Genomic DNA, 262533 nt, shown 5'->3' on the forward strand with positions numbered 1-262533 from the left:
AAACCGCCCTTGTTGCAATTTAAGCCCATTGCTTCTTGTCCTAACCTCATAGGTTAAGAACAACAATTTTTCTCCCTCCTCCTTGAAACAACCCTTTATTTACTTGAAAACTGTTATGTCCCCTCTCAGTCTTCTCTTCTCCAGACTAAACAAACCCAATTTTTTTCAATCTTCCCTCATAGGTCATGTTTTCTAGACCTTTAATCATTTTTGTTGCTCTTCTCTGGACTTTCTCCAATTTGTCCACATCTTTCCTGAAATGTGGCACCCAGAATTGGACCCAATGCTCCAGCTGAGGCCTAATCCATGCAGATTAGAGCGGAAGAATTACTTCTCATTTGGCATTGAACACACTTTGGTCTTCTGTACTTCTGCCTCATCTGCCACCATCAGGCTCTTTTGCACTGTAACATTTGACCCAGGTCTCTGGAAAGGCTACAGTAGCCAGATGGGCTGGAATAGGGTTAATCGTATCCTCCTATACTCTCATTAGATGCCCCATCAAGGCCTTGCATGGGGAAAAACCCATGAATCTGGATTCCCTAGCTCTGGTGTGCATTAGTATTAGTGGTTATATTTCATCCTAACTGCTACCTGTTGCATTAACCCCTTTTCTTTTCTAAGAGACCTGCGTCAAATGTTACAGGTGCAAAAGAGCCTGATGGTGGCAGATGAGGCAGAAGTACAGAAGACCAACGTATGTTTAATGCCAAATGAGACCTAACCAAACATCAAGTGGGATTCAAGATCAGGCTCCCATGTCACCTTTTCCCAAAGATGTCCGTACTTAGTGTTGGATCAACTTGACCCCTCCGTATACTTATTAGATCTGGGAGACAAAGGACAGAGCTCAGTCCACGACAGCCACTTTAAAGTAGATTTTTTTAAAAAAAAGAAGTGAGAGACGGTTTCTTCCCTTTTTGTCTTGCAGATCTGAATCCATGTAGTGGGGTTGGTTTCCAACATTGGGGGGCACTCTTGTGGTTTGGTACAGTGCTGGGCCTGCAGAGAATCTGTGCAGCTATTCAAGTTGCCCCTCCTATCCCTTCAAAAAGCCAAAGACTTCAGTGTGGTGCTGAGACAGATGTTGCGTGTTCACCTGGTCTTGAGGCAAAGCCTATGGCACTGTGCTTGGAGTCATAGAAGCAAGAGGTGATCTACCATGCCATGCATGGTGTCACTGGTGTCTAGAATAGACCACACTAAGAATGACACACTCAGGGCAGACAGCAAGAAACAGGGCAGGCACACCCCAAAAACTCGTGGTTTATTCTATAATTAGATCTACCAGACCAGTAACAAAGAGCTTCTGTAGCACCACACTGGTTAACCAGAGGCCGAAGACAGTGCCCCTTAGGCACTCCAGCCCTTGGTTCCCGTCCAGACAAAATCGTCTAATATAATGAGAGGTGATTGAAAACCCAATTCACCATATGTGAGATTCGACCAATCCCAAAGGATCAGACCCTTACCCCAGGTCAATATATATTTCAGATCTTATTCAAATATCACACTGTCATCCAATCATTAGTAAACTAACTAAGAATTTATTAATAAAAGAATAAAGTTTATAACTGGTTAAAAATCATATACATATAAATGATTGCAAAGTCCTTGGATAAGGTTTGTAGCAATGATGAAATAGTTTGCTAGCGTGTCTCTGAAATCACCCAAACAGATTGGGGTCATCAGTCCTTGTTCAAAGCTTCCTTGTTAGAAATCCAGTTCAGAGAAATGAAGCCAGATATGAAGTCAAAGCAGTGATGTCATAGCTTCTACTTATATACTTTCATTCCAGGTATATGGAAAGTTACTGGCCCAAGATGGAGTCTTGGCTCACAGGTCCTTAACACATGTCCTTACATGTTTTGCTGACTCTCAAGGGTAGCCATTGGCTCCATGCTGTCTGAGGTATTCAAGGAAAGGCTTACTGGGTGGGTGAGTTTCTTCTGAGGTCCAGTGTGAGAGTTAAGCATCCTTAATGGTCCATCAACACATAGTTGACTAGTTCTGATGTAAATGTCTGTGGGGTGTCACTCATGAATACAACACATGTTTAAGATACAAATATTCATAACTTCAGATACAGTGATGACACATGGATTTAACCAGGATAATCCTACTTGATAGATTGTAACTTTTACATCAATACCTTACATGACATACTTTGTACAAGATATACTGCAACTTTGTAACAATGGTAGCAACAGTGATATGAATGGTCATCTTCAATCATACAGCACCACGCATGTGTGTTAGGGTCCTACTGTTTAGCTACCAAAAGGAGTACGAATATGGTCCACAGTGTTCTGTGGCATGCAATGACCTGCCTCTACAAGGGTTTTACAACTCCAGTCATTGTGGGTTTGGAATGTCAAGGTGGCTTCTGAAGTCCAGGTGGTCAAGGTGAACTTAAGGGAGTATGGCATTGTCTGAAATTTCAGTGCTATGTGTGTGCTCAGATAGAATGGTTGTATTGGCATTGGATCCGGATGGATAGTTGGTATTGTTCTCAATTCTTCTTGGTGGCTTTGGTGGAGGGTGGTTCCATGCAGCAAGCCCACAGCCCCTCAGGCACTTACCAAAGTTGGATTAACCTTTCATGGGCCCAGTACCAAACATATTTGTGGGCCCCCATGGGGGCAAAGCAGCATGGCGTGGGAAGGTCGGTCCTCAGAGCAAGGGGCCAGCCAGGGGCAATGGGGCATAGCATGGTGGGGCCGGCCCTGCTCCACCCAGTCCAGTGCAAGGGCACTGTACACAAACTGGCAGTTGCCAGATGCACACTGGCCCGCGCAGCCCTGTGCTGCCAGCATGCCCCTTCCCTTCAGGGGTGGACCCATGCCGTACCACACAGCCCCAGACTCCCTATGCCCAGCATCCCCTGGAACTGCTATGCCCAGCAACCCCCACACAGACCCTCCACCACAAATGCACAGCAGGCTGCACACCACCACCCCTGCCCAGCACCCCCCCCCCCACAGCCACACCACTACTGCCCCATGCACTTGCCCACAGCCCATCACCACAACTACACAGCACCCCAATCAGACCCCCTACTGCCCAACATCCCAACACACAGACCTCCCCCCCACAAGAGACCCCCCCCGGGCCAGCAGCCCCGCACACACACACCTCCAGAGACCCACTCTCTCACATCCTGCCCCCTGGCCACACTCACAGGCCATGCTGGGAGGTGACGGTGTCTGCCAGGCTGAGCTGGCAGCACGACCGGGGCCGGTCCAGTGCCAGGGTGAGGAATCACTCCAGCCTCTCAGAAGCAGCGTGATTAGCCAGGTCAGGGTCTGACCCTGCCTGGGCCGGACTCCCTCAGGACCCACTTGCCTGGATGACAATACGTCCCCGTTTGGCTGGGACAGTTCCCTTTGAAGTTCTGTCCTGGCCATCCTGACTTTTTTGACAAAAACGGGCATTTATCCCATTTGCTCTTGCCAGCTGATCAAAGGAACAAATGCCCAGTTTACCAAAAAAGTCCGGTGCGTCCCCCTCGTGGGGTGTGGAGGAACGTGCGTGTTGGGGGTGGCGACGCGAGGTGTCAAGCAGCAGGGCTTGGGGGTGGGAGTCAGCCCCAGACAGAATGGAGCTTGGTGGTGTTAGGGGCCAGCCCCAACCCCTGGGAGCAGTGTGGGGAGTGTCAGCCCCAATGGCAGATTTAGAGTTAGTGGGGCCCTGTGCTCAGCTTCATTTTTGGGGGCCCTCCTTGAGACCCAGGCAAGAAAAAGAACATTCTCTCTTATCTCCCCACCCACCCCCATTTTTCATTCTTTTTTTCTTCATCCTCCTCCCATAAGTAATAGCAAGTACATGAAAATAAAGTGAGGTACTTTGATTGTTTTTGTAGTTTAACTTATTTTTCCATGGACCACTTGAAAATCGCTGAGGGTTTCGGTGGACCACTTAATGATTTTTCCAAATATTGTTTGTACCGTTAGCTAACTAATGTAAAGTGCTTTGGATCAGAGTGCTTTATAAAAAATTTTTTTTAAAGTTGGGGTGTGGGGTCTGGCCAGGACTTAGGGTGCAGGAGAAAGCTGGGGGTTGGGGTGCAGGGTCTGGCCAGGAGTTAGGGTGTGGGAGGGGGCTCAGGGTTGGGGCAGGAGGTTGGGGCGTGGAGCACTTACCTGGGGTAGCTTCCATGTGGTGTGAGGGGTAAAGGAGTCAGGGAGGGCAGGGGGCTGGGGGCTTGTGAGCAGGGTGCAGGAGTCAGGGCTGGGGGTACAGGGTCTGGGAGGGAGTTAGGGTACAGGAGTGGGCTGGGGTTGGGGTATAGGGTCTGGCCAGGAGTTAGGATGCAGGAGGGGGCTCAGGGCTGGGGCAGGAGGTTGGAGTGTGGAGTGTTTACCTGGGGCAGCTCCTGTTTGGTGCGAGGGGTGCAGGTGGGAATATGTGGGGGGGGGGTGCTGATGCTCAGGGTGGGAGTGGGGAGGTGGGAGGGTGCAGGAGTCAGGGCATGGGGTGTGGGGGGGCTAAGTATGTGGGGGGGGTGCAGGAGTCAGGGTAGGGGGCTGGGGGTGCTCCTAGCCCCCTGACCTGAGAGCGGGCTGGGGCTCCTTTGGAGCCTGGGTCTGGCGCCGTGGCGCCCTTGTAAACTCAGTAGTGACACTTACACACATCCTCTCCCCACAGGGGTCAGCACACTCCCCTTTATTTTGTCTGGTAACCACTCCATGGCCAGAAAAGCATATTCTTATACACCCTTATCATGAGACAGAGATGGAAGGTATAGGATGGATACACCCCCCATTTATTTTAAATTTTACAAAATACAGATTGCCTGGGATCTCCCAGGCCCTGCTAAGAAATGGTTCAAAAACAATATTTGATTATGGCAGTAGTAGGTGGGAGGCTTATTTCAAGGACTTAGGAACCCTAGGAAAAAGAGGGATACATTGGCAACAATAATGGGTGGCATAGGTGTCATGGTCTCACAATGGAATTCTGCAGAGGGACTGAACTTTAAAATTAACTCCTTAACTCTTGGATTTGGACAAGCCATTGAGAAAGGAGGAGGAAGTAGGACTTTAACCTTGCAACAGCAGGCAATGACTATGAGCAATATGCACTCCATTGTGCAAACTTTAAAATGAATTAATAAATCTGTAAATACTATTTGTTGATTCACTGACTAAAAATAATGTTTCTCAAGAAATTGCTTCTAGCATGTATGGTACCAAATTTGTTATGCATTTAAGTCAGGAAACAGAAGAAATAAGGCAGAAGGAATGGTCAAGATTGTTAAACACTACACTGATTAGGACCACACTAGTGGAAAAGGGAATTTATAATATTGGGGAAGAAAATTTGCAATTTGCAAGGCTAGAAGGGCCTGGACCTTGGGCAACACATGAAATTAATAATTTGACTATGTCAATTATAATTGCTGTTCCTAGATGGAGAGGGAATACTAAAGAACTGGTATATGTTAACAGTAAGAGTACAATAGAAAATGGGACTTATAAGTAGCATTATCCCACTGAGAAAGTGGCAATACAAGGAGGAGATGAAATAAACAGAGAAAAAGAATAGAGCACACAGAGTTATGTGAGTGCTCAGTCCAAATGAACTGGACCATTGGGAGGGAAATTGGGCCTGACTAGTCATTAAGGAGAGACACAGTATGTGCTTTGGGGTACCACAGGTTTTTGGTTGGGACAACACAGTTACAGATAAATATAAACAAAAGAAACAAACAGGTTAGTCCCCAGAGAAACACAGTGAGAAGTCACCTAGAGTTCCAAAAGCTTAGGTTGAGTTCACCTGAGTCTCAGTCTTTGTTGATCAACTTTATACAGTCTGCTGAGTCAAAAATGCTTCAATAATATCTCCCCTCCTCTTGCTAGCAGAAATCTCCAACTGGTACGCACGCAGACTCTTTCTGCTCCTCTGCTGGACTGTGAACTCGCTCAGCTAGTCAGCTAACTAATTAGCCAACCAATCAGTATTAAGTATATAATTATATAACCCTTTTACAAGAAAAATACAAAACTGAGAGTAGCAAAATATAGAGGACTCTTTCTCTCTCATCACATTTAAATAAGACAGGAGTTGGTAAATCATACTGGGTAAGACAATTTGATGAAAACAATATAGCTACAATCAAATAACATTTAAAGAGTACAATTAAAGTGAAATAAGTTAGTTTTACCTCCCAATTTCTCCTTTCTGTAACTAAGGCTGCCCATACTTTCCTGTTGGAAAGTTAACAATATTACCAACCTAATGCAAAATGCTTCAGAGGTACAGGAAAACAGCCTGAATTCTACACCTATGGCTAAACTTCTGCCAACCCACACAGGTCACATGTCCTTTTGTAAAGCAGCTGCCCTGACTACTTGCCCTCAGTGGAGTCTGTTAGTTCAGTTTCAGGGAGCCTATTGAGCATTCCCAAAACTGCCACAAAACTTCTGGGTGTGGAATGCTAATTGTGCATCTGCCTAGCAACAATGATCCAGACACAACTGGTTCTTTCCTCTATGAATCTCTTAAATGTCTCCCTATTAGGTAGGTTACACTTGCACCCCCTGGTTCGTACTTTAAGCCTAGTATTAATGGTGGTTCAAATAAGTACAAATACTGTGGTCTTGGGGATGTGTTACTGGTTAGTAAACTTGAAAAAGCAAGCACAGAAAAAATGGAATATGGTGCAAATGGAATGAATACTAACAGAAAAGACAAGAAAAACAAAAGGAGTGGAATGTAGGCCTCACTTGACATAAGTAAGACCTCATTTCTCAGTGGGTATGATTGGAAAGATCAATGGAAGATTAAGTTGTAAATAAGGGCATCACAAGCATTAGGCTGGAGTCAGTCTAGCTAAGACAAGCAGGATCAACCTTGCACTAGGGATAAATGACCAGATAAACTCATACTGTCATGTTATACATGAACAGAGCATGTTGTACAGGAATTGGTTCCTGAAAAGTAACCAAGCCAATCAGGAAGCATGTCATGCACTGGATAGTCAGGAATGCAGGGGTTAGTAAAGATGTATATAGGGAAAAGTTTTGATGTGTAACTTTGAATTTGTGATGTACCCTGCATCTACTCCCTGCATTTGAGCCTGGCCAGCTTGGATGAAGTGATGCTGTATGCTAAATAAAGGTACATGAGTATTGAATTCTAGAGTTTAACTGAGTTTTTGGGAAGTGAGTGGAAATGGGTCTCAGGGGATCCCAGACCTTGAATCAGCTTATTTCCCAGATGCCCTGCACCACCTAGCTCCAGTCCCTTTGATGGGGAGTTTGAAGACTACTTATAATTCTCACCAACTCCCTCTGCACATAATTTCCATTGCCAGGGCCCCGTCTCCTGGGATTGCCAGCAAAACACAAGGAATTAATCAAGCCCGCTGTCTGAATGTCTTAGAGCAAAAGCAGGGGTGATATCTTTTAAGATCTCTTTCATTGAATCTGAATCCCAGAAGATGTAAGCTTTATTTTCATGTAGAACTCCCAGTTTCCAAAGATATAAGACAGGCTTGACTTTTAAAATCTGCAAAGGCTTTTTAAAGTTCTACCACTTCCTTCTTTCTTGTATCTTTTGGCTGAAGTCTGGAGAAATCGTTATCATTTGCCCTTGGAATTCAATGCCTCTTTTTTCCAGGTTGCCTGAAGGATCCTCTCCTTATCTCTCATTTCCACTAAAGTCACAAGCATTGTGTTCTTGGAAGGAGTACCCTTGGGTTAGTTTGGGGTGAGTATTTTATAGCTTCAATCAATCCTCTGATAACTCCAGAACAGCACACTGTCATTTTCCTAGGAAATCCATTAGCTCTATGCTGTCAGTTCCAGCAGAAGCTACAGAGATTCTTGCATAATGTGGTCTAGTTTATATTATGGCTTGTTTTTCTGAGTATTTCAGTGTTCCTTTTATAGACTACATGGCACATAATAACTGATCTATATAATTAGTCTGAATGCAAAGGAGTTTTACCCCCAGCCTTTGTATGCATGATTCATTGATCCAGTGAACCAATCTGATTTTCTGACATGTCAGCATAGAGCAGTGGTACTCACTGACTTTTCGCCTCGGGCCATATGCCACCCACAAGGCACTTCCAAGGTCTCTATTAGTATTCAACATCTCAGCAAGTGATGACACTGTTCTATCCTCATGCCTCCCTTCCCCTTCATGGTTGAAGTAAATGAGTAATTTTCAAAAAGAGATGTGTGTGAAGAGAGGGGAATGCACACAACACTTATTGGAAAATATCTGCCATTTAATGCAATCTGGTTCATTCCAATGCAGAAGATTTGCTCCCAGAAGCATCTTTTTGAGTCGGGATTAAAGTCCTGAGCATTGCAATGCCTAAATACCTTTAAAAATCTTGCCTTTAATTCTTTGGAGGAGGGGGTGTCTCTTACTATGCCTGTGCAACAGAACCTAGACAATGGGCCTCTGATCTCAGTTGGGGCCTCTAGGTGCTGTTGTAATGTAAGGAATAAATAACTATAATAATAATCAGAGGCAGGCATTCCCCCCCTTTACTCACAATGCTGTTCCCTTCCATTCATTTTTCACCTCTTTCCAGTGTACCCTTGCATATATTTACCCATCCAAGTCCTACCTTACTATAGTTATGTCTCTCCTTCTGCCTGAATTCTCTGTCCTCCTGGATTTTCTTATCTCATTTTCTTTCTCTGCTCTGCACTCTTTTTCTTCTCTCTCTAGTCCCATCTTGGCCTGGCCTGGAAATTTTGTATAGAAAGGTTTATAAAAAATAAAGCTTCCTAGACAAACTTGATTGCCTTTTTGGATAGAATTACCATATTAGGGACACCTTTGCCACATAAGTTCTTGGATTCAGCACAGGAAGCCAATTCAGTTTTCTGATCTTCAACCACCCAGACCTGATATAAGTTAGGGCTGCTCCTCTGAAGCTTTAACTCACACTATTGGAGAATGAGGTGCAATGGAGCTCTGCTATATAGCTGCTATGTCCATGCCATACTCTCCTGACATGCCCCCCTTTCTAAACTGGGCATGGAGGGGAGTAGCTGTCCCAAGTGACCTCTGCAGAGTAGAAAATCCAGCCACTGGATTTTAGTAAATCATTTGAAATTGTGAGCTAGATGCTCTTCTGGTATAAGCCAGTGTCACTCTATTGACTTCAATGAAATTATATCGATTTATATCAGCTAAGAATCTAGTCCCACATAAAATCTTATTCTCAAAATTAATTCAAAGGGGGTTTGTTAGGAAACCTGCTATGTGGCTTGTAAACCCTGTCATGGAAGTGTGATTATTTGAAATTGATAATTAGTTCATAGAAAATAACTTTTTGACAAGTTTCATCTCTTTTTCTACTAGCAAATTGTCCACAAAACAGGTAAGTTTTCTCAAGTGTACTTGTTATTCAGAATTATTTGCCAGACCATTTTATTAATAAGTTTAGGTCTACACATTTGTGCAGGATTAGTTCATTGCAAGAACTTTATATTCAAAATTTGAGATGTTTCAGTTAGTTTGGAGTGACCATGTGGGTCATATGGTATATTTCTTCTCATTAATTGGATAATCACAAATCAGAGAAAAAATATGGGAGAAAATAATCTGAAAAATATATACTAAGTGTCAGAGAGAAACCTGGAAACAGTAAAGCTGAATGAGACAAAAAATAATAGTGGCCAGACAATGAGAGATGATTTTGCGGTGCAATTCAACTGGAAAGAAAAGGATCATTCAGTTCTGGGCTGCATATGTAAAGGTATTATGTCACAGTCCAGACAAGTAATAAACCTTCTCAACATGGTTCTGATGTGACCATACCTGAAATACGGCATTCAGTTTTGTCTGACCATCTATCTACCGTATTTCTCAGCTAGACACCCTTTATGAGGAATACGTTACCAGAAAGATCTTGAAAAGTTGAAGGGAACTCTGAAAAGAGCTACAAAAATGTCAAGTGGCCAGAGAAATCAATTTTGAGGAAAGATTAAAAGAGAGAGGCATGCAGTCCCACAATAAATGGGCACATAGGGTGCCATGCAGTTCAATAGATAGATGGACAGATACTGCATTTTTAAAAAACCCTATAAATTAAAATATTAAAGTTGCGTACTCAAACACTCAAAAGTTAGGAAATGCCAGATTCTAGGTTCTCATGAAACCTGGATGTGATCCTCTTGAGCATTATGATACAGTCTTTAATTATATAATCACATACTATTTTTCCCCAGTGGATTGTCATCAGGGTTTGGACCCAGAACCTTCTTCAGATCCACAGTACAGACTTTTACCACTTAAGTGAAGGAGTTAGTGGTAGTAGAATTAGGCTGCTCTCTTCCCTGTGGACTAATCAGTAAAGGAGAGGTTTGACATGCACCATGACTAGGGGGTCATACAACTATTTGCTAAACAACAGTAGAATGTTGCGAAATAGGATGTTTGGGTTCGGTTCCTTTTTTTCTTGGAGAAGAGTACGATCTAGTAGTTACCTAGAATGCAGTCAAGCACACAGATTTAAGGGATACCTTCGGAAAGGCAGTTTGGCTGAGACTTGGGTCACAGACTTGTGTTTTATTCCCAGCTCTGCCAGAAGTTACATTATATGTAAAAGAGGGGAAATGATACTAGCCTGCTTCATGGGAGGAGGGGGCAATCTGGAGACTTGCTCAATTATAACAGTTGTGAAATGCACAGGAATGTTAATAGCAGTGAGTGGAAGATGTGAGCCTTCAACTGATAGTCTCCTAGCTCCCAGTTCAGTGCACCATTACTTAGGCTCCAAGGTATTTTGTGGGATCATGATTTTGGTAGTACTGCAGCTGAGGGAGGTGGGTCAATCTCCTGAATTTTGGCATTGTGCCACAACACCTAGGGCAGGTGATAACCCTAAGAGAAGGTGATAGCCTGCTTTGGATGCTTCTCTGATGGGCAATGAGCACCCCAGGGACAATGCAAGAAGAGTAGGTAGGTGCTCTATTGAGTCTGCCTGGGCCCCAGGCTGGGGAAGCACATACTACAGCTGGTCTCCCTGCGAACAGCCACAGAGACCAGCTGTGAAGAGGAAGGCAGTGCTTATCCAACCCCCGACTCCCCCGTCCCCGGGGCAGTGAGAGGCAGTGATAAAAGAACCTTGGCTGTAAGTTTAGATGGGGAGATAGGATCATTTTTTCTGGGTTTCATCAGTGTTACACTGCTAAGGATGCTCCTGTGTTGCAGGAATTCCCAACTGCTTTGTATAAAGCAGCTGGAAAAGAGGCTAAGTATCTGGCCCCATGTCTAAAGTACAGGAGATTGCAAATAAATGTGCATTACCACTCTCAGTCCTCGCTTCAGGCCCTGCTACGTTTTGTTCTCAAAACTGTTCCTATGGCAATAGTCTGTGTGCAGTGGATCCTGTATTTGGGGCTACTTGTGTTTTTCACTGATGGCAGGGCCTTATGTTACTTCCAGCAACATGGGAGCACTATCAGTAGCGTTCCAGATGTCCTCAGGGAAAGGCCAGCCAGTGTCCTCCTCTGTCTTCTGTAGGTGTTTTTTGCCCCTTCTCAGCTCTAACTGTCAAGACCTGTTGTGAATATGAACCTTTAGGTGGATAGTATAGGTTGCCAGCCTCTGTCTTTTTGAAATTTAACATTATCTGGTATTTCCCTCGCATATAGCTTTGTAACTGGTCAGACACTTGCCATGCAACCTCTTGTGACTAGGTGTGTCTTTACCATGCCCTGCTAACAATTTTTATCACAGGCTTCTTAAACAAATGGCTCAGAGGCTTTTCTTGTCCATTCACCATCCCTTCTTTGTGGTCCAAGTTAATTCACATAAAGTTCCAAAATAAAACAAAGTCCAAAACCACAGTCCATCAGTTTTATCATCTTGTCAGGTCACTCCCAGCCTGTTCCTGCCTGTTGTCCCAGTAGGGAAACCCAACATCATCCCAGGTTTTCTACTGGAGCCTGCTTACTCCCAGCTATCTCCAGTTCACCCTACTCTCAGGCCTTCCTGCCAGAGCCCTTTTCTGTTGTGGCTCCCAGGCTCTACCTGGCTAGAACCTCAGGTTTCTAGCTCTGGTATCAGAATCTTCCCTTGCTTCCTGAGTTTTCTCCCTTCACTGTAGCCATCTGCTGCCCTTTATAGGGAATTTTCTGCTCCAATCCAGATGTGCATCTTTAATCAGGGTTGACTAGCACCAGGCCCTGTTGGCACTAAGGATTTTTGTCCTTCTGCCCATTACTCTCTAAATTAATGATCCTGCTACAGCACTATGAGGTGTGTGATAGTAATCTGACAATGTGTGGCAGCTCTTTATGGAGCCAGCAGCTGAACACCCATCTAATTCTTCAGGGTTCTACCTCTTGCTTCCTTATTGCTAATGATACTGGCTCAGGTTAGTTGTATTGCTAGAGGGGATAAAACATGCAAAGCCAAAGAGAAACAGGTACAATCACAGCTGAGAAACAAGCCACAGGCTTCGTGCAGGCTGTGAACAGAGATTTCTCATTCACACTAGAGAATGTGTGTGCAAGACTTCCCCCATAATTTGCAGTCCTAGCTCCTAGGAGGATAGGAAGAGAGATTGTGAAGATGTGGTGTTGGCAATGGGTATAGATGCAAGAAAGGCAGAGGAGCTGTCAGGAAAAAGTGAAGTTTAAAAGACCCAGTAGGAGAAAGAGACTGGATCATAGAAGCAAAGTGGGGCAAAAGAATAAACTAATAGGAGCATCAGGGAAATTATATCCATTCAGAGTAGTCTTGTGTTTAGGTTTCTGACTGAGATGAGGCTGTTCAACCAGGTAATACTTAGTCCTGCCTTGAGTGCAGGGGAATGAACTAGATGACTTCTCGAGGTCCCTTCCAGTTCTATGATTCCATGAAAGACAGAGACTATCTTACTGTGTATTTCATAGAATCATAGAATATCAGGGTTGGAAGGGACCTCAGGAGGTCATCTAGTCCAACCCCCTGCTCAAAAGCAGGACCAATCCCCAATTAAATTATCCCAGCCAGGGCTTTGTCAAGCCTGACCTTAAAAACTTCTAAGGAAGGAGATTCCACCACCTCCCTAGGTAACGCATTCCAGTGTTTCACCACCCTCCTAGTGAAAAAGTTTCTCCTAATATCCAACCTAAACCTCCCCCACTGCAACTTGAGACCATTACTCCTTGTCCTGTCCTCTTCTATCACTAAGAATAGTCTAGAACCATCCTCTCTGGAACCACCTCTCAGGTAGTTGAAAGCAGCTATCAAATCCCCCCTCATTCTTCTCTTCTGCAGACTAAACAATCCCAGTTCCCTCAGCCTCTCCTCATAAGTCATGTGTTCCAGACCCCTAATCATTTTTGTTGCCCTTCGCTGGACTCTTTCCAATTTATCCACATCCTTCTTGTAGTGTGGGGCCCAAAACTGGACACAGTACTCCAGATGAGGCCTCACCAATGTCGAATAGAGGGGGACGATCACGTCCCTCAATCTGCTCGCTATGCTCCTACTTATACATCTCAAAATGCCATTGGCCTTCTTGGCAACAAGGGCACACTGCTGACTCATATCCAGCTTCTCGTCCAGTATTGTATTTGTACAGAGCCTGGCGCAATGGGGCCCCAATCTTGGTTGGGGCTTCTAGGTGCTACTGTAATACAAATAGTAATTAATAAATAATAATGTTAAGCACATGCTTAACTGCTTTGTTAAGTAGGGATGGGTCCCTACTTAATACCAGAACCAAAATGATGAAACTTTCATATTTAGGATTGATTTAGAGGAGTTTCTTAATCCATTTATTTAGGTAGGCTTCTTAATTCAGATGGGTGAATTGTCTGATATGCAGTTTGGTTATCTCCCTCTTTCAGATTCCTTTTTAAATACTGTATAAATAGCGAAACAAACAGTAATAACATTTTGATGTGTTTTACTCTTTTTGTGATCATGATTTAATTGATCATCAGTAGTTTTGAAATTTTTATTAGTTTTAAAAAGGATTTTAAAAGATGCATATTAATTGGGTTTTATTCCTTTGCACATCAGACATATGCCCACAGTATCTCTGAAACAAATATTGGACAACTAAAGTGATACAAGACATCTAGTATATTTTATTGGCTATCCACTAGAGGCTGCTGTTTAGTAAGCATTGAAAAGCTCTGTATGCCTGCTGCCAATGTGCTCTATATATCTGGAGAGCCAGGATGAAAGTGCTGAGATAGTGAACAAGTCACTTTTTTAAAAATAGCTAGTCTGCCTTCTGCTGCATTGTACTTCTCTTTTCACCACCATGTCATGTTTACTCAGATTGTCTTTTCTATTGCAGGCCTCAGTTAAAACATATTGAGAGCAGTTACACATTTTGAATTTGTCCACAAATTCAAAGAACAGAATGCAGTCCCTTTAATTTTTAAACTAAGATTTGGCTCATTACAGGGAAGAATGATAGTGCAGTTTGAATGTATTGAGCAAGTGAAGTTGTCTAACCTATTCAGTATTGTATTCAACTACTGGATTCTCTATGACATAATTGGTAGAGGGAACACAGATATTCAGGTACTAATTTCTTTCTTTTCTAATCCTGGTTGGTTTTTCATCAGTAAATTTTCCACAGCATAATACATAAACTGTGGCCTAGAGATTCATAGTTAGGCACACAGAACTGAGTGTATATATTTGCAGACACCTATATTAAGCATGGAAATACCTGACACAGGTGTGTGCTGATCAGGTGTGGTTTGCACTGGTCATGTGTACATGTATTCAGCTGAGCAGCAACTTGTGCATATAAACCATGCATGTCCATGTGTCTGCAGCATTTTTATGCAAGAATTTTTATTTTTTTATGTGAACTTCAGAGAAGCAAGACTAGACAATCAGCATGAGTCAAAATAAACCCAACATTTAAAGACTGATTTTCAACCCATACCAAATCAAAATTCTCCCAGCATCACATTTTCTGGAAGATTTTGTTTTTCACCTGCAATGAATTGGTAGGCAAAAGCATAAATATACCTTCTGTGACAAAGTTCCTGCTCTGCCTTGGTGGGTCTTGCGCTTATTGGTGGATTTGCTCGCCTTGAAGCTTCACGGCAGCCCTCAGCTTGGCCATTTTTCTGAATTCACAGTTGACTCCTCCTGTGTCTGACCAGGAGTTGGGAGGATTTGGGGGGAACCCGGGCCTGCCCTCTACTCCGGGTTCCAGCCCAGGGCCCTGTGGAATGCAGCTCTCTAGAGTGCCTCCTGGAACAGCCGGGCAACAGCTACAACTCCCTGGGCTACTTCCCCAGGGCCTCCTCCCAACACCTTCTTTATCCTCACCATAGGACCTTCCTCCTGGTGTCTGATAATGCTTGTACACCTCAGTCCTCCAACAGTGCACGTTCTCACTCTCAACTCCTAGTGCCTCTTGCTCCCAGCTCCCCACACGCACACCACAAACTGAAGTGAGCTCCTTTTTAAAACCCAGGTGCCCTGATTAGCCTGCCTTACTTGATTCTAGCAGCTTCTTGATTGGCTGCAGGTGTTCTAATCAGCCTGTCTTAATTGTCTCCAGAAGGCACTAGTCCAGGGGAAGCGAGGCAAGCGGAAGGCTCGAGCTCCGCCTCATCTACCCGAGGCGGAGGCCCCCCAGAAGACCAGGAAGGGGGGCACTGATGCTGAACCTTCCGCTTTGCCCACGAGTGCGTCCCATCACCGGTGTCAGCCGGGAAAGACGTGGCAGCACCAGAGTGTAGTGTCTCCCCTCCACGGGAGACCCTCCTCTCCGAGACCCTCGAGGAAGCCCCTTCTGTCCTGATGCTACCTGAAGCCCCCATGAACCCCGAGGTAACCATCGTGGTGGGTGCCTGTTGAGGTTACAGGGACAAACCATCCCGATGTGTCGAAAGAATAGTAAATATGGCAGGCGACCAGCTTGGCTTAACGGTGAAATCCTAGCGGATCTTAAACATAAAAAAGAAGCTTACAAGAAGTGGAAGGTTGGACATATGACCAGGGAAGAGTATAAAACTATTGCTCGGGCATGTAGGAATGAAATCAGGAGGGCCAAATCGCACCTGGAGCTGCAGCTAGCGAGAGATGTTAAGAGTAACAAGAAGGGTTTCTTCAGGTATGTTGGCAACAAGAAGAAAGCCAAGGAAAGTGTGGGCCCCTTACTGAATGAGGGAGGCAACCTAGTGACAGAGGATGTGGAAAAAGCTAATGTACTCAATGCTTTTTTTGCCTCTGTCTTCACTAACAAGGTCAGCTCCCAGACTGCTGCGCTGGGCATCACAACATGGGGAGCCAGCCCTCTGTGGAGAAAGAGGTGGGTAGGGACTATTTAGAAAAGCTGGACGTGCACAAGTCCATGGGGCTGGACGAGTTGCATCCGAGAGTGCTGAAGGAATTGGCGGCTGTGATTGCAGAGCCATTGGCCATTATCTTTGAAAACTCGTGGCGAACGGGGGAAGTCCCGGATGACTGGAAAAAGGCTAATGTAGTGCCAATCTTTAAAAAAGGGAAGAAGGAGGATCCTGGGAACTACAGGCCAGTCAGCCTCACCTCAGTCCCTGGAAAAATCATGGAGCAGGTCCTCAAAGAATCAATCCTGAAGCACTTACATGAGAGGAAAGTGATCAGGAACAGTCAGCATGGATTCACCAAGGGAAGGTCATACCTGACTAATCTAATCGCCTTCTATGACGAGATTACTGGTTCTGTGGATGAAGGGAAAGCAGTGGATGTATTGTTTCTTGACTTTAGCAAAGCTTTTGACACTATCTCCCACAGTATTCTTGTCAGCAAGTTAAAGAAGTATGGGCTGGATGAATGCACTATAAGGTGGGTGGAAAGTTGGCTAGATTGTCGGGCTCAACGGGTAGTGATCAATGGCTCCATGTCTAGTTGGCAGCTGGTGTCAAGTGGAGTGCCCCAGGGGTCGGTCCTGGGGCCAGTTTTGTTCAATATCTTCATAAATGATCTGGAGGATGGTGTGGATTGCACTCAGCAAATTTGCGGATGATACTAAACTGGGAGGAGTGGTAGATACACTGGAGGGCAGGGATAGGATACAGAGGGACCTAGACAAATTGGAGGATTGGGCCAAAAGAAATCTGATGAAGTTCAATAAGGATAAATGCAGGGTCCTGCACTTAGGACGGAAGAACCCAATGCACAGCTACAGACTAGGGACCGAATGGCTAGGCAGCAGTTCTGCGGAAAAGGACCTAGGGGTGACAGTGGATGAGAAGCTGGATATGAGTCAGCAGTGTGCCCTTGTTGCCAAGAAGGCCAATGGCATTTTGGGATGTATAAGTAGGGGTATAGCGAGCAGATCGAGGGATGTGATCGTCCCCCTCTATTCGACATTGGTGAGGCCTCATCTGGAGTACTGTGTCCAGTTTTGGGCCCCACACTACAAGAAGGATGTGGATAAATTGGAGAGAGTCCAGCGAAGGGCAACAAAAATGATTAGGGGTCTAGAACACATGACTTATGAGGAGAGGCTGAGGGAGCTGGGATTGTTTAGTCTGCAGAAGAGAAGAATGAGGGGGGATTTGATAGCTGCTTTCAACTACCTGAGAGGTGGTTCCAGAGAGGATGGTTCTAGACTATTCTTAGTGATAGAAGAGGACAGGACAAGGAGTAATGGTCTCAAGTTGCAGTGGGGGAGGTTTAGGTTGGATATTAGGAGAAACTTTTTCACTAGGAGGGTGGTGAAACACTGGAATGCGTTACCTAGGGAGGTGGTGGAATCTCCTTCCTTAGAAGTTTTTAAGGTCAGGCTTGACAAAGCCCTGGCTGGGATGATTTAATTGGGGATTGGTCCTGCTTTGAGCAGGGGGTTGGACTAGATGACCTCCTGAGGTCCCTTCCAGCCTTGATATTCTATGAGCTGCTATTTTCCCTCCACCGCCCCCATCGCCCCAGAGCTTGAGGCGGGCCTAGAAGCTCCAGCCCATCAGGCACCCCGTCAGAGGTCCGCACCCTGCTTGTCCATTTTAGTAGACCACAGGGCTGCACCAAGGTCCCCGCCGGGGAATAACCGGGAAACCATAACCCCACCCCCCCATGAGCTGTGAGGAGAGCTGCGGAAGTTTTTAGAGGATGTCCGCGGCTCCCACAACAAGGTACAACTTGCTCTCCAGCGATGGGGGGACTTTTCTCAAATCCTCCGGGCCACAAGGGCCCTCATGGGGGAAGGTAAAGGGACAGGGAAGCAGGATGCCTCGGCCTACTGGCGGGTCTGCGTCTTCCATGAACAATTAGTCACCTACGGGATGGGTCACGGACTGCTGCGTGGCCCGCTTGGAGATGCGAGCGTCTCTGCCATTGAGGACCCCCCCGACCCTCCCTATGACACCTCTCACCATCGCAACGTTGAACACCTGGGGTTGTAGGATAGCTCTCTGCAGGTCCCAGGTGCTCTCCTTCCTTTGGGAGGGAGGGTACTCTATGGTTTTCCTGCAGGAGACCCATACGGACCCGACTGCCAAAGACAGTTGATGGCTGGAGTAGGGGGACAGGGTCTACTTTAGCCATGCCATGGTTCGACAGGCTGGAGTGGTGACCCTGTTCTCCCCCGAGCTACGGCCTGAGGTGCTAGGGGTCACCGAGGCTGTGCCGGGTCGCCTGCCTCATCTCCAGGTCCATATGGAGGGGCTTGTGGTTAACCTCGTTAACGTCTATGCTCCGACATGGGCCTGGAGCGGCTGCAATTCTACCAGCGGGCGTCTGCCTTCCTCGGCACCTTAGATTCTCACGAGTGCCTGGTCCTGGGAGGGGACTTTAATACCACCCTCGAGGAACAGGACTGCTCGGGGACCAAGCAGAGCCCGGCCGCTGCGGACACCCTCCAGAAGATAGTTGAACATCACTCCCTAGTGGACATCTGGTGCGAACACCACCTGGATGACACTTCCACATTCACCTTTGTCCGGGTGGAAGCCCATCGGTCGAGCCACCGGTTGGACCGCATTTATTTATCACACTTCCATCTCTCACGTGTCCACTCCTCCAGCATTCGGCTGGCCCCATTTTCTGACCATCATCTAGCCACCGTGACAGCCTCCCTCTGTGCAGAGAGGCCGGGGCCAGCCTACTGGCATTTTAACAACAGCCTATTGGAGGATGACGGCTTTGTGACGTCCTTCCGGGAATTCTGGCTGGTCTGGCGAGGGCAGCGGCATGCCTTTCCCTCGGCGTGGCGATGCTGGGACCTGGGGAAGGTACGTGTCAGGCTTTTCTGCTGCAACTACACCCGGGGCACCAGCCGACGGAGAAATGCGGCGATAGATCAGTTGGAACGGGAGGTCTTAGAGCTGGAGAGGCGTCTGGCCCCAGTCCCAAGGACCCGTCCCTCTGCGGAGCGTGCCGGGAGAAGTGGGAGGAGCTCCAGGCCCTCGAGGACCATTGGGCCTGGGGCGCCTTTGTTCGATCACGCATCCGCCTCCTTCAGGAGATGGATCACGGCTCCCGCTTCTTCTATGCCCTGGAGAAAATGAGGGGGGCCAAGAAACACGTCACCTGCCTTCTAGCAGAAGACGGCACCCCCCTCATGGAACCAGTGGAGATGTGCGGGAGGGCCCAAGCCTTCTATGCAAGTCTTTTCTCCCTGGATCCGACCGACCCTGGCGCTTGCAGAGTGCTCTGGGAGGAGCTCCCTACAGTCAGCGCAAGCAACCGAGACCGGCTAGAGTTGCCTCTCACTCTGGCCAAGTTCTCGGAAGCCCTCTGTTGTATGTCCACTAATAAGTCTCCAGGCATGGACGGGCTGACTGTGGAGTTCTACCGCGTGTTTTGTGACTCCTCAGCCCAGACCTATTGACCGCCTGGGCTGAGTCTCTGCAGAGCGGGGTCCTCCCTCTTTCGTGCAGGCGAGCTGTGCTCGCCTTACTGCTGAAGAAGGGGGACCTCCGCGATTTACGAAATTGGTGTCCCGTCTCGCTCCTCAGCACGGACTACAAAATCGTAGCGAAAGCAGTCTCGCTGCGGCTAGGGTCTGTGCTGGCGGACGTGATCCACCCAGACCAGACCTACACCGTCCCGGACCACAGTATCTTTGATAACCTATTTCTGTTTCGGGACCTTTTGGAACTCGGGCGTAGAGACAGTCTGTCATTCGCCCTCCTGTCCCTAGATCAGGAGAAGGCATTTGATAGGCTGGACCATGGGTACCTCCTGAACACTCTGCGAGCATTTGGCTTCAGACCCCAGTTTGTGGGTTTTCTCCAGGTGCTGTATGCCTCTGCAGAGTGTCTGGTTAAGCTCAACTGAAGCCGAACCGATCAGCTTTGGGCGAGGACTGCAGCGGGGTGCCCCCTCTCGGGCCAGCTGTACGCTCTGGCGATCGAGCCCTTCCTCTGCCTCCTCCGCAGGAGGTTGATAGCGTTGGTGCTGCGGGAGCCGGAGCTGCAGCTGGTCCTGTTGTTGTACACTGATGACATACTACTCATGGTCCAGGACTCGGACAACTTGGCGCGGGTGGAGACTTGCCAGGCCATCTATTCGGCAGCCTCCTCTGCCCGGGTCAACTGGGTCAAGAGCTCTGGCCTGGCAGTAGGAGACTGGCGGCAGGCGAGCTCCCTCCCACCCGCGCTTCAGACCATCTGGTGGAGTGTGGGTCTGCTGCTCTACCTCGGCATTTACCTTTCTGCCATGCATCTCTCTCCACCGGAGAACTGGGAAAATTTAGAGGGCGGGGTGATAGAGCGGCTATGGGGTTCTTTTGGTCAGGAACACAGTGGGCCCCCGTAGGGGTTCTTCATCTACCCCTGAAGGAAGGAGAACAGGGCCTGTCCGTGTCTTCTGCCTCCAAGCCCTACAGAGGCTCCTCTATGGTGCAGGCAGTTCGGCGTGGACCACACTGGCGCACGCCATCTTGTGCCACATCCGAGGGCTCCGATATGACTGGAAGCCCTTTTATCTCCGTCCGGGAGGTCTTCCGCGAGATCTCTCGGAACTGCCAGTCTTCTACCAGGACCTCCTCCGGACTTGGAAACTGTTTTTAAAGACCAGGTCCATGGTGGCCACCAAGGGGGTAGATCTCCTCGCGGAGGCCCTGCTACACAACCCCCAGCTCCGTGTGCAGGTGGCGGAGTCCTGCTCGGTGTGCCAGAGCTTGATCCTGGCAGAAGTCACGAGAGTCGGAGACCTCCTGGACTATGAGTGGGGAGACTGGCTGGATCCCCTGACGCTCGCCCGGCGCATGGGGCTCTCCAGACCTCGCACCACCCTGGTGCATACTTCAGGAGGTGAAGGCCGCTTTGCGCCCACTGCTCGAGCTTACCTCGACTGGGTCCTGCTCGAGGGCACGCCCTGCCCACCCTCTACCCCAGGCCCGCCGGATCTTTTAGTTGGACCCCTGCCCCGCAGACCCAATCGACCCCCTCACCCCTTCGCTGCGAGCTGGCTGCATGAACTGCAGATGGTACGCTTCCAAACTGCGCCAAGGAAACATCTATACACGCTCGTGCTCCACACCCTTCTCACCCTCACCCTAGTGTCCCTCCCCATCACAAAGTGGCGAGACCTTCTGCCACCTTTGGAGGGTGAGCAGCCCCGGTGGGCCAGCCTATATTCCACCTTGGTTCCGAGGCCCGTCGGGGACATCAGTTGGCGGCTCCTTCATGGAGCTGTGAGCATGGGCACCTACTTGGTGCGGTTCACCCCCGTCCCAGATACTTGTCCCTTTTTTGGTGTGAGGGAAACCCTGGCGCATGTATATTTGGAGTGCACCAGGCTGCAGCCCCTGTTCCAGCTCCTCACAAATCTCGTATTACGTTTTTGGTTGCATTTTTCCCCTCACCTTTTTATTTATGCACTCCCCATCCATGGCCTCACAAAGTCGCGGGATCTCCTAGTTAATCTCCTCCTGGCCCTGGCTAAAATGGCCATCTATAAAACCAGAGAGAGGAGGTTGGCTAATGGAGTTTCCTGTGACTGTGGGGCCGTTTTCTGATCCTCGGTCTGTTCACGTATCCGGGCGGAGTTCCTCTGGGTGGTGTCCACTGACTCCCTTGATGCTTTTGAGGAGCGGTGGGCTCTGTCCGAGGTTCTCTGCTCGGTGTCCCTGTCCGGGTCCCTTTGTTTGACCCTTTGATTGGGGGAGAGAGTAAGGGACCCCAGCCCCAGCCATTGCCGCTGCAGACACCACCACCTTAGAGGGGTCCTTTCACACGTGCGTGTACATGCCCCCCCCCGGATTGTCCACCCCACAGCCTGCCCCTCTTCTTGGGTGCTTTCAGAGGAGGGAATTGTTGGTGACACTCAGGCTTGGCGCCAGGTAACTCGAGGGGGTGGAAGACCCCGAGAGTCGATGAAGCCCCCTCGCTCTGGGCCACCAGGTAACTCGGAAGGGTGGAAGACCACGAGAGTCGAGGAAGCCCCCCGCTTTGGGCCCGGGCAAGCTTGATCACTTCCCTCCCCTGAAGCTAATGAGAAAACAATTGTGATTGGTTGCTGTGTTACACATTGCATATGTTGCTGTTTTTACTTTGTAAGTGTGTTATGCAAATAAAAATATCTTTTGCTTCAAAAAAAAAAATTACTCTCCTGTAGCCATCTGATCTGACCCTGTCACACTTCTCACATGGAGGCCTAGTTTCAAAATTGAATTGTTGCTTTTTATTTATTCCATATGAAGATCTTTTGTGTATTTGGTTGAATACCAGAAAAGTGTTATAATCTATATTGTTCACTGTGCATTCTTTCATGTGAGAAACCATAAACTGTTTCAGTAAACACAAATGGAAGTCAAGAATCCCAGCATATTGGTAGCAGAGTTCATCTTCCACAGATTCCAAAAATAGTAACCATCTTATCTAGTACTGTAGTGTTCATTTTCTGTTTTACTGATGATACCATTCTTTTCAGTGGTCAAGCTGTCATGTAATAATGACTAATAATGCACCTGGCCTCAGAGCTGGCTTCCTTTTACAGTTTCACCTGTGTCTTTATGGGCATTTCCCTGTTTCTATATTGAAGTTAAGTTGCACTGAATTATTAGAAACAGCTACATTACCTACTTATTTTTCTATTCTTATATATCTCCTTCATTAAGATGCCACAAAGGGATGTTTATAGGTCGGCTCTTCTTCCTTGGCTGTACACAGTCTGCTATTTGAGCTCTTCAGCTACACACTTACACCAATCACATCCTCTTCAACACATATCACATCCTTCTCAAGGACTATATATATCAGTTCTTGGGGGAGTTAAGTAGCATACACAGAATTTTACATATGTTTTGTCTTACATTTATTCAAACTGATGAGGATCTCAGTCTTTTCCATCACTTTCTATTGTTCCAGTTGTTGTCAAGGTATTTTCCCATTGTATTATATAACTTTTATTTTTCTTTGTTCCTCCCCTAATGTATTATGACTCCAAGAGCTCCATGCAGACAGAAATTATGCCTTAAAGAACTCTTTTACTGAGTGTAAGAAAGAAAGAAAATGAAATGAATCAATGCCACAAACAGGTTCATTATCTCTGAGAAAGAGCCCACTCAGCCAAAGAAACACCCTGCCCTCCTGACAGCTCAGAAGGAAGGAGAGAGAACCCCTCCATGTGACTTAGGGATATCAGTTGTGGCCCCTCTCTACCCATGCTCAAGGGGTTGCTCTGGAGAGAGACGGGACAAAGCTACACATAGGATAGGTGAGGAGGGGAATGGAAAAAGGAGTTCATGTGCATGATCTCACTGGCCCATTGAGTAGCTCCAAATTACCACCAACAACACAAATGCAGAACTCGCCCATCCCCCTGCCACTCCCCCTTCCCCGAGGGCACATACCTCCTAGAGCTAGCTGTGCTTCTTTCAAGACCATCCTCAGAATTGGTGCATAGGCAGTGTGTGCATCCACATGAGACTGCTGTGCCCTGTTCTGCATGGATTTAGCTCCAGTTTCTAAAATTGTTTCAAGAGCTGCTGGATACGAATGAATTCTTTACAGTTGAAAACATCTCACCAGTGAATTATCGTGTGTTATTTCCAGATTTCTTTGTCAGACTGAATTTTCTTTCTCAAGCACCTTAGAGACCATTTTCAGGGTATGTGCCTCATTATATAAATAATGACATATTTTGGTCACCAGTTATACCTGTTTGAAAACATGACATTTTAACAGACAGACACACACTTGGGATGGTGAAAAAAAAATTCTGTGATGAATCTCATTTTAGGTAGCGATCAAGAATAAAAAACCTTACAAGCCTGCCACCTCCTGAACTGTCACACAAACACATCCAAGTGCCAGAAATATTACAAGAATATCTTGAACAAATAAGACTTCCTGATATGAACTTTCAATTGTTCTTTCCTCCATCCCTGTCTACTCAGGTTCTTATACTGCACCATCACCATAGTATTTGAGTGCCTCCCAGCAGAGCATTAAGAAATGTGCCTCGCATCCATCATTTGTGGTTCTTGCCTTCTTTCTCTCTTCCCCTCCTCAAGGAGAAATGTTTGTCAGCTTGTTGATTCATGTGGCTATGAAATGTAAATAATGGCAATCTAACCATGTCACACAGGGGTTAATTCTCTCCTTTAATCCCCAAAGACTTTTTTTTAATTGATTGGATGGAGCGATAAAAGAAAGAGAAACAAGGATTGCAAAACAGGAAGTCTCTCAGATCCCTTAACATCTTCAAAGCCAGAATAGAGTATATGCCAATTGTAGAAATTCAATCAGTTTTCTGTAATATCTAATATTACAAAACGTAAGTTTATTTTTCTGAATGTATTTTTTTCATCTTTAACGTCCAAACAATTGTCTTGGGATTCTGGTTATAAAGCCAACAGATAAAAAGAGGATCATAAAACTATTTTAGCACAAAGATCAAAAAGCACTGCTGAGTGTACTGTCTCTGAGCAGCACTGAGTCATCCCAGCGTGCTCTAGCAGAATGACTAAGAAACATTATGCTTCACCATTACACCTCTGCTTTTTGCTCTATTTAACTCAGAGGAGTTGTGTCCTGAAGAAGAGCTCTGTGTAGCTCAAAAGCTTGTCTTTCTTATCAACAGAAATTAGTCCATTTAAAAGATATTACCTCACCCAACTTGTCTTTCAGAGCAACAAGGTCATATTACTGCCCTTAATCAAACAAATCTTTAATGTTTATATATTTAGGGAGACGTTTTTAAAAGCACAAAGGGCATTTAGGTGTCTATCTCCTGTTGAAAGTCGAGGGAAATTATGAACTACCAAGCTGCAACTCCTAAATAATTACTTTTCCTCAGGAGGCTTTAAGAAAAGCACCAAGTATTGTGAAACTCATGACAAAATCACAAGAGTCGGCAACAATGGTCGTAGGTAGTTATGATGTGATTTTTGAGAAATCTTGATGCTTCACTGAGATGTGGCTAGTCAGCCAATCAATATAAGTCTGCCAAGATCTGTATCACTGCAACCCTTACTCTAGAATCAGACAAATAAAAAGATGTGTTCTTAGATGTGGAAGAAATGAAGGGGGAAGTTACAAGACTTTTAATTATCCTAAAACTAGCCATCTCTAAAACTCTGCAGACAAAATGCTTGAACTGATAACCTCTCTGGTTATGGAGACAGACAGTTCAAAAAGAGAGAAAAGAATTATGAGCTCTCAGCAAATCAGGCTTACACAATGAAAATGCCAGCCCATGTCTGCTCTGGGATGCTGAAGTAGTTTCCACAGTGACTCTATAGCCGGTGAGAGGCCTGGGTGTGGAGAGACACGCTGGACCTGGAAGTAGTTTAATTAAAAACTTTGCAGTATGAATACGCCAGATTTGGCAGATGCAATAGGAGGCAGAATAGCCATCTGTCCTGGATGGTTTAGACACAACAAATCCTGCATCTTGGCAGGGAGTTAGACAAGATGACCCTTGCGGTCCCTTTTAACCCTATAATACTATGAATATTAATACTTTTATCCCAGGATCAAAACAATACTTAATTTAATGTTTTTGCCTTTGGATTGCATCATTTGACATGTATTCTTTTAAACTCCGAGAAACTCTCCCTGGACAGCTCTGTAAGGGCGTTATCCGCTTCCTCCCAACCCATTCCATTTCATGCAAAGTATTCTTATTGCACCTGCCATCCAAGCCAGCCTATTTGGACTGGCCAAGATTCTCAGCTTTTGCTATGTGCAGCTGACAGGGGGAAATGCAAGGGAGTCGGATGTGGCTCCCAGGTACTGGGGCCAATTCTATCCAGGCCATAGACGACTCATATCTCCTGATACTGGAAGGGCATAATGTAAATGGGGACATGTGACCACTCCACATGTTGCCTCTGGGAGAAACTTCCAGCCTCACCTTGCTTGGCCAGGGCAGCCAATCCTGATGGCTTCTGAGGGGCTGGGGCCACAGGAGTGGGAAGCAGGTGCCCGGGGAGCCTTACAGCACAAGTGTCTCATCACAGCTTGCAGACATCTTGACAGGGGAGGCATGGGTCGCAGGCAAAGCCCCTACCTCCTGCTGAACAGAGACTAGGGAACCTGCTCCCAGAGCCTTCCCCAGGGACCCTGAACCCAGCCCAGGTACTGCTGCACCCTCCCCACCCCACCAGAGTTATCTGTGCGGGAGGGCAGGCTCTGTCCTTCTCCCGCTTCGCCTCCTGCGGCGTGTTTCCAGCTCACTCACCCACTCAGCCTGGCAGCTGGGCCCGAGTGGGACAGAGCCCCTACTTATGCAGGCTGAGGGTAGCCGCTCCGGGTCACTGCTCTGTACAGTGTGACAACTGCCTGAGAGAGACCAGCTGGGGAGGTGGCAGCGGTCCACCTCCTCCAATCCCCACCTGGGCCCTGCTGCCAGGGGCTGGGCAAGCTGGAAACATGCCTGAGGGGTGGTGGAAAGGGGATTCTGATTTCTTCAACCCCTGTCCCCAGCAGCCAGGCCTGGGCAGGGAGCAGAGGGGGTGGGCCCCTGCCACCTCCCCCTCCAAGTTCTCTCAGGCAGCCACCACTCTGCACAGAGCAGCGACCTGGAGTGGCCACCCTCAGCCAATGTGAGAAGCGGCTCCGTCCTGCCCCTTCTGCTCCCCGCCTGACTGCCAGGGATGGGGGCCGAATATACTGGGGGCAGTCACAGCAGGAGAAGGACAGAGCCCCTCTCCCTCCACACCCCCATCAGGCCGAGCAGAAATCTGGAGGGGCACTTGACACCCAATTCTCCCATCACATGTTGGCTATGATCCTGGCCCTAGTATGAAAGTCTAAGGTCTGCTCTAATCAACACTCAAAGGGCCATCTGCTTGCTAGTACAACCTGCTCTGGCTATGTCCCTCACTGTTCCCCCCCACAACTGCATGCTACTTCAGCTATACACCCACTAAAGAATAAGATGGGGGAATTCCAGCAAGGGACTTCTCATTGCTTTCCATTCTGTTTGCACTGCAGGAATGGTACATGTGTTCAGTAGTCTTAAGATTCTTATGAACAGACTGGACATAAAGCAGTGCTTAAATTTCTGGGGCTGTGGTGGCTTTTTCTCAGATTTCCCAATCAACAGCAATGAAAAGGATGTATATGGAATAATGACTTGTATACCCCTATCACCTTCTGATGTGAGCACTGGTATAAATATAGCCTGCTAAATTCACCCCTGCTGTAGCTTTATTGAAGATGCCAATGAATTTTATTGAGTGAGTGGCAATGAATTATCCTTAATGGAAATGGTAAAATGAAAAATTCCTCCTAGAGAGGATGCTTGTGGCCAGTGCCAAGGAGTTAAGTGGTGTTTTACCAAGTATTTAGCAGGTTTGAAATTCTAAGATCAAGTCTTAATACAGAATTTCCTATCTAAATATTTGAAGAAGAAATAAAAGATTGAAATGCAGTGACTATCATTTTTATTTTATTTAGGGTACTCAGTACAGAATTTTATTCCTTTGTAAGTCTTTTCAGGCTGTTTGTTTTGTTTTATTTGTTTTTAAATTAGGTGAGCTTTCCTCATAATTAGGACTACAGTTAACTAAGATGATGGGCTATCAAGGGATGAGTCCTATACAATTCTCATTAACTAATATATTTTAGTCCTACATGATAATTTAGAGGCCTAATATTTGTTATTTCTTCCTTTCTAAAACACATGGAACAAATTTTCTCAAAGACATACACCTTTTATATTGAGTTTCAGCTGGCAGGAAACATTTTGGACAAGCACTCCCACTGAGTGTTAAAAGATACTGCTGGATATAACAGACCTTTATTTTGCACAAACTGGCCTTGTTTAACAGCTCTGCAGGGCACTGCTAGTACCTCTTTTACTATGGATTACAGCATAGCATGACTATTGACCTTGAACACACAATACCACAATGTGATATTGAAGTCTAAATAAGGAAAACAACAGCCTGATCAGTCCTAACAGTAATATTCTGTAAAAGACAGAATAAGGATGTACCCTAAACTGTTTTTTAGGGAAAGAAATAATGTAATTCTCTTCTGTTGCAAGGTATGATCTATGATTGTTTTTGAGGATTTTCAAAAGTGTGCATAAGTCAGATACAGACACCAGCACCCGCTGTTCAGCTTAATTTACATCTTTGTGTTCAAATAGAAAGTTGGGAGCCATTAGATCTGCTTGTTGTTTTCATATTAAAGCCTACACTACACAAGGCTTTTCAAACAGTTAAAACACAGGCTCCCAATTCTCCACATTCTGTTACAAGCTCCTTGTCTTCATCTTTAAGGCTTTTAACCTTTTAGCTACACCCAAACTATCAGATCTAATATTTTATCATGACATTAACCCCTACACTCCACCACCATGTTTTCTCCATCAGTTACACCAGTCTTTGTCATTCGCTAATGTTCTGTAATACCTTCATGCTTTCTTCCACACTGCCCCTTATACATAGGAAAAGTCCCTGTTGGGATCCAGAAAGCATCCACACTTTCTTCTTTCAAATGACAGGTTTCAGAGTAGCAGCCCTGTTAGTCTGTATCCGCAAAAAGAGCAGGAGTTCTTGTAGCACCTTAGAGACTAACAAATTTATTAGAGCATAAGCTTTCATGGGCTACAGCCTACTTCATCAGATGCATGGGATGGAACATATATATATATATAATATACACATACAGAGAGGGTGGAAGTTGCCATACAAACTGTAAGAGGCTAATGAATTAAGATGAGCTATTATCAGCTGGAGAAAAAAACTTTTGTAGTGATAATCAAGATGGCCCATTTAGACAGTTGACAAGAAGGTGTGAGGATACTTAACATGGGGAAATAGATTCAATCTGTGTAATGACCCAGCCACTCCCAGTCTCTATTCAAACCCAAGTTAATGGTATCTAGCTTGCATATTAATTCAGGCTCAGTAGTTTCTCTTTGGAGTCTGTTTTTGAAGCTTTTCTGTTGCAGAATTGCTACCCTTAAGTCTTTTACTGAGTGGCCAGAGAGGTTGAAGTGTTCTCCTAACGGTTTTTTAATGTTATGATTCCTGATGTCAGATTTGTGTCCATTTATTCTTTTGCGTACAGACTGTCCGGTTTGACCAATGTACATGGCAGAGGGACATTGCCGGCACATGATGGCATATATCACATTGGTAGATGTGCAGGTGAACGAGCCCCTGATGGCATGGCTAATGTGATTATGTCCTGTGATGGTGTCACTTGTGGACAGAGTTGGCATCAGGCTTTGTTGCAAGGATAGGTTCCTGAGTTAGTGTTTTTTGTTGTGTGGTGTGTGGTTGCTGGAGAGTATTTGCTTCAGGTTAGGGGGCTGTCTGTAAGCGAGGACTGGTCTGTCTCCCAAGATCTGTGAGAGTGAGGCATCATTTTTCAGGATAGGTTGTAAATCTTTGATGATGCGCTGGAGAGGTTTTAGTTGGGGGCTGAAAGTGACAGTTAATGGCGTTCTGTTATTTTCTTTGTTGGGCATGTCCTGTAGTAGGTGACTTCTGGGTACTCTTCTGGCTCTGTCAATCTGTTTTTTCACTTCAGCAGGTGGGTACTGTAGTTTTAAGAATGATTGATAGAGATCTTGTAGGTGTTTGTCTCTGTCTGAGGGATTGGAGCAAATGAGGTTGTACCTTAGAGCTTGGCTTTAGGCAATGGATCATGTGGTGTGTCCTGTATGGAAGCTGGAGGCACGTAGGTAAGTATAGCAGTCAGTTGGTTTCCGGTATAGCATGGTGTTTATGTGACCATCGCTTATTAGCACAGTAGTGTCTAGGAAATGGACCGCTTGTGTGGATTGGTCTAGGCTGAGGTTGATGGTGTGGGATGGAAATTGTTGAAATCATGGTGGAATTCCTCAGGGCTTCTTTTCCATGGGTCCAGATGATGAAGATGTCATCAATGTAGCACAAGTAGAGTAGGGGCATTAGGGGAGGAGAGCTAAGGAAGCATTGTTCTAAGTCAGCCATAAAAATGCTGGCATACTGTGAGGCCTGCGGGTACCCATAGCAGTACCGCTGACTTGATGGTATATCTTGTCCCCAAATGTGAAATAGTTTGGGTGAGGACAAAGTCACAAAGGTCAGCCACCAGGCTGTTTCACAGATGTTTCACAAACTTTGCCTCTGCTGTAATGTGGCAACCAGCAGACCAAATTTGGTGATGAATCCTGGTCACATGCCACTTGAGGCACGTTATACATACACTAAGAAGAAGAAGACTATCTATTAGGTAATAATCAGCATGAATCAGGCAAGAGACTACGCTGACTTTTTGTAACTTTATGTTAAGGACACAACTGAGAAAGTGGTAACAGCAGGCTTTATGATCTAATGCATTTGTGTTTTCAGATAGCATAAACTATCTATTATAGGATCCTTCGTCTTGGCTTACAAAGTGCACCACAAACATCCAGGATAAAAGCACAGGATTAGTCTAAGATCTGGTTAACAATAAGAAATAAAAGTACTACAATCCAAATGGCAGGAAGTTATTTTGAGTCCCACAGAGCTTTGTATTCAGACCTCTGCTGTTTCTAATCTATATAAATTATATGACAGCTATACCTACAGTAAACTGGTTAACATGTTCACAGGCTACATAACATTTTCAAGTGGAGCATCAGTAATGCGTGCAATAGCTGTGTTAGGAGAGGTTTCTAAAATAAATGTACCAGGGTCATTCAAGAAAGAATTGCCTGGGACGATGGAGAAATGGAGCCACTGAAGAGGAAATAAGCCTTACCGGCTATACAATCTTTATTTACTCTCCACATTTGTTTGCTTTTATGAAACTAGTGTTGCTGTGTATTCCCTTTCATCAAACTAGTGTAGGAACTATCAAGAACAACATATTCTTCATATATGTAAAGTGAACATCTCATGTGAATATGTGTTTGCACAAAGATTTGTGTGAAAAGTATGAGTTTAGACATCTTGAAATGTCTTTGACTCTTCTTCTTTAAAGCAGTTTGTATTCTAACCAGTGCAGAAGCAACACCATGTAATTTAGGTGACCAACCAAATACAATTTTTCTGTCTTTTTGAATGGAGACAATACACAATGAAATCTGGATTTTATTTTACATGCTTGTGTAACTTACTAGTCATAATAGCTTGTGTTTTATTTTCAGTAGTTCCTCAAGATGTTTAATCAGAGGAGTAGTCTAAACAAATCTAACAAAATCAGTCTGGTTAATTAATACCAATTTTAATTGCAGAGATTGAAAAGGCTTTTTTGTACAGTGCTATAAGTTTTAAAGATGAGTAATTATGGAACAACTGGCTGTATGGACTGAATTTCTTACCCTTTCATTCCATTTTTAAATGCAAATGCTTCATTTTTATTATGGCTTTTAAAAATTATAACTGTTCTTCAGCTGGATCTGGTTTAAAAATCTTATTGGCAGTCCAGTTCCCACCTGGTATAACTATATCTTGTCAATCTATTCATATCAAATCATGTGATGAATTTTCTAAAATTTTATTTTTACTAGGGCTGTCGATTAATCAGAGTTAATTCGTGATTAACTTAAAAAATTAATAGTGATTTAAAAAATGAATCGCAATTAATTGCAGATTTAATCACACTGTTAAACAATAGAATACCAATTGAAATGTATTAAATATTTTGCATGTTTTTCTACATTTTCAAATATATTGATTTCAATTACAATACAGAATACAAAGTGTACAGTGCTCACTTTATATTATTTTTATTACAAATATTTGCACTGTAAAAATGATAAAAGAAATAGTACTTTTCAATTCACCTCATACAATTACCGTAGTGCAATCTCTTTATCATGAAAGTGCAACTTACAAATGTAGATTTTTTGTGTGTTATATAACTTCACTCAAAAACAAAGCAATGTAAAACTTTAGAGCCTACAAGTCCACTCAGTCCTACTTCTTGTGCAGCCAACTGCTAAGAGAGACAAGTTTGTTTACATTTACGGGCGAGAATGGCTGCCCACTTCTTATTTACAATGTCACCTGAAAGTGAGAACAGGTGTTCACACGGCACTTTTGTAGTGGCATTGCAAGGTATTTATGTGCCAGATATGCTAAACATTTGTATTTTCCTTCATGCTGTGGCCACCATTCCAGAGGACATGCTTCCATGCTGATGACGCTCATTTAAAAAATGTGTTAATTAAATTTGTGACTGAACTCCTTGAGGGAGAATTGTTTGTCTCCTGCTCTGTGTTTTACATGCATTCTGCCATATATTTCATGTTATAGCAGTCTAGGATGATGACCCAACATGTTGTTCGTTTTAAGAACACTTTCACTGCAGATTTGACAAAACGCAAAGTAGGTACCAATGTGACATTTTTAAAGATAGCTACAGCACACAATCCAAGATTTAAGAATCTGAATATGCCGTCCAAAATCTGAGAGGGATGGGGTGTGGAGCATGTTTCAGAAGATTTAAAAGAGCAACACTCCGATGCAAAACTACAGAACCCGAACCACCAAACAAGAAAATCAACCTTTTGCTGGTGGCATCTGACTCAGATGATGAAAATTAACATGCGTTGGTCTGCACTACTTTGGATTGTTATTGAGCAGAACCCATCATCAGCATAGACGCATGTCCTCTGGAATGGTGGTTGAAGCATGAAGGGACATATGAATTTTTAGCACATCTGGCACGTAAATATATTACAATGCCCACTACAAAAATGACATTCAAATGCCTATTCTCATTTTCTGGTGACACTGTAAATAAGAGTTCCGCATTATCCCTGGAAATGTAAACAAACTTGTTTGTCTGAGCAATTAGCTGAACAAGAAGTAGGACTGAGTGGACTTGTAGGCGCTAAAGTTTTACATTGTTTTATTTTTGAATGCAGTTTTTTTTGTATATAAGTCTACATTTGTAAGTTCAACTTTCATGATAAAGAAATTGCACTATAGTACTTGTATTAAGTGAATTGAAAAATACTATTTCTTTTATTTTTATAATGCAAATATTTATCATAAAATATAAATATAAAGTGAGCACTGTACACTTTGTATTCCGTCTTGTAATTGAAATCAATATATTTGAAAATGTGGAAAACATCCAAAAAATATTTAAATAAATGGTATTCTGTTGTTTAACAGCGCGATTAATCGTGCGATTAATCATGATTAATTTTTTTAATCATACAATTAATCGCGATTAATTTTTTAAATCCTTGATATCTCTAATTTTTACACGTTTGTTTGAAGACCTTTGAACTGTTTCCCTATCAAGCATTTTAGCTATATCTTTTATTTGCTATTCATTACTCATGTTGTGTGCTTCACTAGGCAAGTCACTAGGTAAGTCACAAGGTATTGTTTCCACTTAAAGGATTGCTGAAACTTTTATAAAGGAGAGGGGGAGATGAAAGAAATGTAAAAATAGCTAAGTAAGTTGTGTTCACTTTTATGCAAATACATTTTCAAGATGTGTAGACAATAGCTGCTCAAACACTTCGGTTGCCAAATTTCACACAAACATGAATTCCCAAAAGTATCCTTGAGATTTACAGTATCTGTGAACAGTTTTGCAAACAGAAAATCAGCCTTTTGTGGGAATGGGTTAAAAAACATTTTGAAAATCTGAAACATGAACATGGTAATGAACATACATTTACAAAAATCCCCTTTATTTTCAGTAGTATGAGAACAAGAAAATACACTAAATTTGCCCTCTTAACTGTGAATAGTTCACTGGCTGTAGTGAACATACTGTGTTTCCTGTGATTGCTGCTCCCACTGGACTTCTTATATTACACAGCTAGCCTGTATTAAAACATCTTGTCGTTACTTCATCCTCCTACCTCACGTCTTGCTTGTTTGTCTGTCTCACTCATCTGTCATGCCTTTTCTTTTAAACTGTAAACTCTTTGGGGCAGTGACTGTAATTTAGTATATATCTGCAGTGTCTGGGACGATTTAGCTCCCACTTTGCCGAGGCCTCTAGGTGCTATTGCAATACACATAAACTAATAATAATAATCATAGAAGCAGTGTCCAAGTATAAGGAATTTGTCTGAAAACTAAGGGGCAGATCCTCAGCTGATATAAATTGTCATAGCTCCATTGACTTCAAAGGAATTATGACAGTTTATGGCAATTTTATACCATCTGAGAATATGCCCCTAATATTCTAAACAGGTACTTGGTATGTGAATACAGGAAGCAGGGCTTTAGATTATGTGTCCATGTTCGTACTTTTTTCTATTATGCTTATATATGAAATAGCTGCCGGCATATACACACATATATGCAAACATAGTATAGGGTACAGATTATATCAAGAGTATTTTATCCACTAGAGTTAAGGTTTTTGACATCCACGTAATGCAGCACAAAACTACTTTGATATTTCCTGTTCCCATTTAGTGCTTCATCCTTTACCTTCCCTTAATATGACCTCACAGTGTGTTTTGCTTTTCTACATGGTTTGAAACTTAGCCCTGGTCTACACTAGGACTTTAGGTTGAATTTAGCAGCGTTAAATCGATTTAAACCTGCACCCGTCCACACAGTGAAGCCCTTTATTTCGACTTAAAGGGCTCTTAAAATTGATTTCCTTACTCCACCCCTGACAAGTGGATTAGCGCTTAAATCGACGTTCCCGGCTCGAATTTGGGGTACTGTGGACACAATTCGATGGTATTGGCCTCCTGGAGCTATCCCAGAGTGCTCCATTCTGACCGCTCTGGACAGCACTCTCAACTCAGATGCACTGGCCAGGTAGACAGGAAAAGAACCGCAAACTTTTGAATCTCATTTCCTGTTTGGCCAGCGTGGCAAGCTGCAGGTGACCATGCAGAGCTCATCAGCACAGGTGACCATGATGGAGTCCCAGAATCGCAAAAGAGCTCCAGCATGGACCGAACGGGAGGTACGGGATCTGATCGCTGTTTGGGGAGAGGAATCCGTGCTATCAGAACTCCGTTCCAGTTTTCGAAATGCCAAAACCTTTGTGAAAATCTCCCAGGGCATGAAGGACAGAGGCCATAACAGGGACCCGAAGCAGTGCCACGTGAAACTGAAGGAGCTGAGGCAAGCCTACCAGAAAACCAGAGAGGCGAACAGCCGCTCTGGGTCAGAGCCCCAAACATGCCGCTTCTATGATGAGCTGCATGCCATTTTAGGGGGTTCAGCCACCACTACCCCAGCCGTGTTGTTTGACTCCTTCAATGGAGATGGAGGCAATACGGAAGCAGGTTTTGGGGACGAAGAAGATGATGATGAGGAGGAGGTTGTAGATAGCTCACAGCAAGCAAGCGGAGAAACCGGTTTTCCCGACAGCCAGGAACTGTTTCTCACCCTAGACCTGGAGCCAGTACCCCCCCGAACCCACCCAAGGCTGCCTCCTGGACCCAGCAGGCGGAGAAGGGACCTCTGGTGAGTGTACCTTTTAAAATACTATACATGGTTTAAAAGCAAGCATGTGAAAGGATTACTTTGCCCTGGCATTTGCGGTTCTCCTAGATGTAGTCCTAAAGCCTTTGCAAAAGGTTTCTGGGGAGGGCAGCCTTATTTCGTCCTTCATGGTAGGACACTTTACCACTCCAGGCCAGTAACACGTACTCGGGAATCACTGTAGAACAAAGCATTGCAGTGTATGTTTGCTGGCATTCAACCAAAATCCGTTCTTTATCTCTCTGTGTTATCCTCAGGAGAGTGAGATATAATTCATGGTCACCTGGTTGAAATAGAGTGCTTTTCTTCAGGGGACACTCAGAGGAGCCCATTCCTGCTGGGCTGTTTGCCTGTGGCTAAACAGAAATGTTCCCCGCTGTTAGCCACAGGGAGGGGGGAAGGTTGAGGGGGTAGTCACGCGGTGGGAGGAGGCAAAATGCGACCTTGTAACGAAAGCACATGTGCTATGTATGTAATGTTAACAGCAAGGTTTACCCTGAAAGAGTGTAGCGACTGTTTTATAAAATGTGTCTTTTTAAATACCGCTGTCCCTTTTTTTTTCTCCACCAGCTGCATGTGTTTCAATGATCACAGGATCTTCTCCTTCCCAGAGGCTAGTGAAGCTTAGAAAGAAGGAAAAAAACGCACTCGCGATGAAATGTTCTCCGAGCTCATGCTGTCCTCCCACACTGACAGAGCACAGACGAATGCGTGGAGGCAAATAATGTCAGAGTGCAGGAAAGCACAAAATGACCGGGAGGAGAGGTGGCGGGCTGAAGAGAGTAAGTGGCGGGCTGAAGAGAGTAAGTGGCGGGCTGAAGACAGGGCTGAAGCTCAAATGTGGCGGCAGCGTGATGAGAGGAGGCAGGATTCAATGCTGAGTCTGCTGCAGGACCAAACCAGTATGCTCCAGTGTATGGTTGAGCTGCAGCAAAGGCAGCTGGAGCACAGACTGCCACTGCTGCCCCTCTGTAACCAACCGCCCTCCTCCCCAAGTTCCATAGCCTCCACACCCAGACGCCCAAGAACGCGGTGGGGGGGCCTCCGGCCAACCAGCCACTCCACCACAGAGGATTGCCCAAAAAAAAGAAGGCTGTCATTCAATAAATTTTAAAGTTGTAAACTTTTAAAGTGCTGTGCTTAAAGTGCTGTGCGGCATTTTCCTTCCCTCCTCCACCACCCCTCCTGGGATACCTTGGTAGTCATCTCCCTATTTGTGTGATGAATGAATAACGAATGCATGACTGTGAAGAAGCAATGACTTTATTGCCTCTGCAAGCGGTGATTAAAGGGAGGAGGGGAGGGTGGTTAGCTTACAGGAAAGTAGAGTGAACCAAGGGGCGGGGGGTTTCATCAAGGAGAAACAAACAGAACTTTCACACCGTAGCCTGGCCAGTCATGAAACTGGTTTTCAAAGCTTCTCTGATGCGTACCGCGCCCTCCTGTGCTCTTCTAACCGCCCTGGTGTCTGGCTGCGCGTAACCAGCAGCTAGGCGATTTGCCTCAGCCTCCCACCCCGCCATAAACGTCTCCCCCTTACTCTCACAGATATTGTGGAGCACACAGCAAGCAGTAATAACAGTGGGAATATTGGTTTCGCTGAGGTCTACGCGAGTCAGTAAACTGCGCCAGCGCGCCTTTAAACATCCAAATGCACATTCTACCACCATTCTGCACTTGCTCAGCCTGTAGTTGAACAGCTCCTGACTACTGTCCAGGCTGCCTGTGTACGGCTTCATGAGCCATGGCATTAAGGGGTAGGCTGGGTCCCCAAGGATACATATAGGCATTTCAACATCCCCAACAGTTATTTTCTGGTCTGGGAAGAAAGTCCCTTCCTGCAGCTTTTGAAACAGACCAGAGTTCCTGAAGATGCGAGCATCATGGACCTTTCCCGGCCATCCCACGTTGATGTTGGTGAAACGTCCCTTGTGATCCACCAGAGCTTGCAGCACTATCGAAAAGTACCCCTTGCGGTTTATGTACTCGGCGGCTTGGTGCTCCGGTGCCAAGATAGGGATATGGGTTCCGTCTATAGCCCCACCACAGTTAGGGAATCCCATTGCAGCAAAGCCATCCACTATGACCTGCACATTTCCCAGGGTCACTACCCTTGATATCAGCAGATCTTTGATTGCGTGAGCTACTTGCATAACAGCAGCCCCCACAGTAGATTTGCCCACTCCAAATTGATTCCCAACTGACCGGTAGCTGTCTGGCGTTGCAAGCTTCCACAGGGCTATCGCCACTCGCTTCTCAACTGTGAGGACTGCTCTCATCCTGGTATTCATGCGCTTCAGGGCAGGGGAAAGCAAGTCACAAAGTTCCATGAAAGTGCCCTTACGCATGCGAAAGTTTCGCAGCCACTGGGAATCGTCCCAGACCCGCAACACTATGCGGTCCCACCAGTCTGTGCTTGTTTCCCGAGCCCAGAATCGGCGTTCCACAGCATGAACCTGCCCCATTAGCACCATGATGCATGCATTGTCAGGGTCCATGCTTTCAGAGAAATCTGTGTCCATGTCCTGATCACTCACGGGACCGCGCTGACGTCGCCTCCTCGCCCGGTATCGCGTTGCCATGTTCTGGTGCTGCATATACTGCTGGATAATGCGTGTGGTGTTTAATGTGCTCCTAATTGCCAAAATGAGCTCAGCGGCCTCCATGCTTGCCTTGGTATGGCGTCCGCACAGAAAAAAGGCGCAGAACGATTGTCTGCCGTTGCTCTGACGGAGGGAGGGGCGACTGACGACATGGCTTACAGGGTTGGCTTCAGGGAGCTAAAATCAACAAAGGGTGTGCCTGTACATCAAGGAGTATTTCAGGCAGGACTGCACGGAGGGTTCCAATAAGAAATGGTGCACCTAAGTTATCGTTGTTATTGGAACAAGGAGGTTAGCCTGGCCTCTGATTGATACATGGCTAGATTTACCTCGCTGCACCTTCTCTGTGAGTGACTGCAGTGTGATCTAGACAGGGGAGGAGGCAAATGAGTACAAAACAAATCTGGTCTATTTCTTGTTCTGACCCACTCCATCTATCTTTTACATCTTTGGCTGGCAGCAGACGGTGCAGAAGGACTGCATGCCATCCACATCTCATGGCTGCTTGGCAGAAGATGGTACAGTACGACTGCTAGCCATCTTCATCTCTTGCCTGCCTGGCATAAGATGGTACAATACGACTGCTAGCAATCCTCATCTCTTGCCTGCCTGGCAGAAGATGGTACAGTACGACTGCTAGCAGTCCGTATTGCCTGCCCGCTCACCATAAGACGGTTCAATAGGACTGCAGGACTAAAGAGAATGACCTGGTCAAGTCACTCCAAATTTAGTCCCTGCGCCCATGTCTGCCCAGGCGCTCCCAGCCGACGTGGCCAGGAGCACCTCGGACACGACGAGGACGACTACCAGTCGTATTGCACCATCTGCTGCCAGAAGGCAATGGGTTGCTGCGACTGTGCAGCAAAGCCGTACCGCGTCTGCCAGCACCCAGGAGACATAGGGTGACGGTTACCTGAGCGGGCTCCATGCTTGCCGTGGTATGGCGTCTGCACAGGTAACTCAGGAAAAAAGGCGCGAAATGATTGTCTGCCCTTGCTTTCACGGGGGGAGGGAGGGAACGGGGGCCTGACGATATGTACCCAGAACCACCCGCGACAATGTTTTAGCCCCATCAGGCATTGGGATCTCAACCCAGAATTCCAATGGGCAGCGGAGACTGCGGGAACTGTGGGATAGCTACCCACAGTGCAACGCCCCGGAAGTCGACGCTTGCCTCGGTACTGTGGAAGCGCTCCGCCGAGTTAATGCACTTAATGCACTTAGAGCATTTTCTGTGGGGACACACACACTCGAATATATAAAACCGATTTCTAAAAAACCGACTTCTATAAATTCGACCTAATTTCGTAGTGTAGACATACCCTTAGCATTTTAGGGATTGCCAACCCACTTTACAAAATTCCATCTTTCCTATTTATATAATCTCTTTGAAATAATAATTTTAACCTCCTATTCCATATTTTCATTGTATGTTAGCTGTAGAAGTAGAGTGTATCACACTTCAAAGTTTTCTACATTTTTCATATTTTTTAAAAAAATGTAAGATGAGCTTTTTTCTCTTCTAACAGATTCAGGTGATAATTAACTGGAATATTTGCACTATTCCATTATGCAAATAGTTGGATTATTAAATTATACTAAAATAAACACTTTATGGGGCCCTACTTATGTCACACAATGAAGAGCTATTTGTCTATTTCCGGAGGATAATTTGAAAATTTAAATTTTTAGAGGGCATGTTTAGCAACTCACCTTCCTACCTATCATGATACCATGCCCAAAGTGGATCATTTAGAAGATCTGTAGCTATACCACCTCTAGCTGTTATCTGGACAGATCTTGACGACAGATGGTGAAATCCTGGTCACATTTAAGTTAATGGCAAAACTCCCATTGACTTCCATGGGGCCAAGATTTCATCCATTGTAAGTAGGCTGTCTTGAGTTGGACCAAGCTTGGATGGGAGATCTCTGGGGAAAGCCATGGTGCTGCTGGACTTGCTGTCAGTAATTCAGTTGGTGGCATGCTTTCCTCTGAGTCACTAGTGAAATGATGCATTACATGGTAGTGCTGTCTTGCAGATGAGACATAAAACTGAGGTCCTAACCACTTGTGGTGGTTAAAGGTTCCACGACAAGAGTAGGGGCATTAATTGTCTTAGTCTGATTGATTGTTTTTTTTGACCAGTTCCAATAATCAGTTAGTAAATTATATCAAGCATTTAGGATTCATCTAGAGGAAAGTGCTATAAAACTATAACAATGTTAAAATGTATTTAGCCTTACTATCTGCTAGCTTGCTACCATCAATGTTACATCTAATCTCTTCATGACTTTGCAGTTTAGAGAAGAATAGACATTTGACCTCAATTATGTGTATCTGGCACATAATTACATTGGCTAAATAGCCAGTCACGTGAAAAATTGATTGAAATTGACTGAATATGAACATACTAATAGATTTTTTTAAATATAGTTTGGTTATTTTCTATGATAAATATAAATAATTTTCTGTTTATTTAAATGTGCTTTGAATTTATAATTCTTGTAAGTATTAGAGCATATTTGGGATTTGTAAAATAGAGGAGAAGCATGCTGGAATGCTGTAAATTATATAGGGTGTAAACTCCACCAGAGTAGTGTAATTACCTAACAAAAGGTTTCCATTTGGCTCCGGTCTAGCCTGGGCTGCCTGATCTCTACCACCCATTCTTCTCAGGTGCTCTGTAGTCCAGTATATCCTTTCTGTATTAATCTCAAATTCTACACAAATCAAGAACAAATCAAATAAGCCTCTTTGATAGTGCCTTCACTGTCCCTGTATCTCTGAGGGTGACTCTCTCTGGCATTATATAAGGAAACTAACACACAAAATGGCAGCTGTCCCTGCTGTAGACAAGAAGTCTGCACACTTAAAGGTTCAGTTTACAAAAAATGGAATGACATCTCCTTTAAGTTTAAGCAGACAAACAGAAGTAACAAATGAAGGTTTCAGAGAGCATAGGTATAGATCACGTGGTTGGAGCTAGAGGGTCTTGGTATGAGGCTTGTTTCGTTCATCTGTTTGTTTTTTCCATGAGGGTTGTATGGCTGGGCTGCTGGCCCCTTCATCTTAAATTTAAAAAAAAATCCTTACCTATGATTAGTACTATCCTGTCATTCTTCATTGTTTGTTTATATATCAACCAAACTTTAAATTACCCTCTAAGAATTTCACTTTTTCTGTTGCTATCATACTGTACGGGTATGATACTGCAGTCTGCACAGATTTAGTCTTTGAGACTACTCATGTGTACAAAGCATAAACATAATTTTTTAGACCTGGGGCTTTAGTTTATATTCCTACAACTCCACTTCTGGTCAGATCATGACCCCCTTGGGGGGGAGGGAGGGAGGAATCTTCTGAGTTCTAGTTATCACTCTAATCCATTAAAAAGCCATTAAAAAGACACTATCAGGTCATATTTGGCTCACAGTTTCCACAAAAAATAAAATGTAAGACTTATAGAAATATTTCTATTTAACTTTATTTTTGTCCTAAACTAATACTACAGGCTAGGGTTGCCAACTTTCTAATTGCACAAAACCGAACACCCTTGCCCTAGCCCTGCCTCGAGACCCTGCCCCTGCACTGCCTCTTCTCTGAGGCCCTGCTCACATTCACTCCAGCCCCCCTCCCTCCATCGCTCGCTCTCCCCCACCCTCACTTACTTTCACTGGGCTGGGGCAGGCAGTTGGGTGTGGGAGGGGTTGAGGGCTCCATCTGGGGGTGCAGGCTCTGGGGTGGGGCTGAAATGAGGGGTTCAGGGTGCAGGAGAGGACTTCGGGCTGGAGCAGGGGGTTGGGGTGGGGGGGTGATGGATGAAGGTTTTGGGGTGCAGGAGCGGGTAGGATCTTTGTTTTGAGTATGTAGTATTTTAATATGATTTTTGTCCTTTGAAAATGTGTACATAATCCAAACTTTCTGATATCTGCACTGTTGTTCTGATGGAATCAGATGAATTTAAAAGTTTCCTATTTGATACCAGATTAACTCTTTTAATGTGGGAAGAATTCTAATGTTCTCATCAGTAATGTTGTGAAAAGACCACTTGACATAGTTACAGACTATTGCTTTGTAGGATTTAAAACTGGTTTGCAACTCTTGAGGACTCTACTATATATAACTAATCTTTTCCTTTTCTTAATGACTACAGAACTGGTGCCTATTGAAATGTACACAAATTTGTAACACATCAGGTCAGTTTAAAAAAAAAGAGAAAAAAGATTAGCAGAACCTAAATTGAATGAATTAGGTACTTACAGACAAAGAACGCTGATATTTCATAATCCTTCTAAGGCTTTTTTTGTGTGTGTAAGATAACAGATTTTTTTCTGCATGTAGTATTATAGTTTCAAGAGTTCCTAAAGGCTGACACCTGAATCTTCACATCTTTGAGAGAAGAATGACTGTGTAAAACTCATTGGCAACTCATTGATATGATTGCAACCTCACAGTGTTCAAAGGAACCATTAGTAGCATCACTAGACTCTGAAAAAGCCTTTGATTGAGTTGCTTGGAATTATGTTTTTATGCTCCATGAGAGAATGGGATTCAGTGACCGCTTTATTGATTGGATTATACTGCTCTATATTGACCCCTGTCTTGGGTGATCACCAGAGACTATTTCAGAACCATTCTCATTACAAAGAGGAACAAAGCAGGACTGCCCACTAACCCTGCTGTTCTTCAGCATAGTTCTGGAACTGCTGGCATGCACAATCTGGGGCTCTGTGGATATGGTGGGTATTAAGATTGATCATACAGAACAAAAAAAATTATGCTGTATTCAGACAGTGGGCTAATTCTACTCTCTAAGGTTGATTCCCCAATTGAAACTCATTGAAAGGTTCAGGTGCTTGTCCACATATAAGATTAACTGGATCAAGTCTGAGACTTTAAGACTAACCAAATTATATTTATCTGGTCTTGCTTAGTCAGTGGGATTTCCAGTGGCATTAAAGTAACTAGGACTTCTAATCCCCAGAGCATTAAAGAAAATAGCTCAAATCAGTTTAGACCTGATTATCTCACAAATCATGTGACATGACTCAATGGGAAGCTATTCTCCTCATCCTTTGGGTAAAAATAAACCTGATAAAAATGAATGCAGTATCCAGATTAATATATGTACTAAGCAGACTCCCACACCAAATACCCCAACACTGTTTTCAAAAAGCAATGGTATCCTTATAAAAAAATGTATGGAGAACAAGGAACTGCCCACATATCTCCCTTAAGAAACTTCAGTCACTAATTAAACTAGAGGGGTTAGATTTCCAAATCTGAGGCAATATCATAACACCTTCATAATAAACAAGGCTGTGCAATGGACATATGCTGTCACAAATAAGATACCTGTATGGGTGACTATCAAGAAGGAACGGTCCCCACGGCTATCCTGTGCTTGGTATACTGTAGATATTTTAAAATAAGATCAAATCCCCACAATCCATGTGGCCTGTCAGATATGGGCCAGTTTAGCATGCCAAAACAAACTCCATCCTTCATTCCATGTAGCGACCCCAATCAGAGGGAATCCCATGGAAAAAACTGGAGGGAATGAATTGGAAAAAATGGATGAAATGCAGAATACTATATATATCCCAATTAATAGCTGCTTTTACTTCTCTCCAACTATGATATAGCCTTCTGGCAGCATATTCAAATTTATCACCTCCTCACCTCAGAATTCAGCTTGGAAGCATTTGCAATGTCCAAAGCACCAGAATTCCTCACATTTTAGAGAGAGATATACTATTTTCCCAGATTGGCAGCGACCCTGTATGAGTTCCTAATGACCCACCCATGAATTAATATAGATGTAATGAGAAAAAAACAGAATTAAGAATTGTCTATGAATACCTCACCTCCACATTGGAATAGAGCAATACAAGATTTTAAACTCCAATGACATCTTGTCAAAAAAACAATCTTTAGAGTGCATTGGTCACCGAAATGCACTCCACTTTACAAAATTAAAGCTACCACAAAGATCAATGCTGGAGGTATGGGAGTGAGGAGCTCTTCTTGCACGTGTATTTTGGGCATGACCTATTGTTATAAACTTCTGGGATGGTATTAAAACCAGAATTAACATGATCCAGAGAATTCACTTGAACTGAAAGCAGATAGCCTCTATTTACTGGGTATGTGACCTTGTATGCAAGTATCACCATATCAAAGGGGTTGGCTACATAGAGCTTTATTCATTGCAAGACATCAAATTTTGCTACATTGGACAAGTAAATCCTCCCCAAGACACATGGGCTGGTATAATGAACTGCAGGACCTGGCTGCAAAGAAAAGGATCACATACAATGATAGCAAAGCCCAGAAAAATTTCAATCCACTTGGAAAGTTTCCTGGTACTGATCGACTACAGAGGCTTGGGTGAGAAGTGGGAATTAAATCTACACTCCCTCTCCTTGTCTCCCTTCCTTGACCTGCTCCCCTTTGATTTCCTTAATTTTTTGTTTCTTTGGTTTTGTTTTGATATGTGCCATAAAAATCCATGTGCTGGGAATATTAAATTAATACATGAGAATCCAAGCCTTGTGTAAATATCTTGGTCTTTTTTCCTGATGTATAGTACTTTTATTATTGTTTGCTATGTTGGCACCTAGAATTTGTTTGGTTCACTATAAAAAAATTGAAAAGTTTAATAAAAGAGTTTTGTAGAATGTATTGATTCAATTGAAAATTTGTTGAAAAATTCTTAAAACATTTCATTTTAATAAGGCTGAAGGGCTTCATTTCAAATTTTATATTATAATAGTCAAAACAAAGTTCAAAGAAAGATAAAATCATTTCAATATTTGTGAAACAAAATTTTGGGGAAATTTTGTTTCATGGGAATTTTCCACTTTTCATTCTGATTTGGGACAAAAGTAAGTTTTTAAATGTCAGAATAGAAATGCTGAGTTTCAACCAAGGCTATTGCTAACTTTGGCTTTAACTTCTTTGTGCCTCAGTTTCCCCAAAACAAAATGAAGATAATAAAATCCACTTTTATAAAGTACCATCAGATTTGTGGGTAAAAGTGCTATATAAATGTTAAATATTATTATTCTGAAAAAGCAGTTAGTATTCCAGGCACAAGGAGAAGTCCCTTTCCTAACTGAAATGAAATGAAATTTCAATACTGTTATGAAGCTCAGTCTGATTCTAACAGAAATTTAGTTAGTCTCCAATTTATATTTAATTCTCTATTTGTAGGAGCCAATAGAAGAAAATTGTAACAGTCATAAAAGAAAACAGGAATTTTAGAAAATTTGCCATAGACTCTGTCATAGCATAAAATAAAATAATGCCAATTTAATAAGCAACTATTTCATTAAACTTCCTGATGTCAATAATATTTTGATAATTAAAGTAATACTAAACAATTTAATATAGATGCTGCTTGATAATTACAGGTTTTCCATAGCATTGTGCAATCAGTACAACTGTCATTCTTTTAAAGTACTGTGATTAACATTTGGATTTCTAGCAATGCTATGTTTTGGCAGCAAAATGAAATGAGAGTCATCTGTGAGCATGAGAGACAGCCTGTGTATTGGGGCAGTTCAGTAAAAGATCAGTTTCTTCAGTGGGCAAGATTATACTTGCCCAGCAATTTAGTATTCCATAGGTGATCGTGTTTCAGCTTCATATCCTGAGGATTATATCTCATTGTTATTCCTAGGAATCCAAAGGATCATTAATTTAGTATTTTGTGAGGGACTAGCTGAGAAATAGCTACCTTCTAGAACTAGAGAAAAAAGCAGGCCCAGCCCTGCAATCTTTATTCTAGCTTTGCTCAGGCATAACTTCTGTTCAAGTCACTGGAATTTTTGCCCAAATAAGGAAGAGTGCAGGATTTGAACCTTAGTTTGTGATTATACTTTAGTCTTCTGACAATTTTGATGATTCAAGTAAGGAAGCTGCTGGCTAGGTTCACACTTAAAAAAAATGTGATGTGGGACCATTCTTTAAGATTTTTAATAGTGACCTTGCACAAAAAGTTGAAGTGTGCTAATAAAATTTTCAGATGACACAAAGTTGGGTGGTATTGCCAATACGGAGGAGGACTGGAATATCATACAAGAAGATCTAGATGACCTTGAAAACTGGAGTAATAGAAATGGGATGAAATTTAATAGTGCAAAGTGCAAGGTCATGCATTTAGTGACTAACAAGAATTTTTCTATAAGCTGGGGATTTATCAATTGGAAATGAGAGAGGAGGATAAAGACCTGGGTGTATTGGTTGATCACAGGATGACTATTAGTTGCTAATGTGATGTGACCATGAAAAAGGCTAATGCAGTCCTGAGAAGCATCAGGTGAGGTATTTACAGTAGAGATAGGGAAATGCTAGTATCATTATACCAGGCACTGATAAGCCCTCATCTGGAATACTGTGTGCAATTCTGGTCTCCCTTGTTTAAGAAAGATGAATTCAAACTGGAACAGGTGCAGAGAAGGGCTACTAAGATGATCTGAGGAATGGAAAACCTACCTTATGAGAGGAGACTCAAAGTGGTTGGCTTGTTTAGCCTAACCAAAAGATATGGGGAGGGGAGATATGATTACTCTCTATAAGTACATCAGAGGGATAAATACTAGAGAGAAAGAGAGAGAGGAGTTATTTAAGTTACGTGCCAACATGGACACAAGAACAAATGGATACAAACTGGCCATCAACAAGTTTAGGCTTGATATTAGATGAAAATTTCTAACCATAAGAGGATTGAAATTCTGGAACAGCCTTCCAAAGGGAGCGGGGTTGGGGCCAAAAACCTAACTTGTTTCAAGACTGAGCTTGATAAGTTTATGGAGGGGATGGTATGATGAGACTGCCTTGGGACTGCTAGCAGCAAACATCTCCAACAGTTGGTGATGGGACACTAGATGGGGAGGGCTTTGAGTTACTACAGAGAATTCTTTCCCAGGTGTCTGGCTGGGTCCCCACATGCTCAGGGTCTAAATTGCCATATTTGGGGTCAGGAAGGCATTTTCCCTTGGGTCAGATTGGCAGAGGATGGTGTTGTTTATCTTCCTCTGCAGCATGGGTCACTTGTAGGTTTTAACTAGTGTAAATTGATGATCAAGTATAAACTTGTGTAAATTATGATTTGAGGACTTCAGTAGTTCACCCAGAGGTTATGGGTCTATTACAGGAGTAGGTAGGTGAGGTTGTGTGGTCTGCAATGTGCAGGAGATCAGACAAGATGATCATGGTGGTCCTTCTGGCCCTAAAATCTATGAGTCTTTGAAACTTATTTTCCAGTTACAGAGATATAAAAATTACAGTATTTCATTCTGCCCTAAATATTATTCTTCAATATTGCTGTGTACAGGCTCAGTTTAACATTAAATAGTCTCAATTGCTGCTGGTCCTCTATAGCCACTAATTACTATTTCTTATTGAAAACTGGTAGATATGGAATAAGCTGTAAGCTAACAATATAATAGTCACAAGTCTCAGAGGAGAGTAGGTCTTTATTTTTCATGAAAAGAAATGGCTATCAGAAGAGTCAGGGTTAGGGATTCACTGTCAACTCATACAAATTTTACCTTTGTGTTAGATATGGGCCTGAACCAAGCCCTCCTGGATTTTGGAGATGCCTGGATACTAGTGTGACGGAAGGGTATACGTCTGTACAATCTGTGTTAAACTGTGACCATCAATTGGCATTACACCCACTATTCTGAAGAATGTACATTTTGACTATGTAACCGTAACTGCCTAGAGATCAAGAGGAGTTTTATTGTGATGCTTCACACTCCCTGCAATGCTAAAACAAGGCCCATCAATGGTGATTGTCTTCCAATCAAAGGGGTCAACCCTTAGAACAAAGGTTTTGCTGCAGAGAGTAGCCAGGCTGAAGGAAACTGGTTTTACCCATTGGGACTATAAGAGGGCTGGTACTGCCCATGTAATTACCTGACAGAATTCTGAATCTGATTAATTGGTCACATGACAGGGAAGAGAAACCTTATTTAAAGGCTGGATCTGCTTCAGCCTTGTCCTCTCACTCAATGGCCAACCATTGCCAACCAAGAAAAGGACTGCAGGAGGGCCTACCTGCCTGACACACAGATAGCAACGTAGTAGGAAAAGAGCCTGAGACATTAGCCCTTGTATTAGAGGCCTGGTATGAGGAAGGACCTGCTCACAGAATCTGGCAAGAACAGGACTGATATTGCAGAAATACACATTCCTAAGAAGTGCTAAGTACAAAGTACTCACGCAAACACATCCCGATATCAAGTGGTACCAGAACATCCCGATATCAAGAATGGTACAAAAACATTCCCCAAGGATAACAGGAACACACTGACATAACTTGTTTATATTAGGGTATAAAGATGTATCTAAGAGGAATTATCTTTGGCTAGCCTAGGGGGCAGTGTAAAGTCCCGCCACTGACTGAGCTGCGTCCACTGTCACAGGAAGACATGTCTTAGGTGTAAATCATGATTTAAGGACTCTTAAAGTCTGCCAGGTGCTATTACCATGCTTCGTCGACAAAAAACGTGGCTGGGTGCTTTTGTGCCTTAACGGATCTTGTTGTCATTGGGGGGTTTTCTCAAGGTCTGCTGTGCCAACTGTCTGCGCAGAGCTGGGACAGCACACAGGGAAAATACACACACGCAGCCAAACATCTGACCCCAGGCAGCGGTGAGTGAGCACCTTAGGGAGCATCTCATGACAGCCAGGCTCTGCAGGGGAGAGGCAATAACACATCAGATCAGGGGCGCAGCTTGGAGCTGTGCTGCTCATGCTGTCTGGGGAGCATCCAGCCATGTGGAAGTGGCCTGACTTGGGAAGCAGGGCAGGGAAGACTGCTGGGCAGCTAGCCAGCACCCCAGCTCCTACAGAGAGTCAGGGGCCCGAATGAGCCAGGCAGCTCCCACCAGCTTCCAGTCTGCGAGCTCCTGCCAGTGGGTGACAGTTTGATAACCTCTAGGCTAAATGGAAGGCAAAAATCTAGGGGGGCACAGTTGACCCCATGTTCTCCCCCATGCATCGCCTCTGCCTCCCTCCTCCTCCCGCCACCCCCCATGTTGCCTCTGGTTCAGGGTCTGCAGGCCTGTCTATTTAAGTTTAGCTGTCCCTGGGTTAAAATAAAAAAAGGTTGAGAACCACTTGTTTAGAGGCAAAGAGCTAGATGCAGTGACTGGATGCTGCCCAGATGCTGGTGGCTTGGAAGAGCCAAAGGTTGGGTCCAATTACAACAGACTTGTGATTGTCCACTAGCGGGACTCAGCCGGGTCTCCAACCATTAACTTTTGGGCTGGTCCCAACTGTATAGTGAACTCAACTCCCAGAGGTGAACACCTCATATTCTTTTTTTTGGATCAGGGTCCAAAATGCTGTGGCTTGTGTCTAGAGGCAACTTAATTTAAACTTGTACTCACACAGTTAGTGCAATCTCAGATCCATCTCTATTACACTGCTGTCAGTGGCCATTGATTTCACCCACTGCAGCTTGATAGACCATTTAATTAACATATTAATCTGTTTTGAATATGCAGCCTGCGTAGGTGATAGAGATGTGTACAGCTTATCATTAAGCACTATCTTTACACAATTAACCCTAGAGTTATACCTTACTACTAGGATTCCTTAATCCTATACCTTATTAACAGATAAGATCTTTTTATACATATTCTGTAGTATGGTGAATGCAGTTTTGTATGGGGTACCTTGCAAAGCCTGTGAATGTAATTTCTTACAAGAGCAGCAGACTTGTAACCGCAAAACAGTAACTGTTGCTCATTCCCAGATTCTGGCTAGTAGCCATTGATGGACCTATCCTCTATGAATTTATCTAGGTCTTTTATGAACACTGTTACAGTCTTGGCCTTCACAACATCCTCCAGCAAAGAGTTCCACACATTGACTTTGTGTTGTGTGACGAAATACTTTCTTTTGTTTGTTTTAAACCTGCTGCCTCTTCATTTCATTTGGTGACCCCTAGTTCTTGTGTTATGAGAAGGAGTAAATAACACTTCCTTATTTACTTTCTCCACACCAGTCATGATTTTATAGACCTCTATCATATCCCCCCTTACTCGTCTCTTTTCCAAGCTGAAATGTTCAATTCTTATTAATCTCTCCTCATACGGAAGCTGTTCCATCCTCCTAATCATTTTTGTTGCCCTTTTCTGAACCTTTTTCAATTCCAATGTATCTTTTTTTAGCTGGGGTGACAACATCTGCATGCACTACTCAAGATGTGGGTGTCATATTGTGGGTATCATATTGCCTCTATATAAATCCATTTATAGAGAGGCAATATGATATTTTCTGTCTTATTATCTATCCCTTTATTAATGATTCCCAAAATTCTGTTTGCTTTTTTGACTGCTATTTCACATTGAACCTATGTTTTCAGAGAACTATCCACAATGACTCCCAGATCTCTTTCCTGAGTGGTAACAGCTAATTTAGACCCCATCATTTTATCTGTATACTTGGGATTATGTTTTCCAATGTGCATTACTTTGCATTTATCAACATTGAATTTCATCTGCCATTTTGTTCCCAGTCACCCAGTTTTGTGAGATCCCTTTGTAGCTCTTCGCAGTCTGCTTTGGACTTAACTATATTGAGCAGTTTTGTATCATCTGTAAATGTTGCTACCTTACTGTTTACCCCTTTTTCATAGAATCATAGGACTGGAAAGGACCTCGAGAGGTTATATAGTCCAGTCCCCTGCACTCAAGGCAGGACTAAGTATTATCTAGACCAGTGGTTCTCAAAGACGGTCCACCGCTTGTTCAGGGAAAGCCCCTGGCGCTCCAGACCAGTTTGTTTACTTGCCGCCATAAATATAAAGGGAAGGGTAAACACCTTTAAAATCCCTCCTGGTAGAGGAAAAACCCTTTCACCTGTAAAGGGTTAAGAAGCTAGGATAACCTCACTGGCACCTGACCAAAATGACCAATGAGGAGACAAGATACTTTCAAAGCTGGAGGGGGGAGAAAAAAAGGTTCTCTCTGTCTGTTTGCCAGGAACAGAAAAGGAATGGAATCTTAGAACTTAGTAAGTAATCTAGCTAGATATGCGTTAGATTCTGTTTTGTTTAAATGGCTGATAAAATAAGCTGTGCTGAATGGAATGTATATTCCTGTTTTGGTGTCTTTTTGTAACTTAAGGTTTTGCCTAGAGGGTTTCTCTATGTTTTGAATCTGACTACCCTGTAAGGTATTTACCATCCTGATTTTACAGAAGTGATTCTTTTTACTTTTTCTTCAATTAAAATTCTTCTTTTAAGAACCTGATTGCTTTTTCATTGTTCTTAAGATCCAAGGGTTTGGGTCTGTGTTCACCTATGCAAATTGGTGAGGATTTTTATCAAGCCCTCCCCAGGAAAGGGGGTGTAGGGTTTGGGGAGGATTTTGGGGGGAAAGATGTTTTCAAGCGGGCTCCTGTTATATATTTGTTAGACCCTTGGTGGTGGCAGCAATAAAGTCCAAGGGCAAAAGGTAAAATAGTTTGTACCTTGGGGAAGTTTTAACCTAAGCTGGTAAAAATAAGCTTAGGGAGTTTTCATGCAGGTCCCCACATCTGTACCCTAGAGTTCAGAGTGGGGAAGGAACCTTGACAACCCCTTTTTCAGGTCATAGAATCATAGGACTGGAAGGGACCTCGAGAGGTTATATAGTCCAGTCCCCTGCACTCAAGGCAGGACTAAGTATTATCTAGACCAGTGGTTCTCAAAGACGGTCCGCCGCTTGTTCAGGGAAAGCCCCTGGCACACCAGACCGGTTTGTTTACCTGCCGTGTCCGCAGGTTCGGCGAACCGTGGCCAGTGGGAGCCACGATCTGCCGCTCTAGGCCAATGCGGGCTGTGGGAAACGGCGTGGGCCAAGGGACATGCTGGCCGCCCTTCCCGCAGCCCCCATTGGCCTGGAGCGGCAAACCATGGCCAGTGGGAGCCGCGATCGGCTGAACCTGCAGATGCAGCAGGTAAACAAACTGGTCCGGTGTGCCAGGGGCTTTCCCTGAACAAGCGGCGGACTGGCTTTGAGAACCACTGATCTAGACCATCCCTGACAGGTGTTTGTCCAACCTACTCTTAAAAATCCCCAATGATGGAGATTCCACAACCTCCCTAGGCAATTTATTCCAGTGCTTAACCACTCTGACAGTTAGGAAATTTTTTCCTAATGTCCAACCTAAACCACCCTTTCTGCAATTTAAGCCCATTGCTTCTTGTCCTATCCTCAGAAGTTAAGAACAACAATTTTTCTCCCTCCTCCTTGTAACGACCTTTTATGTGGTTGAAAACTGTTATCATGTCCCCTCTCAGTCTTCTCTTCTCCAGACTAAACAAACAATCTTCCCTCATAGGTCATGTTTTCTAGACCTTTATACACTGCCCTATACACTGATCAGCTTCTGGCCCTGTCTGAGCAGGGATGCTGGAACCATTTTTATAGTTGGGGTGCTGAGAGCCAATGAACCAAACTATAAACCCTGTATATGATGGAAATCACTTCAAGCCATGGAGTGCTGCAGCATCCCTAGTTCCAGCACTATGTGTCTGAGTCCTTGGTTTACAGTGTTTTGCCTCTACCATGAGCTTCTACTCTCCTGTCTCGTTGCCTTGGTAGTCCTACCTGGGATTATTTCCATCACTCTTCAGGCCTTCCCCTCCCCACAGATACCATTCTTCTCAAATTCCTTCTTCAAGGAGCAGAACTGCTTTATGTGTCCCATTTTCCCACCCCTGAAACACTCAGGCTATCACTGCTCTTCCTGCCCCCTGACAGACATTATATTCCCGAGGTGTAGCCCTATCCCTCTAATTGGCTCAATCAGGCCCACCTGCTCTGGCATAGGGGTGCTGGACCTGGTGAAGATTCAAAGACCAGCTATCCTATGATAGGCTGGCTACTAGAAGGAGACGTGACCACAGTCAGTTAGCCAGTGTATTATATGTGCACTGCTGATAGTGTACAGCTGTTAGGTTTCATTAATTTCTCATTTCATAGAATCATAGAATATCAGGGTAGGAAGGGACCTCAGGAGGCCATCTAGTCCAACCCCCTGCTCAAAGCAGGACCAATCCCCAATTAAATAATCCCAGCCAGGGCTTTGTCAAGCCTGACCTTAAAAATATCTAAGGAAGGAGATTCCACCACCTCCTTAGGTAACGCATTCCAGTGTTTCACTACCCTCCTAGTGAAAAAGTTTTTCCTAATATCCAATCTAAACCTCCCCCACTGCAACTTGAGACAATTACTCCTTGTTCTGTCATCAGCTACCACTGAGAACAGTCTAGATCCATCCTCTTTGGAACCCCCTTTCAGGTAGTTGAAAGCAGCTATCAAATCGCCCCTCATTCTTCTCTTCTGCAGGCTAAACAATCCCAGTTCCCTCAGCCTCCCCTCATAAGTCATGTGTTCCAGTCCCCTAATCATTTTTGTTGCCCTCCGCTGGACTCTTTCCAATTTTTCCACATCCTTCTTGTAGTGTGGGGCCCACACTACTCCAGATGAGGCCTCACCAATGTCGAATAGAGGGGAACGATCACGTCCCTCGATCTGCTGGCAATGCCCCTACGTATACATCCCAAAATGCCATTGGCCTTCTTGGCAACAAGGGCACACTGCTGACTCATATCCAGCTTCTTGTCCACTGTAACCCCTAGGTCCTTTTCTGCAGAACTGCTGCCTAGCCATTCGGTCCCTAGTCTGTAGCGGTGCATGGGATTCTTCCGTCCTAATTGCAGGACTCTTCACTTGTCCTTGTTGAACCTCATCAGATTTCGTTTGGCCCAATCCTCCAATTTGTCTAGGTCCCTCTGTATCCTATCCCTACTCTCCAGCGTATCTACCTTTCCTCCCAGTTTAGTGTCATCTGCAAACTTGCTGAGGGTGCAATCCACAACATCCTCCAGGTCATTAATGAAGATATTGAACAAAACCGGCCCGAGGACCGACCCTTGGGGCACTCCACTTGATACCGGCTGCCAACTAGACATGGAGCCATTGATCACTACCCGTTGAGCCCGACAATCTAGCCAACTTTCTATCCACCTTATAGTCCATTCATCCAGCCCATACTTCTTTAACTTGCTGGCAAGAATACTGTGGGAGACCGTGTCAAAAGCTTTGCTAAAGTCAAGGAACAACATGTCCACTGCTTTCCCCTCATCCACAGAGCCAGTTATCTCATCATAGAAGGCATGACTTGCCTTCTATGATTAGATTAGTCAGGCATGACTTGCCGTTGGTGAATCCATGCTGACTGTTCCTGATCACTTTCCTCTAAGTGCTTCAGAATTGATTCCTTGAGGACCTGCTCCATGATTTTTCCAGGGACTGAGGTGAGGCTGACTGGCCTGTAGTTCCCAGGATCCTCCTTCTTCCCTTTTTTAAAGATGGGCAATACATTAGCCTTTTTCCAGTCATCCGGGACTTCCCTGGATCGCCATGAGTTTTCAAAGATAATGGCCAATGGCTCTGCAATCACATCTGCCAACTCCTTTAGCATTCTCGGATGCAGCGCATCCAGCCCCATGGACTTGTGCACGTCCAGCTTTTCTAAATAGTCCTGAACCACTTCTTTCTCCACAGAGGGCTGGTCACCTCCTCCCCATGCTGTGCTGCCCAGTGCAGTAGTCTGGGAGCTGACCTTGTTCGTGAAGACAGAGGAAAAAAAAGCATTGAGTACATTAGCTTTTTCCACATCCTCTGTCACTAGGTTGCCTCCCTCATTCAGTAAGGGATCCACACATTCCTTGACTTTCTTCTTGTTGCTAACATACCTGAAGAAACCCTTCTTGTTACTCTTAACATCTCTTACTAGCTGCAACTCCAGGTGTGATTTGGCCTTCCTGATTTCACTCCTGCATCCCCGAGCAATATTTTTATACTCTTCCCTGGTCATTTGTCCAATCTTCCACTTCTTGTAAGCTTCTTTTTTGTGTTCAAGATCAGCAAGGATTTCACTGTTAAGCCAAGGTGGTCGCCTGCCATATTTACTATTCTTTCTACACATCTGGATGGTTTGTCCCTCTAACCTCAATAAGGATTCTTTAAAATCCAGCCAGCTCTCCTGGACTCCTTTCCCCCTCATGTTATTCTCCCAGGGGCTCCTGCCCATCAGTTCCCAGAGGGAGTCAAAGTCTGCTTTTCTGAAGTCCAGGGTCCGTATTCTGCTGCTCTCCTTTCTTCCCTGTGTCAGGATCCTGAACTCAACCATCTCATGGTCACTGCCTCCCAGGTTCCCATCCACTTTAGCTTCCCCTACTAATTCTTCCCAGTTTGTGAGCAGCAGGTCAAGAAGAGCTCTGCCCCTAGTTGGTTCCTCCAGCACTTGCACCAGGAAATTGTCTCCTACCCTTTCCAAAAACTTCTTGGATTGTCTGTGCACCTCTGTATTGCTCTCCCAGCAGATATCAGGGTGATTGAAGTCTCCCATGAGAATCAGGGCCTTCGATCTAGTAACTTCCGTGTGTTGCCGGAAGAAAGCCTCGTCCACTTCATCCCCCTGGTCTGGTGGTCTATAGCAGATTCCCACCGTGACATCACCCTTGTTGCTCACACTTCTAAACTTAATCCAGAGACACTCAGGTTTTTCTGCAGTTTCATACTTGAGCTCTGAGCAGTCATATGCTTCAGATTAATACTTTTTGTTGAAAAACTACGGTTTCAGTTTATGACATAGCAGCCCAAAATATTTTAAATACGCCTATACATGACTTTACTCAATTTTTCTCAATGACATTTTGTTAACATCAACATGTAATCTCAACTTTTGTTACCAAAAATATAGCAGAGGTCACTGACAAACCTCTGAGCCATCAGCTGTATCAAGTCTCATATTTTATTTTTTAGAAAGGACTCCAGAGGTTTCCAAGATTGTTAAAATCAATGCATATTCTATCTAATAGACCCTTTCAAAAGATGCAGGTTGGAGTTTTCAAAGGGTCTCAGGAAATTGGGTGCCAAAATCTCAGAGTGCATAACCTGCATTTGTGCTTTTGAAAAACTTCCTTGCAATTTTTGTCACTAGTTCTAATAATTGTGGATAAAATCCCTGTGCAAGTTTTTATGCTTTCTCAAGATGAACTGAAGCACCAGTTAAAAACTCAACCTTTAAGATACATGTAAGTAATTCATTTTTTCTTTCATTTCATGCACATTTTATTTCACCCCAAACCAGTAAAAGTACTTGTATCTTTACTGTAACATTACACGCCAGGCTGTTAGCTTCTGCTAAAATGTGCAATGTGTATTCCCTTTAATTCTGCAGGCAACAGACGAGATTGAAATTGTGTATTTTTATATTTTTCCAAAACCTGAAGGCCTTACTCTATATTTTTACTTGGTCCTTACTCCAATAAAACATCCATTGACTTCTGCAGAAAATCTGGCAAAAACCTTCAGGATTTGGCCTATATTGTACATATGGCCCATATTGTGTACATTGTAGAGACCACTTCCCACTAGCATGAATATTGTTGTAGCAAGTGTTAAGGGAATTGAGTTCCTTATTTATTTTTCAGAAGGTGCATACAAATGATGATAGGGAACTTGAACAGAGAGCATTAGAAAGTTGTGAACAGAATAGCATGAAAATGCATCTTAATTTTTAAATATGTTTTATATTCTGCAAATATCGTAAGTTTCCTATCTTCCTAGCATGAAAGCTGCTTAAGGGTTTTGTGAACAGAATCCTTACCAAAGGGAATTCCAGCTGTTTTTCTATCAGAGATGCACAGTACTAGTGCATACATTCCTGTATGAATTTTGAAGTGGAGAAAATGGAATATGAGGCAGCTGTGACTAGGTTAATAGTAAATTAGCATTTTTCTATTGGAGTGTGAAGAGGGAGGTGAGAAGCATTGTTAATTCTCAGTGTCCCTAAAGAGCTTTAAGAAAACTAGTCAGTTATCTCACAACTTAACATTTTCCAATGCTGCTTAACATTCAGCTACAGCGACTGAAAACCAGCATTGGCTACTGTGCTGTACTTATTAAAGCTGGCAGAGCATTTCAGAAAAAGATTTATGGTTACCTGCAAAAAAAAAAAAAATGTTTCCAACAAGAATGAAAATAAAATGAATCAAAGCTCAAACACTATTTTTAGTTTAGTTCATATACCATCTATAATTTACAAAATGCTGAAAACCTAGAAAATACATAATGCTTATAACAGAAAGAAAATCAGTCAGTAATAAAATAAATATTTCATGTAATAAATCAGCTAACTTCAGTACAAAACAAAACAAAACAAATTCTTCTCCGTCTTCCTAATGAAGAGCTTTTGACTGTTGGATGATATAATCTTCAGTCCCAAAATAATGCACAAAGAAATATGGACATACTGCGTCTTAATATTTCTTTAGTAACTAGGTCTGAATATGGAGCTCTATCCAGAAGGAAAATATATACCATCTAGTATAGTAAAAATATACCATGCTAGTTGTATAAAAAATATAAATATATTTTTGGTATAAAAAATAAAAATAAAAATATTTTAAAAATATTAAAAATATTTTAATATTTTTAATATTTTAAAAATATTTATGGTATAAAAATATATACCATCTAGTATAGTAAAAATATACCATGCTAGTTGTCTATTAGCACAGAATAGAAAATCTGCTTGCTGCTACATAAGGAAAGGAAGTGTGGAGGAAAAAGTTAATTGTGCTCTGATCTCACAAAAGTAAGCTAATAATAAGTAAGTAAGCGTTGTTGTAGCCATGTTAGTCCCAGATCTGTGGCACTTGAAAGCTCGTCTCTTTCACCAAAAGAAGTTGGTCCAATAAAAGATATTATCTCACCTACTTTGTCTCTCCCAATAAGTAAGTAATTAATTCTATTCCATGTAACTCAACTCTCTTTCCTGGGTCTCTCCTCAGCACTCCTATTACATATCCCCTCTCCATGCCTGTCAAGAGGCAGGTGGATAATTCCAAATCCCAATCTTCTTTTTAAACATACAACAAATATACATAACATGAGTTAGGAGGTGGAAGCTTTCCCACTTTTCTCCCCCTCTTTCCCTCACTTGCGCTCAATTTTCCATCTATTATGTGTGTCATTGTTCCACATAATCTTTAGCTGAGCTCTACTTTGAAACCTGGAAGTCGGCTAGGAAAGAACTCTCTCCCTGTCCCTGGGCCATCTCTTTCTTTGGTGATTACATCTTTCATGTACTTCATAATGTGGGAACTTTGAAAGTGGTGGAAGGCAAAGGGTGTATATGTGTGTGTGTGTAGAGAGAGACAGACAGACAGATCCTTAGAATGCCAGGAGTGGCTTGAAAAAATGTTTATTGTAGCAATTTTCCTACCAGTATCACAATTTATATTGGAGACCCTAGGCCCAAGTTATTAGCCAATATTTGGGCTTTGCCAGGTTGTTTCTCTGAAGACAGTAGGAACACAGCAGGCAGCTTCGTTGCTCACAATTTCCAAGCCTGCCTGCCTTTCCAGTGAGTTGTGTATCCCAAAGAGTTCTATAATTGCTCCCTTTCAGGGCTACCATCACAACTGCTTCTCTAGCTGTCTGCTAGCTTTCTGGCTCTGACACACATAGCTGCAACTAATTGATGCTCCATCCCCTGTGCTTGCAATCAGTGCCCAGGTTTAGCATCTGTCAGACCTTGCTATGTTGGCCAGTGCCTTGGGCAATAGCTTTCTGTTGTTATCAGTAAAGCTATCAGTACACAAAGGGGATTTTAATTGCTTCTTCATTTAGCCTGAATGAAGTGTGCTTAGTACACCCACTGGCTTTATCCAAGTCTGTGATTGATGGATGCCATTAACACCTTATAATACAACAGCTTGAAGAAGGATCATTCTCCTAAACCAGGTTTCAGAGTAGCAGCCCTGTTAGTCTGTATTCGCAAAAAGAAAAGGAGTACTTGTGGCACCTTAGAGACTAACAAATTTATTTGAGCATAAGCTTTCGTGAGCTACAGCTCACTTCATCGGATGCATTCAGTGGAAAATACAGTGGGGAGATTTATATACAAAGAGAACATGAAACAATGGGTGTTACCATACACACTGTAACGAGAGTGATCACTTAAGGTGAGCTATTACCAGCAGGAGAGTGTGGGGGGGGACCTTTTGAGTGATAATCAAGGTGGGCCATTTCCAGCAGTTGACAAGAATGTCTGAGGAACAGTGGGGGGTAGATGGGGGGAATAAACACGGGGAAATAGTGTACTTTGTGTAATGACCCATCCACTCCCAGTCTCTATTCAAGCCTAAGTTAATTGAATCCAGTTTGCAAATTAATTTCAATTCAGCAGTCTCTCCTTGGAGTCTGTTTTTGAAGTTTTTTTGTTGAAGAATTGCCACTTTTAGGTCTGTAATCGAGTGACCAAAGAGATTGAAGTGTTCTCCGACTGATTTTTGAATGTTATAATTCTTGACGTCTGATTTGTGTCCATTTATTCTTTTACGTAGAGACTATCCAGTTTGACCAATGTACATGGTAAAGAGGCATTGCTGGGACATGATGGCATATATCACATTGGTAGATGTGCAGGTGAACGAGCCTCTGATAGTGTGGCTGATGTGATTAGGCCCTATGATGGTGTCCCCTGAATAGATATGTGGACACAGTTGGCAACGGGCTTTGTTACAAGGATAGGTTCCTGGGTTAGTGGTTCTGTTGTGTGGTGTGTGGTTGCTGGTGAGTATTTGCTTCAGGTTGGGGGGCTGTCTGTAAGCAAGGACTGGCCTGTCTCCCACGATCTGTGACAGTGATGAGTCGTCCTTCAGGATAGGTTGTAGATCCTTGATGATGCGTTGGAGTGGTTTTAGTTGGGGGCTGAAGGTGATGGCTAGTGGCGTTCTGTTATTTTCTTTGTTGGGCCTGTCCTGTAGTAGGTGACTTTGTCCTCACCCATAACTATTTCACATTTGGGGACAATGTATACCTTCAAATCAGCGGCACTGCTATGGGTACCCACATGGCCCCACAGTATGCCAACATTTTTATGGCTGACTTAGAACAACGCTTCCTCAACTCTTGTCCCCTAATGCCCCTACTCTACTTGTGCTACATTGATGACATCTTCATCATCTGGACCCATGGAAAAGAAGCCCTTGAGGAATTCCACCATGATTTCAACAATTTCCATCCCACCAGCAACCTCAGCCTGGACCAGTCCACACAAGAGATCCACTTTCTGGACCCTACGGTGCTAATAAGCGATGGTCACACCAACACCACCGTATACCGGAAACCTACTGACCGCTATGCCTACCTAAATGCCTCCAGCTTTCATCCAGACCACGCCACACGATCCATTGTCTACAGCCAAGCTCTACGATACAACCGCATTTGCTCTAACCCCTCAGAAAGAGACAAACACCCACAAGATCTCTATCAAGCATTCTTACAACTTCAATACCCACCTACTGAAGTGAAGAAACAGATTGACAGAGCCAGAAGAGTACCCAGAAGTCACCTACTACAGGACAGGCCCAATAAAGAAAATATACTTTTATACTTCAGTGCTTTTATTCCCACTAATTAACATTCACAGTTTCTAGCCAGGATTGCAGTCCCATGAGTTTTTGTAGTCACATCCTACAATCCGTTGTGCAAAATCTGCATTTAGATATCAAGGTGATCAGATGCTCTAGAAATAACGAAGATAGACTCGTGGCTACATTCTTTAATCTTTCTACATATAGATTTTTGTATTTGTTACATTAACTCGGTTTACTAGGGATACCAGTTATAGCCTCCAGATAGTAGTTACTAGTGTTTTTTTCTTTATAAGAAAAGATCAATACCTTATTTACTTTCTCAACTCCACAGGTATGTCTCTGGCTCTCCATAACTTATGAAATATAATTATTCATTATTCAGTAATTTTATTAGCTAAATCACTGAAAATCTTGGGCTGCATATCGTCCAGACCTGCTCATCTGTATATACTGTATTTTTCCATATATTCCCTTACCTGCTATTTATCACCAGATGTTTTGACACCATCTTCATTACTTAATCACCAGGGTCTCTCAGCAGCTCTCCTAGGCCAGACATATAGCTTCCAAACAAACCCTTTTGGACAGATCAGCAACCAGTTCTAAAGACACTTGGCTCTGGGAATATTGTCTACTCCTTGTCTAGAGAAATCTCTATGAGAATAAGTAATATTGTATTATTTGAGGGATACTATTTAATGATTGTCATAATGAATAAACAGACAAGAGGGCAGAATTAAGGTTGTACATGCATTTACAGCTGTAGAATTTCATGGCTTTTGAGAGCTCTTGAATGTAAATTCAGTGTTCTACAGTATTAACATTTGTGTGGATTTTTTTGGAAAAAAAAAAGATGGAAAAACAAAAAGGAGCTTGAAACTGCAGGTCTGTGAACCTTTTCTGGCTTGCAACAAATTGGCACTAGTTTCTGTAAATTGTACTTTCGGAGGGTGGCAGGGGATACCTTCCCTTCTGTGCACCTGGGGATGGCATTTTGTTTGTGCTTTTCCTAACTATGCAGGTACTACTAAGCTGCATCAGAGTGAATCAGTGTGCAGCGGCTCTCATTTGGTTTCACCATGCAGAAGGCACAGGAGATAGGGTGACTGTTCAAGGTGTTTGAATCCCTGCTCTCAAACAGTCTGTGCTCCTGGATGTTCCTTCTGCACTATTGTGGAGAGGTTTGGGATTTTTGGCAGAGATGGAGGAAGGCAGATTAGGAGAACAACATTAATCTGCATTTACCCAAATGCATTAGCTGAACCCCCAGACCAGGGTGGGGAGGAACAGCAGTTTTATGGTAATACTTGTCTCTCATGGGAGGGAGTTCCACAGTCCAAGTCATTCTTGTTACTTGCATTCGGGTACGCTTAGAGACGCCAACTCCGATCCGCAGCCCTATTGTTCTGGGTGCGGTGCATATATTTAGTAAGAGACAGACCCTCCCCCAAACAGCTTACAATTTAAATGGAAATACTTCCTTTGACTATATTTATCATCCCCATTCCTCAACTGGGAAATTGAGGCACAGAGAGATTACATGACTTGCTCAAGATAGTGGAGGACACGTGTGGCAGAACCAAAAATTAAAAACAGGTCTCCTGAACCCCAGTCCAGTGTCTTAGCAACAAAACTATCTTTCTTCTCAGGTCCAGCTCCGAGGTAGGTCCTGTCTCTTGCACTTCAAACTCTCATCCTAATGGACAACAGATTTGTTGTTCTGATAAAACGTAGCTGTTGAGGAAGGTCATGGCGAGCCAGAGGTCATCCCCCATAGCAACAAGTGCTGTCTCTGTATCAAGCCTGATTAAGAGAGATCCAGGATTCTTGTAAGTAACCCAGGTGGGATTAGAAAGTGTCATGCTAGGTGTTTTGTTAACTTGACTGAAAAAATGAGCCAAATTATTGGAAGGAGGCTGGGGTGCTGGAACAGTTTTTATAGTGGGGTACTGAGAGGCATTGAACCAAACCATAAATCTTGTATATAATAGAAACCACTTCAAGCCAGGGGGTGTTGAAGCACCCCCAGCACCTCTACTTCTAGCACCTATGGGGAAGGCGTTGTATTTCTGGTCCTGCTCTAATGGGAAGTTTTTATTACCTTCCAAAGAAGGAAGCAGCTTGATCAGGACAGAGGGTTGATCTTGCATTTTTTGTGTACACTTCTAATCAAAGGATCCAGTCCAGGTTATGGCCCACTATGTGTATGGGTCTGAGTTGACCTGTGGGAAATCTAAGGTGAAGAATTAGGATAAAAAGGTTTGGTTTATCCTGTCAGAGTCATTCTCTCTGTGGAGATTGAAATCTCCCAAAGCAACAAGTCTTGTGAACTTCATCCCTTGTCATACAGAATCTGTATTGGCTTCTCTGGAAAGGTTTATATGTCTGGGAGAATTATGGATTAGCAAAATGGCTAGGTTAGTTTTGCTTCTGGACTCATGGATCTGGTGAGACTGGATAATGTTAATAGAATAGCTTCTCTGCCTCCAGATTTGTCCTTCCTGGTTGTGAATCTGTTGTAAATAAAGAGGGTACATTGGGAAGATGAAGTGAGAGCACTTGTTCTGCACCGTTAGACAGTTCTGGTTCTGTGTCAGTTTTTGTTTCTCATTAGAGACAAGATTGTGGATGATGATGAATGGTTTATCCACAGAAGATAATCTATTCCTAAATCTTTGGCCTGGAGACTTGTGAACGAACCCTTAAAAAACTGAACTGAATGAAAGACAATGCAGTGTTTTCCTGCATTTCTAACACAGTGATTCTCAAACTCTTGTACTGGTGACCCCTTTCACATAGCAAGCCTCTGAGTGTGACCCCCTCTTATTGATTAAAAACACTTTTTAATATATTTAACGCCATTATAAATGCTGGAGGCAAAGCGGGGTTTGGGGTGCAGACTGACAGTTCGCAACCCCCTATGTAAGAACCTCGTGATCCCCTGAGGGGTCCCAACCCCCAGTTTGAGAACCCCTGTTCTAACAGATCGAAACAATAGGTCTGAGAAGAGTGATCTGCTCCCTAGCCAGCAGTCCCTGACACCCCCAACAATGTAATTATGCAGTCTTAGTAGAAAATCTTCAGCTCATTGAGAATTAAAGGATGACATATAATGAGTCTCATGATCATTGCCATTTCAGATTGCATGTATCCCCACTTGGAAAAATTCTCTTGGATATTGGAAGCTTTTCCTTCAAGGTTCCATCATTCTCTTACTAATTTGATTATTTTATCCTTCCCTCCTCCTTGCCATCAGCAGTAGTTTGGTTTCCAAGGTACATTAGAGGCAGCTTTTTTTATTTTCAATAAATATATTTGACGTTCATCCATCTTCAATTTTTGCAAGAAAAAAAACAGGGGTGGGGTGTACAGAAAATAAAAAAAATCACCAATTTGGGGAACATTTTTCAAATAAAAACCAGAAATTTGATACAACAGTATGTTCAGGGAGCACTGGACCAGATCCTCAGCTGACATACAGTAGTACAGCTTCATTTACTTCAGTGGAACTTTGCAGTTTTCCACAATCTAAAAATCTGACCAATAGCTTTAAATGCTAGCCACAACGGTTATTTTAAAGTTAGATTGCTATCTGAATGTCTTTGTTCTTTTTTCATTTAGACACCAAAAGATTTCTGTGTACCTTAACAGAAATAGATTTAAAATACAATTTACAATATATAGTCAACATAACAGAATAGGAATAAATTCTGGAAGGGCAAAACAAAATAAAATATAGTGGAAAATATAATGCAAAACCACACAGCACAGAGGGGAAACCAAAAGGTCATGAGCCTAGCCCTAAAGGCAGCCACTGATGTACTTTTGACTATATAGAGAGGAAGAGAAGGAAAGGCTCTATCTCTCAAAACTGTATCTTGGAAAGGTCACTCATTCCAACCCACTGATTTCAGTTGCCATAATGGGAAATAGAGCATCAGAGAGTCCCCTTCAGGTATGCAGCTTCTATATTCCTTACAGAGAATATTTTCAAAACCACAAATGAGAAAGTCAATGGGAAGTAGGTGCCTAGCTGCCCTTTGTACCTCTCAGAATTTCCCCTTACAGTTCTAACTACTAGTAAAAAAACATTGTAGCACATTCTCTAAAGAACAGGCAGTCAGTGCAGGTCAAACAGTACACGAGTTATAAATTTAATCTTATAACTCTCATAGCTTTTCTTGTATTTAATTAAGAGGTGGTGAAATGCTAATAAAAGCAATGATTTATGTTACTTTGATTATTAAACTTGTAAAGTGTCTTTCTTTGCTCCAAGACATCCCTCTTGTCACAATGTACACTTAGAATATTAAACTATTAACCTAGTGACATTTTATTTCCCTATGATACTGTGCATGATGTACTTTAATATATAAGCCTGCATCTTTTGAATATGTACATATTACTGAAATGCCATTTACTCTATATCTTCTGTACAACATAAATTTGATTTTGCAGACAGAAATAAGTTGTTACATAATATGCAGCAAATAAAGTTAGCTTTATTAAAAGAAAATGGTGTTTCATAAACTAATTCAGATCTTTGTTTCTCTTAAAGTCCCAGTTGCTGAAACCAAAAGATTGCATGTGGATCTTGACTTTCATTTTTTAAAAAAAGGAAGTTTCTAGTCCTCATGGTTGTGGAGAAAAGATTGAAAATATGATGTAAGCCTAACTTAAAAGTTCAGAAACCAAAAGGCAAATTGCCCCCCCCCACCAATAATGTTTGTTTGTTTTTAAATCTCATGGTTTTTAAGCCAATCTCATGATTTTCGAGATGTGACACATGTTGGCAGTAGTAGGATTAGATTCTCTGGATAAGAATTGAAATAGAGGGTGCTAAATTAGGTACACCATCTTTATGGACATATCCTCTCTTTTGGGCTAATACTGGGGCTTCTCCTCTCTTCTGATCATGTGGCAGACCTGTTTCAGTCATTATTCCCCAAAGATTGATGGACATATTAAGAGCCAAATTATTACTTTACACCATGGCCCACATGGTTGGGGCAGAAGGGTGAGGAAGGGCTCATTGCAACAACCTGATCCCTCCTGGGACTTCTGATTCATCCAGAGTTCCCATTGAAGTTGTGGGGGATCCCATACTGGAGCCACAAGTTCATTTCCCTTTACAAGGATGCACCATGTGATTCTTTCATTGCCAGTAAATGTCAGCATGAACCAGAAGCCATAATGTGGAGCACCAACTTGTGCTAGATTTAGAAAAGAAGAATGTTAATATTTGTTAAGAATTTTAAAATTAGAATTTTAATTTTCTATTTTGTGTGTTATGGAAATACACTAACCTTTCAAAAGAAGATAGATGTTTCGAGCTGACTTTCAAAGGAAATGTAGTGCTATTCCATAGCCTCCTAAAAGTTCTCTCAGGTTGTTCTGTTTTGTTTGTTTTTTCCCTTTCCAAATGCTAAGGTTGGAGCTTGTGCATGCACAGTGTGAACTGAAATCCTGGAGTTGTGGCCAAAGTGTATGAATATTACTAACTGTGCTCAACAAGCCAGAGCCCCAAATGTGTAAATGTTAGCATGAAGCATGAAGATTTTTAGTTTTTCACTGACCCAGCCTATGGCTATCTTCAAAACTTAGGTTTCAGAGTAACAGCCGTGTTAGTCTGTATTCGCAAAAAGAAAAGGAGTACTTGTGTCACCTTAGAGACTAACCAATTTATTTGAGCATAAGCTTTCTGAGCTGTAGCTCACGAAAGTTTATGCTCAGATAAGTTGGTTAGTCTCTAAGGTGCCACAAGTCCTCCTTCAAAATTTAGTTACTTATGTAAAAGTAGAGTTTATACAGCTCTTTAATATTAGGGCCAGTTCACTAAGCCAGAGCTATTGCTACCCTAGTGACTGGAAAGAAGATGATATGAGAGAACTAATTATATTTTATTTTATATTATTTTAACAAGATGCTTCTGATTTAGCCTTATTGCTAAAAATCAAAGACGCTGCCAGTTTTAATATGCAGCTTGGAACAATAATAATTTCAATAACTATGCATGAGAAAAACAAAGCAGAACCTAAAAAACAAAAATCTGCATACATATTTGGAGTATCCCTGAGAAAACCGATTTTACCTTTTTATAAGTACCTCCCTCAACTGTAGCTAGCCAGCTTTGGTTCAAAAAGACATTTACGTAAACTTCTGTTAACTTCCTAGTTTTTTGTAGTGAGCATAATTCTCTTCCAGTGCTTTCGTCTTTCCTTTTTCTCTTCTTTGCTATATGACTGTCCCTTTCCTCTCCCTTCTCCCCAGTTCCTTGTGTCTCCCTCACCCCTCTGTGTATGCCTATCCTACAGATGGAAAACCATTAATAGTGAATTCTTCATTTGATAGTTAGCCTGATTCATGGACAGAATAATCTGTGAACAGATTTATATTGTTTCTGATTTAATTGTTCAAAATTGCTTTAATACTTTATGCAACCCGTTTCAGCCTCTCAATAGTCTGTTTTGACTAGGTCTTAACCTATTCACTTTATTCACGGTGTGTGATTATTTATATCACATGATTGTTTCTGTTTCCTGATTGGATTGAAGCTTATTTTTAAAAATGGTATGGTGGTTTAGTGGCAGAAATTGTTTGTGTCTATTAGTGGGCAGATACTCCCCAGTCTCCAAAAGGCAAAAAGGTAATGGATGCTGGCTGCTAAAGAGCTGCCATAGATCTTTCTAATGACAAGACTAGCATGTGACTGTAGATTTTGTGGGTATCTAAAGAAACTCAGTACATAGGCCCAGCCCTCATCTGCCCACTAGTCACTTTGCACTATACTACCAGTATAAAGTGGCCATAAAGCCAGTGTAGCCAGCTACAGAACCCAGTGCAGCAGGTATCTTCCAGCGCTCTAGAGCTGATGTAGTGATTCCTAGGCCACCCCTCTGTTGGTGGTATTATTTATTTAATTAATTAATTTAAATTTCTGTAGTGCCTGGGAACACCAGTCATGGACCAGAACCCCATTGTGCTGCTTGCTGCACAAACACAGAACAAAGAGACAATTCCTGTCCCAAAGAATGTATATTCTAAGTAAGAAGCATGACTTCTTGGCAAATAATGCAAATAAGAATTGTCTTCAGACTGGTCAAATTTACACTCAGGGAACTCCCCAGGATCATGTGAGAGCAAAAGGTGTCTTACATTGCCTTTGTGCACACACCCTGAATTGTGCTGTGTGTTCCTTAGTTGCAGCTGAGTCTCTGGGCAGTAGATTCTTCAGGTATACAAGCAAAGTGCACAGTGCTAAAAGCTGAACTAAGTCAGGTTTTCCCTTCATATAACAGATCTTCTCTTGAGAGTATTACTAGGTGCTTGGATCTCAGAGAATGTTGCCCTTGCAGCAACAGGTGAATGCCTTAATGAGACCCAGAAGCCTTTTCAACCTTTCCAGTGGGTGAAAATGTAATCACCAAGAAATTAGCTTGCAATGATTCATGGCAGCATATGTTACAGATACCATGACTATCATAGATACTACAGAACCCACAGATGTAGCAGTCAGAATAGAATTCATGATGTGGCTCCAAATGTCATCCTCTATGCCTATTATACTAACAGTAATATTAAAGAAGTGCTTAAAGACCCCATTTACATACATGTAAGAGGCAGTCCCTGCCTGGAAGAGCTTACAGTCTAAACAGACAATGCAGACGAAGGGTGGAGAGAGGAAATATCTCAATTTTACAGGTGGGGAACTGAGTTTAAACAGCTAAATCAATACTGTTTGCAGACCATCTTTCGGTTCACTTTGCTTGTATGTTGTATCTCTTTCCCCTACCCAGAGTCTGTCTTAGCTATTGCAACTGTAAGTTCTTTGGGGCAAGGACTGTCTATTACTCTGTGTTTGTACAGTGCTGAGCACAGCGGGGCTCCATTCTTGACTAGTCCCTAGGCACTACCGTACTACTAATACTCAATTATAGGAGAGACTGATGATTGCATGAGCATTCTGCTAAATTCTCTCCAAAAGGAAATAGGAATACCAATACACACCCTAGCACAATACAAGCAGACCCTGCTGATGTCATTGCTATATATTTTAAACACAGTGGCCTTGGTCCAGGCATTTCTGGCAGCAACTTCTATTGCCTTTCATCATTCTGCGGTGCAGTTACTGAGTGTGCTCTAGAACTAGAGTAGACGTTGCCTCAGAGGAAACTCAGGTGCTGAATAAAGAGTTTGCTTATTAACCTCCTTTTCCCAATTGCTGTGCAAACAACTGTTTTCTTGTAAACACACCTCATTTGTGTAATAGATGAAAGGTGATATTCTTGGTTTCATGCTCATTGTTTGTGTTGTGTTATAAAACTAACGGAATGTTATGTTTGAAGTTCTGATTTTCTATTGCTTATTTATTTATTTTAAAATATATAAAATGAGTTTAATTATACAAACTTGGGGCACAAGCACAAAATTAAAAATATTAGTGTTCCACAGACTTGGGATCTGTTGAACTTACAGGCAAAATGAACTCCAGCACACAGGGCATTTAAATAGCTTTAGGACTGTTAGCATTAATATCTCTCATAATCTCTACTGCCACAATGGGAAGGGATCTATTTCTTCAGTTCGCTGGGACCCAGATCATAAAGGACTTTAGCATTCATAGTTAACACCTTAAGTTGCACACACTCTTATTCTTTATTTGTATTATGGTAGTGTCTAGAGGGCCCAAAATCATTGTGCAAGGCACTGCACAAACATACAATAAGCATCAGTCCCCGTGCTGAAGAGTTTATAATCTATATGGACAAGACAAAGAGAAGGGAAAGGGGAGATTGAAGAGAGAGAGACAGAGAGAGATAAGGGGGATAGGGATGGAATGAAAGGAAGAAAAGGGAGTTATAGACGGAAGGAGGGGAATATAAAGGATAGGTGAAGTAAGCCTGAAGTGTAATGAAGTGATTGTAATGGAAGGGGCAAGCAAAGGTGGAACCAACAGCCAATCAGTAGAAGGGAAAGAATATCTAGAGTAAAAACCCAAGTTAAAAAATAGTGTGATGACATCATCAGTGTCCAAAGTTTCCTGTTGAAACTGCTTCTGTAGCAGCACCCACCAGGTTGAATTGTGGGTGGAGGAATGCTTACCTATAATGACAATCTGGGTTTGGTCTGAGAAGAAGCATCTGAGCCATTTCAGGATATTTATGTTTTCCTGTTTTAATGCACAGTAGTAGTATGGTGTCAATTACTGCTCCAGCATAAAGTTATTCAATTTGTTCATCATAAGATCCGGTAATGCTTTGCCAGATATGGCTGTGTTTAGCTCAGGAATCGGCAACCTTTGGCATGCGGCCAAGAAGGGAAATCCGCTGGTGGGCCGGGACGGTTTGTTTATCTGCAGGTTTGGCCAATCACAGCTCCCACTGGCCGTGGTTTGCCGTTACAGGCCAATGGGGGCTGCAGGAAGTGATGGCCAGCACATCCCTCGGCCCATGCCATTCCCGCAGCCCCCGTTGGCCTGGAATGGCGAACCGCGGCCACTGGGAGCTGCAATTGGCCGAACCTGTGGCCACTGCAGGTAAACAAATCGTCCTGGCCCACCAGCGGATTTCCCTGATGGGCCGTATGCCAAAGGGTTGCAGACCCTTGGTTTACCTTAACTAAACTACTTTCTACACACAGTGCCATCTAGTGGCTAAACAGTATAATACAGTTTAGCATTCCATTACATCTCCCCCTTTAAGTCCTACTTTCCTACCATTTACATCAGGGGTCTCAAACACGTGGCCTGTGAGCTGCTGCGGCCCGCCATAGCTCTCCTTACCCCCCGCTCTGCCCCCCTGACCGCCGCCTCTGCCCCCCCCCCCCGAGTGCACTGTGTTGCTGCTCCTCCACCTACCTTCCAGTGCTTAGGACTTTCCATGAGGGAGCGGGGAGGAGCAGGGACACAGCACACTCAGGAGAGGAGATGGAGAAGAGGCGGGGCCGGGGCGGGGATTTGGGGAAGGGGTTGGAATAGGGGCAGGGAGGGGGTGGAGTTGGGGTCGGGACTTCGGGTAAGGGGTTGGAATGGGGGCGGGGAAGGGGTGGGAAGAGGCAGGGCAGGACCGGGGCCTCATGGAAGGGGTGGAGATATGTGTCATAGGTACTGGAAATAAGGGTGCTGGGGGTGCTGCCGCACCTCCTGATATCCATTATATACAGGGTTTACAGTTTGGTTCAATGACTCTCAGCACCCCCACAATAGAATTTTTTCCAGCATCTGTGTATCTGGTGTGTATAAGGAGCCACGTGGAAGAAGGGATGGAGGCAGTTATCTGACAGTCTGACAAATGCCATCATTATCTCATTATCTTGCATCTTAATTCCCCTAACATGCTCTTCTCTGGTCTTTACAAATCCAGTCTTGCCCAGCTCACATGCAGCTCATCCAGGGAAGAACCAGATTTACGCAAAACCTTGATGGAAGTAATCTGTCATTTTAAATCTGATGCAGTAGCACATGAGGGGCCAGTAGAGGCATTCAAAGAAGAAAGTGACCAAATTGGATCAACAGGCCCAGGAGATGATTTAGAGGCTCAAAATCTTTCTTTTAAAGAATTGTTTTATTTTTTACTATTTATATTACCATAGCACCTAGGAGCCCCACCTAAGGACCAGGACCCCATTGTGCTAGGTGCTGCATAAACAGAACAAAAGACAGTCTCTGCCGCAAAGACAAAACACAACAGATAGAGAGCTTGATGGGAAAGTACAGTGAGACAATACTGGTTAGCTTGATAGGTATGGTCTCAGCACCCTATGTGCTATGGACCTAATTGTTAAGTTTTTTTGTAGGCATCATGGAAAAATAGTTTTAAGGAGAGTTTTGCAGGAGGATAATGTGTTAGTTTTGTTGAGTTCCTCCCAAGCGTGAATGGAGGGTGCTTGCTTAAAAATTTAACAAGTGGGTAATGGAGGCTGGCATCATGGAGTGATTAGAGGTGCAAGTCAACAGCTTGATAGTGAATGAAAGATGACAGATAGGGGATGGTAGGGTGTGAAGGACCTTAAAAGTAAAGACAAGTAGCTTGTATTTGCTGTGACAGAGAAGGGGGACAGATGCAGAGAGAGGGGTGACATGGTGAACGCAACAGGTTAGGAAAATGATCTTTGCAGCAGCATTCTGGAATATGAGTTGGATAAGATTGCATTTGTCAAAGCCAGAGAGAAAGTTGTGGCAATAATTGAGACACAAGAGGCTGGATGAGAGTTTTTTCTATGTCGGTAGATAGGAAAGGCTGTATCTTAGAAATGTTGAGATGATGCCATATCACTGAGAGGTCTACCAATGGCTATTAGCCAAGATGGTAAGGGATGCAATCCCACTCTCTGAATGTCCACCTCCGTTTGCCAAAAGCTGGGAGTGGACAACAGGGGATGTATCACTTGATTGCCTATTCTGGTCATTCCTTCTGAAGCATCTGGCATTGGCCACTGTTGGAATACAGGATACTGGGCCAGATGGACCTTTGGTCTGACCTACTATGGCTGTTCTTATGTTATATTCTGCAGAAAGAATCTGTAAAATTTCAATGTATCCCGGATACGTGCACTTAAAAAGGGGTTTGTTTTGAAGATGATGCCCTTATTTGCAGGGTTGAGTGACAAGCACGATCGTGGCATTGTCTACAGTAACTGAGGTAGGCGGTAGCAGATAGGGCACTGGACTCATAAATTTTGAATAACATCTTCCTGATTCTTGCTTTCCTGACCTTAAAAGAAATCTATTGAGATGAGCATTAAAAGTTAAAAATACACCCTTAGGTATTTTAAACACTTTGTTCTGTAAGATGGCCCTGGCTTTTCCTGTGTATGATCACCTAAGCCTAACATGTATATTGGCTGTGCATTTGCTGATGAAGGCCTGGTCTACACTAAGAAATTAGGTTAATATAACTACAGTAAAAGCTTTGCTACCTGGCATGTTGGAGGAATGGGGGGTGCCAGTAAGTTAAAATTCTGGTTAACTAAGAGGGAGGAAGTTTGGGTGCAGGAGGGGTTCAGGGCTGGGGGTTGGGGCGCAGGAGCGGTGCGCTGTGCCGGATCCAGATGGCGCTCAGCTCGGTTGGCTCCCTGCAAGCGGCGACATGTCCCTGCTGCTCCTAGGCGGAGGCGTGGCCAGGTGTGCTGCCTCTGCCCGCAAGCACCGCCTCCGCAGCTCCTGTTGGCCATGGTTACCAGCTCATGGGAGCTGCAAAGCCAGCGCTCGGGGCGGGAGCAGTGTGCAGAGCCGCCTGGCGCGTCTCCATGTAGGAGTAGCAAGCACATGTCGCTGCTATCAGGGAACCATGCGGAGCCAGGCAGGGAGCCTGCCAGCCCCACGCCAACTGGACTATACACCGGACTTTCAATGAAGATCTTTGAAATGCCAGTTTATGGCGCTTTCCAGTTGGCAAAGTGCCGGATAACACAACTTTTACTGTACATTGCTCAGGACTGTGAAAAAGCCACCCCGGGGATAGTTAGTTAGTGAAAAAGCCACCCGTACCCCAAATCCCCCTCACCCCCATTGTTGCCAGCCCTAGGGTGACAGGATAGCTCTCCTGTTGGCCTAGCTCCTGCCTCTCAGGAGGCAGATTATCGACGCTGCACCCCTCCTTTTGGCGCAGGTAGTGCCCACCCTGAGGCGCCGCTGCAGCCGTTGAGGTGTAGACAGGCCCTAAGCCGCACGATGGCCAGTGTCCTCAAGTGCCCGGAGGCCGGAGCCACTCCCGCTCTCTCAGCCGGGCGGTGGTCACTCCTGCAGGAGGCTGTGGCCTGGGGCGGACGGGACCCTGCGGGCGGGGCCCGCGGCGAGCAAGGAGACACGGAGGCGGGGGCGGGCCGCGGCGCAGCCACCTCGTCACACCCCGCCCCCTCCTCGGCCCGCAGCGGGGGCGTGGAGCTCGGGCTTCTGCTCCTCTCCCCTCCGCCGGCTCCCCGCTCCCCGCCCGGGGGCCCGTGGAGAGCAAATCCATGCGCTCGGCCATCCACTGCGCAGCTGCACTGGGCCCCGCCGGAGCGCGCGAGAAGGAGGCCGGGGCCGGCGGCGTCTCATGGATCCCCGAGCCGACGGATGAGGCGAGGGCCGCTAGCTCTCCCCGAGGCAGGCAGCTCCGCTGGGCTCCGGTCTGAGGGGGCGCCTGGCCCCTCCCGCGGCGGCGGCGGCTCTAGCGCGGGGCTCGGCGGCTGCAGCTCCTCCCCCCGTGGCGGTGTTATGGCCCCTTGTTGGAGCACAAAAGGGTCCCCAGGCTGGCGGTCGGCGCAGCTCCTGTTCCTCGTCTTCTCCTGCTGCGGTAGGTACCCGCGTCTGAGGGGCCCGGGCCGCCCCCCCGGGCAGGGGGGTTGGCGGATGAAGGCTGCTTTGTCTCCTTTCTCCTCCGTGTGTGAGGGGCGGGCATCGCAGCCCTACTGCTGGGGAGAGGTTCCCCTAGTTCCCTACACCCGCCCCGGTTTAATGACCCCGACCCTCTCTTCCCCCAAACCCCTTCCCCCGGCCTGATCTCGATTTAACCCCCTCCTCCAGGCCCTCTCTTCAGATGTCTTCTGCCTTATCTCCCTGTTGTTGTTCCAGTCCGTGGTGGTGGACTCTTCCCCAGGGGTTCCCCTAAACTCAGCCTGGGACTTGGCCCAGATACCTCCTTCCCCCTACGCACGCATCGGCAAACTCCAGAGCCGTTGTGTGACTGTAAAAATCACTGAATTAATAAATCCCTGCAAAGTGCTCCAGCCTGGCCAGTTTGAGACAGATGAGGCCTGGTCATTGCTGGACGTGATCCCCTGACTATGTCAGATGATAAAATGATGATGCTAATATTATGTGATGAGTTCTTGACTCATCCTCACACAGAGAAAGGCCTTGAAGCAATTCCAGAACTCTGTGCTCTCGTTTTGGCTTTTTTGTTTTTGTTCAACCTGTGTAATGATACTGTGTTTATTATATTAACATAAACACCCATATTTCTTTCCTAAACCTCAGCCTTGTATAAAGAAATACTTATCATTTCTATCCCTTGCAGCATTTCTCCTCTTAAAGTATTTCAGAATGATTTACAGACAGTAGGCCAAATCCAGCAGTTGTTACTCAGATTTTACTGTGGAAAATTCCAGTTGGCTTCTTTGGGAGTTCTTCCTGAGGACAGAATTTCATTACTGGGTTCTGGTGGTGGTTGTTTTCTTTAGGTCCCACAGTGTGTTAAGAGGTAAATGATGTCTTATGCTGTGAAGAGCTTACAAACTGCAGCTCTGATTTAGCAAGCTACTTAGGCACTTGTTAAACCTTAAGTATGTGCTTAAGTATATTGTTAAATTTGAGGCTTCCGGGTTTGTTGTGCTAATTAACGGAACAGATGTAAGGCCCTGATCCTGCAAACACTTAGGGTATATCTACATTGCAACTTGGGAACAAGTCTTCCAGTTGTGTTGAAAGACTCCTGCTAGCTTTTCTGGAGGTAGTGCATAGAAAATAGCAATGTGGACATTGAAACTCTGGCAGACACTCAGGCTAGCCACCTGAGCTCAGACCAAGCAGGTTGGGAGGGCTTGAGAGTTTGAGCTGCAATGTCCATTTTTAGCTTGCACGGGGGAGTGGAGCTAGTGCAAATGCTGTGTACCCAGGCTGGGAGGCACAACAGCTGCAGTGTAGACACAACTTTACGGATTCCTGCTCCCAAGATTTTTGCAGCAGTGTAGCTACACTAACGTAGTTACGTTGCTGACAGCACTGTAACCCCGCAAGGTAGTTGCAGTGCACTACTGCAAGTTGGAAATGAGTAAATTGAATGGGTGCAAGCCTCATTTTACATTAGAGCAGCACATCTATCCTGGAGGTCTGTGCTGATGTAGCTACTGCTATATTAACTGCAGTGGTGCACAAATCTATAGTTTGGACAAGCCCTTACATGTGTTTAAATTTACACATGTGAGTAATCCTATTGAAATCACACATGAGACTGTTTATCTGTGTAGAATGAGGCCTGATCTTGTATCACATTCTTCTGTAAAGACAAAGATAGGGGAAAGGAGTATAACTTTGTAAGTAAATTGGTCAAGGTTTGGAGCATGTGCACCAATATGGCATCAGCACAAATGAAATAAAGCCACAACTGGCAGAAAACTGATCCGTAGTACAGCAGGAAGTGGTAGGGAAATCTTGGCCCAAGGCACTGGGCACGCTATAGAATGCGCTATGACAGGAGTAGCCAGCCTGAGAAGGAGCCAGAATTTACCAATGTACATTGCCCAAGACTCACAGTAATATATCAGCAGCCCACTATCAGCTCCCCCCACCCTGCTGCCAGTGCCACCCAGCCACCAGCAGCCCTGCCAATCAGCACCTCGCCTCCCCTCCCGATCAGCTGTTTAGTGGCATGCAAGAGGCGGGGTGGGGGGAGCGAGAAAGGGCAGTGGAGGCTCAGGGGAGGGGGCAGGAAGGGTGGAGTGGGGGCAGGTCCTGTGGCAGAGCCAGGGATTGAGCTATGAGCACCCCCCACCCCCTGGCGCATTGGAAAGTTGGCACCTGTAGCTCCAGCCCCGGAGTCGGTGCCTATACGAGGAGCTGCATAGTAACTTCTGAAGAGCCACAGGTTGGCCGCCCCTGTACTATGAGATCTTTAATTTCCATGCAAAGCAGACACGACTTCATTTTTTAGGAAACTGTGTGTATGCCCATCCATGCATTTTGCATGGCACTCAGCCACGATGAGTTAATTTTTTTAATTGCTCTGTGGTTTTTTGACTGAACCAAACAAAAAGGAAATCATATTTATAATAGTGGTTCCTGATGTCATTTACAGTATTTGTACAGTATTATAAAACCATACCCGTACTTTGCAAGAAGATGTCTAACATATCTGTATATTTTCAAAAACCAGAAAACTTCCTTGATCACACCATGCAGCTTTAGTCAAGGTTTTGACAAGGTTTTTATCAAAGACCTACTAGGACAACTGAGTCTGGGGGCTCCACAAATGATTTCCCTGGGCAATGCTTTGCTGAGCAGCTCAACCTCCTCTGTTATGTCTATTGCCAAGGAGAAAAAGGGTGCTGAGACTTCTACCTGGGTGCTGTCTCTAACTTTTCTTGAGGGACTCCTCCTTTTATATCAGTTGTTGTCCCACAGGTGTCTGACTTATTTGCTGACCAGGAAAATAAATTGTTGTAGGAAAAAATATTTGTATTGTGAGACTTGAGGTATTTTGTCCTGGACCAGGACCAGTCCAGGTTTTAGAGATATAAAAGAGTGATTTGATTTACAATAACCTTATTGTAAATCAGTTACTTGTTTTTCTTTTTTAGTTCATCTTGAAGAATTGCCATGAAAACATACCATTCCGGGTACAAATTTTACTGTCCTACCAGTTTATAATGATGAGAGAGGGTGGAATAATAATTTACTCATCCATTTAAAAACAATTGCTTGACTCAGGCAAGTGGGTGAGAAGAACTTTGCTAGGTTAGTTTAGTTAATTTCCTAAAGAAATGATAATTCATGTAGGTTGATTTGAGAGCCAAAACACGTTCTCCCAACAAGATCATTTAGTGTAACAAATTGCTGTACATTAAATTCAGATTCTTCAGTTACTTTTTAGTAATATTTTTACAATTTACTCAACAAGCATATTTCGATAAACAGTCATTGTTTGTTGGAATTACTTTTAACACAACTATTAAAACCAGTATGTTAGAATGGTTTTGTATTCCTTGAAAAATAAAATAATAAATTTAATAGTACAAACCCATAAATATACTTTAGTGTCTGTTATCACAGTGTCCCAGAATTTGTCTGAATAAAATCTTTCATCGTGTTTTGTGCAAGGGGGCATAAAGCTAACTTGCTCTTCAAAATTGTGCTTTGGGACCAGGGCCAGGTTAGGTATACTTACAATAGACCCATGTCTGTGGCTCCAATTGCAGTGTCATACTATGAAACCTAAATCCTAGCTTTTATTTAAAAAGTTTGTAGACTGCATGGTTGCAAAATGCTCAAAAATGTGACCTGTATGTAACTGATGCAGTGATGTCTGCCGTCTCAGAGAACCTCCAGTAAATGGAAGAGCAGCAGCCACTAGCGCAACATTCTCATACGCGGCCACCAGGGGCTTTTCATGCGGCCATGACCGCCTCCTGGGTGGTGATGGGGGGAGGCAAAGCATCGGCCCTTTGCACTCCTCCTTGTTGCTCCTGGATGCGCTGCTTTGCACTGCCTCTGGAGAGAGGCGGGGAGCAACACTGCAGGAGCAAGGTGAGTTCTTGACCCACATTGGGGGGAGGGGGGTGGGTGGCAGGCTCCAACGGTAGGACTTCAGGAGCCTGGCTGTGCGGCCCTGGGCTCCAACCATGGGGCAGCGGGTACTGACCCCCCTGGCTCTGGCCACACAGCCCTGGCCTCCAACTGCAGGGCTTCAGCTTTTGGCCCCTGGTTCCAGCTGTGGGGCAGCAGGCACTGGCCCCTAGTTTCAGTCCCAGGCTCTGGCTACAGGCACTGACCCCAGTCCCAGCTGCAAGGCGGTGGGCTCCAAGCACAGGGCTTTGGGCGCCAAACCCTGGCTCTGGCCGCGGGGCAGCAGGTGCTGACTGCCTGCTCCAGTCGTGGAGCTTCAGTCGGCTTTTGGCCCCCAGTTCCGGCCGTGTGGTGGCAGGTGCTGGCCCCAAGCTCCAGCCACATGTCCCCAGCCCCTGGTGGTGTTCCCTTCCACTAACTGCACAGCAGCAGGCGCTGACCCACGGCTCCAGCCGTGCGGCTCCAGCCCCTGATGCTGATCCCCTGCCCCAGGTGCACAGCAGCAGGTGCCGGCTCACAGCTTTGTTCCCATGTAGTGGTGGACGCTGACCCCTGGGCTTCGGCACCTGGCTCTGGCCATACAGCGGTGGGCTCTAGCACTGGGCACTGACCCACAGCTCCGGCTGTGTGGCAACAGGTTCCGATCCCTGGTTCCAGCCACGTGGTTCCTGTCCCCAGCTCCAGGTTCTAGCCACAGGCACTGAGCCCCGGCCCTGGCTGCATGGCAGCAGAAACCAGGCCCTAGCTCTGGCCACACGATAGTGGGGCTTATCACCCACCCCCATCACACCTGGCCCCTGCTGTCTCCCACAGCCCCATATCCACTCTTCCTCCCCCTCCCCCCCATCCGCCCCCGGACCCCACCGCCTTCCTGGCCTTGAATCCATCCCCCTATTGCCCTGGGACTCTGCTGCCTCCCCTGGCCCCGTGTCCATCCCACCGTCGCCTCTGGCCCCAGCTACCTCCCCTTCGGGGCCCCCCCATCCGGGGCTTAATGGATCTTGGGGCTTGCTGAGAAAAGTGATATTAACAAACATGCAAGTATCACTTTTCAAGCAGAGTTCCTAGCTATCTGTGGAAAAGTAATACTTGTATGCTTGTTAATATTACTTATAGCCTCCCAGGTAGCTATTAAGTGTGCTGTGATATTAACAAATATCACTTTTCACAGCAAACCCCAGGACCCATTAAGCCCTGGATGGGAGGAGGAGGGGTGGCTGAAGCGGGAGGCAGCATTTTTATTATTGTCTGCCAAAAACCCCTACAAATATAAAATATAATGACTTGGATGTGAATGTGTGCATTTTTAATTGTTTTTCATAAAGTTAATTAAGTATTTTAGGAAAAAGGCCACCAGTGAGAATTGGTGGCTGCACTCTGGGGCCACCAAAAAATTTGTTTTGAGAACCCCTGCACTAGAGCCTGGTAGAAAGCCCACCTGGTCCCATACTTATCGGAGAAGACCAGGGCTGCTTTTCAAGTGGTGGAGGGGCTGTGGTGTGTTTAGGACCCTGGGTTGTCTTAATGCTGCCCTTTGAGCATTAATATTTCCAAGAATCTGCCTCCTGCTGAGTACGTGTTTCATATTACTTAACCATAAATTCATTAGTTTATATTTGCCTGGGTTAAACCTCATGTTGATGACTAGTCTTGTGGTGCATGGTTGAGTCTCAAGCCTTGAGTTCTCCCTTCCCTCCCATGCATTTCTTCTGTGACCTTGTGCAAATCATTTAACTTTCCTTTGTCTTGTTTCCCAAGCTATAACATGGGAATACTATTCCCATACCTTTCTGGGAGGCTTAATTCATTCACAACTAGAAAGACCTTTGACATCCTTGAATGGGAGTTACTTAATATTTATATAGTATAACCTTTTCTGCCTATGTTTATGCTTGTATAGGTCCCCTTTTAGGTGCCCGTTCTGATGTTCACCATATCATCCAAATGTTGCCATTTAGTGTGCTGTATAGATTGAGTAGTGTATTCTTCTAATTCTCTCATCTAGGAATTAATGTGAGCTATCCTCTTTCTAGTGAGCTACACCAAAGTGCTCTAGTCTGAGGCCTGCCTTTCTGCTTGAGATGATCTCGCTTGAAATGTGGTCTTTCTCCTTTTTACAATATGAATACATCCTAAAATAAATGATTGGGAATTGAAGTCTGGCACATCAGAATAATCAATAAAAGCCTGCTGCTTTGAAAAATCCACACTTCTGAGCTGTGTAGTTAAGTTGACCTGAGTCCCTGTGTAGAGACCGCTAACTCTTGCCTCTGAGGGAGATGGATTACCTACCCTGATGGGAGAATCCCTCATGTAGGCATAGGTAATGTCTATGCTGAAGCACTACAGCCGCACCATTGTGCTGCTGTAGCATTTTAAGTGTAGACAAGCCCTTAGTACTGCCATAGGGAGCCTCAGGCTCCCATGATTTCTTTTGAGACACTGAAGCTTGGGTGGAAGTCGTAAATAATCAAAGTTTTCCATAATCAGGGTTATAATAAAATGCATACAAGTTATCCTTTATATAACAAAACTCACTGTTATCAAACAGTAGTTCTGATTACCTTTCCCCCCTTTGGTAGAGTTAAAGCAAGTTGTCTTCAAACGCACAATGATCTCAGAGGTTTAATTCACAAGATGTGGCAGTATTATGAACACCAAGGATGGGTGGTCTGCTTCCTGTACAAATCAGCAATTTAGTTTTCCACTTATCCTTCTTTGTATGTGTGCTGCAGGGGTTTAGGGAAGAAACTACTGTAGCATGCTTGCCTCAAACTAAATGAAAATATCTTTGACAGGTTATATACAACTATAATCTCAAATAGTTTCCAACAGAATAGTTATTTACCACTAGCTTGGAAACATAACATTTAAAATATCTTATATTGACATGGTAAAGTAAGGCAGGCTAAATCTGAATGTCTGCAAGGGGTGTTTCAGAGCATATCAGTTGGGAAAAGGATATGTAAAATAATCATTTCACATCTTTGAATTGCAGCACTGTGCAGCTGGATGCCGTATCCTGGGGCTGAATTGTATCGTGGGTTTAATTAGTGAAGGCATCTCTGTTGTGGAGACCACATCTTTCCATTTCCCTAACATACTTCATGTCAGAGGGTACTGAAAGAGCAACCGATTCCATGGCCAAGGTTTAATTAATAGCCCTGGGCAGAGCAGTTCACAAAGGCTGCAAAAGCTGTGGTGACAGAGGATCCCAAGTTGGGAAGGGAGAGGCAAGGGAGTAAGTCATGACTTCTGTGTTGGGGAGGGAGAGGCAAGGGAGTAAGTTCTCTTTAATAGGGACAAGAAGGAACAATATGGCCCCAACTCTTGGTTTTCTTTTCTGTTTTTAATCTTTTAAACTTTTTAAATGGAGGGTGGAGAGAGAAGAAAGTAAGGGATCCACTTCTATTTTCACTGGGAGGGAGTGAGGATCAAGTCAGCATTTGAGTCATTGCTCCTTTAAGAGTAGGAAGGGAAAGTAAGGAACAGAAGCACTTGATTCAGAAGAAGGATGCTAAGCAACTTGTGCATACCCAAGTGCAATTATGCTTAGTCCTCAGGCAATGAGGTATCATGTAAATTTCGAATCTTGTTCATCCTGATTGAGTGAATGAGCAAGCTGTTACTTGTGAATAGTCAGATGATCCAATCCCCAGACTTTTACTGGGCGTGTTGGAGCTGCTCAGGGGCCTCTCTATGCTTGTTGAGACATGAGTGCAGAAAAAATGATGATGTTTTGGGGTCAGGCCCTTTGTAGCTGCCTTACCTGTTGAGTATATCCCCTCCCCTGGGGACCCAGCTAATTAGGCCTGAATGTTGCTGCTATGTTGGCTGAAGTTGTTTCAGTGTCCCTTAGCTGTTACCTGATTGCTGGTAGTATGCATGCTGCTTAATTCCAGGCCCTGCCTCTTCTTTCCCCTGCTGTCACTCCTATGTGTGCACTCCCTCTCACAGTTATAATTAAAAGCATGAGTTGGGTAACTTGATTACATAGGTGAGGACCAATTGAATAGGTTTGCTGGTAACCCTCTGTTGTAGAACTCTTTGTCCCTTGCGTTAGGAACCTAAAATGCTGGTGGTTCTGGAACTTGGCAGCTAACAGCAACTAAATCAGCTATAAAATGCAATAGCATTTGAGAACCATGAACAGCCTCAGTAAATACAGAGGAAGTAAAATTATTCGTCTTGGGTTCTGCTTGGTTCCAAACTCTAGTCTGAATCTACACAAAGGCTGTTCCTTGACAACTTCTTATGGTATTGCTTAACATTCTCTAGACCAAAAAAATGTAAATAAAATGTGCAGTATGGTTAGCAATAAACTACTAAATATATCTAAAATTTGAAACAAACTTCCACAGTTCCGAAGTCTTGTGTGCATTATTTAAATTACATGATCCTTTCAAACAATAATTTTTCTCAAGGATTATAATTTGATTTGAGAAGAAAGTGGATTGGAATAGCTTTAGAAACTATAAGATGCTGAATTCTTGCCTTCATATAAAGGCCGTGTTTGTAGATCAAAGGTCCTCAAACTATGGGGTGCACCCCCCTAGGGGGGGCATGGAGAAATGTTATGGGGGGCGTGGTGGGGTCTGGGCTAGCGCCGATAAGGGGTGTTGGGGAGGGAGCACCACCCAGCCCCGCTCCACTTCCAGCACTTCTCTGCCCCAGCTGCGGCCCAGCCTCTCCCCTGTCCATGCCCCCCTCTCCCTGAGCAGTGGCCCCGCTCCCAGCCCTGGCTTGGAGAGAGAATAGTGTGGGGGGGGCGGGGTATGTGGACAGGGATAAGGGAGGGCGCAACCCTGAAAAGTTTGGGGACCACTAGTGTAGATAAATATAACAATTACTTGCGTGTATGCACATATGAAGCATTAAGTATATAAATTCCAGCACCAGCAAGTTGTTCAGCGCTTCCTTCCAGAGGTCTGATGGTGAAATCTTGGAAATTTAGGGACATGTTTTAGAAATGCTTGAGGTTAACAACATTTATTTGAGGGTGGTGGTCAGTCTTTTGCAGTTTCAAATTACCATTGTTTTGATCCTATTCTACATTTTTGGTCATCCGGAAATCTGCTGTTAGTAACCTGTTTAAAATGTATACTGTAATTATAGAATTTTAAGCAATCCATTCTTTTGTACAAGGTAATGCAATTTAAAGAGTGAAATAGAAATTAGAGGATCCAGTCAATCTACCTGAAATTAGCTCATCAGGAGCTCTACTGTAAGAGTGGTGGTGTTTTTATGGTGACGTTCCATAGAGGCATTGTAAACAAATTGTGAATTTTGCTGGCAAAGAGGCTCTTAATTTGAGTAGAACATGTTTTTATTACACTAGTTCTTTCTGTAAAACATAGTGTATTGAAGCCTAACTCAATAATTTTCACCCTCCTAGGTGTATTCCTTCAACTGGAAATCTTCACCCATTTTTGTTTTTTTTCCCCTCATCTGAGCAGAAAGGAAATTTCTGAGCTTGATTTCATCTTCTGTGACAGCATAGAGTACTCAATGACTGCACTAGCTTATTTTATGGCATGTGTCAGCCTTTTAAATAATTATATAAAGTGCTACATTTTGGCGCAACAGTATTCCTTGTCTGCTAGGATTAATGTTTTTGTGAAGAACAAGCTGAGAACTTCCATGTTATCACAAAACATTTTGTGGATTGGAAGCCCAATCCAATGTCCATTAAAGTCAATGAAAAGACTCCCATTGACTTAATTGGGCATTGGATGCTAAACCAGGCCTGATTCAAACTCCGAGTTGTCAATTGAAATTGATAAAATTAGGGATAATATCTGTGTTGGGTATTTCTAATATGAACATCTCTTTTGTATGCAAGTGCCAGTATATAATCTATTTTGCTTATAATTATCGACAGTAATTAATAGGGGTGGATCTTACAACAACCCACAGCCTTGGCCTAGCTCTGCCTCGTTGTAGTCAATGGAAGTCTTTTACAGTTGATATCAGTTGGCCTGAAGTTAGGTCAACAATGACCGCTTTTGAAAAAAATCTCACTCCTGAAGTCTCATTGCGGAGAAACTAAATGAATTCTTTGCATTGGTCTTCACGGCTGTAGATGTGATGGAGATTCCCAAACCTGAGCCATTCTTTTTAAGTGACAGATCTGAGGAATTGTCCCAGATTGAGGTATCATTAGAGGAGGTTTTGGAAAAAATTGATAAATTAAACAGCAATAAGTCACCAGGACCAGATGGTATTCACCCAAGAGTTCTGAAGGAACTTAAATGTGAGATTGCAAAATTATTAACTGTAGTCTGTAACCTATCATTTAAATCAGCTTCTGTACCAGATGACTGGAGGATAGCTAATGTGATGCCAATTTTTAAAAAGGGCTCCAGAGGCGATCCCAGCAATTACAGGCCTGTAAGCCTGACTTCAGTACCTGGCAAATTGGTTGAAACTATAATAAAGAACAATATTGTCAGACATATAGATTAACATAATTTTTTGAGGAAGAGTCAACATGGTTTTTAGTAAAGGGAAATCATGCCTCACCAATCTACTAGAATTCTTTGAGGGGGGTCAACAAGCATGTGGACCAAGGGGATCTAGTTGATATAGTGTACTTAGGTTTTCAGAAAGCCTTTGAGAAGGTCCCTCACCAAAGGCTCATATGCAGAGTAAGCTGCCATGGGATAAGAGGGAAGGTGCTCTCATGGATTGCTAACTGGTTAAAAGATAGGAAACAAAAGGTAGGAATAAATGGTCAGTTTTCAAAATGGAGAGAGGTCAATAATGGTGTCCCCGAGGGGTCTGTACTGGGACCAGTCCTATTCAACATATTCATAAATGATCTAGAAAAAGGGGTAAACAATGAGGTGGCAAAATTTGCAGATGATACAAAATTATTAAAGATAGTTAAGACCCAGGTCCGCTGCGAAGAGCTAGAAAAGGATCTCTCAAAATTTAATGTTGATAAATGAAAAGTAATGCACATTGGAAAGCATGATCCCAACTATACATATAAAATGGTGGGGTCTAAATTAGCTGTTACCACTCAAGAAAGAGATCTTGGAGTCATTGTGGATAGTTCTCTGAAAACATAGCTTCAATGTGAAGCAGCAGTTAAAAAAGCGAACAGAATGCTGGGAATAAATAAGAAAGGGAAAGATAATAGGACAGAAAATATCATGTTGCCTGTATATAAATCCATGATATGCCCACATATTGAATACTGTGTGCAGATGTGGTCGGATGAGATGAGACAGCTAAGGGGAGATATTATTGAGGTCTATAAAATCATGGCTGGTGTAGAGAAAGTAGATAAGGAAATGTTGTTTACTACTTCTCATAACACACGAACTAGGGGCACCAAATGAAATTAATAGGCAGCAGGTTTAAAACAAATAAAAGGAAGTATTTTTTCACACAACGCACAGTCAACCTGTGGAACTCCTTTCCAGAGGATGTTGTGAAATCCAAGACCATAATAGGGTTAAAAAAAGAACTAGATAAATTCATGGAGGATAGGTCCATCAATGGCTATTAGCCAGGGTGGGCAGGAGTGGTGTCCCTAGCTTCTGTTTGCCAGACGATTAACTGTTCTGTTCATTCCCTCTGGGTCACCTGGCACTGGCCACTGTCGGAAGACAGGATTCTGGGCTAGATGGACCTTTGGTCTGACCCAAGAATAGCAAATATGGCAGGCGACCAGCTTGCCTTAACACTGAAATCTTCAGTGAGCTTAAACTCAAAAAGGAATCTTACGAGAAGTGGAAATTTGGACAGATGACTTGGCAGGAATATAAAAATATTGCTAGAGCATGCAGGAAGGCCAAGGCACTATTGGAATTGCAGCTAGCAAGGGATGTGAAGGGTAACAAGAAGGATTTCTATAGGTATGTTAGCAACAAGAAGAAGGTCAGGGAAAGTGTGGGACCCTTACTGAATGGGGGAGGAAACCAAATGACAGACGATGTGGAAAAAGCTGAAGTACTCGATGCTTTTTTTGCCTTGCTCTTCACAGACGAGGTCAGCTCCCAGACTGCTGCACTGGGCAACACAGTATGGGGAGGAGGTGAGCAGCTCTCAGTGGTGAAAGAACAGGTTAAGGACTATTTAGAAAAGCTGGACATGCACAAAGTCCATGGGTCCAGACCTAATTTATCCAAGGGTGCTGGGGGAGTTGGCTGATGTGATTGCAGAGCCATTGATCATTATCTCTGAAAACTCGTGGCGATCGGGGGAGGTCCCGGATGATTGGAAAAATTAGTGCCCATATTTAAAAAAGGGAAGAAAGAGAACCTGGGGACTACAGACTGGTTAGCCTCACTTCAGTCATTGGCAAAATCATGAAGCAGGTCCTCAAGGAATCCATTTTGAAGCACTTGGAGAAGAGGAAGATGATCAGGAACAATCAACATGGATTCACCAAGGGCAAATCATGCCTGGCCAACCTGATTGCTTTCTATGATGAGATAACTGGCTCTGTGGCTATGGGGAAAGCAGGGGACATGATATACCTTGATTTTAGCAAAGCTTTTGATACGATCTCCCACAGTATTCTTGCCAGCAAGTTAAAGAAGTATGGATTGGATGAATGGATTATAAGGTGAATAGAAAGTTGGCTAGATTGTCGGGCTCAACGGGTAGTGATCAACAGCTCGATGTCTAGTTGGCAGCTGGTATCAAGCGGAGTGCCCCAGGGGTCAGTCCTTGGGCCGGTTTTGTTCAACATCTTTATTAATGATCTGGATGATAGGATGATTTTCACCTTCATGAAGTTCACAGATGACATTAAGCTGGGAGAGAGGTAGATACGCTGGAGTGTAGGGATAGGGTCCAGAATGACCTAGACAAACTGGGGGATTGGGCCACAGGAAATCTGATGAGATTCGACAAGGACAAGTGCAGAGTCCTTCACTTAGGACAGAAGAATCCCATGCACTGCTACAGGCTGGGGACCAACTGGCTAAGCAGTAGTTCTGCAGAAAAGGACCTGGGGATGAGAAGCTGGATATGAGTCAGCGGTGTGCCCTTGTTGCCAAGAAGGCCAACAGCATATTGGGCTGTATTAGTAGGAGAATTGCCAGCAGATTGAGGGAAGTGATTATTCCCCTCTGTTCGGCCCTGGTGAGGACACACCTGGAGTATTGTGTCCAGTTTTGGTGTCTCCTCTCCCCCCCCCCCTCCCCCCGCTACAGAAGGGATGTGGACAAATTGGAGAGAGTTCAGTGGAGGGCAACAAAAATGATTAGGGGTTGGGCACATGACTTACGAGGAGAGGCTGAGGGAACTGGGCTTATTTAGTCTGCAGAAGAGAAGAGTGAGGGGGGGATTTGATAGCAGCCTTCAACTACCTGAAAGGGAGTTCCAAAGAGGTTGGAGCTAGGCTGTTCTCAGCAGTGGCAGATGACAGAATAAGAAGCAATGGTCTCAAGTTACAGTGTGGGAAGTCTAGGTTGGATATTAGGAAACAGTATTTCACTAGGAGGGTGGTGAAGTACTGGAATGGGTTTCCTAGGAGGTGGTGCAATCTCTGTCCTTAGAAGTTTTTAAGGCCCGGCTTGACAAAGCCCTGCTGGAATGATTTAATTGGTGTTGGTCCTGCTTTGAGGACTACATGACCTCCTGAGGTCTCTTACAACCCTAATATTCTTTGATTTTATGACCCAGTAGGGCCATTCTTAATTGTCTTATGTTCTACTAAAATCAATATGTCTTATGATGAAAGTGCTTCAGAATCAGTGAAGAAACTAATTTTAGATATTACATATGTATACACATAATTTATATGCTTTAATTATTTGGTCATCAATTTGAATTAGTTTAAATAAAAAAAACACCTTGGTTTGTGGACTTCAGTTGGTGGTTAATGAAAGTTTTGACCACTCCCCAAAGTAGATCTTAAAAAAAGAATTTGCTATATTGTATTGCAAACAACACACAATGGTGTTGGTCATTCATCTTTCTAGTTGAGAATGAAAGGTTGGCCCTTTGAACAGCTCTAAATGATTCAGTTTCTTAGGAGAAAAAGCCAACAAAAACAAATGAGTATACCATGGTTTTATTTTTATCTGGCAGCATTTCTAACAATTACCATTTGGGGACTGATCTAGGTGAATTCTTCAAGAATGAACATACAGGTTGCATGAGGGATCATCTTGGCTGCAGCTGCCCCAACACACATGGTGATGACTGAGTCCATATATACAGGTTATTTGGTAGTGGACACATTCATTCTCAATATATCTATTCCAACATATCAGAGGATCAGTTTTTTTAATGCTGAACCAGATAGCAATTTGAGTATAAATGTCATAAAATATAGTACTACTATAGCCATCTCTGTGGCAAATACTTCAGTGTGAATAGGGCCTGCCTTTTACGTTCAAAAATCTATGTATCTACTTGTTAGTTTTATTCAGTAACATTTAAATCCTGTAAATAAGGGAAGAGGAACTTTTTTTTAAATGGAAAATTAGGTACCATAAAATATTTTGAACTCCCTCTTAATACTTCTCAGAACTATAGATCTCCTAGTGCTGTCATCCTCTTCTTTAGCAGAAACCACAGCAGGAAATTAGTGCTTTTAAACTATGGCTCATTACTATTGATTATAAGCAAAGTTGCCAATATGGAATTGTGCACTGATGAAAATAGATTACATCCCTTACAAGTGTAACAGTACTTTTCATGCAAATTGACAACAAACATACCCTAAAGAATACAACTGCTTCTCAATATATATATTTTAGTTATGTTCACTGTATTTAAAATTTTAGAATGTGTAACATCAATTATTTGATAAAGATGCTGTCTGAATATTGAGAGTTTAACAACATATGACCTTGTTTTCATTTTTTTTTAAACTACCTTTTGTACTTACTTTTAGGATTTCTTGCAAAAGCGCTTTCATTCATAAACCAGAGATTTTAGGTGCTGAGTTTCTTCAAAATGATTTTACACTGAAAGAACAGTCAACCTAATTAGTTTCAAAATTCACTGTTTCACAAATATAATCTGCTAATAAAAATACTCCCAAAGGTTGGGAATTTGTATGTAACATGCAGTTTTGTATAGTAATGCTAGACTTCTGTATTTTCTAAGTTCTCAGTGTGTCAGTTCAGGGCAGCTACACCTGTATTTCCCCTCAGTGGTCGAGCAGGGTCAGGCACTCTCGGGCTTCCAGCTTCCTAGCTGTTGCCTTTCTTGGGTGGAGACACGAGTGTCTCTCCCTTCTGACTGGAACATTTCCAGGCTGTACAGTTCCCCACCTTCACTATGTATTTCCCAGTAAAGACATTCTCCTTAAACAGACCTGCTTGCTTTCCCTTCAGAGACTGATAAAAGTATTGCTACTAATAATAGGGCTGTCAAGCGATTAAAAAAGAAATTATTGCGCGATTAATCATGCTGTTGAAAGTAATAGACTACCATTTATTAAATAATTTATTTATTAATTTAAATAAATAAAATTAATTAATAATTTATTTAATTATTTTTGTTTTCTACACCTTCAAATATATTGATTTCGGTTAGCACACAGAATACGAAGTGTACAGTGTTCACTTTAGATTTATTTTTTATTACAAATATTTGCACTTTAAAAAACAAAAGAAATAAATTGAAAAATACTATCTAATACAAGTACTGTACTGCAGTCTCTTTATCAGGAAAGTTGAACTTACAAATGTTGAATTATGTAAAAAACGAAACAAAAAAAAACTGCACTCAAAAGCAAAACAATGTAAAACTTTAGAGCCTACAAGTCCACTCAGTCCTACTTCTTGTTCAGCCAATCGCTCAGACAAACAAAGTTTGTTTACATTTGTAGGAGATAATGCTGCCAGCTTTTTATTTACAATGTCATCTGAAAGTGAGAACTGGTGTTCACATGGCATGTTGTAGCTGGCGTCACAAGATATTTATGTGCCAGATGCACTAAAGTTTCATATGTCCCTTCATGCTTCGACCATCATTCTAGAGGACGTGTGTCCATGCTGGTGATTGGTACTGCTGGGTAACAATCCAAAGCAGCGCAGACTGATGCATGTTAATTTTCATCATCTGAGTCAGATGCCATCAGCGGAAGATTGATTTTCTTCTTTTGGTGTTTTCGGGTCTGTAGTTTTGCATTGGAGTGTTTCTATTTTAAGACTTCTAAAGCATGCTTCACACCTCTTTTCTCTCAGATTTTGGAAGGCACTTCAGATTCTTAAACCTTGGGTCGAGTGCTGTAGCTATGCTTAGAAATCCTCACACGGGTATCTACTTTGCCTTTTGTCAAATCTGCAGTGAAATTGTTCTTAAAATGAACAAGATGTGCTGGGTCATCATCTGAGACTGCTATAGCATGAGATATATGGCAGAAAGCAGGTAAAATAGAGCAGGATTCAGACAATTCCTCATGAAGGAATGCAGTCACAAATTTAATTAATGCATTATTTTTTTAATGAGTGTCGTCAGCATGTCTTCTGGAATGGTGGCTGAAGCACGGAGGCGCATACGAATGTTTAGCATTTTGGCATGTAAATACCTTGTAATGTCAGCTACAGAAGTGCTATACGAACGCCTGTTCTCACTTTTGGGTGACATTGAAAATAAGAAGCAGGCAGCATTATCTCCTGCAAATGTAAACAAACTTGTTTGTCTTAGCAATTGGCTGCACAAGAAGTGGGACTGAGTGGACTTTGTTTTGTTTTTGACTGCAGTTATATAACAAAAAAAAATCTACTTTTGTAACATGCACTTTCACAATAGAGATTGCACTACAGTACTCGTATGAGGTGAATTGAAAAATACTATTTCTTTTATCGCTTTTACAGTGCAAATATTTGTAATCAAATATAAAGTGAGCATTGTACACTTTGTATTGTGTTGTAATTGAAATCAACATATTTGAAAATGTAGAAAAACATTAAAGAATATTTAAATTTCAATTGATATTCTATTTAACAGTGTGATTAAAACTGAGATTAATCACAATTAATTTTTTTGAGTTAATTGCATGAGTTAACTGTGATTAATTGGCAACCCTAAATATGTTACCACACAGTTTTTTCCAAGCAAGGTAAAACAACATTAGAGAAAACATAGTAAAACAATAAAAGAACCTACATGCGTGCTAATAAACTTACCAGAGTTCATCCCAACTCTAACATGGATTCTAGCAGGATAAATCCTTCAGATATCCCTCCCTTCCCCCCAGCCTAGGGGAGTCCTTGTGGCTTACAAGTTTCACAGCTTCAGCTCTGATCAAGCACAAAGTCTTATGAGGCTTCAGTAGCAAGTCCTTTCAATCCTTCCTGTAAGGATTTGGGTCTCTGGGGACCATGGGGTCTGTCCAATTGCTGGATCAGGAAGAAGGCCCTGAGGCAGCCTAAACTCAGGCTTGTTATCCAAAAATGTTTTCTTTGCTGATCTCTGGAGAATCTAGTTTGAACTAGTTTATGAATAGCTCTACAGGGAGATTTCAAAGGCTGATAATTGAGGAAGTTCATTAGCATTCCTCCTCCCTACTGTAGAAGGTATATTTGCCTTCTGACCAAAAAAAAAAAATTACTGCAGAGTGGACAAAAGCCTGAGCCTGCATGGGCGGTGGGGCCAAAGCCCAGGCCCCACCACTCTGGGTAGGGGCCAAGCCCAAAGGCTTCAGCCCCAGGTTGTGGGGGGGCCTGTAACCTGAGCCCCGCCACTCAAGGCTGAAGCCCTTGGGCTTTGGCCCGGGGCCCCAGCAAGTCTAACACCAGCCCTCATGACCCTGTTCAAACAGGGTTGCTACTCACTTTGGTGTCACTTTGAGAACTGCTGGCATACAGGAAACTCAGTACAAGCCGAGGAACCAGCGTCAAGCTGTTTCTCCCTCTGGATCCCTGTGGTCTGGGCTAGGCTCGGGCCCCGTGGCTGGGCTCTGGTGGGGAAGGGGTGAGAGTGTCTGGATTGCGGGGGGCATAGCTGGGCTCTGGGGAGAGGGGTGTGTGGGTTTCTGGACCCCCTGCTGGGCTCTGGCAGGAGGGGGCAGAGAAACAGGAACTGATCATCATAGGCGTTTCCTTAACTCTCTACTTCTGGAGGAATTTTTGTGTCTCTTGTTATAGACATAGTTGCTGATAGATATTTTGAAATAAATTTACAAAATAACTGAAACTAGTGTGATTGTATAGTGTTGTTTTGGCAAATAAAATGTGCAGAATTTTGCAGAATTTTAAAAATATTGTGCACAGAATTTTTAACTTTTTTGGTGCAGAATTCCCCCGGGAGTAATAGGTATTAATTCTAATTCAGTAAGATTTTACTTCAGTAAACTTATCTTAATTACATAAAACTTGTGTAGGATTTTACAGGATAGTGTCTGTTAGTCATAATGAATACCTAGTATAAAGCAGGACTTGTGTGGGGGATCTTGGACACAGAATGCAGGTAGGGAGCCACAAGCCAGTTTCAGGAGGTCTGTGATCCTGTGTGTTCTGTGGGGCAGAAGCCCTGAGCCCATTGGTAGAGTTGCAGAGGGTCACGGGGAGGTGTTGCACCCCCACTCTCAAAACTACCCCATCCCCTGGCTAGGTGAGAGGCGGGGAGCCAGAGCCGGGCAATGCGGCGTGGCTGCTGCTCTGACTTGTCTCCTGCTGCTGGTGCCCAGGGCTGTGGCTGTTCTTTAGCTCCCAGCCCCCTTTGACTGCCTGCACAGCTGGTAAGAGCTGCCCAGATGCCCGGGGGGACCTGGCTTTGTGGCTGGTAGAGCCATCAGGGAGCAGTGACTGTGGTGAAGGCCTCTTCTGGCACACGGCCTCTAGCTACTCTCTCCCTGCACTCTGAGCTACACCCTAGCTTGCACACTGCTCTTAGTTGACCCCCTGCCTGCATCCTGACCTCCCCCTCTGTCTGCACACAGCTCCTAGCTGCTACTCTCCTGGCCCCCGATCTACACCCCTGCTTGCACACAGCCCTTAGCTGTCCCTCTCCCTGTACCCTGAGCTGCACCCTTCACTGTGCACAGCTCCTAGCAAACCCCTATCTGCACTCTGAGCCATTGTCAACTTTTTGATTTATAATTTTTGGTTATGCCCCCCACCCCTCCAACCCAGACAGGCTGGGTGGCCTGCTGAGGTGAGTAAGGGGATCTGGCCCGAGCCCCAGTGGGCCCTGCCCTGTCCCCAAATAAATGTCAAACTAGGCCTATACCCAAGGGCCCCTGCTCGGTGGCTGGCACCCTGCAGGGCTGAAGCCCGGAGGCCCCCTGTGGGCCCTGGAGTTTTTTATAGTCTGTTTGGGGGAGTGGGGCTTCAGAAAGAAAAAGATTGAAACCCACTGCTGTAGAATATGGTTTTGTTTCCCCTGCTGCTGATTAGAAGGGTCTTTTCAGCTGGGGAAGAATGGGCAGGCCTAAGAGCAACAGTACTAAAGGAACTTTGGCCTGACCCACCCTCCCAGCCCTGAAGGGAATTCAATTTTTTGTCAGTCTAAAGTAAAACTACATAGCATGAAAAACACAGTATTTACCATTCTGAGGCCACTTGTTAAAGCCTTAAATTATAGTAAGCTAGCTGTTTTATGGTGACTTAAGATGTTGCAGCTGTCTGTCCCATTTGACAAATATTATTACTAATTAGACGTTGTTCTTAAAGATTTAAGAAAATGTTTAACAGTATTAACTACCTGGTAATATCCCATGACATAAATTCAAAGTCTTATCCTGTGGTTTCATTGGTTCAAATATTTTCAGATGCACTTCAAGCAGAGAAAAACTAAAGTCACTAATAATTCATTGGTGTATGGATCCACAAAGGTTTCTATGCTTTTTTGCTGCCAAAGATGGACAACAAATTCTTTGGTAGCCTCTTGTCTGACCTAGTTGGCCCTTTTTCCTTTGTGAGACCTGGAATTTGAGAGGTTTCTCTCAGAGTGTTTGACAGAATTGATCAGTGTTACTAGAGCCCAAGGCTACAAGTGAGTTTACACTTCTCTTCTGAGTGTGCAGGCATTTCTTACTCGGGTTATTGGTCTTCTGTTTCTGACCCTTATGGATGTCTAATCCCAATTTGAGCATGTGATCACAAAAAAACAAAATCTGCTATTCAAGTTATTGCTGCTGTCCAAAGCTGCTGAGCCTGCTGGCTGCAGTGTTTGGACATGAACCTAATTCGCTGCTTGTCTTCATGTATACATTTGTTTATATACTCACTTTTATGTAGAGCCATAGCTGTGGTACTTCCGTACAGTAATGTTACATAACACTGTGAGATCTTAGTTGCTTCACAAATGTGGGGGTGTATATATATATATGTGTGTGTGTGTTTAATGACTGAAAGATCCAATCTTGAATCTTGAGCTCAGGTATAGTCAATGTTTCAGGTGGTGGTTAATCATTCAAACCAGTATTTGCAAAAAGAAAAGGAGTACTTGTGGCACCTTAGAGACTAACAAATTTATTTATTCCTTTTCTTTATGCGAATACAGAGTAACAGGACTGCTACTCTGAAACCTGTCAAACCGGTATGTGACTTTTGTGTAGTTAGAAACCTTTGATCTGAGTGAATTACTTGGACACATCAGATTGGGAGGGGGATTTTGATGTTTGAACTAGTTGGAAAATTATTTTTCTTTGAAATCTCACTTTATCTTGAGCTCAGTCTGAGATTATTCTTGTAGATTACACACACATCAGACCCCAAGAAAAAATACTGAGTAAGTCTATTTAGTTTACTGAGCCAAAGATAGATGTAAATAGATGCGTTGCTTCTGCCATAAAGATTTTGCTCTTGGTACTATTTATCATTTGTATTACTATAGTGTCTAGGAGACCTAGTCATAGACCAGGATTCCATTTCGCTGGGTGATGTACAACAAAGAACAAAAAGACGATGCCAGCCTCAGAGACTTTTTACAATCTAAGTATAAGCCAAGAGACAACAGATGAATACTGACAGATAAATGGGGGGGAGAAGGGGAGTACAAGGAAACAATCGGACAATATTAGCAAAATTGATCGGTGGCACAAGTTGAGTTTCCATGTGTATAGTTGTGGATTACTAACATTTCAATGCATGTCTGTTTGCCAGAGTATTGTTAAGGCTGTATGTTTGATGTCAGAGGGTAGAGGAGACCAGACCTTTTGGTTGTTTTTTCCCCCGCATAAAATGTTGTCCTTTCTGAAGATGTGATGTTTCAGGAAGGATTTGAATAAAGAGGGAGTTCAGCTGGAGCAGAAAGCGTGTTAGAGAGTTCAGTAGTAACAGGTGGCATAACAAAGGCACAGAAGCAAGAATGAGGGGAATAATAAAAAGGGGAGATTGAGAGAAGTACAGTAGAACCTCAGTGTTACAAACACGTTGGGAATGGAGGTCGTTCGTCACTGAATAAAACCTTATGGTGGTTCTTTCAAAAGTTTACAACTGACCATTGACTTAATACAGCTTTTAAACTTTACTATGCAGAAGAAAAGTGCTGCTTTCCCTTTTTTAGTAGTTTAACACAGTACTGTACTATATTTGCTTTTTTTTTGTCTCTGCTGCTGCCTTATTGTGTACTTCTGGTTCCAAATGAGGTGTGGTTGACTGGTCAGTTTGTAACTCATAGAATATCAGGGTTGGAAGGGACCCCAGAAGGTCATCTAGTCCAACCCCCTGCTCGAAGCAGGACCAATTCCCAGTTAAATCATCCCAGCCAGGGCTTTGTCAAGCCTGACCTTAAAAACCTCTAAGGAAGGAGATTCTACCACCTCCCTAGGTAACGCATTCCAGTGTTTCACCACCCTCTTAGTGAAAAAGTTTTTCCTAATATCCAATCTAAACCTCCCCCACTGCAACTTGAGACCATTACTCCTCGTTCTGTCATCTGCTACCATTGAGAACATTCTAGAGCCATCCTCTTTGGAACCCCCTTTCAGGTAGTTGAAAGCAGCTATCAAATCCCCCCTCATTCTTCTCTTCTGCAGGCTAAACAATCCCAGCTCCCTCAGCCTCTCCTCATAAGTCATGTGTTCCAGACCCCTAATCATTTTTGTTGCCCTTCGCTGGACTCTCTCCAATTTATCCACATCCTTCTTGTAGTGTGGGGCCCAAAACTGGACACACTACTCCAGATGAGGCCTCACCAATGTCGAATAGAGGGGAACGATCACGTCCCTCGATCTGCTCGCTATGCCCCTACGTATACAGCCCAAAATGCCATTGGCCTTCTTGGCAACAAGGGCACACTGCTGACTCATATCCAGCTTCTCATCCACTGTAACCCCTAGGTCCTTTTCCGCAGAACTGCTGCCTAGCCATTCGGCCCCTAGTCTGTAGCGGTGCATTGGATTCTTCCATCCTAAGTGCAGGACCCTGCACTTATCCTTATTGAACCCCCTCAGATTTCTTTTGGCCCAATCCTCCAATTTGTCTAGGTCCCTCTGTATCCTATCCCTCCCCTCCAGCGTATCTACCACTCCTCCCAGTTTAGTATCATCCGCAAATTTGCTGAGAGTGCAATCCACACCATCCTCCAGATCATTTATGAAGATATTGAACAAAACCGGCCCCAGGACCGACCCTTGGGGCACTCCACTTGATACCGGCTGCCAACTAGACATGGAGCCATTGATCACTACCCGTTGAGCCCGACAATCTAGCCAGCTTTCTACCCACCTTATAGTGCGTTCATCCAGCCCATACTTCCTTAACTTGCTGACAAGAATACTGTGGGAGACCGTGTCAAAAGCTTTGCTAAAGTCAAGAAACAATACATCCACTGCTTTCCCTTCATCCACAGAACCAGTAATCTCATCATAAAAGGCGATTAGATTAGTCAGGCATGACCTTCCCTTGGTGAATCCATGCTGGCTGTTCCTGATCACTTTCCTCTCATGCAAGTGCTTCAGGATTGATTCTTTGAGGACCTGCTCCATGATTTTTCCAGGGACTGAGGTGAGGCTGACTGGCCTGTAGTTCCCTGGATCCTCCTTCTTCCCTTTTTTAAAGATTGGCACTACATTAGCCTTTTTCCAGTCATCGGGGACTTCCCCCGTTCGCCACGAACTCTAAGGTTCTACTGTGTTTGCAGTGTGCTTCCAGGGGATTGGATATTTCTGAAGTTATCAAAACCGCCGCCTTACAGAATTGTCCAAATAATTCCCTCCAGGAGTCACTGGGTGCAGGAATCATTGGATGCAATTTTATGGCCAATTTTATGTATGTATAGGCAGTCTGATCAAATGATTCTGGTGTTAGAAGCATATTTGCATATTTCTGACTTGCTGTAGACTTTTATTTTTTTGGTTTTTTAAATTTCCCAACAACTATTGATCCCATCAAGAACATAAAATTTCTTTCCGACTCCGTTTCTGCCTTCAATTGGCTAAAGAGCTAGGTTTTAGTAATTGTGTTCCCATTCAAATGATTATGCGTTCAGAAAGGTTGGATACAGTGTTTTCCTTTCAGGCCCTGTCTACACTAGCACTTATATCGTCAAAACTTTTGTCGCTCAGGTGCATGGGGGGGAAAAAACACCCCCCTAAGTTTTGCCAGCAGAAGCGCTCGAGTACACAGTGCTATGTCAGCGGAAGATGCTCTCCCACCGACATACTTACGCTCGTTAAGCTGGTTTTATTGTGTTTGACAGGAGAGCTGTCTCCCATCGGCATAACACAGCTATGTGAACAATCTTACAGTGGCATAGCTGTATAAGTACAGCTGTGCTGCTGTAAGTTTCCTAGTGTAGACATGGCCTTAGGCCTGGTCTACAGTACGCAGTTATTTTGGAATTAGCTGAGTTAATTCAAAATAAAACTGATTCCGTCCACACGACCAAACCGTTTTTTTTTTTTTATCTAAAGGGCTTTTTAATCAGATTTCTGTACTTCACCTCGGCAAATGGACTAGCCCTAAAATAGAGATCGCAGTTCCGGGTTAGAGGTACTATGGACGCAATTAAACGTTATTGGCCTCCGGGAGCTATCCCAGAATGCTCCCTTGTGATCGCTCTGGGCAGTACTCTCAACTCCTCTGCACTAGCCAGGTAGGCAGTAAAAGCCCTGGGAACTTTTGAATTTCATTTCCTGTTTTGGTCACCATCAGCACAGTTCACCATCCCAGGCGACCGTGCAGAGTCCGCCATCACAAGAGACCACGCAGTCCCGGATTCGCAGACGAGCTCCAGCATGGTCCGAACAGGAGGTACTGGATCTCATCGCATGTTGGGGAGACGAATCTGTTACGGCAGAACTAAGTTCCAAAAAAAGAAATGCAAATACGTACGCTAAAGTCTCCAGGGCCATGTCAGAAAGAGGCTACTCCAGGATCACAGAGCAGTGTCGTACAAAAATCAAGTTGCTCAGACAAGCATAGCAAAAAGCCAGGGAGGTGAACGGGCACTCTGGGTCACAGCCCCATACATGCTGCTTCTACTGTGAGCTGCTTGCAATTATGGGGGGTGATGCCACCGCTACCCCACCACTGTCCGTGGACACCTGCAAGGGGGGAGTTGCATGGAGCGAGGAGGATGAAGAGGAGGAGGAGGACAGTGCACAGGCAGCAAGTGGGGAATCCGTTTTCCGCCCTAGCAGGAACTAGTCTTAATGCTGGAGCCAACAGCCTCCCCCCACTCCCAAGGTGGGCTCCCAGACGATGACCCTGGAGAAGGCACTTCTGGTGAGTGAGAGCCTGATCGGAGCCACGCGGTGGGGGGGTGGGAGGAAACCGAGGGTTGGGCTGTTCACATTTAGTTTAAAGGACTCATCCCTGCTCAGAGCCTCATTGGAGCCACGTCGTGGGGGTGGGAGTGGGGGTGCTGGGGTGGGTTGTATGAAGTGATCATCCTAGAGAGCCTGCAGGCCCTCCTTTTATATGGCAAACCCACCAGGCATTGCTTGCTATGGGAAAGGGGGCCCAGTTTGAAAGCATTGAAATGAATGTGGAAGAAGCAGAACCCCACGTGCCCCTAGGGCTTACAATGGCTGCCTGCAAGCTGAATTTTGTTGCCCGGCTGTGTGTGATGGCTTACTCACACCAAAGTGGCAGGCACTTCAGAATAAGAGGCAAAATGTGACCTTGTACAGAAAGAATGTGTTGTGTACTATGAATTGCCTGTTTCACTGAGAAAGAGCGTCCCCTTTGTTCTCTAAAATGTATCTTTTAAAACATTACCCTCCCTTTTTTTCCTCCCGCAGGTGCAAATGTTTCAACGCAGCCCCTATCTGCTCCGTCCCAGAGTCTGGTCCAGAGTAGAAGGTGGAAAAAACAAACTCGGGATGACATGTTTGCCGAGCTCATGCAGTCCTTCCGCACTGATAGGGTCAAGCTGAATGTGTGGAGGCAAACAATTGTGGAGTCCCTTAAAGCATTAAATGAACATGAAGAGAGGAGGGACGTGCGCGATGAGAGCAGGCAGGATGCTATGGCCAAACTCATGGAGGAGCAAACAGTCATGCTCCGCTGTACGGTGGATCTAATGCGGGAAAGGCAGCAAGACCACAGACTGCCGCTGCAGCCCCTGTATAACTGCCCTCCCTCCTCCCCAAGTTCCATATCCTCCTCACCCAGACGCTCAAGAACATGGGAGGGGGAGGCTATGGTGACCCACACACACAACCCGAGAGGATTGCCCAAGCAGCAGTAAGCTGGCATATCCAAAATTTTGTGGACTTGCCCTTTGCTCCTCCTCCACTCCCCTAATGCAATACCCCCCCACATTCCCTCCTGGTCTATCTTCTGATTTCTCTCAATGTGTTGTGCAACAAATAATAAAGAACGGTTTTTAAACAATTGTGACTTTATTTCCTTTCATATATATAGGGGGTGGGTAACTTCAAGAGAAACAAACCCAACTGTCACACCGTACCCTGGCCAGTCATGAAACTGGCTTTCAAAATTTCTCTGATGCGCAGCGCGCCCTGGTACGCTCTTCTGATTGCCCTGTTGTCTGGTTGTGCGAAATTGGTTGCCAGGCGAGTTGCCTCAACCTCCCACCCCGCCATAAACGTCTCCCCCTTACTCTCACAGATATTGTGGAGCTGTCATAAATACAAAGGGAAGGCTAACAACCTTCCTGTATACCGTACTATAAAATCCCTCCTGGCCAGAGGCACAATATCCTTTTACCTGTAAAGGGTTAAGAAGCTCAGGTAACCTGGCTGGCACCTGACCAAAAGGACCAATAAGGGGACAAGATACTTTCAGATCTAGCGGGGGGGGGAAAGCTTTTGTCTGTCTGTTCTGTATGCTTGCTGGAGAGAGATCAAGAAAGCAAGCAATCCAACTTCATTAGGATTAGTAAATTCTAGCAAGGAAATGTGTTAGTTTTGTTTTGGCTTGTGATTTTCTCTGTGCTGGGAGGAAGGTGTATTCCTGGTTTTCTTTTTGTAACTTTAAAGTTTTTGCTCAGATGGAAATCCTCTTTGTTTTAAATCTGATTGCCCTGTGAGATTAGCTTCCCTTCTAATTTTAGAGGTGCTTCTTTTACCTTTTTTCTTTCTAATAAAGTTCTTTCTTTTAAGAGCCTGACTGATTTCTCTATTATCCTAAGACCCAGGGGTTTGGGTCTGTGATCACTTTGTAACCAATTGGTTAGGATATTATTCTCTAGCCTCCCCAGGAAAGGGGGTGTAAGGGCTTGGGGGGGATAGGAACTCCAAGTGGTCCTTTCCCTGATTCTTTGTTAAATCACGTGGTGGTGGCAGCGTACCCTCCAAGGGCAAAGAGTTTGTGCCCTGGGGAAGTTTTACCCTAAGCTGGTAGAAATAAGCTTGGGGGTCTTTCATGTGGGTCCCCACATCTGTACCCTAGGGTTCAGAGTGGGGAGGTAACCCTGAAAGGAGCATACAACAAGCAGCAATTACAATTGGAATATTGGTTGTGCTCAGATCTAACTGAGTCAGTAAACTGCGCCAGCGCACTTTCAAACATCCAAAAGCACATTCTACCACCATTCTGCACTTGCTCAGCGTATAGTTAAACTGCTCCTTACTACTGTCCAGGGTGCCTGTGTACGGCTTCATGAGCCATGGCATTAAAGGGTAGGCTGTGTCCCAGAGGATAACTATATGCATTTCAACATTCCCAACAGTAATTTTCTGGTCTGGGAAGTAAGTCCCTTCCTGCAGCTGTTCAAACAGACCAGAGTTCCTGAAGATGTGAGTGTCATGCACCTTTTCCGGCCATCCCACGTTGACGTTGGTGAAACGTCCCTTGTGATCCACCAGTGCTTGCAGCACCATGGAAAAATACCCCTTGTGGTTTATGTACCGGCCGCCCCGGTGTTCTGGGGCCAAGATAGGGATATGCGTTCCGTCAATCACCCCGCTGCAGTTAGGGAACACCAGCGCATTAAAGCCATCCACAATGGTCTGCACATTTCCCAAAGTCACTACCCCTGATAGCATCTGGTCAATGATTGCGTTGGCTACTTGCAGCACAGCAGCCCCCACAGTAGATTTGCCCACTCCAAACTGATTCCCGACTGACCGATAGCTGTCGGGAGTTGCAAGCTTCCACAGGGCTATGGCCACTCACTTCTCAACTGTGAGGGCTGCTCTCATTTTGGTGTCTGTGCACTTCAGGGCAGGGGACAGTAAGTCACAAAGTTCCATGAAAGAAGCCCTACGCATATGAAAGTTTTGCAGCAGCTGGGAATCATCCCATACCCACAACACTATGCGGTCCCACCAGTCTGTGCTTCTTTCCTGGGCCCACGGCATGAACCTCACCCAATGCCACCATGATCTCTCAATCGTCACATGCTGCGCTTCTAGAAACGGCTGTGTCCATGTCCTCATCAGCATAGTAATTGTGCTGTCGTCGCTTCCTCGCCCAGTTTTGCAGGTACTGCACATACTGCTAGATAATGTGCGAGGTATTTACAATGGTCAAAATTGCAGTGGAGATCTGAGCGGGCTCCATGCTTGCTGCGCTGTGGTGCCTGCATGGGTAATCCTGGAAAAAGGGCATGAAATGTAGGAGAGCAGAGTGGCAGCGAAAGAGGTGCAGTTCGGTTCACAATAGCTGAACAAAGGCGGGAAATGGTTGTCGTCTTTAGCTTTCACAGAGGCGGGAGCCCAGGACAGACAACATGGAGAAGCTCGGTAGCGCGGTAAGAGTGGGAGAGCAGAATTGGCAGCGGAAGCTGTGCTGCTCGGTTCACGATGGCTGAGCAGAGTTGGCAGCGGAAGCGGTCGATGAGGACGAGAAAAAGTAGATACTTATAGAGATTACATAGAAAGATGAGAGGAAATGTGAGGTGGATTCATAGTACCAGGAGAGAAGCCGTGCACCATACTGCACCGTCTGCTGAAAGCAGTATGGCGTCTGCATGCCAAAAAGGCACAAAACGATTGTCTGCCATAGCTTTCATGGAGGGAGGAGCGACTGATGACACACACAGAAACACCTGCAAGAATGTTTTTGCCCCATCATGCGCTGGGAGCTTAACCCAGAATTCCAGTGGGCAGCAGGGACTGCAGGAACTGGGGGATAGCTACCTACAGTGCACCGCTCCAACATTCGATGCTAGTTTCAGTACTGTGGATGCACTCCGCCGAATTCACGCACTTTATTGGGGGGACACAAGACCAAGTGTATAAAATTGCTTCCAAAAATTCAAATAGAATAATTTTGAAATAATTTTGTACTGTAGACGTACCCTTAGTGTCATCTTTGTGTCTCGTATATTGTACAGCCATTTGTTTGAGCCAGTGCTCGGATAATATCTATGGCCTGTAATACCATTACAAAGTGTTAATTGGAGCTGTGTTCGCTTTCTTCATAAAGTCTTTTTAGTTTTCCATCCCTGTCGGGTACTTTCTTCCTCGTTAAGTGTCCTATTTAGAAAATAACTAGGAAGCCCTGTGAGTCATGCCATCATTTATTATTGAAGAGAATGTGAAGCTTTGGATGTTCAGTATGCTCCCAGTAGGATTTAGTAGCTTCTTCATGGGGTAGTAAGGTGAAGGATCCAACCTCTGAAAAGCATGAGGTAGCTTTGTATTTGTTCTTATGCACATTTATGAATCATATGGTTTCATTTAGTTTATCTGAACTTCCTTTCAGGGAGAAGTATGTCCAGGCATTGATGAAATGAGGCTAACATAAAGTTTCAAATCTTGTGAGCATATCTAGTGAAGAACACTTTTTTGTAAAATACTAATTTGTTATCCTGACTCCAGATGCAGGCCTGCCGCGGTACACTGATCACTAATAGACATTCTCACTGCTGTTTACAATGTTGCAACTGAGTGGACAATTGCTTACTACCACTTACTCTGCCTGTTTTGAGGCATCAATGGTGAGGTTAGTCTGATCCTGTATAGAGGAGAAGTGAAGTATTTTGCTCCCAAGGTAGTGTAAAATAAGTAGCTGGAACAAGCATGCAGTAGGTGGGCAGCATGGTGGCAAGAAAAAGCATAGTTCTGAAGCAGTTGCAGCATAGTTCCTCAGTCTGTAAAGACTTGACACTCACATGTCAAAACTTGCCTGTGCTCCAACATTTCATTTTCTCACATATAAGCTACTACTTTCTCTCTGCAACTGTGGATTCCAATGACTAGAATTACTGTTTTTGAAAACGTACAGTAGGTCCAAACAGTGGATGTTCTGTTTTTTTAACAGAAGTAGCAATTTTATTATAACTTTAAGATACTTAATAAATTTCAGCATTTTCTCTTTGTAATCTGATATATTCATATTTGGCATTTGAGTGCTTTCAAAAAACACCAATCTAACAATTTGCTTTCTTATATGTAATAGGATTAAATACTTTGAGACCAGGTGTGTAAACCTTATGCAGGAGATATTTTAAGAAATTTGTGGGTGGAGAAACTGTTCATTGTTTTTTTGTTTTTTCTAGCTAGATTCCTTGTGACTGATTTCCTTGAATTTTTATTTATTTTTAGGCAGATGTAAGGGAAAATGAATTGTTTACTTTAATGCATGATCTTCAAAAGAGACAGTAGAATACCAACATATTTATATCCAGTATTTAAAGTAATGTCAGTGTTTTCAGTCTGAGGTTCCTTTTTTTTATACTCTCTAGTTTGGTAAAATAAATACAGCCTAAACACATTTTCACCAGATCTCCAGAGTGGAACATCTACAACCTAGAGACAAAGGCCTAATTTCAGGAGATATTTCAGCACATGTTCACTTGTACAGGAGTTGGTATCAATGGACTACTTGCATGCTTAATGTTAGGCATCTTGCTGAATGTGAGCCAATGTCCCCGCTAGATTCCAGTTCCCATCATCTACTGCTAAAAGCAAAAAAGGGGTTCATAAAAAGATTGCAGAAATTTTGAGTGAACACAGAAAATGGTGGGTCGTCCCCCCCCATCATTCTGGTCATGTCTGGAAAAAGTCTTAACTGGTTTTGGTGAAACTCTCAGGAAAAATTGCTCCCTGACTGAAACCGAGTATACCGAAAAAGTAGAATTTTGAGAACATTATACTTGGGAATTGAAAGGTTTGGCCAGTCTTAATACTGGTATTTATTCTACCCACCAAACGGCTAGCTACAGGAAAACTGAAAAATACATGGGACATTAACCACAAATTTCCCTCTGTTATATAATGTTGCCGAAGTGAACATGTACATTGTGGTGGGTTTTTTTTTTTATGCCCCAGTATAATTATGGACCCTTGTGTTTATGGACCTTGCATTTTCCTTCAATTGTGGAATGCTTGGGTCTCTAGAAAGTTTTCCCTGCTGTCTCCTCCACTGTCAGTTGCTCTCCAGCAAGCAGAGCAAATGCATGGACTAGTTTTCAGTCAGAGGCAGCTGAATACCGGTTCCAGAGATGTTCTCTGCTTTAATAAATGCAACTGGCAGTGATGAGGAGTTGCTGCTTTTCTTGCGAAGTGGAATAGAGATGGAGGTGAGGAAGAGGGAAAGTTGTCAGGAACTAAACACCCACTAATGAGAACCCAAGAGCTGTATGTCACCCCCTCCTTCTGAGTTACCACAACTTCCAAAACTCTTGTTCCTTTTTCTCTCAGCTGCCAAAGGTACCTGCTCCCCCCCTCCAAATTGCCCACTACAGTCCCTCCCCAAGGTGCCAAATCCTCTAGTTTTTCCCTGGTATAATGAGATATTGTACTAAATTCTGTAGTAAACTGAAATGTGCTTTCAGTTTTTTATATTGCTTTTGAAATGAACAACATAATCAATTTTACATCAAATTAAAATACTTAAAGATTCTGCAATTGGAAGTTTGCCAACAGAACTGAGTCTACAGTGGGTAGAGAAGAACCCAGTTTAGTGTCCTTGTGCTGTTAGCTTTGCAGTGCTAGCAGGAGTAAAAAGTATTTAAAAACTTTTGTTGTCACTGAAGTCAGTAAATATTACTCAGTATACACACAAGAAGCAGATTTTACAGCTTGTCATACTTGGCATATTTCAGATTAGAACTACACTTTAAAAACATGCTGTTTTGCAGAGAAAATTAGTTTTTTTTAATACATGTAATGTTTTATATTCTTCATATTAAGCTGTATGGTAGAAACATAGTGCTAGAAATTTATCATAGTAGGATTCTAGATTCTAGGCCTGTCACTATTATTAAGCAGACAGGAGATAAAGATGAATAATAATTTAAAGTCTGACTTTTGAAAGTGCTGAGCAACTGCAACCTCATTTGAAGTCAATAGGAAATGCAGGTGTTCGGACACTGTGAAAATCGGATCTTAATTGCACAAGTTTGTTCTTGCACAAGAGTGAAGACCTTCAGCAGCATTGTATATTTCAACAATTTTTCATGGCATAAGGTAGTTATTAAAAGAACATTGTCAAGATTGTGCATTCTGAGTCATTTAATGGCATAATTGATTTTTCTAATTGTTTTCTTATTTTTTAAAAATAAAAATTACACCACAATTGCACTTAAAATAATAACACTAGGTTACACTTTTAACCTTAATATAACTGCACCAAGTAATGTAAACTGTGTGTGGGTGTATATTTTATTCAGCACTCTGACAGTTAATGTTTGTGCATGCATCTCATGCATGTATATCTTTTAAACAAGAGTGTTTAAGTAAGCCATAATTTCAGGATATCCTCATCCATGTGTCACTCTTTTAGTTAAATAGTAAAGGGAAATTATCAATGGGGATTAATTGCATTATTATACAGTTTGAACCTCTCTAGTCCAGCACCCTCGGGACCTGACTGTGCCGAACCAGAGAATTAAGAGGTCAATTCAGAGTGTAAGCAGGTCTCCATAAGCGTGGGAGGTAGGGGTGTGGGGGGTGGTGCAGCACCCCTAGACTTTGCATCCAGTGTGGCCCCACACTTGGGGGTGCTGCTGCCACCTGGGGTCCCAGCTGTTGACCCCCAGCCTGAGGGCTCAGAGGCTGGCCCCAGGTCCTCCCCCTCCCTCCCAGAGCTTGAATGCTGTGAAAAAGCACTGGGAGGGAGGATGAGGAATTGGTAAGTGTGGGGCTGCCAGCTCGTGGGGAGGAAGGGGGCACAGTGGGGAGTTTGGTGCCAGTAGATGCTCCGCACCTACTCTGCTCCAGCCCCAGAGCACCCAGGGAGCTGTTGCCTATGCCGGACCACAGATGTTGCCGGACCAGGGAGTGCCGGATTAGAGAGGTTCAACCTGTAATACTGTTGAAACATACATTCCCATTTCCCATGAAACACTTCACTAAATTTATAGCTATAATATTTACAATACCTTTGCAGCAGAGATTCCTCAGCTATAGAAATCTTGTTGTTTTTTTGCTCACCCTGGTTAGGCATGAAACTTTGGTTGATGTTTGCATAGCACCACGGGAGTGTAACTCAATTATCTGAGCATTTGTGCTCCCATTGAGTGTCTAATTTTGTATTATTAAAACAAATGGTTACCTCTTCCTTTCTCTACCTGCAGTGGCAACAAACATCTTATTGAACAGCTTATGGTGTTAACATTATTTGACAAATGTTCAATTGCAAGTCCTGAGAACCCAATTCTTAATTCTAAAGAAAGATCATAGAGAACATTCAGTTAACAAGATTTACGTATTTTATTTAACCAACGATCCTGTCGTGTGTTCTTCAGCCAAACAGGAAATTATAGATCAGAACAGATAATGCCTAAAAGCCAGTTGCACCCCATCCACAATATCTTTTCTAAATTGCCTATTGATATTTAACAATCATTACAAAATAAGTGAAGATTTGTGTGGAAAGTGATATACCCTTTCTTGCACATGTACAGTGGGTAGAGGTTATGTCTACAGAGCAAAGAAAAACCTACAGATGGCCCATGCCAGCTGACTTGGCCTTGCAGGACTTGGGCTGTGGAGCTGTTTAATTGCTGTGTAGACTTCTGGGCTTGGGCTGCATGCATTTTGGAAGATGGGAGAATTCAACTTTGATGATGAAATAAGTAGAGAATCTGAAGTTTCTCACAGGTATTACTAAATACATTGTGTGAATATAATTGTGTGTAAGTACAGGTGAGTTGCATCATATGCGCATTTAACTTTCTTGAATTCAACTATACGAGCGCAGCAAAAAAAAAACAAACAAAAAAAAAAAACAAGATACCTGTAAATAGTGCAGGCGATTCCGCCCGCCGTTCCACTCAATGAGCATATGCCCCAGAGTGAGATGGGAGACGTGAATCTGCTGTTCCCTCAGTCGGTCTCAGTTCCCATGTGCCTCTCATAGTGTGAGCATCTCTACGTGCTGAGTGTGATTCTAGTGTTTAAAGATACCTATTTTTTGTACAAGATGGCCCCCTAAACGCAAGCCAACTACTTCATCTGGTGCACAACCGAAGAAACAGCGATCTGCTCCAATGCTGGAGGAAAAACTGGCTGTGCTGGACTTATTGAAAGACAGTATGTCTGTCTCCAATGTGGCGCGTAAATATGGCCGCAACGAATCTAGCATCCATGCTATCAAGATTCGAGACAGAGAAATTTGTCAAGCCGTGGCATCAAGTGCTCCAATAACTGCTAAGGTGACGAGCCAGGTGCGTGATAAGACTTCAGTGAAGATTGAAAAGGCATTAAACTTGTGGCTGGAAGACATGAACCGTAAACGTGAGCCTATCGATGGCAACACGTTGCGAGAAAAGGCTCAGCCTCTATGCGCTGTTCAAACCTCCCGCCGAAGAGGGACAGCCTTCTGATGAGAAGGAATTCAAAGCCAGCCAAGGTTGGCTTAACAGTTTTAGGAACCACTTCAGCCTCAAAAATATGCAGACTACTGGTGAAGCTGCATCTGCCAATGAAGAGGCAGCAAAACCCTACCCCACACAATTAAAGAATATCATAGAAGAAGAGGGGTATCTTCCGGAACAAGTTTTTAATGCTGACGAGATTGGGCTCTTCTGGAAAAAAATGCCCAACCTCACCTACATTTTGAAATCAGAAAGACAAGCGCATGGCTTCAAAGCAGCTAAAGACCGTGTGACTCTGATATTTTGTGGCAATGTGGCTGGGCGTTTAATAAAGCTGGGATTGGTCTACAGGGCTGCAAATCGCCGTGCCCTAAAAGGGGCAAGAACAAAAATCTCCTGCCTGTGTTCTGGCAATCAAATAAAAAGGCTTGGGTGAAGACAGCATTATTTCTGGATTGGTTCCACAAGTGTTTCATTTTGGAGGTCAAGCGGTACCTTGAAGAGAAAGGACTTGACCTTAAAGTGTTGCTGATTGTAGCTCCTGGCCACCCTGCGGCACTCCAGTTTGCGCCTAACAAATCTGAAGTAGTCTTTCTCCCCCTCAATACCACCTCCATCCTCTCAACCAAGGCATGATTTGCTGTTTCAAGGTCACATACACAAGGCTTACGTTCTCACGGATATGTAGTGCTATGGATGCTGATCCCAATCTTAATGTGATGGAGTGCTGGAAGTCCTTCAACATTGCCGATTGCATCACTTATATTAAACAGGCAGTGGATGCAGTCAAGCCTGAAACAGTCAATGCGTGTTGGTGAAACCTATGGAAAGAATGTGTGAATGATTTTAAGGGTTTCCCGACCATTGACAAAGAAATGAAACACATTTGTTTAGGTGGCCAGGCAAGTGGGTGGTGATGGCTTTGTTGACATTCTTGAGGAAGAAATTGAAGAACTAATTGAGAGCCGTAGAGAAACATTGACTAATGAAGAGTTAGAGGAACTGATAAAATAGTCTACAGAAGACAAAGATGATGATGAACAGGAAGAGCCAGCAAGTTGGTATCTTCATAAATTTGCTGAAGTGTTCCAAGCAGCGAAACACTTGAATGATTTAATTTCTGAATACGATCCCTCTATGGTACGAAGCCTGAAAATCACACGTAGTATTATGGACGATTTGAGACACTATCAAGAAATGTTTGAGCAGCTCAAGAGACAACAGTGACAGTTGCTGATCACCATGTTTTTCAAGGAAAAACAACCAGCAGCAGATGAGCTTACGCCTATCCTATCCCTCCCCTCCAGCGTATCTACCACTCCTCCCAGTTTAGTATCATCCGCAAATTTGCTGAGAGTGCAATCCACACCATCCTCCAGATCATTTATGAAGATATTGAACAAAACCGGCCCCAGGACCGACCCTTGGGGCACTCCACTTGATACCGGCTGCCAACTAGACATGGAGCCATTGATCACTACCCGTTGAGCCCGACAATCTAGCCAGCTTTCTACCCACCTTATAGTGCGTTCATCCAGCCCATACTTCCTTAACTTGCTGACAAGAATACTGTGGGAGACCGTGTCAAAAGCTTTGCTAAAGTCAAGAAACAATACATCCACTGCTTTCCCTTCATCCACAGAACCAGTAATCTCATCATAAAAGGCGATTAGATTAGTCAGGCATGACCTTCCCTTGGTGAATCCATGCTGGCTGTTCCTGATCACTTTCCTCTCATGCAAGTGCTTCAGGATTCACTTTGTCTACGACTCGCTCTCCGTCACCCAAGCTTTCTGTCACCTCCGTCTCCTGGGTCGACATCAAGCTCGGACAACCCCCTGTAATTAAAAATACAGTACTGTAAAATTATATTTTGCATATGTACTCTTTATTATATACTGTACGTTACTGTATACATTATACATTTATACATTACTGTATACGGTTGTGTACACAAAACCATGTACAGTATACTGTACTTTATGGGAGATTTAAGGGATTTTCAAGGGTAATTTTGACTATACGCGACTTTTGCCTTATGCTCTGACTTTAGAACCTAATCCCTGTGTAAGATGCAACTCCATTGTATTTAGGACATACATGAGTGTGGTTCATCGTTCTTTCTGTAGTGACTAGGGGCTCCAAACAAGAGAGAGGCCCCATTGTCATAGGCAATGTACAATCCCATAAAGCTGGATCCAGCACACTCATGCTTACAAGTAGAGCTAGTTAGAAAATAGGCCCCCGTTTGGCCCTCTCTTCTCCCCCCCCAGTCTGTTTTTTCAACCCCCTTTCCCTCCCCCTCTCTCCCCAAAAAAGAGATTTGTTGTGGAAAGGTGGCACCTTTTTCGAAAAATATTTTGTCAAATAGTTTCAACCAAAAACATTTGTTCAGTCCTATGTACGGTCTAAGTCAGGGGTGGGCAACCTTTTTGGCCGAGGGCCACTTCTGGGTGGGGAAATTGTATGCAGGGTCGGGTTAGGGGGTTGGGGGTCCAGGAGGGAGTGCGGTGTGCAAGAATGGGCTCAGGGCAAGGAATTGGGGGAGAGGAGGGGTGTGGAGTGTCTGAGGGGCTCAGGGAAGCGGGTTGGGGTGCAGGAAGGTTGCGGGGTACAAGAGGGGTTCTGGTTCCGGTCCAGCACCGCTTACCTAAAGCGGCTACAGGGTGGCAGTGGCGCTGCCTGCCCTGGCTCCGCGCCATGCCGCTCTGAGAAGCGGCCGGCACCGCATCCCTGTGCAGACCCTGGAGGGGGGGGCATAGGGCTCTGCGCGCTGCCCTTGCCACGCCTCCAGGGACCTCCCCCAAAGCTCCAATTGGCAACAGTTCCCCGTTCCCGGCCAATGGGAGCTGCTGGGGCAGTGCCTGGAGCCAAGGGCAGTGCGCAGAGCCCTCTACCCTCGCCCCCCCGGGGCCCCAGGGACATGGTGCCAGCCGCTTCTGAGAGCCGCGTGGGGCCTGCGGCACCACGGGGGGAGGCAATCCTGAAGGCCAGATCCAAAGCCCTAGCAGGCTGATATGGCCCACAGGCTGTAGTTTTCCCACCCCTGGTCTAAGTGGACAACAGTCAAAGTGTGGGAAGACTGAGGCGCACAGAAGTTGTTACTTTCCCAACAGTTACACAGATGGTAAAGTTTATGATGCATGTATTGTGCATGAGTGGGAAAGCCACAAATTATTTAATTCCCTGACTTGCTTTTCTAAGACCCTAGTGGCACACTGAGCTAAGTCCTTCCTGAATCCTGATCCTTTTCTTCCAGTTTACTCGTACTAGGTAAGTGATTACACAGGTCACCTCAAATGAGTGCCGTTAAAACTTTCACACTACACCATCTTGTATTTTGTATATATCACAGAATACCTATTTTAGGAGAGTTTTTGTGATGTAAAAAAACTGTACTGGAACTGCCTCTTATCTCTCTGTTTTTGCAATGCCTTGATTATTAGTGGTGTCAATATACAGAGTATAGAGTGAGTCTTAAAAAGCTATGATTTACCCAAAATAACTTTTCTAGAACTAAAATGGCACAGTTTAAAGCTTGATACTTTCCAAGGTTATAAGCAAGTGTTGGACTCAGTGAACTGAGAATCTTCCTTTCTCAGCAGCTTAAAGTCCCTGATTCTATCTCTGCAGGGCTTTAAGATATCAGACTTAATAGTGATATTTATGTATTAAGCATACTGCTGGTACAGGGTTAATCTTATCTGTTCTGGGTCTGTGGCAGGAGGAGACATTTCTGGGGTGTGTTGGACATTGTTTAAATTTAAGGCAGCTTTATGTAGTTGGTCAGGATTTGGGATGTTAGAATAAATCTTAGGGGAAAAGATTTGTGTACCAAGTTCAGAACAGGCACTCACTGGTCGGAATAATTTTTTTAACTCACAATTATCGCAGTTTATCTCATGGATATGGGCCAGAGTTGTGGAGGGATATCTCTATATACTGTGTGTGTGAGTGAGAATATGAAGATATTAAAAGAATGGGATGCTTCAAAATTAAGCACACAAAAGTCAAAGAATAGCAAAGATAATTGTGAACTGCAAAAATAAAATATGGGTTTGTGCATGCCAGTTTACTGTTTTGACTGTTTTTGGTTGTTGCTGACTTGGATATATCTGGGATGTCAAGTCTGGTTTTGCTGGAGCACTTCCTGGAAGTGTAATGTGAGCTTTCACAGATTCAATTTCTCATCCTTTCAGCTAAGCTGTAACAAAAATGCCTTTCTTCAAAATGTTCATTCGTCAATTAAGTTAAATGTATACTAAAAGAACATTTTTATTTGCTCTGACAAAACAGCCTTTCCTTTCAATTGCTCAGCTTTCAGTCCCTTGACTCTAGTGATGTCATCTCACTGCTGGTTCAATTGCTATGATATCTTCAGGCAAGGAAGGACCTGAATTTCTAATTAAAAAATGTTTAGGCAGGAGAAATAGAGAGAACTGCACGGAGAAATATTTAAAGACTTCTGTACACATCATAACGAAGCAAAATATGAACACAAGCCCAATTTTTCCCTCTTCTGGTCACCTTCACTCTCTGCTTTGTGTGTACGAACTACAGTACAGAATTCATTTAATGAATCATAATTAGGGTCCTACCAAGTTCACGGTCCATTTTGGTCAATTTTATGGTCATAGGATTTTTAAAATAATAAATTTCATGATTCATAGTGTTATAATTGTAGAGGTCCTTACCCAAAAAGGAGGGTGTGTGTGTGTAAGGTTATTATAGAGGGTGGTGCGATACTGCTACGCTTGCTTCTGCGCTACGGCTGGTGGCAGTACTGCCTACAGAGCTGGAGGCCAGGAGCTTGGCTCTGAAGGCAGAGCCACCACCAGCAGCAGCGGCAGCCCAGAAGTAAGGATGGCATGGTGTGGTATTGCCACCCTTACTTCTGCTCTGCTGCCTGCAGAGTTGGGATCTTGACAAACTGGAGGAATGGTCTGAAGTAAATAGGATGAAATTCAATAAGGACAAATGCAAAGTACTCCATTTAGGAAGGAACAATCAGTTTCACACATACAAAATGGGAAATGATTCCCTAGGAAGGAGTACTGTGGAAAAGGATCTGGGGGTCAAAGTGGACCACAAACTAAATATGAGTCAACAGTATAAAACTGTTGCAGAAAAGTGAACATCATTCTGGGATGTATTAGCAGGAGGGTTGTAAGCAAGACATGAGAAGTAATTCTTTGCTCTACTCCTCTCTGATTAGGCCTCAACTGGAGTATTGTGTACAGTTCTCGGCGCCACATTTCAGGATGTGGACAAATTAGAGAGTCCAGAGAAGAGCAACAAAAATGATTAAAGGTCTAGAGAACATGATCTACACAGGAAAATTGAAAAAAAAATTGGGTTTGTTTAGTCTGGAAAAGAGAAGATTGAGAGGGGACATAAGTTTTCAAGGATGTAAACGGTTATTACAAGGAGGAGGAAGAAAAATTGTTGTTAACCTCTGAGGATAGGACAAGAAGCAGTGTGCTTAAATTGCAACAAGGGAGGTTTAGGCTGGATATTGGGGAAAGCTTCTCAACTGACAGGGTGGTTAAGCACTGGAATAAATTGCCTCAGGAGGTTGTGGAGTCTCCATCATTGGAGACTTTTAAGAGCACGTTAGGCAAACACCAGTCAGGAATGATCTAGATAATTAATCCTGCCGTGAGTGCAGGGGACTGGATTAGATGACCTCTCAAGATCCCTTCCAGTTGCATGATTCTATGATTTAGAAAAGCTGGACATGCCAAGTCCATGGGACCGTTCTCAGTGTTCGCAGATGACAGAACAAGGAGCAGTGTGCTCAGATTTCAGTGGGGGAGGTCTAGGTTGGATATTATGAAAAACTTTCACTAGGAGCGTGGTGAAGCACTGGAATGGGTTACCTAAGGGAGTGGTAGAATCACCATCTTTAGAGGTTTTTAAGGCCTGACTTGACAAAGCCCTGGCTGGGATGATTTAGTTGGGGTTGGTCCTGCTTTGAGCAGGGGATTGGACTAGATGACCTCCTGAGGTCTCTTCCAACCCTAATCCTCTATGATTCTTCTATGACTTGTTTTTCATGGCTGTGAAATTGGTAGGGCCCTAATAATCATCTTATTTCTGCTGAACCCCACTAAATTAAGGTTGGATAGTCGGTTGTGAACAAAACTGTTTATCCTGTAGGTTTAAACCTTATTTTGCGGTTACTGCAGTGTTAATTTCTCTAAGGCCTGGTCTACACTTCGAGTTTGTCGGATATAGCAGCGTTAAACCAAATTAACCCTGCACCCGTCCACACAACGAAGCCATTTTTTTCGACATAAAGGGCTCTTAAAACCGATTTCTGTACTCCTCCCCAACGAGGGGATTAGCGCTGAAATCGACATCGCCGTTTTGAATTGGGGTTAGCGTGGATGCAATTCGAAGGTATTGGCCTCCGGGAGCTATCCCACAATGCACCATTGTGACCGCTCTGGACAGCACTCTGAACTCGGATGCACTGGCCAGGTGTACAGGAAAAGCCCCGGGAACTTTTGAATCTCATTTCCTGTTTGGCCAGGCGAGCTCATCAGCACAGGTGACCATGCAGTCCCAGAATTGAAAAAGAGTTCCAGCATGGACCAAACGCGAGGTACTGGATCTGATCGCTGTATGGGGAGAGGAATCCGTGCTATCAGAACTACGTTCCAAAAGACGAAATGCCAAAATATTTCAAAAAAATCTCTGAGGCCATAAGGGACAGAGGCTACAGCAGGGACGCAACACAGTGCCCGTGAAACTTAAGGAACTCGGACAAGCATACCAGAAAACCAAAGAATCAAACGGATGCTTCGGGACTGAGCCCAAGACATGCCGCTTCTACGCTGAGCTGCATGCAATTCTAGGGAGGGCCACCACCACTACCCCACCGCTGTCCATGGACTCCGATGTTGAGGTACTCTCCGCCATGCCTGAGGATTTTGCAGATGGGGAAGACGAGGAGGAGGACAACGATGAGCTTGAGGAGAGCACACAGCACACCGCTCTTCCCGACAGCCAGGATCTTTTTATCACCCTGACTGAAATACCCTCCCAACCCAACAAAGCCAGAGAAGGGACCTCTGGTGAGTGTACCTTTTTAAATACAATACATGTTATAAAAGCAAGTGTTTTTTAATGATTAAGTAGCCCTGAGGACTTGGGATGCATTCGTGGCCAGTACAGCTACTGGAAGTGTCTGTTAATGTGTCTGGGGTGGAGCGGAAATCCTCCAGGGACATCTCCATGAAGCTCTCTGGGAGGTACTCTAAAAGCCTTTGCAGAAGGTTTCTGGGGAGAGCAGTCTTAGTCCATCCTCCATGGTAGGACACTTTACCATGCTATGCTAGTAGCAAGTAATCTGGTATCATTGCATGACAAAGCTTGGCAGCGTATGGTCCCGGTATTTGCTGGCATTCAAGCAACATCCGTTCTTTATCTCTCTGTGTTATCCTCAGGAGAGTGATATCGTTCATGGTAACCTAGTTGAAATAGGGGAATTTAATTAAGGGGACATTCAGAGGTGGCTGTTCCTACTGGGCTGTTTGCCTGTGGCTGAAAAGAAATCCTCCCCGTAGTTAGCCATATGGTGGTGGTGGGGGGGGGCATTGGTGTTGAGCTGTTCATGTTTGGCTAGCAGGGATCTTCCCTGATGCCAGCCACGCAGTGGGGGAAAGGGTAAAGCGATCATCCCAGAGAATTGGATGGGGGGAGGGAGGGTTAGTTTGGTTTCTGCTGCTGCAAGTTAACAGGAAAACCGTAGCACTAAATGGCCAGCTCAGTGTGCTTTGCTTGGTATGGGAGAGGAGGCACTGCTGTTATGAAGGTTGCAGAAGCCGAAAGACTATGGCTTACCGTGGCTGCCTGCAAGCCGAATTCTGTTGCCTGGCACTGCATGTGTGATCTCTAACACCAAAGCTGCAGGCACTCAATATAAGATGCAAAATGCGACCTTGTACCAAAATCACATGTGTTATTGTAAAGGCGCAGACTCACCCCTGCGGTGCCTCCTGCTGGTCATCCAGGAATTAGCTCTTTCCAGCGCGGAGCACCCTCTTCAGGCCGGTGGTCTGCACAGCTCTGGCCCCCATGTCCCTTTCTCTGCCTTTGGGTCTCCCCTTCCTGGGGAACCCCCAATCCGCTGTCCCCACCTTGCCTCAGTCCGGACTACTGCCAGTCATCAGCTAGCCCCCGCTCCCTGGGGCAGACTGAAGTGTAAAGGCCACTCATCATAAGCAAGGGGGTTCGGCCTGGCTGCCTTCCTCTGCCCCCCAGTACCTCTGTGGCTCTTGGACCAGGCCCTTCAGCATGGGGAGTTGCCAGCTTGGAGCACCCCCACTCAGCCTGCTCCTTCCCCAGCATCTGTACTACCCTCAGTACCCTGTCAGGCAGGCAGCTAGGCCTTGCTCTCTCTCAGCTTGGAGAGAGACTTCTTGCGTCTCTGGCTCACAGCCTTTTTATACAGGCCAGCTGGGGGCCTGATTGGGGCATGGCCCAGCTGCGGCTGCTTCCCCAATCAGCCATCCCCAGTCACAGCCCTCTCCAGGGCTGCTTTTAACCCCTTCTATTTTAGGATCAGGGTAGCCACCCCGCTACAGCTATGTAATGTGAATAGTGGTGTTCACCATGAAAGAGTATAGCCATTGTTCTGTAAAATGTATCTTTTAGAATACTTCACTCCCTTTTGCAGCTGCTGGAGGAAAAAATGTTTCAAGCCTCCCTCCTCCGTCCCAAAGGCTATCTCAGATAAGGCGACGAAAAAAAACGCACGCGCAATTAAATGTTCTCTGAGCTCACGCAGTCGTCCGGCACTGACAGAGCTTAGCAGAATGTGTAGAGGGACACAGTAGCAGAGTACAGGAAAGTGGCCGATGAACGTGAGGAGAGGTGGTGGTAGGAAGATCAGAGGAGGCATGAGGCAACGCTGGGGCTACTGCGGGATCAAACGGACATGCTCCGGCGTCTGGTGGAGGTTCATGAACGGCAGTAGGATCACAGTGCTGCTGCAGCCCCTGTTTAACTGCCCTCCCTCCTCCCCAAGTTCCATAGCCTCCTTACGCAGACACCCAAGAATGCAGGGGAGGCTCCGGGCACCCAACCACTCCACCCCAGTGGACAGCCCAAACCACAGAAGGCTGTCATTCAAGAAGTTTTAAAGTGGCCTTTTCCTTCCCTCCTACCCTCCTCCCACACCCCACCTGGGCTACCTAGTGAGTTATCTCCCTATTTTTGTAATCAATTAATAAAGAATACATGTTTTTTAAACAATAGTGACTTTATTTCCTTTGCAAGCAAGCTGTGATCAAAGGGGGGAGGACGGGTGGCTTATATGGAATTTAGAGGCAACCAAGGGGGTGGGTTTTCATCAGGGAGAAACAAACAGAAGTGTCACACAATACCCTGGCCAGTCATTAAACTGGTTTTCAAAGCTTCTCTGATGCGCAGCGCTTCCTCCTGTGCTCTTCTAACCACCCTGGTGTCTGGCTGCGCATATTCAGTGGCTAGGCAATTTGCATCAACCTCCCACTCTGCCATAAACGTCTCCCCCTTACTCTCACAGAGATTGTGGAGCACACAGCAAGCAGCAATAACAATGGGAATATTGGTTTCGCTGAGGTGTGGGCGAGTCAGTAAACTGCACCAGCGACCCTTTAAATGTCCAAATGCACACACCATTCTGCACTTGCTCAGCCTATAGTTGAACAGCTCCTTACTACTGTCCAGGGTGCCTGTGTACGACTACATGAGCCATGGCATTAAAGGATAGGCTAGGTCCCAAGGGTAACTATATGCATTTCAATATCCCCAACAGTTATTTTCTGGTCTGGGAATAAAGTCCCTTCCTGCAGCTTTTGAAACAGACCAGAGTTCCTGAAGATGCGAGCGTCATGTACCTTGCCCGGCCATCCCACGCTGATGTTGGTGAATTGTCCCTTGTGATCCACCAGTGTTTGCAGCACCACTGAAAAGTACCCCTTGCGGTTTATGTACTGGCTGCCCAGGTGGTCCGGTCCCAAGATAGGGATATGGGTTCCGTCTATCGCCCCACCACAGTTAGGGAATCCCATTGCAGCAAAGCCATCCACTATGACCTGCACATTTCCCAGGGTCGCTACCTTTGATAGCAGCAGCTCAGTGATTGTGTTGGCTACTTGCATCACAGCAACCGCCACAGTAGATTTGCCCACTCCAAATTGATTTCCGACTGATGGGTAGCTGTCAGGCGTTGCAAGCTTCCACAGGGCTATTGCCACTCGCTTGTGAACTGTGGGGGCTGCTCTCATCTTGGTATTTTTGTGCTTCAGGACAGGGGAAAGCAAGTCACAAAGTTCCATGGAAGTGCCCTTATGCATGCGAAAGTTTCGCAGCCACTGGGAATCATCCCAAACCTGCAATACCATGCGGTCCCACCAGTCTGTGCTTGTTTCCCGAGCCTAGAATCGGTGTTCTGGGGCAGGCTCATGCCGTGGAAACACCATGATCTCCAAATTGCTGGGGACCACGGTTTTAGAGAAATCTGTGTTCATGTCCTCATCACCCTGCTTCTGTCGCCTCCTCTCATGGTTTTTCAGGTGCTGGTTCTGCATAAACCACAAGATAATGTGCGAGGTGTTTACAATGGTCATAACTGCTGCGGTGAGCTGAACGGGCTCCATGCTTGCTGTGCTATGGCGTCTGCTTGGGCAATCCAGGGAAAAGGGTGCGAAATGATTGTCTGCTGTTGCTTTCACGGAGAGAGGGAGAGTTAACTGATGACATTTACCCATAACCTCCTGCGACAGATTTTTGGCCCCATCAGGCACTGGGAGCTCAGCCCAGAATTCCAATGGGCAGCGGGGACTGCGGGAACTGTGGGATAGCTACCCACAGTGTACCGCTAGGAATGTCGACTTGCCACGGTACTGTGAACGCACACCGCCGAATTAATGTGCTTAGTGTGGACGCATGCACTCGACTTGATGCAATCTGTCCCAAAAATCGACTTATGTAAAATCGGAGTACTTTCATAGTGTACACATGGCCTAAGGAAATGCATTTACTCTGACCATACATTGGTGTAATGGAGAGCAGATTTAGGCCTTCAGTATTCAGAGTTGATGATTGTGCCCCTGCCTCATTCGGTGTTCAGGTAGGCAAGTGTGTAGTCAACAAGACCATGGTTTGTACGCACCTTGAAGTATAATATTGAATGATGATTTTTTACACATTAAGACAGTCTTCCAGATATGCACAGTGATACTAAGACCATTGGAAGATCATTTAAAAAAACAAAACAAAACTTATTTTAATTTACCAAATGTTTGGAAGTAAGATTTTTCAAATCACTGCGATTCTTCTAAATCAAAGTGAATCTCTATCAGTAGGTACATGTTTAATTTAAGGTTTGTCTCCTATGTCAGATTCACTTTCTATCCCCTCTGCTTAGGAGTTACAGTTTAAATAAAGATTGCAAACATTTGTTATAATGGCAAAAATATGTGGGAGAAGTGTTTTGTTTGCTCCACCTCTATAAGTGGTTGACTGTAATAAAGTAACATAAGAATACATATGCAACAAATAATGAATTTTTAAAATTTAGATTTTTAGACAACCTATTTTTTTCAAGATGCAGTCTGGTTAAATTTTGTGTTTTGGCTTTGGTAAGACTTTTCTGATAACCAACAAGTGAATGTGTACCTGCATTGTGACTGAGCAGACCTGCAAAATGGATGGCCACACATTTCTTGCTCAGTTAATGTTTGTCAGGTTACAAAGATAGACAGCCTTTGGAAAGCAGCTGAAGGAAACCAACCAGAATGGCTCATACAATGTATTGTGCTGAAAATTACAGCAAATTGAAGTGCACATGGTGTAGTAAAGCATTAAGAGCTGTTCATTTTGACACCTTATCCCTGATAATTATGTGTTCAACAGAAGTGCTTCCATCCAATGTGGTGCTATGGCATAATGCTAGCACATTACATTTTAGCTTTTGTTAAATTAGCTATAGTTATCACTTTTTATAGCAATTTTGCCATGGCAGGTCTTCAATTTATAAACCTCTATTTTAGGTTTCATAATCTGGCTATTAAAAATAATGGCCCAGACTTGATCTTGACATGGAAGGCTTCAGCTTGTGAGAAGACATGTCTGCAAAAATTTTGGAGGAAGGGAATAATTACTGGGTCTGATTGCAAAAATATAGCATGGTTAATTCTTCATATTTTTCACTTGGATAAAGACCTTTTTTTATTTCAGCAATCAGATGAATTCCTCTTTAAAACAGGCTTTGCATTTCTTCAGTCTGTGTGTGTGTGTTTACGTATTTTCTCCAAATTTAATTAAATTAATTAAATCAGTAAAGTATTCCCAGACAGTGCATGTATATATTACGAATGTGTTTTACTTTGTGTGCACTGAAAAATATTCAACACTTTAAAATAGGATTTACATAAATGCAATATATATGTCCAATCTGACTGAATATAATAATAGGAGCTTACAGTTAAGGTGAAGTTTGCCATTTCGCTCTTCAACACTGAGGCACAATTAGTTATTTTTAATCTTAAAATTCCAAACTGTAACTGTTGATAGCCCAAGGTCGATAAGGATAGAAATACTGGTCTATGCAAGACTACCTTCTGATAGAAAATGAAGGCACAGTTAGTCAAAGAAAAATTGTATGCAATCAGTCTTCAAGATGCTTATTTTTGTATCATTGTTCACCTTGTTCATCAGAAATTTCTCTTGTTTTTAGTCTGCACTGAACTTTGCCTACATCAGAGCACTTCAGATAATCTGTAACTTCCTGTACTTCTTACTAGTGCCATGGCATTTCTTTCTTCCCAGAAAAGTGTATGTCCATTCTATTTGGACAACTGATTAATTTGGGCAAAAATCAGAGGAGCAGACCATTTCAGCACTACATGTTCAGAGTTAAGTACTTTCTAAGAATCACTATTGGCTAATTATTTGGGCGAGGCATTCTTTCTTCCCATCTCAGGAGTAAGCCACATTCACTAACCAGTTAGACAGGATGTTGGTCAGAACTAAGAATTGTGAAATTAAAGGCTTGGGTCACAACTCTGTCTGCTTCCAAGGTGACCTAAGTGTGCGTCATCTCTGTACTTCGTAAGTGTGTGTCCAAGTATTAGTCCTGATGGCATTCTGCACCAAAAAATAAAAATTCTGCACACAATATTTTAAAATTCTGCAAATTTTATTTGTCAAATAAATGTGGAGGCTCCAGCATGGCAGTGGGGAGCACAGGCCTCTGGCTGCACAGAGGTGGGAGATCACTGTGCAGCTCCCCCATCCCCATACTAAACAGACTTAGGGGTGAGGCTGCACCCAACCCTCACTCAGTGCTGGGACCTGGCCTGCCCCAGAAATACCCCAGGGCCCTGACCCTCTGTGTGGGCAGGCAGGCTCAGCAAGCAGGATCCAAGTGTGGAGGGGCTTAATGTGGAGGTATGCAGGTATGGGTTGAGAGGATTCTGTGTGGGGCAATCTGAGTGCAGGCAGCTCAGTGGGAGATATGGTTGCAGCGGGGATCTGGATTCACAGAATTGTTGTGGGTTCTGGGTGCAACGGTAATGGGGCTCGTGGGGGTCTGGGTGAGGAGGGGCTGAGTGGGGGGTTCAGATGCTGGGGGAGTGGGGCTCAGTGGGGTGGGGATCCAGGTACAGCTGGTTGGGGCTTGGTGGGGTGAGGATCTGGGTACTGGTAGCTCGTCAAGATGGTCCAGGTGCAGGGGAATGAGGCTAGGCAGGAGGACCTGGGTATGAGGGGATCTGGATGCATGGGGTTGGGGTTGGGTGGATGGGGGAGCAGCTCCTTGTATACGGATCCCTACCCCTTCAGCTGAGGAGCGATGGGCACAGGAAGCGGGGAAGGGAGGAATGGGGAGTTCGCAGAGCATCCTGCAGCTGGGGGAAAAGTCTGGGAGTGGGTCTGACACGGCCCCTGATGCCATGCAGGGGAAGAGGAAGTCCCTTCCTCCCCAGCCCAGCTGTGACTAGCAGCTGAGCCCGACGCAAGGTAGGAGTCACCAGCTGGATCTTCCCCAGTCCCACCTCCTGCCCCACGGTGATTTACCTCTCTGCTGGCTGCCCTGGGGACCCGAAACATATTGATGGGGAGGGTCGAATGACCAGTCTTGTGGCTTCCCTTTGCTTCCCTGTCAGAAAGTCATTTTTCTGCAGGGAAGCAAACAAATCTCCAGGAGACATAAATTCTGCGCGTGCTCAGTGACACAGAATTCCCTCTCAAGTAAAGTACTTGCATTTATATCCTTTCTTAAAAGGATTTTGAGGTGCTTTACCAGCATTAACGAATTAAACATCAAGCATCATTAACTTTCGAAAGACTGTCTGTTTTATATCATCAGTCTGGTAGGTGGAGCCATTCTATTTACTGTGACTCCTCCCAGCTTTACCCCCATCTCTTATCCTGACCTTTTTTCCTACGTGGTTCCAAGCCTTTTGGAATTGGGTGAGGAAAATATCCTGAGTAGTAACTACTCCCTATTCTACGTGGCTTTTTTCCATATATTAGTTCCCTTTCAACACTTAGAGGTGGGGAGCATATGGGCTTTTTGGTTCTTTGACCAAGCTGTTATGAAGGGACACTGCATGCTTCCTGCAAACTCCCCCCCACCACCACCATTTCTGTCTGCTGGTAGGAAGTGTTATATATCTTCTCTCTCTCTCTGAGTTGAGATGCATAGAGAAACCTAATTAGAAAACAAGAAATCATTTTGGGGGTTCAAAATAGCAGGAAATCAATCTTAATTGGTCAGCCAAAATTGACGACCTAGTAAAAGTGATCACAGCTTTGTTTTGAAACTTGGAAAATACTTTGGTAAATAGTTTGAGAAACCTTGATCTAACCTCATTACTTCCAATTTATGTCCTGTTGTGTGGTCATAACAATTCCTATCCATTCTTGGTGTATACAGCTATTTTAAGGGTTATATGTTTCCACTCCTGTTTGTTCCTGACAGTCTAAGTTAGCTATAAATAACTTTCTTAATCTTAAATCATTCCCGCTAATCTTTTTATAATTCTGTTGTTGTTCTCTAAATTTCTTCCAGCTTTTCAATAGCTTTTGATATTGTGTCCAGAATATATGACACATTCTAGATGTGGTTTCATCAGAACTATTACCTTCTTAGTCTGTAACATCATGTTCCTGTATATGCAGCCCAAAATTACTTTGGTTTTCTTCCTTTCTCAATCTCATTGGAAAAGCAAGCTCATTTATTGTCTAGATCTTCTGGATATTACTACTTCTGAAGTCTTTCCTGTCTGCTGAATATCAGTTTTGGATGATTTTTCTCCCAGATGTATGGGCTTGTTTCAGTTCAGACAAATACCTTTTAGTTTTTCTGTACATATTTCTAACCTCTGTAAATTCCTTCATTTTCATCTGTTCCACTGTTCACTTTGCCTCCAAATTTAATAACATTTACAAATTTAATTTAGAATGCTTGTTACCTCTGTTTAAAAATACTAATGAAAATGTTGAATAATCCCTACTGCAATTCACAGGATAAAAGGTCTGTAATTTAAAACAAAAGGTTTAATTATTTAATAATAATGTTTTTCTTATAATTGTTAAACCAGTAGAAAAACAGGACAAAGTTGGTTTGTGATCCCTTGAGGGCACCATACCACCACTGTCACAAAATAATATCACTTTAAAGCAAGACTGCTGCTTACAGTACAGGCTCAGAAAGGCCAACTGTTATTAAAAACTTGAAAATAAATCAGAGGCACAAAAATTTCTTGTAATGTGAATATCTAGATTTTCCTCTGTGTAAAATGGAAACAGCTTTAAATTTGATATGTCATATAAGGCTATATTTTAAACTTTTGTGTAGTGTGGTCAATAAAGAATTAATTGTGGTTTAATGTTTGGATATGGGTATAGGTATTCCTTTCAATTTTGGCAATCCTATTTGTTCAGCTGGACTGAAACTATTCATCATTAATGAAGTTTTTAAAATTTTTCAAATTAATCTTTTTTGTTGGAATGTGGTGTTTCTTTAAACAACAAACCAAAACTCAATTTAGAAATCTTTGGATTTTGCTATAGTGTTCCTTGAAAATTTTTATCACAAGTATTATTGAACTATCAAAATCAATTTCAATAACCTGTTCAATAACATTCACAAATTTTTTTTAAAAAAGGATCCTTTTCAAATACTGAGAAATGGAAACAACTTGGAAATTGTCTTTTTTTTCTTCAGTGTTTTTTCATCCCATGATTGTACAGTTTTTTCTTGGGAAGTGAGTGAAAGAATAGTCTCGCTCCATCTTTGCTGTTCCTTTGCTATCACACAGGAAGCATTTTTTTGTAACTACTAAACACAGCTGTTGAGCATTATGAGATTTGTTCTTGGTCATACGCTTTCCAATTTGTGTTAGAATTTTCATAAACACATACTTTCTCCTCATACTTTGTCCTGTCACTTTCTATATATTTTCCAGTAGACGAATGGAAGAACTCTTCTTCCCATCTCTTCCCCTCCTCTTCTACCCTTTCCCCCCAACATAGGTTCTGAATTAAGAACTCAGACAGATCTTTTTGGGGTTGAGTCCTGTTTGTGGCTGCAAAACTGTCTTACTGGTCTGTTTCTAGCTATAGGTTCCTTTATCTGATCAATGCAAACCATTTATGAAAACAGCTGTCTTGTGTGATCTGCAACTTCACATATGGTAAATGGGCTGCTGCAGAGGTATCCTTATTAGGAGACTCCAAAAACAGTGGTAAAGGTTAACAAAAATTGCAGTGGAAAGAAAGGGATAGTGAAAGTTGATGTGCCACAGGGAGAAATGCACAAAGAAACAGAGGAGTAGAAATTAAAAAAAATAAATATTACATAAAATGGGATGAAATGAACAAATGCAAAAAACCCAACATGGAGAGGAACAAATTCCATCAGAGAAACATGAACTTAAATTTGTAACATAGTGTAGCAGAGCAGTGGCTGACAATAAAAAATATCCTTTTTTTTTGGCCCTCAGTTTTTAATACACTTTTTTCCATACAGTCTTTGCATGGCACATTTAATTTGCAGTGCACATTGGTGGCTAGTCACTGGTTAGATCGAAATTTATCTTCTTGGATAGATGAGCAGGCAGCATTCATTAGCAAAGTTATCTCTCATGGATGTCTTTGTTTGCATAGCAATTGCTTTCCTTTTTGTTTCTCTGTTTAAAAAAATGGTTCATTAAACTAACTTCCCCTGAAAAACAAAATGATTGAAATAAAGTAAAAATGTTGCAGGAAATCCAAATCCCCCCTTTTTTTTTAATGTACTGGAAGTTTCTCAAAACCCCAAAACTCACCAGGTTCTCCTTCCCTAATTTTCGAGTTCATTCAGCCACTCCATACAGACTGATAAAAGTGCTTTGTTTTCCTCATAATTGTACAATAGTTGTGTTTTTCTAATCTCTTTCAAAGGTAGTGTTGTAGAAGAGGCCTAGGATCTCAAATATTGAATATTAATCAAAGCAGCTCAGTTTTGTTCTCTTTTCTATAGAAGGGTATCTGAAGAATTTTTACAAATTTTATCTTGGAAATTAGTTTATTCATTATGTTTAATTTTAGGAAATGGTGCTCTTGCAGAACATTCTGAAAATGTGCATATTTCAGGAGTGTCAACTGGTAAGTCATTTTTTGTAATGTTTAAATTTCATGCATGACTTAAATGGTAAATATTGAAAGCCACCTGGTATCTTAAGAAGAGATATTTGGCTATAAAAATTATTACTGCCTTTTGCAGCATGTAATAAGGAATGAAGCAACTGGAACATGGAAAAAGTCTCATAAGATAAAATTGATACCTGCATGCTCATGAACAGATTATGCTTTTCTAAGTGGACTGCTTAATTATTTTTCCATACAAACATTGAACTAAGAGAAAAGTTGGTTTAAGTTGAATTGATATTTTCTTTCCACAGCAAAGTTTTGTGAAATGAAATTTATTGAAATGTAATTTTGGACACTCTTGCTATCAAAGAATAACATATCCAGAAGTTATACATTTTTGTTGATTAGATTGACACAGTACCTGAAACTACTATTCACTTGACTGCACAGTTTCTTTAATAATAAATAATAATAATAAAAAAAAATTGCAGCTCATGAAATTGAGGAACTGATAGATGCTGGTATAATACAGGCCAGAGTGTGGACAAGTAGTGCTAAAGGGTTGCTCCACTCCTTTGCCAATATATAGTCCTGCCTGCAGCCTTCTAATTATTGTAGCTCTTGGGTCTTTTCTGAGGAGTAACTTCCATTTGTGCTGAATTGTGTGTTTGTGGTGTGGACAAATGTCCACGAAGGGACTAGGTGACACTCAAGTAATCTTCATTTGTAACTTCTGTCTCCAGAGATAAAAGGCTAGTAGATTGAAACGCTGTCAGGTGGGCTGTGGGCAGATTTTTTCACGGCTCATACATATATTTAGGATATCTGTACTTTAGAGAATTAAGCTACTGGTAAACATACAGATGAGATAGCACCCATGTAAGGACCAGGAGTGCAAATTGGCTGTTTGGGATGCAGTTTTACTTTGCAACCATCTTTTTACTGTACTGCACGGTTTCCATTACAATGCCTTCTTGGTATCTATCCCACACTTTCTGGTACATCTGCCCAAAGCAGTGGTGTTGCGGTGTACGCACACCCCGTCCCCCTTTGAGGTGGAGTGGGGTTGTGCTGGCACCATGGTTACAAGTCTACCAGACTGTCCTGGGACTCAAAACAGTGCAGCTCAATGGACAGAGTCAAGGTGGCTGCCCTTGGGTTCAGGGCTACGTGGCCTAGTTGCCAGAGTCAGTATAGCAGCCCTCGGATGCAGGGTTGCACAGCGTAGTGACCAGAGTCAAGGGCTGCCGCCAACTGTCTGTGGCGAGAACATTCATCACCCAGTCAGTGGATTTCTGACCACAACACAACTGACTTTTTACAGGTGGAAGATACCATTCGCTCCGCCTCCCTGGGCCACTTCCTACCGTGGTTCTAGAAGCTGTTGTTCGGGTCTCCGGGTTTCCTAAAACCAGGTAGCTCCCTGAAAGTTGAACTGCTGCTGGTTGACTATAGGTAGCAGGTCTCCGGTCTGGTCCCCGAGATCTTTAGTTCCTGCTGTCAGGGGCTGTAGCTGCTCCTGGTCTGGAGCCTCTACCAAGTGTGCTTCCTCATCGGTGGCCAGCCCAGGCTGAGCTGAGCTGCTCTCCTTTATACTAACACAGCAGTTGGAGCATGCCCAGCAGGATCTGAGGGATGGGACTTCCTCTGATCGTAGTGCGGGATTAAACCTTTCTTGCTTAGTGTGGGGTATTATGGGAGACTTCAAAAGGCATTCTCAGAGCCTATTAAAATTGAGGGTGAAGAGAGCCAGCTCCTATAATCTCATGGGGAAACTCCCATTAGTTCCTGGGAACCAGTGCCTTTTCCAAGTTGTCTTTTGAGAAGGAGGCCAGGATGTAAATTCAGCTCTCGCTTTTGCTCAGTGAAAGAGATTTACAAAATTTGAAAATCCTATCCTTGGTGTGTGTGGTTTTTTTGTTTTTGTTTTTATTGCGATATAGTGTCGTGATTAAGCTTCTCATTTTATATGAAGATACTTTTAGAAACTTTAGGTAAGTTTCTGATTAGTTGGCCCTCTCCATCATACTACTTATTTTATTTTATTTCCATTGCTTGTCAGGTGATGACTTGTCAAATTCAGATTACAGTAGACCTTTGCTGTCCTACTGCTTCTGCATCATCATCATTTCCTCAGATTTGGTGTGCAAAGTAGTAAAGTGCCAGGCATGTATAAATAATAAATAGCACAGATGTTTACAGGTCTTATGTATGGTCATTGTTAAAAATGGGGTGGACCCAGCCTCACAAAAAATGTAAAATAGCGTGCCACAATTTTTTGTTAACTTACTGGATTTCTTCTCCTGGACCTCATCCCTTTTCTCCTTGTGACAACCTGCATCATGTGTCACAATTCAGGGGGAGAAAGCATCTGCTGCTACCCCTTTTCATGTGTGGATGGGTAGAAAGTGGTGGAGTCTTGGGTCAGTCCCCTAACAATCTGACCAGCACAGCTGAGCCAATGCAGAGGGTGACCTGTGCTGTGCTAGGAAAAGGGAATAACACAACTTCTCCCTGTGGTGTTAGGGCAGACTGTAAGGGTATGTCTACACAGCAATTAAAAACCCTTGGCTAGCTTGTGCCAGCTGACTTGGGCTTGGGCTGAGGGGCTAATTGTGGTTTTGATGTTTTGGGCTTGGGCTGGAGCATGGGCTATAGGACTCTGTGAGATGGGAGGGTCTCAGAGCTTGGGCTGTGTGATGGGTCCAAACATCTACCCCACAATTCGACAGCCTAAGTCAGCTGGCCTGGGCCAGCCATGGATGTTTAATTGCAGCATAGACATACCCTAGGGGGCTGCCAGATCCTGAGGAGTAAGACAGCAATATGGTTCTTAATTTTTGTAAATGTCAGTTTCTAAATATATATATTCCCAGCTGGAAACAATAAATAAATAGTTTAATTTACCTATTACCTTCTTTCTCCTAAATGTGCATGGTGGAAATTTTTCAATGCAGAATTTTTTTTAGTTTTCTTGCCATTGACCTGCTTTCTGCACATTAATCTCAGATTGTTTTGCAATATAATGTAATGATTAAAATGATTAAAAGGGAGAAGGGTGGAGGTGAGTGAAATAAGTAGTTCTGGAGAGAAAAAAAACACCCAATGATCCATCTGTACCCTGTTTTTAAATGTGTCCATGCCTTATACTGCAGATGCATGAAGTATGCACTTAAATCAGTAAGGATAAGGACATACTGCAGATGTTCAATACCTGCCTTTCAAACAACTACAATTGTCTTTTCAAAGCTTTCCCTCCCTCCCCCCAAAATTTATCATTCCTCACTGAGGATTACATTGAGTCAAAACAAAGTAATTTTATTAGGACATTTTAAAAAGACAAAACAACTTCCTTAAAGCCAGAAAACTTGTTTAAAAACATTTGTAACTGGTGGCCAAAAGCTTTTGCCCTTTGATCTTTTCAAATTCAACTTTAAATTTGACATTGAAAAAGACAGGCATGAAACTTTTTTTTCCAGAAAGTTGTGATTGAAGAGGGGTTTAGAATGAAATGGGTGTCTTGATTTGTCTGTAGACTTCTGATGCTGCTATTCTAAAACTACATTACTAAACAATGCTTTAATAGCATAAAATAGCATGATCCCTGGTGTTTTTGTTGATAACAGGTTATGTATGTCAGACTAGCACTTGCTCCTTAATATAAATGAGCATAGCTTTTTCAGCATAGCGTTAAAAGACAGAATCATATTGTCTGTGTTCTTGTATGAGCAGTTTTTTGCGTGTCAGCTGCCATTAGTATAACCAGTGTTTGGACATTCAAAAATATCCAGGTGGGGGAGAGAAATGCCGGCTTGGAATTCTTGAAGGGGGCATTTCTTCAGTAAATAACACTTTCGGTAAAGAAGTACTTAATGAAAAAGACGGGAGTATTTTTTTCAATATTTCAACTTGTTCATATGCTGCATTTGAAAATGTATTTTGTTCAATATAGTTAATATTGCTATCTTATTCCCTGAGTGATGACTCAAGTTCCCACCCTTACCCCTTTGTTTGTATGAGTCATTCACATGGCAACATGTGAGAGAAATATATTTTTAAAATGATAAATGTGATTATAGAAGCACACAAATAGGCAAGGGGTATTATCATAGAATATCAGGGTTGGAAGGGACCTCAGGAGGTCATCTAGTCCAACCCCTGCTCAAAGTAGGACCAGTCCTTACAAAATGCCCTACAATTTAAATTGTCTAGATTGCAAGCTGATAATGGTGACCCTTTACAGACCCATCTTTATTGTGAAATTGAATTTACTGAATTGGTTTTTCAAAACCCAAATAAATAATCTCAACTTGTACAGTTATAACACCTCTCTGTATTGGTGGTTTTAAAAAAAGTTTTTTTAAAAAAAATCACTCTGTGTGCCTTGTATTGTCAGTTTTGCAATGCAGATGGTGGCTAGCGTTTTAGCTGTCTCCTTCAGCATTTCAGCTTAAGTTTCTTCAGCCTGTTCTAGTGGCTGGTAAATATTATCCTAAAGACACTCTTCTGTCTCCTTTTCCCCTTTAACAATCTTATCAAATCTGAGTCAACAATTTCTGATGATTTCCCCCCCCACACTTAAAAAAAGAAAGTGCGGGGGGCTGAAATCCTCCCTATTTTTGGATCCCCCAAAATCATTCCTAGAGCATATCTTTTAGGAAAAACGTTAAATTTGGTTTTAAAATAGCCGGTGATGGGGAATCCACCACAACCCTTGGTAAATTGTTCCAGCGGTTAATTACCCTGTTAAAAATATAAGCTTTATTTCTAGTCTGAATTTGTCTAGCTTCAGCCATGGAGTCTTGTTAAACCTTCATTGAAGGTCCCAATATCCAACATTTGTTCCCCATGTAGATATTTATAGATTGTAATCATCACTCCTTAATCTCTTTGTTAAAATAAATAGATTGAGCTCTTTAAGTCTACCACTATAAGGCATGTTTTCTAATTCTTAAATCATTCTAGTGTTTTTTTTATCTTAATCCTCTCCATTTTATCAACATTCTTCTTGAATTGTGGATACCAGAACTGGACACAGTATTCTAGCAGCAGTCTCATCAATGCAAAATGTAGAGGTAAAGTAAACTCTCTACTATCTTTAGTAAAGAACAGAATCTTCATACACCCAAATGAACACGATTTGCTGGGGGAAGAGTCAACATGATTTTTGTAAAGGGAAAGCATGTTTCACCAATCTATTAGAATTCTTTGAGCGGGGTCAACAAACATGGAAAAGGGGTGTAGTGTAGCTGGACTTTCATAAAGTGGTTGACAAGGTCCCACCCAAAGACTCTTAAGCAAAATAAGCAGTCATGGGATAAGAGGGAAGGTTGTCTCATGGATCAGTAACTGGGTAAAAGACAAGAAACAAAGGGTAAGAATAAATGAGTTTTCACAGTGGGGAGAGGTAAATAGCTGTGTTCCCCAAGGATCTATACTGGGGCCAGTGCTGTTCAACATATATTCATAAATAATCTGCAAAAAGGGGTGAACAGTGAGGTGGCAAAGTTTTGCAAGTGATATAAAATTACTCAAGATAGTTAAGTCCAAAGCAGACTATAAAGGATTACAAAGGGATCTCACCAAACTGGGTGACTAGGCAACAAAATAGCAGATGAAATTCTGTATTGATAAATGCAAAGTAATACATAAGCCCAACTATATATACAAAACGATGGGCTCTAAATTAACTGTTACCACTCAAGAAAGAAATCTTAGGATCATTGTGGATTGGTCTCCAAAAACATCTGCTCAATGGTCAGTGGCAGTCAAAAAAACTAAGAGAATGTTAGGAACCATTAGGGAAAGGATAGATAATAAGACTGTATCATAATGCCATTATATAAAGCCGTGGTACACCCACTCCTTCAATACTGCATGCAGTTCTGGTCACCCCATCTGAAAAAAAGATACATAAAATGGGGAAAAGTACAGAAAAGGGCAAAAAAAAAATAATTAAGGGTATGGAACAGTTTCCATATGAGGAGAGGGTAAAAAGACTGGGACTGTTCATCTTGGAAAAGAGAGGACTAAGGGGAGATATGAGAGGTTTATAAAATCATGGATGGTGTGGAGAAAGTGAATAAGGAAGTGTTGTTTACCCCGCACATAACACAATAACTAGAGCGTCACCCAATTAAATTAATAGGAAGCAGGTTTAAAACAAACAAAAGGAAGTACTTCACACAACGCACAGTCAACCTATGGAACTTGTCAAAGGTCAAAAGTAAAAGTGCGTTTAAAAAAGAGTTAGATAAGTTCATGGAGGATATGTCCATCAACATCTATTAGCCAAGCTGGTCAGGAACACAGCTGCATACTCTGGTATCCTTAAGGATATGTCTACACTGCAGTTAGACACCCGTAGCTGGTCTGTGCCCCGCTGACTCAGGGTTGTTGGATTCGGGCTAAGGGATGGTTTAATTGCAGTGTAAACATTCAGGCTTGGGCTGGATCCTGGGCTCTAGGACCCTTCCACCTCTCAGGGTCCTGGAGTCTGGTCTCAAGCCCGAACATCTACACTGTGGTTAAACAGCCCTTTAGCCTGAGCCAGCTGGCATGGGCAGCCATGGGTTTTTAATTGCAATGTAGACCTACTCTAAGCCTCTGACTGCCAGATGCTGGGACTGGACGACATAGGATGGATCACTCGATTATTGTTCTGTTCATTCCCTCTGATGAATCTGGCATTGGCCACTGTTGGAATGCATCCAGTGAAGTGAGCTGTAGCTCAGGAAAGCTTATGCTCAAATAAATTTGTTAGTCTCTAAGGTGCCACAAGTACTCCTTTTCTTTTTGTCGGAAGACAGGATGTTGGACTAGGTGGACCATTGCTCTTGACCTAGTATGGCCATTTTTATGTTCTAATTGAGACTCCCCTCTTTATGTATCCAAGATCACATTAATCCTTTTGGCCACAGCGTCACACTGGGAACTTACATTCAGCTGATTATCCACTATACCCTCCTCGTCTTTCAAAGTCATTGTTTCCCAGGATAGTCCCCACCATCATGTAAATATGGCCTGTATTCTTTGTTTCTAGATGTATATGTTTACATTTAACTATTCAAATGCATACCATACAACCTCACTATAACCCCCTTTGCAGTAGTGAACCTTGGGCTATAGCGAACCTGGTCCCTGGATCCCACCTCCAGTCCTGCCTGCTGTCCAGTCCGGTGGTGGGGCTGCAAGTGGTAGGGAGGAGGGCAGACAGCTCCTCCAGGGCCACAAGGAGGAGGAGTATGGGGGGCCTGAGGAGCTCTCAGCTTTGCTGCGGGGCTCAAGGTTTCAGCTGCCCCTCTCCACAACAGTGCTTTTTACCTGTAATGAACCGCTGGCTATAAGGACTAAATAGCTCAGATCCCCAGGGGTTTGTTATAGTGAGGGTGTACTGTATTGTTTGCTTGCACCCAGCTTACCAAACTATCTTTATCAGTGACCTGTTCTATTCATCATTTACCACTCCCCCAATTTTTGTTATTTGCAAACTTTTTTAGTGATGATTTTGTTTTCTGTCATTTAATAAACAATATTAAACCATGTAGTGCCAAGAACTGATCCATGCAGGACCCCACTTGACGATGATTCCCTGTTTACAGTTATATTTTGAGACCTATCAGTTAGCCAGCTTTTAATCCATTTAATGTTTGCCATGTTCAATTTATCTTTAGTTTTTTAATCAAAATGTCATGCAATACCAAGGCAAATGTCTTAGAAGTCTGTTACATCAACACTATTACCCTTATTATCCACATGTGTAATCTCAGCAAAAGAAGATACTAAGTTAGTTTGACAGGATATATTTTTCATAAACCCATATTGATTGGCATTAATTATATTAATCAAATCTTGTTTCAGCCAGTCCATTATCTTGCTCAGGATCTATGTCAGACTGACAGGCCTATAATTACTTGGGTCATCCTGTTTATGCTTTTTAAATATTGGTGCAACATTAGCTTTCTTCTAGTTTCCTGGAACTCACTGAAAATCAACTTTAACGTTCCAGTGAGCTCTTCAGTTGGCTCATTTAAAACTCTTGGATGCAAGTTATATGGACCTGCTGATTTAGAAATGTCTAACTTTAGTAGCTGCTACTTTCCATTCCACTAGTATCTGTGAAGGATGGTAAGAATGTTATATGATATGACTACATCTTTTTTTCCCAAATACAGAACAGAAATATTTACTGAACACTTAATCCTTTTCTGCATTATTATTGATAATTCTGCCATTTCCATTGAGTAATGGACCAATACCACTGGCAGGATTCTTTTTGTTTCTAGTATACTTTTATAAACTCCTCCTCTGCTGGTCATGTATTTATTCTTGTGTTTGCTTCCTTTATCAATTTTTTACAGTTCCTAGCTTCTGATTTATGTTCTTTACTATCAGCTTACCCTTCTATTTGTTTTAATTTTTTTTTAAAATAATATATAGCTGCCTTCACTTCCCCTTTAACCAGGCCAGTTTTTTTAATGAATATAGCCTTTTCCCTTGATTTTGGGGTTTTTTTTGGCATCCAGTAAAGTGTTATTGAACTATTCCCAATTATCATTCACATTTTCTGATTAAATTCTTCCTCTCAGCTGATCTGGCTGATAGTTGTTTTCAGTTTTGTGAAATTGGCCCTTTTAAAACACCAAGTATATATTTTATTACTGTCTGGACTTTATTCTGTTTGCACATTATAAATGTGTTCAAGTCATGATCACTTGTGCCTAAGCTGCTATTAACTTTCAGTTCTGTGATCGGTTCCTCTTTAGATGTCAAGACAAGGTCTACTATAGAATTCCTGTGTGTTGGATGCAACACGTTTTGAGTTAGATGTTCTAAATGTTTTAAATAATTTCCTAAGGGTGTTTTAGTAATGGAAGTATGAGACCACCACAATATGTCACTCAGATTGAAGTTCCCCATGATCTCACAGCTTTTTTTCATACATGTTATAGATAGGTGTATAAAGAGCCAGTCATCTGTTCGCTAGTTTGATTTGAGCTGTGACAAACACCAGGTAATATCCTATCTTGTGCTTTGTCTGTTATGACATTGATCTATAAACATTTGAGATAATTTTGTTCTGAGTAATCAATAATTCGGAAACAGGTAATGCAATTTGTGACAGAGAGAGATACTTCCCCTCTCTTTTTTTCCCATTTAATCCTTCCTAAATAGGTTATAATCATCGATTAATGTTCTAATCATGTGACTCATCCCACCAGGTTTCAGTGATAGCAACAAGATCTCTAATTTGTGTTCATAAATGAGCAATTTGAATTCATCTTGTTTGTTATTCATGTTCCTTGCATTTGTGCTTAAGGCAGTTCATGAATTTCTTCTTTTCATGTCCTTTCTTGATCAATTTTTTGTTCAGTGCTCTATTTTCAGAGCTCTCATCTTCCTTTTCTACCCTCCCCTTTTGTTAACACTGTCTTGATTACTTTAGCCAGCCTCTTCCCAAGGAGATAATCTTCACTCCAGTTGTAGGGAACCTATCCACACAATGCTACTCTCTCTCCCCATAGAAAGGGGACCAATATTCTACAAAACCATCTACCCTACACCACTTACCTAGCCAGTGGTTTACTTCCAGCATCTTCTGCTCCGTCTTCCTTTGCTCATGGGACAGGAAGGATCTTGGAGACTATCACCTGGATATTCTTCTTCTTCAGCACACTTCCAAGTTTCCTGAAGTAATCTGTTATCTATGAGCTATCCCACAACACATTGTCTTTAGTGTTGATGTGAACCATCACCATTGGATCCTTGCCCAACAACTTCACAAGCCTGTCCAATATTAGAGTGATATTTTATGTCTTGGCTCTGGGAAGGCAGCAGCACACTGTCCTGTTGTCCAATTCCCTTGCAAAGTGTTCTTTCAATTCTTCTGAGTATTGAATCCTCAACAAGGATTTTCTGTCTTTGTTGAACAGTTGGAGAACTTTTTGTGGGAAACTTGATTTTTTTTCTTACAGATTGGGCTGAGCTTCCATCCACAGGTGTGGATGTACATTTCTCCATCCCCTTGGACTGGCTGCATCTTGAGAGGTATCTTCCACAGTTTCCACACTGAGGGCCTGGTATCGATTGGAAACTTCTAGCTATATGGAATTCCTCCTGGTCTTCTTCTCTCTGGTGGGCACAGCCTGCCCATCCTCATCAGTCTGCAGTCATGTAGAATGCTCACATGACCTCTTGCCTCGGATGGTTATGAACTGCCAGGCCTCAACTGACTTCCTGTCTCTCCAACTCCTTGGTGGCCAGCTCCTTTCTTCCTTGAACTTGGGGTGGGGTGAACCTTCTGATCCTGTTTCAGGGGAATGAGAACATGCCATGGATGTTGCAGGTCACCACCACTGTTCAGTCTCAGGCCATCTTGAAATCTCAGGAGCACTGTATCTGAAAGAAAAGACTGTCACAACCTCTTCTCAGTTCCTTCCAAAACTCCAGTTAGCTGCCTCTGTTTATGGCTCTTGAGTTGGCCCAGCAAGTGACTTTTTATACCAAGTGTCCCTGCTTAGCTCAATTTATCTCCATCCCTCCACCAAGGAGCGATTAACCACTCAGAGATATCAAACAACTACAAGGGTCAGAGTCTCTCAGTTCTTGACAGGAATACTTGCTTCATTCTCTGTGTCTTGCTATTCCATATGTGGGCCTCAACTATGATAGCCAGGTTCTTTCTCTTCTTAAGCTACTAACCAAGCAACCAGAATATAGAGATTCTATCCTGTTCCTGAGTAGCAGCCGTGTTAGTCTGTATTCGCAAAAAGAAAAGGAGGACTTGTGGCACCTTAGAGACTAACCAATTTATTAGAGCATAAGCTTTCGTGAGCTACAGCTCACTTCCTCAGATGCATCTGAGGAAGTGAGCTGTAGCTCACGAAAGCTTATGCTCTAATAAATTGGTTAGTCTCTAAGGTGCCACAAGTCCTCCTTTTCTTTATCCTGTTCCTATAAACAATATGGGAGGAGATTTTCAAAGAAGTCAGTTGGGAGTTAGGCACCCAACTTTCTTCCTCTTTTCCCCTCCCCAGGAATTGACTAGTATTGGCCTTTTGCATCTTACAAAATTTCCCTCATGATTTTCAGGATGTCTCTATTCTTGTGGGGGGAGGGAGCCCTTTATTCCCTTCTCTTAGTAGATCCCAGGACCACTGACTCAACTTAGCCCGTTCCCACAGCTGCTTTTCTCTCCAAAGGTCTAATCCTATATGGGTTGTGCCTTCACTGGTTGCACCACTACTTGTCTTTTGGTTTGGATTCTTTTGATTTTATTAAGCTGTAGGGAGATTTCCCTCTTTCCTCCAACTTTGTTTAATCAGTTCAGGCAAAAAATGTAACCTTTAAATGCACAAATGCAAAAACTTAAGGGGGGAATGTGTTTAACTTATTCAAACCTTGGGAATGAGGAAGCTGCTGTTCTTTTTGTTTGTCTCCCTTCCTTATCATATTCCTGTCTCCCTGTCCACCACTATCACTCTTCTTTTAAATCCTATTTTTACTTATCCTTCAGTGCAGTGTTCTGCCTGTACATTCCATTGCACCCATAGTCTCAATGCTTGCTCTCCCCATGATCACACTGGATAGAACCCTATTCAGTAGGGGCTGCTTGACATCAATTTAACTGAAAACAATAGGACAGCAGCCATTTTAACAGGGAGAGTATGGAAGACAATGGGAAATACAGGATATTTTAAATAAAGGCTAAAAATATAAATCACAGTAAAACTGAGAGTTGGCAAGGATGTATTGGCAACTTCCTCCATCACTATTTTCCCAATTAATTATAACTAAGGATACAATTTACTCACGGAGGTCAGTGGCTGAAGCCGGGGCTGGAGCCAGCACTGTGTGCTCTCCCGTGTGGCTATGGAGGTCCTCCCCCCTGCCCCCCCCCCCCCCCGTAGCTTTGATTATGCACCCCTGCTTTGCAGCTGGGGCTGAAGTGGGGCACTGGAGCAGGCCCCCCCCCCCACCATAGTTGCAGCCAGGGCTCCCACCCTCCCCCCATGGTGGTGGGGCTCCCCCCCATGAGGCTCAGCTGTCATTCCCCCCAACCCTACCCTCTGGTTATTTTTAGTGAAGTCACTAGTGAATTTTTGTTTGTTGCTTGTGATCGGTCTGTGATTTTACTAAAAATAACCATGACAAAATCTTAACCTTAATTATAACCCAGTTGGCTTCACTGTTTGGGCAGGACATTCTTGCTTTTTATTGCACATCTACCTAATTCTTCCTTTGGAAATGGAACTTCCATTCACCACTATTCTAATATTATGCAGTGTGTCAGCCTGTCCCGTAAATGCTTTCGTTTGTTCCTTCAGGTAGCTATCATATAAAATTCAGGGTACACCTCTTCAGCAGTCTACCTGAACTGCTGAACCAGATATCATGTACTAAGGCCACTCAGTACAGCAGACTTTCTAGGTTAGAACTCTTCTAACTCATTTACCTAGCCTTGCCATTCAGAGAAACTTGTGATAAAATCAGCTAATCTGCAACACTCACTAATTCCTACCAGTCTTTACAGTTTTCCTTTGCACCTTCCATTGTAACCAAATTGCATTCCCCCTTCACAAAGCTTAGGTATGTCCTGGAGTATTTTCTGATTGACTTCTCTTTTTATTCAGCTACTCTGTTGTTTGAGCTGGTTAGTGCCAGAGCATCATCAGTCTGTCACTCTCATGCTCCCAAAACCACCCTGTTAACATAAAGTGTTATATTATTAAAACTCATAAAGTATCTGGTATAAAACAAAAATGGATAGAATTTCAAAAACGTTTTCGGCTAACCTGCAGTTACCATCTGCTTCCAGCACATCAAATCCCGAAGTTCATTTGAGTTGAATATTCTGTGCCGAGAGTGACTCCTAGAGAAATCTACTCTCACATGTACAAATGCAAATTGACAAGAAAAACCAGATGTGTGTGAGCTCTGTCAAATTTATGCATTCCTACTTGCATCCCATGAAAGACAAACAAGAACAAGCCTCAGTGAAATACACTTTTCTTAAAGCTAAGAAGCCAAGCAATGAATGGTCTGGCATGTCACAAGAACACAAACTTGAGTGTATATCTGATAAGTTAAAGACCTGTGGGATGGTAAGTATAGTGAGGTTTGTAGTGATCCGGAGGAAGAGATTTATACATGTTTTAAGACAGAGCTGTTTGGTATCAACATTGTTAGGCTTCTGTCTTGTAGTCGGCTGAGTGATGTGAGTGATAGGTTATGATAGAGTGTTAAAGTTTTCTACCTGTGGCAAAAAGCAATCTTCCTCATTTCAGGAGGAAAATTCCCTCAGTGATATGCAGAAATAACTGCTAGAATTTGGGTTTTTTTGTTTGTTTTTTTAACTGTGCTGGTAAAATATAGAATTATTTTCAAATGAAGAATAGGTTGTGGTGACTTTTAAGTAGGGCTGCCGATTAATCAAAAAAATTAATCACAATTAATGGCAGTTTTAATCGCACTGTTAAACAATGGAATACCAATTGAAATAGATTAAATATTTTGCATGTTTTGTTTACTTTTTCATATATATTGTATTCTGTGTTGTAATTGAATTCAAAGTGTATATTATTTTTATTACAAATATTTGCACTGTAAAAATGATAAACAAAAGAGAGAGTATTTTTCAATTCATACAAGTACTGTAGTGCAATCTCTGTCGTGAAAGTGCAATTTACAAATGTAGATTTTTTTTTGTTAAATAACTGCATTCAAAAACAAAATAATGTAAAACTTCAGAGCCTACAAGCCCACTCAGTCCTACTTCTTTGTCAGCCAATTGCCAAGACAAACATGTTTGTTTACATTTGCAGGAGATTATGCTGCACTCTTATTTACAGTGTCACCAGAAAGTGAGAATAGGCATTTGAACGTCGTTTTTGTATCTGACATTGCAAGGTATTTACCTGCCAGATGCACTAAAGATTCATATGCCTCTTCATGCTTCAGCCATCATTCCAGAGGACATGCTTCCATGCTGATGATGCTTGTTAAAAAAATAATGTGTTAATTACATTTGTGACTGAACTCCTTGGGGGAGAAATGTATGTCTCCTGCTCTGTTTTACCTGCAGTCTGTCATATATTTCCTGTTATAGCAGTCTCAGATAATCACCCAGTACATGTTGTTCATTTTAAGAACACTGTCACTTCAGATTTGACAAAAAGAAAAGAAGGTACAAATGTGAGATTTCTAAAGATAGCTGCAGCACTCAACCCAATGTTTAAGAATCTGAAGTGCCTTCCAAAATCTGTGGGGGACGAGGTGTGGAGCATGCTTTCAGAAGTGTTAAAAGAGAGACACTCCAATGCAGAAACTACAGAACCCGAACCACCAAAAAAGAAAATCAACCTTCTGCTGGTGCCATCTGATTCAGATAATGAAAATGAACATGCGTTGGTCCACACTGCTTTGGATTGTTATCTAGCAGAACCCGTCACCAGCATGGACACAGGTCCCCTGGAATGGTGGTTGAAGCATGAAGGGACATATGAATCTTTAGTGCATTTGGCACGTAAATATCTTGTGATGCTGGCTACAACAGTTCCATTAGAACGCCAGTTCTCGCTTTCAGGAGACATTGTAAACAGGAAGCTGACAGCATTGTAAACAAGAAGCTGATGGCATTATCAGCAAATGTAAATAAACTTGTTTGTCTGAGCGATTGGTTGAAAAAGAAGTAGGACTGATTGGACTTGTAGGCTTTAAAGTTTTACACTGTTTTATATTTTTGAATGCAGTTTTTTTTATATAATTCTACATTTGTAAGTTCAACTTTCATGATAAAGACATTGCACTACGGTACTTGTATTAGGTGAATTGAAAATATTATTTTTTGTTTTTTTACAGTGCAAATACTTGTAATCAAAAATAAATATAAAGTGAGCACTGTACACTTTGTATTCTGTGTTGTAATTGAAATCAATATATTTGAAAATATAGAAAACATCCAAAATATTTAAATAAACGGTATTCTGTTATTATTTAACAGCGCGATTAATTGTGATTAATTTTTTTAATCACTTTGACAGCCCTACTTTTAAGACTTCTTGGATTTAAGTGCCATGCCTACTCTGAGCTACTCAGAAAATTTCATTCTAATTGATTTTGTTTTTAACAGGCTGATAGTTAGAGAAAGGCACTTATAGTTGAAATGTAAGCATCATTTCAAATGGATAAAGATGCGGAGTTCACTCTAAGAATATATATATATTGTAGAATCCAGCATTTAAAGCATAAAAATGCTTTAAAAATCTTTCTTTTTAGTGGAAGCAATAAAAACCCTAGCAGGTAACCATGTATGTTACAGGATCTCCCATTCTGTTTCTCTTTAAGAACAATAATCACACGCAGTAGGTTGTGGTGCCTCTGATGTGCTTAGGGCCCTAACAAATTCACAGTCCATTTTAGTCAATTTCACGGTGACAGGATTTTAAAAATCATAAATTTCATGATTTCAGCTATTTCAATCTGAAATTTCATGGTGTTGTAATTGTAGGGGTCATGATCCAAACAGGAGTTGGGGGGGGGCTCACAAGGTTTTTGAAGGGGGGAGGTTTATGGTACTGCTACCCCTACTTTTGCACTGCTGCTGGCGACAGCACTGCCTTAAGGGCTGGGCAGTTGGAAAGCAGCAGCTGCTGGCTGGGAGCCGCCACTCTCCGACCGCCCAGCTCTGAAGGGAGCAGCACAGAAGTAAGGGTGGCATGGTATGGTATGGTATTGTCATCCTTACTTCTGCATTGCTCCTAGCAGGGTACTGCCTTCAGAGCTGGGCGCCCAGCCAATGGCTGCTGCTCTCCGGTCACCCAGCTCTGAAGACAGCACAGAAGTAAGGGTGGCAATACCGTGACCCCCTTGTGACATTCCCCCCCCTTGCAACTCACTTTTCGGTGAGGACCCTCAATTTGAGAATCGCTGATCCCCCCACCCCCCCTTGAAATCTGTATTGTATAGGGAAAAGCACATAAAAGACCAGATTTCATGGGAGGAGGCCAGATTTCGTGGTCCGTGACATGTTTTCCATGGCCATGAATTTGGTAGGGCCCTACTCATGCCCAGTAGTCATAATATGCTTCAATGTACATGCTTTTAAGGCATTGAAACAATCTTTTGCCATGTTTCAAGGCCTTATGCTAATACCGGTCTGTGGAATTTGTCAGTTATATAGCTAATAAATACTGCAACTTTCTTACTGATAATACTAAACGAACAGAATTTTCATGTCTATGTTTTTTAAAAAACTTGCATAACAAGTGAAAATTGTTTTTGGTGCCATCATTTGCACAAATGACTTACTGTTACAATTTAATTTCTTTAGCAAATGGCTGGGAGAAGTTAATTATGGGTGGTTGGGGAGTTTTGTACAGGGGGAAACGTATTGAGAATGGGAAGAGGTTGTAAGACAGTTTCTTAACAGATCTACAGCTATTGCCTGTTTTGGGGACAACCTTTTCTTAATAAATGAGTTATGCATGTCTTGTAATGAATGTAGAGTTTTAGAAAGTTCAGTTTCACAAATTTGATGAACAGGTGTTTTGGTGCATATGTTGGGGTTCTAACAGTGTTTCACTTGCCGTGATATTATATATGTAAGCAAATTCAAAAGTTTCTTAAAATGTGTCATATAGCAAAGTTTTATATGTCAGGTTGCAAACATGCAAAACCAGATGGATTTTCTAATTGTGTGTGTTTTACTTGAAATAAACTACTTTTAGTTAAGATATGTATTTTGTCAGTAATGAAGTACTTGTCAAGAATAACGTTTCATTTAAAATCTTTAGATGTGTTTTTCGTCTCTTACTCTGTGGTTTTTTGTTCATGTTAATAGGATATTCAAGGAAAATAGTAAACTTTTAAAAATCATTTTTCTTGCTATTCACGGAGTCTGATTCTTGTCAGTAACATGAGTATCAAACACAAACAGTGTGTATTTCAGTGCTAGCACATAGAAATGCATGTAACATTCCAAAGTATAATGGGGTAAGAGCACCACCTATGGGGTTTCCTGAAAACTAAACCAATTAACTTTTACTAAGTGAACAATTTATTGAATAATGAATAAAAAGATATATTTCTTTATTTTGATATTTGCTTTTTTTGCCATATAGTTAGCCAAATCTTATGTGTACCATAAATATGGCACCTCTATATAACTCATCTATTTAATTATATAGCTTTTTAAAAAAATTACTACTTTTTGTAAGCAATTTTTTCTTGTACTCAAAATGAACTTGTTTTGCTTGATTATATTTATTCTGATAAAGAGAAGGTAAGCACATTTGCCAGTATTTGAATGTTTTTTTAAACTTCATAGCTCTTGAAAGAAATGGATTTACATTGATTGTGCCATACCAGAATACTAAAGTTGGGAAACGGGTGGAGGTTATCACAACTATAGTGTGTATGTTAAAGAGTTAGTCCATCATTTTTAAACAAAAATGTGGTGGGTTTTTTGTTATTTTATTTTTTTTAATGGCCTGTTTCTGGGGTGGGGGGCGGGAATTGTGAAACCAGTTAACTGTCTTAAAATTTTTTATTCAGATTATAAATTGAATCTTTTATGTGGTCCATTATTATATGACCCCGGAAACCTCTCTGGACCACTTAGCTCACATTTTTGTTAATTATTTTGTGTTCATTTGTTGTATTTTTTGTGTTGCCAATTTTGATTGGTCATAGCCAAATGATTTTGAAAATGTTGTCTTTGAAAATGATCAACTTTGAAACAAAAATCTATAAATCCACAAAACAATTTTGAAAAAAATCAGTCCATAATGAAAATGATTCCCAAAATTTCATATTTCTTGTAAAAGTTTGACTACCTCTAGTGTGTGGGAATATATGAGGTGAAATTATAGTAATATTGCCAATTCGAAACATTCAAAAAAAATTGTGTGCAAAATTGAGATATTTTATAGTAAAAAATTCTCCATGTGCCTTCTGCTTTTTGAATCAGATCTGCAACCAGGAGAGCAATGAACTGTTGAAAATGAAAGCCGAGCTTCTGGAGTGTTCAAATGGCTTTGTCTAGGGCTTAAATTAAAAACAGTGTAGCAAGATTTGCAATAACCTTGCAAAAGTTAGCAAAATTGGTATAGAGAAAAACACGACTGAATTATACGGTATAATTATGTATAGTGGCTACCTGGATCATGAGAGCAAAGCTGAAATATTTTTTGTAGTCACTGCAGTCCAGAGGTGGAATGAGTCCCAGAAGTAAATGCAATTAAACAAAGGTTTTGACAAGTGACCACCTGCAGAGGTCAGGAATGGATCCCCCCAAATGGTTCTTGGAGGGAGAGGCTGGTTTCCTTTCTCTGGAGCATCAGAGAATGAGAGATGACCGCTACTGGAGATGGGACATTGGGCAGGGTGGGCCAGGACTCTGAGGTGTCACTGAGCATTCTCTCTCTCAGGTGCTTGTCTGACTGGTTCTTGCTCACATGCTCAGGGTCTAACTGATCATCATATGTGGATTTGGGAAGGAATTTCCTCCCAGGTCAGGTTGGCAGTGTTGGTTTGTTCGGTTTTTTTCGCCTTCCTTTACAGTGTGTGGATCAGATCACTCACCAGCATTATCAGACTTAACCTTTTCTCAAGCATTGGTGCACTTCAGTCCCTCCTACTCTCTGTCTGTGGCATTTAATAATCTTATCTCCTGTGGGCTGTAATATTTTGGCCTGATTTCATTTGTTGGGTTTCATATGTGTGTGCAGCATGGTACTCATCTGTGATATACAGGCTGTCAGACTGGATGATCTGGTGAATCCTTCTGACCTTAAACTCTGACTCTAATATTGAGCACAATCAGTACTTTGCTTTCAAAGCACTTGCTATCATGAGGAAAATTCACCTCCATACAGACTACTTAAATCCAACGTACTCCTCAAAATATGGTTTAAGTGGTGGATGGGCTTTGTGCTGGCTCTCCACACACAGGTGGATTTCACCTATTTATTATTTTTTTCTTTATTGCACTCTTTCCTAAAGCATCTATAGTGTCTGAGTACCATAGTTTAATTTTACTGAAAGAATGCATCATGTTTCACATTACTGTATGCCTCACTTTAGACAGTATTGCTTTCTTAAAGGTGAGCATATCCCATGCAAATCAGGAGTCAGATTTTCAGGGATGTTCCAATTCTCATATTGAAGAGAAACTCTGAGCAAAAGAGGGAGGAGTGTGGCGGTGTGCATTAAAAGGGTTGTGGTAGATTCTTTCCAATCTTTTAGTGTGAATTAGAGAAAATGGCATACTCTGCACCAAAGTCTCCTATGGGGGATAATCCAAGTAACACCCTTACCAGCTAGATAGTGATATCCCCATTCTACAGATGGGGAAATTCAGGTGTATGTTGCTTGTAGTAAGACTAAGGGCATGGAGGAAGATTGCGACAGTTGGGATTAATAGTTGAGCATGGATTGGAAGCCAGGAAACACCTCTTTCTAGATAAGTATTCTGACCTGTGCCCTTCATGGGCCATACTGGCTGTTGTTATCCAGACTTAATGTCATTGCTTTCTACTGATACAATGGTTTTAATCTGTGAAAGTAGAATTTTTTATTTTATTTTCTGGTAAACCTTGATTCATTTTGTTTTGCTAGTTTTCGAAATATGTAGTGAGTAAATTGCTTTCAATATCTTTCAGCTTGTGGAGATAGTCCAGAACAAATTAGAGCACCAAGTGGGGTAATCACGAGTCCAGGCTGGCCTTTTGAATATCCTGCCAGAATCAACTGTAGCTGGTATATCCATGCAAACCCAGGGGAAATCATCACTATAAGGTAATTTTGCTTTGTACCACCCTGGTGTATTGAATAGTCATTAATTGCATATTGCTAATTATGAATTACTTATTTCTCAGCCTCCTCTATTCAAAATTCAGTATTTGTAGTGTTAACCCCAAGATCTGTCTTTATATTTTTCTACAGCTATTTTATTTTACTTCTACTTTTGCTTGTAGCATTTGTCACCTGGGCCCAATTCTGCAATCTTGCTGTACTCAAAGGCCGAGATTTTCAAAAGAGCGCAGTACCCAGCAGCTACCATTGAAAGGAATGGGGGCTACTGAATGCTGAGTTGTTTTTTTCAAAATTGGTCACTTAATTTAGATACATGAATGGGATCTGAGTGCTTCTGAAGACCTGAAACATGGCTCGAGGTCTGGGTCTGAGCACTTCAGAAAATCTGATGCAAATTTCTCAGAGAAAGTGGTAGGAGTTTTGGGTGTACAAGTAAGTTATTCAGGGTTTATGTAAGTAGAGCCCTGAAAATCCGTGGATATCCACTTTATATCCTCAGGTCGCCAGATGTGGATACCCATGGATCATTTTTGCGGATTGTGGATCCGATGCAGATACAAATTTTGTATATGCGCAGGGCTCTATATGTAAGTGCTCAAAAGAAGGAATAAACAGAATGCTAATTTTATAAATGTCAAATATAATGCCTGCATTCAGTGGTAAGTTGTAATGGAAAACTTGATCATTTTAATGTAGTCATTGGTGCTGAAGAGACAAAGTTGTTGCAGCTTTTCCATTAATAATTTCTTTTGGCTTAATTTTTTTTAAACCACAAGTTCATAATAGTGGTCATGCTTTCATACTTATTCAATTTGCTTTTAATTTCTCTGTAGCTCTACGATCCATCAGTTTTGTCAACGTTTTTTTAAAAAGTACATGGGAAATTCCAAAATGCTGCAATGTTGATAGATTTCATCTTCTAGAAATCTAAAGTAATCACAGGCAACAGTTATACATTTTTGAAGGTTTACTTTTATTTTTTGATATCTATTTCATATACCTTGTAAGTTTATAGAGGAAATAATGTCCTGTCTTCTGTACCATATATTCATGTACTTATCAGTTCACACACTCACCATCCCTCCATAACTTCCAGGGAAATCAAAATTTGTTTTAACAACAACTTACAAGTTAGAACTGTGACTGTACACTGTCCAGTGCTGATTATGAAACTGCTTTAGCTGCGGGTTTTGTTTGTTCCCAGTGCAGACTTGCTGACCCAGGCAGAAAGAAGGGTTCTATCAAAATAAACATTTGGCTAAGAATGTAGTCTTTTAAAAATTGTTTCAGTTCAGAGCTTTTATTTCTACCCAAATCTTTTTTTTTGCAGTGGCATGTCATGAAGTTGCAGGGTACAGTGGATGCCACTGTTCAACCACAAAAAATGTTTCCTAAAATCTTTATTCTAAGTTAGGTTTATAAGGTTTGTTATACGTCAGCACTAGCTTCCTTCTGTCAATGTACTGCGTTTTATTAGCGTTTCTGGTCTAGTGCTTTGTTCTCTGCACTGGCCTACTTTTGCCCAGGCACAAAGATATGTAAGGCTGGGAGCCAAACCACTCTGTGGTAATGGAGTCTCGTGACTCAACTATCTTTTTAGTGGATCTAGCACAGGATCTAGCACAGTTCAGTCAGCTAGTGTAGACAGGGCCAAATTATTTTAAAAATAATAATTCTCATACAGTTTGGCTCCATCTACAATGGCAAGCCCAATCATAGGAAGCTGCTTTAGCTGAAACAATGTTGAGACGTGGTTTAAATAAAATATCTTAATATGATTTCAAAATCCTTAGAGATTGGGCCTATAAAAAGTATCTTTGCAACCAGAAGAGTTAAAACCTTTTTTAAAATGAAAGCTAAAATTCTGTCAAACACAGAAGTTGCTAAGTGTCAGGGGCAATAGCCTAAATGCTTGGTATGGGTGGGGAATTACAAGCATGTGGATATCTAGGATCCTGGTAATGGAAAGACCATCTCCGTTACATCATTACAAAGTGTGTAGTAAAATTCTATCTGCAAAAAGACTGACCATTTTCTTAGTTTTTTCAACATCAGACCAGTAAAAACTCCTTCCACTCATTTCCATTTTAAACAGAAATAATTTATCAAATAACTTGTAAAATAGCCACTTCATTAGCAAAGTTTGACTCTTTGTGTCTTTTGCAGTTTTCAAGATTTTGATGTTCAGGGATCTCGACGATGCAGTTCGGATTGGTTAACAATAGGAACCTACAAGAATGTGGAAGGTTATAGAGCTTGTGGCTCCTCCATTCCATCACCATACATCTCTTCACAAGACCATGTTTGGATCAGATTTCACTCGGATGACACTATCTCTAGGAAAGGCTTCAGATTGGCCTACTTTGCTGGTATGTTTCATATAAGGACCATTGATATGTTTTCATATTACTAAGGCTGTTGATTAATCACAGTTAACTCACGTGATTAACTAAAAAAAATTAATCACGATTAATTGCACTGTTAAACAATAGAGTACCAATTGACATTTATTAAATATTTTTGGATGTTTTTCCACATTTTTAATGTATTGATTTCAGTTAAAACACAGATTACAAAGTGTCCAATGCTCACTTCATATAATTTTTTATTACAAATATGTGCACAGTAAAAAACAAAAGAAATAGTATTTTCAATTCACCTCATACAAGTATTGTAGTGCAATCTCTTTATCATGAGATTGTAACTTAAATGTAAGGTTTTTTGTTACATAACTGCACTCAAAAACAAAACAATATAAAACTTTAGAGCCTCCAAGTCCACTCAGTCCTTTTTCTTGTTCAGCCAATCGCGAAGAGAAACAAGTTTGTTTACATTTACAGGAGATAATGCTATCCACTTCCTAATTACAGTGTCACCTGAAAGTGAAAACATGTGTTCGCATGGCACTGTAGTAGCTGCCATCGCAAGATATTTACGTGTCAGATACACTAAAGATTCATATGCCTCTTCATGCTTCAGCCATCATTCCAGAGGACATGCTTCCATGCTGAGAAGCTTGTTAAAAAAAAATGCTTTAATTAAATTTGTGACTGAACTCCTTGAGGGAGAATTGTATGTCTCCTGCTCTGTTGTACCTGCATTCTGTCATGTATTTCCTGTTATAGCAATCTCAGATGATGACCCAGTACATGTTGTTCATTTTAAGAACACTTTCACTGCAAATTTGACAAAAAGAAAAGAAGGTACTGATGTGAGATTTCTAAAGATAACTGCAGCACTCAACCCAATGTTTAAGAATCTGAAGTGCCTTCCAAAATCTGAGAGGGACAAGGTGTGGAGCATGTTTTCAGAAGTCTTAAAAGAGCAACACTCTAATGTGGAAACTATAGAACCCAAACCACCAAAAAAGAAAATCAACCTTCTGCTGGTGGCGTCTGACTCAGATGATGAAAATGAACGTGCATTGGTCTGCACTGCTTTGGATCATTATTGAGCAGAACCTGTCATCGGCATGGACGTATGTCCTCTGGAGTGGTGGTTGAAGTATCAAGGGACATATGAATCTTTAGCACATCTGGCATGTAAATATTTTGCGACACTAGCTGCAACAGTGCCATGCAAATGCCTGTTCTCACTTTCAGGTGACCTTATAAACAAGAAGCAGGCAGCATTATTATCTCCTGCAAATGTAAACAAACTTGCTTGTCTGAGCGATTGGCTGAACAAGAAGTAGGACCGAGTGGACTTGGAGGCTCTAAAGTTTTACATAGTTTTGTTTTTGAATGCAGGTTTTTTTGGTACATCTACATTTGTAAGTTAAACTTTCGTGATAGAGATTGCACTATAGTATTTGTATTAGGTGAATTGAAAAATACTATTTCTGTTGTTTTTTACAGTGCAATTATTCGTAATCAAAAATAAATATAAAGTGGGCACTGTACAACTTTGTATTCTGTGTTGTAACTGAAATCAATATATTTGAAAATGTAGAAAACATCCAAAAATATTTAAATAAATGGTATTCTTTTATTGTTTAAGAGCACGATTAATCGTGATGAATTTTTTTTGATCACTTGACAGACCTACTTAGTACATTAAAGTTTCTTCTAGTCTAGATTTTATAAAGTGCACAGTTCCTTTCAGCAGCATCAAAAATATGGTATCTTGTACACTCAAGTAATGGTGCATTGTGATGGAAGGGAAATATACATTGCCTGAAGTATTTTAATAGGTTGGGAACTTTAAAATATAATTGCTGATCTAGAGTTTATGGTAATGAACAAAGTGAATGAGGTAGAAAAGAGTTCCATTATAAAGCAGCCTGTTTAGCTACCCATAATTTTTTTTAAAAATTGCTTGGGCTTGAAATTCTCAACCTCAAAATTGAATACTTTTAGTAAAGTTTTTAAGTAAATTGTTTCACTTTTTTGTGTTTAAGTGTCTGTGGGAAGAGGAAAGAAGTACATTTTAGATATCTAGGTTTAATTTTTTTTTATTTTGTATCTCAAATGGCTTTAAGTACAAATTCCAAACTTGGTACTAGGTTAACAATTGTGCATGCAAAAATGTACAAATTTAATCTCTTTCTGATAAATTATTCTCTGTGCATATGACCTATTAGGTAATCCTCAGTAGGTAATAGAGTTTGGCCGGGACTCCTTGCCCAGCCTGGAGGGCAATTCTTGAGCTGCCATTTCTCCCATTGGAGAGAAAGGGAAGCTGGTAGCAGGGCAGAGAGTAGATAGCCTCTCTTGCCCTTCTTTTAAAGTCAGAGATCAACCTGGCAATCATCTGACTTATGTTTTTTATGATGACATGGTGTTAGAATAATTCTTTCGGAGAAGCTGAAGCGAAATGCATTTAACGCTATGCAATGAAAGGGATACAGCAAACTTAACGGGAAAATAAGTACTTCAAACTATGATGCCTTGTGTGTTACGCACCATTGATTTTACTCCTGAGGACATAAGACAATCATATATTGCACAGACAGATATACAGACCTAACCTCTCATGATTTATGTTGTTTTTTAACTTAATCCATTTTATTCAGTTTAGACAATAAAAAGAATCCAGTTTGACTTAGTTTCTACATACCGTGATTTTTTTTTTTTTTTTTAACCAGTGCACTGTTGTAGTGTTCAAGTTGCAAACACTTCAGGGAATGCTTAAATCCAAAACTGTTGTCGGCATTTTTTAATTCAAAATATTTTTACTAATTTATGTTGTTAGACAGTCTTTACATAAATCTAAATTTTGGTCCTGAGCTACTAGTTTCCTTTTAACTTTTTAATAAACTTGATGCACCGTTTTGAAGATGTTCAACTTTAAATTTAGTACGGTAGCTGCGTCAGTTGACTAAAGCAGTCCTCAAGCGTCCGCTGCACAAGGAAGGACTGGGAGATCCACACTGATCTTGTCTCTGTATGAACCCTGCTGTTTGTACAGGGAGATCTTGAAACGCAAACATAGTTTCCTCTGAGCATTCAAACATACCAGCTGTTATTATGTGTACATTTAAGCAGCTATTGCAGAGAGCTGTTATTTCACTGAAACAAGTCTACACTATAGCTGAGGCAAGGGTCACTATGTTGTTTCTTTCTAGACAGTCAGTAGAAAACACAGTAAGATGTGATTAACTTAAATGGATATATTTGCCATGAGTAAAGGTTGTTACATTAGGCCCCTAGTTTGTACTTCTGCAGTGGCTAAAGAATACTAACATCATCTAAATAACTGACATCTGATAATTGTGTGCAGCACTAAAAGTACCCACTTATGTTTCTTAAAATGAAATCTCTTATTAATAGGAAGTATATAATGCATAATTATGACTAAAAATTATTCATTGTGTGATGATAGTAATTTGCCATGTAGTATACCTAATCATGAGTAGAGAAATGTTGAAGAAATAAAAAAAAAATCAAACACTCTGAAAAAAAGTAGTAGTAATGGTATCTTGTCGTATCAACAGACTTGTACCACCTGTGGTGGCTTACTTACAAAAGGCAAAAGTACACCTCATTACAATACTTCAGCTACCCAGCTATAAACTAAATTAGTTTCTATTTGATTTGGGTCAGCGAGTTCAATAACCGTATCTGATCATTAATCTGTATGGGAATGGAGTTGATGCGTGTCCATATCACAAAATCAGCTGACAAGGAAACATATTTATGCCACCATTACAACCAGCATTAATGAGCACCATTCTTGGCAAGTTTGGTGATTCATAGATCATAAGCCCAGAAGGGACCCTTGTGATCATCAAGTCTAGACCTCTTGTATAACACAAACCATAGGACTTATGTGAATTAATTCATGTTTGAATTAGAGCATATTTTTTAGAGTAACATCCAGCCTTGACTTAAGAATTTCCAGTGATGGAGAATCCCCCTCAGCCCTTGTTAAGATTTTTCTGTGATTAATTACCCTCAATATTAAAAATGTATGCCTTATTTCTAATCTAAATGTCCACCTTCAACATGTTCTCCTTCGAGACTACACACAACTACAACCCACTGTAGTTGTGTGTGCGCCTTATGCACAGATGTTGGAGATTTTCTTCCTTCAACAGTGCCCATAGGGGTGGTTCGCTTGTCCCCTGTCGCTGCACAACACTGCATGCTGGTATAAGAGGTTGGAGCTGCTCCCAACCCTCCTTAGTGCCTTCTTACCTCCAGTGACAGTTGTTGGAGCAATCTCAGACGTGTTTACTCAAGTGTATCCCTCACTCGTTGTAAATAGTTGAAATTAATTAGTGTTAGTTTTTCAAGTAAGTTAATGCCAGGTTTTGTTTTTGTATTCTTTGGGACCAATTCTTTCCTTTTGGTACCAGACTCGGTACTGGAACGATGCCTCGCTCCCTAGGATTTAAGTCCTGTGGGACATATTCAAAGCCTGTGCCAGTCAATAGTCCTCATTCACTTTGAAGTGCTTGGGTGTGGCCCATGTTAGGGACAAGTGTCACATTGGCAAGGGCATCAAACCCCATTCAAAAATAGAATAGAGCATTGAGGCTTAAGTGCTTGCTTATGGAAACAGCATTTTGACTCCCCGCTGGCCAAGTCATCACGTTGGGAGAGTGCTTCAAGTACTTCAGTATTGGCATGGCATGCTCCACCAGGCTCAAAGTTCCCCAGTACCGAAGAAGAGACCCAGACCTTCCTCAGGTTCAGCATCTCATTCATCTACCTCTGTACCGACGTAGGACAGAGGTGAGGACTCTACTCAGGGTGAGGCTCAGAGAACTTCTCCAGAAGCCTCACCTCCTAAGAGGGCTTTGCTGCCTTTGGAGCCTGTGACAGGTCCATCAAGGCTGTCCCCTGAGAAACATTTGAGGGGCCAGCAGTCTGGGGTGTTATACATATACATCTGCAAGAGACTTGCTTAGCTTCTTAGTACCAATTCGCATTTAAAACTGTCCAACTCGTTCCTGCTCACCCCTCACCTCACCGAGAAGCCATAGTTCTACTACTTAGATTTCTTCTCAAACCAGTTTTATCAAAAGGTTTATCCCATGGTTTCTCCAGTACCGCCATTCCCAGATTCAGGATACCTTTCTCTGGTATCATTGGAAGACTGATTCCTCATCCAAGGCTGGGACACAGCGCTTACCCTCCTTTACAATTATCAGGATCATGGGCAGTGCCACAACACCAACAGTGGCCTTTTCTGAAGGGGCAATGCCCCGGACAAGGATGGGTTCCAGGTCCATACTAGTGGCCACTCTGGGCTCCATGGTATGTCTATCCTCTGCCAGAACCTCATCCTGACACTTGTGGGGAGCGCATCCGACATGATGGCACCAGCAATGTCATTCCCCGGTACCCGATGTTGAGATAGGGACTGGGTACTCTCCAGTGTCACTCTCCAGTGTCCAGTACTGTGACGGGTCCTGGCCAACCAGACCGTTATCAACTAGATTCTCCATCACAGATTATGGAGTTGCCCCCACCTCAGATGCTAGTTGCATCCTTTTCTTCATCACTAGATGAAGCTATTGACTCAGTGGGAGAGTCACCTCCTCCAGAAGACCACAAGGACCATCAAAACCTCCTGATAAGTGGCCTAGGTGCTCGGCATCCAGGCAGAGGAGGTATGTGAGAGTTCTCACAAGTTGGTAGACATCCTGGTGTCAGACACCTCTGCCAGTCAACAAGGCAGTCATGGAGCCGGTCAAAATTCTTTGTCATACACTCTTCCCTGACTCCCACAGTAAAACAATCTGAGAGGAGATACTTTGTCCACTCTAATGGGTATGAGTATTTTTACACTAATCCCTTCCCAGGTTCTTTTGTGATGGCAGCTGCAAACAAGTAGGAAAGACAGACAACAAGCCTCCGCCCCTAAAAACAAGGACTCAAAAAAACTAGACTTGTTTGGTTACAAACTTTATTAAGAACATAGGAACGGCAATACTGGGTCGACCAAAGGTCCATCTAGCCCAGTGTCCAATGCCAGGTGACCCAGAGGGAATGAACAGAACAGGTAATCATCAAGTGATCCATCCCCTGTCGCCCATCCCAGCTTCTGGCAAACAGAGGCTAGGGACAGCATTCCTGCCCATCCTGGCTAATAGCCATTGATGGACCTATCCTCTATGATGTTACCTAGTTCTTTTTTTAACCCTGTTATAGTCCTGATCTTCACAACATCCTCTGGCAAAGAGTTCCACAGGTTGACTGTATGTTGTGTGAAAAAATACTTCCTTTTGTTTGTTTTAAACCTGCTTCCTATTAATTTCATTTGGTGGCCCCTAGTTCTTATATTATGAGAAGGAGTAAATAACACTTCCTTATTTACTTTCTCCACACCAGTCATGATTTTATAGCTCTCTATCATATCCCCCCTTAGTCGTCTCTTTTTCCAGCTGAAAAGTCCCAGTCTTATTAATCTCTCCTCACACAGCAGCTGTTCTGTACCCCTAATCTTTTTTGTTGCCCTTTTCTGAACCTTTGCCAAATCCAATACATCTTATTTGAGATGGGGCAACTACATCTGCACACAATATTCAAGATGTGGGCGTACCATGGATTTATATAGCGGCAATAATATTTTCTGTCTTATCTATCCTTTCCTTAGTGATTCTCAACATTCTGTTAGCTTTTTTGACTGCTGCTGCACATTGAGTAGTTGTTTTCAGAGAACTATCAACAATGACTCCAAGATTTTTCTCGAGTGGTAAAGGCTAATTTAGAACTCATCATTTTATAGCGTGACAAAGTTCCTCCTCTGCCTTGGTGGATCCTGTGCTTATTGGTGGATTTGCTTGCCTCAGAGGTTTGCTGTTCACTCAGCTAACCTCATCACTGGCCAGCATGGGGAAAAGGAAGAACAATCCCCACAGTCTCTGCTGGTCCACCTAGTGGGTCGGGGGACAGGCCAGGGACCTTCCCCTCTGGTGGGACGCACAGTCCAGGTCAACTCTTCCAATAGGGAGTTGGGGGGATGGGAGGAACCCGGGCCCGCCGTCTTCTCCAGGTTCCAGCCCAGGGCCCTGTGGATCACAGCTGTCTATAGTGTTTTGTGTAATACCTGTGTGACAGCTACAACTCCCTGGGCTACTTCCCCATGTCCTCCTCCCAACACCTTCTGTATCCTCACCACAGGACCTTCCTCCTGATGCCAAACAGCGTTTGTACTCCTCAGTCCTCCAGCAGCATACCCTCTCGCTCTCAGCTCCTTGCGCGCTTTGCACTGACTGAAGTGAGGTCCTTTTTTAAACCAGGTACCCTGATTAGCCTGCCTTAATTTATTCTAGCAGCTTCTTAATTGGCTCCAGGTATCCTAATTAGCCTGTCTGTCTTAATTGGTTCCAGCAAGTTCCTGATTGTTCTGGAACTGCCCCGTTACCTTACCCAGGGAAAAGGGACCTGCTTAATCTGGGGCTAATGTATCTGCCTTCTATCAGTTGCCTTCTATCACACTTTACTTGGAGTGCACCAGGCTGCAGTCCCTATTCCAGCTCCTCTTAGACATCTTGTTAAGATTTTGGTTGCACTTTCCCCTCACCTTTTTATTTATGCACTCCCTATCTGTGGCCCCGCAAAGTCACGGGACCTCCTGGTAACCTCCTCCTGGCCCTGGCTAAAATTGCCATCTATAAAACCAGGGTGAGGAGGTTGACCAATGGAGTCTCCTGTGACTGTGGGGCCTATTTCTGATCCTCCATCCGTTTGCGTATCCAGGCAGAGTTCCTCTGGGCAGCGTCCACTGACTCCCTTGAGACCTTCGAGGAGCAGTGGGCGCTGTCCAGGGTTCTCTGCTCGGTGTACCGTCTGGTTCCCTTTGTTTGACCCTTTGACCGCACTCCTGTCTTTGTTATTTCATTAGTTGTCCCCCGGAATTATTTGGTTTCCAGGTCCTGTGGATCCCCCGCTTAGGGCTGAAGGGGGGATCCTTTAGCAGTGGGTGGGCTTCCGCCCGCTCACTTCCTGGATCCCAATAGGATCACTCTCCTGTAGCCATCTGGCCCGACCCTGTGACAGTATGTATAGTTGGGATTATGTTTTCCAATGTGCATTACTTTGCATTTATCAACACTGAATTTCATCTGCCATTTTGTTGCCCAGTGACCCAGTTTTGAGAGATCCTTTTGTAACTCTTCACATTCTACCTGGGACTTAACTATCTTGAGTAGTTTTGTATCGTCTGCAAATTTTGCCTCACTGTTTACCCCTTTTTCTAGATCATTTATGAATATGTTGAATAGGACTGGTCAAAACTGACCATTTACTCCTACTCTTTGTCTCCTATCTTTCAACCAGTTACCAGTCCATGAGAGGACCTTCCCTCTTATCTCATGACTGCTTACTTTGCTTAAGAGCCTTTGGTGAGGGACCTTGTCAAAGGCTTTCTAAAAATCTAAATACACGATATCCACTGGATCCCCCTTGTCCACATGCTTGTTGACCCCCTCAAAGAATTCTAGTAGATTGGTGGGACATGATTTTCCTTTAGAAAAACCATGTTGACTATTCCCTCCAAAGTTATGTTCATCTATGTGTTTGACAGTTTTGTTCTTTATTATAATTTCAGCCAGTTTGCCCGGTACTGAAGTCAGGCTTACCGACCTGTAATTGCCAAAGTCCCCTCTGGAGCCCTTTTTAAAAAACTGGCATTGCATTGGCTATCCTCCAGTCATTTCGTATAGAAGCTGATATAAATGATAGGTTACCAAACCACAGTTCTGCTGTTTCTGCAGTTTCACATTTGAGTTCCTTCAGAACTCTTGGGTGAATACCATCTGGTCCTGGTGATTTATTACTGTTTAATTTATCAATTTGTTCCAAAACCTCCTATAGTGACACCTCAATCTGGGACAGTTCCTCAGATTTGTCACCTTAAAAGAATGGCTCAGATTTGGGAATCTCCCTCTCATCCTCAACCATGAAGACCGATGCAAAGAATTCAGTTAGTTTCTCCGCAAGGGCCTTATCGTCCTTGAATGCTCCTTTAGCATCTCGATCGTCCAGTGGCCCCACTGGTTGTTTAGCAGGCTTCCTACTTCTGATGTACTTACAAAAAAAAAAAATTGGTATTACTTTTTGAGTCTTTGGTTAGCTGTTCTTCACCTTCCTAATTATATGTTTACACTCCATTTGCCAGAGTTTATACTCCTTTCTGTTTTCCTCATTAGGATTTAACTTCCACTTTTTAAAAGATGCCTTTCTGCCTTTCACTGCTTCTTTTACTTTGTTGTTTAGCCATGGTAGCTCTTTTTTGGTTCTCTTACTATGTTTTTTAATTTGGGGTATACATTTAAGTTGAGTCTCTATTATGCTGTCTTTAAAAAGTTTCCATGCAGCTTGCAGGGATTTAACTTTTGGTGCTGTACCTTTTATCTCAGGGTCTGCAGCTCAAGATCGCAAACTAGCAGGCACTCCTGAGTCAATATGACTACACGCTTTGGGAGAACATTGCTAAATTAAAGGACAAGTTACTAGAGGATTGCAAACGAGAATTCTCAGTAATGGTGAAGGAGGGTAAACTGGTCACCAGGACTGCTCTCCAGATCAGTCCGTATAGTGGAGATTCAGCAGCTCAAAACATGGCATCAGTAATCTTCCCGACTACCTGCAGAAGTCCAACAGACCGTACAGGACCTTCTGTTTGAAGGGTCCTACTCTTGTCTCTGGGAAAATTGATGACAGGCTTCGCAGCCTTAAAGATTCTAGGGCAACACTCAGAGCCTTTGGAATGTACACTTCAGTGACAAAAAGAAAGCACTTTCAACAACAACTTTTCAACATCGTAGCTTTGCTCCCCATTCCCAGGGAAAAAAAGAAGGAATTATAGAAGGCACACTCCATCACTGTCCCCTTCAGCATCCCCAGGCTCATCCTGTCCAGCTGCCTCCTCCAAGCAGGCATTTTGACAAAGTTGTTGAAGACAGAATACCAGTCCCCTCACTTCTGTCTGTTCCCCTTTTTTGTATTTACCAGTTGCTTGTCCTGCTTCCTAAGTACCTGGATCCACATAACATCAGACCATTAGATCTTAAGCACAAGAGAATGGGGGTATGCCATCCAGTTTACTTCAAACCCCTCCCTCACCACCGTCCCTCTTCAGGGACCATTCTCTTCAACAGGCAGTCCAATCTCTTCTTCAGACAGGGCCAAAAAGGAGTACCATTGAACCCAGGGGGAAAGGCTTTTATTCCTTTTATTTCATGATCCCCAAGTTAAAAGGAGGCATCAGCTCCATTTTAGATGTAAGAGAGTTGAACAAATTCCTGAAGAAAATACAATTCTGTGTGGTTACCCTAGCATCAATTGTCCCTTCCTTGGAACAAGGAGACCGGTATGCTGCCGTTGACTTGAGGGCGCTTTCTTACATATCAATATGTCATCTAAAGTTTCTCATTCTTGGTGAATGGCTGTCACTGTCAGTTCACAGTACTTCTGTTTGGCCTGGCAGCTGCTCCTCAGGTATTCATGAAGTGCATTATGGTGTTAGCAGCTAATCTTCGAAAATTAGGGGTAATGAACAACTAATTTATCTGCAGTCGATCAGAGTATCAGTCCTGTCTAGCATATCAACTGCTCTATCCATATTCAACACTCTGTGGCTCCTAGTGAATTGAGAAAAATTAATACTGAAGTCTGCGCAGACAATAGAATTCATTGGAGAAGTCCTCTACTCCACAAAGGCCAGGGCTTTTCTGCCAAAAACCAGATTTGAAACCATTCAAAAACTAGTACTTCAAATGAAAGCTCACCCACTCAGAACAGCATGCAAGTGCCTCAGTCGGTTAGGTCCCATGGCAACATGTACCTATGTAGTACAATGCTCCAGACTGCGACTCAGGATGCTACAGACATGGGTAGCATAAATATATACCCTGAATCGTGACGCCCTGGACAAGGTGGTTCAATTGCCTGAGCTAGTCTTGTCTCTGGATTGGTGGACAGATCTTATAAAAGTTTGTGTGGGAGTTCCCTTCCTTCCCACACTACCAACACTCACTCTCGTCACAGACCTGTCATCCCTAGGTTGGGGAGCTCACATTGGGTCCCTGAAGACTCATGGTTTTGATCATTTCAGAACTCAGAGGCTCACATAAATGTCAGAGTTAAGAGCAACAGGTCTAGTCCACTCAATCTTCCTCCCCCACGTTGTCTGACAGACAACTCGGTGACCATATTTTATCTAAACAGGCAAAGAGAAGCACAATCAAAGTAACTCTGTCAGGACTCTTCTGTAGTCCACTCAATTCACCTTAGAGCTACTTACTTTCTGAGGAAACAGAATACAATGGCAAATCAACTGAGCTGATCCTTCACTGATCAACACAAGTGGTCATTGGCCCATGATATGCCTGGGCATATCTTCCAACTTGGAATGGATTCCCAAAGTAGTAGTCTCAGCCCAGGCTCCCTAATAGATGCCTTTCTCCTGTCTTGGGAGAATTACCATCTATATACCTTCCCTCCAATTCCTTTGTCCTCAGAGTAGTATCCAAAATAAAAAAGAACCATACTCGTCTCATCTTTATAGCACCAGTGGTGCACCAGCACCTCCTATCCCTCCCATTGGATCCAGACATAATTTCCCGAGACCACGACCACATTCTGTACTTCAGCCTCCACACTCTCCATCTCACGCATGGATGCTTTGACGGATGTCCTTTGGAAGGTTCTGCTCACAGAATGTCCAGGAGGCACTTCTAAATAGTGGAAAACCCTCAACTAGGATCACTTACCTGGATAAATATAAGTGCTTCTCCATTTGGTCTCATGAGAAAGGTGAATCTTGACCGGCTCCAATATTGCATTGTTGATTGGCAGAAGTGGCCGAAACCAGGATGTTGTGCTGACTGTGTTCTAGATCTAAAACAGAATCCCTTAGTTCTGTAAGGGTGCATTTGGCTGCTATCTCAGCTTTCCATATATGGATGGATAATAAGCCCCTTTTCTCCCACTAGCTCAACGATTCGTTCTAGCTCAACGTTTCTATGATTCTATGCCTACAAAAAACTTAAGGAGAAACTGTTTGGCTGTGGATGCACTGATGCCACTGTCTGTCATGCTGCCCAATATTCTCTCATTGTTTCCTTGTATTCCCTTGTCTGTATCCATCTGTTGTCTCTTATCCTATATTTAGATTGTAAGCTCTTTGGGGCTGGGACTGTCTTTTCATTCCATTTGTATATCACCTAGGACAGTGGGTCCTGGCCCATCTCTAGGGCTCGTAGATGCTATGTTAATATAAATAATAATTTTTAAAGGGTTAAATGCTTTTGTATTTCCCAGGAAATTCATTTTTGGGTTAAGAATATTTCTTTCATTTAAAGTTATCCAGTGGTGAATGTTGTTAGAGGGCTTATTCCTTCACCCACTTTCTTCCCTGGTCCTTCTCGCATGAACAGAGAGCAACAATACCCGAAGTCCAAAGGTGCAAACAATTCGATGTTTATTGGGGTGAACTTCCAGCAAGCATGATTCCAGTTTCCTTCCTTAGTATCCTCCTTCCCAGCTCTGACACCACAGAGCCTTACACCTGTGTCCCTGTTCCCATTCCTACCCTTAGCCAAACATGATTCCAACTTCCTTACTCCCATTCCCTGTTCCCATTTCCCCCTTTAGCAAAACATGATTCCAATTTTCTTACCCCCATTCCCTGCTCCCATTTCCCACCCACACCCACATGCCCACCCACACTTCCTCATTGACTACAGATTATATAGTAAAACTTGAGTTCTGCTTAGCTATACCTTAACCAATCATTTCCCTGAAATTTAACTAACCAATCCTAACATATTGTAACATGATTATGTAACCAATTATATCCCACCACCTTAATTAGTTTACACCCAGCAAAATTAATTATACAGCAGAGAGGAACAATCACAGAACCAGACAGAGATTATACAGACAGACAATAGCAAAGTGGGAACTATAATGACAAAACAATACAGAAGTGAGGATTTCTCATCCCAGCTATTGATAAGTGAGTTCTTGCCAGACAGGATGCTATCAAACTAAGTTTCCTTTTACATTTTCTAGGCACTTCCCTTTCTCTGGAGGTGATAGGAATACAATCCTGTCCTGATAGTGCCTAACAGCCCAATAGCACCTTATTTCAATGTGACTAGTTTGGAATGTGAGGATGTGACCTTTCTCTTCCCAGCTTATGGCTGCCTCTGCTGCTTAGCCAAAGGCCTGAGCCTAAGCACAGGGCCACAAACTGTCACAGTAAGAGAAGGCCCTTACACTGGCAGACAGTGGTTTTGATTCTTTCTTTTATACCTCTATCACTAGCCAAGTGATAAGAATACACCTAAATTCTTAAAGTACAGGCCTTTGCAGACAGGCCTGAATATCTATATCCTAACAAATGTGGTGCTGTATGTTAGGTCAACGTGCCAAACCAGTAACAAGTCTGTGTCCTGAGGAGCTTGATTTAAAGGCACAACAGGTATAACAGTTCTTCGCCATAATGCTTTGTGGAATAGGTAGGTAATTAGAGGAGGAGTTGTTGTTTTAAGGAATAGCTAGAAACCTTTTCATCCAAATGAGTAACTTTTTCCAGAAAGTTTAAAAGCATGTGAAAGTAAGAGCTTAGATGTAAATCACTTCTGCCTTCATTATTATGGTATTGCTTTTAATTCTTGCCTCTTTTAGCACCAGTAACCCTCAGAAACTGTCTTCTGTCTCGCTGATCAACCCTTTTTCATTTTTGTATTCAGAATACTGAGGATTTTAAAAAACTTTCTTTACTTATTACTAAAGGAAACTATGGTTGCAATCTTGCAATATGATCAGTGCAGGCTGTTAGCCGACGGCCAAGGATGTTTGGTGAGGTGCCAGCTATGCCCGTTTATACCATCCGTGACTTTCACCGCTAGGACGCACTGTCCCTTCGCGGCGGGAAGCCCGGGCTAGGCTGATGGATGCCCCAAGGTCCTAACCACCCGTGACTTTAACTGCTAGAGCTCAGAGCTCCTTCGCAGCGGGCAGCCAGGATTGACTGACAGGTGCCCCAAGAGTTTGCCCCGTGGAGGCGGCACAACTCAACGCTAGGCTCTTAGTACTCACCTAATGGCCAGGCTTTAGAGCCAAAACGGCTGAGGTTCTTTAATTGTGTTGGCTGCTTTACAGTAAACCAGAGAAAACAAGTCAGGCTTATGCATAAATGGTTACCAAAATTTATTAAGCTAGATTCTAATCATGTGGTTACAAAATTGCTAGTGCCTACTTATTTAAATGTAGAGATGTTACACACACAAACAAGTTACAAAACTGAAGCCACAATCCCAAAGAAAGAAAACAAAGTATAGAGCTCTATTTCAAAATATGTGTACACTAAAGATAGGAGATCAGGTGTGGGTGCTTCTTACCCTCCTTGCATCTCTCGATTCCAGCGGTGCCAAGCCAGGATCGGTCACTCAATTCCGCGGAAAGACGAATAAGGGACAAGGCATAGGGACCCTCTTAGCTGCAGAAGCCTTGGGAGGCTGTCACTTATCTGACCAGCAGATAGATAGTGAAAAGCACTCAAAAATCATGGTGCTGTAGGTCCCCTACTTATACCTCTATACTCCTTTATTCTCTTTCTCCTTTCTTATGCCAAATTGAGGCTGGTCTGTCGGGGTGACGCCAGCTTTCGCAAGAGTAGTTTACACTTGCAAAGAAGAGAAACAATAAGTTTCGACTACTGGACATTTCTTTTATCAGGGTAAATATTTTCCCACCTAGGATGTTGGTGTGTGTGCGTCACGCTATTTAGTAGGGGCTAAGAGCCATGTCTGTCACAGGGCCTCTGCCTGCTGTGAGCTTAATCGTTGTATCTGTTCCCAGAGGCACATTGTAGCAGCACACCTGTGCTTTCACAGCTTCAAAGGCTGTGCTGGAATATATGTTAAGTGCCCTGTTCCCGCTTCCTCCTGTGTTTCCAGCAATGCTGGTCTGAGGGGGGGGGGTGCTGGCTGTCTGGCTACACAGGCCCAACAGTTCATCCACATGGATCCAATTGTAGGACCAGGGCCTACAGTATTTTTAATAATTCTGTAAAGAGCAACTTTTCCAAAATGATAGTATTGTATTAATCCAAATCTTGAGATACATGGCCTTCATTAGGTTCTTTGGGAATTTATCTCAAATTGTCAAACACACCTTGGTAACTCCAAACTGTAGGTGTGCCATAATGGTGTGGGGGTGTAGAGAGACGACAAGCTGCTAATTTGCAGTTTAGAGTTTATATTTATCGTCAGTGAAAAGGCTTTTTTAAAAAAAAGACAAGTCAATCTGTTCCTTTAGTTAAATATTTTGATGTGCTAATATTAAACAGTATTTTATTGGTGAAACAAGGCAATGTCACTAATAACAAATCTGGTTTTCCTTTAGTTGCTGCCCTAACAAGATCAGCATTTTCTAAAGCGCAATCACTGACTGATTTTATATCCCTTCTGTATATCCCTGCTCTCGCTACATGTCTATCTGTTTGTCAGCTAAGCACTCTTGGTCAGTGCTCACTGGGTTTATCACTTGTTTGCTTTTTATTTTTCTGTGGTTTTGTTTTGTTTTTTAAAAAAATAGCCTTTAGATTTTAAAATGCCGGAGGTGCTGTGTCATCCTGTAACTTTGTTCCTTTCCTTTTTAATTGCTTAGATGATAAACTTCATATTTAGTTGATCTTTTGCAGGATAGTATTAGATGTTTAGGTTGAAGGAGAGGAACAGAGAAGTGACTTGGCCTAAGGTCACTCAGCAGGTCATTAGTGGAGCTGGAAATACAATCTACATCTCCTGAGTCATAGTCCTGTGCCCTAACTATTGGAGAATACAGCCTCTGTATTGGTTTCTTTTAAATACACCGTGTCTATTGTTCTGTTTAAAGCTGTGTTAATCAAGCTAAGTTCTTGAGGATGTGCTATACAGAGTCCATCCATCATACTACTTTTAAACAGTACCTGGGAGCTTTGTAAATATGGATCCAACTAACCTAGCTTATAACATGGTTTGGCAAAAACTTTTTTTTAAAAACCTATTCGCATTTATTTAAACATGGTTCTAATGTCTTTGTCCCAGTCTGATTGCAGAACCAAATTATAAGTGTTCTCAAACCATACTTTACAGCTGAGTATAGGTGAAGTCTTAATAAATTAATCTTTGATGAGAAGTGCTATTGCAACTACAAGATGGCTCTGGAAGACAGTAGTGGCCAATACAGTGTGTGGCTCTCAGGATAGGTCTTAATACTGAATACAGTACTTCATACCTTAATGCTGGTTTTAGTATTTCCCAAGGCTATCAAGATCTAGGCATACCTGTCAGGTATCAGGCCCACCCCCTGCTATCTCCAGCTTCCTGGCTATATATTTTTGTTTTCTGTTCTGCCTGCCTGCTGCTGGGCTCTGCTGTCCTATTTGTTTCAGGTTAGGCAGGAGAAAAGTAGGAGCAGCCAAAGAGAGTGGTCGTCGTCTTGGTCCTGTGGGGGGGCTGATGAGGGGTATAATGGCTCCCATCTCCTCCTCCTTCCTGTGGATTCCTGGTTGCAGAGCAGGAGCTGGGAAGCATACAACATGCTGTGAAGGGGAGTGGAGCCTGCTGCTCTAGTGAAAAAGAGCCTGTTCCCTACGAGTTACTGGGGTATGACAATCTTGTGGTTTGGGTGGGAGGGGGAATTGATTTTTATCTAACCCTTATCATCTAATCATTTTAGGTATCTTTGTGCAGACAAGGGGGCCAGATTTTCTACTGTTGTAAATTGTCATGGCTCTGTTGACTTCAGTGGAGCTACCTTGATTTAAAGAAGCTGAGAATCAGGCTCAAGCTGTCATACTGGCAGAATTTGCTGTTTAAAATACTGTATTATATTTGGATGTGTTTGGGGTTGCAATTATTTACGGAGACCGAAATAGTTATAAGGTACTCTGTAACCACATGATATTTATAATTAATATGCAATGATGACCAGAAAGTACTGGAGTTTAGTAGAAGTTACCTATTTTTACAAATTGTTAAATGTGTGTTTTCAGGAAAATCTGATGAACCAAGATGTGATTGTAACCAGTTTCATTGTGCTAATGGAAAATGCATTCCAGAAACTTGGAAATGTAATAACATGGATGAATGTGGAGACAACTCTGATGAAGAAATCTGTGCCATCGCTAATCCTCCAACAGCTTCTTCCTTTCAACCTTGTGCTTACACCCAGTTTCAGTGTCTTTCTCGCTTCACCAAAGTTTACACCTGCCTTCCAGAATCTTTAAAATGTGATGGAAACATTGATTGTCTTGACTTAGGAGATGAAGTAGACTGTGATGTGCCAACATGTGGGCAATGGTTAAAATATTTTTATGGTACTTTCAATTCTCCCAATTACCCAGACTTTTATCCTCCTGGAAGCAACTGCACCTGGCTAATAGACACTGGTGATCATCGCAAAGTAATTTTGCGCTTCACTGATTTTAAACTTGATGGTGCTGGTTATGGAGACTATGTCAAAATATATGATGGATTAGAGGAAAATCCACGCAAGCTTTTGCGTGTGTTAACTGCATTTGACTCTCATGCACCCCTTACAGTTGTTTCTTCTTCTGGGCAGATAAGAGTGCATTTTTGTGCTGACAAAGTAAATGCTGCAAGAGGATTTAATGCTACGTATCAAGTAGATGGTTTCTGTTTGCCATGGGAAATTCCATGTGGTGGTAACTGGGGTTGCTACACAGAGCAACAGCGCTGTGATGGCTATTGGCATTGCCCAAATGGAAGGGATGAAACCAATTGCAGCATGTGCCAAAAAGAAGAGTTTCCCTGCTCTCGAAATGGCGTTTGCTATCCTCGTTCAGATCGCTGCAACTATCAGAATCATTGCCCTAATGGTTCAGATGAGAAGAATTGCTTCTTTTGCCAACCTGGAAATTTTCACTGTAAAAATAATCGCTGTGTGTTTGAGAGCTGGGTATGTGATTCTCAAGATGACTGTGGTGATGGTAGTGATGAAGAGAATTGCCCGGTCATTGTACCCACCAGAGTAATAACAGCAGCTGTCATTGGGAGCCTTATCTGTGGATTGCTGCTTGTCATTGCACTGGGATGTACTTGTAAGCTGTATTCACTGAGGATGTTTGAACGAAGGTAAGTAGCACATGTTCCCAAAGCTAAGATAAAGTATTGTAATTATATAATGTACACAGTAAACAATTTAACATAAGCATATATCAATAAGAATGGTCTTATTAGTATTGTATAACTCCTAAAGGTATTCTTCCTCTCTCTGTATTTTTGAAATTCTTATTGGCAGTGATGGTGGAGATGACGGGAAAGAATAATTTTGATCACTTGCCTGTGGGCAGCTAAAATGTAATATTTAGTTGTCCAACAGAAAAAAATGAAAAGGTGCTAATTTTCAGTCTGTGGTCTCATTCTGAAGTAAATTAAAATTAAATATTGTTGTCGTGATTGACTGGCAGCATTTCTATGTGTTCTGCTTGTTCTCTTTTGGACTGTCATGTGCCAGGGTTTCTCATTCTTCTTTTTCTTAGTGTGTCTACCTCTCACTGACTCATGTGTTAAATTTTGTCCTTATTTTAATATGAATTAGAATGCTGCTTTTGTCACCAGTCTTATCATAGAATCATAGAATATCAGGGTTGGAAGGGACCCCAGAAGGTCATCTAGTCCAACCCCCTGCTCGAAGCAGGACCAATTCCCAGTTAAACCATCCCAGCCAGGGCTTTATCAAGCCTGACCTTAAAAACCTCTAAGGAAGGAGATTCTACCACCTCCCTAGGTAACGCATTCCAGTGTTTCACCACCCTCTTAGTGAAAAAGTTTTTCCTAATATCCAATCTAAACCTCCCCCACTGCAACTTGAGACCATTACTCCTCGTTCTGTCATCTGCTACCATTGAGAACAGTCTAGAGCCATCCTCTTTGGAACCCCCTTTCAGGTAGTTGAAAGCAGCTATCAAATCCCCCCTCATTCTTCTCTTCTGCAGGCTAAACAATCCCAGCTCCCTCAGCCTCTCCTCATAAGTCATGTGTTCCAGACCCCTAATCATTTTTGTTGCCCTTCGCTGGATTCTCTCCAATTTATCCACATCCTTCTTGTAGTGTGGGGCCCAAAACTGGACACAGTACTCCAGATGAGGCCTCACCAATGTCGAATAGAGGGGAACGATCACGTCCCTCGATCTGCTCGCTATGCTTATACTGAGAGTAGCACTCGAATTGTGTAATCATGTGATCAAACTGAATTAAAAATTCTACTACCATAAATAATATGAACCTTATCAATTTTGTTATGGTCTAATCCCTATCTATGAATACATGCTCTCTGTTTATGTACTATATAACTTTTATTTCTTCTTGAAAGATCATTTGAAACACAGTTGTCAAGGGTTGAAGCTGAGTTGTTAAGAAGAGAAGCTCCTCCATCTTATGGACAGTTAATTGCTCAAGGCTTAATTCCACCGGTTGAAGATTTTCCTGTTTGTTCACCAAACCAGGTAAGGTGTTTCTGATTATCCCAAAATAGCAGGCCATCCAATTTAAATTTTTACAAACTTGGCTTTCTAACTACCATGTTTTGGGTTTTGAGATTTATCACTTTCTTCAGCCACATCAATATTTTTGTACCACAATTACTTTTAAATATTGGACAACTCTCCATCATAAGAGATGGTGACGGCACACAACTGAATCACTTTGCAAACAATTTCAACAATTTTTTTAAAGGAATGCCAATATCTCTCAATAGTAAAAGGCATGCTATGTGAAAAGTTACAACTGGTAGGTGCAGTGGTGGATGTTGTGTATATATTGCATACAAAGAACATTAAGGTTGCAAAGTCAATCACTCAAAAGTGTCTCCCCCCCTCCCCCAACCTTTCCCTTCCCTGGGACCACGGCATGCTACGGTCTCAAGGGTTCAAGCCGTGCAGGTCCTGTCTGAAGCCTATGCCAAAGGGAGGACGCACATGACTCCTGTTTAAAGTGTTTGTGGGAAGCCAATCAGACTGAGAAGTGCAAGATCTGTAGGGGCTTCACTAAAGAACTAAAAAGGAGAGGGACTTCAGGATAAAATTGCTCCACATGGAGTTAGCCCTTCATCCCTAGGCAGCACAGGTGGCATCTGACCCTAAGTCCAGCGCTTCAGTGCGGAGTGGACCGGCCTCGGTAAAGAGGCCATGGCACCGAGAAAGGACTTGGATTCCAGAGATCCGCAGCATTGCCACTCCCTGGCACCGAAGACGACCTCCGATGCAAGTGCCCCTATTCGCCAGTGCCGCACAAAAGGAAGAAGACTCAAGAAGAGAGGTTGCTCTCCCACTAGAGCAGTGGAATGAGGAAACACCAGCAATGTGTGTCCTGTGCCATGACACCTTCAGCTCTGACTCAGCCAACACCATCGACTCTGGCCTCACTGGGAAGTCCGTCAAGTCTGGTTCTAGTGGACTCCTCAGTGCGGGAGCCTCGGGAGGAGGACTTAGACCTTCCCTCCACACTAGACACCTTTGAGGTGGCTAGTCACCTCATAGCAATGACAGCACAATCCCTTGTGTAGGCTCCAGCACCATCGGCATTGCAAAGAGGTCCTGTGCCTTCCAGGGGCAAGCAATGATGCGGCACCGCTCCAGACGGAGTCCTCGTGGGATTTGGAGGTGGAATCATTTGCCTCTGGTTGAAGCCGGCACTATTCCAGACAACAGGAGAGGCAGCCAATGCCTATTATGTCATGACCACCACAGTGTCAGGCACTGGCTCAGTGGCCCTTCTGGACCCTGTGGGCCTACCACTGGGGCCAGATCCTTGTCAGTGGTTTTGGAGGTGCTGGCCCCTCCATCATCAACATCTGTAGCCCAGGAACCTCTCTGGGGACAGGAGATGGGCACGCAGACAGGCACTGAGATGGGCACGGAGACCAGCACCGCTCCCAGTGCTATGCAGGGTGTTTCAGCGCAAGGGGATCCCTGCGAGCCAGAGGGTCAGGAAAACCCAGAACCCCCGCAGGCATCTTCCTCATCCTCCCCAATTAAGTGGTGGCAGGCATATCTACCATGTTGCCAGCTATGGACAACAGAGCCCACCAGGAGTTAATCAGTAGGGTGGCTGAAAATTTGGGCATGCAGGTAGAGGAGATGTCAGAGGAGTTCAACTCCCAGGTCGTCATTTTGGTGCTGCGAGGTCCCTCGAGGGTGGCTTTGCCCCCTCATTAAGGCCATCCACAACACTACTAAAGCATTGTGGCAAATGCCCATCTCTCTACCCCCCCCGTGACTAATGGGGTGGAGAGGAAGTATTTTGTGCCGTTCAAAGGGTATAAGTACCTGTTCACTCACCCTTAGCCGGGCACTTTGGTGGTGGAGGCAGCCAACCAGAAGGAAAGGCAGGGACAGCCAGGACCGACATCTAAATCCAAAGAGGCAAAAAAGCTGGACCTTTTTGGTAGGAAGGTATATTCTATTGGGGGTATATTCCAGGTATATTCCAGCTTTGCATTGCTAACCAGCAGGCAGTCCTTAGCCGCTACAGTGTTAATTCTTGGAACATGTCCAAGTTTAAAGAGCTACTTTTGACGGACTCCCATTCAGAGTTTGCTGCCATCCTTGAGGAAGGCAAGGTTGTCACAAGGCCCTCCTTACGGGCCTCCTTACATTCAGCGGACTCGGCAACCTATACCATGGCAACAGCTATAGCCATGAGAAGAAGCCCATGGCTTCAGGTGTCAGGACTTGCCTTTCAACTGCATAGGGCTATTTTTGGAGCAAACAGACACTAAGCTCCACAGCCTAAAGGATTCAAGGGCAATTCTGAAGTCCCTGGGGCTTCATACGCCAGCCCCTCAAAGAAACCATTTTAAACCGCAGCTTGCTTCTTGATTCTAGCCAGCTCCTCCTAAGCAGGACTATGGCAGGAAGCGGGGCAGAAGTAACAGACGGAGACCCTCTCAGTCCTCCTCTAACCAGGGACAGGGCTCAGCAAAGCAGCCCCCAGCCTCCAAGCCAAACTTTTGAAGGTGCGCCCAGGGGTGATGCACCAGTTCAGATCCCGGATCCTTCCCCTCCCTTTGTGAATCCTCTGTCCCATTTCTATGATGCCTGGGCACAAATCACCCCAGACCACTCAGTCTTAAGCATGGGAGAATTAGGATATTCTCTCCAATTCTGTTCCCTCCCGCCTTCCCACCCTTCTTCCCTATCCCTCTTCAGGGACCCTTCTCATGAGCAGCTTCTCATGCAGGAGGTGCAGACACTCCTACATCTTGGGGCGGTAGAGGAGGTCACTCTAGAATTCAGGGGCAGAGGGGGTTCTATTCCTGGAATTTCCTAATCCTGAAGGCCAAGGGTGGGCTCAAACCTATTCTAGACCTGCGAAACCTCAACAAATTCATGAGGAAGATAAAGTTTTGCATGGTCTTCCTGGCTTCCATTATCCTCTCTCTGGATCTGGGGGACTGGTACATCATCTTCGACTTGAAGGATGTATATTTTCACGTGACCATAGTCCTGTCCCACAGATGGTTTTTCCACTTGGTGGTCAGCAACACTCACTATGAGTTTACAGTTCTCCCCTTCAGCCTCTCTGCAGCCAACCAGGTGTTCACCAAGTGCATGTCGGTCATGGCAGCCTTCCTGTGGAAATGGCAGGTGCAAGTATTCCCATACCTCAATGACTGGCTAATCAAAGGACAGTGCAGGGCTGAAGTGGAGGCCCATGTGAGCCTAGTTCAGACAATGTTCCTCAGGCTCAGCCTCATACTGAATGTAGCAAAGTCGACCCTAACCCCAACTCGGAGAATAGAGTTCATCAAAGCTCTCCTGGACTCCAGTCAGAAACTCACTTTCTCACCATGGGTGCCATCATAGAGGAACTCAGGTGATACCCCACCACTACAGCACAAAATTGCCTCAAGCTTCTCAGCCATATGGCCACTTGTACATACATAGTACGGCATGCCAGGCTGCGGCTCTGTCCCCTTCAGGCGTGACTAGCCTCAGTGTACAGGCTGAATCGGGACCACCTAGACAAGTTGGTTAAACTCACTCCCCCAGTTATTGAGTCCCTCAGGTGGTGTCTCGACCCGCAAGCAGTGTGTGCCGAAGTGCGCTTTTTTTCTCAGGCCCCAACCCTCGCTGTCTCTAGTAACGGACGCGTTGGCATTGGGTGGGAGGCACACTTAGGCAGACTCGGGGCCTCTGGTCCCAGGTAGAACTTTCGTTGCACATCAACAACAGGGAGCTAAGAGCGGTCCGCCTTGCTTCCCAGACATTCCAGGCCCATCTGGAGGGCACATGTGTATCCGTATTGACCAACAACACATCAGCAATGTTCTATATAAACAGACAGCATGGTGCTTGTTTTTCTCCCCTGTGCTGGGAAGCCCTTAAGCTGTGGGACTTTTGCATCGCTCATTCGATACATCCAGAGGCATCATACTTTTCAGATTCCCAAAACGAGTTGGCCGATCATCTCAGCAGGTCATTTCACAATCACGAGTGGTCCCTCCGCCCGGATGTTGTGATCAACATCTTTCAACGGTGGGGGTTTCCCCAAATAGATTTGTTTGCAACGAAATACAATAGGAAGCATCACCAGTTTTGCTCCTTCCTGAATTACAGCCCGGGCTCACTCGCAAACGCTTTTCACCTCCCTTGGAAGGACCACCTACTATACACTTTCCCACCCTTCCCACTTGTACACAAGGTACTGCTGAAAGTCAGAAGGGAGAAAGCATCAATGATCTTAATAGCACCAGCATGGCCTCTCCAACACCGGTTTACCACACTTCTAGACCTGTCGGTGGACACGCCAATAACCCTGCCCCATAGCCCATATTTGATCACCCAGGACCCCAGCTACCTTCAGTTTCCCAATCTGCAGTCTCTCCATCTCATGGCATGGAAACTCCGTGGCTGAATCCCTTGGAGCTCACGTGCTCAGACCCTGTTAGAGATGTCCTCTTTAGCAGCAGGAAGCCATCCACTAGGTCCACCTGTCTGGCAAAGTGGAAAAATTCTCCATTTGGGCATTACAGAAACACACTCCACCCTTACAGGCATCAATTTCCTTTATCCTGAACTATTTGCTGCATCTAAAACAGAAGGGTCTTTCAGTATTATTAATAAATGTGCACCTCGCAGCTATCTCTGCTTTCCACCCCAGTTCAGCTGGACGCTCAGTTTTTCAGGAACCCCATGGTGGGCCGCTTCCTCAAGGGATTAAACAGTCTGCCTCCTCAAGTAAAACAGCCAACTCCTCAATGTCAACCTTGGGCTGTCTGGACTGATGGAACCTCCTTTTAAGCCGTTGGCAACATGGTCCCTCCTCTACTTCTCCTGGAAAGTAGTGTTCTTGAAGACGTAAAAACGGTTACCTACCTCTCCTCACTGGTGTTCTTTGAGATGTGTTGCTCATATCCATTTCAATACCCACCCGCCTTCCCTCTTGGAGTATCTGACAAGAAGGAACTGAAGAGGTGGCGGGTTGGCAGGAGCCTATATACACTGCCATGCAGACATGACTCCAGAGGGCTCCACAGCCGACCAGACGGGTACTGCTAGGGGAAAAACCTTCCAACGACTGCACATGGCATGCACACACCTACTTAGAATGGACATGAGCAACACATCTCAAAGAATTACAGTTAGGAGAGGTAGGTAACTGTTGGGTTTTTTGGTTTTTTACCATAATTTGGATCTGTTGTGCATACACATGATGATACACTCAAGAGCTAAAATTAAAACTCTTCATCCAGTAAGGTGTCTACCAGCTCTGTCTATAATATATGCCTAAGTTTCCAAAGCTGACTGTATTTAAAGAAAAACTTAAAACGTCTTTCCTCAAACTTCCCTTTAACTGCACATCTTGAAATCTCTTGACACTTCATTGAGTGGCTACTCTCTCACGGAGCCTTTCGGGAAAACTTGGTGAACTGCAAAGTACATATTATTTTCAGGAAAATGCCATTAGGTACCAGTCCAACTAATGTAAAGAGCATCCTTAAGCTGTGATGCTAATAAATACTTGTAGTAGTCAATGTTGAATGTTTTGTCCTAAGTTAAAAGTCTTCTACTTGTTACTGTCCTTAACACAGAGCTACCCATATATCAGACTTTTTAATGTTAACTCGTATTAGAGCTATTTGGTGATCTGAGATTCCAGGTTTCAGACGTGACTGAGATAGTTTTGCATAGAAATTGGGTGAGTGTTACTTTCCTAATAGTGCATATTAAACCAAAAAGGAACAGCTGGCTTCATTGATGGAAGCAGGTGGAGACACAAAGTCAACAACAACAGATAACTTCACAGCTTTTGTAGGAAATGCTATCCTCCATATTTATCTTGGCAAAAAGAGTTCTTCCCTCTGTCTGGAAATATTTCATGTTCAACAGAGACTTCAGCTGTAGATAGGATTCTGAGCTGAACGTATATGTAATAGATGTTAGAATCTGCCTCTATGTGAGGCCTGTTTAAAAAATGTTTTGTATTTACAGATGTGGCTTATGCAACTTGACACTTCTTTTCCTATTTTAAGCATAGGCAGTTTGTGTTATGATTCAGGAATGCAGGCTGTTTAAGCTGAACATCATAAATCCCAGTTGGACACAAACAAGTTCTTTCAGTGTTCTGGTAACATTCAGAATAAAGAAAATAACAGGACATATAGAAATTGGTAAGAGATTAGTTCCTCTCTGTAACAGAGAAAAGAAGGAATATTCTTCACAGAACAATTGTTTTTCTTCAGGCAACTAGGATGATGGAATTACCCTGTTGGGAATTTAGTAAAATAAATCAAAATGACACTTGTTCCTTAATCAAAATTGCTTTCAGATCAGAGGAAGTGGTTCTGTACTAAAATATATATAAATTTGTATAAAATATCCTTGTGACCCTCCTGTGATGTGTGTGGAGGACTCTGTACTTCCTTTATAGGAGTAAATTTGAACAGTAGTATAAATTTATAGAGAGATTTTATAGAGTGTCAATAGGCCTTCATGTTTTTCTGAATCTCATAGACTCTAAGGAGATATAATTTTAGTGCAGAGGACTATACTTCAGTTTTGAGAGGACTGATAAAAGTATAAAGAATATTGAATGGTACAAAGCAGATAACTCAGGCTCTTCTGTTTACCTCTTTTCATAATATAGATCAGAATGTATATGTGAATTTTCTTAATAAACCACAAGGTAGTGAATTAAAACATTTATAATAACTTTTGGAAATAAAGTACAGCAGAAACTAATAAATGGGATTTACTGCAGATTACTGAAATTTACAAATTACCAAATGTAAAACACGGAGTATAGTGATACCACATCACAAAACATATTCACATGTAATATGCATAAAAACTCTTTTTTTCACCCCAATTTCTCCATCATTTATCCTCATTTAGAGAGAGAGTTTGTGTGTGTGTGTACATTGGTATTTATATATTTATTTAGCCATGGAAGCAGTATCTTAAAGAATTTTTCTGTTATTGTGCTACAAACTGAGATTGCTGGTCCTCTTTTTCCAGCTCAAACCCTATTACTCTGGGGTAAATTGTCTATCCAGGTCCTCTTCCCAGTATGCCAAATATGGATATTTTGTGTGTTAGGAAAGTTGTCTGCCAAGATAGATATCAGTTAGTTACTTTTTTGTTTTCCTGATTGACCAGGTGCCATCACTTCTGTTAAGGTTAGATTTCTGTATAGAAGGGGTTTTTTTTAGGCATTATGTTTCTTAACTTTTTCTAACTTGAACCATGGGAGAGAAGGCCAGTGAAACTTAGTTTTGATTTCTAAATAAATTAGAAAAGTTTCTTTATTGAATAGCTGGCTAATCATATGTATTCTATGGTGCTCTCAATCTTTAAAACTCTGGTTTATGATTTGGGTTAAAATCTATATTATTTTCCGTGGGTGTCATTGATGAGAGAGAACAACATACCTTGTCCTAATTCTATCCCAAACTCATAGAGTAGCCTTTGCTGAAAGATGTGTATACATTTCTGGCAGGTGTGATTCTTTTTATTTAATTTATTTATTTATATATATAAAAATATAAAAATCCATGGTAGCCTAGCAATTTTTACATTCCCACAATCTTCTGTTCAGTAAAGACCTAGTGTTTGGCTGGATTACAACAAACCCCTAATCCACTACTGTTCTGAACTGGCTTGCTTGATGATACCATAGACTATTTGGAATATAATGGGTCTGTACAAAGTGTCTGCAATCATTTTTCCAACAATTGTTTATCTTTAATTAATCCTGTTTGATCAGGGTTTATATAAACTGAGAACATGAACTGCAGTTGGCTAGCTAGTATTTTTACTAAAGCCTCTGTCATAATTCAATAGTGATATGAGTCTCTAGGAGCTGCATAAGGTAAGGTGTTTTCCAACTTTAGGGACAACAACCACAGTCAGAGTCTATGAAAGAAGGTAAAGTTCCTCTTCCAACAGAATAGTGAGAGTTGAAAGATACCCATCAAGGAATCACTAATACCTCCTTTAATACCTTGTAAAATTTTAGCCTACACTTTATATTAAATGTATGCAAGCATTTATGCAAAACGTAAGAGCTAATTTCATTCCTTTGCCAACAACTGGAAGCTCCTATTTAGGAACAGATGCAACGTTACAAAATAGATGCATGTTGTCTAAGGCAGTGGAGAGAATATTATCTGAACTGTTTATAAATTACCCACCAATTCATGCAGGTTTTTTTTTTTTTAAGTTCTTGTCATTTGCCAGAGCTAGTCATAAAGGACCATGTCTTCCTCCAATTACAAAAATGGATGTACTCCTAATTTTCCATTGATGTCAGTAATTATTCTAATGTGAAACTTGTGTGAAGAATAGAATCACATCTAGTACGTTCCAAAATAGGAATATGAAATGGAGAAGGAAAAAATAATTCTTCTGGTTTTTAATCTGCATATGTAAAGTTGCAAAGAATTCTTCATATTGATTTTTTTTAAGTATTCTTTTTAATGTTAAATCAGGATGTCTTAAGTATTTATTCCTAATGTCTTGATCAGCAGACACATTTCAAATTTGCAGACACTTTTTAGAATTTAAGCTACAAGTATATGGCTAAGATTTTCCAAAAGTTACAGTGACTTAGGGTGATTTTCAAAAATAGGACACTACAGATAGGCGCCCAAATCTATAGTTAGGGCATCGAAATAAGTAGCATGTTTGGGGTGGGGGTTAGAAATGCTGAGCTTCTAGAAGTTCTTGTTGAGATTAATAGAAGCTGCTGGCTGCTCTGCACTTCTAAAATGACAAGTTATTTATTTAGATGCCTAACTTTAGACTCCTGTTTTTGAAAACCTTAACCTTTGTGTATAGGCTTCATTATCACTTAAGCTTAGAGAATTTGGTGTTTGTGGTCAACTTTCCTGTCTCATTCTCCTTCTGACCCAAAATATTTGCCAAATCTTGTCACTTCTTTTGAACAGCACTTCTAAAATCCCTTATTTTAGCCTTCCAAATAAGTCATTCTTGATATACCTTGGTTATCTTGCACCTCAACAACTTCAGCTTCCCTGCATTTCATTGTACAGCTCCTCCTTCACCCTCCCCTATTACTCTTCTAACCAAATTACATCCCTTTTCATGTCCATTCACCTCATACGGGTCCTTGAATTTTGCAAAACCACATCTCATCTACATTACTGTTCTAATTTCCTCCTCCTCCTCCTCTTCCCTCCCCCCCCAAACCGTCATGTTAGTTGCCCCATTTATAGTATATTCCACACCTTACAGGATCTAGGCATCTTCCATACCAATCTTATACTCAGAATGGTCTCCCACTACTCCTATTCCCAACCTCTCCATTTAAATCCCTCTAAAATTTGCACTTAGTGGAGCCTTTAATTGTTCTCTCAAATATTCCAACAGCATTCCAAGATATCTACAGCCTGTGTATTGCCTGGACTGTATTTGATTTTAATTTAGGTTCTTGTCCCAAATTCATCACTGTAGTATCTGAGCACCTAGATTTAGATCTCTCTTGTTAGAGGGCTTTCCCTTCACCCTCTCTCCTGGTTATTGTCATGCACAGACAGAGCAAAAGACCAGAAGTCCGAAGAACAGACAATGCGGTGTTTATTGGGGTTTAGTTCCAAGCAAACATATTCCAAAGCACTTCATACCAGTCAGGATTACCTTTATACAGCGATAGTTTCCCCCTTCCCCTCCCCCAAATATAGTTCTATACGCCAATAGAACTCCTTCTTCTTCTAACCCCTAGCTCCACACTCCAATGGAGCTCCCTCTTCCCAGTGTTCTGTTTTCAGCTCTGGTGCCGCAGAGCATTTACCCTGTGTCTCCCTTCCCAGCTCTGATGCTGCAAATCCTTGCCTCTGTCCCTGTTCCTCATTCCCCTATTCCCAGTCCCCCATTCTCCCATTACTATTCCCAATTCCTCCTTCTTAGCCGGCGCAGATATACCTGGAATGCATGCCCCTAGTCACATCCCTTATAACTTATCGTCATGTTCTGTTCTGGAGGGTTTTGAGTAGGGGTCTTCATCCCACCCCTTTTGTACCCCCCCATCCTCTCTTGCCCCTACCAGATGGTTGCCTGACCTTGCTTTGAGATAAGGAGTTGATGGAGTCATCAAGTGTGTGTGCTCATGTATTACATTCCCACCATGCCCAATAACACTTTTAACTGCTCTATCCTTTATCGCTTCCCATTGTACGAAAAGCCCCATCTGGTTGTGGGAAATGCAACACAGTGTCTTTGTTCGTTGTTCTTCATACATATTAGTATAATATATAAAAGTATAAAAAAGTCAAACCCAAAATTCTATCTCAGGCTGACAAACAAGCCTATATGCTAACATCTCTCATTTAGGTTGTGTATCTTCCTCCTTTTCTGGCACACTGTCAGCTCTCAGTGACTAATTTGTGTGTCATTTTTTTCAGGCTTCAGTTTTGGAAAACCTGAGACTAGCAGTGCGATCTCAGCTTGGATTTACCTCGATCAGACTTCCGATTGCTGGCAGGTCAAGTAACATTTGGAATCGAATTTTTAATTTTGCAAGGTCCCATCATTCTGGATCACTGGCAGTAGTCTCAGCAGATGGAGATGATGTTGTTGCCAGTCAGAGTACTAGCAGAGAAGCTGAAAGAAGTAATACTCACAGAAGTCTATTTTCAGTTGAATCTGATGACACAGACACAGAAAATGAAAGAAGAGACACAGCAGGAGCAGTTGGTGGTGTTGCTGCCACTTTGCCTCAAAAAATTCCACCTGCAACAGCAATAGAAGCAACAGTAGGAGCATGTGGAAGTTCCTCAGCTCAGAATACCTGTGGTGGTAATACAGATAATGGAAGAGAAATGACAAGTGTAGAACCCCCAAGTGCAAGTCCAGCACGCCACCAGCTCACTAGTGCACTAAGTCGTATGACTCAAGGATTACGTTGGGTACGCTTTACTTTAGGGAGATCAAGCTCAGTAAATCAGAACCAAAGTCCTTTGAGACAGCTTGATAATGGTGTAAGTGGAAGAGATGAAGATGACGATGTTGAAATGTTAATTCCGGTTTCTGATGTAGCATCAGACTTTGATATGAATGACTGTTCAAGACCCCTGCTTGATCTCTCCTCAGATCAAGGACAAGGGCTTAGGCAGCCTTACAGTGCAATGCATCATGGAGTAAGGTCATGTAAACGAGATGGCCCATGTGAGCGCTGTGGTATTGTACACACTGCCCAGATACCCGACACTTGCTTAGAAGCAGCACTGAAAAATGAAACTAGTGACGATGAGGCATTGTTACTTTGTTAGGTACGGATTGAATAGGGGAGATTGAATACAAGTTGGAGCAATATCAGTCATTGTTTTGTACTTCATAGTTAAGAAAACTAGATTCTAGTTTTAAAAAGTCCAAGGTAAAATCATGTGATTAACATGTTTTTGCCTGTGTGGTTCAATAAACATTTCTTATACTGGGTAATTCTGGACTACTAAAGTGAACGTTTTAATGACTCGGAATAAATGTATCCAGTGTAAATGAGTTACTCTTTAAGTAACCAGGGTTCATCCAGTTAGTTTCAAATTAGTTTATCCTGGTACTGTAGTTCACAATAGAAACATGGCTACTCAAGACTTACTGACTGCCTGTTTGTTTACCCCATATTAACAGGTTAATTTGTACAGAATTTTTCCTTTGGAAATTGAATCCATTGTATTATTGCCAACGTACTTGTAACTTAATATACTAAATGCTGGTAAGGATTGTTAATGTAAAAATGTGTATTTTTCCTTTTGAGGTTTATATAACATTTTGTCTAAATATTCTTGAATTACATCATGTGAACTTTTTCAAAGGGAGAGACTTTCACCATAACACTTTTTTCTTTCAAAAGTTCAAAATGCAGAGATGTATCAAATTTAGGTATAATTAGATAAACTAATGGCAAAAACCCTTTTATAGTCTTTATAACAATGGAATCTGACATTTAATAAATTGCAATCCAATATGGTACAACTAAGTAGGATATAAAATCCCAGGTCATTCGTTACCTCAGTTTGAGGACAAAAAATCAAATAACTGAAGATGTTACAATATGCATTCTTAAAAATATCTGATATAGGTACATTACTAAACAGGATACATTCCAAATGGTAATAGATCTTTCCCTAGTAATATAGATATAAAGCTTATTTGGATTCAAGGGATTTGCACTAAAATCATATTGAGGTCTCTAATGAGCTTAGTGCACAAGCACTATCACTTTAAGTACTATTCTCTAATATTGCAATTGCTATATATTTCCATGGCTCTTTTCTTGGGGAGTTGCATTTTGTTACAATTGAATTTCCTTGACTAAATCCCTATTTATTCATTGTATTTAAAAAAATTGACTTTCTTGGTTTCAGACTGGTGGTTCAAAAAAAAAAAGAAAGAAAGAAAACCCTTCAGTATATCCATGTAAATTTTTTTTTTTTTTGGTAATATTACAAGTTGGAGCAAAACAGATCAGTGAAAATAATTGTTTATAATTTCCAATTTTGTGATAAGCAGGTAAATGTGTGGCAACTAGCGTGATAGCAGGAATCTACATCTTTTAAAAACAAAAACAAAAAAATTGTCAACTACTGTCTTATTTATTCTTTGCCAGTCTATTTTGAGTAGGCTTAGTGATTCAGTATGAAAAATGTATTTGTGTGTGACTGTATGCTATTTATTAAATTTTAAATACTTTGCTGAATGTCATTTTAAAGCATGTTTAAAGTCTTGTGCATTTCTGTCATGTTATGCTGTCAGGCAGAACTGACTAAAATGTTTTAATATGTATCAAAATTAAAATGAATTTTTGTTATGTTTTGAGGTACTTTTTAAAGATAAACCCAAAGATCTACTTGTTTTTGTTTTTTTGTTTGTTTTTTTAAACCCTCATCTATGGAGTACAAACACATCTAAAAGAAAAAACTGAATAGTAGACATCTCGCTCGCTCGCTCTCTTCATTCACAGTCAGCAATCTGAGAAAATGAAGCAAAATTTTACAACCTGTAGGTTTATTCTCAAGAGGTAACAGGTATATATCCAGCTCAAGGTATGATCCTGCACATTGAGCTTTGAGGAACCTATGTGCAATACAGGTGTTGAGGACTCTTTGAAATTAGTCATTCTTCAGTTCCCAAATGCAAGCATTAAATTCAGTTGTGCCAGAGGTGTTAAGGTACAAATCATTAGCTCCAGTTTTTTCAGCCCTTATCCTCATTGACTAATACCATATTCTGTTTTATTTTAGCGGGACTACTTGCGGAGCAAGTTACTATGCAGCATGAATAAGGTGCAGCAAAAACTGGCCCTAAAATACATATGAACCAAGTAAACTCTTCACTCCATGTTCTGATGTAAATTGGTATTTTAATATTTTTTTTAAAAAAAACCTAACTGAATCAATGACATTGGAAAGTGATTCTGAAACTGTTTGAATAACTGCTTCCTATCAAGCATTAGTACAAGGCCTCATGAAACATGTCAGACATATACATACAAACAACAAGTGAACAGTATTGATTCTATTAAAGTCTCTAGATTTGCATATAGAGATTTGTTAGGGGAGAAGTGAAGTACAATGGTCAGTTTTTCTAAAGGAGAACAATTAAGACAGAAAACATGGGAGTAGGATATGATTGGGAATTGGGACATTAGCCACTGAAAATATAGATTTTATTTACAGTCTGTTACAATGCTTTTAATGCAACATAATTTAAGGGTAGCTATCAAGCTCATTGTTACTGGGAATACAAATGGTATCATTAGCACTCTGAGCAGACAACTGTACCTCTACACGTTTGTTTCCGTCTGAACTGCTGGAAATATATCATGAAGTGTTTTTTTATTTGTCTTTTCGCAAATGTTGAGACATCTGAAGGAAATGCTAAAGATACATAGTTGCTGTCAAATAAACCTTTTACTTATAATTTAATTTTTGTTAAATATGACATCATGTTCATCTACCAACTCTGAAGACTGCACAGTTTTTATAAGAGGTTTCTATTTTCTGTGTATGACAAAGTTTCTAAATGTAGAATGAGTTCACATGTAGATGTAATTTATTCCTTTCACATACCACATTTTGTCTTTCATCATCTATCATGCAGTCCTAAATATAAGGTTGGTTGCTTGAGTCTCTCTGTAGCACAACTATTTCACTTATCTAGTTTCCAGTTACAAGTCCAACATGTGCATGAATACAAGTGAATTTTTTTGACCCATCCCTGCTCCAAAATTAATTCCAGTAGAGCACCCTGAAAATAAAACAACTTCCTTAGAGTTGTAATTATTGTTGTGTTTTATTTACTACCATGCTAACAAAATCAGAACTCCCAGGCAAAGTTTATGCTTGTTCAAACTGCTAATCTTAGTGCTTATTCTGGGAAATTCATATTAATTATTTAAATTAATGACTGTTAAATCCTCATTGCAAATGGGACTTAATCCACAGGCTCTTTGAGTGATTGCACAAGTCCATTTCATTTCACTTCACTTCAGGTGTGTGCACACCCACTGCACCAGTGTGAGATATTTTCCCCTTAATGCTACCCATTAGGGTGGCACATGCCCCCTGTGCTGCCTCATGCTGCTGTGCAATGGTATAAAGGGTGGAGCCACCCACCTACCTCCCTCAGTCCCTTTTTACCAACTGTGATTGGTAGTCAGAGCACTTTAGCAATTCCTGCCCCCCTTCAGGAAAATTGTTTTCTTATATATAATTGGTACTCATTTTTGTAGTGTTTTCGTAGTATAGCTAATAGATCTATGTGTTCCCACTCGTGATGCCCAGTACTGGGGAAGTGCCTCAGTCTCTGGGCTTTAAGCAGCTTGCACCAGCTGCAGGAAATCCAGGCTGGTAAGTGACAATCATTCTCATGTTTAAAGTGCCTCAGTGCAGTTACATCCGGGACAGGTGCCAGATCTCCAGGAACTTTAAGCCCTGAACCAAGAAAGATGGAGAGACAAGGCTTCATCACCTTCTCATGGAGGCTGCCCTGCATCCAACTTCAGAGCCTTCCTGTTTGGTGTCAATACCAAACATGTTGACTTGAGTAAGGAGTGCTCCTCCAGACATTACTGAATCCTGGAGCCTCTTTCCTTCCCCAATGCCAAGAAAGAAACATCGTCAGGGTGTTTTGAAGAGGACTCATCCTCCAAAGATTGAGGTCTCCAGCACTGTCTCCCAGTAAGTAGGCAGGGAAGAGTGTGTCCTCAGAGAGGAGGCACTCCCTGGTGCCAATAGCACCTCAGGCAGGGTCATAGACTCCTGCTCCAAGGTTAGTGTCATTGAGGCCAACCACTGCCACAACCCTTGGTACCAACCCTTCTGATGCAACAAAAGCAGCATCAGGGGACCCTCTTTGTGCCAACAATACTGGAGACTTATATTGTGATGCAAGATTTCTTGTTCCTTTTAGTTCCAGATTTCCTAGCGGTGCAGGAGTCAGCTCATTCGGGGCCATTGGATATGCAGGCTGCAAGCGTGCTGCGTCCCCTGGTACCATGGCCTGCTTCAGTCAACCCAGTGTCTTGCCTGCTACTGTCAAGAGGCAAATCAAGTATGCTCTTCATGGTGCCTAAGTCTCTGGAGACTCAGTGCCAGACCTCACTACTAAGAGGGTGCTTCTGTGTTCAGGAGACTTGGGCTCTTCCTCAGAGTCAGAAGTAGGCTCCTGTGTCCCTCATTCTTGGATAGTAGGAATCATTCACTTTTATTGAGGACTACATTTATGGTATGAATCAGAGGGTTCACACTGGTCCAGAGACTCAGACTAATGAGCTGGTAGGAGTTGGGGCCCTGTGGCCTACCAATGACATTTTTGGAACTGCTGGGGGTTTCCTCCCACCTTAGGTCCTCATTGGTTCCTCCTCCCTTCAGATCCCCAAGCAGACATCACCATAGCTCTTGAGAAGAGACTCAAAAAGTTGCTCCCATTACTGATTTCGATAGTGAGCAAGGCCAAACTTGATTGCCAAAGCCTCCTGTGAAAGGAGTTCAAGAGGAGACTCCTCAACTACCTGTGGAAGCCTCCACCTCATCACCATATGAGGCGTTGATATCTGGGGTGTCCTCTCCTATGCAAGATGACTACAGGACATACCAGAACCTGTTAAAGAGGGTGGCTTCCTCTTTGGACCGTCAAGTGAACTTAGTACAAGATTCCTCCCATAGATAGATGGACAAACTGGCATAGGCCGTACCTTTTCATGTGGCTCTGCCTGTAAATAAGTCCATACTGAAGCCCACAAATATACTATGGCAGACCCTTGATCTCTGCCATCAATGGAACCAAACGGAGGTACCACATTCCTTTTCATGTCATGAGCAATTTTATACTCTTCCTCCCCTGGCTCATTGGTTTTGTTGACAGTGAGCAAGAGTGAATGCTTGGGTCAGCCCGCATCAACCCCAAATCAAGAGAAGCAAAAAGTCTTGACCTTTTCAGTAGAAATGTTTAGTCTACTGCTAGTCTGCATTTTCATATCTTGAACCAGCAAGCATTTTGCTGTCAAAATACGATTTCTCCCTGTGGAATAATGTCTATAATGTCATGGACAAACTGCCAGAGGAGGTGAGGCAGAAGTTTCAGGCTCTTTTGGAGGAAGGTAAGCTGGCTGCTAGAATCTCTCTCCAAGCAGTATTGGATAGGGTGAATTCAGCAGCCAGAGCCATGGGTTTTGCCATTACGATGCATTGATGTTCGTGGTTTCAGTAATTGGGTCTGCTGCTTGAGCTCCAACAGACTGTTAAGGATCTTTTGACAGTCTGTCCCTCTTTTCTCAATAAACTGACTAGAAGTTTCTAATTCATTAATACTCTGAGGCTACATTGACGTTAAAAGGGATTTGTACTCCTCTCCCTAAAAATATACCATTGCATCCTCAGACATATCAGTGGTATCACTCCTTTACATGCAGGCAGCCTGATCAGTCTATGAGAAAGGTGAAGGCTCATAGGAGACCTACGCCTTCTCAATTTTCATCTATCAGTGTTTCTAGGCAGACCAGAAATGCCAGTTGGTTTTACTGCCATGTTGAGGGCTGTTTTACCAGTATGCACATTTTTTCCAACAGTTCGTTCCACTGGTATGCTTGGGGCCATATTTCCACCGATCAGTGGAGTCTAAGCAGATTGGAACTGGAATGCACCCTTCAGTTTATTTCAGTTCCTTCCTTCTGCCTACCCAGGGACCACTCTCACAAGGCTGTCCTCCTCCTGGAGGTCCAGTCTCTTCTACATTTGGGAGCTATAGAGGAGGATTTCTCCACTGAGAAAAAGGGTTTTATTCACATTACTTCCTGATTCCAAAGGCAAAGGGAGATCTCAGACCCATTCTAGACTTGTGAGATCTGAACAAATACATAAAGAGAACATTTTGAATGGTATCCATTATCCCCTGCCGAGATCCAGATTACTGGTATGCTTCTCTCAATTTGAGAAGTGCATATTTCTATGTGGCAATCTATCAAATCCATAGGAGATTCTTCAAGTTGATGGTTAATCAATCCCACTATCAGTTTACAGTCCTGCCATTTGGCCTGTCTGTAACCCCGGAGGTATTACACAATGCATGGCAGTGGTGGCTGCATTCCTAAGGAAAACAGGAACACAAGTCTTTCCATACCTTGACAACTGGTTGGTGAGAGGTTGGTCCAGGTGCCAGGCAAAATTCAGTGTGGCCTAGAAATCAGTCCATCTTCATACAATTGGGATTGCTGATCAATGGGAAAAGTCAGTGTTCTCGCTTGTTCAGAAAATAATTTATAGGAACGGTCCTGGGTTCTATGGTGGCCAGCGCTTTCCTTTCCATAGACCAGATTCCAGGCTGTTGGCCATCTCACCTAAAGGCCCATCCAACCACATCTGTAAAGAACTGAGAGACTTTGGGGGCACATGGTCTCATGTGCATATGTGGTTCAGCATGCCAGGCTTAGTCTCAGGAAGTTGCAGAGTTCATTAAACTCAGTGTATTTATTCCTAGATTTGCCACCCAGTGGACATATTGATTCCAGTGATCAGAGGAATCTTAGCCTCTTTGAACTGGTGGATGGACCAACTAACGTATGTGTGAGAATTCCCTTCGTTCCCCACAATTCTTATTGTCTCTGGTTACAGACACTTCTGTCCTTGGTTCATTAGTCCACCTGGAGAATCTGCAGACTCAAGGTGTCTGGACTGGCCAAGATTTAGCTCTCCCAATAAATGTGAAAGAGTTCAGAGCCATTCATCTAGCTTGTTATGCTTTCCTCCCCCATGTCAAGAGATGGAATTTACTACTTCCGAAGGACAACATGGCAGCAACAGACAGGGAGGGGTCAGATCAGGTCTTCTGTGCCAAGAGGTGATGCTGCTTTGGGAATTTTGCAACCCCAACTTGACTCATCTCAGCCTCCCACCTGCTGAGGGTCCAGAATAGTCTGGCAAACTACTTGAGCAGATTTTTCATCAGTCATTATGAGTAATCTTTCCAGCCAGATCTATTGAGACTCATTTTTTAAGCCTGGTGCTGGTGGGGAGTTCCCCATCCATACACAGAACTGTTTACTTGTAACTACAGAAGGTGTCAGCAATTTTGTTCAAGAGCAGGTCACAGACTAGGGTCTTAATGGATGCTTTCCTGTTGCCCTGGAGAGACAAACTCATGTATGCTTACCCTCTGGTTCCACTCATTCCCAGATTGGTGTTAAAATTCAAGCAGCATCACGCTTGCATGCTCCTCCTAGCACCAGCATGACCTTGTCAGCACTGGTTTTCCACTCTGCTGAGCCTCTCAACTAGATATCTATTCACATTACCACCAGAACCAGTCCTGATTTCAGAGGACCATGGTCACCTTCTTCCTCTCAACCCAGTTGCTCTTCATCTTCCAGGCTGGATGCTCCATGGTTAATATCTCAGGAGGAGGTCTGTTCAGAGGATATGCAAAACATCCTCATGAATAGCAGAAAACCTTCTACTAGATGCACTTATCTGTTGAAATGGAAACAATTCTCTTTACGAACTCAGCAAAAAGGTGTTTCTCCTCTTAGTCCAGAACATGTTGTATAGGAGCTATTTGTTGTAGCCAAAAGAACATGGTCTTTCTGTTAGTTCCATCAGGGTTCACCTAGCAGCTGTGTCCACTTTTCACCCTCTGATTGATAATCACTTTTCTCCAATCCCATGTCATTCAGGTTCTTGAAAGGTCTGAGCCGATTATATATGGGACTTAAACCTGGCCTTAACAAAGCTAATTGGCTAATATGAACCACTGGCTACTGGCTTCTTGCTTCATCTTTCAATGAAGGTAGCTTTTCTGGTGGCAATTACCTCTGCAAAGATAATAGGAGAATTGAGATCCCTGGTATCTGACACCACCACCACCACCCCTGACCCCCCTCACTGTATGCAGTTATTTACAAGGACAAGATATACTTATTCTCTCGTCCAAAATTTCTCAAAGTAGTTTCTCTTTTCCATATCAATCAGGCAATATACTTACCAGCTTTCTTTCCTAAACCTCATGCTCAGACTGTGTGTATTATATTAACATAAACACCCATATTTTTTTCCTAAACCTTAGCCTTGTGTAAAGAAATATTTATCATTTCTATCCCTTGCAGCATTTCTCCTCCTAAAGAATTTCAGAATGATTTACAGACAATAGGCCAAATCCAGCAGTTGTTACTCAGATTTTACTGTGGAAAATTCCTGTTGGCTTCTTTGGGAGTTCTTCCTGAGGACAGAATTTCATTACTGGGTTCTGGTGGTGTTTGTTTTCATTAGGTCCTACAGTGTGTTAAAAGGTAAATGATGTCTTATGCTGTGAAGAGCTTACAAACTGCAGCTCTGATTTAGCAAGCTACTTAGGCACTTGCTAAACCTTAAGTATGTGCTTAAGTATATTGTTAAATTTGAGGCTTCCGGGTTTGTTGTGCTAATTAACGGAACAGGTGTAAGGCCCTGATCCTGCAAACACTTAGGATATATCTACATTGCAGCTTGGGAACAAGTCTTCCAGCTGTGTTGAAAGACTCATGCTAGCTTTTCTGGAGGTAGTGCACAGAAAATAATAGTGAGAAGTGTAAGGTCATGCATTTAGGGATTAATAACAAGAATTTTTAGTTATAAGCTAGGGACGCATCAATTAGAAGTAACGGAGGAGGAGAAGGACCTTGGAGTATTGGTTGATCATAGGATGACTATGAGCCGCCATTGTGATATGGCCATGAAAAAAGCTAATGCGGTCTTGGGATGCATCAGGAGAGGTATTTCCAGTAGGGATAAGGAGGTTTTAGTACTGTTATACAAGGCACTGGTGAGACCTCACCTGGAATACTGTGTGCAGTTCTGGTCTCCCACGTTTAAGAAGGATGAATTCAAACTGGAACAGGTACAGAGAAGGGCTACTAGGATGATCTGAGGAATGGAAAACTTGTCTTATGAAAGGAGACTCAAGGAGCTTGGCTTGTTTAGCCTAACCAAAAGAAGGTTGAGGGGAGACGAGATTGCTCTCTATAAATATATCAGAGGGATAAATACCGGAGAGGGAGAGGAATTATTTAAGCTCAGTACCAATGTGGACACAAGAACAAATGGATATAAACTGGCCACCAGGAAGTTTAGACTTGAAATTAGACAAAGGTTTCTAACCATCAGAGGAGTGAAGTTTTGGAATAGTCTTCCAAGGGAAGCGGTGGGGGCAAAAGATCTATGTGGCTCTAAGATTAAGCTCAATAAGTTTATGGAGGAGATGGTATGATGGGATAACATGGTTTTGGTAGTTAAATATTCATGGTAAATAGGCCCAATGGCCTGTGATGGGATATTAGATGGGGTGGGATCTGAGTTACCCAGGAAAGAATTTTCTGTAGTATCTGGCTGGTGAATCTTGCCCATATGCTCAGGGTTTAGCTGATCGCCATATTTGGGGTCGGGAAGGAATTTTCCTCCAGGGCAGATTGGAAGAGGCCCTGGAGGTTTTTCGCCTTCCTGTATAGCATGGGGCATGGGTCGCTTGCTGGAGGATTCTCTGCTCCTTGAAGTCTTTAAACCACGATTTGAGGACTTCAATAGCTCAGACATAGGTGAGAGGTTTTTTCGCAAGAAGAGACTCCATATGCTGGATGTCAAGAGAGCATTAGTTTTTTTACTTGGACTAGACTAAGCCATTTAGGTCATCCTCATAACTGTTTATCGCAGTCATGGACAGGATAAAGGGTCTTCCAGTGTCACCTTAAAGAATCTTGTCATGGAGTTCCGCCTACATGTATTTGTGCTACAACATAACCAACATGATTCCATCAAGCAGACTCAATAACATCACAAGCAGCATCTACAGCTTTTTTAGCTCAAGTACCTATGGGGGATATTTGTAGATCTGCAACTTGGCCATCAGTACATAATTTTGCATCTCATCATACCATATTTCAACAGAATAGAGATCATCCTAGATTTGGCCATGTAGTCCTTTGATCGTTATTCAGGTAGACTCCAATTCTACTTCCTAATTGAACTACTTATGGGTCACCTGAAGTTAAATTGGCATGTGCAATCACTCAAAGAATTAAAAAGTTACTGATCTGTTCTGTAACTGTTATTCTTCTATGTGTGCTGTTCATGCCCCTTTATGACCCACTTTCCTTCCCCTTTATATTAGTTCGTTCAGCAGCACAAGGCATCAGAGGACATATGCAATGCCCCAACAGGTACTGCTAAGGGAAAAAATCTCCGAAGCTGGTGCACTGGGAATTCTCACCCCAGAAGTGGAATGAACATGTGCAACACATCTCGAAGAACAACAGTTACGGAATAGGTTACTAATAATTTTTTTCTGCTCAGTCAATAGTTTCTGATCCAATAATTAAGTAGTGTTAACAATCCTTTTTCTGTCTCCAATAACCCTATTTTTCCATGACCGGTCTCTCTCTCTCCTTTCCTGGTCTGACCTCTAGTTTTTTCTAGTATGTCCTTTCTGGATCTCAGCAGTACCCATTTGCACATTCTGTACAGTAATCTTGTAACTTTACTGGTACAGGGTTATTCCTAAGTCACCTACTTTTGTCTCTAGTGCTTAGGCCTCGTATGGGTAAGCTGAAATATTACAGCCCTCAGCCTGTATACCTTGCTTTATACCATTACTTTGCTTATATAGCTAACACATTTAGTATAATCAATATGTGATTAATCACAACAATAAATCCTCTATTAAATGATTAAGTGAAATAATTGTCTACAAGTCTCCCCCCCCCCCACCCGCCTTGATAGGGTGAATATTATGGAAAAATAACCCCATCTCTCTCACATGTTAATACACAGCACACACTATAATTCAATACAAACATAACATAAAAAACTTACATGTTACACATAAGTATCCTTTGCTTATTAGGGACCGGCTGTTTCTTTGTACCGAAGCTTGGGTGGTTGACATACTGTTTCTATGGGCTGTTAATGACATACAAAGCATATGGAGCTTCTGGTACTTGATGCAAGTTTATGCTATGCATTTCTTCATAAATGCTCCTCTCTTCAGCGGCTATGGATGCTGCCAATGAACTAACTGTGGCTAGAAGGGGAATGGAAATAGGGTGTACTGAACACAGCTGGTTCCTAGGCATTTCTTGACTTAATGTTCTAATCTTTCCTCTCATGTAACATAAGGCACAAATAACTCCCCTAGTGAGGATACTGTGGACAACAATCCACTCCTTCCAACCAATTTCCATCCCTACAAGGGTGGTCAATACTTCATCTGTTCCATCAAATAACTTATTCAGTGTTTATTCTGTTTGATCCATGGTATTACTAATTTCAATTAAATATGAATTTTTCCTTTCTGTTTAAACTAAATCTAATGGTGGTGTATCTGCAAGAAGGATTGGGGTACTTTTCTGTGTAGATCTTGAGAATCTGAATTAGTAATAAGTCTTGTTTTCAAATCCAGGTATAGGAGAGATTGTCATATGTCCAATAATCATATGTAGTTTGGGCTTAAAACAAAAGTTTGGAGTTGTGACCACACACCTAATTTGAGTATAATAAAAATCTTTGTGATTAGTTCTTACACAATATTGTGCCTCTCCATTGTAGATCACCAGCTCTGTGGGAGATTTCAATTTGGTTAGTTGCACTGGACATAGTACTGATGTCGTGTTGACTTTCACTAGGTTCCGTGGGTACCCTTCGACCTGGCCACATAGTAGGGTTGTTTCTTCAAACACAGTACACCTACGATCCACTGATACCCTCTCTGAGAACAGGCAATTTGTGTGACTTTCCATGTTTGGGTGTCTTGATACACCACCAGAAGAGGTACTTTCAGTCATTCCTTATAAATGTCTTCTAGGTGACCTATGGAGTGGATAGCAGCAGTTTGATCAAATACATGCTTATCTGGGTCAAACATGGGTAATGACAGTGCAAATGAAACATACAAGGATTTTGAGATGCCACACGTTTTACGTAAATAACGTCATGATTAGGAGGTAGTGTCACAGATCCTAGGTTTCTAATTTCACCAAACACTTTTGACACTTAGTCTGACATTTGGATCTATCTCCTGCATGTCTTTAAATTCAGTTTGGACAGTATAAATTTAAAATGTCTATCCTTAATCAACTGTGGAACCTTTCCTAATTCTAAGAATTGTGTTGCTAGTAGCATTTACCACAAATTCATCATATGCCAAACAATTTCCTTTCTGTTATATTGATTTCTTCACTGATCAGTATTGTCCTATTAACTTCACTGATTTGGACACATATGGAGCATGAATGTAGAAGACATAATGAAGACAGCATGGCAGGAGAGGGTGGTTGGAAAGAGAGACCCTGAGTAAAGCAGAGGAAGCAATGGATTGCTGGCATCAAAAAAGATGGTAAGTGGGTGGACCTTAGTGTTGATTTTGGGCAGATTAAGATGGCAGATGCTTGACCAAACTCCAGATGATGGGATAGGAGGAAGGAGTAGTGAGGATAGTGCCATCTAGGAGTCCCTGTTATGGACCAGGATCCTATTGTGACTGGGTACTGTAAAAACACAGGGAAAAAAGACTGTTCCTGCCCCTGAAGAGCTTACAGTCTAAATATAAACCAAGAGGTAACAGGTGGATGCAGACAGATGGAGTACAAGGAAACAAACTGTACTGGTAAGCATTTGAGGCAGAGGTCTCAGCCCAACCATTGTCAAGTTTTTTTTTTGTAGGCCTCACAGCAAAGTAGAGTTTTGGAGGAGGAATTTGTTTTGTGGATGTTGAGAACTTTTTGCAAGTGTGAGGAGCTGCATGGGAGAAAGCACAAAGAGGCTTGCTTGAGAATTGAACAAATGGGCTATGGAGTCCGACAGGCTGATCGGAGGCAGGGGTCAACTTTTCAATACTGTGACTGAGAGAATAGATAGAATGGGGATAGGGTCTTGAAAGTGAACATGAGTAGTTTACATTTGAAATGATAGAAAGGAGGGAGTCAGTGAAGGGATGCAAAGAGGGGGTGATGTGATCAAAGTGATGGGCTAGGAAAGATATCTTTGCAGCAGCATTCTGAATGGCTATCAGTGGAACAAGATTACATTTGTCAAGGCCAGCGAGAAAGATGTTGCAGTAGCCAACATGTGAGATTATGAGAACCTGGACAAGAATTCTAGCTGTGTTGATGGATAGGAAAGGTTGTCTTAGAGCTGTTGTGCAGAAAAAGTCTGCAATATTTAGACATAGCCTGGCTATGAAGACGTAGAGAAGTCTGAATTGAAGATAACACCCAGATTACAGGCCTGAGTGGCAGTAATCAAGAAAGCAGGTAGTGGGAAAGGCTTGTGGGGAAGAATAAGAGCTCTGTTTTTAGCCAGGTTGAGCCTGAGTTGATGGCTAGATGTCCACAAGGAGATGTCAAACAGGCTGAGATTTTAGTTTGCACAGAAAGAGACAGGTCTGGAGAAAAGAGGTAGAGATCTGATAGTCAGCAGGATAGAGATAGTAATAGAATTAGTTTGTGGATGAGATTACCGAGAGGTAGTACAGAGGAAGAAAAGAAAGGGACCACAGACAGAGCCCCGTGAAGCCCCCCCCCCCCCCAGTAGGTTGGATGAGGGTGGGAATGAGGCAGATCCTCCAAACTACATATTGAATGAGTGATTAGAGTGGTAGAAGAAGAATAAGGAGAGGACAGAGTCACAGAAACCAAAGGAGGACAAGGTTTCAAGAAGCACAGTCAACTGTATCAAAGACAGCAGACAAGTCAAAGGTTGAGGATTCTGGAATTTGAATAAGAAATAATTGGAGATTTTGAGAGTGGTTTCTGTTGAGCGCAAAGGGCAGAAGCTGAATTAGAAAGTGTCCTGGGTGGAACTGGAGGAGAGGAATAGCAATTGTAAATAGCAAAAGTGGTCTAAAAGATTAAAGGGAGAAGGACAAGTGGGGTCAAGGATGGGGCGAGACTAAAACATGTTTGTATTATGAGGAGAAAGAACTTAAGGAGCACAAAAGGTTGAGAAGAGTTAGGGGATGAGGTGGGCACAAGGGAGAAGGTATGGGGGAGGGGTCACTGAGGCAAATGGAGGAATAAGAGGAGGAGGAGCAGACAAACCTCTGTATCTGAGACCAAGGAGAAGTAGGAGAGAGTCATCGAAAGAGAAGGGACAGTGAGCCACAGGGAGAAGGAAGATCATGTTGTATTTTGTCAATGTTGTCTTGGAAGAAATCTGCAAGATCCTGTGCCAAGACAGAAATAGAGGTAGGAGGAGGGGTAAGAACTATATCTCTAATTTGGCATCCAGATGAAAAGGCAAACCATTGTATTTTGAATGAACTGATGTTTGCGAAGCTGTGATTTAGAGAAGCTGTAAAGAAGGAAATGACTAAAATTTAGATGAGAAGATGAATACACAAATAGGATTCTGCAAAAAAAGTTGTCCTTCTGAGATGGACAGTGTTCAGGCAATAGTAGGCATTTATTCTGAAAGCCAAAACAATTCAAGATGCTGGGATTCCTTAGTGTGTGGGTAAATATGAGCTGAGTATAGGAGGGCAGGAGGAGGTGTGGAAGGAGTCTCATTTGGGGGCTCTTATTGGCAATTAATAATGTCTGTTTAGGCAACATTTAGAAGAATAATAGTTTACGATTGAGATTAAGACCCAAACACTAAGGATAAGTCTCTCCAGGGAAAGGATATAAATGTGGATGTTGTCTGCGGAAAGTCAGAACTTTAGATTCAGTTCAGGAATGCCCTAGTTTGACCTATGCTGTTATAGCTCCCCTGCAGGGCAACTCACAGGGAGAATCCCAAAAGTGCTGGGGTGACTGCCCAAGACACAGAATGAAACAGGCATGTTCCTGGGGATGTGCTGTGCCCATCAGCAACAGAGGCACAAACGTAATCCTCAGCTGCTGGTTCTGGATGTAGAAGGTTTGCAGCCAGGATAATAAAGTAAAATTTTAAATGATTGAATGTATCCCTTTCTTTTGGCCTCTTGGGAAGGACCATGGACAGTAGCAGAAGCTGTATGCAAGTCTGGAGACAAGAAAATAAGAATGGCAATACTGGGTCAGACCAAAGATCCATCTAGCTCAGTATCTTGTCTTCTGACAGTGGCTAATGTCAGGTGCCTCAGAGGGAATGAACAGAACGGGTAATCATCAAGTGATCCATCCCCTGTCGCCCATTTCCAGCTTCTGGCAAATAGAGGCTGAGGACACCATCCCTGCCCATCCTGGCTAATAGTCATTGATGGACCTATCCTCCATGAACATATCTAGTTCTATTCAAGGAAATGGATGGGAGTCTAATACTACAGTGGTATAAACAATGGTGGGGAGGAAGAGGCAAATGTGCAACCCTAAGCAAATGGAATATCTTACTTTCTAATAGTATCTTCTCCAACATTGTCCTGTGGCAGGCTAGAGAAGGGATGATGTCCCTAGCCTCTGTTTTGCCAGAAGCTGGGTATTGGTGGATCACTTGATTACCTGTTCTGCTCATTCCCTCTGGGGCACCTGGCATTGCCCACTGTCGGAAGAGAGGATACTGGGCTAGATGGACCTTTTGGTCTGACCCAGTATGGCCATTCTTCTATTCCTCCTGTAAATAGATGGATTTAGGGGAAAGGTCATGGTTTTGAGATCAAGCCCTCTATAAAGAGGGATGCTGGATGACCTTTGCTTAATTGACTGTTTAGTCCCATATACTCTAGTTTCAAGCAAGACTGAGTTTAGTGACTGCTTTCATGGTGATAATTTAGTGCATGAACCCCCTCACGTACACACATCCCATTTCCAGGAATACTCTGTGAAAATGTGTCCACTTTGACTGACTGTGCCCTTCAAGAAACAGCCTGCAGATCTGGTGAGTCTTGCTTTTCCATAACAGCTAGGAGCCCAGAATTTTGCCTCTTGAGTTAAACTGTTTTCTTGGTCTTGATGGGAGGAATTCCTTGCCACTAAAAAGTGGGTGACCAAAAGAGCATATGTCTTCTCATTGTTTTTCATGCAGTGGATCCTATCAAGCTCTTGGTACCTTTCTTCCTTGCTTGTCACAGCACTGGTACGCTCAATCTCCCACACTCCAAACACTAGGAATAGGGTGTAGGATCAGCTGCTCTTCTACCAGCTCACTGCAAACTGAAGCACTCAATCCAATGAAAGGGAGACGGAGTTTAGTCACTGTACTGAAGAACCAGGTTGTCCTACAGTACATGCAGCAGCCCTGGTTATCTGTCTTTCCCCAAGAGGCAGGTGAGTTGGGGATAGCAATGCTAGAGACTAAGGGTCAGAAAACCTACGATATAATGGAAAAGATTTGGCAAGTTTGCTTATCTTTTCTTCCATGTTATTGTAGCAAACCAATGGAGTGCCTTTTCAGGTTGGAAAGGGGTTGTGGAGGTCAGTTTTTAAACGTTTACTATATCTTGTGTGTGTGTTTATGTATGTATACTGGTTATATAATATAGACTGTGACAAAGTTCCTCCTCTACCTTGGTGGATCTTGCGCTTATTGGCGGATTTTGGAGCTTCACGGCAGCCCTCAGTTTGGCCGTTTTCATGAACCCAGAGTCCAGGTCAACTCTTCCTGTGTCTGACCAGGAGTTGGGAGGTTTGGGGGAAACCTGCCCCCCCCTCTACTCCGGAGGTCCAGGGCCCTGTGGAATGCAGCTGTTTAGAGTGCCTCCTGGAACAGCTGGGCGACAGCTACAACTCCCTGGGCTACCTCCCCATGGCCTCCTCCCAACACCTTCTTTATCCTCACCATCGGACCTTCCTCCTGGTGTCTGATAATGCTTGTACTCCTCAGTCCTCCAACAGTATGCATTCTCACTCTCAGTTCCTAGCGCCTCTTGCTCCCAACTCCTTACACTCACACCACAAACTGAAGTGAAGCTCCTTTTTAAACCCAGGTGCCCTGATTAGCCTGCCTTAATTGATTCTAGCAGCTTTTTGATTGGCTGCAGGTGTTCTAATCAGCCTGTCTGTCTTAATTGTCTCCAGAAGGTTCCTGATTGTTCTGTAACCTTCCCTGTTACCTTACCCAGGGAAAAGGGACCTACTTAACCTGGGGCTAAAATATCTGCCTTCTATTATTCTCCTGTAGCCATCCGGCCCAACCCTGTCACAAGACAGACACCAATATCTTGCCTCAACAACAGCCAGTACCAGATGTTTGAGAAGGTGTAAAAATGTCCATAATGGGCAATTATAAAAAGACCATAAAATTACACAGCTAATGAGCTGACATCCCTTAAGTTTTTATCCTACTTCATTTAACTAGATATTGTTCATCCAATCTTTAAAAAAAAAATCCTAATAAGGTCTTTGCCAGAAGAGCATCCTGTGGTACTAGGTTCCAAAGGAGTATTGTGTAAAAATGCATCACTTTTAAATTTAGAAATATAGGAGTTGTCTTAGTGAATCAGGCAAGTTGTTGCATAATGAAGTCCAATCTCATTGAAATATATGGCCAAATTCCCATTGACTTAAACAGGAGCAGGACTGAGCCTGTAAGGAACAAGAAAAAAATTCCAGTGCAGATAGTCTCTGTGATTCTTACCCCCACCCCCACCCCGCAACCAATTGTGGCTTGTTCTCCAAGGAAGCACCCTTGAAATGGCTGCTACTGACTGCTCAGCAAACTTAGTTAAAAATCTGATTTAAAAAAAAAAGTTAAATTCTGTTGCCACTTTGTTTATCATCTCACCAAACAAGTGAGAGAGTTTTCTTTTTCTGAGTAGTTTCAGAGATCAAAACGATGAAAGAAGAAATAATATTTTTAAAACTGCAAAAGAATAGTACTAGAACAGAGACTTCACTTTTGGCTGCTGATTCAAATAAAATAGTGCAGCACCTGTTCATGAGCATGAATATTTTTATAGTGCACATGCACTGAAGTAACGAGAAAATGTATTTAAAACTGAATGGTGAAGGCTAAAGAGAATTATACAGATGTCCTACGTGGCTGTCATAGATACGTAATTTAGTCAAAAGTTATTTTTCTCTGCAATGTTCTGTCTCACTGCCTATGTACATATCTAACCACTTTCTGTGTACCTGGAGAAATACTATGCAAACATTTTATTTATGTCTGAGGACCAAATTCACAACAAATCTAGAAGATACATATAGCCTACAGCAGATGCTCAGGGGAAATGATCTTCTAGTGTATCTATTACTGATGAGACCAGTTCCTTTGGTTTGTGAAAAGTTTTTTCCCTTTTTTATGCTTGTTTTTTATCTTTCTAGTGTCCCAGTTGGATTGTATATCTTTTTGACTCTGCTTCTTGCTTCCCTTATTAGCCACATTAGTTCTGCCACTCCTAGGTTTTTTTTTTTTTTAACTGGGATAAATTTTGACTGTAGATTTCCTGGGTCAGATTCTGCTCTCATTTATTCCAGTGCAGTTGATAATGACTAGCACAGTTATGATTAAGGGAGGAAGAGACTAAATTTGCAAGAATAGAAACCAATACCTGACTTGCTATAACAAAGGTTTTTAATAGGTCTGTCAAGCAATTAAAAAAAATCACAATTGCCCAGTTAATTTTTTTAATTGTGATTAATGGCATGATTAATCACTCTGTTAATAATAGAATACCATTTATTTGAAAATGTAGAAACCATCCAAAATATTTAAATATATTGATTTAAATTACAACACAGAATACAAAATGTAGAATGCTCACTTTATATTTTTATTACAAATATTTGCACTGTAAAAAAAATAGTATTTCAATTCATCTAATAGAAGTATTGTAGCGTAATCTGTTTATTGTGAAAGTCAAACTTACAAATGTAGAATTATGTACAAAAAATAACTGCTCTCAAAAATAAACTAATGTAAAATTTTAGTGCCAACAAGTCCACTCAGTCCTACTTCTTGTTCAGTCAGTCACTCAGACAAACAAGTTTGTTTACATTTGCAGGAGATAATGCACCCACTTCTTGTTTACAATGTCACCTGAAAGTGAGAACAGACATTCGTATAGCACTGTTGTAGCCGGCGTCGCAATATATTTATGTGCTCAATGTGGTAAAGATTCATATATCCCTTCATGCTTTGCCCACCATTCCAGTGAACTTGCTTCCATGTTGATGGGTTCTGCTCAATAACGATCCAAAGCAGTGCAGACCAATGCACGTTCATTTTCATCAGAGTCAGATCCCACCAACAAAAGGTTGATTTTCTTTTTTGACACAAAATAAAGACTTATACATTTAATGCTGATGATGTGCTTGGTACAAGCCATGCACGGAGACATTGTCTGCCTCGGGTTTGAAATCCAAAGGCAGATATAGGTAAGACAGCTCACTGGTAGATACAGAAGATAGGTTAACATAGAATGTAATTTTTTTTTTTATTTTGTGTGATACAGAGCCTGATCCCAAACCCAGGACAATTAGTAGGTTCTTTCCACAATGCTTAAGATGCTTGTGTGTTTTTGAACGAGTTGTATGGTAAGAATGAGGGGAAAGTAATGCACTGGGAGGGTTTTCCATGAATAGGGGGCATTATGGAAATAGGCATAAAAATGGAAGTAGACAAAGGCGATTAATGCGGTAGTGGTGAGGCTCGCCATTAGCAGGTTGAAACGTGTGGTGAAGACTTAATATGACACTTCCCACCTGCCCTTAGCCTTAGACAGCTTTGTCTGTGCCTAGGTGAAGGATCCCTTGTTTCCTTGCAGCCCAAGCTACTTTTCCTTTCTGAATAAATAACCCCCTGCTGTTTTTTTCTGCCTGTAGATTTCTTTTCTCATAGATTTCACAATCTTTTATTTCACCTGTAGCTTGTATGCAAATAGGCGTACAGTACAACAAATGACCAGAGAAGGAGATAGCTATCTGTTACCTCCTGCCTGAAAGGAGCATTGCTGAGGCATGTCACCTCCTGGTGGCTTGCTTTGACGGCAAGACATTAAGAACATATATCTTTTAATATAGATATACAACTCTTTAATTATTATCCATATAGTGTCACAAAGTTCCTCCTCTGCCTTGGTGGGTCCTGCACTCACCCACTACCCACTGCATGGATTTGCTCACCTCAGAGGTTCACAGCAGCCCTCAGTTTGGCTGCTTCTGCTAGAGGCTCAAACCTACTGTTCACTCAGCTAACCTCATCACTGGCCAGCATGGGGGAAATGGAGAACAATCCCCGCAGTCTCTGTCCCCCACCTAGTGGGTTGGGGACAGGCCAGATCCCTTTCCAAATTAGACCTTCCCTTCTGGTATTCTTCACAGACAAGGTCAGCTCCTCCTGTGTCCGAGCAGGAGTTGGGAGGAACTGGGGCCCACCCTCTACACTGGGTTCCAGCCCAGGACTCTGTAGATAGCAGCTGTCTACACTGTCCTCTGTATCAGCCGTGTGACAGCTACAACTCCCTGGGCTACTTCCCCATGGCCTTCGCCTAGCACCTTCTTTATCCTCACTGCAGGATCTTCCTCCTGAAGCCTGATCACACTTGTACTCTTCAGTCCTCCAGTAGCATGCCTTCTCACTCCCTGCTCCTTACGTGCCCCCACTAACTAATGGGAGGTCCTTTTTAAACCAGGTGTCCTGATTAGCCTGCCTGCCATAATTTATTCTAGTAAATTCTTAATTGGCTCCAGGTTAGCTTGCCTGTCTTAATTGGTTCTAGCAGGTTCCTGATTGCTCTCGGGCAGCCCCTGCTCTGGTCACTCAGGGAACAAAACTATTCATCCAGTGGCCAGTATATTTGCCTTCTACCAGACTCCTGTACCCCACTGATCTCGGTCTGTCACAGTATATACATTGCAATGATTACGATGACCAGTGAGCTACCGGCTCCTGGAAAAACATTGCATGCCACCCTTCAATGAAATATTATTCAGATATACAATGCAGGAGATCCCTGTAAAGCCCTCTGCATCCTCTTCCAGTTGGCACCATGGGATTCCTACATCACACCTCCCTAGCCCTTATATTGATGCAGTGTGGTTAACCACTGACTAATCCCTGAGTGTCAGCGCAGAACCTTCTTCCCTGGAAAGTATAATATGCCTATCTGAAAGTTAGGCTGTGATGGAGCAAATCAGTTCTGAGAGCATATATCCCTTTCTGAGGAATTGAAATATCTTCCACCTTAGTACAGCCTCAAAGCCACCTTAAATTATGTTCACTAGATTTATTAAATCCTACAAAACTAAATTCTTGCAATCTCACACCTCATAGAATCCTAGAAGGTCAGGGTTGGAAGAGACCTCAAGAGGTCATCTAGTCCAACCCCCTGCTCATCTAGTCCAACACCAACTAAATCATCCCTGCCAGGGCTTTGTTAAGCTGGGCCTTAAAAACCTCCAAAGATGGAGATTCCACCACCTCCTTAGGTAATGCATTCCTTAGACTACGTTGAATGTTGCATGAATATAAACCCATTCCTTAGACTACGTTGAATGTTATACAGCAACTGACACCTTGTTGGTAAGAAATAGATCTAGTTTGGGTTTGCCTTTGCTTTTGAGATCATGCAATTAAATTGGGCACAAATTATTCTTACACAGTCTCTCAAATCACTGAATTATGGTGTAAGAGTGTAGTATGAGCAAACATTGCTTAACAACAAACTCTTTTACACAGTACAGGGTCAGGTACTGATTATATAATAAAGACAATTTTTAAATTGAGTGAAGGGAAGTTTGGAAAAACCGTTGAGGTAGGATTTTCAAAAGACGTAGGAGAACAAGTCCCACTGGAAGGCAAGGGCGCTTAATAAAAATCCACCCTAGGAGAAAGACATCAGGAACAGGAGATGATGAATTTTCTTCCTGTAGGGTCCAGTGGGAGGTACTTCTATCCAGTGGGGGTAATTCAGGCCAATCCAACAAGGTGCTGTTGCACTATGACCATATTAAACATTTACTAAGTTTACGTAAATGTTGCTGATACAAGATTTTCTTGTTTGTCTATGTGAGCTAAATAAATGGACAGAGCTTCAATATCTGCCAGCAATATATTTGGCTCCAAGGGTAAAACTTTCAAAAGCACCTAATTGACGTAGGCACTTAGAAGTGTGCCTCATTGAAAGCCAGTGGGATTTAGATTCTTTTCTTCATCCTGCAGGCACCATGATACAGTCCTCTATGTTTGAGGCAGTAGAGATCAGATCCCTTTCTACCTGACAGATTGTCTGGGCCTGCTGGAACTGGTCATGAAGGACTGACCACATCTGCAGTGCTCCTACACTTTGTTGGGGTTCAGCTTATAGCTAGATCCTTATTATGTGGAATTAGATATAAATGTGGGTTGTTGGTTCAAGGTGCATTATTCTATTTGTCAATCACCTCTGCACTTCTCAGTGGTTTAAGTTCTTAGCTAGTTACCTTGTCACACTAGGAAACATATTAGCAGGAGAGGGTAATTGTGTTATGTGTTAAAATTATCCCAGTGTTCTAATGTGTGCTTTATAAACAGCTATTTTACAAGGTCTTCATTGCTTCCTCACTTCATTCCAAGCTCCCTTTATTTTTCTTGTTGGACAGATATTTACAAATAACACAGCCATTTTTCAGTCTTTAATGTCATTCCCCTTCTTCCTTTAGGACCTGATTCTGTGAGGTGTTAACCATCCTCCACTTCCAGCATGAGGCTGTAACTTTCTCCTTTCCTCCCTAGTTTTATGCCTTCCTAACACGCCTTTCCCATTTTGAATCCAGAAGAATGGAACTCCTTCCATTTAAGTGAAGTCCATCCATTGGAAGCAGCCATTCCAAAAGGGGAGAAGAGGAGTCCTGACTGCCCTGCCCCCAGTAAAGGTCTCCCAGACATGGCAAGTACCTTGGGGGAAGAATGGCAAGGGGGCAGCATGGTACCGCTTTGCCACTACCTGATCTTATTGTGGGACAAGAAGGATGGGTTTGGGGTGGGATGGGGTGGCAGGGAAGCAGGCCTCCTGCAGGCAAGATTGGGAGAGGGGCCCTCCACAATCCAGACAGCTCTGTGAGGGCTTTTCTCAGTTAAACAGAAGGACTTTGGATAGCTACTCCCCTTGCATAGGGGTGAAAGGGTTTTCCCAGAGCATAGGGATTTTTGAGTTTGAAGGCCTTCCCCCACATCCTCCAAGAAATGGGCTCTGTGGGAATGCCAGTCCCCCACGACCCTATAGGGAATGGATTCAGTGAGGTGGTCTCATTTTAAAGAGGAGCAGCCAGAACAAGTTAGGGTTGGAAGGGAGCCCTGTGCAGTGGTGAGGTGACCCTAATTGTTACTTTGCCTGGGGCCCAGGTTCACCTTAATCCAGAAGCCTACTGTGTGGGTGGCAGTGAAGCCTGCACTGCTGTTGCCTATGTTGTCCCTGATCTGAGTAAAGCCAGACTCCAGAGCCACCACCCCAGCACTAAACACTAGCTTTTAAAGAGCTCAACTCCCATTCAGACAGCAAAATAAAGTGGCCAGGGTTGCAAAATAGCTCAGCATGTTGTACACTGCTCACTTCTGAAAATCTGGCTATAAGCATCATAGAGGGAGCATCAAGGCTCAGCACTCCTGAAAATATGGCCCTTGTTAGTTGCCTAAACAGGAGCTGAGCTATTCTGAAAATGTGGCCCCACAGTCACTATTTAAATATTTTAAAAGAAATTGGCGAAACCCCTGCTTTCTCTGAGTGGTTCAGAGTAGTGATCAGCAGATGTTACATGCTAAACTGGGGGCAGTGGGAGGAGTTAGTGGTGCAGGAGGAGAGTCCTCTGATAGAGATATAAATACTAGTATGTCGCTTATGTTTGGGAGCCACATGTAAATAACTTGACATGCTGAGAGAAGCAGACTGGTGAGGGAGAGTGGGCAGCAAAGCACCTTTCAGGAGGAACTGCTGAGATCAGTTTTAGAGGAGGAACCAGGAGTCTGCCTGTTTCATTCCAAAGGAATGCATGCAGAGTGTGCTTGTTCTCCCAGTCTGTATTCCTACAGAAGAGAAGCCTGAGGCTGATGGTGCCACTGCTTCTCCTGCTGTTCTCAGAATTCAGGTTCCACTGCGGGGCACATCTACAAGGAGCCTGCAGCAAAAGCCATGGCTCCCCTACAGCAGAGGATTTTGATCAAAGGGGGGAGAGTGGTGAATGACGACTACTCGCAGTTGGCTGATGTGTATGTGGAGGACGGAATAGTGCGGGCAGTGGGACCACACCTGCAGCCTGGGGCACCTGCTGGGCTCCTAGTTATAGACGCTTGCAACAGACTGGTGCTGCCTGGGGGGATTGATACCCACACACACATGCAGTTCCCCTTTATGGGCACCCAATCCAAAGATGACTTCTACCAGGGAACAAAGGTAAATCAATCTGTCTTGTCTTTACCAGGAAGAAAATTCATTACCACCATCTCAACTCTTGCTCTAGGAGAGAAGTCATCTCCTGAACACCTTCTCTCCCTTTTTAGAGGGTCAGCACAGGAAGGAGGAGGGTTTTCTCTTCCATGTTTTACTACCTCTGTCTCTCTACCGAGGAAGGTCCAGTTTATATCTGCCAGTGATGTCCTCATTTTCCTGAGTTCTGTACTTGGGTTCTGTTTGCTTCACCTTTGCAAGCCAGGTAAATTACATGAGCAGCTCTAGTGTAGTGAGGTGTTTGTACATTAGAATTTATTGAAATTAGTGAATCAATTTAATTCCTTATGCAACGTGCTGATATCGTGCCCTGGAGACTGAAGTTCTCTGTCCCCAGAGCAGCTACAGCACTGCAGCTGCTCAGTATTCCTCACTCTGACCTTCCAGTAAATTTGGCCCATCACCAGCCTCTATGGGAGTCAAACTGATGTCCCAGAACTGAGTCTGTATACCATTACCAGTCCCCTGAACCATCCAGTCCTCTAAAGGCAGAATTGCTGTTTGTAGAAAAGAGAAGAATTGCGTACCCTCATAAGGAGGACTGGGTTAAATTAAGTCTAGATTAAATTCTTATTTCATGTACCTTACATTGTAAAATATATCCAATAAGTTAAATTAAACTTTAGTTCTGTTATGTAGTGATGTCATGCAATAACCCTACAATTATGATTTAAGGCATTTTAGTATCCGTGATCACAGATTAGATTTACCTGATTTTTAAACACAGATCAGATTTTCATTTCTCGCCCACCTGTGTTTTCACCACAGATCAGAGTTAAAGTTGTTTGGGTATCTTAACAATGCATTTCCGTACTTTAACCTATTTGGGTTTCTTTTATGTTTAACCTTAACTCTGAATTTCAGAGTTTGTAATGTTTGTTTTTTAGGATAATTACAACGGTCTTGTAATGAGTGTTACCCTTAAGTTACCAGTATACACTGGACTTAATATTGAGAGTACAACATATTGTATAGGGATCCTTACACTGCATCTTTCATTATTAGTGTGCTTTTTCTTAACATGCACCAAGGCCATTTGCCATTGTTAAAATAGATGGATCTTAAATTTACTGCAAAGAGTTCAGTAAAGAATGATTTTTGTATCAAAGCAAAGCTATTTTCTAGCATAGTAAAATAACTTGTATGTCAAACGTGTCATGTTTCCTGTTTTAAGGTAGATTTATAACAGTTTTAAAAGACACTAAAATATTTAATCTCTATATTCATGAATATTTATTAAGGTTGACAACTGAAAGAGCATTTTAAACTTAATCATGGGTGTTTTGCAAAATCCAAGCTCTGTGATGGGTAGCTGGTAGATATGAGAGAATAATTAGCAGTGAATCTATTATATGAATTTCATACCTTTTATATTTGTAAGCTGTCTATGAGCTGATTACATCTTTCTCAAAAACAGTCATTATACAAATAATTTCCAAAAATAACTCTTGGTTTGTAAATTGTTCAATGAGCAGCTTTCTGTGTGTCCTGGGTATTAGAAATTGAAAATTCAAGTAGTTAGTTTTCCTGGGACATATGAATCTCCTGGCATGTTTCTGTTTCCTGATTGGACAAGCAAAACTCTTCAAATCAGGTTTATGGACTAAATATTCATGTTAATATATACAACATTCGCTATCTGTGAATATTCTCCAAAACATAAGGCTTACTGTTACCACAGACATTTCTGCCCATAAACTTGTTCACTAGAATATACTCTGAATGGGTGAAATTCTAGGTGTGAATAAAAATCTCAGGGTTGTGGTTCAGGCTTCATCTGTGGGAAACCTAGATGATGCTGGCTGGCAGAAGGAAACATTTTGAAGAGCTAGCAGAGACTATGACCTTGTTGCAGTTGAGGGCATCTGTCTTTTATTCATCAATGAGTCACCCAAACTTTGGTACCTGGTAGATTCAGCTCAACTTATGGATAACAACTAGAAGCAAAAACACCTTTACCAATCTGTGGATGGCTAAGTGATTATGCCTTTTCCTGTCAAATGAGGATCAGGTTATGGGGATAATTCTTCTTCCCCTCCTGATGCTGCCCTTGAAGTTCAATGGTTATATTATGCCACTGTTCACTTGCTCATAAAGCATGCCATAGATTTCTAGGTTTTAAGTCCAGAAGGGACTATGAGCTGATCTAGTCTGAGCTCCTGAATAGCAGTGGCCATAGAACTTCATCCCATTATCCCTTTATTGAGCCCAACTGTCATAAATATAAAGGGAAAGGTAACCACCTTTCTGTATACAGTGCTATAAAATCCCTCCTGGCCAGAGGCAAAATCCTTTCACCTGTAAAGGGTTAGGAAGGTAAGATAACTCTGCTGGCACCTGACCCAAAATGGCCAATGAGGGGACAAGATTCTTTCAGATATGGAGCGGGGGGAACAAAGGGTTTGGTCTGTCTGTGTGATGCTTTTGCCGGGAACAGATCAGGAATGCAGCCTCACAACTCCTGTTAAGTTAGTAAGTAATCTAGCTAGAAATGTGTTTAGATTTCCTTTTGTTTAATGGCTGGTAAAATAAGCTGTGCTGGATGAAATGTATATTCCTGTTTGTGTCTTTTTGTAACTTAAGGTTTTGCCTAGAGGGATTCTCTGTTTTTTTAATCTGATTACCCTGTAAGGTATTTACCATCCTGATTTTATAGAGGTGATTCTTTTACCTTTTCTTTAATTAAAATTCTTCTTTTAAGAACCTGATTGGTTTTTCTTTGTTCTTAAGATCCAAGGCTTTGGGTCTGTGTTCACCTGTACCAATTGGTGAGGATTCTTATCAAGCCTTCCCCAGGAAAGGGGGTATAGGGCTTGGGGGGGTATTTTGGGGAAAGACGTCTCCAAGTGGTCTCTTTCCCTGTTCTTTGTTTAAAATGCTTGGTGGTGACAAGATAAGGTTCAAGGACAACGCAAAGTTTGTATCTTGGGGAAGTTTTTAACCAAACCTGGTAAGAATAAGCTTAGGGGGTCTTTCATGCAGGTCCCCACATCTGTACCCTATAGTTCAGAGTGGGGAAGGAACCTTGACACCAGTAAACCTGCATTTGACTGCCTTCCAAAAAATCTTTATTTTAAGACTTCAAGGGATGGAGAATCCACCACTTGCCTTGCAAGTTTGTTCCAATGGTTAATCACCCTCAGTGTTAAAATACATAAATTTATGCCTTATTTCTCATAAGGATTTGTCCAGGTTTAACTTCCAAGTCTGTGGATCTTTTCATGCCTTTCCCTTTAGATTAAAGAGCCATTTAGTACCTGGTATTTTCTCCCTGTGTTTATGCACTGTGATCAAATCATATCTTGGTCCTTTTGATAAACTAAATAGATTGAGCCCCTTAAGTCTCACTGTCTGACTTTCTCTCCAGCCTCAGTCTTTTTTTGTTTTTTGCTCCTTACTGCATCCCCTCCAATTTTTCAACATTCTTTTCAAAAGTGTGAACACCAGAACTCTATGCAGCGTTCTAGTATCAGTCTCTGCCCTATGCAGAGGTAAAATCGTCTCTTTCCTCCTACTCACTATTCCCCTCTTTATACACCCTAGCACTGCATTAGCCCTTTTTGCCACAACATCGCAATAAGAATCATAGAATCATAGAATATCAGGGTTGGAAGGGACCCCAAAAGGTCATCTAGTCCAACCCCCTGCTCGAAGCAGGACCAATTCCCAGTTAAATCATCCCAGCCAGGGCTTTGTCAAGCCTGACCTTAAAAACCTCCAAGGAAGGAGATTCCACCGCCCCCCCAGGTAACGCATTCCAGTGCTTCACCACCCTCCTAGTGAAAAAGTTTTTCCTAATATCCAATCTAAACCTCTCCCACTGCAACTTGAGACCATTACTCCTCGTTCTGTCATCTGCTACCATTGAGAACATTCTAGAGCCATCCTCTTTGGAACCCCCTTTCAGGTAGTTGAAAGCAGCTATCAAATCCCCCCTCATTCTTCTCTTCTGCAGGCTAAACAATCCCAGCTCCCTCAGCCTCTCCTCATAAGTCATGTGTTCTAGACCCCTAATCATTTTTGTTGCCCTTCGCTGGACTCTCTCCAATTTATCCACATCCTTCTTGTAGTGTGGGGCCCAAAACTGGACACAGTACTCCAGATGAGGCCTCACCAATGTCGAATAGGGGGGAACGATCACGTCCCTCGATCTGCTCGCTATGCCCCTACTTATACATCCCAAAATGCCATTGGCCTTCTTGGCAACAAGGGCACACTGCTGACTCATATCCAGCTTCTCGTCCACTGTCACCCCTAGGTCCTTTTCCACAGAATTAGCTTCTCGTCCATTGGATTCTTCCGTCCTAAGTGCAGGACCCTGCACTTATCCTTATTGAACCTCATCAGATTTCTTTTGGCCCAATCCTCCAATTTGTCTAGGTCCTTCTGTATCCTATCCCTCCCCTCCAGCGTATCTACCACTCCTCCCAGTTTAGTATCATCCGCAAATTTGCTGAGAGTGCAATCCACACCATCCTCCAGATCATTTATGAAGATATTGAACAAAACCGGCCCCAGGACCGACCCTTGGGGCACTCCACTTGATACCGGCTGCCAACTAGACATGGAGCCATTGATCACTACCCGTTGAGCCTGACAATTTAGCCAGCTTTCTACCCATCTTATAGTGCATTCATCCAGTCCATACTTCTTTAACTTGCTGACAAGAATACTGTGGGAGACCGTGTCAAAAGCTTTGCTAAAGTCAAGAAACAATACATCCACTGCTTTCCCTTCATCCACAGAACCAGTAATCTCATCATAAAAGGCGATTAGATTAGTCAGGCATGACCTTCCCTTGGTGAATCCATGCTGGCTGTTCCTGATCACTTTCCTCTCATGTAAGTGCTTCAGGATTGATTCTTTGAGGACCTGCTCCATGATTTTTCCAGGGACTGAGATGAGGCTGACTGGCCTGTAGTTCCCAGGATCCTCCTTCTTCCCTTTTTTAAAGATTGGCACTACATTAGCCTTTTTCCAGTCATCCGGGACTTCCCTGGTTCACCATGAGTTTTCAAAGATAATGGCCAATGGCTCTGCAATCACAGCCGCCAGTTCCTTCAGCACTCTCGGAAGAGCTCCTGGTTCCATTTTTTATCCAATATGTTCCATAAATCCTTTCCAGAGTAAGTGCTTTCCAGGAGCTAGTCTCCCATTGTGCAGTCATGGACTGCATTCTTTGTTCCTAGATGTGACTTTTTTCTGAATGAGCCCAGCTTACCAAGAGAGCCATATCATTCTATATAACTGTCCTGTCCTCATCATTATTCACCACTCTCCCAAATTTTATCAGCCCTGATTTTATAGTTACCTCTTGTGGCAAGGTGATGACTCACTGGTGCGATGCCTCCTGCTGGTCATCTCGGGAATTAGCTCTTTCCAGCCCAGCGCGCCCTCTGCAGGCCAGTGTTTCACCTGCCGCTGGCCCTGGGTCCCTCCCAGACCCTGGTGCCCTTTACCCTGGGGTTCTGCCCCAGCAGTACTCCCACACTCTGGGTCTCCCCTCCCAGGGGAACCCCCAACCCTCTAAACCCACCTTGCCTCAGTGGCTACTGCCAGTCATTATCTAGCCCCCCGCTCACTGGGGCAGCCTGCAGTGTAATGGCCACTCATCACTGGCAAGGGGTTAGGACTTGCTTTCTTTGCCTATCCCCGGGTTGCATCTCTGCAGACCCAGTACCTTTTGGCCGTAAACAAGGCCTGCAGCCTGGGGGTTTACCAGGCTGGAGCTCTCCAGCTCCCTTTGCCCTTCCTCAGCACTGTTCCACTTCAGGTACCTTGCTCCCAGGCAGCTAGCTCTTCCCACTCCAGGGCTAGAGTGAGACTCTCTCAGCTCCTGGCCCTTAGCCCTCTTATAGGGCCAGCTATGGCCTGACTGAGCTGGCCACAGCTGTGGCTGTTTCCCCAATCAGCCTTGCCTTTCCAGGGCTGCTTTAACCCCTTCTGGGCCGGAGTGGGGTGACCACTCCACTACACCTCTAGATCATTGCCAAAAATATTGAATAGCATTGGGCCTAAAGTCAATCCCTGAAGAACCCATTAGAAATACCCCCATTCGATGATGATTCCCCGAAGACCATTACTTTTTGAGATCTGTCAGTAAGACAGTTCTTAATCCATTTAACATGAAATGTATTGATATTGGATAGTGATAATAACAAGAATACACCCACACAAGTACTCCACCAATGACACTAATGACCAGTCCCACATCCAAGTCATATAGTCACATAGTGGTGAAATACTGACAGCATGTGAACAGATGAAGTGCACAGGCTCAGGCAGCCAAGAGGGCTGAAGCACATTTGAAGCTATAAAGGCCAGACAAGCAGACAGCTGAGAGAGAGATCAGGAGTTCTGAGAGGGCCTGGAAGCAGCTGGGAAACACATTAAAATTCTTGTGTTAGTTGCTTATGCCCATATGCAGTAGATTGGATAAAAAGAACTGTCAGTCCTTGTGCCTCAGCATAATCTGATCACCAGCTGTATCAAGAAAAACTTTCCCCTATGTGGAATATGCACAGTTTGCCAGCTGCATAATAGATTTCATTTGGTTTTACTTCCTTTTAAGCATCTGGAATAGGCTACTCTTAGAAATGGGATGGTGGAACCCATGGATCTGTATTAGCTGCAGGAGACAGAACTGCTTGGTTGACTACCCAGAGAAGGGTTGAATCTTATGTGGGTTACACCTGAGTGAAACATATTTGTCTATCTTTTTGACATGATTATCTGTGACCAGAGAGTAGTCAAGAAGAGCCCTCATGTACTTAAGAGACCCTCCTTTTAAAGTGGACACAGAAATCTTTATAATGGTGATCCTGTTTACTTCTGCCTTGGTCACATTAGGAACATCAGATTTTCCATTCTGGATTAGACCTAATACCCATCTAATCCAGTGTAGGATCAGTGCTAGCCATTTAGTACATATCACTCTGTAGTTTCCCCAGTTTATCAACTGACAGAGCAGCCTTGAATTCCTAAATCTTAATCTTAAACTTAAATCAGAGAAATCATTATTTCCTGAGTGAATTAAATTGGGAAGCTCTGTTATGAAACTGTTATAATTGATCATTAGGAAAACTTTGGCAGCGGGAGTGGTATTGCGTTGTTTGTCCTAGGTAACTTGGAAAGGTTAATGCAAGTTACCTAATTTTTCTAGGAAGTTTACTTTGGGCCTGAACTTTTCCTCTATTATTCATGTGAGCAAGTTTTGAAACAATGGGCCTTGTATGTAGCTACTTCATGTCTATAACTAATTCATGCAGAATAAACCAAACAAATTATTTATTTTGTAAATATAAATATTTCCCATGCAAAATGGAAAATAAAACTTGGCTCCAAACGTCTATTTAAATATACTACAATAGCCACCAGACTTTATTTCAGTGGAACAAACCTGTGTTGCAAAGAAACATGAAAACTATCCAGATGCATACAGTCTAGCAACTTCTCTGGACAAAGACATATAAAAGACGCGACACAGGTAACTCTGATTGTGAGGCTATAAACACATATACATCAAGAGGTTCTAAATTAAGAACAGAGTGCAAGTGTTTTATGTTGTCCCTGGAACCACTGAGTTGTGCATCTTTTAACCTGCGCAGGCTTGGATGAAGTTCTGATGAATCACAAGGTTTTAACATACATTGTATGCAGTATAGTTGTAGCTATGTCAGTCCCCGGATATTACCTCACCCACCTTGTCTCTCTAAGGTTTTAGGCTTCAAAACCGAGAACGAGGCAGGGTCCTGCAGAAATACCAGCGTTGTTATGGAACTTCAGGCCATGTTTAAAGCATGTGCACAAGCAGGCAGAGTGGAGAATGTAAATGCAACAACTGTGGCATTTTCTGAATGCCTCACATTGCAACCATGTGATTCTTTTGACATTGGTTTTGAATAGAATATATCATTTTACATATCTTATTTTGCATGTCTTTTTATAAGAGGTTCTCAACAGCGCTTAAATATTAATTGTCCTAGCCTCCCAGCAAGCTAGAGAAGTATTAGTATCTTCATTTATAGATAGGAAAACTGGGGCACAGAAATAAAGTGACTTGCCAATCATCCCCACATAGTACGTATGTGGCAGAGATGGAAATAGAACCAAGTGTCTTGACCCTGAACCATTGCTTAACTCCAGGATCAAATACAGCAATAATAAATGTTTGATTATACAACAACATTTAAATATTGCAGTAAATTGTTCAGCATTATATAAGGCTAAATTGCAATTGTTCATTTTAACATCCCAGCTTGGTTTAGTTGAGTCACTTTCCAATTGCATGCAAGCTGTCCCACTGAAAATTATTTTAAACCAAAACATTTTCAGATATTGAAAAAGGATCCTGTGCACACTTCATTTGAGTTTGAAAATATAAAATCAGACAACGGTACATCAGAATGGAAACTGCATGACTTGCCCTTATGGTATTTTTCTGAAAGAAAATTGCACATTGTGACTTTTCACTCCACTGAGCTTTCCTGATGTTAAATTTCAAGAATGAGCTGGGAAGTGGATTTTTATGAGACTGACATGACATCAAAATCCAATCATTGTGATTTGCTCACTTTTGCCATTTACTGTGCCTTGATCTTCCATAGGCACAGAGGGATTGAAAGGATGTGAAATTAATGCAGTGAAATCCTTGGAGAATTAAGTTACAAGAAACTAAGGCTACTTTACCCCTGAATGAGAGGATCCACACAAGGGTTAATACACTTTAACGCATATGCATTGACTTCACACCTCCAGTTTACATTTTTTCAAAGCTGATTCTAACAGTTTTTCAGAAATTACACAATTATTTAAACTTCTTTTCAAAATAATCTCCCTTTTAAGGGCTCATTCCTGTACATAGTATTCACATTCTGCTAGATTAACTTTTCAGCTGGTTTGCTCAAAAGTTTCCTAGGTCATGGGTTCTCAACCTGGGATCATGAACTTGAAGGGGTTGCAAAAAGGTCAGGGGAGGTCATGACTAGAGCGGAGTGACATTTTTCAAACAAATAGTTCATTTGCTGGAAAACGTATCTTTGGTCAACCCAAAAACGTGTGTGAATTTGACACTAATTTGCTGCATGTTTTTTGCCCCCAAAATAATTGTGGGGTAGAGTGGTTAGATTGGAGGTGGTTATGCCACCTACATAAAAATTTTAGCCCAGTGGTAACCACCAGGCTATAGAGTCATTTTCTTTCTCTCTGGCCCAAAGTATTTTATTCAAAGTGCAATAGCTCCATCAGGAGAGATTGAGCAACACACCCTAGAATATGCTGTTGACTCGTCGTTAGGGCACTCGCCTAGGAGAGGAGAGACTCGGGTTTAAGTTCTTGCTCCAGAGAAGGGATTTGAATTAATGTCTCTCACATCACAGGTGAGTTCCCTAGTCCCCGCTAAAGGTCATAAGGGGATTCTTTTGGAATCTAGCCCTTCATTTCCTTTGCTGTTATTTAAAAAAATGCCCAACAATTAAACAAAACATTTCAGGTCAAACAAAATGTTTTTCTTTGTTTACCCAAAATGAATTTTTTTCAACTTGTTTGAGACTGAAAATTTCAAAACATTGTGATTTTGGTCCTGGTCAACCCAAATTTATTTTAGGGTTTTTGGAACTCTCAGGAAACTGAAACATCTGTTACTTGCACAGCTCTAGTCATGATCATCTTCCCTTTCTTTATGTTTAGATGGAATGGAAAGATCCCACATGTATGATAGAGGTTTATAAAATCACAAATGGTGTGATAAAAGTAAATAGTGAAGTGATATTTCCCTTTCACATAATACAAAAACCAGGGTTCACCTTATGAAAATAAGAGGCAGCAGGTTTAATACAAACAAAGGGGAAGTACTTTTTTTACACAGTGCACAACTAACCTGTGGAACTCAGTGCTATGGGATGATGTGATGGCCAAAGGTATAACTGGATTAAAAAAAGAACTGGATAAATTCATGGATGATATGTCCATCAATAGCTGTTAGCCAATGTTGACCACTGGCCTTGTTTCCTGCAAGTTTCAAAGTCTGCTGTAAGTAGAAGATATTATAAGGGTATAATATTAACCGGTATGCATTACTTGCTAGTTTGGAACATGCATAAGTAACTGGGTTACTAAGCTTAAGGGCCTGCTATATTAGTTTGAGGCCTTGTAAGAGTAGTTATACTAAGGGCTGAGCCTGGTTGAGGTGCACGAGGGGATGCAAGCTCTGGGAAGCAGTTTGGGTGCTGGAGGGGGCTCAGGCTGAGGGTGGGGGTTGGGGCGTGGGAGGGGGTGGGGGGTGCAGTCTCCAGGACGAGGCTCAGAGCTAGGACAGGGGATTGGGGTGAGGGAGCATGTGTGGGCTCTGGGAGGGTGTTTGGATGCAGGAGGGGGCTCAGGGCTCGGGCAGGAGGCTGGGGTGTGGAAGAGGGTGAGGGGTGCAAGCTCTGGCCAGGCGGTGCTTACCTTGGGTGGCTCCCAGTCGGTAATGCAGCAGGGTGAAGGCAGGCTCCCTGCCTGCCCTCGCCACTCCCAGAAGTGGCCGACATGTCTCTGCAGTCCTGGGGGCTCCGCATGGTGCCCCTGCCTGCATGCACTGCCCGCACAGCTCCCATTGGCCGCAGTTCCTGGCCAGTGGGAGCTGCAGAGTCGGCTCTCTGGGCGCAGGCAGTGGAGACCCCTGCTCCCCTCCAGGGACCTCTAGTAACCAGGCAGTTAGATCATATTTACACATAAGAATTAAGAAATATGTGGTCCTATAGAGAAAGAGACATAGAATCCTTTGTAAGAGAAACTTCTGTGTAGCCCAGTTTGGGGAAGAACCTATGTTAATGGATAAAATATAAGTGTGATCATCAATAAACAGTAAGGCAGTGTGAAATATACAGTGACTTAATTTGCCAGGGCTACACCAAGATGGTCAGGGATGGAACCCTATGCTTGGGGTGACCCTAAACCTCTATCAGAAGCTGGGAGTGGAAGACAGGTGGATAATTGCCCTGTTCTGTACACTCACCCTAAAGCTCTGGTACGGGCCACTGTTGGAGACAGGATACTTGGCAAGATGGACTTTTTTTTTTTTTTTTTTGCTTCTGTTGTATCATGGGATCATAGTACGGACAACATAAAAAACTGCTGCCCTAAGGCATCATTAAGCACATACTTTAGCAAGAAGGATCACAGGGCCACATTTATATCAGAATCATTGTGAAATGTGAGTAAATGATTAGCTAGGGGATTGAATTGTGTCCTTCTGGTTTCATAAATAAAAGCTTTGCATATCTGTAGATGCAGATGTCAAGGAAAAAAAGATTGGCAGACAGACTAAGGAGGTGGAAATACCTATTTTTTAAAAGTGCTCACCAACAAGGTTTTATTGTATTTTGTGTTATGAGAGATGGGCTGTTTTGTTTCAAAATAAAATTCACTATAAAGTGAATGCAAATGTTTGTGAAAAGTTGCACTGACATTGACAAAAGTGATTTGCAAAACCCAAACCAATTGAACGTTCAAAAGTCTCCTGACTGCTCTGTTAAGAGCCTTGTTTTGAAATCCACAAAGAGAAACAGAAAAGCTGTTGTGGCAAAAATTTCTCCAATTCTGGCATCCAGATAGTGGTAGGTAGAATATTAAATTGTTTTGGAAAACAAAGAAGGGACTGTGAGGTTGAAAGAAATAGCTCTACGGTAAATTCTGGTGGCTTCAGCAAACAGGTTTAGGAAAGGAGAAGACGCAGAAACAGGCTGACTGAGATGGAAATAGGAAAAGAGTATTGCAATGTTAATGTGAACCCCAGTGTATTTTGATCTGACCTGGGCTTAACAGCTATGCAAAGGGATACTATACAGAGGAGGAGAGCTTCTGGCTGATCAAACTAAATAATAAGAGCATTGACAGGCTGGAGCAGATTGGTGCTTTATTTAGTCCAGTATCCTATTTCTCACAGTGAACTACTACAAGATGCTTCAAAGAAAACTGCAAGAAACCCCACATGAATAATTAATGAATAATCCTCCCTAGAAGGCAAGTTCCTTCCTAACTCCATGCAGATAGTGGTTGATTTATGTCTGAAGTATGAGTGTTTGTGTCCCCACCAAAAAAAGATTTTTTTTCCATGTAAAAAAGATATTTCCATGTAACTATCTAATCTTTCTGGAATACAGCCATGCTTTTGCAGTTGCTATCTTGCGGCAATGAGTTCCAGAGGTTAAATGTGGACTGTTTAAAAATGTGTTTCCTGAATCAATCCTAAATTAGTTGTCAGTGAATGTTTCCTTATTTGTGCACTATGTATGAAAGAGGATGAATAAGAGTACCTGATTTGTTTTCCCTGCACCTCATGTCCCCTCTTAGTCTTTCCCTATTTAAAATAAATGGTCCCAGTCTTTTCAATCATTTTGTATTTTTGCCTTTCCTAATTATTTTTGTTGCCTCTCTCTGAATCCCTTCTATTTCTGCTACCTTTTTTAGATAGGGTGACCAAAACTGAACCTAGTATTCCAGGTGGGGCTGTTCCACTGATTTATACAAAAAGCATTATAATTACTGTTTTAAATGGAGGTTTCCATTCAATTGTCCACATTGAGATGGAAGTCTTTTACTGAGTGTTACAGTTAAGGAAGAACCCAGCAATGTGTTTCTTCCAGCCTGTATTACTCTACATTCCTCAACACTGAATTTCATTTGCCATTGTGAAGCCCATCACTTACCTTTTATTAGGTCTTTCTGAGGTCTCTCATAGTCCTCTCTAGTCATGACTTACCTAGCTAACTTTGCGTCATCTGTGAGTTTTGCCACTTCCCCGGGTTATCCCCTTTTTCAATTGAAAAATGCATTTAAAAATACGTTTAAAGTAATTTTGGTGTCCCACAGGACTCAGGTTTTTAAACTGATGCTGTTCTGTATTGGAGGTACAATAATTCAAAGGCATCCTTTCTGTATCCCTTGTTGTTCTGCTGATATTTGGATTTATTTTGCCAACTCATCAGACCCTGGAAAAACATATCCACTTTGATTTATGTGTTTCTGGCACTCTTCTCCCTGTTTCATATACCAGCTGGTTACAGACGTTCAATGATGCAGGAATGCTGCAGACTCTCAAACCTTTAGTGCAGTGTGGGGCCTGTGTAACGATCTAATTTGTTTAGTCTTAGTTTCCTGTGTTTCTTCTGAATGCCTGGTTGGGACCTCAGTCCTCAGCCCTACTTCATTACTTGGCCCTTTACATGTGTGACACACCTAAGCAGAAAATTAACGTCCTATTTGATGGAAACCAAATAGGTCTCTGCACGATCACACTCTAAACTCAGATTTCATATAAGATGAGTCTTAAATTGCATATAGATTTTCAATGCATGGACAAAGGTGGGCATAGAGAGGAAAATTTGATTTTGAAGATATACAAGATGTATCAACATTATGGAGAAGGAGGAGTGAGAGGAACCTTTCTTCACTGATGGCTAAATAACTGCAACTCCTGTGGTTTCAGGCTGCTCTAGCAGGAGGCACTACTATGATCATCGACTTTGCAATTCCTCAGAAAGGCTGTTCCCTTGTTGAAGCCTATGACACATGGAGGAACTGGGCAGATCCTAAAGTCTGCTGTGATTATGCACTGCATGTGGCAGTTACATGGTGGAGCAGCAAGGTAGATACAATAGTGTGTTAACGCTATATTGATTTCTGAATGTTAAGTTGAATTATTCATGACTAGATTTCAGATGTAAAGTGTAACTTGCTAACATAAGTAAAATGTATAAATACTTACCTGTGTTTGCAAAGGCCTTCAGTAGTATTGCCTTGGTCTGTGAGAGATCTCCAGGAAAACCCCATTCATTCTTGTGTATACTGGGCCTTACCAAGAGAAGTGCTAAGACCCTGATGATCACCTAAAATTTCCATTGATTTCAACGGGACTTTCAGGAATTTTGCATTTCTTAGAACGAGACCCATTCTTTGGGATCATATAGAATATGAGGTGCTATATTAATAATGGTATGATACTAATATTAAATACCAGAATATGGTTCTTCTAGTTCCAATTTTTAACTCCTCAAATTACACACTGAGACCTTAGTCCTGTAACATCCCAGGCATGGGATTCTGTGCACTGAGCACTTAATGCATTGGTCACAACTTTGTAATTGTATAAAAGGTATAAAATAAATTAGCCAGTAAAACTTAATGCATGAGCCTTAGAAGCTCAGCCTTAGGACCGTAGAAATACATTGAAAATACCATTGATGCTGGCTAAGTGTAAATTAGTGAACTGCCCTGGTTTTATATTTATAATTCCATTCATTTTGTTCTGTAGTCTTGGGCTGCACAAATACATTTAATTTATCAAGAAAAATGGAAGTCCCTACATTTTTCAAACAGAAAGGGAAAGCTAGGCAAACCAGATGAAGACAAGTACATATGTCATGCCCTTTTGATATGCCACCAGCTCCTCATGCTCTAGCAGCTACTGCATCTAATTCTAATTTAATGCAACAGAAAACTTAAATTCTTGAGAATTCCTTTACCAGATCCTAGAGTTTAGAGAAAGCAGACCTATTAGTTTGTCATCTCCACTGCCGCCCGTCCCACCATACTTATATGAATATAGCAAGTGTGCTAAATGTTTGACATCTCTGATCTCAGAGCGAATGTTCTAATATTTTTATCCAGCTAAGAAGTCTTTCTTGGGTTTAATGGGTCTCATAGGTTCCCTGGAATAGACCCACCCAGATGTTAGAGATCATAGTTAATGATCATTTAATAATAATCCTCAGAGGATTGCAAAGCACCATGCAAACTAACAATCAGAAGTATTGTATTATCTTAATTTTATTGAGCAGTTAATGCTCCAACCCCGCAACTGGTTACATGTGGGCAAATCCCTGCACCTATGCAGAACCCCGTGGTTCCCCCCATGCAGAGTCAATTGCAGGCTCAGGGTCTAAATGACTTGTCCAAGGTCCCAGGAAGTCTGTGTCAGTTCTGATAATAGAACCCAGGTGTCTGGAGGTTCAGCACTGTTCCTTATCTATGACACTGCCTTACATCACTATATGAAAACCATTTTAGTGGGTGACCAAGACCAAGCAAAGTGATACTGTCATGTGTCTCCTCCTAATAACACAGATTGCAATTTATCAGGCATATTCAGGTCCGTGGGGAAGGAAAGGCTTCCCAGACTGGCATATACCCTGGAATAATGGAGAGGGGGGCAAGAGGGGCTTCCCAGATGGGCACATATGTGGATATTGGCGAGAGGGGTTTCCCAGATGGGGCATATTCCCTCCCTCTCTCCCCTCCAGTTCCAGGGTCTCTTCCAAATTCTGTAATTTAGCTGTTTTCAACCTAAATATAAATTGACATTTCAGCTATCTGCAAAACACACAGGGACTGGGTCTGGAAATCCTCACTTGGTTGCCCTCACTCTCCCAAGTTCCCTGGTGGCCTAGCAGCTATGACAGGCTTATGCCTTTAAACCAGTACATTTAACAGACCACACTACATGGGGGGTCATTCTTCCTATTTGCTTCTGTCTTGTGTCAGTCCAGAATCTGCTAACTTCCCAAGCTGCCTGGAAAGAAGTTACCTGTAAATCCCAACAGTAAAATTCAACCTGCCCGCAAAACAAATTAAAAAAAGCAAGCTGAAGTTTTTAAAGCACCAGCCTGTGAGAATCCCTTGGTTACCATGGAGAGGGTTGGGGGCTTAGAAGATGCCTCTGGATCCAGTTAGTACTTAGGGCAGGGAACACAGGGGTATGAAACGTGAATCCCTTGCGGCTCCGGGATATACTGTTAGTGATCAGGACTTTTGATTCTACCGAGCCCAGAGATCCCATGACCTGGGATCCATGCAAGAGACAAAGGAGGCTTCCATGTAGATAATGATTCGAGAATTGGAACAAAATATCCCAAATGACTGAATATTACATAGCCCCCAGGTCACATCCCTAAAGAGCAGAAACCTTTTCCTTGTCAGTCATTCCAGATTTGTCCTTACTCTTTGAGTGCCAGAGATTAATTCCCAGCAGGGACAAAGCAGGTTTAGCATCTAGTCTGAAAGATCTAAACTCCCGGATCAAAACTTGCTCAGACCTACACTCTGACCTTTTGCGAGAGAGAAATTGAATACTAATTAGCATACGGTGCAGAGCTCTTTCTACAAATTCCAGGCTCTTTGCACCACTTTCTTTGGTAAAAAGTCCAGTCTTTGAAAATCCTTTGTGTATTGGACATCTGTATGTGTGTATATGTAGTTTGTGAAGCACTTTGCTATAAAAGGAGCTATGTAAATTGGTCTGAAATATTTTACTTTCCATGCTTGCTTGGTCTGAGTAAATTTTTTCTTGATGGGCAAGTAAAATATCATTGGGTTGTTCATTATCCTGATCTCCTCATGGCAGTTTAGCAAGGCTGATAGAAGGGGAAAAGATAATTATATTTTTCATAGCTGCATTGTGGGAATTGTTGACGCTGTTTTTCTTTCAGGTTAAGGAAGAAATGAGAATTCTTGCTGAAGACAAAGGGGTCAACTCCTTCAAGATGTTTATGGCTTATAAAGATCTGTATATGGTTGGAGACAGTGAACTGTATGCAGCTTTTTCCCAGTGTAAGCACATTGGAGCCATTGCTCAGGTGCATGCAGAGAATGGGGATTTGATTGCAGAGGTAGGTGTTGGATGCAATGATTTAAAATTTGGAAGTGAAAAGTACTGACATGTCCCCCATTCCCACATTACCTGGCTGCCTTATGTCTTTACAGTTATGTAGGAAGTGCTATTATCCCCATTTTACTTATGGGGAATTGAGGTTAAGTGACTTGCTAGAAGTCTCTGTGGTAGATCAGGGAATTAAAGCCAAGTGTTCTGAATGCTACGCTAGTGTCCTAACCAGTGGGCCCATTTGATTTTGGATAGGTGCTTGATGATGCCAAGTAGCCTACATAGTGCAAAGTAATCATCAAATTCTTTTTAGGGCCTGACCCAGACACCTTTGAAATCAACAGGAGTCTTTCTATTGACTTTGGTGAGCTTTAAACCAGGCCCTTAATGTTTCTGAATTTCTTTTAAGCATGTCAGATAAACCACTGTGCATGAACATGAAGGCTAATGTTGTGTTTGTTTATTGTATATGTAGTTTAGCTCCCTTAAGTAGTTAGTGGGTTGTGCTTATATGCATAAAGTGAAAAGCGCTGAGTAGGGCCAGGAATATGTGATAGGGTGAGAAATGATCCTTCTATAATGAGAGTATTACCACACAGCTGCCAAGAAGAGTGAGCACAGAAGAGCAGGAGTGAGGTCAGTGGGAGGAACACATGGCTAAGTGCTTCAGTGGCATGATGAGGCTAGGACTTAACTCCAGGTTTTCAGAGTTTCTTCAACTATTCTAGCCAAAGATACTTCAATAGACTCCCGAGTCCCTCAATAGGGAATGCATTTGTCACTAAACTACAAACCAGTGAGTGTTTAAGCTCTTGTAACACAATGACAATTATAATACTTTGTGCTCACCTAGACCCTTTTCATCCCTAGACCCCAAAGTACTTTACACAGGTAGTTAGGTATCTTTATAATGTGGGTAAGTATCTGTACTACTGATTGGTCCACTCAGGCATATAGATGTTCAGGGTGGGCTTTTCAAAAGCAGCTAAGCATCTTTGAAAGCCAGTGGCACTTGTGCTCCTAAGTCACTTAGGCATTTTTTAAATTGCACTCCTAAATATCGGAGTCTGACCTTTGACTTCAATGGGAGCAGAAGTAGGCCAGTGCTGAGTGCTCTTGAAAATCCCATCCTAAGTGAATTGCCCAGTGTCATGCAGGAAGTCGGTTGCAGCATCTGGATTAGAACCCAGATCAGCTGACAGCTCAGTTGGCCAAACCACTGCTGCACTTATATAATTAATGCTGCTAATTAAAGCAACACTAACATATATGCATTCTTGTGTGGTCTGTAGGGTGCAAAGAAGATGTTAGCACTGGGGATAACTGGCCCTGAGGGACATGAACTGAGTCGTCCTGAAGAGGTGGAAGCAGAAGCGACACTGAGAGCAATCACCATAGCAAACTTGGTGAACTGCCCTCTTTATGTAGTTCATGTAATGAGCAAATCTGCAGCAAAGGTGATAGCTAATGCACGAAGAGAAGGTAACTGTCCTATGGCACGTTCATGCTTGGTCCAGAGCATGAGAGTAATGGTCATGCTTGTTGAAGGATGGTCGCAGGAAGGTGTCTTAGCTGGCTCCTCAGTTGGGGTTTCTGTCAGGGGCTGAGGGTGAGGATGATAGTTGGGAGGGTGGGTAAGGGCATTTTAAACTGCTGCTGGAAGGGAGAGAAAGACAGTGGCTCCGAGCAGTGTATAGAGGTTGAGTGTACTTGTCCTCTGTGTGTTAAACATACGCGGCTGGTTACTGCTATGTCATGGCACAGAGATATAAAAATACTGTGACTTTCTGAGTCAGCTGCTGCTTTAATAAAAATAAAATAGTTTAATTGCAAGAGGAAAATCTCTCTTTAATTTTCACTATCTACTTGGTATATGAGGAATTCCAATAGCAGGAAACAGGAGCATTTGAGGGTAGCCTGGACATTAACTTCATGCTGCCCTTGTGTACAAAAGCTTTAGTCTGGCCCTTGCACTGATGCTCTGAATTATTACTGCACTTGGTTTTTAATCAAGTTGTGGGATGTCACATACATGCTGGCGAATGCCAGTGTTTGAAAAAGTGCTCACTAATTTTGGGTGCCCAACTTGAGGCACCACATGCCAGGTGAGTGCTCTCCCCACTGGGCTAAAGTGTGTGTGTGTGGGGGGGGCACTGTCTCCCCTGTCATTTTCTTCACTTTTAAACAAAGTTCAAAAAATGACTCAAACCAAAACATGTCAGTCAACAGGATGTGAAACTTTTCCAACCTTTTGGATTCACCAAAAATTTTGAAGGATTTTGGTTTTAGTTTGACCTGAATTAAATTATTTTCCAGATTTTCTGACCTGCCAGCAAACTGAAAAATCAGCTGTTCACACAGCTCTAACCATGATGGAAGGGGCCCAAATCTTTATGGATTACTAGCCTTTTCAGATCCCACTTGGCTTCCCTCTTGATCCAACTTGATCCATGTATGCCTCAGTTTCCCTGCCTATACATTTTGGCTACCAGCCTACCTTATAGGCTTGATTAATTTCTTTAAAGTGTTTTGAGATAGTGGATGAAGGTTCCATAGAAGTGCACAGTAATATTGTTACAAATAGGATTAAAGTAATGTTTACCCACATCCTGTTTTGAAGTATAGACATACTGGAGATAGCCAATGTATTATGGTATTCTAATAAGATTCTGTCTTATTGATTCAAATATGTAAAGGAATCTTTTACCTGTATCTTATTTAGCAGCAAAGATTATCAATACTGTGCTAAACTAGATTTGTCCACTAGGTGACACTCCTGGTAGTAATGTGGAATCTAACTTGCTGTATGCCTTTGCAAATTCATTCAGTCAAGTGGTGTCAGAATCAAATATAAGAAACTGCAAAATCAGTCAAAATATCCATCTGAAAGCAGAAATTTTGACAAGCAAATGTAAAGGCCTGATGACAGGAAACGCTGTGTCAGTACAGAAGTCTGTAATGCTGGCAAAACCTATAACACTTATAAAGTCTCCTTCATGTTATATGTATGTCCTGGAGTCCATGTAGGATTACTGGTGACTAGGCACAAAGAACAAACTGATTGCATTCTGCTCCCTGCTACCCTGAAGAAATCTGGAATTACTTCATTCAGTTGCTCCAGGCTTACATGAGAGAAATGAGGTCTGGTCTACACTTAAAAAGTTTTACGGGAAAAACTTTTACTTCAGTTGGACATGTAGGTTTTTTGACTGAAATAGTTTGTACCAGTAAAAGCCCCAGTGTGGGTAGTGGTATAAAGGTGACTGGTATAGCTTATTCCGCTTCCCCTACAGAATAGCTATACCAATATACAGTAAGTACTTTGTTTCTGGTATAACTGTGTCCATGTTTTATGGGGGTGGGGGGAGAACCACAAGAGTTAAAGCACAAACCTTTCTAGTGTAGATAGGGCCTGAGAGTGGATTTTGACCAATTAAAAAATCCAGCCCCCTGAATTTTTCAAAGATTGATCCAAAAACAACATACCAAAATTGGCCAAATTATAAACAGAATGTCACTGTAGAATAAGAAGATTGCTGGACTAAACATACAGAACAAAGCCCTTAAAGACCACCCCAGCTAAGGCTCAGTTGACAGGTCAGATTAGGCTCTGAATTGCAGATGTGTGAATCAAACTTCTGAAAATGGGACTTAGGCTGTCACTTACATGCTTCTGAAAATTTTATCCCAATAAACAACGTGCAAGGATCAAATCTTCAAGTGTGACATGATTTCAGCTGATGGGTCTCAAGATTATGCCTCTCCTTGAACTGCAGAGAGATTTGACAATAAATCTGAAGCAGGCAGTGAGCTTAGGGATAGACCAGTTCGTGGGGAAGCAGCCAGTGCCGGCTCAGCTAAATGTTTAGTGAAGAGACAACTAAAAACCTATTTTCAAAGAGACCTGACTCCAGAGTACAGCGAAAGCAGTCAAAAAGACTGGAAGGGGCTTGCTTCCTGCTTAGTATTTTTATTAAATACAAGAAAATGTGACAAAATGCAATGGTATTATGGGTCTAATCTGTCACGGCACTACCCAGTATAGTGTCTTTAGGCACAAGCAGGTTGAATTACTAGAGCCTTCCCTCAGAATGTCCTTGCTTGTTGGTTTAAGGCAGTTTCTAATATTATTTTACCACTAAATCCAATGAGTCATGGTCAGAATGAAATGCAAGAAATAGTAAAATCAGCAAAAATGTCCGAATTTAACCTGGCAAAGTTGCAGCATGCTAGACTCAAGGCCATTACTGAAAATGAATCTGCAGGTTTATGCTCTTTGCCACTCATGGGAGCGCCTCAGGTTATGTTCTGATTGCAGAAACTTCATCATGAGTGATGATACATGAGCCAGAAAGAACCAGCTTGACTCATGCATCCCAGAGGGTGCTGGGCTAAGAACTGAAAACATCTATGCACTTGTAAACACTGAAACTCAGATATGGAACTATTGGCAGACAATCACGGAACCCCCCAGTGCCATTTTTGCAGGCTTTTTTCCACAGTATTTCACGGTGAAGTTCACTCTAGGAGGAATTCTTTCCTCTGCTGCTGAGCCAGCCCCAGCAAGAGAGAATTCCCCCAGCACAGGCATTGCATAAGCACTGCCGCCACAAGACCCAGGGTAGGTGGCATGGGGAGCGTGGGAGAGGAGTGTTGCAGGTTGAAGGTGTAGGTGGAACTGCCTCCCACAGGCAGCTGAAGACAGGCTGCTGTAACCTCAGCAGACCCTCAGAAATATCTGTTACGTCGGGAGGCCCCTGCGGCCTAAAGTCACATTACCACCCGCTCCCCACCCACCTGAACCATGGATGTGAATTTTGTGCTGTGTCTCTTAGAAGGCAGTGCAGAATCCCGTCCTTTAAAGTTTGAAAATAAATGGACATAATGAAAAGGATCTACTGCTTAGGTCTTGGAAGAGAGTCCTGGGGTTCCCATCCCATTGAAGAGAGGGAAGAGCATCTTTGCGAGCAGGCTGGCTAACCTAGTGAGCGGATCACTGCGGACTACGTGGCTCTGGGAAGAAGGATAAAGGAGTTTGAGGCGCAAGTGGTGTTCTTGTCCATCCTCCCCGTGGAAGGAAAAGGCCTGGGTAGGGACCGTCGAATCGTGGAAGTCAACGAATGGCTACGCAGGTGGTGTCGGAGAGAAGGCTTTGGATTCTTTGACCATGGGATGGTGTTCTATGAAGGAGGAGTGCTGGGTAGAGACAGGCTCCATCTGACGAGGAGAGGGAAGACATCTTTGCAAGCAGGCTGGCTAACCTAGTGAGGAGGTTTTTAAACTAGGTTCACTGGGGGAAGGAGACCAAACCCCTGAGGTAAGTGGAAAAGCGGGATACCGGGAGGAAGCACAGGCAGGAACGTCTGTGAGGGGAGGGCTCCTGCCTCATACTGAGAATGAGGGGCGATCAGCAGGTTATCTCAAGTGCTTATATACGAATGCACAAAGCCTTGGAAACAAGCAGGGAGAACTGGGAGGTCCTGGTGATGTCAAGAAATTATGACATGATTGGAATAACAGAGACTTGGTGGGATAACTCACATGACTGGAGTACTGTCATGGATGGATATAAGCTGTTCATGAAGGACAGGCAGGGCAGAAAAGGTGGGGGAGTAGCACTGTATGTAAGGGAGCAGTATGACTGCTCAGAGCTCCGGTACGAAACTGCAGAAAAACCTGAGTGTGTCTGGATTAAGTTTAGAAGTGTGAGCAACAACAGTGATGTAGTGGTGGGAGTCTGCTAGAGACCACCGGACCAGGGGGATGAGGTGGATGAGGCTTTCTTCCGGCAACTCGCAGAAGCTACTAGATCGCACGCCGTGGTTCTCATGGGTGACTTTAATCTTCCTGATATCTGCTGGGAGAGCAATACAGCAGTGCATAGACAATCCAGGAAGTTTTTGGAAAGCGTAGGGGACAATTTCCTGGTGCAAGTGCTAGAGGAGCCAACTGGGGGGGGGGGAGCTTTTCTTGACCTGCTGCTCACAAACCGGGAAGAATTAGTAGGGGAAGCAAAAGTGGATGGGAATCTGGGAGGCAGTGACCATGAATTGGTTGAGTTCAGGATCCTGACACAGGGAAGAAAGGTAAGCAGCAGGATATGGACCCTGGACTTCAGGAAAGCAGACTTCGACTCCCTCAGGGAATGGATGGGTAGGATCCCCTGGGGGACTAACATGAAGGGGAAAGGAGTCCAGGAGAGCTGGCTGTGTTTCAAGGAATCCCTGTTGAGGTTACAGGGACAAACCATCCCGATGAGTTGAAAGAATAGTAAATATGGCAGGCGACCAGCTTGGCTTAACGGTGAAATCCTAGCGGATCTTAAACATAAAAAAGAAGCTTACAAGAAGTGGAAGGTTGGACATATGACCATGGAAGAGTATAAAAATATTGCTCGGGCATGTAGGAATGAAATCAGGAGGGCCAAATCGCACGTGGAGCTGCAGCTAGCAAGAGATGTCAAGAGTAACAAGAAGGGTTTCTTCAGGTATGTTGGCATCAAGAAGAAAGCCAAGGAAAGTGTGGGCCCCTTACTGAATGAGGGAGGCAACCTAGTGACAGAGGATGTGGAAAAAACTAATGTACTCAATGCTTTTTTTGCCTCTGTCTTCACTAACAAGGTCAGCTCCCAGACTGCTGCACTGGGCATCACAACATGGGGAGTAGATGGCCAGCCCTCTGTGGAGAAAGAGGTGGTTAGGGACTATTTAGAAAAGCTGGACGTGCACAGGTCCATGGGGCCGGACAAGTTGCATCCGAGAGTGCTAAAGGAATTGGCGGCTGTGATTGCAGAGCCATTGGCCATTATCTTTGAAAACTCGTTGCGAACGGGGGAAGTCCCAGATGACTGGAAAAAGGCTAATGTAGTGCCAATCTTTAAAAAAGAGAAGAAGGAGGATCCTGGGAACTACAGGCCAGTCAGCCTCACCTCAATCCCTGGAAAAATCATGGAGCAGGTCCTCAAAGAATCAATCCTGAAGCACTTACATGAGAGGAAAGTGATCAGGAACAGTCAGCATGGATTCACCAAGGGAAGGTCATGCCTGACTAATCTAATCGCCTTCTATGATGAGATTACTGGTTCTGTGGATGAAGGGAAAGCAGTGGATGTATTGTTTCTTGACTTTAGCAAAGCTTTTGACACGGTCTCCCACAGTATTCTTGTCAGCAAGTTAAAGAAGTATGGGCTGGATGAATGCACTATAAGGTGGGTAGAAAGTTGGCTAGATTGTCGGGCTCAAGGGGTAGTGATCAATGGCTCCATGTCTAGTTGGCAGCCGGTGCCAACTAGAGTGCCCCAGGGATCGGTCCTGGGGCCGGTTTTGTTCAATATCTTCATAAATGATCTGGAGGATGGTGTGGATTGCACTCTCAGCAAATTTGCGGATGATACTAAACTAGGAGGAGTGGTAGATATGCTGGAGGGCAGAGATAGGATACAGAGGGACCTAGACAAATTGGAGGATTGGGCCAAAAGAAATCTGATGAGGTTCAATAAGGATAAATGCAGGGTCCTGCACTTAGGACGAAAGAACCCAATGCACAGCTACAGACTAGGGACCGAATGGCTAGGCAGCAGTTCTGCGGAAAAGGACCTAGGGGTTACAGTGGACAAGAAGCTGGATATGAGTCAGCAGTGTGCCCTTGTTGCCAAGAAGGCCAATGGCATTTTGGGATGTATACGTAGGGGCATTGCCAGCAGATCGAGGGACGTGATCGTTCCCCTCTATTCGACATTGGTGAGGCCTCATTTGGAGTACTGTATCCAGTTTTGGGCCCCACACTACAAGGAGGATGTGGATAAATTGGAAAGAGTCCAGCGAAGGGCAACAAAAATGATTAGGGGTCTGGAACACATGACTTATGAGGAGAGGCTGAGGGAACTGGGATTGTTTAGTCTGCAGAAGAGAAGAATGAGGGGGGATTTGATAGCTGCTTTCAACTACCTGAGAGGTGGTTCCAGAGAGGATGGTTCTAGACTATTCTCAGTGGTAGAAGAGGACAGGACAAGGAGTATTGGTCTCAAGTTGCAGTGGGGGAGGTTTAAGTTGGATATTAGGAGAAACTTTTTCACTAGGAGGGTGGTGAAACACTGGAATGCGTTACCTAGGGAGGTGGTAGAATCTCCTTCCTTAGAAGTTTTTAAGGTCAGGCTTGACAAAGCCCTGGCTGGGATGATTTAATTGGGGATTGGTCCTGCTTTGAGCAGGGGGTTGGACTAGATGACCTCCTGAGGTCCCTTCCAACCCTGATATACTATGATTCTATGATCTTCTCTTTGTGTCTTTCTCCTCCTCTCTTTGCCTAACTCCATAATACAATTAGATAAATGGGACTGGAAGCTTAAAACTCCGCAAGCCAAAGACGAAGCAATAATGAGAAAAATAACATTCACCAGTATGTGACAAAGCAAAGCAAATTGAGCCAATGGGAGAAGATTACTAATATCTGTGTCCTGAGAGATGCTGAAACCATCTGGTAATGGGTGTAACTGGAGAACAAAATTAGAGCAGCACTAGAAGCCATACACTAATTAATAGTTGCAGGCATATCAGGATTGATCAAAGCTTAAAAATGGTCATAGAGCATTTTTGTATACCTAATCCTCACAGAGCAATTGAGGAATAATGGTACAACATCTGCTGAGAATGTAAGTTAAAAGAATGTCAATCAGCAAAGAAAGGCACTGCTTGCATGTCTGAAAACTTGAGCCCCTCTTGAACAGATGGCACTAGATTAGCTTGAAATTGAATGAATGGGATGCTTTTAGTGCCTTTCATTGTCATCTCACAGGCTTTCACAAATAAATGAATTACACACCGGTAATGCAATAACTGTCTGTGCAAATAAAACAGTCCCACAGACATCAGAATCTGGCTATTGAGATCTAGCTTGTTGATGAGGCTATGCCTTATCCCTTTCAGAAGGTGTGAGTGGACATTTAATTTCCACTGGGAGAGCTACAAGCAGAGGTTGCCTTTGAGAGGAGACCTTAAATTGGGGTAGCACTTGTCACAGTGCAACATCCTTCCCTCATACTGCACAATGCTGTCAACGCTGGATAATAACTCATGCCCTTGAGATGGGAACTTTCCCAACAATCTTGTGGCCCAGAGAAAAATGATAGAAATTGAGCCATGCAATTGTCTGTGTGGATACTGTACCCTGTTTGTAGTAATACATCAATTTACTCTGTGGCATACCTTCACCAATATGGGTCCAAGCTCTTTGACAGCCATCACAGCATGAATGTATGTATCTATCATACTTCTGTGATAGTACATATACTTGTACAGAACACATACTTATGATTAGAGCTGGGCTTTTCTGTCCCACAATTTTTTCCCCATTCTGCATCTCAGAGGGAGGAGAAGTGGGACGAGAGAAAAGAAAGTTATAGGCTGGTGGTTAGGAGACTCATGTGGGACATGGGAGTCTGGAGTTCAAGTGCCCTGTTCTGAACCTGAGTCCCCCACATCCCAGGTCTGTGCCCAAACCCCTGGGCTATCCAATGTCTTCTCTCTGGCTTTGAGCAGAATTTCCATCCTGTACCTGAAAAACCTTTCCCCACAAGAGTTTTGGTTTTGACACATTGTGATTTTTTTTAATGAAAAATGATTACATCCAAAAATTCCTGACCAGTTCTCCTTATAGTCGGCAGTATCTGAGCACCTCACAACCTTTATTGTATTTCTTCTCCCGCTCTGAGACAGGACAGTGCTATTATCCCCGTTTTGCAGATGGGAATCTTCAAGGCACAGAGCGAGTGAGTGCTTTTCCCCGAGATGACACAGGAAATCTGTGGTAAAGTAGAGAACTGGACTAGAGTCCCCTGAGCCCAAGCTCAGTGCCCTAACCACTGGACCATCCTTCCTTCCTTCCTTCCCTGCACTTTCCATGCCAAGTGTGATGGTTAAAAATCATGATAATCCTGCAAAGTGTCACTGCATACAAGCCTGCTAATAAACAAATCCTACATCCTTCAGTCTAGCTGTCAGGTGTAGATGTGCTGTGGCATTCTCATGGACAAATAAAATACTGAACCAAACAGAGGACCAGTGTTTAGAAACCTCATGTGTTCAAACCTTGCAGTCCTGTTTTACTATGGCTCATATCAAAGCATGCAGATAGCTCTCCACGAGAGATACAGTTATAGTTCATTAAGTTTCCATTAAGCTTTGTAGGTGCACCCATGAAGGTTCATTAATTCCCCAGCAGTGGGATACCAGTCACCCCACAAAAAGGGCAAGTATAGTATTGTGCCAGCAACTACTGAGTTCAATCCTGGCTCTGATGCTGAAACCTTCAGTGATCTTGGGAGAGTTGCTTAGCCATTTTTGCCTTATTTACCCCATTTGCAAAATAGGGTTAGTAAAACATACTTATCTCCTTCATAAGGGTATGGTGAGGATTATTTAGTTTATGCTTTTAAAGTGCTGTATATAGATACATAACAAGTATTACTGTTTATTCCTTTAAACAGGTTGTAGGGCAGCTGCAGAGCAGAATGAAATTCTCACGCACCAGGGAACATAGCCAGTCGCACGTGGAACCATTATGATATTTTGGGCAGCCTGATTTCAGTTAACCAGCTGTAATGTTACTGACTCCAGATATATTGCATCTTTGATTTCAATATTCTGTTATAGAGGTTCACCAGAACTAGGGCCTTATCAGTGAATGTGCAGTGCTAATACCAGTGAAAGTCATCTAAAATTATCTGATCTCATTTAAGTTTTTGATAATGCTTGTTATTTTATTTTTTCCATTGATTGTGTGGTGAATTAGCCACTCTGTAATCATGGTTGATGCTAGCAGCTTTTAGTAAGAATTTTATTTTCAAGCTCCAACATTGCCACCTTCCCCAGAAAGAAACATTCCCCCTGAAATTTCATATGATACATCTGGGTAGAATTTTCCTGTGAGGCTTTTTTGTTTTTTTGTTAAAAGACTTTTAAAGTTACAGTGATTAAAAATGTCCCTGTGGTTGACCAGAAGTTTTCTTAGCTTTTTTAGCTCAACATCTCTCCAAAATTACTCCAAGTTAGTTTTGTTCTCTTGATTGCCTGTTACACAATTGTAGTTCAGACAGTTAAAAATGTAAACTTGGAAGGTCTCTCTCTATACACCTATACCACCACATAATTGACACATTTTATAATACCAAGAAGAACAATCATTCCAAATTTATTTATCCCACTATGAGGAAACTTCCAGACCTCTGATATAATTTAATATAACCTGGGACTAGGTTCCTTTTGAAATGTCTTCTACACATGAAGCAAACTATACAAAAAAATCAATACTAGTATATCTGACAGAAATATAATTGAAAAAGCTTTCCCAAGCAACATAAGAAAACATAGCGGAGGATGATCAATAATATATTCACAATGGAGACACTGTATTGCAGTTTACATGTTGTATTCTACTGTACCTTAGTGTCTAGTTTAAGATGACAGAGACTATACATGTTTTTTCAAACTTAAATCCACCATCTTCAGGAAGAGCAGGGAAAAGAAACTACAAAACCAGCATTTTACAGTATTTGTTGCCTTAAATGCTTTTTAATGATTATATTAATTTGTCATGTTTGTTTTTCAGGGAAGGTAGTATATGGGGAACCTATTGCTGCTAGTCTTGGTACAGATGGCACTCACTACTGGCATAAAGAATGGCATCACGCCGCAGGACATGTCATGGGACCTCCACTGAGGCCAGACCCTTCAACACCTGATTTCCTCATGAATTTACTAGCCAAGTAAGCAGACTAAAAAGCAGTGACAAGTCCTGCTGTATTGTGTATGGGACCTATTAGATGATTTATTAACAGGTCACAGCTACAGCACTTCTGTATTCAAATAAATAAATAAATAAAGTTGCTAGCAAAGCAGTAATGGGGCAGCAAGGCTGCACATTGGCAGGTGTAATCAGTGGCAGGATCTGTAACCACACCTTGGGATGCCCGGCTCCTTAGCTGACCCTTTTGGTTAGCAGGAGTTTGAACCCTGCATCAAACTGCTGAGTAAATTCTGCTGACTCATTGTGCCAGTTAGGGCTTGTTCACTCCAGTGGCATGACCCTCTATTCAGAAGGAAGTAGGAGCAGAGACTGGGGCGTCCCGCAGGAACCCTTACGAAACCAGCCATGAGGAGAATGCTTAAGCTGAGACTTTATTGGTGACTGAAACAACAAAGTAAGTCAAACCTCAAGAAGGGAATTAATTTGTCATTCTGCAGTATTTGCAGATCATAGACTCATAGAAGATTAGGGTTGGAAGAGACCTCAGGAGGTCATCTAGTCCAATCCCCTGCTCAAAGAAGGACCAGACCCAACTAAATCATCCCAGCAGGGCTTTGTCAAGATGGGCCTTAAAAACCTCAAAAGATGGAGATTCCACCACCTCCCTAGGTAATCCATTCCAGTGCTTCACCACCCTCCTAGTGAAATAGTGTTTCCTAATATCCAACCTAGACCTCCCCCACTGCAACTTGAGACCATTGCTCCTTGTTCTGTCATCTGCTACCACAGAGAACAGCCTAGCTCCATCTGCTTTGGAACCCCCACTTCAGATAGTTGAAGGATGTTATCAAATCCCCCCCCCCACTCTTCTCTTCTGCAGACTAAACAAGCCCAGTTCCCTCAGCCTCTCCTCATAAGTCATGTGTCACAGACCCCTAATCATTTTCGTTGCCCTCTCTCCAATTTATCCACATCTTTTCTGTAGTGGGGGGCCCAAAACTAGACAAAATACTCCAGGTGTGTGGCCTCACCGGTGCCAAATAGAGGGGAATAATTACTTTCCTCGATCTGCGGGCAATGTTCCTGCTAATGCAGGCCAATATGCCATTAGCCTTCTTGGCAACAAGGGCACACTGTTGACTTATATCCAGCTTTTCATCCACTGTAGTCCCCAGGTCCTTTCCTGCTGAACTGCCGCTTAGCCAGTCGGTCCCCAGCCTGTAGCGGTGCATGGGATTCTTCCATTCTAAGTTCAGGACTCTGCACTTGTCCTTGTTGAACCTCATCAGATTTCTTTTGGCCCAATTCTCTAATTTGTCTAGGTCCCTCTGTATCCTATCCCTACCCTCCAGCGTATCTACCTCTCCCCCCAGCTTAGTGTCATCTGTGAACTTGCTGAGGGTGCAATCCATTCCATCATCCAGATCATTAATAAAGATGTTGAACAAAACCAGCCCCAGGACCGACCCCTGGGGCACTCCACCTGATACTGGGTGCCAACTAGACATCGAGCCGTTGATCACTACCCGTTGAGCCCAACAATCTAGCCAGCTTTCTAGCCACCTCATAGTCCATTCATCTAATCCATACTTCTTTAACTTGCTGGCAAGAATACTGTGGGAGACCGTATCAAAAGCTTTGTTAAAGTCAAGGTATATCATGTCCCCTGCTTTCCCCATAGCCACAGAGCCAGTTTTCTCATCATAGAAGGCAATCAGGTTGGTCAGGCATGACTTGCCCTTGGTGAATCCATGTTGACTGTTCCTGATCACCTTCCTCTCCTCCAAGTGCTTCAAAATGGATTCCTTGAAGACCTGCTACATGATTTTTCCAGGGACTGAGGTGAGGCTGACTGGGCACTATATTTGCCTTTTTCCAATTGTCCAGGACCTCCCCCGATTGCCACAAGTTTTCAGAGATAGTGGCCAATGGCTCTGCAATCACATCAGCCAAATCCCTCAGCACCCTTGGATGCACTGCATCTGACCCCATGGACTTGTGTATGTCCAGCTTTTCTAAACAGTCCTTAACCTGTTCTTTCACCACTGAGGGCTGCTCACCTCCTCCCCAAACTGTGCTGCCCAGTGCAGCAGTCTGGGAGCTGACCTTGTCTGTGAAGAGCAAGGCAAAAAAAGCACTGAGTACTTCAGCTTTTTCCACATCATCTGTCACTTGGTTTCCTCCCCCATTCAGTAAGGGTCCCACACTTTCCCTGACCACCTTCTTGTTGCTAACATACCTGTAGAAATGCTTCTTGTTACCCTTCATATCCTTTGCTAGCTGTAACTCCAATTGTGCTTTAGCCTTCCTGATTATGTTCCTGCATGCTTGAGCAATATTTTTATACTCCTCCCTAGTCATCTGCCCAAGATGTGGGGCCTGATTCTCTTCTCATTGACACTGGTGCATATGAAGAGTAACACCATTGAACTTCAATAACACTGGTGTAAAATTAGCATGAGAGCAGAACCAGTCCCTTTGGTTGAGGCAAAGTGGGGATGCTACCTGCACACAGAAGGCCTTTGAAATATCTAAAACAAAGCATAGAAAAGTTGGATGTGGGTATGGTAGGAGAGAACTGCATTGCAGAGGAGGGCTGGATGTCTCTACTTGGAAGAAGTTACTCTTCATGGGGGCAAGGAACTGAACTCAGATTGGCAGGGTTAGCTGCTCTTTTCAGGAGGGATAGCTGGGCATGGCCAGCCTTCCCACAAGCTCTCATGTCCATAGGAGTGTGATGGCATACTTCACTTCATGGCATATCTTGTTTCTTTATAGTGATGACCTAACTGTGACAGGAACTGACAACTGCACTTTCGACATCTGCCAGAAAGCCCTGGGGAGGGATGATTTCACCAAGATCCCTAATGGGGTGAATGGTGTAGAGGACAGGATGTCTGTCATATGGGAAAAAGGAGTGGTGAGTATTTTTTCCTCATGATTAAGCTGATGTTGGAGCAGAAAAATCCACCCTGTACCCCCAACAAAAGCTAAAATAACTTCTTAAAAATACTAGCTTCCCAGATCCCTTAGAGTAGCTATTACGGCACCTGGTTAGATGAAGTGGCAAGGACCCAAATGCAATTTTTGGTAATGCATTTTCAATTCCCATTGACTCCAGGATCCAGTGCCCTCAAAGGAGGTGCTCAGCACCTCTCAGGATCAGGCCCTTTGGACTATAACCAAAAACAGAAGCTGAAAGCTAGCAGTCACATTTTTCAAACATTTATGGGTAAAGCTAGAAATCTAAATAAGTGACCTGGCTTTCAGAAGTGTTGATTATCTTCCACACGCTGCGTGAGTTGGCACTGGAATGTAGAACACTCTGACCAATTCAGTACTATTAAAGGCTCTAGAGAACACTGGTTTAACTGAATTTGAATTGAACTCCTTTTACCTGGTGAATCTGAATTTCATGCTGGTAATGTACATTCAAAATATATTAATTTATCACTTAAGAAATGCCCACCCCCCCCTCTATTGAGTATGATCTATTTTGTTATCCTGGACTTGGGATGCAAAGCAAATATACATCTTATACACTCTGGGTGGTATTCTGCCCTGATTTACACTCTGTGTAACGTCAGGGGGGATTCCCAAGGGCGTAAATCAGGACAGAATTTGCCTCCAGATTTACTATGCAAGCGAGTCATGAAACACACCTACCATTTGCTGCTTTTGAAAGGGTAACAGTGTGGTCAAAGTAACTTTTCAGGAAAGATCACCAAATGGGACTTAGTCATGACAGCTCTCTCTTTTCATACGTGTAGAATGGTATGCTGATTTTTTATAGCTAAAACTTTTCTCCTTCCAGAGCACCAGTGCAATTAAGGCAGTCACAATTTCTTTCCTTTCATTTCTCTCCCCACCATTCTATACCGGGGTGGGCAAACTTTTTGGCCCAAGGGCCACATCTGGGTATGGAAATTGTATGGTGGGCCATGAATGTTCACGAAATTGGGGTGCGCGAGGGGGTGAGGGCTCTGGCTGGGGGGGGTATGGGTTCTGGTGTGGGGCTAGAAATGAGCAGTTCAGGGTGTGGGAGGGGCTCCAGGCTGGGGCAGGGGAGGTGGGGGGCGGTGGTGGATGAGGGTTCCGGCTGGGGGTGCAGGCTCTGGGGTGGGGCTGAGGATGAGGGGTTTGGGGTGTAGGAGGGTGCTCTGGGTTGGGACTGAGGGATTCAGAGGGTGGGAGGGGGATCAGGGCTGGGGCAGGGGGTTGGGGTGGGGGAAAGGTGGTTCAGGGGTGCAGACTCTGAGTGGTTGGCTTTGAGATCAGATCCATTACTCTTTGAAGTACCACTTTTGGAAAGTTAAAAGAAAATTATTGTATCAAACTCAGCTAATGTACATTACAATGTGTGTGTCAATGTCATGATATTCATGTTTAATTTAAACTCATCAATACAGCACAGATAGTTATTGAAAAGATTGGTGTGTTGTTAGTTGAGACCTCTACACCACTCAGCCATGTGGTTTTGATTACAGAAATTTATTTCCTTCCTTCCGGACAAAATTAGTGTTTTTGCTTCCATGTACTGTTTTGCAGCACAGTGGTAAAATGGATGAAAACAGATTTGTAGCTGTTACCAGCACAAATGCAGCTAAGATCTTTAACCTTTACCCGAGGAAGGGAAGAATTGCTGTGGGTTCTGATGCTGACATCGTTATTTGGGACCCAAAAGCTACAAGGTATGGTCTGAGTAATCCAATCTTATCCGTCCAGCCTTTTATGTGGAAAAGGAAATATGAAAGCATTTTGTAGTGCAATAAGTCCCCACGGTGGGGTGAAAGAAGGTCTTATTTTAACAGCACTGCACATAAATTATTTTCAGGTTATTTGGCACTTACAGTAGTGTATCTAAACAGACGTCTTTGATGTCTGGACAGACTGTAAATGTTTTTCTGGACTGCTGACCTTATAGAAAAACAACAAGCTTTGTACATTATACTAAATACCCGTGTGTCTGAAGAGTAAAACTAACTAATGGAGTGCTAAACTCTATTATACAGTTCAATCACAAGGTGGCGCTGGGTGTCAAATGCTGTATACTTAGCCAAACCTGTCAGAGCATTAAAAGACCTTATGGTGAACACATCTGAAGTGTATCTCTGAGAAGGAAGCTTTGTAATCCGTGTATATCTGATACAGAAGCCTGACCGGCTAGTAGCAGCCAGGCATCCAACTCTAAACAAGAAGTACATGACACTAACCACACTGAGACCTCTGTGTAACTATGATCCATGCTGGCTAAGTTCAGCCTCCCACCAGTGCAAGAAGACGGGAACAGGAAACAAGCATCCCTGGCTTCCCTACGAAGGGCTCTAGCACAATCCTAATCCTTGAACTCAAGGACAGTGCGAGGGGTGTTCTGGGTTAGTGCCTAGTCTAAGAAGGTGGAGACCAGGCCTCATTCTGCCCCTGCCCCAACCAGTTAAGTTAGTGTCACCCACTGGTGAGTGTACGTTATAAGTTCTTTGCCACAGGTTTCAGTTCCAACTACAAAGGTGCAGTTTTTCTGTGGGTATCTTTTCAGTCAGCAAGGCTCTGCTTCCTTATTTGGACAGATGAATTTTAAGTTCAGAAAATGCATTTTTTGTTTAGGATCTGATCCTGCTCCTGTTGCATGGGATGGGAGCTTTGCCTTTGACTGTAACAGGAGCAGAATTGAGCCCATACAGTGGTTTGTGAGATGAGTACATTACTAAAGCTATGTCTACACTAGTACTTTTGTCGGTGAAACTTTTGTCAGTCAGGAATGTGAAATAAACATCCCCCTGACAGACAGCAGGCCTGGCTCTACATTTTTTGCCTCCCCAAGCAGCAAAAAAAAAAAAAAAAAAACACCAAAAAACCCCCCAAACCTACTGAATACGCCGCCGCCGTAGAGAACAGGAGGGAGCTGCGGCCGAATTGCTGCCGCGGGAAGCAACGGAGGGGGGCTGCCGCCGGGGATACTGCCGGAGTGCTACCCCAAAAACAGCCGGAGTGCCACCCGTTCAGCAGCGCCGCCCCAGGCACCAGCTTGCTTAGCTGGCGCCTAGCGGCGGGCCTGACTGACAGACACGCCGACGTGGACAGTGCTATGTCAATGGGAGACGCTCTCCCACCAACGTGGCTACTGCTGCTCATTGATGGGTGGTTTAATTATGCCGACGGGAGAGCTCTCTCCCCTTGGTATAGAGCAGCTACACGGGAGACCGTATAGCCGAGCAGCTGCAGCAGTATAGCTGTGCTGCTTTAAGGTCTGTAGTGTAGACACAGCCTAAGTATATAGGTGATGCTAATTCTCACTGGTAGCATCTTTATATGTTTCACCAAAAATCCTAAAGAGGGCACACACAACCTACTGGAAAAATGAAGCTAGCTGACAGCCTTCAACCATTTGAAATATTACGCACAGCCAGCCTCACGAGCTTTGTTGCATTTTGGCAATGATTTGAAATTTCATAAGAGCTGCGTTCTTCTTATTTATTAATAAATGTTAGACGCTGGTCCATTTGAAACAAAATCATTAGCATCACTAACATGCCTCAGTCCCCGTGGTAGGATGCAATGGGGCTGCAGTTTTAAAGCATTGGATGATACTAGCAGAAAGAATTGGTCAAGTGCTGATTCGTAACTATGGAGAATTGAGAGTGGAGCCTGACAGAGGAGGCCTGCAGGGGAGATTCTGACATCTCTCTGAAAGATTACCAATGGTGATGTGAGGCAGTTAAAAAAAACCTACAAAATCAGCTGCATTAGCCCTTCTGTGTCATTGCACAGTAACAGCAAGTTGGGTGTTTTCGGTGCATGCTGAGTGTTTTGCTTTGCTTTGCTTTTCTTTTCTTCCTCAGGTTATAAGAATCTATAGGATTCAGAGTGACAGCTCAATGAGCCAGTAGCTATTGCACTTGACACAGGTTCCATTTCCAACACTCCACCAGTCTGGCCAAGACTTCCATTTTAAGGGTCCATTTCACATTGAAATATTTGGCCTATTTCTGCAGGATTCACTAGTTATTTTTGCAGAAAAAGTGTGGTGCATAAGTCTCAGTTGTGTATGTATTTAAAAACCTCAGTCTCCTAGTTGTAATGCTTTCTGCGTAGGGGCAAGCAGTCCAAGCAGAGACATGTCAAATGTACAAACTAAAACTACTAGAAAAGATATAATAAAAATTATTGGAAGCCCAAGGCAGCAGCAGTAGTAACTTATTTTCTACCAATTTAGGATTATTTTAAGCTCCTATATTTACGTATTCATTAAACAGCACTTGGATAGGAAAAGAACTGTAATATTATCGTATTTATGCTACATGGCATCTTCTTACAGACCCCAACACACACAGCACCCCCGAAAATCCTGTACTTAAATGGTGAATGAAGAGTCTTAGGGAAAATGTGTGTGGGTAGCTGTACTCACTGACCTGTATTGTTTTTATTCAGGCTTTGCCCATGAACGTGCAATACATGTTGATTGAAACTTCCCCCTCACCCCTGATTGCTCTCATTGGCGGTTGTATGGTGTGTGCATGCTGACAACCCAAACCCCAGTGAAATAAAAGCAATTAAGTGTTACATTCTAAAGGGGAGGGACAGTGGGGAGCGCACAGCAATGTGCATATACAAACACACACTGTCAGCTCTTGTTTCACTGACACCTTTTAATGCCTGAGAGACATTGACAAGTAGTGATTTGGCCCTGCAAAGGCAATGGGAGCAGAGCTTCTTGTAGGGTCAGGCTTTAACAGGCTTAATCTAAAGATCACTGAAATCAATAGGAGCCCTTATGTTGACTTCAATAGGCTCAGGATCAGGGCCTAAGTGCCTATGCATTTATCTAATGTTGGTGGACAAATCTGCGCTCATTTAAAATAAAAATTAGCAACTTGTATCTGTCACGTTTTTTGTCAGTCTTCAGCCCCAGCTGCACACGACTCTTTGCCAAGAGACTGCTTGTTATTTTTCCTAAGAAAGAGAAACACAACACATTAGCAGAGCAACTTGTGCTGTCACGGTGTTCTTAACCCCTTTGAAATGTGAGCATAATTTTGAACACTTCATACGTTTAATACCCGCAATTAGATAGCATGGTGAAAGGTGTCATTAAAAAACTAGGAAACATACAATTGTGTGTGTGTAACACATGTGTAATGATATTTTCAGCAGATCTTATTCTTTTATATATACCCACGCACACTCACTCAAAATCAAAAGTAGCTTTACTGAAGTCAGTATAGTTCCAGTGAAGTGAGCAAGAGAAGAACCAGGCCTGATGACTTTAATAATCCTACTAAACCAAATGGCTGTGTTCATTCTGTCCCAGTATGGTTGATCTCAGTCTGCATTTGATAATGTCTAGCTTGGAACAAGAACCTATGTAATTAGTAACCAAAGCTGAAGTACTTAAACTCATCAATGTACTCTCTTGTTCAGGTCTTGGATGCTTGCAATCAGATTATACCTTCCTTACATTGAGTAATTCCTTAATCCAACAGAAATCCCATTGCTCAAAATGTGGCCATTTGCAGCCCCAATAAAGATGGCAGATTTGGGCACTTAGATTGAACATTGGCAGCAGCAGTTCAGATGCAAGTGCCATTAGCTGAGCAGTCAATATCATGCAGACATTCAAAGCAAATACAGGAACTTTCAGAAGCTTCCTGGTAATGATGCTCAGTGATGATCTTGTCAATGATAACCACAAACACTTTGATGCAAAATTGTATTGTCATGCTCTCTGGGTCAATCAGTGCTGCTCTGGCTTCTGTTTAATCAGGTGTTTGGTCATTCTTTCTACTTTTGCAAGTCCTGGGACACTTCAACTATTGTGGCTATTACCAGGGATTCCTAAGGGTCACATGTAACTATGGAGAGTTTTTTAAAATCAATCAATTAATTTATTTTATCAAGGGCTATTAAGGAGACTGTACTGAGCTTATGCAGTACTTTCTGAAGATTAATACCTATATTACACAGGTGTAAAGGAGCTTTGTGGAAGGCAGTGTCCAGAAAATCCATTATGTCATCTAGTAAATTTTATCACTGCCATTGGATTTCTTTCTTATTTGTGCCATCTCCCATGAATTTCATGTCTCTTTTTGTTTAGCGATATGTCTACCTGATGTGCCTCTGCTATAGTATGCTGAAGTAGCCTCCACGATGAGTGTAAGGATTTTAACCGTCTTACTTTTGTGACTAGCTTACTTTTTTTGTGACCATCTTACTTTTGTGAGAAGCCATTTAGGGCTTCTCAGTACGGAAATAGCTATTGCAGAATAAGCTATACATAAATCACACTAATTATTTCACAAGATGGTGATTTTTATTCCAGAATAGAATGTCCAGACAGGGAGCTATTACAGAAGAGTTATTCTGGTCAATTTCTTCATTAAGACAATCCTTTCATCTTTTAAGTTTCATCTATACAGGGAAAAAGAAAAGGAGGAATTGTGGCACCTTAGAGACTAACCAATTTATTAGAGCATAAGCTTTCGTGAGCTACAGCTCACTTCCTCAGATGCATATCGTGGAAACTGCAGCAGGCTTTATATATACACAGAGAATATGAAACAATACCTATTCCCACCCCACTGTCCTGCTGGTAATAGCTTATCTAAAGTGATTTCCAGCACAAATCCAGGTTTTCTCACCCTCCACCCCCCCACACAAATTCACTCTCCTGCTGGTGATAGCCCATCCAAAGTGACAACTCTTTACACAATGTGCATGACAATCAAGCTGGGCTATTTCCTGCATAAATCCAGGTTCTCACATCCCCCCACCCCCATACACACAGAAACTCACTCTCCTGCTGGTAATAGCTCATCCAAACTGACCACTCTTCAAGTTAAAATCCAAGTTAAACCAGAACATCTGGGGGGGGGGGGGGGGTAGGAAAAAACAAGAGGAAACAGGCTACCTTGCATAATGACTTAGCCACTCCAAGTCTCTATTTAAGCCTAAATTAATAGTATCCAATTTGCAAATGAATTCCAATTCAGCAGTTTCTCGCTGGAGTCTGGATTTGAAGTTTTTTTGTTTTAAGATAGCGACCTTCATGTCTGTGATCGCGTGACCAGAGAGATTGAAGTGTTCTCCGACTGGTTTATGAATGTTACAATTCTTGACATCTGATTTGTGTCCATTTATTCTTTTACGTAGAGACTGTCCAGTTTGACCAATGTACATGGCAGAGGGGCATTGCTGGCACATGATGGCATATATCACATTGGTGGATGTGCAGGTGAACGAGCCTCTGATAGTGTGGCTGATGTTATTAGAATTGTAACATTCATAAACCAGTCGGAGAACACTTCAATCTCTCTGGTCACGCGATCACAGACATGAAGGTCGCTATCTTAAAACAAAAAAACTTCAAATCCAGACTCCAGCGAGAAACTGCTGAATTGGAATTCATTTGCAAATTGGATACTATTAATTTAGGCTTAAATAGAGACTTGGAGTGGCTAAGTCATTATGCAAGGTAGCCTGTTTCCTCTTGTTTTTTCCTACCCCCCCCCCCCCCGATGTTCTGGTTTAACTTGGATTTTAACTTGAAGAGTGGTCAGTTTGGATGAGCTATTACCAGCAGGAGAGTGAGTTTCTGTGTGTATGGGGGTGGGGGGATGTGAGAACCTGGATTTATGCAGGAAATAGCCCAGCTTGATTGTCATGCACATTGTGTAAAGAGTTGTCACTTTGGATGGGCTATCACCAGCAGGAGAGTGAATTTGTGTGGGGGGGTGGAGGGTGAGAAAACCTGGATTTGTGCTGGAAATCACTTTAGATAAGCTATTACCAGCAGGACAGTGGGGTGGGAATAGGTATTGTTTCATATTCTCTGTGTATATATAAAGCCTGCTGCAGTTTCCACGATATGCATCTGAGGAAGTGAGCTGTAGCTCACGAAAGCTTATGCTCTAATAAATTGGTTAGTCTCTAAGGTGCCACAAGTCCTCCTTTTCTTTTTGCGAATACAGACTAACACGGCTGCTACTCTGAAATCTATACAGGGAGTCTCACAGGCCAGGTTGACAGACTCGGGTTTGAGCTATGGCACTTACAATAGTTCTGTAGGCATAATGTGGCTTGGGCTGGAGTTCGGCCTTTGAAGCTCCTCCTTAAGCTTCAGACCCCAACCTCCAGCCCAAACATTTACGCAGCTATTTTTAGTGGCATAGCGTGAGCCCAAGTCTGTTGGTCTGGGCTCTGAGATTTACAACCGCTCACTGGGTAGATGTACCCTTAGTTCTGTCTCTTAGTCTGCCCATCTATAAACTGGAGATAATAATGCTCCTTTACCTCAAAGTAGTATTGTGGTGTTTATTTAACATAAATTGCTTTATATCCTTGGAGGAATGGTGGTACAATAGTGCAAAGTAGTATCATCATAGCCCCAGTATAGTAAAGTGACACAGCGTGGGAACATGGTGTTGAGCTCTAGGTCACCAGTTCAAATCCAGGCCAGTCTAGCAGTGACCAATATTCATTACCAACTTCTGACTCTCCAGGGTCTTGTCTTGTTAATACTTCTCAATCTCTTACTTGCCAGAGCCAAACTTTTCAAACCAGAGGTTGCAAGCTCACTTTGGTTGAAAGGACACATTTTTTCCAGGCTGTAATTTTGAACATAGACATATTTGTTAAATTATGAAATAAATCCAAAAACAAGGATCTGATCTGTTTTTTTACACTAACCTCTTTGCAGTGGAAAATTCTGCATTTAAGGCTGCAAAGTCTCTTGCATTTGAAATCCCTTTTTATTCTTTTGAAATGCAATTACTTTTCAATGAAATGTTAATGCTGTATTCTATTTTTACAGCTGCTTCCATGATCTATAGTGCAAAGCTGCAGTTTAATAATACAGCTAAATTCTCTCCCCCCTCCATTTCTTGGAGCTTTATGTTGGAGTCGAATGTAAGGATAATAATAATTTGTTTGGGTTTCTGTTTGTTTTGAAAACAGGACTATATCTGCAAAGACACATCACCATGCCAACAATTTCAATATATTTGAAGGAATGATCTGCCATGGGCTCCCAGTTGTGACCATTTCAAGAGGCAAAGTGGTGTACGAAGGTGGCGTTTTCAATGTCACAGCAGGAGACGGCAAATACATTACACGTAAACCATTCCCTGAATATGTCTACAAAAGAATCAAGCAGCAGGATGAGGTTAATTAAAACAATACATTGCTGTAGCACTTGCAATCTTTGTGCAGTTTGAGGAAAATTAGCTTTTTTGGGTTGGGGGGAGGAGGTCTGGGTTTCTGTGATTATTTCACTTGCCTTTGTGATCGGAATGTGTCCAGAATGGAGAAAGTGAAGCTGTAGGTTAGAGGTGAAGCTATAGGTTGCTCTTCCTCTTTTCACACAAAAACACCTGGGGCTAACTCCAGTTCTCAGGTATATCTGTGTAAGTTGGAGGTTGGGATCATGTGCCTTTGAAATCTTGGTCCCATTCATTGTACAAGTGGTCACACTGGTCTAATCATGATAAGCTCTGAGCAGCAGTAATCGCCATTGACTTAACAGAAGTTATAGATGTTCAGCACCTCACAGAATGAGATCCTAAACTGTGAATAAAGATCAGCAATTTTCTAGCTCTTTCATAGTTAGATACTTGGGGCTCAATCCTGCAAGGTGCTGAAGACTGTAGGATTTGAGGCTCAAATAGGTAAAGAACAAGTTAAGAATAACTTAAACAAGTGAGATGTCTTCAGGTTGGCAGGGCCTGATAAAATACCTCCTAGAACACTGGTTCTCAAACTAGGGCCACCGCTTGTTCAGGGAAAGCCCTTGGTGGGCCGGGCCGGTTTGTTTACCTGCCGTGCCATGTCCACAGGTTCGGCTGATTGCAGCTCCTACTGGCCGCAGTTCACCGCTCCAGGCCAATGGGGGTTGCAGGAAGGGTGGCCAGCACATCCCTCGGCCCACGCTGCTTCCTGCAGCCCCCATTGGCCTGGAGCGGCGAACCGCAGCCAGTGGGGGCCACGATCGGCCGAACCTGTGGACGCGGCAGGTAAACAAACCGGCTTGCCATGGGCTTTCCCTGAACAAGCAGCGGCCCTAGTTTGAGAACCACTGTCCTAGAATGCTTAAGGAACTGGCTGAAGAGATCTCTGAGTCATTAGTGATTATCTTTGAGAATTTATGGAGGACAGGAGAGCTCCCAGAGGACTGGAAAGGGGCAAATATAGCACCTATCTATAAAAGGGGGAATAAGGACAACCCAGGGAATTATAAGCCAGTCATCTTAACTTCGGTATCTGAAAAGATAATGGAGCAAACAATCGATTTGTAGGCATGTAGAAGAAAATAAGAAACATTCAACATGTATTTATCAAGAACAGATCATGTCAAACCAACTTAAAATCCTTCTTTGACAGAGTATCAACCTTGTGGATAAGGGGAAAGCAGTAAATGTGATATATCTCAACTTTAGTAAGGCTTTTGATTCTGTCTCACATGACCTTCTCATAAACAATTTAGGGAAATATAGTCTAGATAAATTTACTGTAAGGTGAGTGCACATCTGGTTGGAAAAGTTTACTTAGAGCAGTTATCAATGGTTTACAATCAAGCAGGAAGGGTGTATCAAGGGGGGGGGGGGCTCTCAGAGTTCTGTCCTGGGTCTGGGTCTATTCAATATCTTCATAAATTATTTGGATAATGGCATAGGAAGTACACTCATAAAGTTTGCAGACAATACCAAGCTGGGAGGAGTTGCAAGCACTTTGGAAGACCAGATTAAGCAATGGGACAAATTACCCAGGGACATTGTGGACTCTCAGTCATTGGAGGTTTTTAAGAACAGGTTAGACACATGCTTGCCAGGGATGGTCTAGATAATCCTTAGTCCTGCCTCGGTGCAAGGGACTGGACTAGATGACCTACTGAGCTCCCTTGCAGTTCTACATATTTATGATTCTATGATCCAGCAATGCACAGTCCCAGTAGTGGGATTACACATATGCTTAAAGTTAAGCATGTGCTTAATGCTTTGCTGGATCAAACTGATGCTCAGCATTTTCCATGATCAAGTTCTCAGTGTCTAAATTACTAAAGGAGGAAATCTGTGAAACATTTAGATTGACTATCTTATGCCTGTTCACCATGTACTACTGGTCATGAGACATATTTTTGCTGCTTTAGCCTTGCTGCCTCGGGGGTGGGATTTCAAAAACACCTAAGTGACTTGTGCTTCTTAAGCACTTATGTGCTTTTGAAAATCCTGCCCTGAATCAGTAATATTCATAACACTTTCTTAGCCCTGAAACAGATCAACATACATGTGAGCTTTTTGCAAGTTTGAAATGTTTCCAAACCAATTAATTGGGTATATTGTTTGCTCCAATACTTCCCTCTTCTGGCCGGATGAAATATATGTGCCAGAGGTTAAGTGGGTCTTGCTCTCTCTTCCAACTGACTTCTGCTCTGTAAACGCATTTCCTGTAGGAATTGGTAGCCTGCCTGCTAATTGACATACATAATACAAATAGGGTTACAAAATGCTTTTTTCTCTCTGCCAACCTCCTAAAAAATATATTCTTTTTGCTGAGAATTAAAAGGAGATTACTGTTTATTTAGCTTCACAAAGGAAAAAGAAGGGCTGGATCTTATACAGATCTTGTATAGATTGGTGTAAATTGGTAAAATGGAGCTATCCTGATGTACACCAAATGAGGATCTGACCCAAATTATTCTTGATTCTTTGCCTGATATTTGTCTTGAAATCAGGTTCTTCATTTAAACATCTCCCCAGGTTCTTATATATATTATGTTCCCCTTTCAATGTTTATAAGAATTTTGTGTTTGGGAACCTCTGCTTTACATAACGTATCTATAGTGTACTTTCTCAAACATTCCTAAAGTAGTCAAGCTTTTTCCAGAGCTCTGCTTAACAATTGTCACCTTTGACCCAATCCTGTGAGGTGCTGAGCATCACCTGCAAGGTGCTGTGTGCCCTGAATTCCACTGATTTCATTGGAAGTTGGAAACATTCAGCACTTTGCAAGTCAGGGCAATTTATTACTAGTACTCTGTCTTCATTGTTTAACTTTGGCTCTGTGGGTTTCTAATGCAAAATAAATGACATTTAATGCTAATGCTAGTTTACTACTGAAACCATTTCTGGAGCCATATTACACCAGCAAATATACAAGATGTTCATCTGCACGTCTGGGAAAGGTCCATGATTTATTTAATACATAATGAGAGGCTCATTTAGCAGGTCTCAGCAGCAGGGCTGAGCCTTGGTATCAGAACACCATTACATCCAGATTCTGGTATTATGGCTAAAGCAACAACCCACATGTGGAATTGAGATTAGTTGTGGCACTTGAAAAACAAAAGAACAAAACTGGACTGTATGTATCTTTTCAGAGGCAAATTCACAATTGAGCTAAGGACAGTCTTGGCAGTCACAGGATTTCTGAGACTACAGTAACTGTGCCAGTTTACATTTCCCATCAGAAAGAACTAGGGAGAATTTTCCCTAAACAAAACATGAAGAGAAAATGTCTTTACAAGTGACTTCAATCAAACTTGATCTCTTTCCGACAAGAGCTAGAAATGCTGGAGGGGTGGTGTGCAGATCTGCAGGGGAGGGGACATCTTGTATCACTATTGGGCACCCATTTGTCTTGCCTGAAGTCTGAGCAACATTGACTAGTTACTGAGGGATCCCCCAACACTCTAGGCCCTGTTTGGACTACAGGCTGGGAGTGGAAGAGGAGTAAGAGTAAAATGAGATGGGAGAAGGCCAGCTGTTCCTAAAAATGGCTTCAACAGCACTTAAGGGAGTTAGCCAACCAACCCCAGTTAAAGGTTGATAGGATTTGAGTGTCAAACTCTCTTGGGCACTTTGAAATACTGTAGGTTGGGATTTTCAAGAGAGCTGATGAAAATGTTGTGAGGCATGAAATGGGCAGCTAGGAAATAACGGGCTTCATTTTCAGTTACGTGCAATTTTCAAATGCAGAGGGAAACAAATAAGAAAGAACTGAACTGTTCTCTTGTAGGTTTGCCAGCCTGTCCCTGTTGAGCGAGCACGATATGGAGAAGTGGGCTCAGTTCAGTCCAGCAGGGGCGGAAAATAGACATATCCCTAAAGCGTGGCTCTTCCAGGTAACTCTTTTCTACTTTCCTTTCTGCACCTTTCTGCACGTATGCAGAACAAATATTGCAAGCCCTCTTGTATGTGACAAGTTTGTGTGGGCTGAACACTCCTGGAGGGTGGGTGCCCTGTATCTTTAATTTTGATGAAAATATATGGCAGGTTCTATAGCCTATGCTTTGGAAGACCACTTGCTGATGAAAGCTTCAAACAGAGGAAATCCTATGGGATAACTGAGCTGGCGCCTGGATGAATTAAGTGCTTGAGTGAAACTTGGGTCTGAGGAACAGTGAAAAGGTTGAGCTAAGTCAATTGTTGAGATAACACGGCCCTTTTTAAGGGAGCTATGTCTGAGGCCATGTCTACACTTACTGGGAACTGATGCTGCTGCGATGGATGCAGCGGGGTCGATTTAGCGGGTCTGCTCAGAGCGCTCTCTGGTCGACTCCAGTACTCCACCAGAATGAGAGGAGGAACATAAGTCAACGGGAGAGTGTCTCCCATTGACGCAGCGCCGCGTAGACACTGCAGTAAGTTGACTTAAGCTACGTCAACTCCAGCGACATGAATAACGTAGCTGGAGTAGCATAACTGGGGTTGATTTACCCCAGTAGTGTAGAAAAGGTCTGAGATAGCAACAGGAGCAGTAACAAAATCTAAACACAGAATGGCTCAAAATCCAACTCAAAATTTTACCGAAAAATTGGAAATAATCTGATGTTTTTTAGTAAAACGAGCTTTAAAAAAAAAAAAGAATTTTACAGCCCCCCTGTTTCGTAATCAATACACTCACCAAGGGGTATAATGTTTCTGGCAAGCACACAAACCTCTGTCAGAAGGAGACAGATGAGCTCCATGTCAGAGACATTTTAGTTGACTCAGAAGGTATAAGAGAGAAGAAAGGAGTTAATATTAGCTGACTGACTATATGATAAGAAGGCAGTGCAGTCCCCCGTGAGAGAGCAGGAATCTTCTCTATCCCCAGTTCTGCTCCTTTCTCACTGTGCGACTTAGTGCAAGTCATTTAACTTGTCTATGTCTCAGTTTCCCCATATATTCAAAAGGCATAAGGAGGCCCTACCTACCTAATGAGTGTGTTTGTATATAAAATGCTTTGGTGAGTGAAGACACTGTGTAATTGCCAAGTATTAATTATGATGATACACATTTTATACTCTTTAGTAAGCATGCTAAGTAGATACACTTCTACAATGTGCATTAGTAAAGTGAGTTGCATTAACCAAGTTACCACACCTTAGTATCTAAGTTACAGTTCTTTTTGTTATTCCCTATTCTAAGCAGAGAAATGCAGGTTTATTTCAGATACTGCTTGTGGCTACTGTTGGTAAATGTCAATTTTTTGGTGGTGACATTTTCAGCACCTTTGCCTCAAGGAAGATGGGCTCCACTAGAAGGGTATTGGTCACATCTTTTCTTTCCTACAGAAAAATGCCATTAAGTGTTTAAGAAGCAGAAGGGATTGACTCAGAAAGAAATTTTTAAAAAGTTATAGTTTCACTAAACAGTAACGAGGGGGCAAAATGACCGCAAACAACAAGTATGTGAAGGGTGTATGCCTCATGGCAGGGGAATAATTGAAGATGGGCCAAGCACGTAGGAGTCATCAGATGAAAAGTAAGCAAAGGAAAACTTAGGCTGATCATTGGGGGAGAAATTTGCTAATAGTGAGGTCTGCTAGCCAGTGGAACAGTATCCCAAGAGACAGGGAAGAAGCTCCATTACTTGCATAATGTAAAATGCAGCTATACAAGGCACTAATGAATAAATATACTGCGGGGAACAAACCTGCAATGGCAGGATTATGGACTTATCTTTTCTATCTTTAATTTCTATGGTTCTGTGAACGTCTCCAGCAGTGTGAAGCTTCATCCAGAGCATCAGTTGCAGTAACAATGAACAGCATGTTATTTGTTTTCCTCTGTCATACGGGAGAGAGCTCTTGTAACAGAGAGTAACAAAGGCTAAAGCTACAACAGAGCAAGGGATCTGTAATCATTCTTTCCAGTTCTTAGTGCTCTCCCTCTGTTGTTACCACTTCCGGAGACAAAAGGCAAAGTAGAAAAAAAAAAGGGGGGGGGGGCGGTGAGAAAACCTGGATTTGTGCTGGGCATGGCCCACCTTGATTATCATGCACATTGTAGGGAGAGTGGTCACTTTGGATGGGCTATTACCAGCAGGAGAGTGAGTTTGTATGTGGCGGGGGTGGAGGGTGAGAAAACCTGGATTTGTGCTGGAAATGGCCCAACTTGATGATCACTTTAGATAAGCTATTACCAGCAGGACAGTGGGGTGGGAGGAGATATTATTTCATGTTCTCTGTGTGTATATAAAGTCTGCTGCAGTTTCCACAGTATGCATCCGATGAAGTGAGCTGTAGCTCACGAAAGCTTATGCTCAAATAAATTGGTTAGTCTCTAAGGTGCCACAAGTCCTCCTTTTCTTTTTGCGAATACAGACTAACACGGCTGTTACTCTGAAACCTTTTGAAAGATTGTATCATATTGTCTTCCTTGTTTCTCTGTAGATAAAGCCAGATGAAAATGATCCTGCTTGCCCCATCTAAGCAATGCATTCTGGTGCCCGTCGTGAGTAAATCCAGCATCAACTTCTGAAGAGCCAAAATTTACCAGCTGCCAAAATAGGCACTACAGATCTTAATATGCTTTAATGAGTGAATGTTGTCATTCTAGGAGTACTTGTGGCACCTTAGAGACTAACAAATTTATTTGAGCGTAAGTTTTCGTGAGCTATAGTTCACTTCATCGGAGCTGTAGCTCACGAAAGCTTATGCTCAAATAAATTGGTTAGTCTCTAAGGTGCCACAAGTACTCCTTTTCTTTTTGCGAATACAGAGTAACATGGCTGCTACTCTGAAACCTCTTGTCATTCTAGTAATTGCTTTAGAGGAATTTAGTTAGTTGAACCAAACATTTATAACAGAAGAGTAACACAAAAAAGCAAAGCTATGTTAACACTACAGCTACTTGCAAAGTCTTAAACTCTGACTGCTGGGATGGTATTTCTTCACATTTTACTTTTTAAAAACATCACCTAGTCGAGCAAAATAATAAGGCTTTAATACATTTCTTTCTAGGGCTTAAACACAAGTTTTCTTTATTCTCGCCCCATAAAGCCATCATAGATTAAGTCTAAATCTCTTGCTTCACTTGGTAGAGAGGAGTTCTGTGTTCACGAATTCACAGATTAAGGCCAGTAAAGGACCATTATAATTGGCTGGTCTGACCTTCTGCACAATACAAGCCACAAATTTCTCCCAGTAGCTCCTGAATGTAGTTCAACAGCTTGTGGATGAATTACGGCAATCTTGCTATCAAGTGCTGTACTTGGTTCTGCCTTCCTGGAAGAAGTTAGATGCTGCAAGAGATTATTCTGATCTAGTAGTGCTACCACTGCTAGATGTTGGCCCTCCTGGGGATCTGTTCCAACCAGTCTGGTCAGGTGCTTCTTTTATCCCCTCTCCCAGGCTAATCTAGGTGGTGAGAAAACTGGTGGTGATCCTACAAATCTGCTAGCATTACCCAGCTGCAAAGGAGTGTTTCAGGGGACAAGACAAGATGTCACATTTATTATAATAATACAATTTGATTTATGACCAATAACTAATATCTAATATCTATGTATACATACACACACACACATATATATATATCAAATGTTCTGTAGCTGCTAGATAGTTACCAGTCCTGAATGTAGCTTCAGTTCGTGGCTTGGGTTTGTAGCTTGTGGTGGCTAACTGGCCAGGAAAGCCGGACGCAAGGAAGGGCTGGGTCTCTGTTGGGCATGCACTGATGCCTTTCCATGTTGGCAGCAGAATGTTACCCTCCAAAGTCTTCCATCTCACCCATCCTTTTTGTAGGCTTCAGTTTGAATCCAGAGGCTGTAGGTCTTGCTGTGTCAGGCTGCCTCTGGGTTCGGTGTGATTGATCACCCATCAGTTGTAGACATGACTTTCAGCCTGGGACCTGGCTTTGATGTTTCTTCAGTTGTACTTTTGCTCTTTTCTTTTGAGGATGGACTCTGCTTGCTTTGTCAGGGCTGTTGTCTGGATCTTCAGCCCTTGGTGTTTACACTTTATTTCATCAGGACAGTCTGGGGCTGGAGGTTGATTCTATCATCCCTACATACCTCGTTCACACATCTAAACTATACTAATCGGATTACAGCAGGGTTTTGCAAAAATGAAGTGAACATTTTAAAATGGAGTTTGGGACAAGTAAAAATGGAGTTTGGGTTACAACATGGATAAGTGTAAGGAATGGCAAACAGTGAACAGAAGTTACAATGTTGAAGCAGTGCAAGTTTCAGTGATTTAAGCAGCAATTGGATTGAAAGTGAAACTCAATTAGCCAGTTGTTGGGGTACCTGGTTTTATGAATGAATGTAGTTCCATTCATAATACTTTACTTATGAAGTTATATTAATAAAGTGAACAATTAAAAACAATTTCATTGATCAGTTCTACAATGCACAATGACACACACTACGCATAGAGAAGCATGAGAACTGGATGCAATAAAAGTTTAACAGGGCAACTTGGTCCAGAGTATGTTAGCAATAATGAGAGCTGATTTAAAAAAAAAGCTTCAAATTTTAATTTTTTTGCAGTACTTTCAATTTTGCAGAGTTTGAAACAGACCTATTTTCAAAGGCTTTTTTATTCAAAATCATTGTTGGATTTTTTTCATGGACCAAAACCTGGGTTTTGACAAAGGAAATGTTAACAAAAGTCAGTGTTTCCTGGAGTCTGTTTCTTAAAAAAAAAAAAAAAAAAAAAAAAAGATGAAAAACTTCTCATTTGTTAAATTTCAACCCTTTTTCTTCTTTGGAAGGTAACTATATTCCCAGAAGGCCTATGTTACTGCTAATATCATGGTTCGACATTATATGTGTATTCTGTTCCTATGTAAGCAGCCAAAAGTAGGGCCTTTGCTACACATCAATCCTGTTTTGTGTGTTTTTTTTAAAAACTGAATGTTTCCTTGTATTGTCCCTTATTTGACAGCAGTTGCTGGGAAAGCATGTGCTTCAGAAAGCTTGGGAGAGTGGTGAACCCAGCAAACCTTCTGTCATGCATGGAGCCATTGGGTCCCAACTTTGAAGTGTTAGGGAGCTCCCAGTCCTATGTGTGGGACCAGTAGAAGCTTTTATGAGGTGTGGGAAGATTTTTGTCCCCACCCTGCTTTCATGTATGGACCAAGCAGGAGAGGAAGTCAGCTCAGAGGCTGATGGTGTTTGCCACCCATCTATGAATACTGCAGCTTTAATAGAAGTACAGAAGAGGCATGGTAGGGGCTGTGATGCTAGATCTGACCGTTAAGAATCATGACTTCTGCTTTAAAAACAGTCCCAGAGTCACTTACTGGCTTGTGGGAGAAATGAGCTCCTGGAAGGCCAATAAAGTCCTATGCCTATGGATAACAATGTAGAGATATCTCAGCAGGGTGGTCAATAGGGACATTCAGGAGGAACTAAGTTGGATTCCCACTACTCAGATTAGCTTTGAGGGGGCAGAGGGAGCAGGGCAATTTATCCATACAGTATTGCTGAAATGTTTGTGATAACTCTCTTCATCTCTGATGAGTGGAAACGTCAAACATGTGTGAAACCTCAGATTCTTGCAGTCTGCCCCACTCTGTGGCTCCTGCTGTCAGTCAGAGAGCCACTACATTTTCTTATTAACATCTTTTGCTATTTGCCAGGGAGGCGGGGGCAGGGGGGGGAGATGATGGGACAGAAGTGTGAAAACAGGGAGGGGACAGGAGAAGATAAACATTTGCATGTAAAAATAGTAATTTGCATTGGTAGGCTGCCTTTCATCCAAGGGTCTAAAAGCCTCACACCACATACCTGTGGGGCTCATAGATCTCATTACACTGATTGTATGGTTCTGGGATCTGTGACTGTTCAACACTTCTGCACATCAGGCCGCTCTTTTAGCTAATTAAATAAAGATGTTGATCTCAAGTTTGAAAGTGTTGGCCTCCGTGATTTGCCCAGGGTGACGGTCAAACAGTGACTCTGTGATAATCAAAACTAGAGCCTGGGAGTCAAGACTGTCAGACAGCTGGATAGTGTAAGTATGCCCAGAATTTTCAAATGTCCTTTGGGCTCAGGAGTTGTCTGAGGTGGCCCTACTGAGATCAGAAGGCTGCAAATCATTACAGGAATTGTTAGTGATTTTTCCAAAAACAGATGTTTTCACAGTGTGATACAGAGAGTAGTTTTATGAGTCATATAAAAATGTATGTAAACTGAGCTCTCTAAACCATGAAAGTATATTATCTGTGAAAAATATATAATCTTTGAAGGCTCCCTGAACATATTTTTATGGCAGGAGAAATAAAGAACCTACATTTCATATCTTTACCACAAAACTTGCCATTTCTATTTGGATTTCTTCAGCTTTATGCCAGAGTTTGTACTCCTTAAAGGAGGAGGCCTTGGGTTATTGGTCATTAATGAAGGGATGAGATGTCTATTAATTTATATATGTTTTAAATGTAATTAGCGTTTTAACTAATGTATAGATTTCATGAATACAAACTACGCTTTTATTCACAGACTGTAACTGGGTTTTGCCCTTATGTATGGTTTTTAGCTACAAGAAAATTTATGATGTACTACAAGATAGTTAGGTCATCTCATTTGCTGTGCTAAATGGTCATTTTCCCATTGCAGATACAGACACTAAGGCCCTAATCATAAAATCTTAGAAATTAGGGCTGGAAGGGACCTTGAGAGGTCATCTAGTCCAGCCCTCTGCACTGAGGAATGACCAAGTAAACCTAGACCATCCCTGCCAGGTGTTTATCTAACCTGTTCTTAGAATCATAGAATATCAGGGTTGGAAGGGACCTTAGGAGGTCATCTAGTCCAACCCCCTGCTCAAAGCAGGACCAGTCCCCAACTAAATCATCCCAGCCAGGGCTTTGTCAAGCCTGACCTTAAAAACCTCAAAGGAAGGAGATTCTACCACCTCCCTAGGTAACGCATTCCAGTGCTTCACAACCCTCCTAGTGGAAAAGTTTTTCCTAATATCCAACTTAAACCTCCCCCTTAAAAACCTCCAGTGACTGGAATGCCACAACCTCGCTTAGGAACCTATTCCAGTCTTTAACTAATCTTAGAGCTATTGGGAAAAACATTTTATTTAACCTAAATCTCCCTTGCTGCAGATTAATTCCATTACTTCTTGTCCTACCTTCAGTGGCCATGAAGATCAATCAGTGACTGTCTCCTTTATATCAGACCATAACATATTTATTAGGTTGCCTTTCAGTCTTCATTTTTTCAAGACTAAACATGCCCAGGTTTTTTTTAGCTTTCTTCATAGGACATACGTCATTTCTGTTGCTCTTCTTTGGACTCTTTTTCCAGTTTGTCCACATCTTCCTTAAAGGACATGTTACACCAGCTGAGGCCTCACCAGTGCCAAGTAGAGCAGGACATTACCCCCTGGGTTTACATACAACACTCTGGTTAATACACCCCAGAATATTAGCCTTTTTTGCAGCTGCATCACATTGTTGGCTCACACTCAATTTGTGATCCACTACAACTCCTTGATCTTTTTCAGTGGTATTACAGCCTAGTCAGTTATTTCTCTGTTTTGCAGTTGTTCATTTGATTTTTTCCTTCCTAAGTATAGTACTTTGTATGTCTTTCCTGAATTTAATCTTGATGATTTAAATTCAATTCTTCAAAGTCATCTTTAATTCTAATCCTGTCCTCCAAAGTGCTTGCAATCTCTCCCAGCTTGGTGTCATCCACAAATTTTATAAGCCTATTCTCCACTATATTATCCAAGTCATTAATGAAAATATTGCCTTGTACTGGATCCAGGACAATCCCCTGTGGGACTCCACTAAATATGTCCTCTCCATTTGACAGCAAACCATTGATAACTAATCTCTGAGTGTGGGTTTTCAACCAGTTGGGCACCTATTTTATAGTAATTTTATCTAGACCCCATTTGCTCATGAGAATGTCATGCGGGGCTGTCTCAAAAGCCTTACTAAAATCCGTCACTACTGCTTCCCTCCTATCCAATAACTCTTTCAAAGAAAGAAATTAAGTTGGTTTGGCATGATTTGTTCTTGACAAATCCATGCTAGCTATTACTTATAATCCTTTTATTCTCTAGAGTTTACAAATTGATAATTTAATAATTTGTTCCAGTATCTTTCCAAGAATCAAAGTTAGGCTGACTGGTTTATAATTCCTAGGTCCTCTTTGTTCCCCTCTTTAAAGGTCAGTACTATGTTTGCTCTTCTCCAGTCATCTGGGACCTCACCCATCCTCCAGGAGTTCTCAAAGATAATCACTAATGGTTTTGAGATTGCTTCAGCTAGTTTCTTAAATACCTAAGAGTGAATGTCATCAGGCCCTGCTGATTTGCCTACATCTACCTTGTTAAAATATTCTTTAACCTGTCCTTTCCCTATTGTAGCTGGTGTTCCTTCCACTTTAATATTAATTGTGTTAAGCATCTGGTCCCAATTAGCAAAGACTGATGCAAAATAGGCATTAAAGAGCTCAGCCTTCTTGGTGTTGTCCTTTCTTGGCTTTCCTTCCCTGCCAAGCAGTGGACTTATGCTATAAACAATAGATTTCAGCAGCCTAAAATGGAAGTGATTTGTTACATTGTTGTTGAGAAGAAAGGTCATCACACCCTTTCATTATTAACAATGGTTAGCACTTCTTCATCAGGATGAAAAGAAACAACTCTGATTCTGTGTCCTACCTCCTCTCCAGTATTGTCCATGCAGAGGAGACTTCTGGTGCACTTTTATAGTCACAAGTACTTTTATACTAGTTCCCTTAGTCAATCAGACTTCAGGTTCATCAGAGATCCACCCACCCTAGATTAAAGCTCTGTGAATAACTGATTGATTCCCTGGCCATACCAAAAAAAGAAAATTGTTTTGGGTCAATCTGAAATGAAATTTTTTCAAAATGTTTGGTAAATCAAAAAAACAAAACAAATTTAGATTTGGACTTTTTATTTATTTATTTATTTATTTACTCTTTGGATGAAGAAAAAGCTTTGGATGAAAACTTTCACCAAGCTCTACTCCACATGCATAGATTTCATAGGCATCAGCAGTGAGATAATTCCAGGCCTCCTGCTCCTAAATTAGATACCCGCTGTGACTTGAACTAAAGAAGAATCTCCACTGACAATCATAGTATTATGGTGTATATCTTTTCTGGGCCACTGGAGGGCAGTTCTGATATTACATATCCGGTAGAGCAGGGGTGGCCAACCTGAGAGGAGAAGGAGCCAGAATTTACCAATGTACATTGCCAAAGAGCCGCAGTAATACGTCAGCTGCCCCCCATTAGCGCCCCACTCCCAGCGCCTCCTGCCCGGCAGCCCCGCTGAACAGCACCTCCCTCTCCCTCCCCGCACCTCCCAATCAGCTGTTTCGTGGCATGCAGAAGGCTCGGAGGTGGAGGAGCGAGGGCACAGCAGGCTCAGGGGAGGGGGCGGGAAGGGATGGAGTGGGGGCAGGGCCTGTGGCAGAGTCAGGGGTTGAGCAGTGAGGCCCCCCCCCCAGCACATTGGAAAGCTGGCGCCTGTAGGTCCAGCCCTGGAGTCGGTGCCTGGACAAGGAGCCGCATGTGGCTCCAGAGCCACAGGTTGGCCACCCCTGCAGTAGAGGGAAGTTGGTCACAAGGACATTAGGCAGTACATTACATACTTTCTGCTACTTCATAGCCTATTATGATCACCCTCGTTAAGGTAACACCCTGACTCTCAGGCTTATTTTAATAAGTGCAAATTAATCTGTTCACCCTGACTTTTAGAACTTTGTAAAATTCATAGATTCCCAGGGCATAAGAGACCATTATGATCATCTAGTCTAACCTCGTGTATAACACAGACTATAGAATTTTGCTCAAATAATTCCTAGAGCAGCATATCTTTTAGAAAAAATATCCAATCTTGATGTAAAAATTGTCACCATGATCCTTGGTCCATCGTTCCAGTGGTCAAATACTCTCACCGTTAACAAAAATATGCCTTATTTCCAATCTGAATCTGTCTAGCTTCAACATCTAGCCATTGGATGTTTATAACGTAAAACAAAACTGAAGGCTTTTTATAATGTTTAATTTCTTAGCGTGTAACTGCCTCTGGGCAATTTAGACTGTACTGAAAACAAAGTGAGTCAGTATGTCACAATATTTGCAAGGCAGGAGCAGAGTAAGAGCCCCTTATAAGCCCTGCATCCTCACATCTATAATACCTAGCCCACCCACACAAAATTCAGCAACAACACTAACAAAGAAACAAAGGCTTTAACCTGGCCTTGAAGGAAGACAAAGCTGGAGCATGGCACATTTAGTAGTGAGGGGAGAGAGTACACAGACTCAGACCATTGATACCCTTCTGAATCCCTGTTCTCCTCACTTAGATCACACCAGTCTCAATAGACAATCAGGTCAGCTTTTCATTAATTTTACAAACAGGAGTTGAATTGATTGGGGGATTTTTCACAGTAAACGAAACACCTTCCTTACTGACCAAGGGTGTCTAAAAAGGGAAGCTGAGCACTGGAGTATCAGGCAAAAGAGAAGGGACAGATGAATCAAAGGGAAAATCCAGCTGTCTGGTTCATTCTTTCAGTGTGAGTCTTTGCTGTGTGAGCTGTACTTCTGGGACTCACTTCCTAGTGTTTCTCTCACCGCTGCTTCTGACCACCCCCTCCAACCTCTTTCTCAGAGTAAATCCATTAACTATTGGCTGCAAATAAATAAAACCCTTAATTTCACATTTATACTGAGTGAGTCAGTGTTGAGTTGAAAGAAAAAATTAATGTCTTACATCTGTGGAAAAACTGATATAAAAAGGCTGGTGGCTGGGGGACCAATGTAACTTGAACAATCTGTAAAAGGAGAGGTAAAATCCACCAAAACAAACAGGAAAACAGCCAAGGAGGAGCTGAGGGACAGGGGAGAAAATATAATGTTCTGTGTTGTTTGGAAATGTAAGGGAGAGAAAGAGCAAGAAGTGAGACCCAAACAGCCTTTGGAAGCAGGACAGCACCAGAACAATACTGTGGTGGGGGATGTGGCATAAAATCATAGGGCCAGATTCTTCCACCGTTACTCACATAGAATAGGACCTTCTTCCTTGGGTAATCAATTGGAAATGAATGGGACTAACCATGAATGGGACAAACCATGAAGTAAGATACAACCCCGCGTAAGTACAGATAACAAAATCTGACCCTTGGATAACTAGATCTCATGTTCCCACCACGATCATGATTCACCCTGATAGCTTATTTCTTGAGCTCTTTAGTTTCCTACCTTCTCCAAGTCAAATCTGTGCCCAAGTTCCCTAAGCACAGAATCAAACAAATGGTCAGAGGAGCTCAGGTGCTACTAGTCCTGCAGACACAGGTGCCGGTCATACATTTTTCATTTAAATTCAATGAAACTTTATTGGCAAATTATGCAAGTGTCAGCAAAGTATCAGGGAGACCTATCCCTTGAGTATCTGTCAGAGGTAGGTATGCTTCCCCCACGGAAGGGCCGTATGGTGTGTTTGGGGTTTGATCTTTGCACTGTACACTGGGGACTTGACCTCAGCTCACATAGACAGTGGGTTACCCTCCTCGCCAAAAGCATTACCAGGATGGAAGATGAACCCTCCTACCAGAACTTAGACTTTGTCTGCAGCTGAGAAAGGTTGAACAGAGTTTACAGAGGCAGCTGGTAACAGATTTCACAGCACAGACCTTTTGTAATTAAATATGAGCTATGTATCAAAATGGAAGATTATTCAGATAGCACCATATGTATGTATGACAGTTTGCAGGTATGACACAAGGTTGCTTCCCCAAGAAGCTTGCAGTCTAATAATATCAGAAGTGCCACAGACTTCATTTTTCACATGCAGGCCTCATAATTTATTCTCACCTTCACTCTTCATGTCAGTCTTTCTTCTGGGTTACCCAGTGTGTAATTGCCATGCATTGCAACTGATTCCTTTTTGATGAGTCCTCAATATCTCCACTAGCTGATTTGTACAGCCTCTTGCAAAACAAACTAACTCCATTAAAAAAAAAAAGAAAATTCCCCACAGAATGATACCACTGTTAATGTACAGAAGAGGCAGGCCCACACCTGCCAACTCTCCTGGTTTTCCTAGGACTAACTTGGGTGGTCTCAATCCCAGGTGAAGTCCAGGGCAGCTGGTTTAGCTCATTAGATAACAAAGTGGACTTCCAGTGACTAGGGGCCACAGTGGGGAGCTGGGAATAGATACAACAGTTTCCTGGGTCCTGTTGTGAGCGATGAGGGAGATGGTAGTTCAATTTTCCTACCCCTTCCCAGTTCATGGAGATGGAGAAAGGAAGACCCATTGGAGGATATGGAGCACATGGGAGAGGAACAGAATGTTTTGCAGGAAACTCACAAGAGAATATAAGAGGATCACTGGCAGAAAACACACTTGGACATACACACCAGGGGATGAGGAACACTGAAGGGGGATATGCAGACAACACTCCAAGGGGACACTGGAAGATTAAGAAAACTGCAAACCTCCCCTACTCACAGGACAGAGACAAACAGGAGAAAGACCAGGAAGCCCAGAGACCCACCTGTCCCCTGAAGACTCCAGAGGGGAGATAGACCTGTCTTTCCTCTCTGAAGGTTCTAGAGGAAGGGTTTCAGGCCACTGGGCTTCCCCCACCCCAGAAGGCAACTGAGATAAAGGGGGTAGGTAAGGAGGGTGACCAGATAGCAAATATGAAAAATCAAGACAGGAGGTGGGGGGTAATAGGAGCCTATATAAGAAAAAGACCCTAAAATCAGGACATCTGGTCACCCTAGTAGTTAAGGAACAGAGGATCAAGGAGTCTCCATAGGTTCAGTTCTGTATCCAAAGCTCTTAGTGCTGGTCTGAGCCCCAGTCTCTTTGAGGCCCTGAAGATCGTTATATTTAGAACACACAAGTCATCAGGAAGCATAGAATTCTCCCTTTCCCCCTGGGATAGCCAAGCTTTTGTTAGAATGTTCCCTAGAAATTGTTTTTCTTTAAATGTTGGTAACCAGGCAGACTGCTCCCCAGAAACCGAATGTGGAAGACAGCTGTGAGTCTGCCATTGCCCCAGAAGAGCAGCATAGCGTTCCTCATCATCCTTTAGTGGCTACTCGTTCATTCCTCACCAGTGGTTTGTGGTAGGCAAGAGGGCAGATGAGCAAGTGACACGTCAGTTAATTAAAATATTCCTCCAAGAACTGGGTGTAACAACGATAGAGTTTAGGAGAAAGCACCCTAGAGTTTGCACATTAAATTCACAGACTAACCCAACCTTTGGTAGTACATTTCTAGCCATTTACATTTATGGAAACCTCTTTGTGAGAGGGGTCATGCAGCTGGATAAAAGTGAGTCTATAACTCATCTGAATAGTTATTGCAATTTTATTCTTAGCTGTTCAGGGCAGAGATTTGTCTTTACCTTCTCTCTTGTAAAACGCCAACCATATTGTCAGGCTAAGTAAATTATAATTGGCCAACCAAACAGCAAATAACCAATGAAAAGCACTTCCAACTAGCAGCAGCAGCATTTCCAGCTGATGCTACACTTTGTAAACATTTCTAGCCCAGCTGAGCTAGTAAGGACCAACAAGCTGTTATTTCTCAACCAGCTGTCCCAGCAGGCCTAGTTTCAAGGAACACTAACATGAATGCAGTATAAATCTAGTAGTAAACTCCGAATCTTAAAATTCCCACACCCCTCATTGTAGGCATCTAGCCCAAGTATAATCCCCTTCTGGCTGTTGTAGGACAACTTTACCGTTGCACCATGAAGCTTTCCTAGCCATCTTACACAGAAGAAAGAAATACAAGAAAGAAGAGCCAGGTAAACAGCCATGCACAAAACACAGAGAGAGACACATGCACACACTAGTCATACAAGGTAAGTAGTTTTGTATTCCTGCTACCAAGTATGCCACAATCCTTCACATCCACACTAGTAAGTCTGCCAAAATAGCTGCTTCTCTTTAGAATCCTAATCAGTGCCATGGAAGGAAATACAAGGAGGACGAGGGAGCCCCTGTCCCCAGCCTGCTCTAAAAGCTCTTCTTTCAGGGATCACAAAGAATCACACCAGCAATGAGTTTGTCAGTACTCGGTCAACTTGCTGATCAATTTTTCCTGAGAATTAATGCCTTTTTGCCATCCCCTATCACTTTCCATATAATAACTAGGGCAGAGGAATGTGACCCCTCCACACCCCTTTTTATGCTATTTTAGCCAAGACTATCAATGATGCCAGAGTAGCCCGCTGGCTTTGTGGCATTCATACATGGAGCGAAGGATGGACACCCCCAAAGGCTGCAGGACTGGAGGGAAATTTGGAGTTTTCCTCCTATACTTTTGCCCTTCTGCTCCATTCTCTCCTTCTTCACCAGTATTATGGCAGTACTTCTTACCATTGGTCCATTCTTTTCCCCCGCATTACTAGCCACCCTCCATGATTTGCCTGGCACACCTGGTCAGAGTGTGGGAGCCAAGCAGAGATGTTTTTTTTAAAAAAGCCCCTGCAATGATTGGGGCTTGTGTGTCATGCAGAGTGGGTAATACTGATGAGAGAAGTCATTGCAGGGGTGGAGTACAGCAGTAACTCTTCTGCTATCTGTCTGGTTTTCCTCTCTCTGTTGCCTCTGGCCTCTTCCCACTCATTTTTCTTCTTACGCTCCAGTT

The 262533-nt window shown here is 42.7% G+C and overlaps 3 protein-coding genes across 4 annotated transcripts; all 3 read left to right on the forward strand.

The window, feature by feature from the left end:
* The first annotated feature begins 34974 nt into the window (after positions 1-34974).
* LOC140905819 (zinc finger and SCAN domain-containing protein 32-like) lies at positions 34975-36915 on the forward strand. Its single transcript, XM_073329317.2, has 2 exons — positions 34975-35713; positions 36302-36915. The coding sequence occupies exons 1-2, from the start codon at positions 35130-35132 to the stop codon at positions 36357-36359; spliced, it is 642 nt and encodes a 213-aa protein (XP_073185418.2). The 5' UTR covers positions 34975-35129; the 3' UTR covers positions 36360-36915.
* A 36628-nt stretch (positions 36916-73543) lies between these two features.
* Positions 73544-180321, forward strand: LRP12 (LDL receptor related protein 12). Of its 2 annotated transcripts, XM_073330338.2 has the most exons (7): positions 73595-74076; positions 125697-125753; positions 145400-145535; positions 147720-147922; positions 164997-166098; positions 167339-167471; positions 177890-180321. In XM_073330338.2, the coding sequence occupies exons 1-7, from the start codon at positions 73857-73859 to the stop codon at positions 178754-178756; spliced, it is 2718 nt and encodes a 905-aa protein (XP_073186439.2). In that variant the 5' UTR covers positions 73595-73856; the 3' UTR covers positions 178757-180321. The 2 variants fall into 2 exon arrangements, with proteins under 2 accessions (XP_073186440.2, XP_073186439.2); XM_073330339.2 differs by lacking the exon at positions 125697-125753 and having other exon boundaries at positions 73544-74076.
* A 22646-nt stretch (positions 180322-202967) lies between these two features.
* Positions 202968-250484, forward strand: DPYS (dihydropyrimidinase). The gene is made up of 10 exons (XM_073329354.2): positions 202968-203228; positions 216751-216909; positions 219749-219928; positions 221214-221403; positions 231526-231682; positions 234442-234583; positions 236212-236354; positions 243613-243820; positions 247669-247774; positions 250309-250484. Exons 1-9 carry the CDS (start codon positions 202968-202970, stop codon positions 247744-247746), a joined length of 1518 nt encoding a protein of 505 aa, XP_073185455.1. The 3' UTR covers positions 247747-247774; positions 250309-250484.
* The last annotated feature ends 12049 nt before the right edge of the window (positions 250485-262533 follow it).

This window comes from Lepidochelys kempii, chromosome 2, assembly GCF_965140285.1.
Source record: "Lepidochelys kempii isolate rLepKem1 chromosome 2, rLepKem1.hap1, whole genome shotgun sequence".
Lineage (NCBI taxonomy): Eukaryota > Metazoa > Chordata > Testudines > Cheloniidae > Lepidochelys > Lepidochelys kempii.

Coding starts and splice junctions, on each gene's coding strand:
- LRP12 (XM_073330338.2), top strand. CDS start 73,857: ATGAGGCGAGGGCCGCTAGCTCTCCCCGAGGCAGGCAGCTCCGCTGGG. Junction 125,754..145,399: donor TATTTCAGGAGTGTCAACTG/GTAAGTCATTTT, acceptor AATATCTTTCAG/CTTGTGGAGATAGTCCAGAA. Junction 167,472..177,889: donor CTGTTTGTTCACCAAACCAG/GTAAGGTGTTTC, acceptor CATTTTTTTCAG/GCTTCAGTTTTGGAAAACCT.
- LOC140905819 (XM_073329317.2), top strand. CDS start 35,130: ATGCAGAGCTCATCAGCACAGGTGACCATGATGGAGTCCCAGAATCGC. Junction 35,714..36,301: donor AGGCGGAGAAGGGACCTCTG/GTGAGTGTACCT, acceptor TTTCTCCACCAG/CTGCATGTGTTTCAATGATC.
- DPYS (XM_073329354.2), top strand. CDS start 202,968: ATGGCTCCCCTACAGCAGAGGATTTTGATCAAAGGGGGGAGAGTGGTG. Junction 203,229..216,750: donor ACTTCTACCAGGGAACAAAG/GTAAATCAATCT, acceptor CTGTGGTTTCAG/GCTGCTCTAGCAGGAGGCAC. Junction 231,683..234,441: donor CTCATGAATTTACTAGCCAA/GTAAGCAGACTA, acceptor GTTTCTTTATAG/TGATGACCTAACTGTGACAG.